This window comes from Natator depressus, chromosome 7 (assembly GCF_965152275.1).
Source record: "Natator depressus isolate rNatDep1 chromosome 7, rNatDep2.hap1, whole genome shotgun sequence".
In the NCBI taxonomy this organism is placed as follows: domain Eukaryota; kingdom Metazoa; phylum Chordata; order Testudines; family Cheloniidae; genus Natator; species Natator depressus.
In genome coordinates, this window is record NC_134240.1 from 341471 (window position 1) to 628880 (window position 287410).

The 287410-nt window shown below is 47.3% G+C and overlaps 4 protein-coding genes across 8 annotated transcripts in view; 3 read left to right on the forward strand and 1 right to left on the reverse strand.

The window, feature by feature from the left end:
• The first annotated feature begins 7633 nt into the window (after positions 1–7633).
• Positions 7634–48543, forward strand: LOC141990304 (SRSF protein kinase 3-like). Its single transcript, XM_074957252.1, has 12 exons — positions 7634–8037; positions 8114–8254; positions 8422–8530; positions 9327–9414; positions 24910–24997; positions 25433–25539; positions 32980–33142; positions 37540–37622; positions 38124–38231; positions 38753–38822; positions 38920–39012; positions 47354–48543. The coding sequence occupies exons 2-12, from the start codon at positions 8209–8211 to the stop codon at positions 47608–47610; spliced, it is 1212 nt and encodes a 403-aa protein (XP_074813353.1). The 5' UTR covers positions 7634–8037; positions 8114–8208; the 3' UTR covers positions 47611–48543.
• A 2053-nt stretch (positions 48544–50596) lies between these two features.
• On the forward strand, positions 50597–58622 carry LOC141990301 (putative peptidyl-tRNA hydrolase 2). Of its 2 annotated transcripts, XM_074957240.1 has the most exons (6): positions 50597–50706; positions 50797–50868; positions 51172–51246; positions 51585–51682; positions 52289–52403; positions 54160–58622. In XM_074957240.1, exons 1-6 carry the CDS (start codon positions 50638–50640, stop codon positions 54247–54249), a joined length of 519 nt encoding a protein of 172 aa, XP_074813341.1. In that variant the 5' UTR covers positions 50597–50637; the 3' UTR covers positions 54250–58622. The 2 variants fall into 2 exon arrangements, with proteins under 2 accessions (XP_074813341.1, XP_074813342.1); XM_074957241.1 differs by lacking the exon at positions 51172–51246.
• Positions 58623–60352: 1730 nt separating this feature from the next.
• On the forward strand, positions 60353–216624 carry SETD5 (SET domain containing 5). 3 transcript variants are annotated; one of them, XM_074957249.1, is made up of 24 exons: positions 60353–60418; positions 119218–119392; positions 128290–128395; positions 135969–136180; positions 136498–136556; positions 136932–137119; positions 138391–138429; positions 143299–143541; positions 155517–155665; positions 157786–157903; positions 158359–158468; positions 158761–159010; positions 159226–159309; positions 166487–166750; positions 167395–167715; positions 168028–168270; positions 172087–172216; positions 174821–175059; positions 177726–177782; positions 179979–180449; positions 188844–189130; positions 194055–194188; positions 215366–215451; positions 215627–216624. In XM_074957249.1, the coding sequence occupies exons 2-24, from the start codon at positions 119322–119324 to the stop codon at positions 216227–216229; spliced, it is 4464 nt and encodes a 1487-aa protein (XP_074813350.1). In that variant the 5' UTR covers positions 60353–60418; positions 119218–119321; the 3' UTR covers positions 216230–216624. The 3 variants fall into 3 exon arrangements, with proteins under 3 accessions (XP_074813350.1, XP_074813352.1, XP_074813351.1); XM_074957250.1 differs by lacking the exon at positions 60353–60418 and adding an exon at positions 89444–89466; XM_074957251.1 differs by lacking the exon at positions 177726–177782.
• Positions 216625–254889: 38265 nt separating this feature from the next.
• LHFPL4 (LHFPL tetraspan subfamily member 4) overlaps positions 254890–287410 on the reverse strand; it is a 58205-nt gene continuing 25684 nt past the window's right edge. Inside the window, exons 2-4 of one of the 2 annotated variants that reach the window (XM_074957257.1) lie at positions 263146–263382; positions 259721–259737; positions 254890–255515 (exon numbers count right to left, since the gene is read on the reverse strand). In XM_074957257.1, the coding sequence (XP_074813358.1) occupies positions 255507–255515; positions 259721–259737; positions 263146–263382 (263 nt within the window). In that variant the 3' untranslated portion in view covers positions 254890–255506. The remainder of the gene's footprint in view (positions 255516–259720; positions 259738–263145; positions 263383–287410) is intronic. The other variant, XM_074957258.1, reaches the window with a different exon arrangement.

The window sequence follows — 287410 nt, forward strand, 5'->3', positions numbered from 1 at the left end:
TTGTCAAGCCTGACCTTAAAAAAAAGTTTCTCGTTGGAGTCTGTTTTTGAAGCTTTTCTGTTGCAAAATTGCCACCTTTAAATCTTTTACTGAGTCGCCAGGGGGTTGAAGTGTTCTCCTACCGGTTTTTGAATGTGATGATTCCTGATGTCAGATTTGTGTCCATTTATTCTTTTGCGTAGGGACTGTCCGGTTTGGCCAATGTACATGGCTGAGGGGCATGGCTGACTTAGAACAACGCTTCCTTAGCTCTCATCCCCTAATGCCCCTACTCTACTTGCGCTACATTGATGACATCTTCATCATCTGGACCCATGGAAAAGAAGCCCTTGAGGAATTCCACCATGATTTCAACAATTTCCATCCCACCATCAACCTCAGCCTGGACTCCAACGAGAAACGGCTGAGCTTGAATTAATATGCAAACTAGACACCATTAACTTGGGTTTGAATAGAGACTGGGAGTGGCTGGGTCATTACACATATTGAATCTATTTCCCTAAGTTAGGTTTCAGAGTAACAGCCGTGTTAGTCTGTATTCGCAAAAAGAAAAGGAGTACTTGTGGCACCTTAGAGACTAACCAATTTATTTGAGCATGAGCTTTCGTGAGCTACAGCTTATGCTCAAATAAATTGGTTAGTCTCTAAAGTGCCACAAGTACTCCTTTTCTTTTTCCCTAAGTTAAGTATCCTCACACCTTCTTGTCAACTGTCTAAATGGGCCATCTTGATTATCACTACAAAAGTTTTTTTCTCCTGCCGATAATAGCTCATCTTAATTAATTAGCCTCTTACAGTTGGTATGGCAACTTCCTCGTTCTCTGTATGTATATATATTTATCTTCTTACTATATGTTCCATTCTGTGCATCCGATGAAGTGAGCTGTAGCCCACAAAAGCTTATGCTCTAATAAATTTGTTTGTCTCTAAGGTGCCACAAGTCCTCCTGTTCTTTTTGTTCTGTCAGGGAGTCCGCTGGTTTTGAGAACAATGGTTATCTGCTGCTCTGGTACAGATGGCTGCTTTGGGGGGAGCTGCTTGCTGCAGTGGCAACTGCCATTGAGGAAAAGGCAGCTGCAGAGGCAAATGCTGCCGTCTGGTGGCAGATTCGGAAGGCCTGCTGGCTGCTGAGGCTGTTTGGTAGCTGCTGCTGGAGAAGCCTGCTGGCTGAGTTGCTTACGGTCGTTGTTGCCAGGGCAACCTCAGGGTTCTCTTGCTGCTGCTTCTTTTGCTGCTTGAAGCTGCGTGCAGGTGGCTGCTGCTGCTTTGCAGGTATCTTGCAGCTTCTGCCCTTTAAGCTCCGCATCCACGACTATTATTACAAGCTCAGCCTATTGGCTGCTGCCCTTATCTAGTGCGTGCGCGCGCTCATGGTTCGAGCCTTCAGGCAATCAGCTTTCTAGCTCCTCCCCTAGTCCCTCCCTTGTGATGTTAGCTTTAAGTCCCTCCTCGTCACATGTACCTGTATATCATCCTCTGATGATATCGTCTTTAAGCTCCTCCCCTGAGGCCATCTTGGATTCTAGGGCTTTTTGCTGAGTCGTTCCCTACCGGAGGTGGAATTCCCTAGTATGTCAGAGGAAATGTAATTTCCTGCTACCTCACACTGTATCTCTCAGAGATGGAATCTTCCATTACCCTCCCCCTATATCTGCCATTTTGGTCAGCCATGTTGGATTTTCTAAATTTAAATTATCATTCATTTCTACGTAATTAAAGCCTTTATCTTAAAACTAATTACTCTTTTATGCAGCCCAAAGCGTCCTGATACGGTTACCAATCTAATTATTTCAATTGGGGGAAGTGAATTTTATGGCAATTTTAAACCCCTTCTAAGGTTTTTCTGCAAGGTGCTGCAAGGTATTTCAGAACATCTAAAAGTGCAATCTCTTGGTACACTAGGGGGAAAAGCACTGCAAAACTTGAAAGGGGGGTGTGGTAGAGAAAAGATGCAGAGCCACTGCTGGAATTCTGCATAACCAGCTTTTTGTGCATGCACATAAGTGCTCATGGGAGTGTGATTCTAGGATATGTATGGTAGTGATTGCACAGGCAATTCCATTCACATTTCCTGGGCTGCATATGCTGGAGAGTGCTGACCCTGCACAGAAAAAGGAGAGGCAAGACAAAACTCAGGGAGGGGCCTACTAGAAAGGCCATCAACCTAATAGGCCCTGTCTGCTGCTCATTGTGCGCACTAGGACTGCTGTTGAGCTGTGTGTGTTATGACCCCTGGGGTTGAGCTGATCAGTGTGCAGGAAAGATTTTGTATTTCCATCTCAGCTAAGCTGTAAACTTTGTTCTATAAATAGGGTGACCAGACGTCCCATTTTTAAAGGGACAGCCCTTATTTAAGTCCTCCTGCAGGTGTCCTGACTTTTTCTTTAAAATGGGCAAATTGTCCCATATTTTCTGTTTTTCCCCCCAGCCACCCACCCATTGGTACTGGTGGGTCCTGCTGCCAGCCAGATCCCTGCTTGCCAGCCGCCCGCCCACAGCCAGGGGGAAGGGGAGTCAAGTGGCTGCTGATTGGGGTGTGCAAAGCTGGTGGCTGGGCAAAGGTGCAGCGCGCGGGGCTGGCTACTCCCCCTGCTGGTCTGTCAGTGCAGCCCCCGCTGTGTGCCGGTTCTCAGCCAGCAGGGCCCTGCCCCCGTCCCATCCCATTTCCAGCCGGTGCTGGCCGCACGCTGCAAGCTGCGGTGGCTGGTGAGTGTGGGTAGGCGTCAAGCGGTGGCCAGTTACATGTCACCTCTGCTGCCCACCCATTGGCCCTTTACGTGTTCCCCCTCTTCCTGTCCTCTCCCTGTTTTGCTCCACTGCCGCAGCCCCACTGCTCCTCCATATCCCCCCTGGTGGGGCTCGTCCAGCTCCCAGCACTGTGCAGAAAACCAGCCCCTGGTTGGAGTGCTCAGCTCACCAGGAGCGTGGCCGGCAGCCTCCTTCCTTCCCCCACTGCCTCTGGCTGGGCTAGCGCCCCAGGAAAGCCCAAGACCCTGTGGCCCAGGGCGCTGGCCAGGAGGCGCAGAGCCCTGCATGTGCCAAAGGGGAAGCCTCCCCCCCCTCAGCTAAGCTCTGGAGTGGTGGTGGGGGAGGGGAGGGGCGCGATTTCCAGCCTGTTCACACCCTGAATCTTCAGGCTCCGCAGCAGGCCCCAGGGCAGGGGCTTAGCACCCTCTTCACCTGCCCCTCCCCGTCCTGGGTCCAGGCCCAGGGAGCGCAGGGCTGCTCTGTCCCCTAGACACCCTCCCGGGCTGAGCCGCCTCTCTGGCTAGGTTCGCTGAAACCCCTGCAGTCAGTTTCCCTGGGCCCTGGTGCATGATGCATCCTTAGGGCTTAACCCGTTCCTGCCCGTGTTGTAGCCAGGGGACAGGAGGTGGCTGGGCTATGTCGGTGGCCAGCAGCAGCCTGGAGGTGTTAGCTGCCTTTCGACACTGTGCAGGCAGGAAGGGACAAGCTGCTTCCAGCCATACGGGCGGGGGTCGGGGAGAAGAGATCAGCTCTGCAAAGACATGGGGCAGGTCATTCCTTCCTTCCCTCCCCCTACCCCCCTGCCTCCCCTGAAGCTGGAAGTAGCTCTCATCCTTTCCCTCTTGCACAGTGCCAAAAGGCTGCTGCAGGCCACATTCTGGTGTGCACCCTAGCAGAAATCTGGAGAGCGGGGGCATGAGATCCTGCGTGCCCCCTCCCCACTTGTGTTTCCTCGGGAAGACATGGCACGAGGTAGCAGGAGAGGCGTGTCCGTCCCGAGAGCCCAGACAGGCATAGGGGGTGGAGTGTTCCCAGCAGGGAGGAGAGGGTCAGTCGGTCACCCCCCCTCACCCCCCCATGAGAGAGAGGGGTGTGTGTGTGTGTGACATCTCCCTATGTGTATAAGTGGGGGAGGGTAGCGGTGTGTGTGTCACCCCTCCCCATGTGAACCCTAAAGCCTTAAAGATAAGAAGATAAATAAAAAGAATCCAACTACACAGTATTTCTTTTTAACAGGGGCTCAGTCAACTTGATGTTAATTTGAACGTTTGTACTGCATAGTTCTGATTGATTGCCGTTGAACTCGCTTGAATACGAGTAATTTTACCAGGTGTCCCGTATTCAGCGTTGGAAAATATGGTCACCCTATCTATAAATAGCCTCCAGGGAACTTTCAAAGGATTTACTTTGTGGCTGGATAGATCTGATGCTAGGAGAGAGTTAGAAGCAGGAAACTTAAAACAGGTGCAAAGTTATGAGTACAGTAAAATGACCCTATCCCAAAATGTCCAAGGTCTATTCTGAAGCCAGTGCTGTTTCCAGGGGCCTTGCTGTGATCTGATCCCATGTCCCTTTCCTCACCACATACCTCCAGTGGTGCAGAGGAACTTGCTCCGCTCAAGGACACCCCTCCCATCCAAACCAGACTAAAAAGGAAAGCAGAAGCTCTCAGTATCACTCTTCCAGGAGCTCCTGTACACCCCAGGTCTCAAGTAGAGCCGTCAGCTCTGCCTCCATGAGCTACTACATGGTGAGTCTGTCAAGAACCAATGGTATTTAGATCTGCAAGGGCTGCTTTTACTGCATGTGCCAAGGCTTGCAGGGATGCTTACTTGGAAAGCCCTGCCCAAATTGTGTCCTGGCATATGTCTCTTTCACACATGAGAGAAGAATCTACTGCTCTCTATGGGTTCAACTGCTTTACTCTCTACAACCATCTTCCAAAACTGAGTATGCCAGGTATCCTCATGTACCTCACACGGGTGCCTGGAGATGATGCAAACCCAAGAGGACGGATGCTTGCTCCTAGAGCCACTCTGGGACACTGGAAGATGGAGCTTGTTGGATTGTACAGGACAGCATCTCCAGCAATGTAGCACTGCTGCTCCTTTTGTAGATTATTTTTTTAAACTAGAAAGGACCAATGTAATCATCTAATCCAGGGGTGGGCAAACTTTTTGTCCCAAGGGCCACATCTGGGTTTGGAAATTGTTCGGTGGGCCATGAATGCTCACAAAATTGGGGTTGGGGTGCAGGAGGGTGTGAAGACACTGGCTGGCAGTGCAGGCTCCAGGGTGGGGCCAGAAATGAGGAGTTCAGGGTGCAGGAGGGGGCTCTGGGCTGGGGCAGGGGGTTGGGGTACGGGGGGGTGAGGGCTGCGGCTGGAAGTGCAGGCTCTGGGGTGGGCTTGGGGATAAGTTTGGGGTGTAAGAGGATGCTCTAGTCTGGGATGGAGGGGTTTGGAGGGCGGGAGGGGGATCAGGGCTGGGGCAGGGGATTCGGGCCCTAGAGGGAAGCAGGATTGCAGGCTCTGGGCGGCGCTTACTTTAAGCAGCTCCCGGAAGCAGCGGCATGCCCCCCTCCAGCTCCTACGCAGAGGTGCGGCCAGGGGGCTCTTCGCACTGCCCCGTCCGCAGGTGCCACCCCTGCAGCTCCCATTGGCCGCAGTTCCCGGCCAATGGGAGCTGTGGGGGTGGCGCTTGAGGCAGAGGCAGCGTGCGAAGACCCCTGGCTGCCCCTATGTGTAGGAGCCAGAGGGCGGACATGCCGCTGCTTCTGAAAGTTGTGCAGAGCTGCAGCACGCGCAGCGTGCCCCCTGACCCCCCTCCCCAACTGGAGTGCGGGAGCAGGGCAAGCCCCAGACCTTGCTCCCCAGTGGGAGCTCGAGGGCCGGATAAAATTGGCTGGTGGGTCGGATGTGGCCCACGGGCTGTAGTTTTCCCACCCCTGATCCAGTCTGACCTTTTGCATAATACAATATAGAAAACTTCATGCAGTGATTTCTGCATTGATCCCATAACATCTGTTGAGTTAGAACATCTCTTTGTAAAAAGATATGTAGTCTAGATTTAAACACTTTGAGTTCTGGAAAAGCCACCACATCCCTAGATGATGTGTTCCAATGGATAGTTACTCTCACTATTAAAAATGTGCATCTTTATTTCTGGTCTGAATTTGACTAGTTTCAAAGCTTCCAACCACTGGATCTTGTTATCCCTTTTTCTGCTAGATTAGAGATTACTATCAGCAACATCAACCCCAGGGGAGCCAACCTGAGCCTGAGAAGGAGCCAGAATTTACCAATGTACATTGCCAAGAGCCACAGTAATACATCAGCAGCCCCCGCTCCCAGCGCCTCCTGCCCACAGGCAGCCGCCTCCCCCTCCTTCCCCACACCTCCCAATCAGCTGTTTCCTGGCATGCAGGAGGCTGGGGGGGCAGGGGTGTGGAAGGAAGGGGGAGGAGCAAGGGCATGGCAGGCTCAGGGGAGAGTGGGAAGGGGTGGAGTGGGTCCAGGCCTGTGGCAGAGCCACGGGTTGAGCAGTGAGCACCCCCTGGCACATTGGAAAGTTGGTGCCTGTAGCTCCAGCCCCAGAGTCGGTGCCTGTACAAGGAGCCGCATATTAACTTCTGAAGAGCCTCATGTGGCTCCAGAGCCACAGGCTGGCCACCCCTGTGTAGGGCTTGTTACTAGAGCATTGCGTACCTCTTAACCTTTTTTTTCAGTGATGTAAATAGTGAGATGTGAGAAGCTTCATCTATAAGGCACGGTTTCCAGATGTCAACTCATTCTTGTAGTTGTTCTTTAATGCCCTGTCAGAGTGTTAGGAGATAGATGGCAGGGCACTGTGCTGCTCTACTGGCATGACAGTAGATTGAACAGGCCCAGTTCTCTACTCACCCCAGTGCAAACTGGGGATTAGTCCAGTGATTTCAGTGTTACATTGGCATCTGGTAATCTGGTCATGGAAAGTTGTTACTTACAAGAGAGTGACAAGTGGAGGATTGGGGCTTCTGGAACTTTGCATCTAAAAAGAGACAGAGGCTTGAGGTAATGCATTATGCTTCAGTAACAGAACTAAGAAGGGAAGTGGGTTAGAGGCAGTCCCAGTCCCTTTTCATGGTGCATTCTAACCTGTTCTTCCTTGCTTCAGCCTCAAGCAGGGGAAAATAGAGCAATGGAGACTTTTGCAGTCCCAGACTCCCTTTACATAAGTGTAGCCACAGGCCAGGGAATCTGCTCATACCCCGCACTCATGCAGCATCAACCAGAAATGCAGCTACAGCTTGTAAGGTTTGGTCCTTAAGGGCAGCTTTGTTGCTAACAAAGGAAGAGCAGGATGTGGTAAATGCAATTAGCTGAAGAACCAAAAATGACAGAAGAAGCCACAATTCCATTCCAGAGTTGCTGGGGAAATGCTCTTATTGCTTTGTCTACACTTGGAAATACCAGAATAGCTATTCTTGAATAACTATTCTAAAATAGTTATTCCAGATAAATTCTCATATGGACAGTCTTACTAGTCTAGTACATTTCAAGTGTAGACTAGCCCTTAGGTTTCACCAAGTAACTCCTCAGACTTCAAGGGCAGTATTTCTAACATACTAATAATCTAATCAGACTAACTAATATCACATTTGTTAGGATTCAAGTTAGTGAAAATTGCCAGATGGCCACTACACAGACAAATCCTTAGCATGAATCGCTATGTTGGGTGTTATTTTTAAAATGGTTGACTCCTAGTGTGCCAAAAACAGTGGTCTCGCAGAGTTTTGAAGCATTATTTCAAGATAATCTGTGTTATAGCCAATTAGATTTTGTCCTGGGCTGGGCTGCAGAGTACTGGAGTTTCCAGTGCATATTTAATACTAAAATAGAATGTGAGAATCTGCAGCTCAGTTAGACTGTGCGCACATTAGAGACCAGCCCTCTCCCTCTGCTGAGCTGGATCTGTGTGCTCTCTGCAGGAGGCCAGGCCAGCACTGTAGCCTGTCAGAGGGAATGCCTGGCCCTTTCCTTCAATCCCCACTAATCCTCTGGAAATCAGAGCAAGGCAGCAAGAAACCTGAGACTCCTGCCTCTCTCTGTTCTAGCTGCACCCAGCAAGGAGCTCTGCTCAGCCTGAGTCATCTCAATGTCCCTATTTTGAAATCTTAAAATAATATCTAATCCCTCAGGAAATGCCAGAAATTTTCATAACCCAGGTCCAATTCTGAGGAAACATAGGGGAAGGAAGAAGGGATGTAGAGGGGAGAGGGATCAAAGATGAGATCCGAAAGGAAGAATAGGTAAGCTGCAAAGGGGAAGGCACGGGTGCTTGGCTGAAATACCAACAGGTATGCACATACATAACTCTATTTACAGGAGTAAAATGCTGAAGATCGTGCTGTGTCTGCTCCAAGTGTCAGATCCCTGTTCCCCACACCAGCTCATCCTGAGGACTGCAGCAAGCCTCTGGCATGGAGGAGTGGGGATGCCAGGAGGACCCTGCAGAGTACTGTGCAGGTGAGTCCCAGCAAGTGTTACCAGTTTGGTACCCAAACCTCCTTGCAATTCAGCCTGGGAGATTTGTAGACTCTGGGCTGAATTGTTGAGGTCAGTCCCTCTTTCTGTTTGGTAGTGTTTTGAAGACCTGTCCCACTAATGGAGCTATTGGTGATCCATGTCTGTAGGAGGCTACTACCCTGTGCAGAAGGGAGACACATTCTGTGGAAGATACCAGGTGGTGCACAAGCTGGGCTTTGGCTACTTCTCTACAGTCTGGTTGTGCCAGGACATGGTGTGAGTAGCACAATAGAGACTATTCCAAAAGGAGGGGAACTCTGTAGAATGGGGCTGTAAAGGGAAGTTTAGAGTCCATCTAGGGGGGAAAGGGGAGGAATTGACCCTCTCTATCTAAGCAGAGGAAAGAACAGCCCAGAGAAATAGCCTGCCCTGAAGGCAGGGATGTGGGTGGTGGTGGGAGGGGATCAGCAGAGCTAGCTCAGCTGTGAGGCATTATTTCCCAAGCAGCCAGTTACAAGAGGGCTCCGTTGAAGTGAGTGGGGGGTGAGTCTGACAGCAAGAATCAGAGGGGAAGGATCTCTAGCAAGGGAGCTGGTGCTTGGACACTAGGCAAAGAGCCTAGGTTAGACAGAAGTGAGATGACATTGGTGGGTGGAATGCTTTGTAGTCTGCGGTGCTGAGCTGTGCCTGCAGGAAACCCTACTGGATTTGTGTTTGGCCTGAAGGGGACAGGTCTTTCTTTATATTTACTTTTCTGATTTATAATGTGCTCTATCTCAGCCTGGCCAGACCTCTTCTGCTCCCAGAGGGCGATGAAGCTCTAACATTAAAGTAATAGTTGCCAGAGGGAGATGAATACAGGTCTCCACCCTGCTGTATGTAGAAGGTATGAGGGTGGGGATGTTAAGGGCAGAGGAGAGGTGTAGGGCAGCCTCTCTCAGTACAGAGCACAGGCATTGGGGGGGTCACTACAGGGAAAGGAAAGACATGGAGACTCCTCCAGGCTGTATGGTGGGAAGCTGGGCGGACAGAACTTTTGTGCACTGGTCTGCAGGTGTGATTCCTTTCACAGAGAGAAGCGGCGTGTAGCTGTGAAGGTGGCCAAGGGTGGGGAGAGCTTTGCTGAGGCTGCCCAGGATGAAATCTCTCTCCTCCAGTGTGTATGTACCTTTCCAGGGAGCATGTCGGCTCATTCGGTTTCTGCACTGTAGGGAGTGCAGCTGTTTTCAGAGCTCTGCAGTACTAGTCCATTCCTCCAACAGGTCTCAGCCTGATGGGAGCCTGGCTGGCACCAGGGAGAACACATCAAACTCTATGTAGAAAAGGGCCTCAGGTCCAGCATTTGCTTCGGAAGCAGCCTCCCACCCCAGGGTATGTTTATTTCTGGTATGTTTAGTGATCATTCTGTTCTTCTCTGAGTGTATGCAGACATGTATTCCACTCAGGTGGGCATGTGCCCAGTGCACTGAAGCTGGAGAACTTTGCCTAACAGTACCTATGGGCAGTGCTCATGCCTTGTGGCTCTTGCCCTTCCCCTAGCTATTTAAGGTTAGCAGCACCCTGACCGGTCTCACTTCCTTCTCGCTCCCTGTGGCTAGAGTTTGAGCATTCTGTGGTGCTTTACTTTACATGTGTTTTCCTCAGTTTCTCTAGGAATTTATTGTATATAGTTCATTGTTAATGTAACTTAGTAGTGCTGGCACCATTCCAGTCTGACCCAGCGTGGTCGCCTGGCAGGGAGGTGTAGTGTTGCAGGTGAGCCCTTATTTGATCTTCCCCTCACCCAGGGTTTCAACAAGTTCAAACAGCCCTTTTAAGTGCTAACAAGCAGCTCCTTGTGGACTCCTGATGCCAGTCCATCTAACTGCCTCTGGTTTTGGCCATGGGCCATCTATTGAGTCTGGTATTGATAATGGCAGCGTCAGCAATGTAGAACCATAGGGCTAGAAGGGACGGCAACGGTCATCTAATCTAACCCCCTGCCAAAGTGCAGGATTTGTTGTGTTAAACCATCCAAGACAGATGGCAATCCAGCCTCCTTTGGAAACCTCCACTGAAGGAGGTTCCACGACCTCCCGAGGCAGTCAGTTCCACTGTCCTTATAGTTAGGAAGTTTTTTCTGTGCTTTAATCTAAATCTGCTATGGTTTGAACCCATTGCTTCTTGTCCTGCCCTTGGTGGCAAAAGAGAACAACTTTTGTCCATCTTTTTTGTGGCAGCCTTTCAAGTATCTGAAGACCACTATCAGATCCCCTCCCTTAATTTCCTCTTTTCCAAACTAAACCAGTTCCTTTGCTCATATGGCTTGCATTCCATCCCTTTGATCATCTTTGTTGCTCTCATCTGGATCCTTTCCAGTTTCTCTGTCCTTTTTATACATTGGTGACCAAAGTTGGACACCACTACTCCAGCTGAGATCTAACCAGCGCTGAATAGAACGATACTATCACCTCCCATGACTTGCATGCTATGCCTCTGTTAATGCAATCTAAAATTGCATTTGCGTGTTTTTTTTTTTTTGACAACAGCATTGCACTGTTGACTCATGTTGAGGGTTTGATCTACCACAATTCCCAGATCCTTCTCAGAAGTGCTACTGCCAAGCTAGTTTCCCCCCATTCTGTATTTGTACATTTGATTTTTCTTCCCTAAGTGTAGCACCTTACATTTGTCTGTGTTGAATTTCATTTTGTTGTCTATAGTCCAGTTCTCCAATTTATCAAGATCCTTTTGAATTTTAGATCTATTCTCCAAAGTATTGGCAACCTCCCCCCGCCCCTGCCAGCTCTGTGTCATCTGCAAACCTGATCAGTCTGCTCTCTGTATCTACATCCAGGTCATTAATAAAGATGTTAGACAACACTAGACGCAGAACAGATTCCTCTAGAACTCCACTTGAGACCTCCCTCCAGTCCAACAACTTTCCAATAATAGTTACATAATTAAACAACTGCAAACAAAAAGTATGTATTAATGGTAGTTCTGTTGAGCCTGCTTTTCTCCAGCTTACTTATCAGAATGTTATGTGGGACTGTCAAAAGCCTTGCTGATGTCCAGGTATATTATGTCCACCACATTCCCCCTATTCAACAAACTAGTTACCCTGTCAAAGAAGGAAATCAAGCTTGTTTGGCATGATTTGTTCTTGGTAAATCCATGCTGGCTGCTGGTGATCACCCCTCTGTCCTTCAGGTATTCACAAATGTAATGTTTTATATATTGTTCTCATAGCTTCCCAGGTATCAAAGTCAGACTGACTGGTCTATAGTTCCCCAGCTCCTCCTCCCCCCCCCCCTTTTTTAAAAGATGGGCACAATGTTAGCCCTTCTCCAGTCTTCCAGGACCTTTCCTGTCATCTATGAGTGGCTCCGTGATTTCTTCAGCTAATTCCTTCTGTACGCTTGGGTTAATAGCATCCAGCTCCACTGATTTTAATTCATTCAAATTGGTCAGAAGATCTGACATGTCCTTTACTCATCCCAATCTGCATCTCTTCCTCTTCATTGTCTGTGGTAACTTTTGCTAATCATCTGGTCACACTTTATTTTTTGTGAGACAACTGATGCAAAGTAGTCATTGAGCAACTTTGCCTTTGTATCCTCTTCCATGCCCCTCCTTCCATTTCCTGTATTTATCCCTTCGGGATTTTAGATATCTAAAAAGCTCCTTGTGCAGCCACATTGGCCTCCTGTGGCTTTTCTTGTGTTTCCTCTGCAAGATGTTGAGCCTCTAGTATTACATCTTTTAAGAACTGCCAGCCTCCTTTGACTTCTTTTCTTCCTAATTGGTCTTTCCATGTGACCTTGCCTACTATTTCTCTGAGTCAAAGGCAGATTTCAACTCTGAGGTCCAGTGTCCTTGTTTTGCTGTTTTCATGTCCTCCTTTCCATAGGATCTTGAATTTTATCAGATCACAATCACTTCCTCCCAAGTTCCCAACCACCTTCTTGTTCTCAACTAATTCATCCCTGTTGGTCAAAACCAGATCCAAAATGGATGACCCCCTAGTTGTTTCCTCCACTTTCTGAATCAGAAAGCTGTCCCCTACACACACTAAGAATTTGCAGGACGTATTATGTTTTGCTGCAATAGTCTTCCAACAGATATCAGGGAAGTTAAAATCCCCCATTAATAGTAGCTCGTGCGTTAGCTAATCTTACCTACTTGTGGAATGACTCATCCACTTCCTCTTCCTGATTTGGTAGTCTATAATGGACCCTCACCATAACATTGCTACTGTTCTTTTCCCTTGTTATCCTCACCCAGAAACTCTCAGTGGGTCTGTTGCTCACGTCCCCTTGGATCTTGGAGAAAATGTATACATGTTCGACGTACAGCACAACACCACCTCCTTTTTCCCCATACCTATCCTTTTGGAACAAGCTATATCCCTCAATGCCGTACGCCAATCATGGGAGTTGTCCCACCAAGTCTCTGTGATGCCAATTAAGTCATAATAGTCTTCATATACTGTGACTTCCAGTTCATCCTGATTGTTCCCCATACTCCTTACATTTGTAAACAGGCAAAGATATTTTGCAGATTGCCCTGTTGCTTTTCTTTTTTCCTTTTTAATGCAGTTGTGATTTCTAGATCCTTCTCCTGAAATTAGCCACTTCCCCTTTTCTTCATTACTTGAGCCTAGATGTGCATTGGCTGTACTTTGGTCACCATCCCCCATAAGACCTAGTTTAAAGCTCTCCTCATCAAGTTAGCCAGACAATGTCCAAAGATGCTCTTCCCAATATTTGGTAGATGGAGCTCATCCCAGCACAGTAATCCTCATTCCTGGAATATCAGCTTGTTGTCAAAGAAGCCAAAGCCTTCTTGCTCACACCACTTGCATAGCCATGCATTTACTTCCACGATTCGATGGTCGCTGCCTGGCCTTTTCCTTCAGCCATCTCCACACCGTTGGCATATCGGGCAGCATCAGACCTGCTCTGCCTTTCCATTCCTAATTTCCCCTATAATTCAGGGGCTGTCAGTAGCTGTGCCTTCTACATTGTTGTCTTCTGCTGCACTGTTGGCACTGTCTGGTGGGGTTGTTGGCTGTATCACTTGTTGGCACTGCGTTCCGCACCCTCCGGGGGCTAGGACAGCAGAGTTGCAGCCATCATCCTTTGTGGTAGTGAGGGGCACATTGACATGGATACTGTCTTCAGCACCGATGCTGTCCTTGCTACAGACCCCTTCACTGGATTCAGTACTGACTTGCTTTCAGCACCCTCATGTGCTCCTGTGCCAGCTACAAGGGCGATGCCTCTCCTGGTACCAACCACTCATGCATCCTTGGCACCAATGATTTCTTTGTTTGGTTCTGGACAAGGATGATAGTTTTTTGGATTTCTCAGGGGTGCGCTCCTCCATTTCCACTAGATGACTCCCAGGGCTCCTCAAGTTCTGTTGTGGGGATGACTACTTCTACTTCCCCCTCACCTTTGAAGCACTGTTATTGATCCTTGGATCACCAGTAGTACCAGGATCAGCACAGTTCTTGCAGTAGGGATCCTGGCCTACAACCTATTGGCCACAATGCTTTACCCCTGTTCCATTGGCCTCCATGGAATCCTTAGGTTGTGCCTTGATGTGGGAGATCCTGCTGTTTGATGCAGTCCAGGTCAAGCAGGAGTTTCTATCCATGAGCCACTTCTATTGCAAGTGCAGTCAGAGGTTATTCTTCCTGAGCTGGTCCAGACTGAGCCTCTTGTGTAGGAGCTGCCCCCGTCCCCAACAGCCTCCATTGGCCCTGCACTCTTCTTCTTCCCCTCTGGGTGACTCTGCAATACTGGATTCTTCCTCACTGGTGCCTGAGGACTTTGTCATACCAGGACCTTCTCAGGCATATAGCTTCCACCTCGGAGATCCAAGCTGAATATGGGCAAAAGAACATGTATAAGTTGCTGGATATCCTCCAGTCCTCAGCTCTGGGGAGAACGGCTCTCTCAACAAATGAAGCTGTTTTGGAGCCTGCTAAGTCCCTTGGGAATACCCCAGCATTGTTACCGCCTGCAGCTAAGTGGTGTGAAAAGTGGTATTATGTCCCTGTAACAGGGCGGAACAAGTTTCCTTCCCCTTGTCCCTGTGCTTGGGCTGGCAAAAGAAAGGGTCTCAGACACCTCTTGCAGGTGCTTCACCCGTGTTCTTTTATTTACAGTGGCTGTACAGTCCCAATTTCCCATAACACTAGTCCCTGCTCCGACCCCTCACTGGGTCCCCTGGCCTTTGAGGCTTGTGTCAGTCATCAGAGACAGAGCCTCTATCCTCCTGCCTGGCTAGCCTCCCCACCCAAGCTCCTCCCTGGGTTTATATTTCTTCCCAGTCAGCAACCCAGCTGATTCCACTTGACTCAGCAGATTACACTGAGCCTGCCCTCGTTAGGGCCTGCAGCTGGGCTCCCAGCTAAGGGTCTTGGCCCATGTACCCGGCCACCCTACAGGGAAACAGGGGGAAGCCAGGTCTTTAGCAGAGCATCCAAAGGTTTTACACCTCTGCCCTGTGACACCTCCCCACTTTAATGAGCTGCCAGGCTCAACCAGCCCCAGCCTCTTCTCGGATGGACATATTGGCCCTTTGGAGGGGGTTCGTTTATCCCTGCTGTGAGTTCCTGCGGGCCCTCCCTGGGGTTTTTAGGACCCCCCATCCCAGGTAGGGGCAAGTCTCCCACACATGTCCCTTGGCCCGACAGAGTCCACACTCCTGTTCAGGCTGTGCCTGAGTGTTCCCTTGCCTCCCCCGGCCTTCTCTCTGGCATGGCTGGGTGCCTAGATACCCCGACTCCAGGGTCGGTTCCCAGGCCCCAAGTCCCTTGCCTTCCTCGGGCTCATGAGGGCTGCACTCCTGCCTGGAGGGGTCTTCGTTACCACAAAACCAGCATTTGTTGGTTTCTTCCCACTACTGTCTAGGAGTTTCTTTTTCACACACCCCCTGCCACATTCCGAAGGCACAGCAGATAGGGGGGATTCAGGGTTCCTGGCCTGGCCCTCCTCCTCCCGGCAAAGTCCCCTCTCTTCTACCCTGGGCTCCCCGCTATCCCTTACTCTTTTCTTCTCCTTCTGTGGTCTAGGGGTTCTTGCTACTTTTGGGGGTTCCACACCCCCCCACCTCCATGCACCTCCCTGATTGGGTTCTACCAGCCCCCTTCCTTAGGATCCGACTTCCTGTCTCTCAAGAAGGGGGTCCCCAATCGCTTTCCAGTAGGACTGGGTAGGGTAACCTCTCCACTACCCCGACCTGCTGCCACCGGAAGCACCTCTGGACCTCCAGGGGAACTTGGGCCATCTGGTAGCTCTGGGTGTCCCCATGGACACACTGAAGGGCTACCTTTGTCCCTGGAACCATCCAGCGTGCCTTCAACAGACCCTTACAGACCAGTGAGCGAGTGGAGGCGGAGTCCACCAAACCCTTTCGGGGATTCTTCCCCACCAACACGGTTATGGTGGTTAAGGGCTGTTTTACCGGTCCCTTCTGCCCCCTGGTCCACCCACAAAAGTCCACTAGCCCACAGTCCATTTGAGAGCAGTCCTGTTTTTTATGGCCAGTGCGCCCGCACTTCCAACAAATCTGTTCATGGCTGCGGGTGGGCCCTGGGTCCACCCCCCTCTTGGGTGCAGGCTCTGGTGGACTCCTTGCGGGTCCTACTCCCCTAACAGGCTTCACCGCTCTCCTGGGTGCCTCCGCCTCAATGTACTCTTCTGTCAGCCGGACTCCATCTGCTACGTGGGCCGGCTGATGTCATCGGACCCAAACACACACTGGGTCCGGGAGCCCCTGGAGAAATTGTTCCAGGATCACTTGGTCCATTATCTCCTCCACTGTCTGGCCGTGGGCCTCAGCCACCTAGTGGCCAAGTCAGTTAACTTCCGGGCAAATGCCCTGGGTCTCAGGCTCTCTGTCCAGCAGGCCGCCCGAAAGCGCTGATGGAACCTCTCGGTTGAGAGTCCGACCCTGTCCAAAATAGCAGCCTTCACAGTCCCAAAGTCTCTTGCTTCAGTCTCTCCCAAAGCCATGAACGCTGCTTAGGCTTCACCTCCCAGTACGGGGCTAGCCGCAAGTTGAACTCTTCCAGCCTGCTGCTGTAGCCACCCGTTCAGATGTCCCCAGAAAGGCATCAGGGTCGTCCGTGGGGCCCATCGTAAAGAGCCCCCACCCTGCTGTCCTGGTTCCGTCCCCACTCACCACCCGCTGGAGGATCTGCTATTGGGCCGCCGACTGCTCCTTGATGAACTCTTGGAGAGCCCATTGTTAGTCCCCCTGCCACGCCGTCAGGGCCTGACTTTCCATCTGGTGGGACTACTGCAGCTCCTGCACTGCAGTAACCAGCCATTTCAGGGTCTCCTCCATACAGGCAGCCACTGGTATCGGTGGCTAGGAGGGATCCCGGACAAGCCCCCACATGTCACAGGCACAAGTTTCCTTCCCCTTGTCCCTGCGCCCTGTGCTTGGGCTGGCAAAAGAAAGGGTCTCAGATGCCTCTTGCAGGTGCTTCACCCGTGTTCTTTTATTTACAGTAGCTGTACAGTCCCAATTTCCCCCAACACCGGTCCCCGCTCCGACCCCTTGCTGGGTCCCCTGGCCTTTGAGGCTTATGTCAGCCATCAGAGACAGAGTCTCAACCCTCCTAGCCTCCCCATCTGAGCTCTTCCCTGGGTTTATATTTCTTCCCAGTCAGCAACCCAGCTGGTTCCACTTGACTCAGCAGATTACACTGAGCCTGCCCTCGTTAGGGCCTGCAGCTAGGCTCCCAGCTAAGGGTCTTGGCCCATGTACCCGGCCACCCTACAGGGAAACAGGGGGAAGCCAGGTCTTTAGCAGGGCATCCAAAGGTTTTGCACCTCTGCCCTGTGACAGTCCCCATACAGGACTTCAAGTGTTTTTACTCTCTTCCAACTCCTAACTCTCTTGTGGTGATAGCAGTAAACGAGAGATCAGAACAGGGGAGGTACAAGTCCATTCCAAAGGATTTGGAGTCTGAGAGGTTAGATTTGATTGGGAGGAAAATTTATGAGTTCATCAATTTAGATGCACATTGGAAATCAGCAGCTCTGTTATCCATCTGTGGCTTTCTTAATTGGGATGCTCTGTCCAGATTCACAGAGAAGTTGATGAAAGCCTCCCGGGAGGAATTTGAGGCTTTTGATACAGAGGCCCCTCTGGAGGCCAAGACTTCATTGCAGTCAACTCTGGACGTAGGAGATGTTTCAGTTGGAATTGTGGCATCAGCTGTGACCATGAGGAGGGCCTTGTCATTGCAGAACTCCAGCATAGCTTGTGATGCTCAGTGGATCATAGAAGACTTATCTTGATGGTCATTTTTGTTTTCAGAAATTGACAACACTTGACATTTGTTTAAGTAGCCCGGGGCTACTTCGCATTCCTTGGATATTTATACCCCAGCCACAAAGAGGCACCGCTAGGTGAGGCAGTAGCAATGCTACTCGCAGCATTTTTGCTGCCGTTCATCCTTTTCTGAGAAACCGCAGATTTTTCCAAGAAGGGTCATAAGATCACAGAGGAGGAGGTCTTCTGGGTGGAATTTCAACCAACTAGATAGTCCTCCTCCAGTGTCCAGCAAGCCTCTATTTTGACTTGCCTGTCCAGGGCAGCATTCTAGTTGTGACCTCCGCATCTACATCTCCTCAGTTCAGAGACCGGCTGTCTCACTTTTACAGTGCTTGGGATGTGGTTACCATAGATAAAGGGGTCCTAAGTACCATGTGATCGGGTCATGCCATAATTCCTGGCCATTGCCCTCTACCCCATCCCTCTGCAGGGACCCCTCTCATGAGTCACTGCTCCTGCTGCAGGTCCAGAGTCTGATTGCACATGGAGCTATAGAGGAGGTTCTCCTACAGCATCAGAAAAAGGGGTTCTGTTCCTGGTATTTCCTGGTCCTCAAATTCAAAGGAGTGATGAGACCCTATTATTGACCTCTGCAGCTTCAGCAAATACACTGGATACTTCGGAATCCATATGGTCACCCTAGCAACTATCCTTCCTGCATTGAATCACAATGATTGATTTGCTGCCCTGAGCCTTCAGGATGCTTATTTCCATATGGCAATTTTCCTGAGCCACAGGAAATTTCTGAGATTTGGTATGGTGGGGTAACACTATCAGTACACTGTGCTTCCTTTCAGCACCTCACATTTTTAAAAAATATTTGACTGACTGTAGTGTCAGCATACCTCAGAAAAAGAGGAATTAATATTTTCCTGAACCTGGACTATTGGTTAGTGAGAGACAAGTTCAAAGAACATGTTTTCCCAATTCACACTACATCTAAGAGAATGTTAGGAACCATTCAGAAAGAGATAGATAATGAGACAGAAAATATAATAATGCTGCTATATAAATTCATGGTGCGTCCATACCCTGAATACTGAATGCAGTTCGCAACATCTCAAGAAAGATACATTAGAATTGGAAAAAGTACAGAGAAGAGCAATAAAAATTATCAGGGGTATGAAACAACTTCCATATGAGGAGAGATTAAAAAGACCTGGACTGTTCAGCTTGTAAAAGAAATGACTGAGGGGGATATGAAAGAGGTCTATTAAAATCGGGACTGGTGTGGAGAAAGTGAACAAGGAAGTGTTGTACCCAATGAAATTAATAGGTAGCAGGTTTAAAACAAATATGGAAGTACTTCTTCACACAATACAAAAATCAACCTGTGGAATACATTGCGAGCAGTTGATGATCTGAATGCCAAAAGTATAACTGGGTTATAAAAAGAATTAGATAAGTTCATGGAGGATAGATCCATCAGTGGCTATTAGCCAAGATAATCAGGGATGCACCCCATACTATGCATGTCCCTAAACCTCTGACTGCCAGATGCTTGGACTGGATGACAAGGGATGGATCACTAGATAATTGCCCTGTTTTGTTCATTCCCTCTGAAGCATCTGGCATTGGCCACTATCTGAAGACCGGATACAGGGCTAGATGGACCATTAGTGTGACCCATTATGGCCATTCTTTTGTCTCTTCAGTCATCTGGAAATGATATTGAACAAAAAAAAAGTGCATGGTAGCACCAACTCAAAAGATTATGTTCATTGGGGCCCTATTAGAATCTACAAATTTGAGAATGTTTCTGCTAAATGAATGATTTCAAACAATTCAGCATCTATGTCTGGCACTACAATGTCCGCCTTCAACTATGGTCCATGTATGCTTGAAATTACTAGGTCATATGGCTGCATGTACTTACATCATCCAGCATACAAGACTGCGCCTTCGTCCTCTTCAGGTGTGATTGAATTTGCTCTATTGCCTAACATGTCATACGTTGGACAGGCTTGTCTGAGTTCCTCAGAAGATCCACGGTACTGGACAGTTCAGAGCAACGTATGCCAAGGTGGTCCCTTTGTGCGTCCTCCCCCAGCCAGGACTGTAGTCACTGGTTGGGGAGCACATCTAAGAGTGTTAAAAGTTCTTGGCTTGTGCTCAGAACAGAAAGTTTCCCTCCAAATCAACATTCTGGAGCTCTGGGCCATTTAAAATGCCTGCGAAGTTTTACGGGATTACATATGGGGCACACTGGCTCATATACTCAGTAACGCTACCACCGCAATACTATATGAACAAGCCGGGAGGAACCTCCTCCAATCAGCCGTGTCAGGAAGCAATAAAGTTACGACAGTTCTTCATCAGGGAGAGCATTGTTCCCACAACAGCTCACTTACCTGGGGTCCAGACTCACTTGGCCGATCACCTCAGCAGGAATTTCTCCCACAATCACATGTAGTCTCTGAAGTCCAGGGTGCTGAGTCCATCTTTGCAGAATGGGGCATTCCAACTATCAATCTGTTTGCGATTAGACACAACAAGAAGTGCCACCGTTTTTGCTCTCAAGTGGGTCTCGATACAGATTCCCTAAGTGACACCGTCCACCTCAAATGTGGGGGTCTCCTTTGAGGTACGTCTTCTCTCTAATCCCAGAGGTCATTCTCACGCTAAAGCTGAATCATACCAAACTTATTCTTATTGCTATAGCTTGGCTCAGGCAATGTTAGCCCTCCGACCTACTGGTCTATTGCTTTGACCTCCCATATCGCTGCCTCTTCATCCCAACTTACTAACTCAGCACTATGATCAAGTTTTGCTTCCAGCAGTCACCCCTCTTCCTCTCATGATGTGGATGCTTCATGGCTAGATGAGGAGGAAGGATATTTGGAAGGCATTGCTTTGCTGTGGGTTAACAGCAGGAAAACCTCTAGTAGGGTAATCAAGTGGAAGTGTTTTTCAGCTTGGTTGCTTGCTTGGGGAAGCCAGCTGATGCTTGCCTGTATTCAGGGCATTTTAGCATACCTATTGTACTTTGAGTCTTCTGGTCTCTCACTCAGTTCATCGTGGGTTCATTTCAAATCTTGCCATTTCATCTGCCTATCTGAGATCAGCCACTTTTCTTGAACCCCATGGTGGTTAGGTTTCTAAGGGATCATTTGTCTCTATCCACCTGTGAAAGAGCCAGTTCCCTTGTGGGACCTTAATATTGTCCTGGCTCCCCTCATGGGTACTCCTTTCGAGCCCCAGCAACCTGTTCTCTGTCCCTCCTGTGCCAGAAGACAGGCTTCCTTATAGCTGCAGCAGCATTATGCAAGCTGCAGGCCTTAATGGCACAGCCCCCATACACAGGTTTTCAAGGACAGTGTGGCCCTGGGGCAGCAGCCACTTTTTTGTCAAAAGTGGATTCTCAGTTTCACCTTAACCAAAGGATTTATTTTCTAGAGTTCATTCCTAAACTGGACTCCAGCACAAATGAACAGAGTCTTCAGATGTTGGATATGAGGCGACACTTGCCATCCTACCTAGACAGAACTAAACCTTTTCAAGCATTGCCTCATTTGTTTATTTCCTATGTGGATTGAAGGAGGGGGGTCAGGTGGTCTCTGTGAAAACCATTCCAAATTCATAAATTCTTGCATTACACCAACATCTGAAGTGGCTCAGACCATGCCTCCACAGAGATTGTGAGCTCATTTGACGAGGGCCTTAGCAACGGCAGTAGTATTCCTCAGTGATATTTCAATATGGACATTTGCAGGGCGGCTACCTGGTCATCTATACATACTTTTACTGCATCTAGATCTGATGCAAACTTTAGGAAGGCAATCGTGCAGTCACTGCTTAGGCAGATTGTGAGCCCCACCTCCTATGAGAACTGCTTGTGAGTCACTTGAATGGAAAATACGTCTGCACGCATGTCTCAAAGAACAGTAGTTACAATACCAGTAAGTAACCATCTTTTACGCTGGGTGCTGCCGGAAACACAGACCATCTCTCAGTGCACTATAACACTGAGTATCTTGGTCGTGGTTCTCCTCCTGATGCTTCCTCTTCCTCCATCCCGTAGTCCTTACTCTCACTATTCACAGGGTGAGCTGAGCTGTTCCACTCTGGCCTCATTCCTGCAAGCTGCTCTAGACATCCAATAAAACAAACCGAGGGAGAGCCTCAGGGTGGAGGATCTCCACCTTTGCAACAGGAAAAGGTGGAAACATTGCTCCAGCTCGTTAAAGGTATTTAGGTGCCTAAATGGAAGATCTGGGTCATTGTCTTTAAATGAAAAGCTCGTCTGGGAAGGGGGATATTCTGTGTTTGTACAGTACCTAGCACAATGGTCTCCTAGGCACTATGGCAATACAAATAATTTATAACTTTTGCAAAAAGTGTATAATGCAGCAAAAAGTATAACAAGACACTAAGCATGTAGCCTGAGTTTCTTTGTGTGCTCATGCATATCTCATCCATTAAAGTTGCACCTATTAGTGATGTCACTATTTGTTCCTGAAGATGACCTGAACTTTTAGGTCTGTGGTGGTGGTGACAAGTCTTAGGACTTGTCTACATACAGAAGTTGCACCAGTTAATTTAAATTGGCTTCGTTAAACCGGTGCAACTTTTTGTCTGGACATTATGGTAGTGGTTTAGTTTGGGCTGGTAAATTTACAGGCCTAGAGTTAAACTGATATAAGACAGGTTTATAGTGATATGAGTCCACCCACAAAGTTGCAACAACTTAATTATATTGGTATAAAATCGCCCCTTTAGGTATATTGATATAACTTTGTTTGTAGACCTGGTCTTAGTCTTAACTTAGAAATAGTTTTGTTTGAAATCCTTTCTATTTAGCAGCGTAGCAGACCATAATTCTCCAGTACTAGGCCTGAAAGATGTTACAAGTAGGGCTGTCAATTAATCGCAGTGAACTCACGCGATTAACTCAAAAAAATTAATCGCGATTAATTGCACTGTTAAAATATAGAATATCAATTGAAATGTATTAAATATTTTTGATGTTTTTTTACATTTTTAAATATCAATTTCAGTTACATCACAGAATACAAAGTTTACAGTGCTCATTTTATATTATTTTTATTACAAATATTTGCATTGTAAAAATGATAAAAGAAATAGTATTTTTCAATTCACCTCTTACAAGTACTGTCATGCAATCTCTTTATCATGAAAGTACAACGTACAAATGTGTAGGGGTTTTTGTTACATAACTGCACTCAAAAACAAAACAATGTAAAACTTTAGAGCCTACCAAGTCCACTCAGTCCTACTTCTTGTTCAGCCAATCGCTAAAAGAAACAAATTTGTTTACATTTTATGGGAGATAATGCTGCCTGCTTCTTGTTTACAATAGCACCTGAAAGTGAGAACAGGCGTTTGCATGGCACTGTGGTAGCCGGTGTCGCAAGATATTTACATGCCAGATACGCTAAAGATTCATATGTCACTTCATGGTTCAGCCATCGTTCCAGAGGACATGCTTCCATGCTGGTGACGCTCGTTAAAAGAATAATGCATTAATTAAATTTGTGACTGAACTCCTTGGGGGAGAATTGTATGTCTCCGGCTCTGTTTTACCCGCATTCTGCCATATATTTCATATTATAGCAGTCTCAGATGATGACCCAGCACATGTTGTTCGTTTTAAGAACACTTCCACGGCAAGTCTGACAAAATGCAAAGAAGACACCAATGTAAAATCTCTAAAGATAGCTACGGCACTCAACCCAAGATTTAAGAATTTGAAGTGCTTTCCAAATTCTGAGAGGGATGAGGTGTGGCGCATGCTTTCAGAAGTCTTAAAATAGCAACACTCTGATGCAGAAACTACAGAACCTAAATCACCAAAAACGAAAATCAACCTTGTGCTGGTGACATTTGACTCAGATGATGAAAATGAACATGCGTTGGTCCACACTGCTCTGGATTGTTATCAAACAAACCCCGTCATCAGCATGGACGCATGATCTCTGAATGGTGGTTGAAGCATGAAGGGACATATGACTCTTTAGCGCATCTGGCGTGTAAATATCTTGTGACACCAGCTACCAGAGTGCCAGGCAAACGCCTGTTCTCACTTTCAGGTGCTATTGTAAACAAGAAGCAGGCAGCATTTCTTCTGCAAATGTAAATGAGCTTGTTTGTATGAGTGATTGGCTGAACAAGAAGTAGGATTGATTGGACTTGTAGGCTCTAAAGTTTTACATTGTTTTATTTTTGAATGCAGGGTTTTTTGTACATAATTCTACATTTGTAAATTCAACTTTCATGATGAAGAGATTGCCCCATGGTGCTTGTATTAGGTGAAATTAAATACTTTTTTACAGTGCAAATATTTTGTAATCAAAAATAAATAGAAAGTGAGCTACTGTACACTTTGTATTCTGTGTTGTAATTGAAATCAATATATTTGAAAATGTGGAAAACAAAAAAAAAATTAAATAAATGGTATTCTAGTCATCTTTTTAATCACACGACAGCCCTAATTACAAGAAAATATTTAGGGGAGCTATAAGTTTCTAAAAGGAAACATGCCAACATGCTGACATATTTTTCACTGGACCAACAGAATTTGTTATACCCAGATGATGGGCCAAAAATTCTAATCTTCAGGTTCTTGAAGTGATACCATTTTTATTATTTGTTACCTGCACTGCAGTAGTTTCTAGATATCTCATCCTCATTGTGCTAGGTGCTGTACAAACAAACAGCAAAGAGATGGCCCCTGCCCCAACGAGCTTACAATATAAACATAAGCCAAGAGAGAACAACTGGATGGGGGTACACAAACAAGGAAATAATGAGACAATTCTGATGATAAGCTGTGGTCATGTGGAAAAACAACCTTTCCATATATGTGGGAAATACCCTTGGAAGGGAGTCAGTTGTGATGGCTTTAGTGGTGGTAAGTACCCCAGAGTGGGATTGTCAGGAAATATCTGAGCTGATCAGACAGCTAGGCTATTTATGGGGAATTGTGTCTACCCTTCATCTGGGATACAGCTGGATAATTATGAGGAAATTAAGCATCAGGGATCGGACTCCGCTAATGTAATTGGAGTTGGGTTTGTTCAATTCCCTCATTGTTGGGTTTCACCAAAAGAACATACATGAAAGCATCCAAATTAAGCAACCATCCACAAACAAAATACCCCAAGCAGAGCTATTAGCCCCAAAAAAGTGGAGAGACTTACTATAGAATCCACTAGGGACCTTGATATCGATTTTTACGTGGAAGAGGCTCAGATATTATGGTGGTGGATGGCAGGATAAATGCAGAGAGTGAGAGAGAGAGACCCGATACATGTATTCCACTAAATAAGAGGGTTTTTTTTGACCACTCTCAGGTGAGCAGCATGAAGAAGAAGGACCGGGCAGGGAAGAATATTATCCATTGTTTAGATGACTTTAAAATGATTGGAGCAAATGGCTTCCATATCCTTCAGCTAAGAATAGTGGCTTTCTCTGTTTGCAATACCATCAGCCAGACAGAATGCTATGCTGTTGAAAAGACTGGCTGTGTCCGTATGGGAGGGATGGGCCTGGAATTGGGAGCAAGGGGCCAGCCTGGGGTATGTAGAATGGCAGCTGGGAGTGGAAGAGAGGGGCTGGACTCGGGGGGGGGGGGGAGGGATGGGGACTGGGTGTGGGAGCGAAGGACTAGCTGAGGGGGCATAGGATGGCAGCTGAGAGCGGGGGCCAGTCTGGGGGGCATAGGATGGCACTGGGAGTGGGAGCCAGGGGCCAGCCTGGGGAGTGGGGCGTAGGATGGCAGCTGGGATCGAGGGGTTGGCTGTGGCTTGTCTAGTTAACCTCAAAGTGAGTGGGGGTAGCATTCTCTCTCTCTCAGTGAATCCCTGACTTTCCTACATGTGTGCTTGGTATTTGAGTTGCTGGGCCCTTCTCTGCGATGTCTGATGAGGAGCCATGGAGCCCAGGGTCTCCCCTTGCCCTTTGTGAAAAAAGCCCTACAGGAGGTGAGAGCTCGGAGCACTGGAAGGGTGAGGACACAGGGAGCGGGGTGGGGGAGGCCTGGGGGTAGAGAGGATAGCTGGGCAGATTGGGGGTGAAGTGAAGGAACCTTTTAGAACACTCAGGATTATTTTACTAAAGCATAAAATCCAAATGTGGTTTTGTCCCAAATTTAAATACAATTCCGGTGAGATGGAGATCATTTCCATACCCAATTACACACCTGCCCTCTCACATACACATCTTAGGCTAGTATGTTTTTATCTTCCAGTGAAGAGGACTGGAATAGCTAACGATATACTGGTTGGATTTGTCTGCAGTTTATTCCAGTGTGATTAAAATAAACCCACAGAGGAACAGACCAAAAGGGTCAAACCTGTTACAAGGAAGTACTGGCCTGTCGTCCCTTCAGGGAAGAAAACAAAAAGTAAAAATGTGACATAAATCCAAGGAAGAACAAACAGAGCAAAAGCTGTGCCCAGGTCTCATCTCTTGGGCTAGCAGGACCATTTGCAAGTCTTCCAAATCAGTAGAGCCATATCCGCCCACCAGAGCTCGAACGAAGCAGCCTCAGGTTGCAGAAACAGACCCGGAGGCACTACTGAGGCACTTCTTTATGTATTAAACTGATGTGTGCTGTTACTGTGCATGACAAAACAACTTCCTCGTCCTGCTCCAGAGGTGCCTGCACTTCAGTGGCAGAATTAAGCTCTGACTAGATTTATTTGTCAAACGCATCAGGACTTTTTGCTATGAAAAGTCAATAAAAATCCAAGATATTTTTAAGACATTACCAAATTAGTTAACAAAAATACCAAAATGATGAAATAACTAAAAAGCTGGTTTCAGAGTAACAGCCGTGTTAGTCTGTATTCGCAAAAAGAAAAGGAGTACTTGTGGCACCTTAGAGACTAACCAATTTATTTGAGCATAAGCTTTCGTGAGCTACAGCTCACTTCATCGGATGCATACTGTGGAAACTGCAGAAGACATTATATACACAGAGACCATGAAACAATACCTCCTCCCACCCCACTCTCCTGCTGGTAATAGCTTATCTAAAGTGATCACTCTCCTTACAATGTGTATGATAATCAAGTTGGGCCATTTCCAGCACAAATCCAGGTTTTCTCACCCTCCGCACTCCCCCCCCCAAAAAAAAACAACCTCACTCTCCTGCTGGTAATAGCCCAGCCAAAGTGACCACTCTCTTTACAATGTGTATGATAATCAAGGTGGGCCATTTCCAGCACAAATCCAGGTTTTCTCACCCCCCCACCCCCATACACACACAAACTCACTCTCCTGCTGGTAATAGCTCATCCAAAGTGACCACTCTCCCTACAATGTGCATGATAATCAAGGTGGGCCATTTCCAGAACAAATCCAGGTTTTCTCACCCCCCCCGCCCCCCCCCACACAAACTCACTCTCCTGCTGGCAATAGCTCATCCAAACTGACCACTCTCCTTACAATGTGTATGATAATCAAGGTGGGCCATTTCCAGCATAAATCCAAGTTTAACCAGAACGTCGGGGGGGGGGAGGAAAAAACAAGGTGAAATAGGCTACCTTGCATCATGACTTAGCCACTCCCAGTCTCTATTTAAGCCTAAATTAATAGTATCCAATTTGCAAATGAATTCCAATTCAGCAGTTTCTCGCTGGAGTCTGGATTTGAAGTTTTTTTGTTGTAAGATAGCGACCTTCATGTCTGTAATTGCGTGACCAGAGAGACTGAAGTGTTCTCCGACTGGTTTATGAATGTTATAATTCTTGACATCTGATTTGTGTCCATTTATTCTTTTACGTAGAGACTGTCCAGTTTGACCAATGTACATGGCAGAGGGGCATTGCTGGCACATGATGGCATATATCACATTGGTGGATGTGCAGGTGAACGAGCCTCTGATAGTGTGGCTGATGTTATTAGGCCCTGTGATGGTGTCCCCTGAATAGATATGTGGGCACAGTTGGCAGTGGGCTTTGTTGCAAGGATAGGTTCCTGGGTTAGTGGTTCTGTTGTGTGGTATGTGGTTGTTGGTGAGTATTTGCTTCAGGTTGGGGTGCTGTCTGTAGGCAAGGACTGGCCTGTCTCCCAAGATTTGTGAGAGTGTTGGGTCATCCTTCAGGATAGGTTGTAGATCCTTAATAATGCGTTGGAGGGGTTTTAGTTGGGGGTTGAAGGTGACGGCTAGTGGCGTTCTGTTATTTTCTTTGTTAGGCCTGTCCTGTAGTAGGTGACTTCTGGGAACTCTTCTGGCTCTATCAATCTGTTTCTTCACTTCCGCAGGTGGGTATTGTAGTTGTAAGAATGCTTGATAGAGATCTTGTAGGTGTTTGTCTCTGTCTGAGGGGTTGGAGCAAATGCGGTTGTATCGCAGAGCTTGGCTGTAGACGATGGATCGTGTGGTGTGGTCAGGGTGAAATCTGGAGGCATGTAGGTAGGAATAGCGGTCAGTAAGTTTCCGGTATAGGGTGGTGTTTATGTGACCATTGTTTATTAGCACTGTAGTGTCCAGGAAGTGGATCTCTTGTGTGGACTGGACCAGGCTGAGGTTGATGGTGGGATGGAAATTGTTGAAATCATGGTGGAATTCCTCAAGGGCTTCTTTTCCATAAGTCCAGATGATGAAGATATCATCAATATAGCACAAGTAGAGTAGGCGCGTTAGGGGACGAGAGCTGAGGAAGCGTTGTTCTAAATCAGCCATAAAAATGTTGGCATACTGTGGGGCCATGCGGGTACCCATAGCAGTGCCGCTGATCTGAAGGTATACATTGTCCCCAAATGCAAAATAGTTATCGGTAAGGACAAAGTCACAAAGTTCAGCCACCAGCCACACTATCAGAGGCTCGTTCACCTGCACATCCACCAATGTGATATATGCCATCATGTGCCAGCAATGCCCCTCTGCCATGTACATTGGTCAAACTGGACAGTCTCTACGTAAAAGAATAAATGGACACAAATCAGATGTCAAGAATTATAACATTCATAAACCAGTCGGAGAACACTTCAATCTCTCTGGTCACGCAATTACAGACATGAAGGTCGCTATCTTACAACAAAAAAACTTCAAATCCAGACTCCAGCGAGAAACTGCTGAATTGGAATTCATTTGCAAATTGGATACTATTAATTTAGGCTTAAATAGAGACTGGGAGTGGCTAAGTCATGATGCAAGGTAGCCTATTTCCCCTTGTTTTTTCCTAACCCCCCCCCCCCCCAGGACGTTCTGGTTAAACTTGGATTTATGCTGGAAATGGCCCACCTTGATTATCATGCACATTGTAGGGAGAGTGGTCACTTTGGATGAGCTATTACCAGCAGGAGAGTGAGTTTGTGTGTGTGTGTGTTTTTTTTTGGGGGGGGGGGTGAGAAAACCTGGATTTGTGCTGGAAATGGCCCACCTTGATTTTCATACACATTATAAAGAGAGTGGTCACTTTGGCTGGGCTATTACCAGCAGGAGAGTGAGTTTGTGTGTGCGGGGGCGGAGGGTGAGAAAACCTGGATTTGTGCTGGAAATGGCCCAACTTGATTATCATACACATTGTAAGGAGAGTGATCACTTTAGATAAGCTATTACCAGCAGGAGAGTGGGGTGGGAGGAGGTATTGTTTCATGGTCTCTGTGTATATAATGTCTTCTGCAATTTCCACAGTATGCATCCGATGAAGTGAGCTGTAGCTCACGAAAGCTTATGCTCAAATAAATTGGTTAGTCTCTAAGGTGCCACAAGTACTCCTTTTCTTTTAACTAAAAAGCTGTTAGCTAACAGGAAATACAAGTATATGTTTTAACCTGAATTGTGTGGCAGTACCTAACGTTAAAATGCATACGGTGAAAAGAATCAATGTCCTTACGTGACCTTTGGGTTGCCTAGCCTAGCCTAACCCCTAATTTTACTGGAATTTTAAAAGAGCTGCTTATTCAGATTTCAGTGGTCTTTTGTAGACCGGTGCCTGGGAAATTCGCTATTGATATTCGCAAAAAGAAAAGGAGTACTTGTGGCACCGTAGAGACTAACCAATTTATTTGAGCATAAGCTTTCGTGAGCTCCAGCTCACTTCATCGGATGCAACTGTAGCTCACGAAAGCTCATGCTCAAATAAATTGGTTAGTCTGTAAGGTGCCACAAGTCCTCCTTTTCTTTTTGCGAATACAGACTAACACGGCTGCTACTCTGAAACCTGTCACTACTGATATTGTTGAGGTTGCAGGTTGCAAAGTGACATATTTAGAAAGTTGGTTCAGCTCAGAATAGTCAGTATTATGGAGTGTTACTTCACTGAGCAACTCTTGAAAATTAATCTGCTGCCCACAGGGACACATGAAACAAACCTGCCTGTCATCCATACCGTTTGTTGACATAAGAACCTCCATCTGGCTGCTGTAGCTTTGACAACATCATGGAAAATTCTTTTTTTCCTCCCTCCACAATTAAAAATCTGCTGTTGACAAGCTGACTTCAGTGTGCAGTCATAGCCAGCACTGAAAGCAAGATACACAGGGAGACCATTTAGTTAAGTCTTGAGTTGGCTCCAGTTTGACTGTGAGGTTTGTCTATATAGCTTTCTTCATGGTATTACAAATTGCTAGCACTTTGCTTCATAGCTCTCTCTTTCCTTCCACGCAACACGACCAGAGGCCTGGGCTGCAACAAGTGCCATGGCTGAATGATATTTTCATTCAGGGAGTAATCCCCCATGCTCTGATCAGAACCACAATCTTTCTCCATCCTCCACATAGTCTTGGTATTTTACTTAAACAAACATGCCAGAAACGACGTTTCTTACACAGCGTCCATGAGCTGCTAGGGAATGGAAAAGGCTAACAGAGATCTCAAAGTTCAGTTACAACCACATGGTACATCTCAGAACTCTTGAGTTTTTCTGTGATCCACTTGTCAAGATGTCAGAGGAACATTTGCTACCTAAGTACCCCAGCCTCCTCCAGAGGCTTGGTGTAGATGAAGTGGACTCTTCCTCCTTTAGCCTGTTTCTCAAATAGCATCTGAAACCCTCTATGGGTGGGAATTAAGAGGCCATCTTACTCTGAATTAACTCCTGCTCCCATGGGAAAATTCATCTGAACATCTTGGAACTAACAAGCTGTGTGCTCAACTTCACTCAAACGTTGCTTCTCATTGTATCCCTTCCTCCATCCTTTGTCTACTTAAGATCTTGGGACAGGAACCTTTGTCTTCATACCTGTCTGTAAAGTGCTAAGCAAACTAATTCTTATTACTAGAGTTAGGGACTGCTGAGGTGGCATTTTCCTTCTGTTCCCTCCATTTGAAGTGGGTTAGGTACTCTTCCCCCCACAAATTATCTTTGAGGCTGAAATTTCTCCTTATTTGATGTGCAGCCCAGAAAGTGGTTTATTTCGAAAGTGTTAAGAAAATCTGTCAACACGTGACTTAACAGAGTGTAAAACAGGACTTTTCAGTAGCCATTCTGCTGCTACTGATATTATATTTGGCTAACTCAGAAACAATGTCTTGTGAGTATCAGTGAGTCTGTTAAAACCTTCATTTCCTAATCAATGTTCATTAGTGGGTTATTCTCCATGTGTAGAGTATGTTTTCTTCCCAAACAGTTAAGTCCCTAAATTCTTGACTCTTCAGACTCTCCGTGCTCCATAACAAGGTATCCTTTTCCTGCAGCGATGAACCGTTGTCCTTCTCTTTTCCCTACACACTTTAACTAACTCTATATATTCTTGTTTGGGTCTCTCCCCAATACCATTGCAGGTTTTATTTCTACTTATTTGTAATATGGTAGTGCCTAGAGACCAAGGCCCCTTTGTGCTAGGTACTGTAAAAACCTATATAACAAAGAGAAAGTCCCTGTCTCAAAAAGCTTACAATCTAAGTGTAAGATTACAGACAACAGATTGATGCAACAAACAGTTGTGGGTGAGGCTAGAGAGACCAAGAAACAATGAGATGATGTTGGTCAGCATGATAATTAGTGATCACAAATCTGAGCCAGTTCATGAAAAGCCATGTCTTGTTGCTTACATTTTTCCTGGTCAAATTATATCCTTTTGCACCTTAATTATAGTGTCCCCAGCCACTTTCTTATGAGTGGATTGTAATACTTCCTTCCATTGCACCTTGCTACTTGGTTCCCCAAAATCTACTTTCTTTGTACTAGTGCAATGTGGGAGTTCCCCATTTCTCACTATGCTAAATCCAAGTAGCTCAGACGTCACCTCTTTCTTTCTAGGTCCTATGGTGAAACCATTAGTTGTATCACACCACTTGCTCCCATAATGCCCCTCTAGCCAGTCAAGGTAGGTACGGTAAGACAAACTTCTGCCAGTATTTCTCTGCTGACAGCCCTATGCGGTCTAGGACGGCTGCCTTCACCACCTCCTAGTCCTTGGCCTGGTCGTTGCTCAGTACCATATAGGCGGCTTGAGCCTTGCCGGCCACATAGGGAGCCAGTTGTAGGGCCCAGGTTGCCCTATCCCATCCGGTTCCCATGGCTACCCACTCAAAGGTACAAAGAAAGGTGTCCGGGTCATCGGCCATCTTACATAGGCCTAACACCGTTGCGCGGGTGCCCTCACCTCCCAGGGGATTCACCAGTCTTTGTAGGAGCTGCTGCTGCACATTGACCTGCTCCTTTATAAAGTCCTGGAGAGTTTTCTGTTGCTCCGCCTGCCAGGTGAGTAAGGCCTGCCTCTCTAGCTGGTGGGATTGCTGGAAGGCTTGCAGTGCCTTCCGCATCTTCTCCTGTTGCTTTGCTAGCCACTGCAGGGTTCCCTCCATCTCTGAGCCGCCAAGTTTTTGTGCTGGCTTCAGATCCCGGACAAGCCCCCAGGTATAGCAAGGTGCATGTTGGGCCCCTCTGTTTTCGGCCCCTGTTGCCCTCTCCAGTCAGTCAGGAACACCTCAACTTGATGCAACACCAGTGTTCTTTATTTCCACTTGTTTTCCCGCCACCACTTTCCACCAATGTACAGGTTTCGCAGCCAACTGCAGGCCTGGCCAGCAACAAACCAGAAGACTCCCACCTCCCTCTGTGCCGTGCCTGGCCTGGCCTGGCCTCCAGCTTCCTCCCAGCCTTTATAGCCCTGGCTAATGAGGCTGGCAGGTACTGCCTATTACCAGGTAGACACCGGGCTATTCACCCAGCCCCAATCCATTCCCCTTGATTGAGGCTGGAGTGACAGGGGCTGAGTAAATCCTTCTCACTCAGCACCCTGTCACAGATGCTGACTCCAAGCAGATGCATGGGATTCCCTATACTGGGATGGCCTCCTTCAGAATTTTCCATGTCATCTGTGTCTCATTCTTCATAAATATCAGAATCTGTGTGAAACACCAAGTCTATTATGTTGGACTCTTTCTTTTGTGACATCACCTAAAGCTGCTCCTAGGAGTGGTCTCTGCATTCCTGATTGTTAATCACTGTCTGTGGTTCATACAGGTACTGGCAGGGCTGCAGTTCCTGCATACCAATTGTCGGATTATCCACACAGACATCAAGCCAGAGAACATCTTGCTGCAGGTGGATGAAGAGAGTCTCCAGAAGCTTCTGCATGACACAGCTGCCTGGATCCAAAGCATAGATGTGGGCCTAAAGAAACCAGGTAGGCTGGAAAGGGTAAAGATTTGCAGAGTTTAGTACAGAAAGTGGGACTCATACAGGTGCTAGGATTCCTGCGAGGAACAAGAACATTCCTGCTTACTGCACCCCAACTTCAGCCTATGGAGACTTCGTACCAAGCGTAAATATACAGTTGGAGAAATTCCTCCACTGGCTGGTAAGAGGCCATTGGCCTAGATGACCCTGTATTGGTAGGCCTTTTCCACCTCTAGTTTCCAGGAGTAAGCCCATCTGTCTCATATACCAATCACTCAAATCCCAGTCTAGGTCTGTTTGTGCATAGACATGCTGCTGCAGATGGGTTTGTGTGTAGGAACAACTGGAAAATTATGAGCATTTGTTGATACTGTACATTTCCATCACTTCTGAGCAATTACTCACAGCCTTACAGTACAATACAGGTCCACCTTTTATAGCACTTTTCGTGCTAATTGTAACCCAAAGTACTTTGTTTTAACCATGCAAAGGCCCATCTCTAGTATTTGATGTTTAAAGGAGACCTGTGTTTACTGCTCTTCTTCAGGCTTATATAGGCATGCAATGACTTCTCAGGGTCTCTTCATCTCAGTGCTTCCTCTGGTTGTGGATAGTACCTATGTAACTCAATGGGCTAATGTTTTTTTCCTGTGTCCTCTTTCACCTGGGGCAGTCTGTGAGCCCTGGAGTCAGTGCAGATAGACCAACAGCCTTCATAAACAGCAAATGCTGGAAAATAAAGCCCTCCCTTGTTTTTTTTTGTTTGGGTGGAGTTTTTTTTTGTTTTTTTTTTTTGCTTTATGCACTGGCTTCTGTGACTTTAAAATAAAACATTCTCATTTGTGACTTCTGTTTTCTCAAAGACAGTTTAACAGCAGCCACAGTCAAGATCAAACTCCTGTTTCACAAAGCTCAATGTCCTGGCATCAAGAGCTGCTGGGACAGGCTCTCGTGTCTCAGAGAGTACAGTTATCCCAATAAATGTCTTTGCCTGACCGGGGCACCAGCAAGGCCCAGTTGCTTTCCATTAGTCCCATCAAAATTGACGAAGTAGGAATTCCTATCCAGCTACTCTTTGCCCAGTTAAATTTATCACCATAGATCTGAGAACCATGTCTGACAACCAGAATATCAGAAACAGAGAGGGGGATTGTATTGGCACAGGAATGGAAACAAATCTGATCTGCTGAAAGGGAGCAGCAGCCTCAAAACTATGCAATTCATGGGGACATCACAATGAGATGGACACGCAGCTCCCCCTGCTGTCTGACTCAGTTGATGCCCCTCAATCCAGCCCTGCAGCATCTCCTTCCACTCCCTCCTACAGATCTGCTGATGCCTTTTACTCCTGCTCACACATATACACAGCTCTATCACTGCAAACTAGTCCTCACTTGTGGTCCAGACAGTCACATTTGACAAGAAATCTTCAGAGGAGAACATCTAGTTCATGTTCTCAGTGTGTTAAACTATTCCATTCTATTCTGTTCTATTTAGGTTCTTATTCTGAGAACGCTACTTCCTTTCTAAAAAATATTGATGAGGGGTCCTTGTGGCACCTTAGAGAGTAACAAATTTATTTGGGCATAAGCTTTCTTGGGCTAAAACCCACTTCATCAGATGAATGGAGTGGAAAATACAGTAGAGAGGTATAAATACACAGCATATGAAAAGATGGGAGTTGCCTTACCAAGTGGGGGTCATGGCTAATGAGCCAATTCAGTGAAGGTGAGAATAGCCCACTTCCACCTTAACTGAATTGGCTCGTTAGCACTGACCCCCCACTTGGAAAGGTAACTCCCATCTTTTCATATGCTGTGTATTTATATCTCTCTACTGCATTTTCCATTCCATGCATCTGATGAAGTGGGTTTTAGCCCACAAAAGCTTATGCCCAAATAAATGTGTTAATCTCTAAGGTGCCACAAGGACTCCTCGTTGTTTTTGCTGACACAGACTCTACCACTCTAAATCCTACTTCCTTTCTGTAATTTAAACACAACACCAGCACTTATAGTCTGAGTCTTTGCACCAGAGATATTCCTCACCTTCTAGGAATGATCTGGGAGATGTAACACATTTTATGTCAGAGCTTGTCTCATGGTGCTGCTGTTTCATGGACCTAATGTTCTGGGGTAAATGGTGACACTAAATTATTGACAGATTTTTGCTTGAATCAGGCTTGCATGATAGTGTATGACATATTAACCAGCACTTCATTGTAAAGTAACATAATCTGGAAGATATTTGAGGGAAAGGGATGTCTTTTCCAAGATAAAAGTCAAAAGAGAGGAAGGTGATCAGGAACAGTCAACATAGATTCACCAATGGCAAGTCATCCCTGACCTACCTGATTGCCTTCTGTGATGAGATAACTGGCTCTGTGGATATGGGGAAAGCGGTGGATGTGATATATCTTGACTTTAGCAAAGCTTTTGATATGATCTCCCACCGTATTTTTGCCAGCAAGATAAAAAAATATGGATTGGATGAATGGATTATAAGGTGGATAGAAAGCTGGCTAGATTGTTGGGCTCTACGGGTAGTGATCAATGGCTCGATGTCTAGTTGGCAGCCGGTATCAAGTGGAGTGCTCCAGGGGTTGATCCGGGAGCCAGTTTTGTTCAACAGCTTTGTTAATGATCTGGATGATGGGATGAATTGCACCCTCAGCAAGTTCGCAGATGACACTAAGCTGGGGGGAGAGGTAGATACGCTGGAGGGTAGGGATAGGGTCCAGAGTGACCTAGACAAATTAGAGGATTGGGCCAAAAGAAATCTGATGAGGTTCAACAAGGACAAGTGCAGAGTCCTGAACTTAGGGCGGGAGAATCCCATGCACCGCTACAGGCTGGGGACCGACTGGCTAAGCAGCAGTTCTGCAGAAAAGGACCTGGGGATTACAGTGGACAAGAAGTTGGGTATGAGTCAGCAGTGTGCCCTTGTTGCCAAGAAGGCCAACGGCATATTGGGCTGTATTAGTAGGAGCATTGCCAGCAGATCGAGGGAAGTGATCATTCCCCTCTATTCGGCACTGGTGAGGCCACACTTGGAGTATTGTGTCCAGTTTTGGTCTCCCCACTACAGAAGGGATGTGGACAAATTGGAGAGAGTCCAGCTGTGAGCAACGAAAATGATTAGGGGGCTGGGGCACATGACTTATGAGGAGAGATTGAGGGAACTGGGGTTATTTAGTCTGCAGATGAGAAGAGTGAGGGGGGATTTGATAGCAGCCTTCAATTACCTGAAGGGGGGGGGGGTTCCAAAGAAGATGGAGCTCGGCTGTTCTCAGTGGTGGCAGATGACAGAACGAGGAATAATGGTCTCAAGTTGCAGTGGGCGAGGTCTAGGTTGGATATTAGGAAACACTATTTCACTAGGACGGTGGTGAAGCACTGGAATGGTGGAATCTCCATCCTTAGATGTTTTTAAGACCTGGCTTGTCAAAGCCCTGGGTAGGATGATTTAGTTGGGGGTTTGTCCTGCTTTGAGCAGGAGGTTGGACTAGATGGCCTCCTGAGGTCTCTTCCAACCCTGATATTCTATGATTCTGTGAAAAGGTAGCTGGTCGCCTTTCAATTGTCTGGCAGACAGAATCTGCTCTGAAGTCAGTACCTGGAGGGGTCATATTTCCTCTTGCTGATGTTGTCAGAGGAGAAAAGCCAGTGCTATGGCTCTGGTCTGAGGGACTTAGTAGGGAGTGCTCTTTCCTGAGTCAGTGTTGGCCCCAGTGCCCCAGCTTGGTGGTAAGGGCACTGTGATGCAGAGTGGGTGAGTGACTGAGTAGGGGGCACTCTTCCCTCTCAGGTGGTGCTGACCCCAATGCTCCGCTTCAGACAACGACAGGCTGTTCTTCTAAAATCCTCTTGCCGATCTAATTGGGTACCAGATTCTTCTTCGTGTCCTCTCCTAAGCACATAGAAGTTTCAGTGGTAGGTAAAGAGGAATCACCTCTCTGTAAAGCATTGTAGGATCCTTTGGGCTGAAAGACATTAGATAAAGGCAAAAACATACATGAATGATCTGTGTTGAATGATATACCTGTTAGTTTGGAGACAGAGAGACAAGGGTGATGAGGTAATATCTTTTATTGGTCTGACTTCTGTTGGTGAGAGAGACAAGCTTTGGAGCTACACAGAGCTCTTCCTCAGGTCTGGGAAAGGTACTCAGGGAGTCACAGCTAAATACAAGATCAATCAGATAGTTTAGCTTACGTGCTTAGCACATATTCTAAGGGATCATTTAAGGTGAAGTGGCCTGATAAACCCCTGAGTCATAGGACAAAAGGGGGATTAGTGGGTTACAGATTGTTGTAATAAACCATAAATCCAGTGTCTGTCTTAAAACCATGATTTATTGTATCTAGCAAAGTTGTGAATTTAAGCTCTGTTTTTTCTCATTCAGGAATTCTTGCCAATCAATTGGATCATTGCAATATAATGAAAATGGGAGTGAAAATTGCAGACCTAGGCAGCGCATGCTGGACCGTGAGTCAGTTTCAGCTCTCACCCCCCCATGATAAAGGAGGCTGTTCTCTCTATTCTGATTCTGATCTTGGTGTCTGTCCATCACTGTACATCTCCTTGAAAAGTTTTATTGCAGTGTGTGCTGTGAAAGAGAGAGTGATTTCATCTTGTAATGTGTGTGTTTGTCCTCTGCACTCCCAGCTCAGAGCTGAGCTCTATACTCTGGGTCATGCTGCATGCTTTAGACAAGCTTGTATGTGCATACAGTTAGCTTCTACAGCTAGGAATGTCAAACAATGTCAATCCAGTAGAAATGTCTAATCATGAAGAGAATGAAGGGAAATCACACCAGGTGTTGTGGGTTTCAGAATGTAGATCTGCTGTATCCTGCATGAGATTGGGTATGTGCATTCAGCACGTTCCATCCATGGTCTGTCCCACTGTGTCCTGGACTTTGCTGTGATTTTCTTTGTTTTTAATCAGTTGTGAACCACTAGCCATAGTCTGTCCTTTCTGTTTCAGTACAAGCCCCTTTCCAAAGAGATCCAGACCCAGCCATACCGAGCCCTGGAAGTTCTTCTTGGGTTAGATTACAGCACTCCTGCAGATATCTGGAGCACAGCCTGCCTGGTAGGGACTCTCAGCCCAATGGACATGGTGACTGCAGTTTACCACAGATGTGAACATGAATGACGCACCAGCAACCCTGCGAAAATATCTGTCTGCAGCCATTAATTTATCTTACTGCATTTGGGAGTAAGAAAAATCTTGTCTGAAGAAGTCATGTTATTAAAAATAGGCACTCTGCAAATACCAACTTCTGTTCAAAGTTGTACTGCAGATAAACCTCCTCTTAATTGTCTTGTCCCTATATTATTACAAGGCAATTAATATCCTATATATGGAACCTAACATATGTCAGATTGAACCAGATACACACTGAGATTTACCCAGGCAACGGGGAATGTGATGTCTGTGGTGGCAGAGCACCTGCAGGTGTTTCCTTATCTTGGGAACATTCCTGTGTCCTGGAGGACTGGAGAAGTGAAGAACGGGGTGGTGCTGAGGGAGTGGAGGGACTGGTGAAGAATGACTCTCTTGACTGTCTGGCTTGGGCACTGAGTTGGATTAATAGGCTATTTCATTTCCAGGCATTTGAAATGGCGACCGGCAACCTCCTTTTTGAACCTCAGGCTGGGAAATATTTCTCCAGAGACGATGGTAGGATTCTGTCATCTTCAGTGACTTTATTGATGACATGGTCATAAAATCTAAATATCCAGCTTCTCATTTTCCCCCATTCTCTCTCTCTCTCTAGATCATGTTGCTCGTATTATTGAACTCCTGGGAAGAATTCCTCCTAAAATTGCTTTCTCCTGGAAACAGTCATCAAAATTCTTCAGCGGACAAGGTGAAAATAGGAGCTGGGGAGCTATCCAGAGAGGCAGAGGCGCTGACTCCGTGGGTGCTCCAGCCTGGAGCACCCATGGGGAAAAAATGATGGGTGCTGAGCACCCACCGACAGCCTCCCTATCCCCCACCTCCCCTTCCCCCCAGTGCCCTATCCGTATCAGTGCCTCCTGCCCACCAGTGGGCCCTGCCAATCAGCGCTTCCCCCTCCCACCTGCCTGCTGCAATCAGCTGTTTCGCAGCATGCAGGAGGCTGGGGGGAGGAAGGGGAGGAGCAAGGACATGGCACACTCGAGGGAGGGGTGGAACGGGGCGGGAAGAGTCACAGCAGGGGTGGGAAGATGTGGGGCAGGGCAGAGGTGTGGCCTTGGAGACAGGGGTGGAGTGGGGGTGGGGCCTAGGGCAGAACCAGGGGTCAAGAACCCCCGGCACAATGGAAAGTCGCCACCTGTGCAGAAGGGTGCAGATCTCTGACCCACCCCTAAATAACTTGCTCTTTGAAAAACAAACAAAAAGCTATCTTAAGCAAAGCTCTCTGTTATCAGGGAGGAGAGCTGAAGACTCCATGAAGTCCTCTAGGACCTTGCTATGCCAACCTATTGACTGGAGAGTTACTCAGGAGATGGATGCCAGTACAAAATTCTAAAGTTGGTAGCATTTTCTTAGTCCAGTGAGGACTAAGAAATATCCCAAAAGGACCGAGAGAGAGAGTAGAAACGGGATGAAAATAATTAAATGAGAGTCAAGCTGGAAGAAGCCTGAAATTCAGGAATTATGCTGAGAGAGGACAAGCACATTCTCTTCCCAGCTCCGCCCCCTTTTCCTCCAGCCCAGTCTGTCTAAAATGCGCCCTCTCCTCTGTTTGAATCTCTTTGCTGCCTCTCCTTTGGCTCATCAAGTTTAAACATTTTGTCCTTGACTCCAAGGCCCTACCTAACACTGTCCCTCCCCACTTTCCCACTTAGTCTCTTACTATGTTCCTTTCTCCACTCAGCCAGTGAAACAGCCTCAAAGGACCTTCCACTAATATTTTTCTCTCACTACCATTTCTGTGCCTTTTTAGTGCTCTATCATGCTCCCATACCTGGGAGAACCTCCAAATATTGGTCTGACAGTCCCCTCCCAGGTCATTCAGGTCCCTCTTGAAGGCTCATTCTCCTTCGAATGCTTGCTCATGTCGATTCCCTTCTAGGTGTGTGCGCGCCCACGTGTGTGGTCGTCAGAGATTTTTGCCGTAGCAGTATCCTTAGGGTCAGCAGTGGCGCTCCCTTGAGTGCCAAGCTCATGCGTTAGTATATCAGGCGCCACCAGCCCTACACCCTCTCGGTTGCTCCTGTGGTGGTTAGTTGGAGAACCTTTCATTGCATCACAAGTGTTAGCAGTTTCCTCTCTACTGACTTGAGTCTTAAGGCCTTGTAAATAGTTTGTTTATAGTAGAAAGAACGAGGAGTACTTGTGGCACCTTAGAGACTAACAAACTGATTTGAGCATAAGCTTTTGTGGGCTAAAGCCCACTTCATCAGATGCATGTAGTGGAAAATACAGTAGGAAGACACTCACACTCACACACCATGAAAAAATGGGGGTTGCCACACCAGCTCTAACGAGACCAGTCGTTTATAGTAGTTGTTAAGTGTAGTTAAGTAGTTAGCAGTTAGAGTCCCCCCCAGGCGGGGCATGCCCCGGTCTCTGGGTTTAACCCCTGTGCAGACTGAAACAGGCCTAGGCCAGTAAGTGATCCCCACAGCAGCTGCCTCAACTGCTTGGGGGAATCACAAGTGAAGGACAAGTGCTGTATTTGTAAAAACCTTCAGCCCAAGACTCAGAGGGAGCAGGATATTCGTTTGCAGGTTCTCCTCATGGAGACGTGCCCTTCATCCAGATTCCAAGCTGTCCCACCGAGACTCACCGAGTACCTCGGTCTCAGTCACAGCACACCCCCAGCCGTGAGCTCCACCTGGCACCGCTCCCTACCACCTGTTCCCAAAAAGAAAGCAAGGAAGCATGGTTCCCTGGCACCAGACAAGAAGGGCCATGGGACATAGGGCAAAGGACCCAGTTCAGGCTGCCCAGCCACTCCAGAGCCATGTGGACATGCCTCCCTGGTCGGGGCCTTTAGCCCCTTAAAGGATCAACCACCGACTCCCGAAAGTGGTATAGGACCCAAACTCCTGACGGGATTGACTCCTTCCTAAGAGCCGAGAGAGCACAGGTCTCTACCCGTGCCGCCAACACAGCATGTGCCAAAGGAAGGGCAAAGGTTCCCTATGAGGGCAAGCCAGCCGCTAAGACCCCTCAAGGGGCATTGGAGCGCCACTGATCCCTCGAGACAAGACAGTGCTCTCTACCTCCATGCCACAGATCACTGGAGTCACAGCCCGGATCCTCTCAGGCTCACCCTTGGTCACCGGCGCCGCGATCGCAGTCCCTGCTGTCTCGAGGCGGATCGCCTAGAGGGAGGCGCCTGTCTCCATACTACCAGCACCATTTGTCCTCCCGACGGTCATCCTCTCGGCACAGATCTCCGTCGCCTGCCCTGTGGGAGCACTCCCCATCACATCTCTGGTCCCCCTGGCACCGGTCCCCTCGATACCGGCACCGATCCTCTCGCTCCGGGCACTGGTCTCCAGCAGCGACAGTCAGCAGGCAGATTCAGGCGTCGACAGCCCCATCACGGTCACTGGAAGGGGATTCCACTGGCATGGAAGAGCAGTTCAGCCCCTCACCTAAACTCCACCGGTGCAATTGGGCACCTGAGGCCGCATCGACATCGATGGCACCACCTTGGCAGCACGGCCAGTGGCCAGCGCAGTGGCCTTATTGGAGCACGTGGGGAGTGCTGGTCATGTTGACGCCCTCTTTGCACCGCACATCTGCCGCCGCCTTGGAGCAACAGTTGGTGGCACTGACGGCACCGGGCTAGGTCAGTGCATGAGGCATGCCCTTTGGCAGCCCGTCTAGGGCCTGCAAGGAGAAGGGATGTGGACATAAGTTTCAACCGCTGCCGCTGCCCTTCCTCCTCCCACTTGCCTGCACAGTCCACCCCAGCAAAGCATCTCAGGGGTCGGAAGCACTCATTTCAAGAGGGCGCTCAAGAGCGATGTCCCAGTCAACTCCCAGGATCCGTCCCGTTCTTTCCTCAACCGACTTCGTCCCTAGCACTCGGCCTGGGCATGGGTCACCTCAGACCGCTGGGTGCTGGACGCAGTGTCAAAGGATACACCCTGCAGTTTTCGGCTACCCCTCCCTCTCACCTCCCCTCCTTCCCATCCCTCTTCAGGGACGCTTCTCATGAGCAACTCCTTGTTTATGAGTCGAGAACCCCCTGTGCCTGGGGGCAGTGAGGAGATCCCTCACGACATGACAGGAAAGGGGTTCCACTCCCACTACTTCCTCATCCCGAAAGCAAAAGGGGGCCTCAGACCCATTTTGGACCTGCAGCGCGTCAGCAAGTCTCTCAAGAAGTTGAAGTTTTGCATGGTTTCCCTGGCCTCCATCATCCCCTCCCTGGATCCAGGAGGCTGATATGCCTCCCTTGACCTGAAGGATGGTTATTTCCATATTCCAAGGTCTCAGGCATTTCGTCTGTTTTATAGGGGGCGGACGCCATTTCCAATTCACTGCGCTCCCCTTTGGCCTCTCATCGGTCCTAAGGGTCTTCACAAAATGTATGGCGCCAGCGGACGCTTACCTGAGATGTCGAGGGGTCCAGGTCTTCGCATATCTCAATAATGGGCTTATCAAGGGCAGGTCTCAGGAACAAGTGCAGAGAAGCCTTGAAACACTGGAATGCGTTACCTAGGGAGGTGGTAGAATCTCCTTCCTTGGAAGTTTTTAAGGTCAGGCTTGACAAAGCCCTGGCTGGGATGATTTGATTGGGGATTGGTCCTGCTTTGAGCAGGGGGTTGGACTAGATGACCTCCTGAGGTCCCTTCCAAGCCTGATATTCTATGATTCTATTCTATGATTCTATGATCTGCCGTGACCTGGGCCTGCTGGTAAATGAGAAAAAATCCACCTTAAGGCCAGTCCAACGCATAGAGTTCATGGGGCGGTTCTCAACTCCACGTGAGCCAGAGCCTTCCTTCCAGAGGCATGTTTTCAGGCCATGTAGGACCTGATTTCCCATGTGAAGAACCACCCGCTCACCACGGCTCATACCTGCCCACGGTTGTTGGGCCACATGGCCGCCTGTACATATGTTGTCAGTCGTGCCCAGCTCCACCTCCTGCCTCTGCAAGTGTGGCTGTGTCGGTTTACATCCCCAACAGGCATGACCTAGACTGGGTAGTCAGGGTGCCGGATCACATCCTATTGTCCCTGGAATGGTGGATGAGCCCTGGGTTGGTGTTGCAGGGAGTTCCCTTCACAGCTGTGTCCCCTTTACTGACCCTGGTCTCCGATGCTTCGGACCTGGGCTGGGGAGCACCCCTGGGCAAGCTCAGCACTCAAGGCCACCAGCTGCAAGACGATCTGGCCCTCCACATCAAGGTCAGGCAGCTCAGGGGCAAGGTGGTGCAGGTCCTGACAGACAATACTGCCACGATGTATTACATCAAGAGGCAGGGCAAAGCCAGGCCTTTGACAAGAAGCTCCCAGCCTTTGGGACTTCTGTGAGCGGCAGGCCATTCATCTGGTAGCTGCACATCTGCCCAGGAGCAGGAATGTGTTTGCTGATTGCCTCAACAGGACCTTCTCGTCTCACCACGAGTGATCGCTCCATCTGGAGGCTGCCAGTATGATCTTCCGGAAGTGGGGAACTCCCCCAGTGGACTTGTTCGCGTCCCGTCAGAACAGGAAATGCCACATGTTCTGTTCACTCTGGGGGATGGATGGGGTTCCCTGTCAGATGCTTTCCTGCTCCTGTGGTCAAGGGCCCTGATGTATGCCTTCCTGCCAATGCCATTGATCCACAGAGTCCTCCTGAAGATCAAACAGTACAGGGCGAAGGTTATCCTGATGGCCCCCAAATGGCTTTGCCAGCACTGATTCGGCACTCTGCTGGACCTTGCGGTAGCTGCCCCAGTGCGGCTACCTTTCTGGCTGGACCTGCTGTCCCAGAACCATGGCAGTCTTCTGCTCCCGAACCTGGTGGTGTTGTACTTGACAGCATGGCTACTGCATGGCTGAATGTGGAAGAGTGGGAATGCTCGGCCCAGGTTCAACAGGCTTTGTTGGGTAGCAGAAAACCCTCCACCAGAGCAACTTACTTGGCCAAGTGGAAAAGGTTCATGTGTTGGGCTTCAGAACACATGAAGGCTGAGCAGGCCTTGCTGCAGGTTATTCTGGAATATCTTCTGTACCTCAAACTACAGGGCTTGTCCCTGTCATCAGTCAGGGTCCACCTGGCCACTATTTTGGCTTTCCACCCTCCGTTCCAAGGCAGGTCGGTCTTCGCTCATGACATGACAGCCCGGTTTTTGAAAGGTCTGGAGTGTCTCTACCCTCTGTGACAGGGTCGGGCCAGATGGGTACAGGAGAGTGATAGAAGGTAGATATATTAGCCCCAGGTTAAGTAGGTCCCTTTTCCCTGGGTAAGGAACTTTCTGGAAACAATTAAGGCAGACAGGCTGATTAGAACACCTGCAGTCAATAAAGAAGCTGCTAGAATCAATTAAGGCAGGCTAATCAGGGCACCCTGGGTTTAAAAAGGAGTTCACTTCAGTTTGAGGCGCATGCGAGGAGCTGGGAGCAAGAGGTGCAAGAAGCTGAGAGTGAGAAGGCGTACTACTGGAAGACTGAGGTGTACAAGCATTATCAGACATCAGGAGGAAGGTCCTGTGGTGAGAATAAAGAAGGTGTCGGGAGGAGGCCATGGGGAAACAGCCCAGGGAGTTGTAGCTGTCACGCAGCTGTTACAGGAGCCACTGTAGACAGCTGCAATCCACAGGGCCCTGGGCTGGAACCCGCAGTAGAGGGTGGGCCCGGGTTCCCCCCATCCCCTCAACTCCCTACTTGATACCGGAGGAGTTGAACTGGACTGTGGATTCCACCAGAGGTGAAGGTCTCTGGCCTGTTCCCCGATCCACTAGGTGGATCAGCAGAGACTGCGGGGATTGTTCTTCTTCCTTTCCCCATGCTGGCCAGTGATGAGGCTAACTGAGTGAACGGCAGATTTGAGCCACGAAAGTGGCCAAACTGAGGGCTGCCATGAATCTCTGAGGCGAGCAAACCCACCAATAAGCACAGGACCCACCAAGGCAGAGGAGGAACTTTGTCACACCTCACATCCGGGAGCTTGTCCTTCTTGGGACTTGAATCTCATGCTGTCGAGGCTCATGGGGTCTCTCTTTGAACCTCTGGCTTCCTGCTCTCTTCTCCTTCTCTCCTGGAAGATGCAGTAATGTCTGCTCACAGGGTGTCTGAGATCAGGGCTCTTATTTTAGAACCGCCCAACATATTCTACCAGAATAAGGTCCAGCTGCGACTGCACTCAGCATTCCTGTGCAAGATAGTTTTCCAGTTCATACTGGCCCGGACATATATTTGCCTGTCTTCTTCCTGAAGCCTCATAAATCGGAAAAGGAATGCAGGTTGCACACCCTGGATGTCGGGAGGGTGCTGGCCTTCTATATCGACAGGACGAGGCTGTTTCGCAAGTCAACGCAGCTGTTCATTGCAGTGGCAGACAGGATGAAAGGTTGCCCAGTGTCTGCTCAAAGAATTTCATCCTGAATCACAGCCTGCATCCGCTAATGCTACGAGCTAGCGAATGTGCCTTCACTGGCAATAGTCATAGCGCACTCAACTAGAGTGCAAGTGTCATCAGTGACCTTCTTGGCTCAGGTGCCCATCTAAGAGATCTGTAGAGCTGCTACCTGGTTGTCTGTCCACACATTTACATTCCATTGTGCGCTTACCCAGCAGGCCCAGGACGATGCTGGCTTTGGCAGAGCAGTGCTGCAAGCTGCAAGACCATGAACCCTGAGCCCGCCTTCATTGGCACTGCTTGTGAGTCACCTCGAATGGAATCGACATGAGCAAGCACTTGAAGAAGAAAAAAAGGTTACCTACCTTTTGGTAACTGTTGTTCTTCAAGATGTGTTGCTCATGTCCATTCCATTACCCGCCCTCCTGCCCCTCTGTTGGAGTTGCAAGAAGGAAATGAGGGGGTATAGGGCCGGCGCATGATATACAGTAGTCGCGGGGGCACCACTGCCAACTAGTGTTCCCTCTAATTTTTCCCCACCCATGTGTGAAATGAATTTTATGTGCTATGGAGGTGATGTGTGACAGAGGGTTGGGGTGCAGAGGGTTGGGGTGCAGGTGTGTGAGGGCTCCGGCTGGGGGTGTGGGCTCTGGGGTGGGGCTGGGCATGAGGGGCTCAGGGCTGGGGCAGAGGATTGGGTGCAGGGGCCTCCCCGGCTGCACCTGGATCCCAGGCCGGGCTGGGCTGCCTTGGCCGCGGCAGGTCTGGGCCTCAGCAGAGTTGGTGCCGGGGGAGGGGTCCACCGGCTACGGCAGGTTGGCAGCCGGGCTAGGTGGAGGCTGGGGAAGGGGCGTCCCTCCCCTGGCTGCGGCAGGTCCCCGTGGAGGTTCCCTGAGCGTCTACACGGCGCTAAGTAGGTTGCGGCTGCGCAGCTTACAGTGAACTTAGCTGCTGACCCTACGGATACCGCTAAGGCAAAAATCTCCAACAACTGCGCACGTGGGCACATGCACACCTAGAATGGAATAGACATGAGCAAAACATCTTGAAGAACAACAGTTACGAAAAGGTAGGTAACCATTTTTTTCCTTCCATGGTGCCAACAAGAACTAAGTCAAAAGATAGTCATTATTTATATTTTTCTCATTAATTGTGTATATTTGTAAATTTAACTGACCCATTGGGTACTGCCCGTGCCTAACCTGACTTACTGCATGCTCTTTAGGCAAGGACTGTGTCTTCTGTTAAGTGTCTACCAGACTTCTGGGCCTGTAAAAGCAATAATCATAATAAAGAAATTATACATGAATTTGCAGTGAGATATGGCAACAAAAAAGGGCCAGTGCATTTTTGGGCTGCATTCACAGAGGCGTCACGGAGCAGGGAGGTGATGGTCTCTGACTTTATGGCCCCTGGTGTGACTGCATTTAAAATATTTAATTCACTTTTGGGCATATTATCACCAGAGCAATCTTGACATACTGGGGGGAGTTCAAAGATCAGCACAACTGGCTGACAGGTGGCACCTTACAGGTATCGAATAAGTATAAAGAGTGAAGAGCAGGAGAATTATTTAAGGTGGTACAGGGAGAATCCAGGAGGAGGTGGTGTGTAAGAAAGCAGCAAGAGGAGAGGGATTTAGGAGGTTTTTATACTCAATGGTGAAGTATTGTGCTTATGTTGTCTTTGGTAGGTGCTCTCCTACGGATTTCCAGGCTTTTCCCCTGCAGTCTGTACAACACCCTAATGGACAGATACAACTGGACAAAGCATGAGGCTGCTCCATTTACTAGCTTCCTTCTGCCAATGCTGGAATACATACCAGCCAAACGGACAACAGCACTGAAATGCCTTCAACACCCATGGCTGAGTAACCAGTGTCCAGATCAGCCTTGTGACTCTTTCTCTGGAGATGGAACACAGAAAATAAGCTTATTCCACAGGACATAGAACTATACCAGATGGCAAATCTGTTGAAGATGCAGGCCATAGAATTCATAGTGGAATTCAAGCATTGGCAGCCTTTCTCTCTCCCACTGTGTTCCTGTCCTTCACCAGGCTCCATTTCCCTAACACCATAATCCAAGCAGCCTGACTGAGTCTCACGCTCTTTCCTCAGCAGCTTGTCATCTGTTCCTATGGATCCATCGCCTCTGTTCCTGAACCTAGGTGCTTTTACTCCGTTACTTTCCCATTTATTGCCAGATCTATGAACCTACCACCAATCTGTCTATGGAGATGGCACAACTCAACTTCCATATTGGTTTCTGCAGAAGCTAGACTTCCATTAAAAGAAAAGTTAGGTTTCTAGTCCTCTGTGCAGAGATCTCTAGCCTGCTGCCTGCTGAATGTAGAAAGACACAAATAGCTAATGCTGTAGCCTTCTCCCTCAGCAGGTATAGAAGAGTTAAGCACACTGGAACCACTGTAGCTTCTCTGAATCAGAGTACAAGCAGTGCGAGGAGGCTCCATAAAGGGGTTTCATGGTCCGACAGTGGTACTGCTGGAAGCAGATCTTTAGGCCTAGCCCCCTAACCAAGTAGGGAATGTTCATGGGCTCCATCAGTTACTCTAGATTTGGGGAAGCTGCCAGGCTTTGGGAAGGATTTATTTCCCCCCAAATCTTAAATTCTGTGAGAAAAGCCCCTTTGCTTAACTTTTGCCTGGGGCAGGAATGAGGAAGAGAGGGGACCCGCAAGTCTTTTAGTGTGAACTATCTAATACAGCAGTTCTCAAACTGGAGTCCGCGAGTCATGTCCAGGACGGCCAGCCCCGCCAATCAACTCCTCCCCATTTCTCCCAGTACCTCCTGCAGGCCGCAGAACAGCTGTTCAGTGGTGTGCAGGAGGTGCTGGGAGGGAAGGGGAGGAGCGGGGATGGGGTGGAAAGAGGCAGGGAAGAGGAGGGGTGGGGGTGTGAAGATGGGGGGGACTTGGGGGAAGGGTAGGGGTGGGGCTTGGGGCTGGGCTGGGGTTGAGCACCCTGGGGAAAATTAGAAGCCAGCTTGGGGGTCTGTGAAAAATTTTAAATTAAAATGGGGGTCCTTGGGTTGCTAAAGTTTGAGAACCGGTGATCTAGTACATTTTGATGATGGGTGTTAACTTGACTCTAATGATGGTGAGTTGCATGTCAACACTGTTAACTATTTCCGTGCTGATCATTTTATCAATATTACTCAGCTCCTCTGGGATTACAGGTAGGATGGGGAGGAGAAGAGAACTACCTTCTCTCCCCTTATCTGATCCCAGTACTGCCCTCCCTGATGCCATTTCCATAGCCCAGTTACCACATCTGTGGATGCTTCTGTCTCACTGGCCAGCCAGGTACCATTGCATTTGCTGAAGCTTTCTCAGTTGGATCCTGCATCAAAGGATATTCCAGCTGTTTTAGCTGCAGTATCTCATCTTTATATTTGTATGTTCTTTACCTTAAGCAGGCCTAATTCTGAAAAGGCTTCAGTTTAATTAATCCCTTTATTCCTGAATGGTTTGTAAGCATATGCAAATACCACACTTTGATGGGTCTTGGGAATTGAGGGGTAAACACACTAAATACAGAGGGACCCTGGATTAAGTTTGGCAATTCCTCTGAGTGGTCTGTGTAAAGTAGTATCCTTTCTCAGACATTGGCCAGTACTTCATGTTGCAGAGAGAGGTGAATGAAACCTCATAATGGACAATTATGCAGCAACCTCCCCCTAGGGGCAATTTCTTCTTAAACCTGTTCAGTTGGCAGCTGGTTCATGGCCTGAGGCTTCAGGGTTTACAGACTATTCCTTTTTAATCCTATTTAATGTAACTGCGAATGTTCATGTTATCCATATAATTATTCAATATCTTTCTGAATTCTGTCTTCAATTATATCCTGTGACTGAATTCCACATGCTAATTATGTGTCTGAGCATTATAATGCAGAGGACAAATTAGAGGTTTGGGCCAAAAGAAATCTGATGAGGTTCAACAAGGACAAGTGCAGAGTCCTGCACTTAGGAGGGAAGAATCCAATGCACCGCTACAGACTAGGGACCGAGTGGCTCGGCAGCAGTTTGGCAGAAAAGGACCTAGGGGTTACAGTGGACGAGAAGCTGGATGTGAGTCAACAGTGTGCCCTTGTTGCCAAGAAGGCCAATGGCATTTTGGGATGTATAAGTAGGGGCATAGCGAGCAGATCGAGGGATGTGATCGTTCCCCTCTATTCGACACTGGTGAGGCCTCATCTGGAGTACTGTGTCCAGTTTTGGGCCCCACACTACAAGAAGGATGTGGAAAAATTGGAAAATGTCCAGCGAAGGGCAACAAAAATGATTAGGGGACTGAAACACATGACTTAAGAGGAGAGGCTGAGGGAACTGGGGATGTTTAGTCTGCGGAAGAGAAGAATGAGGGGGGATTTGATAGCTGCTTTCAACTACCTGAAGGGGGTTCCAGAGAGGATGGCTCTAGACTGTTCTCAGTGGTAGAAGATGACAGAATGAGGAGTAATGGTCTCAAGTTGCAGTGGGGGAGGTCTAGGTTGGATATTAGGAAAAACTTTTTCACGAGGAGGGTGGTGAAGCACTGGAATGCGTTTCCTCTCCCCGGCTCAGGCTTGGGCGTCTGCGCCACAGGCCTGCAGGTGGCCTCCGCCCCGCCGGTGGCTGGGGGCGGGGCAGTGCTGTCTGGCCCGGCGGGGTGGGGGCAGTGGGGGAACGGTGCGGCACGTGGCCCTGGCTGGGGCGGCCTGGGCGGGGTTGAGCGGCCCTGGCCCCGCAGAGCGGCTGGAGGCGGGGCGCAGAGACGAGGGGCGGGGCGCGGGGGACGTTGGGTCGCGGAGGGGAGGGGCAAAGGGCTGGTAGGACAGCGGAAGACGAGGGGGGATTCCTTGCCGGGGTGTGGGCGTGGCCGGGAATCACATGGAAGCGAGGAACAAATCGGATTGGGCGGGCTACGGCGGGCGCAGCCAATAGCGGAGCGGAGCGGCCGCAGGTCACGCGGTGGGATGGAGGCCGATGAGGCGCTGCTGGGGCCGTTGCGGGAGCTGGGGGTGCCTGAGGCGGCGGCGCGTCAGGTGAGCCGGGCCGGCCCCTGCCGGGTGAGCCGGGCCGGGCCGGGCCTGGCTTCACGCCTGGCTTCACGCCGCTCTCTCTCCACCCTGTAGGCGCTGGCCCTGACCGGGAATGTGTCCGCGGAGGCGGCGGCGCAGCTCTACTTCGGCGGCCTGGAGAGGCAGGTAGGAGCCCGGGGCCCCTCTCCTGGCGGCGCCCCATCCCGCCCCCGCTCGCGCGCGGAGCCCGGGGCCCCTCTCCTGGCGGCGCCCCATCCCGCCCCCGCTCGCGCGCGGAGCCCGGGGCCCCTCTCCTGGCGGCGCCCCATCCCGCCCCCGCTCGCGCGCGGAGCCCGGGGCCCCTCTCCTGGCGGCGCCCCATCCCGCCCCCGCTCGCGCGCGGAGCCCGGGGCCCCTCTCCTGGCGGCGCCCCATCCCGCCCCCGCTCGCGCGCGGAGCCCTGGCCCTCCACCCAGGTTTCTTTTCCAGGAGCAGGCGGATGGTGGCGGCTGCTACAAGATGGTGTTTGTGGTGAATATGGAGCTCGCCATGGGCGTCGGGAAGGTAAAGTTCACGCGTGGCCCGGAGAAAGCTTCGAGCAGCCCAAATTCTGGCCGGCCAAGCTGCGGGGAGGGGGGTGGTCGCCCGCCCTGCCCAGACTGCGGAGCCACCTGTGAAAAGAGCTAGGTGCCAGCCAATGTGGGCTCTGGGCTTGGGCTCTGGAGGGGGGGGCTGGGGATGAGAGGTTTGGGGTCTTTTCCCCTTCAAATCTGGGAAGGTGATGGACTGCCTCCTGCTGAAGGCCTTACTTGAATGCAGAGGACTTGTGCCGCTATTATCACACCAGTGGGAGGAGTGGCTTCAGTGGCTCACCTATTCAGATGTAATGTTTCACCTTACAGATAGCAGCCCAGGTTGGACATGCAGCTGTTGGCCTGTACCAGTTAATACAGGAAAAATCCACTGGGAGGGAGATGATCTGCCAGTGGGATGAATGTGGGTAAGATGGTAATGTGTGCCTGACAGACAAGTGTCCAGGCATCCCTTTGAATATATGTTGTAAAATTCAGAGACAAAGTGGAGCACTCTGACTCATGTTGGTCAGGCTTCCTTGTTGGGAGGGAGGGTGAAGGATTGAAATAACAGGCAATATCAGAGACTAAGCTTGAGGGGCAGTAGCAGCAGAGCTTTCACACTGCATTCTCCTTGGCTGTTCCTCTTAATCTCCCCTGTCACTAATGTAGCATTCTCACTAAATGGTTCTTCAAGCAGTTGTCTGAAATGGTTAAACAGATAAAGGTGAGTCGACATCAGAATGTTCTCATTCTACTTGGTAGTTAAAAGGGCCAAAGGGGAGAGGAGCCTTTCTGATCTGGGTTTTTTGTGTCTCTTGTAGATAATTTAACTTAATAAATTCAGAATAACTAACTATTCTCGTATCTGAAGCAAATGGGTTTGCAGTTGCTAGATGAATTGGAGATGGATCTCTAACTGTTAGGCTAATGACTTCCTTAGCTTGTACACTGCTCCCCTAGTCAAGCAGCCTGTGATAAGAGGTCGCGGGACACTATGTGCTCTTTCTGATCACTTGCTTTTTCCTTGTTAGTGCAAAGAAGGTTGTAGTTCAAGGATCAAACACTGCCCACCTGATGGATCTGCAAGCATTGGCTTTGAGCCTGGAGCTGCCAACATACCTGGTGCAGGATGCAGGGAGGACACAGGTAACCAAGTTAGGAATTGAGTGCATGTGTGTAACTAATACAATACATTTGGCACTTTAAAAGGGCCAATGTCCCAAAGCTTGAAAACAATTGTGAGCAAAACTGGAAGGAAGAATTTAAAACAATATGAATAATAATTGGAAGTCACTCTAAGAAAACTTTACTAGGTATCTTAAAAACCCCATCATTCAATAATTATCAAATGATTCTTCAGTTGAACTGTTCTAGTTAAGGGATTTGAAAGAAGTGATAAAATTTAAAAAAAAATTGGAAGGGGAAAGTAGACACTGATAGCAATGACAATAAATTAGCAGTTTAGCAGTTTCTGGAGTAATACTGCTCCAGAACAGTGCAATGTGGTAACCTGTAATCACTGAGGGGGAGAGTGTATGTGCCTGTGAGTGAGCATGACAAACACAAGGTCATACATCTAGGATCCAGGAATGTAGGTCCTAGGGATGTAAAAGGTTAACCGGTAAGCATTAGGCTTACCATTAACCAACCTTAACCGTTAGCCCCGGCTATGTCGGACCGGTTGGCCAGACCCACTTGTAGGCTGGGGGACTGCATCCTGGAAAGCACTGACCCTGATAGTGACTTAGGGATCAGGGTGGAAATCAGCTGAATGTGAGGTCCAGTGCAATGTTGTGGTTGAGAGCTAATGTGACCCTTGGATCATGTAGATTTAGGGAGGTGGTATTAACTTTATATATAGCATTAAGGAGACTACTGAAATACTATGTCCAGTTCTGGTGCAAACACTCTAAAAACATGTTGGAAAGGGTTCTAAGAAGATCCACAAGAACGATTTGAGTTTTTACTGTGTGTACTTTCCAGACTAAAAAAGCTAGATCTATTTAGTTTATCCAGGAAGTTGAGGTGACTTGATCAATCTGTAACAGGGGTGGGCAAACTTTTTGGCCCGAGGGCCACATCTGGGAATAGAAATTGTATGGTAGGCCATGAATGCTCACAAAATTGGGGTTGGGGTGCAGGCTCCGGGGTGGGGCCAGAAATGAGGAGTTCAAGGTGTGGAAGGGGGCTCTGGAGGGGGGGCTGGGGATGAGAGGTTTGGGGTGCAGCAGGGTGCTCCAGGCTGGGATCAAGGGATTTGGAGGGCAGGAAGGGGTTCAGGAATGCAGGCTCTGAGTGGCGCTTACTTCAAGAGGCTCCCGGAAGCAGCGGCATGTCCCTTCTCTGGCTCCTACGCGGAAGCACGGCTGGGAGGCTCTGCGTGCTGCCATATCTGCAGGCCCTGCCCCTGCAGCTCCCATTGGCTGGGGTTCCTGGCAAATGGGAGCTGCAGGGTCGGCACTTGGGGCAGAGTGGAGCCCCCTGGCTGCCCCTATGTGTAGGAGCTGGAGAGGGGCCATGCCGCCGCTTCCGCATGGAGCGGCCCCCAACCCTGCTCCCCAGTTGGAGTGGGGCAAGCCCCAGACCTTGCTCCCCAGAGGGAGCTCAAGGCCTGGATTAAAACGGCTGGCAGGCCGGATCCAGCCTGCAGGCCATAATTTGCCCACCCCAATCTATAAGTACGTACACAGGGAGAAGATTTGATGGTGGAGGACTCCTGTCAGACCAAGGCATGACAAGATCATACAAAAGGTGCAAATTCTTAACAGTGAAGATAATTAATCATTGGAACAACTTATGGATATGGTGGATTCTTTCACTTGAAGTCTTTAAATCAAAATTGAATGTTTACCATCATCTGAATTGCTGTTGACACAATTGCATGTTCATCTCTCTACTGCAGGTTCCAGCTGGATCCTACACTGTCCTTGCCATTATTGGAGAAGAAGGAATAATCAATCAGGTGACTGGGAAGCTGAGGCTGTTGAACTGAGAGCAGCACCAAAGCCTATTTTGGGCTGTACCTGACTACACGCCGTAGAATTTGCAAGTGACCTCTCTGCAATGTGGAGAAAGAGGCACCTGTTAACAGCATCTCGGGCCCTTCAGAGAGTCATGGGAACCAGACGACTTCTCTCCTTTCTGCCTGCTGGAGCTCAGGGGAGGCGTGCTGTTCGAGTGAGGAGGCAGCACTCTTCCTTCTGTCTGAGGGAGTCTGTCTTGCTAGCCCAGGACGGTGAGAGGCAGGGTTGCTGCTCTGCTGCAAGTGGATCAGAGAGACTGCTGCACAGTTCTACCTCTAGCTTCCCTAGAATTGTCTTGGAAAACCAAGGCTTGTATTTTCTGAATCGTGCTTATGAACAAGATGAAATTCTGACATACCTTGCCTTTCGTTGAAGTCTGTGTGGTGAGCTTATGACTCTGTTCATTCCCACTGTCAATACAGCCTGAAATTCTAGAGTCTTATTGGAATCCAGGGAATGTACACTGCCATGCTGAGGATGGGAGGGCTTTTTATTTTTGTGGAGGGAGGTGTATGTCCTTTCATCTCCTGCATAAAAATGGGTTTCAAATATTGGATGATTAAATGACTAAGAACATAGGTTTATGGGGGTCAGCTAGATAAGAAGGGATAATAAACCTTCCTGTTTCAGAGCTGGGAAGACATTTCCCTTATGGGCAGGTTATTCCATAATTGCGTTCTACAGGAATTTCTTGCACTTATGTATCTGGGACTGGCCACTGTCAAAGACAGGATATAGGACTGAGTAGACCGGGGTGGCCACCCTATGGCTCTGGAGCCACATGAGGCTCTTCAGAAGTTAATATGCGACTCCTTGTATAGGCACCGACTCTGGGGCTGGAGCTACAGGCACCAACTCTCCAGTGTGCCGAGGGTGCTCACTGCTCAATCCCTGGCTCTGCCACAGGTCTTGCCCCCACTCTACCCCTTCCCACTCTCCCCTGAGCCTGCCATCCCCTCACTCCTCCCCTTCTCCCCCAGAGGCTCCTGCCTGCCACGAAACAGCTGATTGGGAGGTGCTGATTGGCAGGGCTGCCGGTGGGCAGGAAGCACTGGGAGGGGAGCTGATGCAGGGCTGCTGATGTATTACTGTGGCTCTTTGACAATGTACATTGGTAAATTTTGGCTCCTTCTCACGCTCAGGTTGGCCACCCCTGAAATAGACACTTGGTTTGGCAATTCCTATTCGTCTAAGGCCTATTCTGGTAGTATAAATTGAATAGTGGCAGGGGTGCAGGCTTGATCTTGTTATGAAATATACTGTTGAAATAACTACTGTAGGTGAGGAAAATGGGTATTAAATTAGGATTAATATTTCACATTCAAGAGGGGAGGGAGGTAATTTTTTTCCCACCCCTAACATCCTGCTTTTAGGTCTTGGTTGTGGTTTTGTAGCACATGTGCTTAGGTGGAATTTCTAGTGAACTTTATTCAATCCAGTTGGTAGAAAATAGCCCTGGGTGTTTTGGGTGACAGTAATGGCTTTTAGTTATGTGTAGGCTTGGCTGATTGTATCTGTCTTTAGGTACTGGCCGATGGCAGCAGCATCCAGGTTTGCATGGTTCTGTAGTGTTCATTTTTTGCCCATAACACCTCCATGCCAAGTACCCCATACAGAACAGTTCTGGAATTGGAAGAGGTGAAACTGTGGCTGTCCCATGAACTGGATCTTATTACCTGTGGTCTGAACTGCCAAGACAGGTTTTTAAAAGTTACATATACTGAGGGGGGAAAGAAGCAGAGGCATTGCTTTGTCATAAGGCTTGTGATGAGAACCTGCTTAGACCTCCTGTATGCCCTATGGAGAGATTTCTGGCTTACACGATATGGTCTCCACACTAAACTTGGATGCTTGTTAATAAGCAAGGTGTTGATGTGCCTGAATAGTTTCTTGGGGCGGGGGAACCCTCATGCTTGTCTGTAGTGTCAGTGTTAGAAGATAAGAACAGCCAGACTGGGTCAGACCAAATGTCCATCCAGCCCAGTATCCTGTCTTTTGTCAGTGGGCAATGCCAGGTGTCCCAGAAAGAATTAAGAGAACAGGTAATCATAAAGTGATCCATACCCTGTAACCCATTCCCAGCTTCTGGCAGTGTAGGTGCTTAAAGTTCACTAACAGCACTTATTATCTGTTTGTACTTCACCTGCATAGCAAATTTAAGACTTTTTGTCAAATTATAGGAATGTGCCTATGTTGCAGATTGCAGTAGAACACGCAAGATGTTATGGAAATAAGATCCTTTGCTGGAGTAGAGGTGACCATTTTTTATGGCAGTCACAAATTTCCTGAAGTCAGGGATGACTTTTAATGGAAACAGTGCTGTTAAGCACACAATTATCCAGTACATAAGTAATGTTGGATATTTATAGCTAACTGTAGTTGCCCAACAACTGGTAGATGTTTTCTGCATCATATGTTAATTTCAGGAGGGAAAATAGGTTTGTGAATGAGAACTGATGGGTGCCATCTGAATAAGATACTCCACCTGTAAGAGTTGGAGGTGCCCTATAGAGTGGTAGAATAGCATTAAAATTGAAGCACGAGACCTGGACTCAAGACATCTGGATTCAGTTCCTGGTTCTGCCACTTTCTCCCTGTTTGTTTGCTCACTATCTATAGAAATTGAGGCTGTATAAGTACCTAGATTTACAAAGTGATGCTGCAGAATAACCATGCAACTTAAATTGCACTAGTAGCCAGAGGCTCCCAGTAGCTCCTCATTACGCCCGGTGCGGTACAACCTGACATGGACCCTGTCCCAAAAAGAAGTATTTCCTGATGGTTGTACTGTTCTGATTTGGTTTTGTTACAACTTTTATTTGCCTTCAGGAAGAGTAGAATATCCCACTTTCCTTTTTCCACTTCCCTTTTCATGGGGGAAGGGGGAGTGGTTTCTGTAGTTGCCTGGCTTATTCAGCATTCCCTTTGTGTATGACTCAGGGGCAGTACAGGAAATGCTCTTGTTGTAGATTCTCCATTTGCTGTGGCTAAGACTCTGGGAAAAGGAGAGAACCCATGAGTTCAGTGGGGTCCTGAAGGAGCTGCATGTTGAATGATGATTTGAATGACTGTCTGTTTTGAACATATCTGATAAGAAAAGGTGCTACTGAGTGCACTTGAATTCTTGCCTGCTGATAGCAGCAGATTTGTTTAGGCTGTTCCTCGGTAAAATATGAGCACAGCTGTCGGGTATGATGTGGTTACAACATCTGCTTTGGAAGAATCATTGGATGAGATGCTGAAAGCTCTGCATAGTCACCTGTGTGCTCTTACAATCTCAGGGATAGGTAAAACCAGGAAGACACGTGGCCCATGGTAGTTCAAGATATTCAGTGCCAAACTCTATATTTTTTTCAAAGTTTGAGACTGTTCCACATGACATCACATGATGATGCAGCTAGAGAATTTAATGCTTTGGAAACATTCCAACTTCCAGAGTTTCCCTAGAGTTTTGTGTGTTTGGTTTTTTTTTTGTTTTGTTTTGTTTTGTTTTTTTGGGGCAGGTCACTGAACCAGAGATTGGGGTGAGATTGTCTGCAGAGTTTCATCTGCCTCTTGCTGCTCTAGGTGGCACTCCTGTTGTGTCCTGTCTTCTCTGTTGCTGTATCCACCGAGAGTAGCAATCTTCAAAGCAGCAGTAGTGATGAGGTGGAAAACCCTTTGCCACAGCAGCTTTGCTAAAGAGGCAGTAGGTAGGTGAAGATATTGAGATTGTGGGGGAGATGGTATTTGAAAGGGTCATGGGGAGAGCAGGCCAGGGCAGTATCCTCTTATAGTGAAGGTAGCTAGACTGGAAAATGGGGCAGGGTGCCTGCTGTAGTGGAGATGAGGATTTCACTGGAGAGTGCTGAGAATCCTCAGGGTCCAGGCAAAGCTTGAGTGAACTCTGAATTAAAGAACATAATAGACCTGTTGCAGTATAGAGAGGAGTAAGATGCCACTTCCTGCTGTCCAGTCACATGCTGTGCCCTAAGTGCTTAAAATGACTTCACAATATGTATCTTGTCATACAGCGTGTGTAGAGACTGCATTTCCTCCACAAGATGGCCCTCGATTGTGTTTCAGATAAGACTCTGGGAAGCTGCATCAGTTTGTTCTCTAGATCCTGCAAGAGGATAGGAGGAGTTAGGCTGTTGGATTATATGCCTGACTCTAAGTGAATCAGGCTTGGGGTTTTCAGCTTTTTTTTTTTCCTAGCCCTGTGCTGAGATCTGAGACTAGTGCAATGACTAAAGTGACAGGAAGCATGTTGGCTGCACCACTATTAAATGTGTCCTCCATTTGGCACAGGAACAAAGCCATGAGGAAAAAATGCATTACCCACAATGTTCAGTAAAGTATCAGGAGATAGCTGTGTTGTCTGTATCCACAAAAACAACAAGGAGTCCGGTGACACCTTAAAGACTAACTGATTTATTTGGGAATAGGCTTTTGTGGGTAAAAATCCCATTTCAGATGCATCTGAAGAAATGGGTTTTTTACCCACAAAACCTTATGCCCAAATCTGTTTCTGTTCAGTAAAAGTAACATGAAAAGGCAGCTTGTCCTCTTCAGACGTTTTGCAGTAGCCCCATCCCCTTGCACTAGCGACAGCGTGACAAAGACCTTGAGGAAGATGAAGCCACTCTTTCCGTTGGGAAGTCAATGAGGAACATGCTTCAACGGGACTCATCCTTCAGCTGCAGCTAGGAATGCTTCCAGGGAGACTGGCTCCATGTGCAGGGAGGTGACCCTGGCACAGTTTACGTTGTCATTAGGTCCCCTCAGAGCATCCAGAAATTAGTGTTCGCTTTCCTACAGCGAGCGAAGACGGAGTTTAGAGGACAGGGCCTGGTCCACAGCTGCCCTTCCCTCAGTTAGCTGACCTCCTCCTGCAGAGGCCTGTGAGCAGAACGCTGCTGGTCTGGGAAAATGGCTTGCCTGGGACAGGTCACTTCCTTGCCTTAGCGTGGCCAACACAGGGGCCTGTCTCTCTCTCTGTTTTACAGCAGGCGGGTGATGGGTGTGTGGCGAGAGGCGGGCCCCTCAGCCAGCTCTCCGCAGGGCTCCCCGCGCGCCCCCCTGGGGAGGCCGCACCTTTCAGCAAGCGTTACACAGGGGCGGACGCTGTCCCCGGTTCTCTAGCAGCTTTACAAGGCCCAAAGCCGCCCGCTCCAGCTGCGGCTGGAAGCGGCCCCCGGGGGGCGCTGGGCCGAGGGGAAACCCGACAGGCCGCGTCTCTGCGCGAGCCGGGGACCAGGCGCCGCAGGCCGGCGCGTGACCCGCTCTACGTGCGGGGGCGCGCCGCAGCCGGGAGCCCCCAGGGGGCGCTCCTTCGGCGCGCGGCCCCCCTCGCCGGCTGGGCGGGAGGGAGGCTGCGTGCGCGTGCCCTGCGAGCGCTAGGAGTCCGGTTCGCAAACCGCCCCACCCCTTCTGTCTGCCACGTGTCCTGAGGCGGGAGTTACACCCCGGGAGAGGGGCGCACCCACGTGGTGCAAGCGGCGCCGAGCCAATCATAGGCTGGCTCCTCCCCGCTCACGTAGCGCAAGGCGGGTACTTGTCCCTAACTGACGGGAAGCTCGGCCAACCAGAGCATAATTTCAAGACGGCCTGATACACCCTGTAGCCAATAGGAACCGCCCTCGAAGCTGCGGCGGGGCTCCTGTACTAGCAGTAAGGCAGCCGCTCGCGCCTTTTCTGTGTCGTCTCTACCCCCGTCGCAGTGGCAGCTTGGGACACCAATAGGAAGCCGCCTCTGTGGCGAGAGCCACTGGGCGGGCCAACTGTAGCCAATGAGATGTGGGAATGGGCGTGGCCTGCTCAACCAGGGGCCAATCGAAAGTGTGAGGAGGTGAGGCTCGAAGAGGGGCTGCTGCCAATATATGGTTGAAATGGGTGGAGCTAGGCGGCGGTGCAGCCAATGGGGAGTGGCAGTGGGCGTGTCCGGATGGCCCCTGGCGCCAGCGCTGGGGAGCCCCGTGCTCTCAGTGCCGTTTCCGCCAGGCCCGTGGAAGAGGTGCAGCCACTGGTGCTGAGGGGGAGGGGCCGAGGCTGCTGCCGCCGCCGCAGAGGGTCTCGGTCCCGTCTGCTGCCCAGGAAACGCCGTGGCGCCGAGCCGGGCCTAGTGGTGCGCGGGGGCCCGGGCATCGGGCCGGCCAGGTAGGGGGCGGGCTCTGGGGGGAAGGGAACCCCGGGGCGTCCGCAGGGTGACGGGCCCGCGGCCTGCGTCCCCGGCAGCACCTCATGGGTGCCGGCCGGCTGCAGCCGCCCCTGACCTGCCTCTCTTCTCGCTGTGGCCGCCGCCGCCGCCGCTCGCTCGCTCGCTGCCCTGTCTCCGTCCCCGCGGGACTGCGCGAGAGAAACTCCGCGCTGGGGGGGATGGCGGGGGGGCACCCGCAGCCCAACCGCGCGCGGGGAGGAGGAAACGAGCCCGGGGGGGGCGAGCCGAGCCCGGGGGGGGCGGGCCGAGTGCGGGGGGAGCCTTGGGTAAGCCCTCAGGCGGCGGCGGGGGGGCAAGTGGGAGGGAATCTCGGCTGGGTGTGCGGAGGTGTTTGTACAGATGGGAGCCCCAGCCAGGGTATGGGGGACTACCTAGCTCGGGGGCTGTGGGGACCGGGACTCCTCGCTCACTGCCAGGGGGAATCATGGCGTTTCTCCTCTGTGTGTGCATCTGCCTGTCTTGGGAGGGCAGAGTTGTCGCTATCGTGGTCGAGGGTGATTTAGATTCTGATTAATTCAGTTTGTTTTGGTTCCCAGGCAAGTCTGTGTGTGGGTGGTGGTCGGTACAGTGGAGGGCTTTGTCAGTTGCCTTTGAGCTGCTTGTAGAGAGAAGGAGAGGGGAAAGCTACTATTGTGGGAAAGCCCCCTTTTGTGCTAATATCACGTCCAGTCCAAAATTATTGCTTCACAGGAATGAGAGGATCACCCTCTGTCTTGAAGCAGCCTGCTCTGGGCTGCTGTTTCTTTTCCTGTCCCTGCTGTCAGCTCTGAGCTGCTGGTCCCTTCGGGGTATGGGGGAGGAGGTGTTTGACCTGCATTTTCTGCTTTCTCATGGTGCCTGTACAGTGTGCTCACTAATAATCCTCTCCTCTCCTCTTGCCTTGTGCTGGAGGCTGCAGCACGGATTTTCCTGCATTGGGTTGTCTGTCGTGTGTTTCCTGCTGGGTGGCTTCCCAGCCTCCCTACCTGGCTGTTTAGGCTCAGGACCTAACTAAAACACAGTTCATGTTTTTAACAGCATACAGCTGTGACAAGGTCACCTGTGTCTCCAGCAGCTCGTCCTTGGATGCCAATGGCCTACTGTTCAAACAGAGCTCCTTTGTTGTATGTCATATGTCTTGTAAAATGTTGGGCTTGGCTGTCTAAGCTGGAAAGTGGCTCTGGGAAGAACTTCACATTCCTGTTCCCTGACAGAAGGAAGGAACCGAGATGTGGTTCCTTGTGCTACTAAGCAGGGAAAATTGATGTAATAAAGGGGATTCTCAACAGGCAGCAGATAGTCTGTTGTGCAGAGGGGTACTGGGATTTTATTGTACAGTGATTAAAATATACCATTGGGATTCTTCCAGCTCTCTGCAGAGGCCAATGCTGCTTTAAGGAGATAATAGCTCTTTGCAGGCCTTGCAGTGGCCTCCTGCAGTCTCTCTCTGTCCCATTATGTAATTGGAGTGTTTAAGGTTCACTCAGGCAGAGGTTGTGGGCAGGAGAGTGAATTAATATCTTGTGGGGGATGGGACTATTGTTGCAAAACCCATGATTTTGGTAGCATTATTTTTTTTTTAATTTCCAAATTGACACTCTGGAAGTGTTGCTGTTAAAAGCAAAAATCTAAGGCTAGACAAAGAGTTCAGTATGTCCTTAATAGGGAGTAGGAGTTTCCCTTTTCACCTATGAAGGAGGTACTAGGAATTTTTCTGTAACTGGCCCAGGAAGTCATTTTGTTTCCAGCCTTCTGGCTTGAAGCACAAAGGTGAAGGAAGGAAGGAGGGTGTTGCTTTGGATCCTGTGGGTAAGTGTTCAAGGCAGTGACAGCAGCTGCAGTTGGCTCTGGAGCTCTGGTTGCTACGTGAGAAGCTTCAGTAGTGCTGGCTGCTGTCTCCAGGGAAGGACAGCAGAACAGCCTCCATTAGTACTGTGCTTAGGAGATGGCTGGTTCCTGTTCAGAGAAAGGGCTATGCTTTTGCATTTCCATAGCTCTGAAGCAGAAGTGTGTAAATCTTGCTCCAGCTGGATAAAACTACAGGCTGGATTTCATTGTTTGGTTCACAGAATTGCACTAGTATGTGGGCTGGAAACCCTGAGCTGGCTTTTTTTTTAGTTGTTTCCAGTCTGTTCAAAACTAGTTTCCACTGTTGCTGTAGCCGTGTTGGTCCCAGGATATGAGAGACACAAGGTGGGTGAAGTAATATCTTTTATTTCACCAACAGAAGTTGGTCCAATAAGAGACAAGTTTTTGTGCTCCACAGAACTGAAGAGTTCGGTGGAGCTTGAAAGTTGTCTAGTAAAAGGTATTACCTCACCCATCTTGTCTCTCTCTATGCAAAATTAGGACAGTGAGAATTGATATGGTTTTCCTATAGCAAGAGAGACAGTTGTAGCCTTGGATCTGGGACTGCAATCTACATCTGACTTCAGTCTCCTTTCCAGTTAGTCATACAGCCAGATGCTTTCCTTATTGTTCGTATGTCTCCTTCCTCCCCTTCCATCGGCTGGGCCCCATTTGCCTTATTGACTGGAATTTCTGCTGTGTGCGGTGGGTGTGTGCTGCAGACACCAGCCTGCTACTGCTGAGAGGGGATTTTCCATTCACAGCAGAGAACAGTCAAAATAGTGGCTGAGCTCAACTTTGGAACTAGCAACAAAACATAGTCTAAAGAACTTTCCCCCTTTTGCTGTACCCGCAGAGCAAAATGTATAGTATATAGCCTCTTCTGCAGTTGGATGCCTACAAAAAGATGTCGGAAATACTTTCCCTTGGCTGCTGAGCCATTTTCCCTGCTGTAGATAGTGAAATATATGTCAAATGCCACCTCTGCAGACATGTCACTCTGCCTGCAACATTTAATGTAGCAACAATTTGCAGGATCTGTGGCAAAGGGCCATTTTTGCCACGACTGTGTATTGTGTGAAGAGCAGCTGGCAGGCAACACTGCAGTGGACTGTCTAATTGGTTTTAGTAGAGATTTCCTTTTTAGGAGAAATAATTGACTTAAACTATTTTAAATCTAACCACTCTACTTTTTGAGATACATCTTGTGTTGGACTTTGTCTGTACCACGTTGAATTATTGAGATAAAAACATACCCCCAATTAAAAATATATATTTAAAAATTAATATATCTGAAAACTTGAAATTTGTATACATAATTCATGTAACAAAGTGATAAAGCTATATGTAAAACAGGTGTACCCCAGTGTTTGAAAACAGTCATGATCTTAGCACAAACCAGATGGGTGTTTGCAAAGAAAATCTAACTACTAGGCTTTCTTCATAAAATATCATGTTAGTTTGTAGTTTTCTGATTAACTGTACATTTTATCTAAACTAATGTTTGTAATAAATTTGCTTGACTGTCAGAAATAATTTTCTCATTCCAAAACAATATAATTGATGCATAACATCTTATATTTGAGATGGCGATCCCATAGTATTTTAGAAAGTAAACTTAGAGTAATCTCTTCATGCACAACTGAAATGTAGCCACCTTGTGGGTGGAACGTGGCAGTTATTTAATAGTACACTACAACAGGACAGCAGTAATTACCCCGTTTAGAATTTGGACAGGGCACCAGGTCTTACTTCCTCGCTTGTGTAAAAAGCATGAAGGGATCTTCAGTAGTTGCAAGTTAGACTTTATTTTGGGCAGTGCCCCCAACACAATAAATGGGGCATTAATTCACTGCTGACTCAGTGAGAAGGCAATACTGACAACACTTTCTAGACCACCCTGGGATTTGTTGGAGTTGTCCTGACCTGAATGCAATGCTGATTAGCTAATGATATCTGAGATTACAATCCAAGGTGGCATGACCATTTTTTACATATATTTTAATTCCCTTTTACAGTAGCTGTCAGTTGCAGCCAACTCTCATTTTGAGAGGCACTGTTTTCATTCAAGCTAAGTTAGAAAAAAGTTAATATTGCAATATTAAAGAAATACTGTTGGAGCAGATTTCACCCCAAGTTTATGCTCTTTAAGAACAAACCTTTAGAAAATTTAAGATCAGTAGAAATGTTACATGAAATATACAAGTATTTCCAGTGGAAACAGTTTTTTTAAAATACTGCACTTTCTGTAGCTGAAATACTGGGGTTTAGTGCATGATAACTTGAAAATGAAATTGACAGACTGACTTGTCTGTCTTTAGTGTCCCAGCTGAGAGAAATGCAGCAAGTCAGCTTTTGAAAAATATTTAATTTTTTAATGCGATAACAGACAAAAATGTGGATTTTAAATATCTTGAACAGTGTTCCTTTAAGGCACTGTGGTAATACAAACATAGCAAATGTACAAAGTTCAAGAAATTCAAAAGTCAAGGTTCACATAAAGTTACTCTGCTCCTGTGCATGCACATTGGACTTATTCTTTGAGCTGTTAAATGCATAAGTTAATGTATGTAAAATATGCTAATGAAATATTAAGGTTATAAGTTTTTAGTACACATCAAGATATAGGTATGTGAAGGTTTTTACAGTAATATTAGCATAATCAGTATTGTGAGCAACTAATGAATATATATTTAAATGAAGATTAATATGAACACCTTACCAGGTCTGTGTCTTCACCTATTCGCTCTTAAATAAACCTATTACATTAACAACTTTGTATTTAATTATTTTGGTCTTTTACACATGGTTATTAGGCTGATATACACTCTAAAGTCCCATGCTTCATGTAAAGGAATAGGCTGTGGCAGCAGTTAGTTTGTAGCACCTTTGCTGCTCGTGTTATTTCATTTGTGGACAGTAAAAGTCTGGGGTAATATGACAATGACACTGATGTTTACATCAAAGTATCTTGACAATAGGAAAAGGGGACTAACCTTTAATCATAAGCAAAAATTAGACATCTAGAAATTGTGGAATCTACAATTTTTCATGTCTTCAATTTTCTCCTTTCCTTGCTGAAGTTGCTGTTTGGCAGGAATTTGCTCTTCCAGTGGCACTTTTCCAGTATTCCTGCAGCAAGTCTTCCTAGCAGCAGCTCCTGTCCCTACTGAGCAGGGAGAATATGCAGTTTGCCTGGTCTCCTCACTGAGCTACAAAGAGGTGGGGCTTATTAAGCTGCTGAAATCTTAGCTAATTCCCACTGAGCATACTGAAGAAACAATTTTTCAGCTGCTCCCAGTTTCTAACTTTTTCTGTAATTAGCAAAGATGCATTCTTCCTCTTGGAGGATGAACTATGTGACAAGTCTGGAGACTTTTTGTTCAGCCAATTTTCAGTTACTGGAGTCTTGTGATAATTTTCCTTTACTTTAGAAAGTGCCTAAAGAGATGTTTAAAAACTTCGTCTAAGGGCTGAGATCAAGATTGAAAAGTTATAGGCCCCAAAGAAGAAATTTGCAGAAAGTGAAAACAAGTTACATTGGAAATTTGTACATAACTTTATCACTAACATTTGCAACTGTGAACCTTATAGAATGGTATGTGCAATGTGTTCTAGTGAACGTTGTTCTGGAAATCATAAATGTACAAAAATCCTGAAATTCTAAGCTTAAGTACTTAGATTTAGTGGCTCATAACTTGGAGCGCATAGGATGGTCCGGTGGTTAGGGCACTGGGAGACTTGGATTCATTTCCCTGCTCGCTAATAAAAGGAGGACTTGTGGCACCTTAGAGACTAACAAATTTATTTGAGCATAAGCTTTCGTGAGCTACAGCTCACTTCATCAGATGCATCCGATGAAGTGAGCTGTAGCTCACGAAAGCTTATGCTCAAATAAATTTGTTAGTCTCTAAGGTGCCACAAGTCCTCCTTTTCTTTTTATGGATACAGACTAACACAGCTGCTACTCTGAAACCTGCTCTCTAATGATCTTCCTGTTGATCTTGAACAAGTCACTTAGCCTCTGTGCTGTCGTTTCCCATCTATAAAATGAAGATGATGCTTCCCTATCTCACAGGGTGTTGTGAGAATAAGTATATTAAGGACTGTGAAGTGCTTTGAGATCTATGGATGAAAACCAATGTAACACATAGGCATTATTATTACTTGGAAGGGTTATGTTTGAACAAAGCTGGTATTTCAATCTCTCACTCTCACAAAAAAGCAGTTTAAAAAGGAAAACTTTGTTTACCCACTTAACTCCAAAGTAGCTGAACTGATCTTTTTCTCACTTAAAAACAAAATCTTTTGGGTTGAGACAATCTGAGAAATTTTATCCCTTAAAGAATTTTAAGAAAACTATGAATCGAAAAGGAGTTTAGAATGGAACCCCATATCACCCTTAGTGTGTTTATAGTCAGAAGAGAGACTGAAAATGTCACCACTTTACCCGTTGTTAACAGATGTTGTGTTTGTCATGGTTGCTAACTTACTGATTCAAACAAGCCTATTCCCGTTGGCCCTGCAGAGCTCATTCCACTCAAGGAGAGTGATCTAGGTTCTCTACCTGTTGAGTCAGTGGCAGAGGAAACAGTTTGGAGTGCTGGTGCTAAGATAATCCTTTTTTATCTTTTGAAGTGAACCAATTTGGTATGCAAGTCGCTGATAAAGAATGAATATGAAATCACATATGTAACCATGCTTCTTAACTGAAGCGTATCTATTGATACCACAGGACAAGATCAAGTTTAAGGAGGAACTTGGAGTTTTTTCTTGACAATACTAAATGATGTAGTGGGGGTTTTTTGTGCACAGACTTCCAGTGTTGCAAAAATAATTTGACATTTGAGCTCCCTATTTATGGAGGATTGTATTGTATGAAAATGTCTTATTCTTTTGTTGAATGAGCAAAACATATTCTATTAAATTTTGAATGCCTCTGGAATTAAACTTGCAGTTCATATATTAAACAGTAAGCTCATCTCAACCTTAAATATGGTGGTGTTACCTCCCCATTGTGGTATTGTTTTAAATACTTTTAGTCATTTAAATTCATGAAACGGTATGGGAATTCTCCAGTGACCAAAGTATGCCTTTAAATCGTTATGGCTATTAACCAAAGTTTTGACTTCAGATCCTGTAAAAGTTGCACTTCATAATAAATGTTTCCAATAGTGTGATTTTAGATTAATTTTTAGTACGGCAATAAGTGTGATCCACTATGTTCTGCTATACTAGAAAAAGAAAGTTTACCATAGCTATTATCTTTAGGAAAAGGTTACATGTTTAAATGGGCAAGTTAAGTAGGATGTGGTTGGGATTCACTTGGCTTCCCATGTGCAATTCAAAGCATCTTTGTAGATTTATGAATTCTTAGGGTGCAGGGGATGTGCTTGGGGTGTTTCACTGGGACTCAGGTGGTGTGGTTATTTGACTCTGCCACAGTCTCCCTTGTAACTTTGGGCTAACACTTAGTCTGCATTTGAGTTCCTCATGGAAAATGGAGGTAATGCTTCCTTTCTTCCTCCTTGCTTGTCCTATGTTTAGTTTGTAAGTTCTTCAGGGCAGGGACCTTTACTATGTGTATTTACAGTGCCTCCCACAATGGAGGCTCAATGTCAGTTGGGGCCTCAAGGTGGTAGTGTAATAAAAAGTCTTGTTTAACTTGAGTTTTAAAATGGAAAAACCTTTCTTTTAAATATTTTTAGAAAGAGTAAATATAAAATTTAACTGATTTGCACATATAAGGCAGTCTCTCCCCGTTTCTCACAAGTTTTAATAGCAGGGAACTGCAGTGATGTCTCATTACTTCCGTAAAATATATTACAAAAGATTCTTTAGTACGCTATACAGTATTATAAACAAAACTAAATACTTGTCAAATAAATGAACAAAGTACATTTTGTAATGGATTATCCCTTTTTAACTCAGAAATTAGCTAATTCTTTATTTCACTTTTGCAGTCATAATCTCTGTTTTGCTTGTAAAATATCAAAGCACTATAGAAAATTGTGAATTACTGAGGTTTTACTGTCATATAGTCACATTTATGCATAGAAATGAATTAGTAAAAAGTCAGGGTTATAGATATCTTCTGGATACCTGTGCTGGAAAGGACTTTTCTGTAAAATAAGAGTATGGCTGAACCCAAGGGGTTGCGTTGGAAATTTGTTAGGGGCCCACCTCTAACTTTTGTATATGATAGTGTATTGAAGCTTCTTGTGTTTAATATGGAGAGGTGGTCTATCCAGACTACAGATCCTGGTATGCAATGCTCCAGTCAGGCATCTTATTGCATGCTGGGACTTGTAGTCTCTATAGATGAATACAGCCATTTGGCCATATTGTGTTACTCAGGCATTACCCTGGGCTAGAATTAGGTTATTTACAGCTTTAAACATGGCCTGCAAGATCAGCAAGTGCACTTGCTTTATAACAGGTAGTGTGGACCATAGGTGTCACCTATTATGAAAGGCAAAGGCCCCTAATCAATTTTGGTGGTGAACTATTAACTGCTGCAGTCCTACGGAAAACTTTCAAGGGTAGCTGCAAATAAGCCATGTTACACTAACCTAGCCAGGTCATCATCATCTGGATTGCAATTTGCCATCTGTTCATAAGGTTGCAGCTTCTCAGTTTGGTGCTGGACCTGCTGTTGGTATGTATGTGGGATGTCCGGTCTGTTAGATGTCCTCAAGAGGTGCTGTCCCTGTTCACAGGGTCTTGTCTGTTAGACTCTATGGTCATGGGTGCTATAGGAAAACCTGAGTGCTGCAATCTAGCACCATATGGCAAAATGAAAAGGAGGACTTGTGGCACCTTAGAGACTAACAAATTTATTTGAGCATAAGCTTTCGTGAGCTACAGCTCACTTCATCGGATGCATTCAGTGGAAAATCGAATGCATCCGATGAAGTGAGCTGTAGCTCACGAAAGCTTATGCTCAAATAAATTTGTTAGTCTCTAAGGTGCCACAAGTCCTCCTTTTTCTTTTTGCAGATACAGACTAAAACGGCTGCTACTCTGAAACCTGTCATATGGCAAAATGCAGTTTGTGATGGATCTGATAAGCAGGGGAGCACAACTCCCATCAGCCCCCTCCCACTACACTGCTCTTTCCCCTGGCCGGGTAGGAGGAAGTGCTTGAACCAAGATTTGAGTGAGCTGTCTGGGAAGCAGCAGCCAGCAGCGTTAGTCAGGAGCTGCTGAGAAGCACCTCCAGGAATTGTGCATAGAGACACATGTGGAGCATGCTGTGACTGCTGGGCATTACAGCTGGGTACAGGTCTGCATGGGACTTGGGCAGGGAGCCAATGCTGCGGGACCCCGTTGAGAGAAATACCACTGGGTCTGGCCTGGAGACCTGCAAGCTCCTATTGGTTTGACTAGAAACTGAACTGGAGAGGGACCCTCAGGCACTGGGGCTGAAGAGCCCTAACCCTTGATTGGACTGCCCTCGGAGCCCACACAAGAACTACTGTTACTCATTTTGAAGTGTGCCTGTTTAAGCCTCTACACCCATGATATTGGCAACCTATCCCTTTTCTGCCCCCCCGCCCCCCCCCGAACGTACCTGCTCCTTTAGCCATGTGTCTGAATGGTTGTTTGAACCTACCGGGGCTAGCGCCAGCAAGGCCTAACTGCTGAAGTACTTACAGTGCTTGCCTCAGAATTGTGGTATATCTGGCACGCTCTTGCTACCTTGGGGGTTTTGCGTACTCCGGCTCTGAGTGGCTATAATTACAAGATCTTGACATCTAATGATTCAACTGAGGCTCGGGTCTTTCTTCAGTTGGCAGTATGCCACCAGAAAGGTGGCAGATTCCATTGAGTACTAAGAGCGTTCTTTTTCTGTTCCTCTTGATATTTGAGGGTCTTTACAGCAAGAGAAACTTTGACTGAGTTTTAAGGGGAACAGTGAAACCACCTCTAACACACAATGGTGTTAAATACTGTGACGAGTTCCTGCTCTGCCTTGGTGGGTCTTGCTCTTAGTGGCAGATTTGCTCGCCTTGGAACTTCACGGCAGCCCTCAGCTTGGCCGTTTTTCTGAATTCACAGTCCAGGTCGACTCCTCCTGTGTCTGACCAGGAGTTGGGAGGTTTGGGGGCAACCTGGGCCCGCCCTCTACTCCGGGTTCCAGCCCAAGGCCCTGTGGAATGCAGCTGTCTGGAGTGCCTCCTGGAACAGCTGTGCGACAGCTACAACTCCCTGGCTACTTCCCCATGGCCTCCTCCCAACACCTTCTTTATCCTCACCATAGGACCTTCCTCCTGGTGTCTGATAATGCTTGTACCCCTCAGTCCTCCAACAGTCCGCGTTCTCACTCTCAGCTCCTAGTGCCACTTGCTCCCAGCTCCTCACACGCGCACCACAAACTGAAGTTCAGCTCCTTTTTAAAACCCAGGTGCCCTCATCAGTCTGCCTTAATTGATTCTGATTGGCTGCAGGTGTTCTAATCAGCCTGTCTTAATTGTCTCCAGAAGGTTCCTGATTGTTCTGGAACCTTCCCTGTTACCTTACCCAGGGAAAAGGGACCTACTTAACCTGGGGCTAATATAGATACCTGCCTTCTGTTACTCTCCTGTAGCCATCTGGCCCGACCCTGTCACAATACACAAAAAGAAGACCCTGGAAAAACATATTTTTTTCCTTTAAATTTCAATTTTAGTAACCATAGACGTTTTAAGTATAGAAGGTACAAGATTTGCGGACATGGAATTTAAGTTGATGGGATCCCTTTACTTATGAAGTTTATCATTTGTTGGCTCTGCTAGAAAAGTGTTGGTTGTCACTTTTTCTAGATTAGTTTCCAATGTACTTTGAGCATCGGCTGGATTAGTAAAGGAGCTGTAAACATTTTGAACAGAGAGGTTCCAGAAGCTAGAATGGCACTGCCTTTTGGTGGATTCTAATTGGCTACTGGAGGTCTGGTATGGTCCTTGATTACAGTTCAGTTTAAAACACCTACACCTGGCAATTAAAGTCTGCAGAAAGATAAATTACCAAATAACTGCTCACATAAACCACCATAATACTTAACAGTAAGACCAACATGCAGTATAATCCCTATCTCATGGCCCTATACCCTAAATATGTATGGGTAAAAAGACTGGCATTACAGCATCCCCGGAAAGTTAACCAGTCTGGTCTTTGGCATGCCAAGAAGTGGTAGTGCATTCCAGCATCGTTGGTCCCCTCACAGAATATATCCTGCTACTACCCTCCCTTCGTCTTTAAATCCGGGCTGCCAGTTCGGGTGCCTCTGGTTGCAGCTACAGTGGTACTGCATGTAGAGGTTGGGTCTCTTGAACGACTCACAAGACATGGAAGTGGCGGCATATTAGATGACCTTTGGAACTGCTGCTGATTCAGGGCTTTTGGCACTGGGAATGTTATCTGCGGATAAAACCACTAGGTACTCTGGGTAGAGTACTTGGAGTTTTCAGCTAGAATCCACCTGCCACTGGCCATTTCACTTGAGGGGATTTTGGAGCTAATCAGTCTCAGGAAAGGAATCAAATCTGAAACTTAATGGTGCCACTGTAACGCAAGAGTTTGAGGATTGACTCCCTTCTTCCATGCACTTATGGGTTCACTTCTCTTTACTGTAAGGGTGTGAGAGCCAGTGCAACATGCTGAAGGAATTATGCCATCAGAGTTTTTGGGCAACCTGACAGACAAACCAAAAAATGGCCTATTTAATGTATATTCCAAAAGTGATGACAAGTTAGCAATCTCTTTTAGAACAAGCATAAATGTTTTTTGTGTGGCTCTTTGAAATTTAGGGAAGAGGCTTTTAGACAAGGGTAGTGTGTGAGGTTAAGAAATAAAAATGTACCTTGAGTAACCTGAGCTGCTGCAGGCTGTCATTAGAAATGGAAAATCTTTGATTTAGGCCTTGTCTGTATGAGAAAAGTCACACTGTTTAAGTAGAATTTAAATCTATGTAGCTAAACCAGTCAAAACACTCTTTATTAATGAGTGTTAAGCTAAACTAGTTTAGCTTCTGTCAGTGAATTATCAAATTGCCAGACTGATTTAACTAGTTTAAATATCTCTCTGTTGGACTTTGCATCAGTTGATAGAGATTCCTTTAAAATCCATTTAGTTAAAGCAGTGCAACATTTCTCTTAATATACTTAGCTGTTATATAGTGCTTTTCACTAGGAGCTCACAAAACAGTGTCACTATTCCCCGTTTTACACATGGAGAAATGTTGGCAAAGAGAGGGGGAGTGACTTGCCCAAGGTCATCCAGCGGGTCAGTAGCAGAGCCAGGAATATAATTCAGGTCTCTAGAATCCAAGTCTAGGGCTCTATTTACTAGGCCACAGGACCTCCCATTTAAACTCCTATGATTTATTTAGACTGCCTTAGACTTCTCTGCTGTCACTATGCTGAAAAATTAGAATGTTAGTATTGGCCTGTGTGTAGCTGGTATATTACAGAGCTTCCGCACTTGCATTCATCCCTAAGGCTGCATACAGCAGTATAGTAAAATGATGCAAGGACAGTGCCCTCTGTGACCCTCTACCAGAGTTCCTGGAATAATTGCTGTGAGCAGTGGTTTGTGGGGTGGCTGGTGTACTGTGGGACAGTAGTAGGAATAATTGTATTGGGTAAGCTAATTTGCCAATTCCTGGGTACACTAGTACTGTAATATTACTAGATGGGCTCAAAACAATTATTTAGACTTGCAGGCATAAGGGCTAACAAATGGTATTAAGCTCTCCTTAGAATATGTGTAGGAAACTTCTGTGTAGATGCTTAGTGTTCTAGAGTCTAGTAACATTTAGTATGCCAGAAATCACCAGTAACTTCCCACTGTGTTAAAATCCCAGGTTCTGCGATTTATCCTTTTTTCATCTGTGGAGAAATGAACTCAGCCCTGAGTTCACTAGTGTGTGTGGAATTTCAAAGAGTTCACTAGTGTGTGTGGAATTTCCTTTGACTAAAAGCTGCTGTTCTGGGTATTCTCTATAGTATTTGTGCTGGGGAAAATTCAGTATCTCTGTAGCTGGGTGCAAGAGGGGGGTAAAGGAAACAATACACCTCAGGAAATGCTGGCTCTAGAGATTTGGCCTTTCTCCAGAATGCAGCTTCCAGTCTTGTAGCATCTGAAGTCTCTGTCTAACTGTGACATGGTCATTTTCCTTTACCTTGTGTGTACACAGTAAATCGCCTCCCTCCTGACTAAAGCAATGTCTGGTGAAAACTGCTTACCTGAGCCTGTAGCTGACAGCCCATCTCCATCATAATGCCAGAGTTAATTATTCATTTGATGCCTCTGCCTTTGGACCCTGGTCTGCATGCCCCCCAGGTTGAGAGGCTTCCAGCTATTGTCAAAAGGAGTGCAGTCTGTGATCTGCAGCAGGAGTGAAAGCTAATGTGGAGGGGACTACAAAGGCTTGTCTACACATAAAAGTTACTGTACCAGTATAGTTAAAGCGGAACAGCCCCCCTAGTTTGGACTCAGTTGTATTGATCTCAAGCTGCTTCTTACCATTATACCTATTCCTGTATGGGAGGGGCACTAACTGTTCCAGTGTGCCATCTTCACACCAGTATAACTCTGTTCACATTAGGGCTTTTGCCTGCGTAATTGCTAGGGGGGAAAATCACACCCCAGCTGAAATAGTTATCAGTAAAACTTCTAAGCATAGACCAGGCCTAAGAAGTAGAAAAATATGCTTGCTTCAATCACAAGTTACTGGGCTAGTTGTAGGAATGATTAGGTAAAATTCTCTGGCCTCTATTATGCAGGAGGTCAGGTGATGATCATAATAGTCACTTCTGGCCCTCAAATATGTAACATTTGTGCAGTTTGAGGCCTCAGGCAAGGACATGGAGGTGAGGATGCACTTAGGGCCCCAGGAAAGGGGATCAGAGTTAAAAACCAGTAGAGACAGAGTTGTGTTTGCTCTGGGGCCCTGGATGGGGAAGGCAGAAGTTAGAGGGGAGAACAGAACACATATTGAGTCCCAGCGGGGATGTGGGTGGGGAGTGATAGTAGAGAAAGCTGTGTGTGCAATGAGACCCTAGGTACGCAGTTTCTCTGTTAAGATTCTATGAATAGCTAATTCCCGTACTCAAAACCAAGTTAAGATTAAGAGTCTGATGGGTGAAGGGCCTCCCCATGTTCAGAACTAAAATGCAAAACTCCATCTCTTCCCTTTAGCTTTCCCTCAGTAATTGGTTCTGTCGGTCTCATCTATGAACAAGCTATTCCTACTATGGGCTGAGAATGAAAAGAGAGAGTCCTATTTTTAAATACTTGAGTGATGTTCAGATGTATAGAGCTTGAAAAATCAACAAATATCTGTGGTGTTTTGTGTTGTTTTGTTTTAAACCAACCTAGGATGTGAATGCAGAGTTAAGGTTAAATCTTATGTCCCATAGCTTCTGAAAACATGAAAATCCACAGTTAAGTTTGCTCAAACAACCTCAACTCAGAGTCCGTAATGATTCATTGAAGACCATCAGAAACTTTGGGACAAATTTAATCATCCATAATAAATGTAAATTTCATCAGGAAACAAGAGTTGTGCAGCTCTCTGGCTGTCACGTTTTACAAAAAGGCGCTCTTTCCCCACATATCCGTTATTGGTCCAATGCTTTAGATTACCGGTTTGGTTGATAAAGGGAATAGTGTTGACGTAATGTACGTAGACTTCTGTAAGGTGTTTGACTTGTGTACCCTACAACATTTTGATTAAAAAAAACTTCAACAATATAAAATTAACATGGCACATAAGTTGGCTAATTGGTAGTTCTCAAACTATAATTGTAAACGGGGAATCATCATTGAATTGGTGTGTTTCCAGTGGGATCCCAGAGGGATCAGTTCTTGGCCCTACTCTAATTAATATTGTACCAGTGGCCTGTAAGAAAACATAAAATTATCACTGATAAAGTTTGCAGATGACACAAAAAGTGAAGAGGACAACTCACTGATACAGAATGATCTGGATTGGTTGATAAACTGGGTGCAAGCAAATAATGTGTGTTTAAATGGCTAAATGTAAATGTGTACATCTAGGAACAAAAAATGTAGTCCATACTTAAACAGAATGGTAGACTCTATTCTGGAAAGCAGTGACTGAAACATGAGCTTCCAGTGTGACCCTGTGGCCAAAAGAGCTAATGCAATCCTGGGATGCGTAAGCAGAGGGGATTCTCACGCAGAAGTAGAAAGATTATTTTACCTCTATTTAGCACTGGTGTGACTGCTGCTGGAATACTGTATCCAGTTCCGGTGCCTGCAATTCAAGAAGGATGTTGATAAATTGGAGAAAGTTCTGAGAAGAGCCACGGAATGATTAAAGGATTAGAAAACGTGCCTTATAGCGATTGAGCTCTTAAAGTCTTATCTGTTTAGCTTAACAAAGAGAAGGTTAGGAGTTAACTTGATTAGTCTATAAGTACCTACACGGGGAACAAATATTTAATAATGGGTAAGGCTGAGATTTAATCATGGGCATTTTTAGTAAAAGTCATGGGCAGGTCACGGGCAGTAAACAAAAATTCATGGCTCCTGACTTGTCCGTGACTTTTAGTATAAATACCTATGATGACTAAATCCCTGCTCTTGGGGCCCTGCTTTTTGGGGAGCCCATGCTCCAGCAGTGGGGGCTGACTGCCCCTAGTGGCTCGCTGCTCCAAGGCCCCCAGGGACTGCTCTACTGACCACCTCTGGGGCCGTTGCTGCTCGGGCTTTCCCTGGGGCTTCCCCCGGGGCTGATGCTTGGGTGCTCCCCTGGGCTGCTCCTCTGGCCACTCCCAGGACTGTTGTTGCTCAGGCATCCCCAGGGACAGACGGTGCAGCTGGCCCCAGGAATTGCCCAAACAGCTGGCCCTGGGGCCGCTCCAGCAGCGGCTGGTGTGGTTGGCCGCAGCACACCTGAGCAACTGGATCCGGGGTCAGCTACGGAAGTTGAAGCTAGACAACTTCAGACTGCAAATGAGGTGTAAGATTTTAATTGAGAGAGTAATTAACCATTGGAACAATTTCCCAAGGGTTGTGGCACATTCTCCATCAACGATAATTTTTAAAACAAGATTGGATGTTTTTCTAAAAGAGCTGCTCTAGGAACTATTTTGGGGAAGTTCTCTGGCCTGTGCTATTCAGGAGGTTAGGCTATGATCACAATGGCCCCTTCTGGCCTTGGAATCCATGAACCAGGATGGATTTGATTTAAATCACTAGTCAGGAAGACTCGATTTAATCATGGTTTTCTACATAAAAGTGCATTCTTGTTGGTTGTTATAACCTTAATACATATTCTTCACAACTCAGAGATAGATGTAGGTTTCATTTTTAGAAGGTACACACTATACATTTTTAAACAGTGATTTATTTTGAAAAGTTTTCAGATTAGTTTTACAGCTATATCAGAAGATGAATGATTGGTTATTTCATTTACCAAAGGTAATTGAAGCAGATATTTATGAAGTCATAGGGAGGTGAGCTATCTCCAGTTCAACAGGTTAATCATTAAAATTTGGAGGGTTTTCTCGCCATGCTATATTAGGAGGAGAACATCACCATACAGACATTTAAATTGTTTTATTTAACTAAAACAACAACATTAAGTATTCTGGATATTTTTTCTTCAACAGCAAACATATAATATTTTAACAAAACGAGTATATGTCCCTCGCTTCTCACATTTATCTCCAGACTTCTTCTCCTTGTCCAGATCTATTCCACCCCCCAACAATCTTCTATTCATTGAACTTTTTGAAACTTTTCTCTTCTAGAGAGAGGTAAGGGATTGACTCGGTGTACACAAATTTGTAGAGGGACAATAGAGTTGAGGTCTGTTTTCTCACCTCTATGTATTATTTATTTTAAAACATTTTTGCTGTTAACAAGCATGTTACCTCTGGGGAGACAAATCCACAGTTTGAAAAGTGCAAAACTAAGCATCTCTGATGGAATCTTCTACACTAAGCACTGAATTTTGTTTGGTAGATAGAAAGATTAACCTAAATCTATACAGAAGCCTGTGCAACCCCATAAAATTGGGTCCCTAATCCATGAACTATTGGAACTCATTTGTAAAACTTTTCTTAATCATTACATGAATATATTGTCTCAAACTATAGAATTAGAATTTATAATCCATATTCCATGATGAGATATCTTTGAGCTATAACGTATCTTAATTAAAACTATCTTTAGATAGGTTTATTCCTCAAAAAGCGTTTATCAAAAAAATCTGATTTTTTTTAAAATCATTGATTTTTATCCATGCTGCCATGAACAGATAAATAATTTTATTAGGGCTGTCACATGATTAAAATTCGCAATTAATCATGAGATTAAAAAATATAGTCACAATTAATCACAGTTTTAATCACACTGTTAAACAATAGTAGAAGACCAATTTAAATTTATTATATGTGGATGTTTTTCTACAGTTTCAAATATACTGATTTCAATTACAACACAGAAAACAAAGTGTACAGTGCTCACTTTATATTATTATTTTTGATCATAGATATTTGCACTGTAAAAAAGATAAACAAAAGAAATAGTATTTTTCAATTCACCTCATACAAGTCTACTCAGTCCTACTTCTTGTTCAGCCAATCGCTAAGACAAACAAATTTGTTTACATTTACGGGAGATAATGCTTCTTATTTACAATGTCACCTGAAAGTGAGAACAGGCATCCACGTGGCACTGTTATAGTCAGCATTGCAAGGTATTTATGTGGCAGATATGCTAAACGTTCATATGCCCCCTTCATGCTTCGGACTTGTAGGCTCTAAAGTTTTGTTTCTGAGTGCAGTTACATAAAAAAATCTACATTTGTAAGTTGGACCTTTTTTATGATAGAGATTGCACTACAGTATTTGTATGAGGTGAACTGAAAAATTCTATTTCTTTTGTTTGTTTTACAGTGCAAATATTTGTAATAAAAATAATATGAAGTGAGTGCTGTACACTTTGTATTCTTTGTAATTGAAATCAGTATTTTTGAAATTGCAGAAAAAATCCACCAATATTTATAATAAAATTTAAATTGGTCTTCTGTTGTTTAACAGTGCGAGTAAAACTGCAATGAATCATGACTATTTTTATCTAGTCAATTTGTTTTGCGTTAATCGCATGCATTCAGTGATAGCTCAATTTTTTATCAATAATGTAAAATCTTTGCTGGTAAAATGCAGATGAAACAGATTGGAGGGGGATAATAGTGAGGAGGGCGGGTTACTGTTAGGGAATGATCTGAATTACCTAGTTAAATGATCACAAGCAACAAAATGTCTGTGAATAAAGCCAAATGCAACATAATATATCTGGGAACGAAGAGTGCAGGCTATGCCTACAGGGTATGAGACTGTCTTGGAAAGCAGGGACTCAGCTATGTCTACAGTAGGGACCTCTAATGGCACAGTTCTATCAGTCAGGGGTATGAAAAGATGTGGTCCCTGACCAACAGAACTGTATTGGCAGAAGCTCCTCGAGCAGACTGTTATATTGGCAAAACTGTGCTTGTACCAGTGTGTCTTATTTCTCTCATAGGGGTGGTTTTATTATACTTGTATGTGTTGCAGCTTTGCCAGTAGAGGTGTATCCGCACTAGGAGTGTCTTTCTGATCTAGTATACTGGTAAAGTGCTCCTAGGATAGGCACAGCGTCAAAAACAGACTTAGCAGACGTAGATAACCGTGTTGGCATAAGCTCTCATGCAGTCCTGTGGCCAAACAGACTAAAGCGATCATTAGACGTACAAAAATGGGAATAGCAAGTCAAAATAGGGAAGTCATTTAGCTTCTGCATGCAGTTTAAGTAAGACCTCTACTTTCACCTTAATTGTATTGCCTCGTTAGCACTGACCCCCTCCCCCCACTTGGTAAGGCAACTCCCATCTTTTCATTTGCTGTGTATTTATACCTCCCTACTGTATGTTTCATTCCATGCATCTGATGAAGTGGGTTTTAGCCCACTAAAGCTAATGCCCAAATATTTGTTAGTCTCTAAGGTGCCACAAGGACTCCTCATTGTTTTTGCTGACACAGACTAACACGGCTACCATTCTGAACACCTGTCACTGTGTTCTGGTGTCCGCACTTCAGAAAGTGTATGGAAATACTGGAGAGAGTTCAGAGGAGGGCCACAGAATGATCCAAGAGCTAGAAAACAAAACTTACAATGTGAGGCTTAAAGAGTTCAGTTTTTTCAGTTTATTGAAGAGAAGGTTGAGAGGTGATTTGATCACCGTATGTAGGTATCAGAGTAGCAGCCGTGTTAGTCTGTGTCCGCAAAAAGAAAATGAGTACTTGTGGCACCTTAGAGACTAACAAATTTATTTGCGCATAAGCTTTCGTGAGTCTCTAAATTTGTTAGTCTCTAAGGTGCCACAGGTACTCCTTTTCTTTGTATGTAGGTACTTATGTATGGCAAAGATATGTACATTTGTCTGTGTGTGTAATCTTCCAGACAAAGGCACAATAAAATCCAGTTGTAATATGGGGACATAAACATAACGACCCAGGCCCTAAGCAGCAACTAGAGCAGGGGTGGCCAGCCTGAGAAGGAGCCAGAATTTACCAATGTACGTTGCCAAAGAGCCACAGTAATACATCAGCAACCCCCTATTAGCTTCCCCCTGCCCTGCTCCCAGCGCCTCCTGCCCACCAGCAGCCCCACCAATCAGCACCTCCTCCTCTCCCCGCACCTCCCAATCAGCTGTTTTGTGGGGTGCAGGAGGCTCTGGTGGGTAGGAGTGAGGGCATGGCAGGAAGGGCTGGAGTGGGGGCAGGGCCTGTGGCAGAGCCAGGGATTGAGCAGTGAGCACCCCCCCAGCACATTGGAAAGTTGGCACTGACTCTGGGGCTGGAGCTACAGGTGCCTATAGAAGGAGCCACATATTAACTTCTGAAGAGCGGCACGTGGCTCCAGAGCCACAGGTTGACCACCCCTGAACTAGAGAATGGGAAGTCCCCCTGTTTGTTATGCTCCCACTGCATCACATACAGGTTCTCTCTGGTAACTCTCTCCCTTTCTTTATAAACCTGTGTGTGTACACACACACAATGATTTAAAATAAACTTCAAAATCTGTAAAACTATTTATGCTACCATGTGCCCTTATCAACTGCAATTAAGTAGTTCTGAGCAGTTTTCTAAAGATTAGGTGTTTGAGGGGCTCTGATCAGTCTTACCCACCATGTTCTCACTTCTATTGAATTTGCATGTGGAGCTCCTTGTGGAGGGATCTCACTTCCCGACTGAATATCGACAGGTCCCAGACTCTTTTTATGTCGGGAAATATTGAAGATGAACTCCATTCCTGGAGAAATCCTTTTAGAGTTTGTAGTAGGTAGGATCTGGGAGCTTCTGCCAAATTCTGAACAGTTCCATAAGTCCGAGAGCCTTGGATCCACAGTTTGTTCTCTGGTTTCAGTTCAGGTAGTGCTTGTGTTCTATGACAGACCTTGACTTTTTATTGCTGCCAAAGTTTTATTTCAGCATCCTGTTTTCAAAATTCCTTCAGGTTGGGCCACTTAGGTGTAAGCTGTGTCAGTGCCGCAGGCAGAAGCATTCTTATTCATCTTCCCATCAGGAGTTCTGCTGGAGACAGTCCACACGCAAACGGTGTTGATGGAGTGGGAGGAATGCTTTATGTGGGTCCACTGATCTTTGCAGAAGTCTCTTAAAAATCTGCACTGCTCTAGCCACTGCTCTGGGGTGAAGTGCACTATTAGTCTTATATTCAAAATCAAAGTTCTGTGCAGAGGCTAGCTAGGAGTGTTTCAGAATTAAATTGAGGCCCATTATCAGATGTGAGGGCTTCAGGAATTCCATGTCTTGCAAATATTAACTTTAGTTTCTGGGTGACCTGTGCCGGTGAGGTCTATGTAAATGTATCCAAGTCTATATGTGTGGAAAAATAGCTACAGTCATGTGGCTGCCCTTTCCAGAAAAAGATATGTTACTACATGCTGCCAAGGTCTGCTAGGTAGCTTTGTAGAGTAACCGTTCAGGCAATTGGTTTTTGCTTTGGTCTTTTCCCCCTAGTTATGTACCTCTCAGCCTTCTACTAAGGTTTGAATTTGCCTACCCGGACCAGTCCACCAGACAAATAATTGTGCTCATGTTCTGCACTTATACATTGGTGTTCATGGATTTTGGAGACCATCTGTTTTTAGAGTACCATAGGGATCAAAATGCACCATCCTGTCTGAAGCAGGCCAGTGGTTGTGCACAGATCATTTTGGTCCTGGCAGTATGGTGACAGGCTTGTTGGAAGTTGACTCCTTCAACCCCACGTTCTTTGGCAGAGTTGAGTAAGTTTCTGGCATTGTGTCATCCTTGCATTGTTCATTGCTAATTTGCTTAAGTTGGTAGGCAGACACAAGAATTGCTGCCAGGATAAGTAGACTTAGACATCTTTCATAGAATCATAGGACTGGAAGGGACCTCGAGGTCTTCTAGGCCAGTCCCCTGCACTCAAGGCAGGACTAAGTATTATCTAGACCATCCCTGACAGGTGTTTGTCTAACCTGCTCTTAAAAATCTTCAATGATACAGATTCCACAACCTCCCTAGGCAATTTATTCCAGTGCTTAACCACACTGACAGGAAGTTTTTCCTAATGTTCAACTTAAACCTCCCTTGCTGCAATTTAAGCCCATTGCTTCTTGTCCTGTCCTCAGAGGTTAAAGAGAACAATTTTTCCCCCACCTTCTTGTAATAACCATTTGTATACTTGAAAATTGTTATCATGTCCCTTCTTCAGACTAAATAAACCCAATTTTTTCAATCTTCCCTCGTAGGTCATGTTTTCTAGACCTTTAATCATTTTTGTTGCTCTTTTCTAGACTTTCTCCAATTTGGCCACATCTTTCCTGAAATGTGGCACCCAGAACTAGATATAATACTCAGTTGAGGTCTAATAGCGCAGAATAGAGCAGAAAAATTACTTCTCATGTCCTGCTTACAACACTCCTGCTAATACAGCCCAGAATGCTGTTAGCTTTTTTTGCAACAGTCTTACACTGTTGACTCCTGTTTAGCTTGTGATCCACTATGACCCCCAGATCCCTTTCCGCAGTACTCCTTTCTAGGCAGTCATTTCCCATTTTGTATTTGTGCATTTGATTGTTCCTTCCTAAGTGGTGTACTTGCATTTATCCATATTGAATTTCATCCTATTTACTTCAGACCATTTCTCCAGTTTGTCCATCATTTTGAATTATAATCCTATTCTCCAAAGCACTTGCAACCCCTCCCAGCTTGTTATCGTCTGCAAACTTCATAAGTGTACACTCTCTATGGCATTATCTAAATCATTGATGAAGGTATTGAACAGAACCGGCCCCAGACCTGATCCCTGCAGGACCCCACTCGACATTCCATTCCAGTTTGACTGTGAACCACGGATAACTACTCTCCTGGGAACAGTTTTCCAATCAGTTATGCATCCACCTTATAGTACTAGGTTGTATTTCCCTTGTTTGTTTATGAGAAGGTCATGCAAGATGGTATCAAAAGCCTTACTAAAGTCAAGATATACCATATCTACTGCTTTCCCCCATCCACAAAGCTTGTTACCCTTCAAAGAAAGCTATTAGGATGATTGGATATGATTTGTTCTTGATAAATCCATGCTGACTTTTACTTATCACCTTATCTTCTAGGTGTCTGCTAATTGGTTGCTTAATTATTTGCTCCATTATCTTTCCGAGTACTGAAGCTGGCTGGTCTGTAATTCCCTGGGTTGTCCTTCCCCCTCATTTTATAGATTGGCACTATTTTGCCCTTTTCCAGTCCTCTGGTATCTCACTTGTTTTCCATGACTTTTCAAAGATCATCGCTAATGGTCATATATCTCCTCAGTCAGTTCCTTGAGTATTCTAGGATGTATTTCATCAGGCCCTGGTGACTTGAAAACATCTAATTTGTCTAATTTTTAATTTTCCCTATTTTAGCCTCTGATCCTACCTCATTTTCTCTGGCATTCATTAAGTTAGATGTCCAATTGCTAATAACCTTTTTGGTGAAATCTGAAACAAAAAAGTCATGTAGCACTTTTGCCACTTCCACATTTTCTGTTGTTGTTTTTCTCCCATCATTGAGTAACAGGCCTACCCTGTCCTTGGTCTTCCTCTTGCTTCTAATGTATTTATAGAATGTTTTCTTGTTACCCTTTGTTTCTAGGTAATTTCATCTCATTTTGTGCCTTGACCTTTCTAATTTTGTCCCTACATACTTGTGCTATTTGTTTATATTCATCCTTTGTAATTTGACTTAGTTTCCACTTTTTGTAAGATTCTTTTTTGAAAAAAAAGGAGTACTTGTGGCACCTTAGAGACTAACCAATTTATTTGAGCATAAGCTTTCGTGAGCTACAGCTCACTTCATCGGATGCATACTGTGGAAACTGCAGAAGACATTATATACACAGAGACCATGAAACAATACCTCCTCCCGCCCCACTCTCCTGCTGGTAATAGCTCAGACACAGAGAATTCTCTCCGCCCGCGTCCTCCGGCTCGTCTTGCCGGGCCCCCTGGCTGCTGCCGGTCGCGGCTGATCTGCATAACCCTGCCCCCTGACAGGGGACCCTCCCCGCGCTGCCCCCTCGTCTCCCCGCCCCAGGCGCTGGGTGCTGCGCTCCGCCGGAGCCCCGCTGCCCCTCTCGGCCCCGGCCCCGGCCCGCTCTAGTTTCAGATCATTGAAGATCTCTTGGTTAAACCATGATGGTCTCTTGCCATACTTCCGGTCTTTCTCTAAAGCCTTTTTTTCTTGGCTGCTTAATCAGGGTTCTAGATAGTGTGCCATCTGCTATGAATGCATTCCCTGGTATGTGTTCAACATTTAAAGAAACATGCAGCAGCTGCAGTAGCAATCTTTGAATCCTAGGTTGAGGGTCATCCAGTGGTTTTGAACCCAGTAATGCCAGTAAGGGCTTGTGATTTGCTCTTTGTTAAAATTCAAGCTGAGATATTCACTTAGCTGTTTGCAGGGCCAAGTGACTCCTAAAGCTTCTTTTTCCACTTGAGCACACTGCTGCTTGGCTTCTGTGAGGCTTCTTGATATAAATGCAAAAGATCTCTGGTCTCCTTCTGTCTGCTTTCATTTGATCACTGTTCCTAAACTGTATGAAGATGCATCTGCTGCTACTGTAGTTGAATAGTTTACTGAGTATTGTGCCAAAACGGATGGAGATGTCCGTAGTTCATTTATTTTATTAAATGCATCTTGTGATATGCTCTCCCATATCCACATATTTTGTGACTAGTATGGAGATCTCTTAATGGATATTTTTAAAATAAGCTGCATTTGATAATAATTTTCCAAATAATCTGTCATGCCCGGGAATCTTCTTACAGCAGAAACATTTTGGAGTTCGCAAAAGGCAAATAATGCGTTTAGTTTGTCTGAATCTATTTGAATTCCCTATTTGTTAATTATGCATTGTACACATTTTATATGCTCATTTTCAAATTCACAGTTTTTATTCAAAGGGAGGCTGGTCTGTTGGAAGCATCTCAAAACTGCGTGTAGTTGCTCATCATGTTCATTTTTATCTCTACCATTTACCAATACATCATCTGCATGGAAAGGAATGCCAGGCAAACCTGACGTAATCTGAGAGATTCTTTTGGAAATGTTCTGGTGCTGAATATAGGCCAAATGGAAGCTGATCAAAACAGTACTTCTAAGTGGGGTGATGAACGTAGTCATTGTTGAGACAGGACCACACAAGTACGGATGTTGATATTGGGCTTTGGTACTAGAACCATTCCCATACAATTTTCCATTCACCTTAATTTTTCCCTAGCAAGGGCATAGGGAGGTGGGACTGTGAGAGTAAATGGAATCACTGATGGCACCAGTTGTTTTGTACTCCCCTGACAGCTTTCCTAGATGTGTGAAGACATAGATATGTTTCCTGTATAGTTCTCTTTCTGCCATTAATGCATTCCAGTTTCTGTACTAGGTGTAGTCCTTGTATTACTGGCAACTCTAACAAGGAAGTGTTAGTCCTTGTATTACACATTATTTGTTGAAGAGCTTGTTCCGTCCTTTTTCTGGTTTCTGAGGGAATTGGCCATTAACATCCAATGTATTGTTACTTAACCCCATGTTAATTTTATTTGGTCTTTGCAGGATAGTTTATAATTTTTTTTTGGAATTACAGAGATTGCTGCCCCAGTATCAATTTTTAATTTAAGGCTTTGACAATGTAGGTTCATGCTAGCGTACCAAGGTGGTGTCTGTTCTGTTGAGGACGTAGTCTCGTGGACTTATTGTCGTCTGAGGACAACCCTGCCTGTTGAATTGTTTCCTACTGCTCTTGGTGTCCTGCATGCTGTTGTAAAATGCCCCATTTTTGAGGCATCTCCTACATTCTGCTTCTTTTGCTTTACGTTTTGCCAGCTGTGATTTGGTGTCTGGCCATGTCTTCCACAGCTTCTCTATTCTTCCCTCCTGTTAAGGTTCTTTGGTCTCCAGCTTTCTAGTTGTGCACAGTTCTTATGTCTTGAATTTGGTCTGACTGTTCCTTTCAATATTGCCTGATGCAGTCCTCCGTATGCTGCTAACATGCAAGTCACATTGCTATTTCTGTATGGATTCTTGCTTTTGCTAGTGTGAGATCAGGGTTTAACTGAAGCTGTGATGGTAAATTGGAGTCTTATACCAACAAGTTTGAGTAGCAGCCGTGTTAGTCTGTATTCGCAAAAAGAAAAGGAGTACTAGTGGCACCTTAGAGACTAACCAATTTATTTGAGCATAAGCTTTCGTGAGCTACAGCTCACTTCATCAGATGCATTCAGTGGAAAAGGAAAGTGATCACTTAAGATGAGCTATTACCAGCAGGAGAGTGGGGGGCGGAGGGGAGAAAACCCTTTGTAGTGATGATCAAGATAATCAATGGCCCACCTTGATTAGATGGGGTGGGATCTGAAGTTACCCAGGAAAGAATTTTCTGTAGATCTGGCTGGCGAATCTTGCCCATATGCTTAGGGTTTAGCTGATCGCCATATTTGGAGTCAGGAAGGAATTTTCCTCCAGGGCAGATTGGAAGAGGCCCTGGAGGTTTTTCGCCTTCCTCTGTAGCATGGGGCACGGGTCACTTGCTGGAGGATTCTCTGCTCCTTGAAGTCTTTAAACCACGATTTGAGGACTTCAATAGCTGAGACATAGGTGAGAGATTTTTCGCAGGAGTGGTGGGTGAAATTCTGTGGCCTGCGTTGTGCAGGAGGTCAGACTAGATGATCATAATGGTCCCTTCTGACCTAAATATCTATGAAACTATCCTGTCTCTTATTAGTTTTTTTAATGTTCCATATTTGAAATGTTCAGCAAGACTATGAACTGCAGTAATAAAAATATCAGCTATTTCCCCCTGTTCCTTACACCTTCTATTAAATTTGGCCGTTTACTGTATTCTATCTGTCTATGACATGAGCATCGAAAGCTTCTTTGACTTTGATCTTTTCCTCTCCAGTGAGGGATGCAGCACATAGAATAGCAGCGGCATCAATGCCAAACAGCAGGGCATTTACTTGGTACTCTTTGGCTTTCTCTGGTAAATCAGAAGCCATCTGAAATCACTCATCTCCGAATCCAGCATGGCCAGCAGCCAGAGATGCCAAAATTCAATTTCTCTAACAGCCATTTGTACTATGGGATCCATTGCTGTGCTGAGACAGGGCTGCCTCTCTGCTGCAGTTTTCATAGATCTCCTCCCTGATTTTCCACTTTTGTGACACACTCCCCACTCTGGAAGACTGGAGATCTCTCTCCTTTCCCTTATTCCTTCTTTAGAGAGAGGGATTCGCTCACTTCTGACACCATGTGGTGTAATCACAAAGAGCCATGCCCCTGAGCAGCAGCTGGAGAACCCCCATAACTGGGAAGTTCCCTTGTTTGTTCTGCTCCCCCTGCAACACATCCTGGACCTTTCTGATAACTGTGGAGGACTGGGAGCTCTATAACCGTTCTACACCAATGGCTGGAAGTTCAAGTTTGACAAACTCAGCCTTGAAATGTGATACAACGTTATAGCAGTAAGGGCAGATTAAACACTGAGTGTGTTGGAGTCACCGTCATGTGGAGCTCTTAAAATGAGGCTAGATATCTTTCTAAAAACATTTTAATCCACCTTCTGGGGAAAATTCTATGGCTTGCATATACAGGAGGTCAGACTAGATGATCAGAGTGGTTCCTTCTGGCATTAGGATTATTCCTATTCAGGAATTGCTAGAGCTAGTGCATGTGTGCTTACACATCAGTTAACATAAAAAGAGCAAAGGTTAGCCTGGTGACAAAGTTGCACCATGTGTGTGTGAAACCAACTATAAAATTTATGCTCTGTGGTTCACATTTTCAAAACTCCACCAAAAAGCTGTGAAAGTATGCTATCTCCACACCTTAAATGTGGAGAGGACTTCTAAAAGCTCATAGGAGGAGGAGGAAGAGATGACTGTGACTATTCATGCAGTAGCTTTTCCAAATTCTAGATGCCCACAGCAGAAGCCTACAGACTTCTCAGCCCTTAATAAGAGTCATTCATTAAAAAATAACATATTAAAGTCAATATAACTAGTGGTGCCACTAGAGGGCAGGGGGTAGGCTATTTGACCATAAATGTGCATTTACATACTTTCAGAAGTTTGAATTTTTTAATTTTAACCTGAAATCTGAATGTTCTGTTTTCCAGTGCTTTTTTTGTATAAATGCAATGCTCTTGTAAGAGCTTTTATCCTTGAGTTATTGTAATGCATGCTCTCAACCTTAACTGCAGTTTAATGGTTTTTTTTTTTCTTGTCTGGGAATTTTCTTATATTTGAAAAAATGCTTAAGGATTGTCCAAAGACAGGATTTCTGATGGAGTCTGGGTACTTGCTTCACTGTGTCTTCCTGCTGTTTGAATTGCAGTCCCCTTCAGAGCTTTGGAGCACTGAAAGTTCATGCTTTTCCCCTTGCCTTATTTCCTTCTGAAACTTAGTGGCTCCATTGGCAATTTTTCTAGGCCATGTGTGTTCCTTACATGCTCACTCACCCATTCAGTGCTGTTTGGATCAGTGCCTGGGAGTTTCTGCACTCCACAGGCTTCCTTGGCCCTAAATGCTGCTGCAGACCTGGGGTGTTCTTAAGTTCTCTCCAGAAGCTCTAAAGAACAGCTGCTTCTTGCAGCCAGCCTTCACCTCCTCACCTGCTTCATTATTTTTGGTGCATTGGTCATTTGTAGGTCTACTTGCTTTGCTATGGTTTATCTTCATGCTGGCTGCAGTTTTGACTCCTCTGAGTCCCACAAAAGGGAAGCAAAAAGAAAAGGAGTGTACTTGTGGCACCTTAAAGACTAACCAATTTATTTGAGCATTTGTTTGAAAAGGGAAGCAGTTTCTCTGTGGATATGAGAAGTTCAGCAGAAACTGTGGGATATGCTATAGCTCCAACCTTATTTGAATTATACAGATTTTCCTTCCCCAGTGCTGCTCCTGGGCGACTTGGATGTTTTGTGCGCTGTTACTTTGTGTTGCTTAATCACTGCCAGCTCACCAACTATAAAGCAAAGAGGAAGTACTTTAGTATAGGATGCATCAAAAGGCAGCTGCAATTTGTACCCAGAATCTGCTCATGGAAACTCTGAGCTGTTCTTCTGCAGGAAATAGATTGTTTAGCAACTGTGAATTTCCTTTCTTAATGCCAAAGGAATTGCTGGAGGAAAAGCACTGGGCCTATGCGCGGCAAAGGCTTTCAGCTTCAAGGTTTAATGCAGTCTACATTGCTTACCGTCTCTAATCAGCCTTGTCTGTTCAAATCTGCAGGAACTACTAATAGGAAGTAGGACCCAAAAGACAGCCTGGGGGTGGATTAGAGAAGAAACCTCCTCCCTTATAGCAGCCAGGAGGTTGGGGCAAGGATAAAATAGTGGAAGGAAAACCCCACCTCCAAAAGTAGTAGCCAGGAGACTCTCTGAAGTTAGGGAAAAGACACAGCTTCTCCATTCCATCAACTATAGAAAAAGGGTGAGTGAGAATAAAATGTGACTCATATAGGCCAGAAGCTTATGCTTCCGATGGAGCCCCTGAGCTGTGTTCAGGGTCAACTCCAGACAGGAATCCTAGCATATGGGGGTGACAGAGGATCTGGACTTCTCACCGTGACATTGTCTCTGGACCTTGCTGGTAGGTATCCACACCACATCTTTTGTATCTAAGTTTGGCTAATAGGTGTTGAGTAAATTTTTCAAGCCTTGTATTACTCTCAGTGCTTAAAATGATCAGAAGCACTTTGGCACCTCCAGTGTCTGGGACAGTGCAGTAGCCTGTGGAGTTCTATAGCAGGCCTGATGGTCTGGTCTGCACCTAAAACTTAGGCCAACTTAGGTACATCACTCGGGGTATGAAAAATTCACATTCCGAAGAAGTTAACGCCAGCACCCCGGCATAGACACCACTAGGTTAATGGAAGAATTACTCCATTGACCTATCTACCACCTCTCTAGGGGGTGGATTTACTATGATGACGTAGAAATCCCTTCCGTTGCGTTGTAGCCTCCGCTGTGGTGCTGTAGCACTTGTTGTGTAGACAGAGCCTGAAGATGTTGATATTAGGGTACTGTAGCAGTCTGAACTTAAAAACCCTATGAGCCCATTATTACCTGTGGGAAGTTCATGGATTTTGATGTCTTTGCCATTGCATAACTTTTAAACGTGCTTTTGAACATCTGCAGTCTTAGTTTGCATTTCTTCAACATACAAAGAAAGATCTTTCAGCTTACCCCCATTTGAAGTGTCTTGGACAAGCTGTTTTTTAGCATTAGAATAACTTTCAAACTAACATTAATATCTATTTTTTCTTTTCCTCCTTTTAAAAAGTTTATTTGAATAACCTCAATTCTGGTTGAAAAAATTGTCTGCTGTCCACAGGCCACGCATGCTCGAATTGAAGGTTATAAGGATATTTATTGGTGATTTTAGCAGGGAGGGTTAAAATGAATCTTACAATGGAAAGTGAGACTGAAACTTAACTTTGGAGTGGCTGCCACTGCTCCATAATTGTGTCCCTGTATTGTGTTGCCATGGTTCCTGTGCATGGTTTCTTGATTTTGAGAGTGGTACTGAAGCTAGCAGTCAGAGTGGAGCTGCTGTATGCGTGCAGGGAGTTTAGTCTTGCACTGGCAAGAAAGTGATTACAGAGAGATCCAGAGCGTAGGTTTTTGAGACTTTGAACAGTAGTTCGGTTTCTTGCCAGTCTGCACTCTCGAGTGGGTTGTAAAGTGAACTCTGGTACTACAGGAGGAATTAAATTTTACTTGGTCTTTCATCATCCTCTCCCTCCCTGTCATAGGATCCCCTTTTCTTTCCCTGAAATGGAGGATTCTTGCTATATTGCATCCAGTGTGGCGGGGGGAGGGGGTTTGCCATGTCTGGATTGGCTCAGCAGTGTTTTGATCAGAGATCCTTGGCTGCCTTGCCATCTGCATAGGCTGTGAATACTTTTCTCTGGCACAGACCTTGTTTCTCAGGGTTGCGTCATCTCTGGGAGAATGGCCAGGTCCGGAGCCTTAGTACAAAGACTTTCTGAAGCAGATGAGGCTTGTTCTGTCTCTGAAGTATCTGTTCTTCCTGTCTGTCCTTTCCACAGGATTCCTGAAACAAACTTGTTCTGAGAGCCTCTCAGTAAGTCAGCTTCCTTCTCCCAGCTGCTTCCTGTACACCTGGCTGATGCAATGTGTTTCTTGAAATCCCTGTTGGAATCTGCTCTAGAGCTGTTTTGTTTGCTCTTTCTGGGAGTGGCGAGGCAGTCAGTGTTCTGTGGATTATCACATGGGGTCCTTAAATAGATGTATAAAGGAAATACAGCCAGACTTGAGATGTGGAGTCCTCACCAGGATCAAGAAATTCTTTCCAATACTAGGAATATGGTTATAGTCATTTCCCGGAAAATTATGTTCATGGTCAGCCTTCACTAGTCACAACTTCTGGAGTAAAAAGAAAAGGAGGACCTGTGGCACCTTAGAGACTAACAAATTTATTTGAGCATAAGCTTTCCTGAGCTACAGCTCACTTGTGTTCAGTACCAGTGAATTCTGCTAATTCTAGTTCTATATTCAGTGACTTCCCGCAACTTCATGTGGACTGTTTGAATTCACCTGGGAGTTGTGATGCTGAACATAAGAATGGCCATACTGGGTCAGACCAATGGTCCATCCAGACCAGTATCCTGTCTCTGACAGTAGCAAGTGCCAGATGCTTCAGAGGGAATGCATAGAAGAGGACAATTTCAAGTGATCCCCTGTCGTCCAGTCCCAGCTTCTCGCAGTTGGAGGTTTAGGGACCACCAGGGTATGGGGTTCCGTCACTCACCATCTTGACTAACAGACATTGATGGAGCTGTTCTCCTTGAACTTATCTGATTCTTTTTTGAACCCAGTATGCTTTTGGCCTTTCCATCATCCCTTGGCAATGAGTTTCACAGGTTGGCTGGGTATTGTCCAAAGAAGTACTACTTTTTGTTTGTTAAATCTGCTGCCTACTAATTTCATCAGGTGACCCCTAGTTATGTTATGTGAAGGGGTCAATAACATTTCTTTATTGACTTTCTCCGCACTGTTCATGGTTTTATAGACTTCTATCATATCCCCCCTTTTAGTTGTCTCTTTTTTAAACTGACCAGTCCCAGTCTTTTAATCTTTCCTCGTGTGGAAGCTGTTCCATACCCCGATCATTTTTGTTGCCTTTCTCTGTATTTTTCCAGTTTTTTTTTTTTGAGATGATGGGGACCAGAACTGCACTCAGTATTCAAGATGTGGGCATACCATGGATTTATATAGATATTTTCTGTCTTCTTATCTATTCCTTTCCTAATGGTTCCTAACATTCTGTTAGCTTATAAAAGCCATATTGACTCTTCCCCAACATACCGTGTTTATCTGTGTATCTGATAATTCTGTTCTTTGCTATAGTTTCAACCAATTGGTCTGGTACTGATGTTAGGCTTACTGGCCTATAATTATCAAGATTGCCTTTGAGGACTTTTTTTAAAATAGGCATTGCATTGTCTACCCTCTACACATCTGGTACAGAGGCTGATGTAAGCTATCACTTACATATCAGTTAGTAGTTCTGCAATTTCATATTTGAGTTCTTTCAGAACTCTTGAGTCAATACCATCTGGTTAGAGACTTATTGTTTCAGTTTGTTCCAGAACCTCTGCTACTGAAACTTCAGTCTGGGACATTTCCTCAGATTTGTCACTTAAAAAGAATTTCTCAGGTGTGGGGATCTCCCCCACATCCTCTGCAGTGAAGACGAATGCAAATAATTCATTTAGCTTCTGTGTAATGGCCTTGTCTTCCCTGAGCGCTCCGTTAGCACCTTGATTGTCCAGTGGCTCCACTGTTTGGCAGGCTTCCTGCTTTTCATAAAATCATAGAATATCAGGGTTGGAAGGGACCTCAGGAGGTCATCTAGTCCAACCCCCTGCTCAAAGCAGGACCAATCCCCAACTAAATCATCCCAGCCAGGGCTTTGTCAAGCCTGACCTTAAAAACCTCTAAGGAAGGAGATTCCACCACCTCCCTAGGTAACACATTCCAGTGTTTCACCACCCTCCTAGTGAAAAAATTTTTCCTAATATCCAACCTAAACCTCCCCCACTGCAACTTGAGACCATTACTCCTTGTTCTGTTACCTGCTACCACTGAGAACAGTCTAGATCAGGGGTGGGCAAACTTTTTGGCCTGAGGGCCACATCGGGTTTCCAGAATTGTATGAAGGGCCGGTATGGGGAGGCTGTGTCTCCCCAAACAGCCAGGTGTGGCCCGGCCCCCACCTCCTATCCGATCCCCCCGCTTCTCGCCCCCTGACGGCTCCCTCGGGACTTCTGCCCCATCCAACCCGCCTTGCAGCCTGTTCCCTGACCACCCACCCCTGACTACCCCTGCCGCCTCATCCGAACCCCTGCCCCGTCCACACCCCCGATCCAACCCCCCTTACCGCGATGCCTGGAGCGCTGGTGGCTGGCGGGACTACAGCCGCGCTGCCCGGAGCACTGGGTTAGGCCGCGGCTCTGCAACTGCGCTGTCCAGCCGCCCAGAGCGTGGTGCAGCACACTGAGGCTGCGTGAGAGGGGGAACAGCAGGGGAGGGGCTGGGAGCTAGCCTCCCGGGCCAGGAGCTCAGGTGCCGGGCAGGAGGATTCCACGGGCCTTAGTTTTCCCACCTCTGGTCTAGATCCATCCTCTTTGGAACCCCCTTTCAGGTAGTTGAAAGCAGCTATCAAATCCCCCCTCATTCTTCTCTTCCGCAGACTAAACAATCCCAGTTCCCTCAGCCTCTCCTCATAAGTCATGTGTTCCAGTCCCCTAATCATTTTTGCTGCCCTCCGCTGGATGCTTTCCAATTTTTCCACATCTTCCTCGTAGTGTGGGGCCCAAAATTGGCCACAGTACTCCAGATGAGTCCTCACCAATGCCGAATAGAGGGGAATGATCATGTCCCTTGATCTGCTGGCAATGCTCCTACTTATAGAGCCCAAAATGCCGTTAGCCTTCTTGGTGTACTTCACCTTTTTTTTTGCGGTTAGTTTTTCTATTTTTAGCTAGTTGCTCTTCAAATTGTTTCTTGGCCTGTCTTATTATTATACTTTACACTTCACTGGCCAGAGTTTATGCTCCTTTCTCTTTTTCACACTAGGGTTTGATTTCCAGTTTTTAAAGGATGCCTTTTTGCCTGTGATTCTTTTAGTCTGCTATTTAGCCATGGTGACATATTTTTTATCCTCTTACTGTTTTTAAATTTGGGGTATACGTTTAGTTTGAGCCTCTATTATGGTGTTTTTAAATAGTCTCCATGCAATTTGCAGGCATTTCACCCTTGTTACAGTTTCTTTTTAATTAACTTTCTCATTTTTGTGTATTCCCCTTTTCAAAGTTAAATGCTACTCTCATGGGTTTGTTGGGCATTATTCCCCTTATCAGGATATTAAATTTAATTACATTATGGTCTCTATTACTGAGCAGTTCAATACCTCTTGGACCAGATCCTGTGCTCCACTTAAGACTAAATCAAGAATTGTCTCTCCCCTGGTGGGTTCCAAGACAAGCTGCTCCAAGAAGCAGTCATTTATGGTGTCCTGAAATTTTCTCTCTGCATCCTTTCCTGAGATGATGTAAGCACAGTCAATATGTGGTTAGTTGAAATCTCATGTTGTTGTTGCGTTTTCTGTCTTTGTGGCCTCTCTCCTCTCCCTGAGCATTTCACAGTCACCATCACCATCCTGGTCAGGATTCCTGCTGCTATATTCCTCTTGTTCAAGCATGGAATTTCTATCCATAGAGATTCTCTGGTGTACTTAGATTCTTATGCCAAGGTAGGGTTGAATTCCATACTAGCCACTGCCCTTTATTGCACCATTTCACTACGACCCAGCAGGCTTCATGGGATTTTCACTGCAAGTCCTTCAAGTTGGTGGCCCCACCAGACATTCATTTCAAAGAAGCACGCCGCCTTCTGTCTGACAGCCCCTTTAATTTGGGGCTTGTCTTTGCAAGAAACTTTTACCAGTTATGCCAGTATAAATCTCTGTGTGAACATTCTTATTTCAGTGTAATAGTGTCTTATTTTTTTTGGTTTAGCTTAGGCCCCCTTCCCGCATGTCATAAACTAAACCGAAAAAGGCACTCTCTTATACTGGAATGAGTGTGTTCACACAGGGAATTTTATTGGCATAGCTATGTCAGTTTGAATTCACGTCTTGGCTTATGCATTGTAAATTTCCCGTGAGGACAAACCTCTTTAAATTTTAACTTTTAATTTAGTCTTAATCTCAATAAGTACTCTAAAATATTTTAATTTTTTATTTTTCACTCACTCTTGTGACACACTGACATCTGACAGTTTTCTTCCGCCTGTTGAGAGGAAGAGAATGATAGAATCAGAAATTACAGAAGAAAGAGACCCCTTAGGACAGCTAATTTATCCAGCTGCTTGCAAAATGTGTTTTCCCTATTATTGTCCCTTATCTAAGATTTCTAAAACTCAGAGTAGAGAGAAGTATTATTCTTTTTTCATTGTTTATTTTGTGTATTTGATAATTCTTTTTGCTTAGTCAGTTCTTGGAGCAGATGCAGCCATGTATTCCACTTCGGTATGTTCGTGCCCAGTGCACCAGAGCCAGAGAATTTTCCCTAGAACAGTGGTCCCCAAATTTTTTCCATCATGCCTCATCATCTGTGTAATGGAACCTGTCTGTGTCCCTGCCCTGGGACCATCTGAGGTTGGGAGCCAGGGCTGCGGCTGGAGACCATGGCTGGGAGCAGAGCTGTGGCCAAGGCTTGGGGCCAGGGCTGAGAGTGGGGCCATAGTGGAGCTGGGGGCAGAGTGGGACTGAGTGGTGCCCCTGCACCACATGGGGGCTGACTGGGCCCCCTCGCATCCCCCTGAATGTTCCTCCGTGCCCCACTAATGGTGTGTGACCCACATTTTGGGGACCACTGCTTTAGCAGTACTGGTAGAGGGGGGCACTCGTGGCTGTAGCCCGTCCCTGGCTACATGAGATGCCCCTCCCCCCCGAGTTCTTTCTTACCACCTGTGGCTGGAGTCAGAGCTTCATGTGGTTCCTAACCTTACAATTTTCTAGGTTTATACAGTTAATTAATACCATCAGTATACTGTTGGCTAGCTTAGTTTAAGTATTTTCCTGGTGATGGACCTCATCAGGGTTTAAACCAGGGGTGGCCAACCTGGGGCTCCGGAGCCACATGCGGCTCTTCAGAAGTTAATGTGCAGCTCCTTGTATAGGCACCAACTCTGGGGCTGGAGCTACAGGCACCAACTTTCCAATGTGCCGGGGGGTGCTCACTGCTCAACCCCTGGCTCTGCCACAGGCCCTGCCCCCACTCCACCCCTTCCCTCCCCCTCTCCCCCAGAGCCTCCTGCACGCCACAAAACAGCTGATTGGGAAGTACAGGGAGGGAGGAGGAAGCGCTGATCGGCAGGGCAGCTGGTGGGTGGAAGGCGCTGGGACCAGGTGTGGGGGGAGCTATTGTGGGGGCTTCTGACGTATTACTGTGGCTCTTTGGCAATGCACATTGGTAAATTCTGGCTCCTTCTCAGGCTCAGGTTGGCCACCCCTGGTTTAAACTGTCTGTCGTGTGGGAAAGAACTGTGCTTAGGGGATACCCACATCAAGAAGCAGGGTTCAATTTGCAAATCATTCACAAAATGGACTCAGGTGGTGAGGGATCTGCATCTAAAGCAGCACTGCTTGAACAGGCCATGCAGCCTGCTTTGGATCAGAGGCTGCCCTCGGGTTCTGAGACTACTGCCACTTCTCATCCTGAAGCTAGTGCTTCTCCAAAGAGATGGAGGCATTGCTCCACATCAAGTGTGCTGAGGGAAAGGTCATATAAGACTGATAGAGGTCACTCCATCTCGTGGGGAATCTTCAGGAGGAGTGTGGACCAGTGTTCCCTCTTAATTTTTTATGTCCATGTGTGGAATGAATTTTGTTATGCGCACCAATAAGGTGGTGAGGTGTGACACATCACCTTCATATTGGGGGACACAACAAAATTCATGTGGTCGGGGTAGGGCCGAGGGGTTCAGAGTGTGGGAGGGGGCTCAGGGCTGGGGCAGAAGGTTGGGGTGCAGTCTCTGGGGTGCGGCCAGGGATGCGGGGTTTGGGGTGGGTCAGAGGATTGGGGCGTGGGGGGGAGGTAGGCTCTGGGGTGGGGCCAGGGATTAGGGGTTTGGAGTGCAGGCTACCCCAGGGCTGCATTAGGGAGAGAGGACCCCCCCCCAGCCCTCTCTCACCGCAGCAGCTTGGGGCTGGGGGAGAAGCGCCTCTCATTGGGCGCGGCAGCTCGGGCTGGGCTGGGCCGGGGCAGGAGAGGGGCTTCTCTCCCCTAGCCACGGCATATCTGGGGCAGGTCTGCGCTGTCCCTAGCACAGAGGGACGCCTCTCCACACCGCAGCAACTCCATGGTGGGGGAGAGGCATCTTTCCCCACCTCAGCCCTGAGCCTCTGCATGGGGCTTAATAGGTGGCCGCACAGCTTAGAGGGAATTTAGATGTGGACTGGCACAGTGTAAATGCTGGTGCACGGGATGGAGCAGGTCCCATTACCCTGGTATTGCACAAGTAAGTCTGAGACCCTGTACCATCGACTCTGGTTCTGGCCCCAGGACATCTGTTGAGTCCAGCACTGGCTGTTTCTGAGCCAGCAGCATATAAAGTGGCAATGGACCACCTCTGCCTTTCTGTCCTGACCTCTCCCTTGGTTCGGGACTTTGCCATGGCTGTGTTGTATAACCCTGTTAGCTGGGCAGGCTGCTGAATCTGTTGGTCTGTTGCATTGAACACTGATGTTTCCCTTCCGCTGTCTGTGGAAGTGGGTACAGTGCTGGGCTCAGCACAAGGGATGTCCTCGACGCTGGGAACTTCTTTGGCACCCGTGCTGTCAGCATTGCCAGCGTTATCGTGGCGGCACTGTCTGTCCGTCCATCTACCACCATCAGTCATATCGGAGGAATTTTGGGAATTCATCTTCGAAGGCTGCTTGGTGGCTAAGACAGTGTTGCAGTCTGCACTGGATGTTGTGGATACTTCAGTCAGTCATGGCCTCAGCGGTGACCATGAGAAGGTTGTGGAACTTGTTGTCAGAGGATGTTGTGAAGGCCAAAACTATAACAAGTTTCAAAAAAGAACTAGATAAGTTCATGGAGGATAGATCCATCGAGGGATGTTAGCCAAGATGGTCAGGGATGCAACTGCATGCTCTGAATGTCGCTAGCTTCTGTTTGCGGATGATGGGATGGATCAGATAGTTGCCTGTTCTGTTCATTCCCTTTGAAGCATCTGGCATTGGCCACTATCAGAAGACAGGTTACTGGTCTTAGATGGACCATTGGTTTGACCCAGTATGGCCGTTCTTATGGTTATGTTGAGATCCTTACTGGTTCTGAAAGAAATGCACAGACAGTTTTTTTCCTCTGTCCCTATATTGGACGGATTTTTATGTATCTTCATAATTTACTATAGGAGACACTGAAGCAGGGGTTCTCAAACTGGGGGTCGGGACCCCTGAGGGGGTCGCGAGGTTATTACATGGGGGATTGCAAGCTGTCAGCCTCCACCCCAAACCGCGCTTTGCCTCCAGCATTTATAATGGTGTTAAATATATTAAAAAGAATTTTTTATTTATTGGGGGGGTCGCACTCAGAGGCTTGGTATGTGAAAGGGGTCACCAGTACAAAAGTTTGAGAACCACTGCGCTAAAGTTTAGTACTTTTCCTTCAAATGATTTGTGCACGTGTACATTCCACTGCCAGTATGTGTGCACCCGGATCAGAGACTTTTGCCAGCAGGACCACTAGGCGACACATCCGCCTGGCTCACCTCATTCTTTCAGGTGAGGGCATAAAAGAGTCGTGTCCACCACCTCTTTCTCAGTTCCTTCTCATTGCCCATGGCGAGAATTGGAGCTCCACATAATATTTTCTTCTGTTGTCCAGTGCTTCAAAACTCTTCAGTGTATATAGTTATAGTTAGTAATATTTAGTGTAATATTATTAGTTTAGTTGCAGTTTTAGTAGTTACCTGGAGGATTTATTATGAAGAAAATAGCTGGGTTTTAAGCAATGTGCCACTTGTTATCCTTGGGCACAAGAGCTGTTAGATTTGTCTTGATGAGGAACAGATGCCCTATTTGTACCTCCTTCCCCACCAGGACTAAAAAACCAATTTCTACCTCAAAGATAACCTCACAAAAGAGGCGATGCATCCTGCATTGGAACCAAGGCCTGACCACAAGGCATCGTATTCCGAATAGACAAAGAGCACCACTCTAGCTGAGGCACAATTTGAGGCACAAGCCTGGTGAGAAACATCACTCTTCACCTTCGCCATCAGCCTCTTCAAAGCACTCCAAGCATTCTGATGCTTATCATCCCATCCTACAGCGGTACATGTGTGATGGACAATCTATTGCATGCGAAATCATCAGGCCTTTCTATTAGTTGCATCACAGTCCACCTGGCTTCCATTTCTGCAGTACATCTGCCAGTAGAGAGGTTTTCCATTTTCTCTCTCCTTCATTTACTGTTTTTTGAAAGATCTGCTCAACACTTTTCCTCCTTTGTCTGATCCTGTACCTGTATAAGTTCTCAACCTACTCCTTTCTGAACTGAAAGGACCTTCCTTTGAACCTATGGCTACAACCTCACTACCTTTGTCTGTAAAGACTGTGTTTCTGGTGGCAATCACTTCCACAAGAAGATTTTAACAATTTCAGGCTTTCCTGGCTTGACCCTTCTTTCATGGTCTTTCATAAAGACTAGGTTTCCCTTAGATCACACCTTAAATTTTATCCCTAAAGTAATGTCAGTTTCCATCTGAGCTAAGGACTTCTCTACACATATAGCACTGCAGTGACACAGCTGCAGCACTTAGTGAAGACACTGCCTATGCTGATGCTAGAGGGTCTCCCATCGGCGTAGGTACACCACTTCCCTGAAAGGCACTAGCTATGGCCCTGGGATTTCCACACCCCTGAGGGATGTAGTGATACCAACATACGTGTGTAGTGGAGAGCAAGCCTAAGCTATTCGTCTTTAAGTAGTTTTCCTGAAACCCCTTTCATAGCGCTTTGGCATTCTACCTAGACCACACTAGGTCCTTCAGGACACCTCTGAGCCTTTTTGTACCCTACAGTGAGAGAGTTAAGGGTCAATCATTATCAGCTCAGCAAATCTCACATTGGATTTCTGACTTCATTAAGTTCTGCTACAGCAGGGGTTCTTAGACTTCTGTACTGGTGATCCCTTTCACATAGCAAGCCTCTGAGTGCGCCCCCCCCCATACATTAAAAACACTTTTATATATATTAAACACCATTATAAATGCTGAACATAAGAATGGCCATACTGGGTCAGACCAAAGGTCCATCCAGCCCAGTATCCTGTCTACCGACAGTGGCCAATACCAGGTGCCCCAGAGGGAGTGAACCTAACAGGTAATGATCAAGTGATCTCTCTCCTGCCATCCATCTCCACCCTCTGACAAACCGAGGCTAGGAGCGCACCATTCCTTGCCCATCCTGGCTAATAGCCATTAATGGACTTAACCTCCATGAATTTATCCAGTTCTCTTTTAAACCCTGTTATGGTCCTAGCCTTCAGAACCTCCTCAGGCAAGGAGTTCCACAGTTTGACTGTGTGCTGAGTGAAGAAGAACTTCCTTTTATTTGTTTTAAACCTGCTACCCATTAATTTCATTTGTTGGCTCCTAGTTCTTATACGATGGGAACAAGTAAATAATTTTTCCTTGTTCACTTTCTCCACACCACTCATGATTTTATAGACCTCTTATCATATCCCCCCTTAGTCTCCTCTTTTCCAAGCTGAAAAGTCCAAGCCTCTTTAATATCTCCTCAATGGGACCTGTTCCAAAGCCCTAATCATTTTAGTTGCCCTTTTCTGAACCTTTTCTAATGTGAGTATATCTATTTTGAGATGAGGGGACCACATCTGTACGCAGTATTCAAGATGTGGGCATACCATGGATTTATATAAGGGCAATAAGATATTCTCCGTCTTATTCTCTATCCCTTTTTTAATGGTTCCTAACATCCCGTTTGCTTTTTTGACTGCCGCTGCACACTGCATGGACGTCTTCAGAGAACTATCCATGATGACTGCAAGATCTTTCTCCTGATTAGTTGTAGCTAAATTAGCCCCCATCATATTGTATGTACAGTTGGGGTTATTTTTTTCCAATGTGCATTACTTTACATTTATCCACATTAAATTTTATTTGCCATTTTGTTGCCCAATCACTTAGTTTTGTGAGATCTTTTTTAAGTTCTTCACAGTCTGCTTTGGTCTTGACTATCTTGAGCAGTTTAGGATCATCTGCTAATTTTGCCACCTCACTGTTTCCCCCTTTCTCCAGATTATTTATGAATAAGTTGAATAAGATTGGTCCTAGGACTGACCCTTGGGGACCACCACTAGTTACCCCTCTCCATTCTGAAAATTGACCATTTATTTCCTACCCTTTGTTCCCTGTCTTTTAACCAGTTCTCAATCCATGAAAGGATCTTCCCTCTTCTCCCATGACAACTTAATTTACGTAAGAGCCTTTGGTGAGGGACCTTGTCAAAGGTTTTCTGGAAATCTAAGTACACTATGACCAGTGGATCCCCGTTGTTCACATGTTTGTTGACCCCCTCAGAGAACTCTAATAGATTAGTAAGACATGATCTCCCTTTACAGAAACCATGTTGGCTTTTGCACAACAATTTATGTTCTTCTGTGTGTCTGACCATTTTATTCTTTACTATTGTTTCAACTAATCTGCCTGGTACTGACGTTAGACTTACCGGTCTGCAGTTGCCAGGATCACCTCGAGAGCCCTTCTTAAATATTGGCGTTACATTAACTATCTTCCAATCATCGGGTACAGTAGCTGATTTAAAGGACAGGTTACAAACCATAGTTAATAGTTCCACAGTTTCACCTTTGAGTTCTTTCAGAGCTCTTGGATGAATGCCATCTGGTCCCGGTGACTTGTTACTGTTAAGATTCTCAATTCCAAAACCACCTCTAGTGACACTTCAATCTGTGACAATTCCTCAGATTTCTCACCTACAAAAGACAGCTCAGGTTTGGGAATCTCCCTAACTTCCTCAGCTGTGAAGACTGAAGCAAAGAATTCATTTAGTTTCTCTGTGATGACTTTATCGTCTTTAAGTGCTCCTTTTGTATCTCGATCGTCCAGGGGCCCCACTGCTTTGTTTAGCAGGCTTCCTGCTTCTGATGTACTTTAAAAAACATTTTATTACCTTTTGAGTTTTTGGCTAGCTGTTCTTCAAACTCCTTTTTGGCTTCTCTTATTACATTTTTACACTTAATTTGGCAGTGTTTATGCTCCTTTCTATTTACCTCCCTAGGATTTGACTTCCACTTTTTAAAGAACGCCTTTTTGCCTCTCACTGCTTTTTACTTTGTTTAGCCATGGTGGCACTTTTTTGGTTCTCCTGCTATGTTTTTTAATTTAGGGTATACATTTAAGTTGAGTCTCTATTATGGTGTCTTTGAAAAGTGTCCATGCAGCTTACAGGGATTTCACTCTAGTCACTGTACCTTTTGATTTCTGTTTAACTAACCTCCTCATTTTTGCATAGTTCCCCTTTCTGAAATTAAATGTCACAGTGTTGGGCTGTTGAGGTGTTCTTCCCACTACAGGAATGTTAAATGTTGTTATATTATGGTCACTATTTCCAAGCGGTCCTGTTATAGTTACCTCTTGGACCAGATCCTGCGCTCCACTCAGGACTAGATCGAGAGTTGCCTCTCCCCTGATGGGTTCCTGTACCAGCTGCTCGAAGAAGCAGTCATTTAAAGGATCGAGAAATGTTGTCTCTGCATTTCGTCTTGAGGTGACATGTCCCCAGTCAGTATGGGGATAATTGAAATCCCCCACTATTACTGAGTTCTTTATTTTGATAGCCTCTCTAATCTCCCTTAGCATTTCATAGTCACTTACGCTGTCCTGGTCAGGTGGTCGATAATAGATCCCTACTGTTATATTCTTATTAAAGCATGGAATTACTGTCCATAGAGATTCTATGGAGCATGTGGATTCGTTTAAGATTTTTGTTTCATTTGATTCTACATTTTCTTTTGTACCCCGGAATGATTGTGTTCCATTGATTGTCCTCACTCCACCAGGTTTCTGTGATGCCTATTATTTCAATGTCCTCCTTTAACACGAGGCACTCTAGTTCACCCATTTTATTATTTAGACTTCTAGCATTTGTGTACAAGCACTTTAAAAACTTGTCACTGTTTATTTGTTTATTTTATTTTATATGCTGGTCGCAAAGTGCGGTTTGGGGTGGAGGCTGACAGCTTGTGACCCCCCCCCATGTAATAACCTTGTGACCCCCTCAGGGGTCCCGACCCCCAGTTTTGAGAACCCCTGTGCTACAGTCTTGCTAACATCTCTCCTCCATTGAGGAAAAGCAGCTCTACCAGGGCTCAGTCCATTTAATCAACCTTTGTGAGCAATATCATAGTACAGGGGTGGGCAAACTTTTTGGCCTGAGGGCCACATTGGGGTTTCAAAACTGTATGGAGGGCCGGGTAGGGAAGGCTGTGCCTCCCCAAACCCTAACCCTATCAGTCCCTTCCCACTTCCTGCCCCCTGACTGCCCCCCTCAGAACCCCTGACCCATCCAACCCCCCCTGCTCCTTGTCCCCTGACCACCCCCTCTTGGGACCTCCTGCCCTTAACCCACCCCCCCCGGACATTCCCCCCCTCCAAACCCTCCCCCCACTCCCCAACTCCTATCCACACCCCTGCCCCCTGACAGGCCCCCCCGGGACACCACCCCCATCCAACCCCCCGCCCCAAAGCCCTTTTCAGAATGTGGATCTGCGAACATAAGCGGAGGCCTCACAGCTGGAGAGAAGCAGCGGTTTCCCCTTCAAAGCACCGTTTCTCTCTGGCCAGCTACACAGCTGCCCGGTGCTCCTCCTGAGTCCTCCACCTGCGTTTCCCACGCTCCCGCCACCTGCACCGCCCGCCTGCGCCCCTGAGGCTGCAGATGAGCCTCCCTTCCTGCTCTTCCCTGCCCCCGCAGTGCAGCCCCCTCCCGTGCTGACGGCACTGCACGCTGAGGCTGTGGGAGAGGGGGGACAGCGGGAGAGGGGCCGGGGACTAGCCTCCCTGGCCGGGAGCTCAATAGCCGGGCAGGATGGTCCTGTGGGCCGGATGTGGCCCGCAGGCCGTAGTTTACCCACCTCTGTCCTAGTAGCTGATACCTGCACAGCAGCAACATGTTCATTTATACATACCTTCTCCAGTCACTGTGCCATCACTCAAGCCTCTTGTGATGATGCCAGCTTTGGCAAGTATTACAATCTCTGTTGTAATCTCTGATCCAAAGTCCCTCCACTTTAAGGGAACTGTTGATGAGTCACCTGCAGGGAAATGTATATGTGGACAATCGCTGGAAGGAGAAAAAAGCATTTACTTAGCTGTACAGTAGCTGTTCTTTGAGGTGCTTTGTGCGCAGATACAATACATGACCCTCGTACCTTCCTCACTACTTTGGATGTTACCTCTGTGACATAACAGAGGAGTCAGCAGCCACACCCCTGAGAGCACAAAGAGAGCAGGGGTGCATGCGCTGTCTAGTGGTGCTACTGGCAAAAAGTCTCCAGCTGAAGTGGACTGAATGCACATACATCTTTAGTGGACTGTACATGTGCACAACACCTCTCGAAGAACAACCTTTACTGTACAGGTAAGTAAACTTTCTTTCTCGTTACTCATTCACAGTTTTAGGCCAGCTCCTGGGAGGGCTCATTTGTGCACCTCCTAGTTTCTTGTGGTTGATAGTTCCATTTTTCATTGGTTCTTTGTTGTGATGGGCAGTTGTGATCACAGAGGCTAGGCAGTCCCTTGGGACTTAGGCATTGTCTACATAGGCAACTTACAGTGGTTTAGCTAAAATCAGTGTCTCGTTAATTTAGTGGAAACCCATGTGTAGACACACTTAAGATTTGTTTACAGTTGGCTCAAAAGCATAAGGGAGGTAACTGTGTAGGTTTCAGTAATTTACCAAATTAAGCTAAATTGATTTAAACTAGTTTTTAAGTGTGTCCATACAGGGCTTTGTATGTGTTTAACCAAATCAGTGACAAAACTGATTGTAGCTAAACAGTGCAAGTTGTATGTGTAGACCGGGGTGGCCAACCTAAGCCTGAAAAGGAGCTAGAATTTACCAATGTATATTGCCAAAGAGTCACAGTAATATGTCAGCAGCCCCCCATTAGCTCCCTCCCGCCCGCTCTCAGCGCCTCCCGCCCACCAGCAGCCCCGCCGATCAGCACCTCCCTCCCCCCACCTCCCAATCAGCTGTTTCGTGGCGTGCAGGAGAAGCAAGGGCACGTCAGGCTCAGGGGAGGGGGCAGGAAGGGGTGGAGTTGGGGCAGGAAGGGGTGGAGTTGGGGCAGGGCCTGTGGCAGAGCCAGGGATTGAGCAGTGAGCGCGCCCCCCCTACCCACCCACCCCCAGCACATTGGAAAGTTGGTGCCTGTAGCTCTAGCCCCAGAGTCGGTGCCTGTACAAGGAGCCGCATAGTAACCTCTGAAGAGCCGCATGTGGCTCCGGAGCCACAGGTTGGCCACTCCTTGTGTAGACCAAACTTTAGGTAGCTTCAGGTGCTTCTATGGACAGCTTTAAAGATGAGAACAGAACCCTTAAACTTGACTCTGTATCCCATAGGGAGCTAGTGCATCACTGAGGGTTTGTCTAGACGTAGAGTTAGGGCATGGAAATCTGGGGTGTAAATCTACAGTGCACTGGTGTGCCACACATTTGCTGGTCATGTGGACCCTGCTACTGCACACCATGGAACTTCGTGCAGCAGCAAGGTCCACATGGCCAGTGAATGCATGGCACACCAGTGTGCTATAGATTTACATCCCAGCTTGCCCACTCTCCATCTAGACAAGCCATGAGGTGTTGTGTTCTAAATGGGCCGTTCATTTTGAACCAGTTAGTGTTTCATGGTTGGCGTCTGCATTTCCGTGTATAATGCAATAATCAAACCCACAGGTTGCTAATGTGTGTATCACAGTGCCCAGGTCCAAGAGAAGAAGGCAGTGCACTAGCTCCCTACTGGATACAGAGTCATGTTAGAAGAGTGGGACTGTTTTATATCTTGCTCTTGACTCATTAGTCAGCCAGCAGATTGTAGGTGTTACTGATAATTAATAATGGTGCATACAAATAATATTTTTACCTGCCATTCTGAGCAACCACCACCTGACACAGCTGCTGCAGATAAGGCACTCCCTTGCCAGCTATAGTGAAGCCAACCTGCTTTCACAGCATAGTTGTGGATTCAGATTGGGAGAATAAGGCATAACCCAAATAATTTTTAGAAGTCCAAGTCCTATGCAGTGTTGGAGCTAAGTTATTTGAGGCTGTATCTGCGGTGAGCCAATGTGTCTGTCTAGGTACATATAAGAGAGCCTGTCATTCTAAGTGTCTGAGTGCCTTTCAAGGTAAAGTATAGTACATGGCAAGCATGGGCTGTATTTTAATGCTTTCTGGTTAGTTGTGAGATTGTCCGGGGAGCATAAGGTTCCTCGAAGACACTAATAATTGAAACAGTAGGTCTCTAAACCGCTGAGGGTTTGAATTGTCTTAGAGCTAGTTGCTTATGCTTCCAAAGACTTGGGGGGGGGCTGTTTTTAGTTTTAATAAATTAGTTCCCTCTTTCCTGTGACTATCTGAACCCTGCCTGAGGAGGGTTGGCACGTGGCTTGTGTTGGAGAATTGGCAGTGCTTGCTTTTCGAAGGGCATGTCTTCACTGCAATTGGGAGAGACAGCTGCAGCACACACAGTCATGCACAAGTTAGCTTTGATCAGGGTCATTCACTGACGACAGCAGGGCAGCATGGGCTAGTGGCGCAAGTACTGTCCTGCCTGGGGTCCTAGGTACGTATTCAGGTGGCTAGCCCGTGCCGTCGTATGGCTGGCTACCTTGTTATTTTTATCGCGCTAACTCGATCAAAGCCTGCCGGTGCTGTGCCTACACAGGCTGTACCAGCTGCAGTGCAGACATATCCAAAGGGTGGAGTCCCCCATCTCTGAGCAAGGTTAAATGGCATGGTGTGAGACTGTAAGCTCCTTGGGGTAGGGAGTTCCTCTTTTTGTTGTGCAAAGTGCCTAGCACAGTGAGACCCTGGTCCATGATTGGGGTCTCTAGTCACTACCCCAATACAAATAAGTAATAACATGGTGGTGGTAAACTGCTGGCTTGTCTGCATTAGGGCTTCCAGTGGCGGATCTGTAGTGTTGGGAAACTTTAGGGGGTGGGGAAGCCAATGTAGACTCTGCCTAGTAGACCCTGGGAACAACAATTGTTTCTGTACTGGTTACTTGTGACCAAAGCCAGGGGTTCTCAACCTTTTACTTTCACTATGTCTGGTTAAAGAGGCTGGGAGCTTTGAGATTGAAACACAAATACTACTTTGGGGTGCTGTGTTCTCAAAAACAATAAATGATTTGAGTCAGCCCTGTATTAACAAACACAATCCCTGCCTTCACCTGGCAGGAAACCACCTTGTTTAAAAAAAAATGTTATGATGAAGCAAAGAAGCTTTGTGCCATACCCTGAAGCTCACCAAACTTTTTTTATGGCATGGAGTGTCAGGAGAACTGGCTCCTTAGGTTCTAGTGGATCTGGAGGACACCCAGCCGCTCTTTGCTGCTGTGCTGTTCTGTAGGGGATGGCGTGAGGCAGAGGGAAGTCTTACATAAGTTGGTCCCAGATCATTTAAAGTTCAACGATCATAACTCCCCTCTTGGACTGCACATGGAAGTGAATTATTAGATGTTCTGAGCTCACAGCACCCCATCTCACTGCACTGGCTACAGCACTGGCGCTTGCTTTCTGCACGGGCTACGGCTTTTGGATGCTTTTCAGATGTCGCCTTAAAATGAGCAGATTGCCGTAATCCAGCCTGAAGGTGACATAGTCATAGATGACTGAGATCTTCATTCAAGAGGAACAGTTCAGGGCAGCCTGGTCAGATTTAGATGAGAATGGAATTACTAGCTGTTGCTACTTTAAGATCTAGGAGCACCCAGGAGCCAGCATGATACTGAAGCTGAATCATGTTGATAGACTGAGCATATACCCATAGTAATGCTCCTCAGCCTCTGCCCTTTCTGTTCTGTTCTATATAGGTTTCTTATACTGCTCTCTCAGGACTGTAATATCTAAGTGTCTTCCAGTCGTGCGATAAGCAACGTGACTAACGTCTGGTCACCTGATGCTTTCTTTTTTTTTATCAGTTCACCTTGTTTGAGCCAGCAAACCAGCAGAAGACAGAGAAACAGCAACTGGGTTTTAACACACCCAAAAAAGCTGAGTGTTGTCATCTTCCTGGTAGTACTGCAGCTCATAAAATCTGTTTCCCCTAGTGACGCATGCTCATTGAACAGGAAGGGAGAGAAAATGGAATGTGCAGGGGCCCTTGGACATAGTTGTGAGCATTTACTCTGCTCTGTCTCTGCTGGAGGGACTATAACTATTTTAAAGGTCTGGTATGGAAGTCTTAGGGTCACAGTGACATGGAAGGCTGCGGATAGATCTAATAATTACGATGGATCGATTATCTGCATTCTGTGCTAGGAGGAAAAGATGAGGCACAACTAACAGTTCAGTCTCTGTGCCATCCCTGTATTTCATAGAATCATAGAATCTCAGGGTTGGAAGGGACCTCAGGAGGTCATCTAGTCCAACCCCCTGCTCAAAGCAGGACCAATCCCCAATTAAATCATCCCAGCCAGGGCTTTGTCAAGCCTGACCTTAAAAACTTCTAAGGAAGGAGATTCTACCACCTCCTAGGTAACACATTCCAGTGTTTCACCACCCTCTTGGTGAAAAAGTTTTTCCTAATATCCAACCTAAACCTCCCCCACTGCAACTTGAGACCATTACTCCTTGTCCTGTCCTCTTCTACCACTGAGAATAGTCTAGAACCATCCTCTCTGGAACCACCTCTCAGGTAGTTGAAAGTAGCTATCAAATCCCCCCTCATTCTTCTCTTCCACAGACTAAACAATCCCAGTTCCCTCAGCCTCTCCTCATAAGTCATGTGTTCCAGACCCCTAATCATTTTTGTTGCCCTTCGCTGGACTCTCTCCAATTTATCCACAATCCTTCTTGTAGTGTGGGGCCCAAAACTGGACACAGTACTCCAGATGAGGCCTCACCAATGTCAAATAGAGGGGAACGATCACGTCCCTTGATCTGCTCGTTCTGACCCTACTTATAGATCCCAAAATGCCATTGGCCTTCTTGGCAACAAGGGCACACTGCTGACTCATATCCAGCTTCTCGTCCACTGTCACCCCAGGTCCTTTTCCGCAGAACTGCTGCCTAGCCATTCGGTCCCTAGTCTGTAACGGTGCATTGGGTTCTTCCGTCCTAAGTGCAGGACCCTGCACTTATCCTTATTGAACCTCATCAGGTTTATTTTGGCCCAATCCTCCACTTTGTCTAGGTCCCTCTGTATCCTATCCCTGCCCTCCAGCGTATCTACCACTCCTCCTAGTTTAGTATCATCCGCAAATTTGCTGAGGGTGCAATCCACACCATCCTCCAGATCATTTATGAAGATATTGAACAAAACCGGCCCCAGGACCGACCCTTGGGGCACTCCACTTGATTCCGGCTGCCAACTAGACATGGAGCCATTGATCACTACCCATTGAGCCCGACAATCTAGCCAACTTTCTACCCACCTTATAGTGCATTCATCCAGCCCATACTTCTTTAACTTGCTGACAAGAATACTGTGGGAGACCTTGTCAAAAGCTTTGCTAAAGTCAAGAAACAAAACATCCACTGCTTTTCCCTTCATCCACAGAACCAGTAATCTCATCATAGAAGGCGATTAGATTAGTCAGGCATGACCTTCCCTTGGTGAATCCATGCTGACTGTTCCTGATCACTTTCCTCTCATGTAAGTGCTTCAGGATTGATTCTTTGAGGACCTGCTCCATGATTTTTCCAAGGACTGAGGTGAGGCTGACTGGCCTGTAGTTCCCAGGATCCTCCTTCTTCCCTTTTTTAAAGATTGGCACTACATTAGCCTTTTTCCAGTCATCTGGGACTTCCCCCGTTCGCCACGAGTTTTCAAAGATAATGGCCAATGGCTCTGCAATCACAGCCGCCAATTCCTTTAGCACTCTTGGATGCAACTCGTCCGGCCCCATGGACTTGTGCACGTCCAGCTTTTCTAAATAGTCCCTAACCACCTCTTTCTCCACTGAGGGCTGGCCATCTACTCCCCATGCAGTGATGCCCAGTGCAGCAGTCTGGGAGCTGACCTTGTTCGTGAAGACAGAGGCAAAAAAAGCATTGAGTACATTAGCTTTTTCCACATCCTCTGTCACTAGGTTGCCTCCCTCATTCAGTAAGGGGCCCACACTTTCCTTGGCTTTCTTCTTGTTGCCAACATACCTGAAGAAACCCTTCTTGTTACTCTTGACATCTCTTGCTAGCTGCAGCTCTAGGTGCGATTTGGCCCTCCTGATTTCATTCCTGCATACCCGAGCAATATTTTTATACTCTTCCCTGCTCATTTGTCCAATCTTCCACTCCTTGTAAGCTTCTTTTTTGTGTTTAAGATCAGAAAGGATTTCACTGTTAAGCCAAGCTGGTCGCCTGCCATATTTACTATTCTTTCTACACATCGGGATGGTTTGTCCCTGTAACCTCAACAGGGATTCCTTGAAATACAACCAGCTCTCCTGGACTCCTTTCCCCTTCATGTTAGTCCCCCAGGGGATCCTACCCATCCGTTCCCTGAGGAATTTAAATTCATATTGATAGGGATCCAGGGAATCTGTGTAGTGGCCACAATCCCTTTTTCTCAACAGTATTCCTCAAAAGAAGGGAGTTCCAGCCTTTGTAATAAGCAGTGCAGCTGTTGCTGTTCAGGTAATTTTGAGCTAGAGTATAACAGCTGGCATTAGCCATTCTTGTCCATGTGTCCCACATCTTATCCCTAGTTTTCATTAATCTGGAGGGGAAAGATTTAGATCAGAAGTGGTGGAATACAACTTGTTCAGCATCTCTAGTGCATCCAGTAGCAGTTCTGGTCTCAGAACTCAGCCAGAGAAGATGCTGATAGTTACCACCTTTCTCACTCATACAGTATCCAACATGCTTAGTCAGTCCGTCTCCCCTAAGGCACATACATATTGAACAGGAAGGGTGAGATTGTTCGGGGCTGGTGGGGGGTTGTCAGAGAAGTACTTTGAAAACTCTTCTGAGAGAAACTCCAGTCTGTTAGTGTTAAGGCTTCCTAGATTTACCTAGATTCACGTCTCAGCACTGGTTTGGGCGTCACTGACTCAGTGGTGGAATAAAATTGCAATGTAGACTCTGTTATGTCATAGGAGACTAAATATTCTGTTTTCTGTAGTCAATGGGATGTGGAGTAAGCTTTCTGCAGAGGGCCTTGTGAGCAGGAAAGAGTGCATGTCCCTGTCTGAGGGAAATACCAGTGTGTGGCAGGTGCTCTTATGGATAGAGAAAGAGACAGGTTGTGTACAAGGGAGGGTGGATTGGATAGGAGCTAACAGTAGAGGAGAATGATCATACAACCCACTTCCTTTGTTCAGATGTGTGTAGTTTTCCAAATTTGTGTAGTCTTGCCTACTGTGTTTTGGTTTGCCAGTCATCTTTCCCTTAGATCTATACAGGACACTGGCACAGAGGTTTTTGGGACTTCACATTCACAGGTCAGTATCAAGGTGATTGAACCAGAATAACTCTGCCAAACTGTTTTTGTTTTTGTTTGTTCATGGTTGTCTCAGCTGATGTTTTTCCAGTAATAGGAGTTTACTGCTGTGGCAATAAAATGGTTTGAGCATTTGAACAGTTCTGGTGAAGGTCCACTTGAACATACCCATTACGGCTACCAAGACATCTGATAAATTACAAAAGGTCCTAGAAATATTGAGCCCAGCAGCCACTCGGGAAATCTCCATCCCTGTTGATTTATAAGCAGCTAAGAGGTTAAATGATGATGATCACACTATGCAACAGAAGCCAGAAAGATTGACAGTGTGGGCAGAAAGATGGACTCAGGTACACTAGGAATCATGGTGCCAATGATCAGATCTTTCTGGCTGATATAATCAGCTACATCTTTTTGGAGTGCATGCTCCCTTTACTTGATTCCTTCCTGGAGGTTCAAAGGAAGGGAGCAAGAGCCATCATTGCTCAGGGCCACAGAGTTTTTAGGTGAGCACTGCTACAGAGCCCCGTGTGCCCCTGCCTCCTCTAAAGCTTGTTATGATGCATCAGGTAGATCAGCAGGAATTCTGATGGCTGACATTACTCTCTGCCAGTAATATTAGCTTAAGTCGATCAGCCTATTTGTGGCTCAGACCTGGACAGAAGATCTCCCCTTGGAGAATGACCATTTGTTTAACAGCAAAACTGGTAAGAATTTGTAGGATGGATAGATATCTGCAGTCTTTGGGGTTGAGTCCTCCTAGCCAGAGAAGGAGACACCCCGTTTTGTTTTTTGTTATTTTATTTTATTTTATTTTATTTTATTTTATTTTATTTATTTGTTTATTTTCAATTTCGGAGGCGTTATCTTTCATCTGGTTCCTTTTGCCCCCTCTTCTCCAGAAGTCTAGGAGAAGAAACTGTGTAAAAGGAGATACTGTAAACAAAGATCCAGGTCTTTTGTTGCTTGTTCTTCCTGAACAACCAGCTAGATTTGAATTTGATGGGTTGCTTGTGTGCTTCCCCCCCTTCCCTTCTCCGTTCTGAGGGCGTTTGGACCATGCTTTTTTTGCCTCTGTCTTCATGAACAAGGTCAGCTCCCAGACTACTGCACTGGGCAGCACAGCATGGAGAGGAGGTGACCAGCCCTCTGTGGAGAAAGAAGTGGTTCGGGACTATTTAGAAAAGCTGGACGTGCACAAGTCCATGGGGCCGGATGCGCTGCATCCAAGAGTGCTAAAGGAGTTGGCAGATGTGATTGCAGAGCCATTGGCCATTATCTTTGAAAACTCGTGGCGATCGGGGGAAGTCCCGGACGACTGGAAAAAGGCTAATGTAGTGCCAATCTTTAAAAAAGGGAAGGAGGAGGATCCTGGGAACTACAGGCCAGTCAGCCTCACCTCAGTCCTTGGAAAAATCATGAAGCAGGTCCTCAAGGAATCAATTCTGAAGCACTTAAAGGAGAGGAAAGTGATCAGGAACAGTCAGCATGGATTCACCAAGGGCAAGTCGTGCCTGACTAATCTAATTGCCTTCTATGACGAGATAACTGGCTCCGTGGATGAGGGGAAAGCGGTGGACGTGTTGTTCCTTGACTTTAGCAAAGCTTTTGACAAGGTCTCCCACAGTATTCTTGCCAGCAAGTTAAAGAAGTATGGGTTGGATAAATGGACTATAAGGTGTAGAGAAAGCTGGCTAGATTGTCGGGCTCAACGGTTAGTGATCAACGACTCCATGTCTAGTTGGCAGCCGGTATCAAGTGGAGTGCCCCAAGGGTCGGTCCTGGGGCCGGTTTTGTTCAATATCTTCATAAATGATCTGGAGGATGGTGTGGATTGCACCCTCAGCAAGTTTGCAGATGACACTAAACTGGGAGGAGAGGTAGATACGCGGGAGGGTGGGGATAGGATACAGAGGGCCCTAGACAAATTGGAGGATTGGGCCAAAAGAAATCTGATGAGGTTCAACAAGGACAAGTGCAGAGTCCTGCACTCAGGACGGAAGAATCCCATGCACCGCTACAGACTAGGGACCGAATGGCTCGGCAGCAGTACTGCAGAAAAGGACCTGGGGTTACAGTGGACAAGAAGCTGGATATGAGTCAACAATGTGCCCTTGTTACCAAGAAGGCCAATGGCATTTTGGGATCTATAAGTAGGGTCATAACGAGCAGATCGAGGGATGTGATCGTTCCCCTCTATTTGACACTGGTGAGGCCTCATCTGGAGTACTGTGTCCAGTTTTGGGCCCCACACTACAAGAAGGATGTGGAAAAATTGGAGAGAGTCCAGTGAAGGGCAACAAAAATGATTAGGGGACTGGAACACATGACTTATGAGGAGAGGCTGAGGGAACTGGGGATGTTTAGTCTACGGAAGAGAAGAATGAGGGGGGATTTGATAGCTGCTTTCAACTACCTGAAAGGGGGTTCCAAAGAGGATGGATCTAGACTGTTCTCAGTGGTAGCAGATGACAGAACAAGGAGTAATGGTCTCAAGTTGCAGTGGGGGAGATTTAGGTTGGATATTAGGAAAAACTTTTTCACTAGGAGGGTGGTGAAACACTGGAATGCGTTACCTAGGGAGGTTGTTGAATCTCCTTCCTTAGAAGTTTTTAAGGTCAGGCTTGACAAAGCCCTGGCTGGGATGATTTAGTTGGGGATTGGTCCTGCTTTGAGCAGGGGGTTGGACTAGATGACCTCCTGAGGTCCCTTCCAACCCTGATATTCTATGATTCTGTGATTTCCTTGTGGTATGGCATGAAATTACCAGAAATCTCTGTGTGTTGGCGATAAGCCAGTTCTCTTCCATGTAGTACTCCTACCATCTGTTCCACTAGAGACAGCCCTCTCACAAGATATTGCTCAGAGCTAAAGTGGATTCTTTATTATGGGTGAGAGCAATGGAAGTGCCAATGCAGTGCAAAGGAAATGTCTTTGTACTGCAAGAGAGGTGGCCTTCATATCAGACCAGCTCATGGAAAGTAACTGCACTTTTGAATGTGAGAGAATCTCTACTAATGCAAAGAATCGGCCTTTCTGTAGCCCAAGAGCGTTCACTGAATGCCTCGTAGCATACCTAAAACACCCAGGGAGTAAGTGGGTCTCTACCAAGAAAACTGTCTGATTTGGATTGGCAATCTCCAAGCCATAAAGGAATCCCTTGGATTCCAGTCCCGAGGTATAAACTGGGAAAAAATTATTCAGGGCGAGCCTGAATTCAATACAAGTAAAGGCTTTCCTTCCAGAAAAGAGGATTCCTCAGGTCTGGTCTACGCTGCGGGGTTAGGTCGAATTTAGCCACGTTAGGTTGATTTAAAAATGACTGCGTCCACACAACCAACCCCATTCTGTCAACCTAAAGGGCTCTTAAAATTGACTTCTGTATTCCTCCCCAACATGGGGACTAGCACTAAAATCAACCTTGCTGGGTCAAATTTGGGGTAGTGCGGAAGCAAATTGACAGTATTGGCCTCCAGGAGCTATCCCAGAGTGCTCCATTGTGACCGCTCTGGACAGCACTTTGAACTCCAATGCACTAGCCAGGTACACAGGAAAAGCCCCGGGAACTTTTGAATTTAATTTCCTGTTTGGTCAGCCTGGCGAACTCAGTAGCACAGGTGACCATGCAGTCCCCCCAGAATCGTAGAGCGTAGAATGTTTCTACGCTCCCCCTATCATCTCTGTCCCTGAGGTTATCACAGATTAGAAGGCGAAAAAACGCACTCATGATTACGTTTTCCGAGCTCATGTAGTCCTCCCACACTGATAGGACAAAGCTTAATGCATGGAGGCATTCAGTGGCAGAGGCCAGGAAAGAATTAAGTGAGCGTGAAGAGCAGAGGCAGGATGCGATGCTGAGGCTAATGGGGGAGCAAACGGACATAATGAAGCGTCTGTTGGGGGAGCAAATGGACATGATGAAGCGTCCGTTAGAACTGCAGGAAAGCCAACAAGAGCACAGACCCCTGCTGCATCCACTGTATAACTGCCTACCCTCCTCCCCATGTTCCATAGCCTCCTCACCCAGACGCCCAAGAACGCAGAGGGGAAGGCTCTGGGCACCCAGCCACTCCACTCCAGAGGATGGCCCAAGCAACAGAAGGCTGTCATTCAAACAGTTTGGTTTTTAGTGTGGCTACAATAAGCAATGTGGCCTTATCCTTCCCTCCTCCCCCACCCCACCTGGGCTACCTTGTCCGTTATCTCATTTTTTTTTTTTAGTTAATAAAGAAAGAATTATGGTTTCAAAACAATAGTTACTTTATTTCGAAGGGGGGAGGGTGGTTGGCTTACAGGGAATTAAAATCAACAAAGGGGGCAGGTTTGCATCAAGAAGAAACACACACAGCTGTCACACCAAAGCCTGGCCAGTCATGAAACTGGTTTTCAAAGCCTCTTTGCTGCTGCTCTTCTAATCACCCTGGTGTCTGGCTGCTCAAAATCGGACACTAGGCAATTTGCCTCAACCTTCCACCCCACCATAAACGTCTCCCCCTTACTCTCACAGATATTATGGAGCACACAGCAAGCAGCAATAACAATGGGAATGTTGATTGCGCTGAGGTCTGACCTAGTCAGCAAACAGCGCCAGCGAGCTTTTGAACGTTCAAAGGCGCATTCTGCCACCATTCTGCACTTGCTGAGCCTATAGTTGAACTGCTCCTACTACTGTCCAGGCTTCATGAGCCATGGGAGCAAGGGGTAGGGTGGGGTAGGTGCGACTGTGCAGTGCTGCTGGCTGGGAGAGCAGCCTGAGGCAGAAGCTTCCAACTCTCATGATATTCCAGGCGGGACTGAATCTCCATGAGACAAAAGTTAAAGAAGAGAATGACCTGGAGTCTCTGGCTCCCATTCGGTGCTCTAAGGGGAGGATAGCCATGTCTGTCCAGGTGCCCCGATCGACCTCACCGAGGTCTGCTAGGAGCATCCAGGAGATATACGACGGCTATCAGTCGTACTGCACCATCTGTCGCGAAGGCAAGGAGCTGCTGCTGTGTAGCAATGCAGTACTGCGTCTGCCAGCAGCACCCAGAAGACATACGGTGACAGCGAGCTGAGCGGGCTCTATGCTTGCCGTGGTATGGCGTCTGCACGGGTAACCCAGGAAAAAAGGCATGAAATGATTTCCGCTGCTTTCACGGAGAGAGGGAGGGGGGCCTAAGGACATGTACCCAAAACCACCCTCAACGACGTTTTTGCCCCATAAGGCATTGGGAGCTTAACCCAGAATTCCAGTGGGTAGCGGAGACTGCAGGAACTGTGGGATAGCTACCCACAGTGTACTGCTCTGTAAGTCGATGCTAGCCACGGTAGTGAGGACACACTCCGCCAACTTAATGCACTTAATATGGACATATACAATCAACTGTATAAAATCGGTTTCTAAAAATCAACTTATATAAAATTGACCTAATTTCATAGTGTAGACATACCCTCAATGACCACATGTCCACCCAGTCTTCCCTGTCCTCCCCTTTGGCTTCAGCTCTGTCTGTGTGTGCATCTGTGAAATGCAGCAGCGTTGTGTAAAACTTTCTGGGGTTTGCGTAAAATAAAAGTTAAACAGGAGATGGTTTTCCCATCTGGTTCTCTGTAACAGTTTAGATGCATTTCATTTAGATCCTTCTGCCAGCTTCGTATATGGTTATATTACCATTTTAGGGTATCTCACACACCTTTCTCCTACAAAAAGAAAAGGAGTACTTGTGGCACCTTTAGAGACTAACACATTTATTTGAGCATAAGCTTTCGTGAGCTACAGCTCACTTCATCGGATGCATTCAGTGGAAAATACAGTGAGGAGATTTATATACATAGAGAACATGAAACAATGGGTGTCACCATACACACTGTCATGAGAGTGATCACTTAAGGTGAGCTATTACCAGTAGGAGAGCGGGGGGGAGAACCTTTTGTAGTGATAATCAAGGTGGGCCATTTCCAGCAGTTGACAAGAACATCTGAGGAACAGTGGAGGGTGGGGGGGGGGGTAAACAAGGGGAAATAGTTTTACTTTGTGTAATGACCCATCCACTCCAAGTCTTTATTCAAGCCTAAGTTAATTGTATCCAGTTTGCAGATTAATTCAGATTCAGCAGTGTCTCGTTGGAGTCTGTTTTGAAGTTTTTTTTTGTTGAAGAATTGCAACTTTTAGGTCTGTAATCGAGTGACCAAAGAGATTGAAGTGTTCTCCAACTGGTTTTTGAATGTTATAATTCTTGACGTCTGATTTGTGTCCATTTATTCTTTTACGTAGAGACTGTCCAGTTTGACCAATGTACATGGCAGAGGGGCATTGCTGGCACATGAAAGCATATATCACATTGGTAGATGTGCAGGTGAACAAGCCTCTGATAGTGTGGCTGATGTGATTAGGCCCTATGATGGTGTCCCCTGAATAGATATGTAGACACAGTTGGCAACGGGCTTTGTTGCAAGGATAGGTTCCTGGGTTAGTGGTTCTGTTGTGTGGTGTGTGGTTGCTGGTGAGTATTTGCTTCAGGTTGGGTGGCTGTCTGTCAGCAAGGACTGGCCTGTCTCCCAAGATCTGTGAGAGTGATGGGTCGTCCTTCAGGATAGGTGGTAGTTCCTTGATGATGTGTTGGAGAGGTTTTACACGGGGGCTGAAAGTGATGGCTTCCTCCTACAGTAACTTTTATATTCTCGAGTTTGTTTTCTAAGCAGGGATTTACCCTGGGTTTCTACATAGTTCAGTATTCTCCCCCTCAAAAGTCTGTGACATTTTCATCAATTCCATAGGCTTTCTTTGCAGAAATTTTGGGCAGCAGTGAATATAGAGCTTAAGCCTGGGTTTTCTCGTCACAGTACTGGGAGTTCTTTTCACGCCACACTCTGCAGAGTTGTGGGCCACAACTGCTCTCTCAGGGTGAAGTGATCATGATTCCACCTTCTTTTTCTGAAATGAACTAGTAAGGTTATAGTGTTCCTTATTGGATTAACCTATCAGAAAAAAATGTAACATCTGACTTGGCTTGGCTGTTAGGAGAGGTGCAAGATGGGATTCTGGAAGCTTGGGGTCTTCTGTATCAATGAGCTGTACCCCAAGTAATCATTACAGAATTCAGGGGATGGGCTCTCATGTAAAGAGCAGCCTTGATGTGACCTAGAAATAATCTGCCCACAGGTCGGACACAATGGCAGTGTATGTGACATGAATGTAAATAAAGACGTCTGGCTCCTTATTGCCCTACCACTCAGAATGGGGTTTGTTTGTATTTTGCGGAGGGGATGGGGCTAGGTTCATGAAGGGTTGTGGGGAAAGGTAAGAGCTGTTAGTAATTGGATGCAAAAGGAGTGAACAGCTTGTCTGTTAATCAGCACTGAGTTTAGTTTGGAGAAAGTAGCAAATTGGCTCCTTTTAGGTTGAGGCCGGGTTGTAAAGAAGGACTTTGGGGCTGCGGGTGATAGTTTAGCAACAAGCACAGGCGGTTGTGCATGCCACCTGCTGGAAAGCTGCTTACTCTCTCTCGCCCCCTCTTCTGAAAGTCCCCATGGGGGAGTGGTATAGGGAAAAATATGTTCATATAACAAAGGTTAACAAAAATGCAACATACTGTTTTTTCTCTGCTAGGTTTCCCCATGTCCGTGACATGCTGGCCGAGGCTCTGCGGCTCCTCCCCACCCTTGGAGCAGCCAGTCGCTACCTTTTGGACTCCGTGATCCCTGACGGACGTCATGAGCATTGCAATCCCTCTGGGAGTCACCACACCAGATACATCCTACTCAGATATGGCTGCAGGATCCGAGTAAGTAGTGTTTCCTCTGAATGCATGTGAGTGAATGCAGAGGCAGAGGTGAGCTCCTTTTCAGACTCCAGCATGTCTGGCAAACTCAGAATGGAGGGAACAGATGAACTTGAGACAGCAATTAGAGGAAGGGGGAGCTCCAAAGGTATCGAATTCCTCCTTCCCAAGGCCAATACAAAAGATATATGCTGCCCCCTTTGAACAGGCTCCAGGGAGAACATCCTTGTGGGAAATCCTCAAGTGCCCCCTTTGCATGAGCCTTGGTTGTGGGTGCTGAAGTTCTCCACATGGTTCTGTTTTTTGGCCCTGTGGCAGGACTGTTGTTTCAGACTCTGGTGAGTAGCAGCAGTCTGGTAAAATTTCAAACCTTTGCAGTATTTTTCTCTTCCTCTCTTAAAATCTCTTTTGTATGGTGTTGCTAGTGCAGATAGCTGTAATGTTCTACCCCAAAGGAGGCTTCATTTAGGGTGGGTTAAAAGAGTCTGGTTGTGGCATTACCTGGGGTACAAACTGGACCATTGAACAGCTGTGGCCCCTTAATTCTCTAGCCTAGGGTGCCTTTTACACCTCTATGCTGTCAGAACATCCATATCTGGCCTGCTCACGCAGCCGTCCGCATGCAAATTCATTCCCAGCTAAATACATGAGCACTGTAACCAGTCACTCATGAATTACATACAGGGCAATACCTGCAAATTCTTAGTCCCAGCCTTGTTCCCCCAGAAATGTGCATGCTACCGAACAGCACAAGCTCCGTCATTTCATCAAAGGAAAATGATGTATGCACCAGCCTGGCTTATCTCAAATGGAGCTTCCACACACTTTAATCCAAACACACTGGTTAAGATAAAAAAAAAAAAGATAAGTTTATTAACTACAGAAAGATAGATTTTAAGTGGTTACAAGTGATAATGCATAAAAGTCAAGATTGGCTACAAAAGAAATAACAGTAATATGCAAGCTGATACCTAACTGACACTCTGCACCTCAAAATAGCACCCTTGAACCTCCATCTTCAATTCTATGCCTTGTGAAGTATCATTTCAGAAGTCTTGATTTGTTGAACATAACTATCCCATTGAATTGTGTGTTCCTATTGCATCTGAAGTTACGAAGTATTGCTGTGTGTTACTGAAATATGTTGTGAGCTTGGGAGATGTCCACAGCCAGCTTTTCAGGGGCAACAAAGGAGCACCTAATGAGACAGATTTACATCAGGATCAGCCAGACATGTGTTGATGGCCCATTCAGGGAATCCACTCTTCCAGTGGCCATCTCAGAGACTCCTCAGCGGGCAGGTACACTGTGGAGGTGGCCTAATTCATGTGACACAGCAAGAATCTTTCTAGCAGCTGGAGGAAAGTATAAAAGAGGGACAGTGACATCACCACTTGACCTCTCTCCTCCCCCATCTTAACACCTGGAATATTGCCTGGAAGACAAAGACTTTGAACTGGGGAGATTGTTCCCAGGCTCAAAGGAAGTACAGCCTGTGTATGAAGGACTGTGAGCTGCCTGTAACATCTATTAGGATGAGAAAAGCTGTTCAATTAAAATCTTGGTTAGTCTGAGTGTAGACTGCGTTTCTATCTTTATTTCTTATGTAACCAACTTTGATCTCTATGCCTGCTACTTATTATCACTTAAAATCTATCTTTCTGTAGTTAATAAATCTGTTATATTTTACCTAAAACAGTGTGTTTTCGGTGGAAGTGCTTGGGAAATCTCAGCTCAGTTTAACAAGGGCTGTCGCACGTCCACTACCCTTTGTAAGAGTGGCGAACTAATTAATGAGCTTGCAGTCTCCAAGAGAGTCTTGACCAGAATACGCAAAAAGAAAAGGAGGACTTGTGGGACCTTAAAGACTAACCAATTTATTTGAGCATAAGCTTTCGTGAGCTACAGCTCACTTCATCGGATGCATTCGCGCAGCTTATGCTCAAATAAATTGGTTAGTCTCTAAGGTGTCACTAGTCCTCCTTTTTCTTTTTGCGAATACAGACTAACATGGCTGCTACTCTGAAACTTGACCAGTATAAGACAGTATATTTCTGGGGTGAGAGGCTGGGAACTGCGGTGATTGGCTGGTTCCTCTCTGTATAATTCATGACTGGCTGAGAGCCCATTCATGCAATTTAGCGGGGTGTGGAGCTCTACATGCTGATAACTGAGTGATCACAGTGCCTAGAGGGGTTTGTTGTTTGTCACTGGCATAACATTGTGTGAGACAGCCCAGGCTGGAGAGTCAAGGGGGCACAGCAGTCACACTGTTCCAGGTTGTGCCCCGGGGATCCTGTCACGCTGTCTTAACAAGCTAAGTGTCCTTAAAAGCTAGGGTTTTGTCTCATCATATGCTGATGTAAATTTCACAGGCTGGGTCTCTCTTCAGCCTGGGACCACTCCCCCTTAGTTCAGTTCTTTGGGAGATGTTGCTATCATGAGCAAAGAGATGGGAGGAGAGGTGAAATGGAGGCCACAAGGTTTGTCTCTCTCTTTTATGTCAGCCTCCCCTCTTTGAGGATTACTCCTATCTGGGGTGCAGGCAATAAAAGTAGTCTATTGTGGATGTGAGGGTTGAGCCATCCATGTGATGAAACCTTGTTTACACCTTCCTGTTGCTGAAGAATGGCTGTTTAAGCTGGTGATTGCTCTTTAACACCTAACTGGGGGGCTAGTATGTCTTTGTCTCAGAAAGTCAGGTCCAAAACAGCTTTTCAAACTCCGGAACATGTGACGACAATGTTATGCAGTAGAAACGTATTACTTTACGTACAATGTTGTTATACGTATTTTACCAGGACAATAAAGTTCAACAGATTGAGTTTTCAAATGATGCCTCACAAGGCATACTTTGTACAAAATTTATCATAGTCATGTATAAGTGACCATAATAGTATAGATCGTCAAACCAGTATACTTCCAGCTTCTATTCCCCTGCATCTCTCAGTGAAGTCCTGACTGCATCTACTGTCTCCGAGAGATGGGCCACTTGTTTGTTTGTTTGTTTTTTCTTTGCATTTTTCTGTTCTCTAAGGATATCGTCAGCACAGGATTCTCATACCTGAGTTTTGTGCTTCCCAACATCAGATAGACCATCCCAAGCTCTGTTAATGTTGATCCTGAAGGACTTTGGGTTAGGATATGAACTGTCTTCTTTCTCCCTTGGAATATTGATTGTGCTCAACCAAGAAGCTCCCCACAGTAGATGCTGCCCCTGCTCTTTAGGCCTAGTCTGCACTACAAAGTTAGGTCAATGTAACTTGCCTTGCATGGGCCTGTTTGTGCATTTTTGCCCAAATTTGTCTCTGACTGACATAAGTGACCCATTACAGTGACACAGTAAAATCACCTTCCTGAACTGTGTAAAACTATGATCGACCTACTGTGGTCAATGCAGTGAGAGTGTAGACACCGCATGAGCCATGTCAACACTAACAGTCCTCCAGCCAATGTCCCACAGAACCCCAGGCCACACAGCAGTGACCTCTCTATTCACAATTTTAAACTCTATTACTTAGGGGTGGTAGAAACTGGAAGCCCCTCACTTTTAGATACCTTATGTGTTTTTTGAAATGTCCTTTCCTGGTTGTCCATCTTAGCAAGCATACCTAGCAGCTCACCTTTTTTTGTGTCCAGCACATACAGAGAGGTACTAGATGCATTTTTGCCTGGAACAGGCAAGAAGTGTTGCATCTCCAGGGCCTGTGGAGAGAAGACGCTGTGCAAGCCGTGAGGAAGTGGGTTTTTTTCCCCTTAGTTGTACGTGAACCTTAATGTTTTGCATGAATACTGTATGTACCTCAGTTTCCCCTGCACATGACACTAATGCCTACGCGGTGGAGATAAGGGTGTGTGTCTTTTGCTGAGACCCCTGGGGCAGATGAGACTGCTCCAGCTGCCTGCATGTAAACAATGGCCAAACCCCTTCGTAACCTGAGAACCAAGAGGGAGATGCGACCAAGTGACACTTTGCCAGGAAACAAGACACAGATTGGAGGAGGGGCAATGGGCATGATGGAAGCTAGGCAGCTGGAAGGGGTCAGACTCAGGGGGAGGGTCAGGATTCCAAGACTCTGGGGTTTCCCTCTCCCCAAGGTGGACTTTACTGAATGGTCCTACTCTCTGTGCTAACAAGATCCGTTCTACGCTATGTTCCTGTTGACTAATAAACCCTTCTGTTTTACAACACTGGCTGAGAGTCATTTCTGACTGCGGAGTTGGGGTGCAGGGCCCTTTGGGGGCATGCAAGGCTTCCCCAGGCATCCCATTCAGGTGAACTCACTGCAGGGAACTCACGATGTGAACAGGGGTGCTGAATGCTCCGAGACTGGACCCAGGAAGTGCCAAAGCCAAGGAGACTTCTTGCCCTGGACATCATGCCGTGAGGGGAGTCACACTGCACCAGAGTCTTGGCTAAGCTTCTCCCAGACTGTGACACCTGTGAGGGTCCCAAGCAAGTAGACTCCCAGAGGGGGCCCATGGTGAGAGACTGGCATCCTGGAGGTTCAGAGAGGTGTGGTTCCAGGAGGCACTGGAGCCCAGGGCTTATCCCCCAAGAGAGCATGGTCCCCTCGAGAAGAGCTGTCACAATGAAGGGGGGTTCCTCCCGGAGACCGTAAGGAGCCGAGGGAGCCTAGGGCCTATGAGTCCATGATACAAACACAGCTGTGGAACAGGCAGCTTGCACTGGGGATGGAAGCAAAGGGGTGTAACAGGGATCAGTAGCAGTGCCAGGTGAAAGCGAAGGAACTTTGCCAGGGATACCACAAGGCAGGGGAGGGCAACTCCTGCTACAGGTATCCTTTTCTCTTTGTGGCCCTCCCTTCCCAGTCCAGTGGTTCTTAGTATGGTTATTTTTCATTGATTCTTTCATTAACACCCCAATATATGAGTAAACAATGTAACACTGTTGCAAAAAAAAAGAGAACATAATTTTGGGTTGTATTAGCAGAAGTATTGTAAGTAAGACATGAGAAAAATTCTTCTACACTACTCAGCACTGATAAGACTTCAACTGGAGTATTGTGTCCAGTTCTGGGCACCACACTTCAGGAAAGATGTGGACGAATTGGAGAAAGTCTTGAGGAGAGCAACCAAGATGATTAAAGGTCTCGAAAACATGACTTAGGTTAGATTGAAAAAATTGGGTTGGTTTAGTCTGGGGAAGAGAAAGCGGGAGAGGGGGCAGACATGATTACAGTCTTCAAGTGTTGTTCTCCTTAGCCACTGAGGACAGGACAAGAAATAATGAGCTTAAATTGCAGCTTGAGAAACACTGGTCTAGGGTTCTCAAACTGGGACGGGCACGGAATGTATACTTGGGAGGCGTGAGAAGGCAGAGTGGAGAACAGCGGCTGCTGGCTGGGTACCCACCTCTGAAGGCAGCACTGCCGCCACCAGCCGTGCAGGAGTAAGGGTGGCATGGTACGGCATTGCCACCCTTAGTTCTGTGCTGCTGGCGGTGGCGCTGCCTCCCAACTGGTCAGCCAGAGAGTTATATACTCCATAGTTAAATGGCACTGTTTGAATCAGTGCCGTATTGGTTTTAATATTTTGTGGGAGTTGCACGTTGATTTTTTTTTGTTATCAGTATATGTACTTGTGCGGGAGGGGGGGAACTACTACAGACACGAAGAAGAGGGGTGCCATCAAATATGTTTGAGAACCACTGGTCTAGATAATACTTAGTCCTACCTTAGTGCAAGGGACTGGACTAGATGACCTATTGAGTTCCTTCCAGTCCTACACTTTTATGATTCTATGATCTGATGGATCACTGACCTCCAGAGACCTCAGAAGGTGTTTGGGACTGAGTCCAGGACCACTTCTTTATTTCTAGCTTTGTAACCATCCGCACCTCTTACCTCAGTGCCTTATTTCACTTTGAAGTCTTGGCTCTCAGTAACTTTAAACTGCAGCAGGAGAATGTTGGTAACAGGCTAAGACATTCAGCATGTTTTCTGCCTGGAGATCAAGTAGGACATGTAGGGGAGTCAGATCTACCTGCAGATGTCACTCAAAGCATTCAGAATCCCTCTAACCCTTCTACAGGGCACAGTCTTCCTTCCCCAGCTGTGAGACTTCTGTATGTCCAGCATAGAGCTAACCTGATGTGCTTTGAAAGAAAAATCCTCAAAATGTAAGCCTGAGTTGGTTTCAACTGCTGTGTGCCAGGACTCTGGTGGTGCCACCCACCTCTGTACAGTCCTAGCAGAATAGGTTTGCATCTGAAGCATCCTGCACCAATCCCTCAAAGCTAAGGACTTCCCCATATGCAGAGTCCCTGAAACCCTGCAAATCTTGGCATGTGAAGTTGGTGGTAGCTAGGCATTGGCTCTGAATAATAAGTATCAGCTGGCTGCACTGTCACTGATGAAGTTTCCATTGCCAGGCAGTGTTTTGTAAGGGTCTTCAGCATCAACTTATCCTTCATGTTCAGGGCAGAGGTGGAGACGTGAGTGGCAGTGTATGTTGAAGGGCCTGGCCATCTTAGCCTTATTTATTTCTGAAGCTGCCTTGGAGGCTGCAGGTGCTCCACCCTTAATTCAGTTCAGCTTAATTCATAAACCAAACTGAATTAAACGCTTAATGCAGTTTAACTAATCCAGTTTAAAATCACATCTTTAGTTAATGCAGATTAATTTTCCTAAATGTCCCTGTATAGACGAAGCCTTAGGCCTGGTCTACACTACAGAGTTAGATCAACGCAAGGCAGCTCATGTCAACCTAACTATGTAAGTGTCTACACTAAAATTTTGCTCCCATCAACGTAACTGCCTTGCTATACTGACTGAATATCTCCACCTTCACAAGCAGTGTAGAGTTAATGTAGCTAGGTCAATACAGTGGCAGTGAAGACACTGCATTGGTTACATCAACTGTTGTTGGCTTTCAGAAGCCATCCCACAATGCCCCACACTGACAGTACAGTCAGTACAGGCGCTCCGGGTGAGGACACGAATCATTGACACGAGTGTAGTGTGGACACACAAAAGAGATTTAATTACTGTGGTGGCTCTATGCCGATGTAACTGAAGTAGACATAATTTTGTAGTGTAGACATGCCCTTAGTGTTTCGAGTTCTGCTGGATTCACACTGGCAACACAAGACCCAGGAGAGAGAATCCTGCTTTTCTGTCTGCTTTGTCCTTTCTCCCATGCTATAATCTTTGAAGGGGAGACTGGGGCCAGGTCTACATTATAAACTTACATTAGTATAACTACTTTGCTTGGGGTGAGAAAAAGCCACACCCCTGAGCAACGCAGATATACCGACCTAACCCCCGATGTAGACAGCACTATATTGATGGCAGGGCTTTTCCCATCGACACAGCTGCTGCCTCCTGGGGAAGTGGAGTACCTTCACTGATGGGAAAAGGCCTCCTGTTGGCGAAGTAGCATCTTCACAGAAGCGCCACAGCAGCGCAGCTGTACTGCTGCAGCATTTTAAGAGTCGACCTGCCCTGGAACTACAGATGTGATTCAGTTATTTCCTGTCTCATTTCCAATGCACCCATAATTGTACACGTGCAGTAGTAGTGTGTCCTCTTCCGTCTCCTGTTTTGGAATGCTTCTCAGTTGAGAGGATGTTTCCTTTCTGGTATTCTGTTGCTGCCCTCATTACCTACCGCTTCCCTCTGCTGAATTGCAACTCTGCCCAGGACTCCTGCATTCCTTCATCAGTAGCACACTTTACAATTGATTTTGACCTGATATTTTTCACCACCATGTGGTGAAAATGTGCACTGTCACATGCATCCGATGAAGTGAGCTGTAGCTCACGAAAGCTCATGCTCAAATAAATTGGTTAGTCTCTAAGGTGCCACAAGTCCTCCTTTTCTTTTTGTCACTTTAAGTTAGCAGCAAAATTCCCACTCAACAGTTGTAGGAAGCACAAAGCCAACCTGCTTTGCCTGTGGCCCTTTTCTGTCCAAGCCATGAGTTTTATTGACCCTTGTTTGCAACATGGAATTATCTTAACCATCCCAAACTGTGCAAGATGTTTTTAGGACAACTGTATCTTCCATACAAATTATATTCCCCAAACACTGTGAAGTTAAGTGACACTAAGGCTTTGTCTACACTATTGTCGGCAAAACTTTTGTCAGTCAGGGGTGTGAAAAAAAACACACACCCCAACCGACATAGTTTCACTGACAAAAGCACCGGTGTGGACAGTGTTATGTCAGATGCTCTCCTGCCGACACAGCTACCACCACTCATTGTGGGGGTGGGGTGGGGGGGTTAATTATGCCACCAGGATAGAGCTCTCCTATCAGCATACAGCGGCGCTGAGAGGAAGAAGAACAGGCATAAAGGCAGGAGGGGTGTGTTCAGCTGCAATTTGGAGATGCTCTTTTTGGACTGAGAGGAGGAGAACGTGGTGGTGTGTCAGTGTGGTGAGACTGAGACTAAATCAGCACTGGCTAGGCAGAGGGTGTGGAGTGGGGGACAAGAAGGGTGTGATAGGCCCAGATAGAACAAGTCCATAGAGGGTTTTAAAATCAAGGCAGGAAATCTTGAACTGTATCCACAGGTGAATGGGAAGCTCGTGAAGGAATATGAGAGTGTGCACATAATGTGGCTGGCTGTGTCAGCATGTTTCTTACTCCTTTCCTGCTTCAGCGTGGGGAGATGAGTTAGTTACTCCTTATCCAGCATGACCTCTGCTTAGCTGCCTGTTCTGTCAATCACAGGTTTATCCTACACCCCCATCCCCCATGTATGGGCCACATTGTGAAGTGGATAATGTACCTCAGTTTCCCTGAGATCTCTTAACAGTGCATTTACAGTTGTGCCAAGTGGGAAAGAAGAGGATGCTGAGATATTGGCAAGTGCCTGATAAGGGGGGATTTGGTGCTACACTGATGTGTCTTACTTCTGGCAATTTTTTGCAGCCCAGAGTCCGTGGAAGCTAGTCCAGCTGTCGATGAGAAGAATGTATACTCCAGTCATGGCTATGAGGCCACCCAGAGGCACAGCTATCGAGGGCTGCCTTATGCAGTGAGTACTCACTCCTTAATCTGCTGAGGATTACGCTGTACTAGCCCCTTACTTTATACTCTGCTCCTCCCCTACATAACACTGAACTGCTGTTTTATTTAGCTCCAACTTTATTGGCTGCATACTATGTAGTCTACTGTGTACCTCTATCTGAGAGAGACAGAGGCGATGAGTGGGGGCATGCGGAGTGGGGGCATGCGGAGTCACGTGCCTCCCCAGATTTCTGCCTTCTATTTAGCAACAGCTTCTAGAGGTTTTCAAACTGTGGGGCAAACCTCATCTCAGCAGGCCACCCAGTCTGTCTTGGTTGGCCGGGGCGCAACCAAAAATTGTACCTCCAAGGGGAGGCTCAGTTCAAAAAGTTCAAAATTGGCCTGGTAAGGTGAGTCAGGGAGTGGAGGTGGCGGTCCCTCTCCAAGCTACACTGTGCAGGGGCTGGTGTTGCTGCTTGCCCCCCAGAACATTCCTCCTTGCCCCCCAAATACTAAACCTCTGTACTAAATAAAATATGTTGGTTTCCATTACAGGATTTTTCTCGCATACCTCCTGATGAGAGCTCATGTACCCCTAGGGGTATGCGTGCCCCAGTTTGAAAACTGCTGGTTTAGCTTATTTTGGGGCAACTGCGTGACTGAGTCCTGCCATACCTGCTGCATTTTGTGTGTTTGTTACTCTCAAGGCCCCACGTTCTCTTCAGCAAGCTTGACGTAGATTCAGTGGCAAGATCCCCTGGTTCTTATTCGAGTGATTGCTCATGTGTATTCCAGAATAGGTGTGCGTGCTCGCCACATGCACCGGTGCCAGAAATTTTCCCCCTAGCAGTACCCATGGGGGGGGCACCCCCCTGCAACCCCTGGAGTGGCGTCTGCCTGGCGTGGTATAAGGGGGGCTGCGCTCCCCTCACCCTCGGTTCCTTCTTGCCATCAGTGAAGGTTGTCGGAACTGCTCAGCTCCAGCCTTGCTGCGGCTCGTCCCCAGAACTCTTCGTGTGTTCAGTAGTGCCTGTAGTCAGTTAGCTAGTTCAGTTAGTTTAGTCAGTCAGTGAGCCCAGGCCGGGGCATGCCCCGCGCCCCAGGCTTTAAGTCATGCGGCTCTTGTAAGCGCTCTATGCCAAGGAGCGACCGGCACGCGGATTGTCTGCGCTGCTTGGGAGAAACCCATATCAGCGAAAGGTGCAAGATCTGTAAGTCTTTCAAGCCCCGGACCAAAAAAGAAAGGGACATTAGGGTCCGGGCCATCCTGATGGAGTCGGCGCTGGCCCCGACCCCAGCACGCCACTCCAGACTGGTACCCGGCACTGCGGCATCAGTACGTGGAGACCCTCTCGTACCATCGTCCAGTCGGCACCACTCCCCGTCCATGGGGCACGCCAAGAGGACCGGAAAGACTCCCCTCGGTGCCGTTGCGAAGAGGAAATCTGGGACAGAGGCTAGGCCCGTGTCAGCTAGTCCTCGATCCCCATCAGGCTCTAGGCCTCCAACTCACTTTGAGCAGAGTAGTCCAGCCCCTTCGGAGCAGGCCTCTCCGGATGTCCGGATGCCATCTACACCCGAAGCCCTCCAGGCAGCCAGGGACGTCGTGTCCATGCTGGTGCTTGGAGCTCTGCCGATGTTGGCCCCACGCCACCACTGGGATCACCGTAGTCACCACTGGCCCAGTACCAGTCTCAGTCGAGGGAACGTTCCCGACACCACTCAGGGCTCAGTCCATGTGGATCGCCCTCGACACCGGCCAGACTGTCCGGATGGGTGCCGTCCGACCGGGACTCCCGGCACCGCTTGTCTTCGCGAAGCGAATGCCGCCGGGACCGTGGCAGACGTCGCCAACGGTCCTTGTCTCACAGGACATACCACAGTTGGTTGCAACATGATCGTCGATGCCGTTCCCTCTCGGACTCCTGTTCCAAGTCCCCGCCAAGGCACCAAAGCCCCGGCCATCGAATGCTTGCGTCTCACTGACGCGAGTCCTCCCGTCGAAGCAGCTACTACCGTCGGTGCCGCTCCTCCGCATCGAGATCGTGGTCCCGTGGCCGGCGTAGATCCCGGCACCGCCGATACTCCTGGTCCAGAGGCAGCAGCGGATCATTCCCAGCCTGGCCTCCCCTCACAGACGCTCGTCTACAGGCCTAGCTAGCCAGCCTGAACAGCTGGCCCCACCAGTGCCTCAGCAAGTGTAATGGCACCAAGTGTTGTGGCCGGCCCAGTGGTACCAGCGGGCACCGTGGCCTCCGGTGCAGCCCTCTGTGGCCGGGGCTTCAGAAGCACCGTCGGCATCCATCTTTCGACCACCAGAAAAAAGGTCAGGGGTACCTGTGTCCTTGGTACCATGCCTGGAGTCCGTCCAGGTGGTGGATCCTCCGGTGCTGGACGACACCCAAAGCACCACACTGGCCTCGCCCCATCTGGAGGAGCTGATTGCAGCCCCGACCCCCTCCGTCCCGCAGGAGGACTACCAGGCCCACCAAGACCTCCTAAAAAGGGTGGCAGCGAGCCTCCACCTCCAGGCTGAGGAGATGGAAGAGCCCTCAGACTCCCTGTTTAATGTGCTGTCCGCTTCAGCACCGGGCAGGGTGGCCTTGCCACTCCATGAAGGGGTGGCAAGAATTTCAAATGCCCTGTGGCAAACACCAGCCTCGTTGGCTCCCATCTCTAAAAAGGTGGAGCGCAAGTACTTTGTACCCACGAAGGGACACAAGTATCTGTATACCCACCCGGCGTCCAACTCCTTGGTGGTCAAGTTGGTCAACCACAGGGAGCGGCAGGGGCAACCAGCCTCGACCCCCAAGAACAAAGACTCTCGGAGGCTGGATACTTTTGGGAGAAAAGTTTATTCTTCGTCAAGCTTTCAGCTACGAGTAGCAAACCATCAGGCTCTCCTGGGCCACTACGAGTTTAAACTCTGGGAATCCCTCCCCACGTTTGAGGACTCTTTCCGGGAGCGCGATAAGGAGTTTAAGGCACTTGTGGAGGAAAGGGCGGCGGCCGCAAGGGCATCCCTGCAGGCCGCTTCAGATGCAGCGGACACGGCTGCATGGTCCATGGCCTCAGTGGTGTCCATGAGACGGGCGTCATGTCTTCTGCTCCCTGGCCTCTCCAGCGAAGCGCAGTCATCAATGCAAGATTTCCCTTTCAAGGGGAAGGCCCTGTTTGCTGAGGAAACAGACACAAGGCTGCATGGCATGAAAGACTCCCGCACGACCCTCCAGACCTTGGGCCTCTATGTCCCTTCTCCGGCAAAACCCAAGTTCAAGCCGCAGCAGGCTCCTGCCCAGGCCGCCCTCCCGAAGTACGAGGCTGCCCACAAAAAGCGGCGGGACTACAGAAAGTGCCCACAACGGCAATCTCAGCCTGCTCCCCAACCTGGGTCTTCTAAGGGCAGGCGGGCGGGCAGGCAAAAGGCATTTTTGACAGGATGCTCGGGGGGACCCCGCCGGTTCTCAGACAGGACCTACCCCCAGTAAAGCTCCCTTTCTCCAATCAATTGTGTGCTTTCCTCCCTGAATGGTCGTGGCTCACCTCGGACCAATTGGTCCTCAACACCATGTCCCAAGGTTACACCCTTCAATTTACCTGCTCCCCGCCCAACCCCCCTCTGCCCCTGTCCTTCCTGGGGGACCCCTCTCACGAGGCTCTGCTCGAGCAGGAGGTGGGGCGGCTCCTGGACCTAGGAGCTATAGAGGCTGTGCCCAAGGGGTATTACTCCCGGTATTTCCTTATCCCGAAGGCCAAAGGGGGGCTCAGGCCCATCATGAACCTGCGAGGCCTGAACCACTACATGGCGAAACTCAAGTTCGGCATGGTTTCCCTGGCCTCCATCATCCCCTCCCTGGATCCTGGGGACAAGTATGCTGCCCTCGATCTATAGCACGCGTACTTCCACATCCACATATTCGAGGGGCACAAACACTTCCTCTGTTTCGTGGTGGGACAGAGTCACTACCAATTCACGGTCCTACCGTTTGGTCTGTCCACTGCCCTCAGCGTCTTTACAAAGTGTATGGCGGTGGTAGCGGCCTACCTCAGATGCCAGGGGGTCCAAATATTCCCATATCTGGATGACTGGCTAGTCAAAGGCACCTCCCGGTCGCAGGTGAGGGATCATGTGGCGCTCCTCCTGTCCACATGTACTGCCCTGGGCCTGTTGATAAACAACGCCAAGTCCATGTTAGTCCCAGTCCAATGCATAGAGTTTATCAGGGCGCTACTGGACACAACGTCGGCCAGGCCGTCTCTCCCACCAGACAGGTTTGAGACCCTGAAAGGGCTCATCGACTCGGTCACAAGGTTCCCAGTGATGACAACCAGGGCTTGCCTGCAACTGCTGGGTCACATGTCTGCATGCACAGATGCGTTCCATTATGCCAGACTAAGAATGAGGCCCCTCCAGCTCTGGCTGGCCTCGCAGTTCTCCCAGACCACAGACAGAATGGACAAAGTCCTCACCATGCCAAACTCGGTGATCACCTCCCTGCGGTGGTGGTCCGCCCCAAACAACATGCTCCAAGGGGTTCCGTTCAGGGACAGGGCCCCGTCGTTGGAGCTGCTATCCGACGCTTCGGACCTGGGTTGGGGGGCCCATGTGGGGAACTTTCAGACCCAAGGCCTGTGGTCTCTACAAGACCTACCCTTTCATATAAAAGTCAAGGAACTCAGGGCAGTGTGATGGGCATGTATGGCCTTCTACTCGCACCTGCAGGAAAAGGTAGTCAGGGTCCCCATGGACAACACGGCCTCAATGTTCTGTATCAACAGACAAGACGAAGCTCGATCCTCTGCCATGAAGCCCTCAGTCTGTGGGACTTCTGTATAGCCCACAACATCTACCTAAAAGCCTTCCACCTGCCAGGTGCCTGGAACGTCAAGGTGGATCGCTTGAGCAGGAATTTTGCTTCTCAGCACGAGTGGTCTCTACACCCGGCAGTGGCTCACCAGCTCTTCCAAAGGTGGGGTACTCCCCAGATGGACCTATTTGCGACCACGCAGAACCGATGATGCCCCCGTTTCTGCTCCAGGGGGTGCCTAGGGAGGGGCACTATCTCCAATGCCTTTACCCTGTCCTGGACAGGCCAGCTCCTCTACGCCTTTCCTCTGTTCCCTCTGATCAGCAAGGTCCTGGAGAAAATAAAGACTGACAAAGCCAGGGTCCTCCTCTTTGCCCCGGCGTGGCCCAGGCAACACTGGTACGGGACTCTCTCAGGGCTGGCGGTAGCTCCGCCATGGCAGTTGCCGCTCCGCCAGACCTCCTCTCTCAGGACCAGGGCCGCCGCCTCCATCCCAACCTAGCAACACTTCACCTCACGGCCTGGCTGCTCAGGGACTAGGTGGAGAGAAAAGGACATGTTTGGAACAGGTTCAGCATGTCCTCCTCGAAAGTAGACGGCCCTCCACTCGCCGCTCCTATGTGGCAAAGTGGTCTCAGTTTTTGAGGTGGGCTGCAGGGCAGGGTGTTTCCCCGACGGCCACCCCAATCCAGCTTATCCTTGATTACCTCCTCCACCTGAGGGCCCAGGGACTGGCACCCTCGTCAGTCAGGGTACACTCGGCGGCCATGCTGGCCTTTCATCCCCCGGTGCAAGGGCACACAGTGTTTTCCCATGCTATAACCGGCTGGTTCCTTAAGCGTTTGAACCGTCTCTACCCATATTCCAAGCCCCTGGTTCCACAGTGGGACCTAAACCTCGTGCTGGCTCGTCTCACGAGGGCCCCGTTTGAACCACTGGCCACGTGTTCTTGGTCTCATCTCTCGTGGAAGGTGGCCTTCCTGGTAGCCATCACATCGGCAAGGCGAGTCTCGGAGCTCAGGGCCCTAACCTCCTTATACGGTTTTTCTTAAGGACAAGGTCATGGTCCAGCTCCGCCCACACCCCGCATTCTTTCCGAAGGTGGTCTCTGCCTACCACATGGGTCAGGACATTTTTCTGCCAGTCCTCTGCCCCAAGCTTCACACTACTAGTGAGGAACACCGTCTCCACACGCTCGACGTGAGGCGGGCTCTGGCTTTCTACCTTGAGCGGACCAAGCTGTTCAGAAAGTCTTCACAATTGTTCGTCACCTTGGCTGAGCGCATGAAGGGTCAGACGATTTCCATTCAGCGCCTTTCTAAATGGATCAGTTCATGCATCCGTTCCTGTTATGAGCTGGTGGGGGTCCCCCCGCCGCCCATTGTGAGGGCACACTCGACTCGGGTGCAGGCCTCGTCAGCTGCCTTCGTGGCCCACGTCCCCATCCAGGACATTTGTAGGGCCGCCGCGTGGTCTTCGGTTCACACGTTCTCCTCGCACTATGTGATCATTTCCCAGCCCAGGGATAATGCCAGGTTCGGCAGTGTGGTACTCCATCCTGGGAACTTGTGAACTCCTACCCACCTCCAACAGATATAGCTTGGAATCACCTATTGTGGAATACACATGAATAATCACTCGAAGAAGAAAAGACAGTTACCTTTTCCGTAACTGGTGTTCTTCGAGATGTGGTGTTCATGTCTATTCCACATCCCACCCTTGCTCCCCTCTGTCGGAGTTGTCTGGCAAGAAGGAACTGAGGGTAGGGGGGAGCGTGCAGCTCCCCTTATACCTCGCCAGGCAGGTGCCATTCCAGGTGTCGTGGGGGGGCGCTCCCCCCTACGGCTACTGCTAGGAGAAAAACTTCCGGCACTGGTGCATGTGGTGAGCACGCACACCTATTGTGGACTAGACATGAGCAACACATTTCAAAGAACACCAGTTACAGAAAAGGTAACTGTCTTTTCCTGCAATGCTCTGTGAGGCAAATAGGAAAATCTGCAACAGCTTCCTTTAAATTTTAAAATGGAGGATTTTGTTGAACGAAGTATATGAATGTGTAACACCTTCCACAGTATCCTCGCTGGTAGTGTTTGATACCAACTGCAATTTATTTTACACTGTCTTCACACTTCGTTTTTAGTGTGCTGCAGATTTTCATATTGAGAACACAACTGTCAGAACTTGGGAAGGTTGGGGAGAAGTTGAAGACTTGAGATCTGCAGAGGGAAAGCATGGAAAGTGGTTGAGATTTTGGATTAAGCACATTAGCTGGAAGTTTTTTCAAAACGATTAGCAGAGAAACAGTCAATATTGACATTTGAATTGTTCTCAGAGGTTTCAATGTCAACAGCCCATTGAGACAAATTGTGCAGTTCACATCTCTCAGAGCTATTGCTTCAAGCTATTTGCAGGCTGTTTTCCATTCAGATTGTGTGTTGGTTTCCTGGATGGCTGTTGAGTTAGAACTGAGTTTATGCCTACACTGTAAATTACTTTGGTATAATTTATGTCGCTTAGGGGTGTGAATAAGCCACACCCCGGAGTGACGTAAATTACCCCACCTTAGCACCAGTGTGGACAGCACTATGTCAGCAGGAGAGCTTCTACCGTCAACATAGCTACTGCCTCTTGCGGAGGCAGGAGTTAGTAAGCCAATGGGAGAGCTCTGTCCTGTCGGCCTAAAGCACTTTCACCAGAAGTGCTTCAGCAGCACAGCTGCAGTGTAGACGTACTCTAAGACTTTGAACTCCCTATGTTCAAAATAATACTGATGGAAATGTTTATTTTCAGGATCATAATTATGGAGCTCCTCCTCCTCCGACCCCTCCAGCATCTCCCCCAGTTCAGACTATCATCCCTCGGGCCGAGCTGAATGGCTTGCACTCACCTGACGAGGAGAACTCCGGGGACAGTGAGAGCTCCTCAGAGGGAGAGTCCATTCCCAGCTGGTGTCACTGCACTCTCTCTCAAGATGGCTTCCTCATCAAGTGTGACAAATGCAGGTAACTTCTATTACATCGCAGAACGGAACGGTTCCTGCTTTCACTTCTATTGCCAGACCATCACATTTGAGTTGGGGATCAACTTTCTGTTGCTGGTTGAAGTGTTCTCTCGAGTGCTTTGCCAAGTATCAGTCCTCCCCCTTTGTTCTGTCAACCTGACAAGTGTTGGTGGCACTAGGAGTGGAGATGAGAATGACAAATTGATGCTCTTATCACCCTGGGCCCCTTGCAGGGCATGCAGCTTGTGACATCTGGTTGACTTTCAAGTTGACTGACCCTTACAAAACTGGCTTCAATTGTTCATTCTCTTTTTGCAGGGGAATGAGCAGGGGAAAAGTGATCAGACTCCGCCGCCGGAAGCAGGACAATGTGTCAGGTAAGGCTGTGATTATGCTGTGAGTAAAGGTGACACTGTTGTCTCCTCCAACAGGGCCAGAAGGTTCTTTGTTACTGTCTCTCAGTGCTATCACCTGTAGCTGTGATAAACACAATAGTGTGTCTTTTCCTCTCCACCCTTGGGAGTCGAGGGATGTAGCAAGTTCTCTGCGGGGCAGAGAGACCAAATATGCAGTAATATCATCTTGTGCAGTGTCAGAAGGTTGGGAGAGCGGCGGAGGGGAGGTTGAACTTGCGGGGCTCTCAGGTTGGGGAGCAACGTCTAACTAGCAAATCATTGTGAAGGAGGACCAGGGGGCATGCAGATCTCTCCAAGATAGACATAAAGTTGCTAACATGATACTCCTCCCTGCAGGTGGAGACAGTAGTGCAACCGAGAGTTGGGATGAGGAACTCTCTCCCTCCACAGTGTTGTACACAGCTACACAGCACACACCAACAAGCATCACTCTCACTGTTAATCGGGTCCGTAGAAACAAACCTAAGAAGCGGAAGAGGAGTATGGAGAAAGCTCGCACTGCACCAAAGGCCAAGAAGATCAAGGTATGTGAGCATGGCAAAAACAGCCCAGACCAAATGCTGGGCAGAGTATTGGTGAGTGCAGGCTGACCCCTGCTGCGGTCAGCATGCCCAAAAGTGGGTCATCCTTTGGTTACTCCAAGTAAGCCTGTATGGAAAGGAAGTTCTCATGTCCCACCACTGCCTCATCTTTATGAGCTGCTTAGCCACCCCAGCCTGGAGCTTGCAGATTGATCTGTCTTCCCCTCTGTTTCCCTGTACTGCCCTTTGGCATTCAGAGGCTTTAGGTTTGGTTTTGAATTGCATCTCTGGTTTTCTTGCTGGTTCATCAGAATTCAGAAAAACCTGTTCAGGGGTCCACATCTGCCTGTGGCAGAGGGTTCATTGATATGATGGGACTGAAACGTTAGGAGGACTGTGTTCTTCTTTCTCAGAGGTGTGTGCTGTGTGTCTGGGATGCAGTTACTGGTGGGGGTGGGCTGATTCTTGGGAAGGAGATCTCCATGGGTGCTTTTCATTGTCTAACAGCCCCCTTTCTGGAGTTCCCACAACTTGTGGCACTTCTGGGTGGCTTTCTTTGAGGTGGTATGAGGCTGATGAAAGGATTTGGGGATTTTGAATTGCTTTGGATTGTTCTTCGTCATACCTGTATGTGTTGTGAAGCAGACAATACATGTTGTTTGTGTCTTCTTCACCAGCAGCTTGATTAGTGTAATTTGCTACTTACTTGGGCTTTCCGTGAAATTGATCTGCCGCCACAGAGATAGCAGAATATGGCTTACTTGTTAGGGTTAAGGAATTGATAGCACCATCCCTCTGTGATCTGCAGTGGTTGCTGATAAACCAGCTGGTTCAATTCTTAGTATTACTGAATAATAAAGCTCAATGAGAGATGGTCCCCGACCCTCCTCCTTACCAAGGCAGTTGAGATTGGTCAGCTCACTCTTTCTCGTGGTCCCAAGGTTTTGCCTTAGTCAGGTCAGGGGGATGAACTTTCTCAGTTCAGGAATACTGTCTGTGAAACTCCCTCTCTGAGAATGTCTGCTAGAGTCCTTCTGTGGGGCTTTTCTGTTCAGGTCCAGCACCTCCTGTTTAAATCTTCCTGCGGCTTCTGCCATCTTTTGTGAAATGCTGTGATCTCTGGGCCATTGGGCTGGGAGTAATTTACATGTTTAATGTTATCTAATTTAAATGTGATCCTTGGATTCCATCGAGTGGTGGGGGAGAGAGCTTTATAGAAATCTAAAGAAAGGGTATAAATACTGATGGGCATCGTTCTCTTGTTTTGGGCACAGGCCTTTCGAGAAGGTTCACGGAAATCTCTGCGGATGAAGGTGAGTGGAACTGAGCTGCCTGCATGATTGTGTCACTTCTCTCAGCAGTTTTTTTCCTGATTTGTCTGTCTGGGGTTCTCTGATTCTAACACTAGCTTCTGGATAAGCCCTGACCTTTCACACACCAGAAAGGAACCTTTTCTGAGTTGGTGTTAGAGGAATTTCCCATTGGTTGGTGAACTCTGCTTTCATCTGAGAGGGCTTATCAATTTCTCTGTGCTGGGTAAACCCCATCCTGCCACCTAGGATGAGGTTGATCAGTGACACCTATGAGGAGAGATTTTGGGTGTGAGAATGCAGGATTGAGTCATGGCCCAGTATCTAGTGAGGTAAGCTGTCATTCGACTCATCTAATCTAATGTACTTGTAAGTTGTCTATCACTTTGGTATGTAACACCATATAAGTTTAAATAATATTGGGGTCCATAACAGAAATGGTGGTGTTCCTCTCCATGCCCCATGAACTGGGATGGATGAATGTAAGTATTCAAGCTTTCTGGGCTGGTAATGGTTGTCTCACAAGTACCATTTCTGGGGAAAGGATTACATTTGGACCAAAGCACTGTCCTAGAAACGTAGCATTTATCCTACCAGATCAGACCAAGGTCCATCTGTGATGTACCAGGGTACAATCTTGACTAATGAGCAGCTATGTCACCCCTGCCCTGCAGCTTTGGGTGCCGTACAATGTCTTGCTGAAGGAGTTCCCACGTGGATTGTTCACAAACAGCCTTTGAGTGTGCAAGCCACACCTTGAGTGTCTGTGCAGCTGCAGCCTGCCAGCCACGCTGGGGTTACTCTGGCTCTCACCAGCCTTGGTTAGACTGCAGGGTGATCCCAACACACTCCGAGTTTTACATTTCGGGGGGAAAAGGGAAAGGAATCTGTGTCCTGTACTGTCCAGCCCTCTCCTGGACAATACAAGTTATTCTAAGTCCATTATCTCCTTATAGAAATAATATGAGTACAGCATGCCACTGCAAATGGAGTTTCCAGAACACTTCAGTATAAACACACTGGACTAGATAAAATAATAAAACAAGTTTATTAACTACAAAGAAAGAGATTTTAAATGAGTACAAGTAATGAGGCATAAAAGTCGGAAAGGGTTATAAGAAAATAAAGTTAAAATGCTACTAGTGTCTAACTTAATAAACTATAACAGAGTCAAGAAAAGTTTCTCCTCATATGCTTTCAGCAGTCTTACTGACCAAACTTCTTAGGTCACAACCCCTTCTCCCATTGTCATTTCAGGTGCAGTGAATGCAATGGGCATTGAGGGAGAAAGGGGGGTGCCTTGGCGTGTTTGTCCTTCCCTTTTACAGTTTCAGTCCCTTCCTGAAAAACATTTCCAACTGGGTACCAGGAGACAAAAAGTCTATGGGGAAGGATGTTCCCTGAATTAACCCAAATGATAATATTGTGGACTCCTAGAGACCCATATCAGTGGTGAAAGCAGATTTTTTCTGTGCATCCTTTTTGAAAGGAATCTGTCAATAACCTCTAGTTAAATCAAAAGAGCTGAGATATTTAGCTTTGCTTAAAATGTCCAGCATATCATCAGTTCTAGGCATGGGATACACATCTGGCTCTGTGACAGCATTGAGTTTTCTATAATCAGCATAAAACCTTACAGTGTTGTCTTTCTGAGAGACCCAGATCCCAGGTGAAGCCCAAGAGCTGTCAGAATCTTTAATTACTCCTAGGTCCACCATGCTTTGTATTTCTGTTCCTGCACCTTGACAGTGGGCCCTGTAGGGTCTGCTGGAAAAGGTGGCTGTGGCCCTTCTGTAATGATTTTTTTATGAGTTAGCAAGTGTCTTCCCTGGCTTGTTAGAAAACCCCTCTTTGTGTTCTTGCAGCACAGACAACACCTCTCTTTGACTGTTTCCAGCCACCACACTTGAGACTCACTTAAAATTTGGTGTACCAGTGCTTAAAGTGTAAGCCTCATTTAAAATAACAAGCTGTGCATAAACTTTGCTTGCTGCACCACTTTGACATACCAGGGTACAGTCTAGGCTGGAGGCTACAGCAGCAAAGCATTGTAAAGGGCACCCCAGGATAGAGGGCAGGGGTGACACAGCAGCTCATTAGTCTGGATTGTACCCTGGTATGTCTCACCATCCTAGTTCAGTATCTTGGCTCTGATAGTCGCCAGTACCAGATGGTTCAGAGGAAGTTGCACAAAATCCTATAGTGGACAGTTATATATGTAACTCAAGCTTCTGAATATTGTTATCCTTTGTTTATCTGATCTAACATAATTGTGAATGTTCTTATTATGCTCTGAGGTTATTCTGTGGTGCCTGTCACTGAAGTATCCGTCCCAAAAACATTTCAGTCCTTTATGAATCCTGCTAAGTTCTTGGCCTCAGTATCTTGTGTCAGAGAGTTCCATGGGTTAATTATGTCATGTAAAAAGAATTTCCCTTTTAAATATATTGCCTTCCAATGTTATTGTTTGGCTCCCTTGCTGTAGTCTTATAAGAGAGGGTAAACAGGAGCACCTAATTACGTTCTCTCTCATTCACTTTTAATAATGCCTTTATCATGGCCTCATTCATTTCCTGTCAAAACTACAATCCCAGTCTTCTTAGTATCGTCTTATGCAGAGGTCTTTCCATGCTTCTAGCCACTTTTCATTGCCCGTTCTGCACCCACGCTATTTGTGCTCAGGATTAGAGCCCTCCACTGTGTTGGGTGCTGCACTAACATGTAAAACACAGTCTGGTTTGAGAGAACGCAGCAAATGAGTGTGAAAACAATGGAAGGGAAGGTAGGACAAGGTAACAGTGCTAATATTGTATATTTACATATTTATTTTACAGTTATTTATTAATTACATCATTGTCGCACCTAGAGCCCTTGTCATGGACCAGAACTCCATTGTGCTAAGTGCTGTACAAACAAAGAGCAAAAAGACAGTTTCTGCCCCCGAGGAGCTTACAATCTAAGTGTGAAACAAGAAACAGATGTATACAGAGGTGTGGGATCACAGGGAATCCATGAGAGAGTACTAGTGGTAGGCAGGGGTCTCAGCACACCAGCAGCCTGACTGTTGTCGGGTTCTTCCTAGGCATCCCAGCAAAGGAGCATTTGAAGGAGGATAATGAGGCAGCTTTGTAGGTGTTTATGGTGCGTGCCTTGCAAATGCAGGGTTAGCCTGGGAGAAAACACGAAGGTGCTTGTTTGTGAAAACTTTACAATTAGGTGATGGAGGCTGGAATCATGGGTCAATTGGAGGCAGGAGTTGGCAGCAAATGAGAAATTATATGTAAAGTGGGGATTGATCCTGAGTGGCCTTGAAAGTGAATACAAGCAACTTACATTTGATTCAGTAGAGAACATGGAGCTGGTGGAGAGATACCGAGAGACACGATCAAAGTGACAGGCTAGGACAGGGGTGGCCAACCTGAGCCGGAGAAGGAGTCAGAATTTATCAGTGTACATTGCCAAAGAGCCACAGTAATACATCAGCAGCCCCCCCATCAGCATTCCCTGAGCGCCTCCCGCTCACCGGCCTGCTGATCAGCGCCTCCCCCTCCCTCCCCGCACTTCCTGATCAGCTGTTTTCGTGGCATGCAGGAGGCTCTGGGGGGGAAGGAGAGGAGCGAGGGCATGGCAGGCTCAGGGGAGGGGAAGGGGGTGGAGTGGGGGCAGGGCCTGTGGCAGAGCCAAGGGTTGAGCAGTGAGCACTCTCCGGCACATTCAAAAGTTGGCACCTGTAGCTCCAGCCCCGGAGTCGGTGCCTATACAAGGAGCCGCATATTAACTTCTGAAGAGCTGCATGTGGCTCCGGAGCCACAGGTTGGCCACCGCGGGCTAGGAAGATGATCTTAGCAGCAGCATTCTTAATGGATATAAGTGGAGCAAGATTGCATTTGTCAAGATCAGAGGGCAGGATGTTGCAGTAATCAAGACACAGGATGATGAACCCTTGGACAATGGGCACAGCTGTAATGTTCCAAGCCGGAGTGAAGTGTTAGTTAAAAATAACAAAATATAAACAATTTTATTATGTGTCTATTTCTCCTATTTAATCCTCCACCTGTTCTGTTATTTCTAAAAAGAAAAGGAGTACTTGTGGCACCTTAGAGACTAACCAATTTATTTGAGCATGAGCTTTCGTGAGCTACAGCTCACTTCATTGGATGCATACATGCTGTAGCTCACGAAAGCTCATTGTCAAATAAATTGGTTAGTCTCTAAGGTGCCACAAGTACTCCTTTTCTTTTTGCGAATACAGACTAACACGGCTGTTACTCTGAAACCTGTTATTTCTAAGTTTCCCTTTTTGCAACCTCTACACAAGTGTGCATTTTTACTAGCTTATTGCTACTTTTTATTCTTAAACATTTACCTTTTAGTGTTTTGTCCTTTCTGTTGTTGGGGTTGGGAACTATAGAAGGAATGTTGGGGTGAGAGCAAAATGAGGAGTGGGGAATAAAGGGCTGGAAAGGGAAGAGTAGGCAAGAGGAGCAGGGAAAAAGGAGGAGGTCAGGAGGTAAGTGAGAAAAACAGGTCTTGTTTCTCTGTTCCCCATGCCTCTGAGTCTGTCTCCTTTCCATATAGGACAACTCAAGCAGTGTGTCCCTTATGGGTTTCACCCAACGCTAAATTTTCCATGGCTCACTAGTAAGAAGCAGCTCTATGATAGAGGGTGGAAAATGTAATGGTACCACCTCTTGGATACCCATGTGGTCATCTGAGTGTTTGAGTGGGGCCCTGGGCTGGTGAGCGACTCACTTTTCTAGTTCTGGCAACAGAGGAAGAAGACTGGTGAGCTCCAGCACTTCCACCAGAGCTTCTAGGATTGAGTTTTCTCCCAGCAAGTACTATTCATTCACCCTATGTTCTTTGATGCAGAATTCTCCTTCTGAAGCACATGCCCTGGATGAGAACACAGCTGAGGGTTGGGAGAATCGGATACGGCTCTGGACAGATCAGTATGAAGAAGCCTTTACTAACCAGTACAGTGCTGATGTACAGAACCTCCTGGAACAGCATCTAAGTGCCAATAAAGAATTTGTGGGCAAAACTGCTGTGCTGGACACAATCAACAAGACAGAGTTGTCCTGCAATAATACAGTTATTGGGTCCCAGATGCAGGTAAGAACCAGTGTGAATGCAGGAGCAGGTGGAGGCCAATCCACGGGGTCCTAGGTGCAAAGTCTCAGCTGGTGAGCAAGAAGACCATTTCAAGTCCCTGATGCAGATAAAGGCATATCTGTGTATAAGTATTTGCAGTAGAAATAGGGAGATATGCTGTTTTTCAAGGCGTTGGTTAAAACCTCATCTGGAAAACTGTGTGCAGTTCGGGTCATCCATGTTCAAGAAAGATGAATTCATACTGGAACAGGTGCAGAGAAGGGCTCCAAGGCTGATCATGGGAATTGAGCTTGTCTTACAAGAGGAGACTAAAAGAGCTTGGCTTGTGTAACTAGCAAAATGAAGGCTGAGAGGAGATATGACTGGTGTCTATAGATACACCTGAGAGGAGATGAGCTATTTAAGCAAAATGAACAATGTTGGCACAAAAACAAATGGGTATAAACTGCCTGTGCATACATTCAGGCTAAAAATTCGAAGAAGGTTTCTAACCATGAGCAGTGAGTTTCTGGAATAGCCTCCCAATAGGATTGGTGCGGGTAAATAACCCAACTAGTTTTAGTTTATGGATATGATTATATGACGAAGTTGCCTGCAGTATCAAGGGGTTGAATTCAATGACCCTGAAGATCCCTTCCAGTCCTGTGTTTCTATATATAGAAGGAAGAGGTTAGCATAGTTCATGAGTAAGGCTAAGATTTTGTCACGGATATTTTTAGTAAAAGTCAGGGACAGGTCATGGGCTTCCATTAATTTTTCCTTATTGTCAGTGACCTGTCCCTGACTTTTACTAATAATATCCCTGACAAAGTAGAGAGCCTAGCTGCAGGATCCCCACACCGCCTTCAGAGGTTTGGCAACTGCTGGGCCACTCTGGGGGCCCCCACCAGCTGTGGGGGCTCGGAGCTCCAAGGTACCACCCACGGCTGCCAGAAGCTTTGAAGGACCCACATTGCCTGCGGTTGCTCGGAACTCCAGGGGCCCCGCCGCCTGCAGCAGCTAGGAGCTGCAGTGGGGGAGGGGAGCCCTGCCACCCAAGGCGGCCGGGAGCTGTGGGGGGATCAGTTAAGAGCTGCCTGGGGCCCACAGTGGCTGGGAACTCCAGGGGAGCTGGGGTCCCCCCGCTGCAGTTCCTAGTCGACAGGGCTGAATTCACAGAGTTCGCTAGAAGTCATGGATTCCGTGACCTCCGTGAAAAAATCGTAGCCTTATTTATGAGACATCAGGCCAAGAGTCTTTACCACTTCTTGCGCACCCTTCCCAACTCTGTTTACAGAAGAATGAGGCCCTTCTCAGGGATAGGTCCAGAAATCTTCCTGGCCTAACCAAACCATTGCTGCTACATAAGGGATGTTTTATATCTTCCTGGAATATATTTTCTTTTTTGTGCTAAGGTCCACACATTCATTGCAATGGGTACTTCAGTCTTACAGATTAGGGGCAGAATCCTTCCTGTCAGTCTCTGGAGCAGGGGTTATTTCCTGCCTCCTGATGTTCCCTCCAGTTTTTTCTGCCTTTACAGCAGCCAGTGGCTCAACCAGCCCTCCCTGCTGCAAAGCTTTTCTGAGGGAAATTCCAAACTTTGCTTCGAATTTGTAGACTAACAGTTGGACTCAATAATGTCTTGTCTAATTCCCAGATGTGTCCCAGGGCTGTACTGGATTTTTGAGGAGATTGTCTCTGAGCTCAGGTTTGCTCCTCTCTCTGAAGCAGGATCATAGGGACAAACTCCCCAAAGGAGGATAAAATGAATAATACGTTCAGCACCATTTCCCTCCTCACTTTCAGAGTGCAGCATTGCATATCAGTGCAGAAAGGACCAGGCCATAGATGTGCTGATTCTTGAAGCATGCAGATCTCTCCCACCACCAGGGGAATTCTTCCACTTTAGGAAAGGAAGGTCAGCATTTCACATCCAAGTTAGAGAACCAAATCGTAAACTTTAATTTTTTTATTGAAACCAAATAGAGAAGAGACTGTCAGGCAAGAGTGCAATGAGTACTGTAAAATTACCCTTAGGAGGTCTGCATTGCCCTAGACGATCTATAACTATCTGTCCTCATACACACTGGGAAGGTATATAAAAGGGGCAGAGGTGTCCTGACAGACCTACAAGACTGAGAAAGTATCAAGTTGTCATCAGCTGCTGCTGCTGCTGTGGGTTGCCATGCCCTGGCTGTTGGGCTGGCGTTCCCAGCTGTGGGTCGCCATGCTCAAATATCCAGGTTATTGCTCAAAGTTTCTGCTGCAGGCTGCCATGCCTCTCCTCCACCCACCCACCCCCCCACCCCCCCCGGCAGATAGCTGTGGAGTAATGAGCGTGACAGCTGCTCAAATGTGGAAGAACTGACAGGCTGTAAGGAGCCTCCACCATTTACTACTTTCGAACCCATGACCACCCACACAGTCTGAAGTTTATAAGGCCAGAAGGTTCCTCAGTATGCACCAGACAAAATTTGTCCTGTTGTCTCTAACAAAGATACGTGTGGCTATTATCCCTGGTGGTCAAGGACTCAGCATTTCTAACTGGGGGAGATTTTTACCAGACAATGGCCTTCTCACTGTGCAGGCCCTTCACAAGCAACTGAGTCCAGGCAGTCCTGGCCTCAGCCCCCTCCTTTGAGCATGAAAACTCTCAGGGGGCAGGTCAGCAGAAACAAACAAACATGAACTGTCATCTGCCACCTTAAGCACCCTTGTCTCTCTCATCAGGGTGGACAATATTACAAGTGTAGTCTTCTCAACCTAAAAAATTCACACGGCTGAAGGGCTTCTCCCTGAAGAGAAAGAGAGAGAACTAGAGACTCAAATCTTTTACATGCAGGTAAATGTGGTCTTGAGGCTGATTTGTTTGAGCATCTCATCCCCAACTATCTTAGTGATACAATGGGAACTTTATGGAAACCTGAGGCTATTCGGAGTCATCAGAAAAGTTGGCTTTTAATTCTAACTCCTACCAAACACTATAGAAAGGAATAGACGTAATATGGCAAGTTGAAGCAATCTGTGAAGTGCAATAGGAGAAAATATCTCTTTGCAAGTGGTAGCTAGAACAAGTACAGGGTCAATAACTGCCCTCAGTTGCCTCAGAGCTATCTGCAGGTCTCCTGACCCTTGTTATTTGGAGTTAGACCCCAGATTGGTGCCTGGCTCTTTGAATTTGAGAGCAAAAGGGCTACTAATAACTTTGACTAAATGAAGTCATTGGACATTGTCCAGAGGGGACTGTGCAAGAATGCCAAGATGAACTTTGTCCCGTTCAGAATGTCAGCAACCTAGGGAAAAGCTGTGACATGAATGAAGGATTCAGAATCATTGGGGTTACAAGGGACCACAGGGGTCATTTAGTCTAATCCCATGCCAACGTGCAGGATTTGTTGTGTCTAAACCATCCAAGAGAGACGGCTATCCAGCCTCCTTTGGAAAACCTCCAGGGAAGGAGCTTCCACAGCCTCCCGAAGCAGTCTGTTCCCCTGTCCTGAACTGTTCTTACAGTTAGAGGAAGTTTTTCCTGAGATTTAATCTAAATCTGCTATGCTGTGGTTTGAACCCGTTGCCTCTTGTCTTGCCATTGTGAATTTCAGATCAGAGCACTACAACCTGATCCCCATCCAATTTTTAGCCTCAGAAAATCATGAACAAGCAGAGATAGGCCCTGTCAGAAACATCTGCTTGTTCATGTTCCTTCCATATTAGGTGTGTGCGTGCACCACGTGCACTGTTGCCGTAGATTTTTCCCTTAGTAGTATCCATTGGGCTGGCTCTATGGCCCTCTGGTGCCGCAGGTTATGCAGTGGTATAAGGGACGCTGCTGGCCCCTCACCCTCTCGGTTCCTTCTTACAGCCCGTGACAGTTGCTGGAACAACCCTTCTTGCTTTGGCAAGGCTTCTTCCTACTGGTATTCTGAGGTTTTTCTGTGTTCATTGTTATCATAGTGTAGTGTATATGGATTCAGGTAGTTTTAGTGTATATAATTAGTGTAAATAGTTAGTTCCTGTCATAGAGGGATTTTCGCCCCAGGTGCCAGGCATGCCCCTTTCCCTGGTCTTCAAGCCTTTTACCTCCTGTGGCAAGCCTATGCTCCTGAGTGACCTGCATTCCAGCTGCTTAAAGTGCCTGGGTGAAACTCATGTGAAGGACAAATGCCAGATCTGTCAGGACTTCAGACCCCTCACCAAAAAAGACAGGGACATCAGACTGACAGCTGTCCTCATGGAAGCTACCCTCAGACCTGTCTCAGAGCTGAGCCTCTCTGATTTGGCGCCAAGTACTTTGGTGTCAGGGTAAAGCGCTCCTCCAGCATTGAGCTCTTCATGGCATTGTCTCTGGTGCCAAGGAAGTAGTACAAGAAGCAGCATACTGAGAGAGGGCACTCACTCGTGCAGAAGAGAGACAAGTGGAGAGAAGGCTGTTCAGTGAGACCTATGCCAGGCCACTCTTTTACCCCTGGACCTGTGTCGGCACTGTCGACTCTGCCGAGGGCATTCAGCCTGGTATGGGACCCTCTGCCGACACAAGGAAACCACTGCAGTGCCAGCGGACTGCTATTGACCCCAGAAGCTTTTCAGGTGGCTAGGGACCTTCTCTTTTTTCCGGTCCCGCAAGCTCCAATGGGGCACCCACCAGCTCTGGCGTCCAGAAGCAGAAGGGAACAGGGTGCGTCAGGCGCCTTCCCAGCACCACCTAGGGGCAAGCCCCACTTGATTCCAGCATCCCAATCTCTGGCACACCACTGGTTCCCGGAGCGCAAGCACCACATGGAGGCAGAAGTGGGTACTGCTCCACTGTGGTTGGTGAGAGAAGAATCCTCTTCAGAATCTGAAGGGGAACCTTATGTACTGCCAAAAGCCCACCATCAGTACCCAGCCTACGCTCCATTGAGCTTCAGTGCCAGTCCTCCAGCAGGCACCTAGCCAGCAGGTCACAGGCCTATGCAGTGGCCCTATTGGAACCTCTGGGGGTTTCCCCCGATGCTGGGTCCTTCCTCCCACCAATCCTACTCTGTGGTCTCTGAAAGATGGGCTAACGCTCCTTCCCACTTGGCACCGGACCCCGACTCTGCTACTGACTCCAGTACTGACTTCCAGGAGATGCCTCTAGTGGACATAGTCAAGGCAGAAGAAGGAGGAGGAGCCCCTCCCCTGCTGCAAGCCTTCTCCTTGTCCTACCCAGCTAAGGCTGTTGCGGGTTCCAGTAGCCTGCTTCCATAGGACAATTTTTGGGTCCATCAGGACCTTCTGAAGTGGGTCGCTTCAAACTTGGACTTGGAGATCAAGGAGCTCAAAGAGACATAAGAGTCTTACTGATATCCTGGCTGCAGCAGCTCCATCCAAGGTGGCCCTGCCCATCAATGAGATGGTGATGGGACCAGTCAAGGCCCTGTGGCAAACTCCTTCTTCTTTGGCCCCTACTTCAAAGAGGGCAGAAAAGAATTCTGTGCTGGCAGGCAAGTTTTAATACCTGCACTCGCTTTGCTGGGGAAATATGATATTAATCTGTGGGACTCCCTGAATAAATTCAAAGACTCCCTGCCCCAAAAGTCAAGACAGGAGTTTGCAGCCCTCCTAGAAGACGGTTAGAACATGGCCAGGACCTTTCTCGAGGCGGCTCTGCATGCTGCCAACTCGGCAGCCTAGATAGTGGCCTCTGTGGTCACCATGAGGCGCTGTTCTTGGCTCTAGTCCTCTGGCCTTCCCAGTGAGGTCCAACTGTCCATCCAGGACCTTCCCTTCGAAGGCTCCTCTCTTTTCTCGGAGCAGATGGACACAAGACTTCATGGGCTGAAGGGCTATGGGGCCACTCTACGATCCTTAGGCCTGTACACTCTGTCTGCTTCCAGAAAGCACTTCAGGCCTCAGCAGCGTCCTTGGTTCTTGGCACCTCCAAGACAGGAGCCCTACAAAAGAAAAGGAAGGAGTTATAAACAGCGCCAACCATTTCTGCCCACTTCAGCCTCCCAGTCGGGTCTCAGAGATACTCTGGTCGGCCCAAGCAGGCCTTTTGAAGGTGTGTCCAATGGCGCTATATCAGTCACCATATCGGATCTGCCTCCCCTTTTATTTTTGGATCGTCTGTCACTCTTCAGCCTGGCATGGTCATTCACAACATTGGACCATTGGTCCTGGACACAGTGACAGCTGGTTATGCCCTGCAGTTTCTGCCTCCCCTCACCCCATACCTCTTCAGGGACCCTTTTCATGATCAACTCCTCCTCTCGGAGTGTAATCCCCCCCCTACTTATGGGGGCCATGGAGGAAGTTCCTCAAGACTAGAGGGGGAAGAGTTCTACTCCTGGTATTTCCTAATGCCAAAGGGGGCCTCCAGCATATCGTGGACCTATGTCGCCTCAACAGATCTCCGGAAATTAAGGTTCCACATGGTCTTCCTGGCCTCCATCATTCCTTCCCTGGATCCGGGGGACTGGTACACCGCCCTCGACTTAAAGGACGCATACTTTCACATTTCTATCTCCCGTGACCACAGAAGATTTTTCAGGTTTCCAGTGTGTCAACACCACTACCACTACTTATCGGCAGCCCTGCACGTTTTCACAAAGTGTATGGTGGTTGTTGCAGCCTTCCTCAGGTAGCGAGGCATACAAGTCTACCTGTACCTCTGTGACTGGCTGATCAAAAGTCAGTTGCAGGCTCAAGTACAGAATAGCATCAGCACAGTCCAAGCCACCTTCTGAGCACTGGGCCTGCTGATAAACGAGCAGAAGTCAACTCTTGTCCCAGAGTTCAGAGAATGGAATTTATTTGGGCTGTGGTCAACTTGACCCAAGCAAGGACATTCCTGCTGGAGGCCTTTTTCGAGACCATGAGGGACCTGATATCCAATAACATGGCCCACCCAATCACAACAGCTCGGGTGTGCCTCAAGCTTCTAGGTCACATGGCGGCTTGTACTTACATGGTTCAATATGCAAGGCTGCGCCTCGGGCCCCTCCAAATGTGGCTAGCGTCAGTTTACTCCCTGAGAAGACACAACTTGGACTCAGTGTTTACGATCCCTCCCCTGGTTCTCACCACCCTGAACTGGTGGAAAGACCCAAGATAGGTAATAATGGGGGTGCCCTTTGTTACCCCACAACCATCAGTATCCTTAATTTTGGATGTGTCAAACATAGCATGGGGAGCCCACCTCAACAACTTCAGGACTTGGATCCTCTGGTCCCAGGAAGGAACTGTCCCTCCACATAAACATCAGGAGTTCAGAGCGTTGTACTTAGCATGCCAGATGTTCCTTCCCCAGGTCTCAGGCAAGGTGGTACAAGTCCTGACAGACAATACAGCAGCCAGGTTCTATGTCAATAAGCAAGGATGGACTCGATCCTCAGCCCAGTATCAGAAGACTGGCCATCTATGGGAATTCTGTGCGAGACGCTCCATTCATCTCCAGGCGTCACATCTCCTGGGAGCCTGGAACGTATTGGCAGATAACCAAATTCATTTTCCAAAGGTGGGGGCCTCCCCAGGTGGATCTGTTCGCCATTAGGCAGAACAGAAAATGCCATTGTTTTTGTTCGCTGCAGGGCACAACCCAGGCTCCCTCTCCAGTGCCTTTCTGCTCTTGTGGGCAGACCACCTACTGTACGCCCCGGCCCGCCCGCCTGCCCCAATCCCCTTAATGCACACAGTTCTTCTAAAAATCAAGCGGGACAAGGCATGAGTTATCCTCATAGCACCAGTGTGGCCATGCCAGCATTGGTTCAGCATGCTCCTGGACCTCTCAGTGGCAGCTCCACTCTCACTCCCAGTCCGACCGCACCCAATTTCTCAAGACCACAGCTGGTTACTTCACCTGAATCTCACCTACTTGCACCTAACTGCATGGATGCTGCATGGCTGAACCCTGAAGAGCAGGTTTGCTTAGAACAGGATCGGCAGGTACCTCTCCCCACCCCTACTTGCTAGGTAGTAGAAAGCCTTCCCCCAGGACTACCTACTTGACCAACTGGAAACGTTTCACTTGTTGAGCTTTCAAACGTGATCTCTATCCATCTCGATCTTTCCTTCAGTCTGTCTTGGACTATTTGCTTCACCTAAAACAGCAGGGCCTGGCCTTCTTGTCTATTAAGGTACATTTGGCAGCCATCTCAGCCTCTCCCCTCTTCCCACCCCACCCCCACCCCGTGAACGGCAGATCAGTGTTCTCCCATGAAATAACAGTTCTCAAGGGCTTGGAAAAACTGTATCCTCAGGTTCACAAACCAACCCTCCCCCACAGGGGATTTCAACTTGTTCCTGTCGAAACTCATCCTCTCCCCACCCCTCTTTGAGTCATTAGCATAGCGATCCCTGCTACTTCGCTCTTGGAAGGTCGCCTTCCTGGTGGTGATAATCTCAGCCAGAAGGGTCTCTGAGGTCAAGGCCCTTTTGTCAGAACCACCTTACATGGTGTTCAAGGACAAGGTTCAACTGAGCCCCCATCTGGCCTTCCTGCCAAAGGTGGTGTCACAATTCATTAATAACTAGGTCATATGCCTACCTGTCTTCTTCCCAAAACCTCTCAAGAACTCTGAGGAATGATGGCTTCATTCATTGGACATTAGGCAGGCCTTCACTTTTTATATTGAGAGAACTAAACCCTTCTGCAAATCCATGCAACTCTTTGTGGCAATAGCAGAAAGGATGAGAGGGCTAACCGCGTCAATCCAAAGGATCTCGTCCTGGATAACCGCCTGTATTTGGTCTTGTTTCAAGCAGGCGAACGTTTTATTTTTAGCCATAGTAACCGCTCATTCCACAAGAGCCTGAGCTTCGTCAGCGGTGTTCCTTGCACAGGTCCCAAACCAGGGCATCTGCAGAGCCGCAACCTGGTCTTCAGTGCATATCTTTGCATCCCACTGTGCCATCACCGAACAGGCCCAAGACGATGCCAGTTTGGAAGAGCAGTGTTGCAGTCAACGTGTCCATTAACTCTGAGCCCACCTCCTGGGGTTCTGCTTGTGAGTCACCTAGCATGGAATGGACTTGAAGAAAAAATGGTTACTAACTTTCTGTAACTGTTATTCTTTGAGATGTTGCTCATGTCCATTCCATGACCTCTCTGTCAGAGTTACCGGTAAGAAGGAACTGACAGGGCGTGGAGCCAACAGCACCTCTTATACTGGCACATATGCGTGCAGCTCCAGAGGGCGCTACAGTCAGCCCAGCAAATACCACTAAGGGAAAATTCTCTGGCAATAGTTCACATGGCGCGCGCGCACCTATCGTGGAACGGACATGAGCAACACATCTCGAAGAACAGTTATGGAAGATTATTAACAGTTTTTTCCTAAAGAAAGCTTGTCTTCAAAGCATTGCACTCCCACTTAACCATGTTCTGATCATTCCTGTGTTTTTTAGATGGGTGGCAGCGTCTTTCCTTTCCCTTCCCAACTTTGATCTTTACTATTTGATCTTCTATGTGCTCCCAGAGTCTCTCTCTCAGGATCATGATAGCAATAATGTTGGCTTTACGGAAGAAGAGAGTCACTTATCTGTTCTTAGACAATATTTCTAATAAGAGTCTGTACAGAAAAAGTGGAGGAAACACAGAGATATGGTTTCTAGAGTATCTTGAATCAAGGACAGATTCATGGTGCCAGGAAAGTCTATCATAGGCCTGGACTGAGGATGAATACTATCCGGAACAAAGTCTCAGATCAGAAAAAACATTGACATAAGATGAAGATGACCATAATGGAAAACAAGAAGTATCACAAACAAAAATCCAGTTCTTACAGGACCCTGTTTGGAATTTTGATCTCATACACAGGCATGCTTCAATGATCAGGGGTTTGTGAGAGATCTCTCCAGTAATTCCTGATATCCCCTCTGCTTCTCACCCTCTTCTGTGCATTGGCAGAGATCTAGTTCCAGTTGCACACTCTTCACTTCCACAACTGGTGAGTGCAGAATATCAATTTTTTTTTAAAGTGATCTTCCAAATTCAGCTCAGGGAATAAATACCAGAAAGAGAATACAGCATCCACCAGCCGGAACACAATGATTCTTTCTTTGTGTTTTTTCCATGGAAAATGGAGCTGTTTTGGTTCAATAATCAATGTGTCTGGTAGGATTTTCGTAATAACAAAACACAATCAGCCCTACCACAGAGAGAAATTCTCCTGTCCTCGGCAGAGCACAGTTTCCTATCTGTATGTGCACTGTCAATTAAAGGATTAGCAGAGTGGCTCCTACACCTGGAAATGTCTTATTCATCTTTTTTTGTATCTGGAAACAATAAAGTACCCTGCGGGGTCTCAATGTAATAGGACCTGGAATGTGAGGAAGTGAATGACACTTCAAAAGTATCTCTTCCCACCTTTTCCATTGTTCCCAGGATAGGAAGGAGAGAGCAGCAGTGACACTGTTTATCTTTCCGGTTGTAGAAGCTATGGCTCTCAGGCCTGATTAACCTAGTATTGGCACTTTGGATGCCTCTCTCATAGAGGAGGTCTGCTATTGAAAGCAGTTTTCTACCCGGAACCAGACTGGTTTAAAATAAATACTTGGATGAAGTGATTATTGCTTTCATGGACCGCAAGAGAGAACTTGTTCTACTGGTCCATAGTTTTAACTCCATGTTAAACTAATGAAGCATAGACTTGAAATCCTCCAGAGGGTTTTATTATGGGTGTATAAGAGTGTCCAAACAAAAAGTACAAATCTCTATAGTGTAGTGTTCTCAACATGTTAAAAAAAAAAAAAGAAAGAAAGGAAGGAAGAAAGTTTTGTACAAATTTCAACATTAAACCTTTGGGCATCAGTCTTATTCCAACCCTGCAAAGTCATAGAGCCACAACCTTCAAATCTCATTCTGCTCCTTACAGTCCAGATTGAACCACTGCAGGAAGTGTTGTTACACATCATATCTATCAGAATAGGCCTTCTGATAGTTGCTGTCTCCAATCAGAAGTGTGAGGTTTTTCTTTTGTTTTTTAAGTTTGGAGCTTTCTCCATTGGGACCCAGTGTCGTACTTTGAATTCAAACAGGCAGTCCTCACAATTGTCATAGCATTCATTTCCTAAGTGAATTCAAGAAATGTTCTTCCTTCAGTTAAGCATTTCAGCCCTTAGGAGCACTGACAGTCTCAGGGCAGTGTAGTCACGTATTGAGATTTGCTACACAGATATCGGGTAAGTTCACCAAGTTTGTATATTGGTCATCCAGTCTTAGCCGATGCAATTTTGGGGGGGGCGGGGGCAGAAGTCTTCTCCGTGAATTGGTGTCCAGGGGGAGATGGAGGAGTTATGTGTAATCTACCTCATTTTGCGTGTCCACATTTAAAGGATGATCCTGCTTCCCACCCTGGAGACACACTGCTTTGACAATCCCACTAACAGCTCTGTGGACCTTAGCATGAAGAAAGAATAGGAAAGTTTATCCATGCTTACCTGAAAATTTGCTTTCTTCAAATATTAAGGTCCTCAGATCCTGGAGACAAATGGGTCATCCAGAATAGAGAAGGAAATTGACATCCAAGGGTTTGGGATTGTTGTCATTAGGAAGAATTTACCATGCTCAGCAGTGAGAGAAATTGTGTTTTTTCCTCAATTTGTAATTTAGGAAAGTAGTTTTGAATTATCCTGGCTGTGGAAATTATCTTAACTAGAGGGAAGGAATTTAAGGAGGTGGGGCATTCTCCTACTGCCAGTGATTGACAGGTCTGGTTCTGCCCCCAAGCTGCAATCAGGCTGAAGTACCAATTCTAATGGATCTGTTGACCTTATTACTCAAAGAAAGGACAATTGTGGTTAAGCACAGATGAATTTTCCTATTCCCATGAATAAACATTATTTCCAAGTTATTGCCTGTTGCCCAAATGTCTGTCTTGGAGTGAGTGGTATCATGAGCTGGTCAGAATTCCCAGGTCCTGTTACTAGAAGCCAGTTTGTTCATATGTAAATCATAGGATAAAATCTACAAGGTTGTTGCCTGAGGTTCTGTTTTGAGTTCTCATATTTTGTTCTGGTTTCCATTGCAGTTGCAACTGGGAAGAGTGACTCGGGTTCAGAAGCACCGGAAGATCTTGAGGGCAGCAAGAGACTTGGCATTAGATACCCTTATAATTGAATATCGAGGAAAGGTTATGTTACGGCAGCAATTTGAGGTCAATGGGCATTTCTTCAAAAAGTAAGAGTGCTATTCAATGACCAGTGTGAGAGCACGGGGGCATGGAGTGATTGAGGACCGCTGTGGGGGAACCCCACACTGCCAGACACCCTGCCACAAGGGGTCATGCAATTGTGCCAGGCATAGAAAAGTAAAAAAGATATAAAACAGCCCAGATTAAGTTGAAGGAGATTCCCACAACTGAGCCATTCTATTTAGGTGACACATCTGAGGAGCTGTCCCAGATTGAGGTGTCAGTAGAGGTGGTTTTGGAACAAACTGATACATTTAAACAGTAATAAGTCGGGACCAGATTGTATTCACCCAAGAGTTCTGATGGAACTCAAATGTGAAATTGCAGAACTGCTAACTATGGTATGTAACTTATTGCTTAAATCAGCCTCTGTACCAGACAACTGGTGAACAGCTAATGTGACACCGATTTTTAATAAAGGCTCCAGATGCCATCCTGGCAGTTACAGGCCAGTCAGCCTAACTTCAATACCGGACAGACTGGTTGAAAATACAGTAAAGAACAGAATTATAAGAGACACAGGTGAACACGATATGTTGGAGAAGAGTCAACCCAGATTTTGTAAAGGGAAATCGTGCCTCACCAATCTTATTAGAATTCTTTGAGGTGTGAACAAATGTGGACATGAGTGATCCAGTGGATATAGTGCACTTGAATTTTCAGAAAGCCTTTGACAAAGTCCCTCACCAAAAGCTCTTAAGCAAAGTAAGGAGTCATGGGATGAGGGTCCTCTCATAAATCAGTAACTAGTTACAAGATAGGAAACAAAGGGTAGGAATTAATGATCAGTTTTCACAGTGGAGAGAGGTAAGTAGCGGGGTCCCCCAGCGATCTGTACTGGTACCAGTGTTGTTCAACCAATTCATAAATGATCTGGAAAAAGGGGTAAGCAGTGGGGTGGCAAAGTTTGCAGATGATACAAAATTACTCAAGATAGTTAGATCTAAGGCAGACTGTGAAGTGTTACAAAGTGATCTCAAAACTGGATGACTGGGCAACAAAATGGCAGATGAAATTCAATGTTGATAAATTCAGAGTAATGCACATTGGAAAACATAATCCCAACTATACATACAAAATGATGGGGTCTGAATTAGCTGTTACCACTCGAGAGAGACCTTGGCATCGTGATGGATAGTTCTCTGAAAACATCTAGTCAATGTGCAGCGGCAGTCAAAAAAGCTAACAACGTTAGAAACCTTTAGGAAAGGAATAGGTAATAGCACAGAAAATATAATTCCACTATATAAATTCGTGGTACGCCCACACCTTGAATACTTGTGCAGTTATGGTTGCCCCATATAAAAAAAAAATATTCGAATTAGGAAAGTACAGATGGGGAGGCAAGAAATGATTGGGGGATGGAGCAGCTTCCATATGAGGAGATTAAAGAGGCTTGGACTGTTCAGCTTGGGAAAGAGGAGACTAAGGGGGGATACGACAGAGGTCTATAAAATCATGAGTGGTGTGGAGAACGTGAATAAGGAAATGTCATTGACCCCCTCACATAGTGCACAAGCCAGTGATCACCCGAGTCCATTAATATGCAGCAAGTTTAAAACCAATATAAGGAAGTACTTCTGCACACAGTGCACAGTCATCTTGTGGCACTCGTTGCCAGGGGATGTTGTGAATGCCAAAAGTATAAAAAAAATTTTTGATAAGTTCATGGAGGATAGATTCATCAATGCCAATTAGTCAAGATGATCAGGAACCAAAGCCCATGATCTGGGTGTCCCATAACTACTGACTGCCAGAAGCTGGAACTGGACAACAGTGGATAGATAAATTGCCCTGTTCTGCTCACTCCCTCTGAAGCATCTGGCACTGGCCTCTGCCAGAAGACAGGATACTGGGCTAGATGAACCATTGGTCTTACTCAATATGGCCATTCTTATATTCTTATGTGTTTTTCCATTTATGGAATAAAAATCTCCCCTTTTTTGGGTAGATCTGTTGTATTATGAGTTAGGAGCTGCATGAACTCCCTGAGTGAAAGAAGCAAAGGAAGAGCTGCTTCCCATATTCCTGTTCAGTAAGGAGTGGCTGTTATACTGGTGGTGGGAATTGAGTCTGGGGGGATTACAAGAGTTTGTTACTTCCCTAGGCCATACCCCTTTGTGCTGTTCTACTCTAACTTCAACGGTGTTGAGATGTGTGTGGATGCCCGCACCTTTGGCAACGATGCCAGGTTCATCAGGCGTTCCTGTACACCGAATGCAGAGGTAAACTTCCTGCTCCCCCGTCAGTGGAAACACAGGCCAGCAGTGCACAGGTGTTAGTGTAGCCCCTTTCACGAGCTTTCAAGCCCTGAATAAAATGAAGTGGCCACAAGTAATGTCAGTGAAGAGAAGAGAGAGAGTTTGATAATCCATCAGAGGGTTGTACAGATTTTTCCCATTTGGCTGCCTGTAGGCTGAAGATGGAGGGACAGGGAGGGAAGAGGTAGGGGAGCACAAGGCCTTTCTCTCGAAGGCCTAAGAGAGCTAGAGAAGGGAAGACTTGTAGGTTTCCTCTGGTCAGGGCACAGGAGTGGTCCAGGATAGGACAAAGTAATGGATGGGGAAGGGCAGCAAAGCAGGCTTTTTTCTAGGGATAATTGAGAGGGTAATTTTAGCGTGCCATGCAGGAACTCCCATCTCTCTTGGGGTGTCAGTTTCTGTCTGTTTTGTTTGTGAAGGTCCGTCATGTGATTGCTGATGGGATGATCCACCTGTGTATCTATGCACTCACCACCATTGCCAAGGACACAGAGGTCACCATTGCCTTTGACTATGAGTACAGCATCTGGTGAGTCCCTCATCTCACCAGCCTGCGCTGGTCTCCTGGCACAGTCATCCTCCTCCTCCTCCTCCAGCCCCTTCCTCTTTTCTTACATTTTGCTCCATCATCTGCTGAATTGTATTTTCATGTATTCTATTCTGCCCAGTTCTACTGGCCTCTTCTCTGATAGAGGCTGGAAGGTAGCAGGCTCTCCTTGCTTTGGCACCTGGTGAGACCTATAGTAGCAGATGCATTTAATGTCTCTGTAGGAGGGCTGAGAAATGAGGAGTGACACAGATATGTTTGTGTTTTGGACCAGCAACTATAAAGTGGACTGTGCATGTCACAAGGGGAACAGGAATTGCCCTGTACAGAAACGGAACCCAAATGCTGCAGAACACCTACCTCCACCTGTTCTAGGCACACTGATGATTGGGGCAGAAACAAGGCGTCGGAAAGCCCGTAGGAAGGAACTAGAATTGGAACAGCAGGGCATTGCATCAGATGAGAACAGCAACCAGCAGGCAGAGGAGGTTCCAGAGGGACCTGCTGCAGCCAGTGACAATGAGGTAAAATTTGACACTTTATAATGTCAGGTGTCTAATCATTCACTGTGGAGGAGTTTGGTCCTACAGGGTGCTGGTATCTCCAGAACTGCCACAGCTCTTTCTTAAGCCTCACCCTAGTGAGATAGCAAAACTAATCCTAGCAATTTTTCAATTGCTCCATATTTTCATTTTGCAATGGTGACTGCTCTGAGTCCTGGCTTCTCTCTGCTCTTCAGGCTGCAGATAAAGAAGAGAAGCAAGAGGAGGGGGAAAGAGAAGAGGCTGTGGATGAGCAGGGAGCCCTGGCTCACAGCAGACGGGTGAGTACCTCTTCTACTCTGATCTGTAGTTTCGTTGTTCGTGACAGGTGTATAGGATGGAGCAGGTCACGCAGGGCCGATTGGTTGTTTCTCTTGTTTAGTGACATGATTCCAAATGTTCAGAAACCACTGACTTGTCAGGAAGGGTGAACCAGGCAGATTTCACATCCCACGATGTCTGTACACTGCTGGTTAGGCTCCAATAAGTTAGAGATGGAGAAAATCTAGTAACCACCATTTGCTTTGTGGGACTGTCTCACAGCCTATAACATCCAATTGGTAAGAATGTTTTTCCTTTCTTGGTTTCATTCAGTTAGTCCTAGCTCCTTTCTTGGTCACTAAATAATTTCTCCTTACTCCCTGGTGTCCAAACACTTCAAAGTAAATATTGTTAGGTTACTATCATGTCCCTATGCCTCCTCCTTCCCTCCCTCCTTTGTAGCCTAGCCAAGCTTATATATACTTAGCTGTTTTAATCTTTCATCACACCTATACATCAATCCCTCCAGGTCCCTGATCATTTTGCTTTTTTCTGAATTCCCTCCAACTTTTCTGCAGGGTTGCTAGCTAATGCCCTAGGAGGCATGTCTTCCACGTATCTTTTATTAGTGATCCTTGTTTTGCACACACACGGTTGTAAAAGTCCTTCTTAGTCCGCTTAGATTTTTGGCAACACACAGTCCTTTTGCTCTTTTTCTTCCCTTTTCCTTGCAACCCTAAGTACTGTGGTTTTCTGGTGTGGTTACTTGCTGTTTATCCTCAGATCTTTGAGGAGACCCTTGAACTAACACTACAATCCTTGATTTTTTCCCAAGCATTTGTAGTCTATTGTGCCTTCTTTATAGCATCTGGGTTGGTTTTCTGGGTGGTAGTTTTCTGTATAACTAAGAACTAGGTTTTTTTAATGTATGTACTTCAAGAGGATGTTTATCCTGAGATGTGTCCTTGACATTAATTGAAAGTGCAGTGAAAATAACAGCAGTACATACTCCATCCACCAACCAGCACATATATCACAGTTCAAAATCACCCACTTTTCGTGTTCCCCCGAAATGCTTCAGCCCCTCTGAAATGCCTGCTTCCACAGATTGGGTTTGTTTCCAGTGGTATCCTGCATGGATCAGTTCTGATCCCTACTCTTAGTAACATTTTTATCAGTGACTTGGAAGAAAACATAAAATCATCATTGGTCAAGTTTTCAAATGACACGAGTTGGGAGAGTGGTAAATAACAAAGAGGATAGATCACTGACTCAGGGTGATCTGGGTCACTTTGTAAACAGAGTGCACGCAAACACTGTGTGTTGTAATCCAGCTAAATGTAAATGCATACATCTAGAAATAAAGAATATAGGTCATATTCACAGGATAGAAACTAAGGTTGAGTTTCCTAGGGGATTCAAGCAGATGATGGAGAAAAGGCAAGACGAGGCTGAAGGAAAATGTCAAGACTCGCAGATGCAAGCTGGACTGGAGAACTGTTAGGGTAGACTGCTAGGTGAGGAAAATGGCCAGCAGAAACATGTGACTACAAGAACCGGCAGAGGAAAAGACCAGCTAGTGAGGGAGAAATAGAGCTCAGGAATATGTTTGCTGAGTTGGAAAATGAAAAAGAGACGCATCAGGCGTAACAGAAGGTGGGAGGGCAAGGAAAAAGAGAAGAGCGGCTATTCCTATAAGAAGAGGGAAAGAGTCAATGGAGATAGCCAGAGTTTGGAGCCCCAGGAGGATACAGGATGACCCACAGAAGATTACAAAAGAGAACAATAGGCAAGAGAACTTGCAGTCAGAAAAAACAGGAGGAAGGCTGGAGAATCACACCACCACCAGGAAGAGGCAGGTCTATGTGATTGGTGACTCCCGACTAAGAAGAACAGACAGGCCTGTCACCAGAGCTGATCCGGGAAACAGAGGGGTGTGCGGTCTGCCGGGAGCTCAGATACAGGATATGGAACTGAGGCTGAAGAGGATCCTAATGGGATCAAGAAAGAATCCACTGATTGTCCTTCACATGGGAACAAACAATACTGCTAGAACATATCAAAGGAGATTTTGCCAGGCTGGGGAAGACACTTACTTAAAGAAATGGAGGCTCAGGTGACCTTCAGTGGGATTCTGCCCCTCTCTAGAGGAGGAGAACCAAGGCAAGACAAGATTATGATGATCAACAGATGGCTCAGGCAGTGGTACTATAATAAGGGCTTTGGGATGTTCGTCCAGTGGGAGGCATTCATGGACAGAAGACTTCAGTGGATGGACTCTCCCTGAGTAGGGAGGGAAATGGACTTTTGAGGTGGAGGTTGGCCCAACTAATTAAGAGTTTTAAACAAGGAGCTCCAGGGAGACAATTGGGAGATGCTCAAGTAATCTCCACGCCTGATTCTAATATTGACCAGGAGGAAGAGAGAGAGAGAATATACAACAATGGAGAAAGGAAACAACGGTGAGTAAGAGAATGGACATTAAGAGGAAAGATAGTGCCAATGAAGCTAACAGTCAGGTAGGCGATAATGGCAGTAGAGTGACTACCCAGTCAGATGAGGAATGTGGGCAAAGCCAAGCAGAAACTACTAAATTGTCTGTATATGAATGCAAGGAGCCTGGGTAACAAAATGGAGGAACTAGAACTACTGGTGCAGGAAGCAAAAACAGATACTATAGGAATAACAAGAAGAGTGGTGAAATAGTAGTCATGACTGGAGTACAGGGATTGAAGAGTATGAGCTGTTCAGAAAAGACAGAAATAAAGATAAAGGTGATGGAGTAACTCTGTGTATTAACGATGAGGTAGATTGTAAAGAAATTAGAAGTAATGTAAAGGATAACATTTAGTCTGTTTGGGTCAAAATCACTTCGGGGAAGAAAGGTTCCCCTTGGATAGTGCTTGGGGTCAGCTACAGACCCCTAGGATCCAATCTGAGACCTCTTTACTACTGGGAATTGTGTGGTTATGGGAGACTTTAACTTCCCAGATGGAGGTTGAAGAATAAGCCCTACTAATAATAGTAGGGACGACTGGTAGATTTCTTCACTAAATAGCTGCTGAACCTAAAAGAGATGATGCCATTTTAGATTCGGTGTGGTGGGTAGTGAGGACCTCATAGAAGGTTGTAGGGGACAAACTTGTTCAAGTGATCATGAGCTAATTCAGTTTAAACTAAATGGAAGGATAAACAAAAATAGATCTGCAAGTGGGGTCCCTGATTTCAAAAGGGCAAACTTTAAAAAAAAAAAAAAAAAATTAAGGGAATTAGTTAGGAAAATGGACTGGACTGAAGAACTCCAGGATCTGAATGTGGGAGACACTTGGGATTACTTTGTCAAAGTTGCAGAAACCATCTGAAGCCTGCATCCCAAGCAAGGGGAAAAAATTCATAGGGAAGGGTTGCAGACCAATCTGGATGAACAAGCATCTCAACAGGTAATTAAAAAAGCAGAAAGCCTATAAGGAAGGAAAGATAGGATGGATCAGCAAGGAAAGCTACCTCTTGGAAGTCAGAAAAGGTAGACAAAAAGTGAGAGTTGCCAAAAGCCAGGCAGAACTGGACCTTGCAAAGGAGATTAAAACCAATAGTGAAAAGTTATATAGCCATATAAATAAAAAGAAAACAAGGAAAGAAGAAGTGGAACCGCTAAGCACTGAGGATGGGGTGGAGGTTAAAGATAATCTAGGCATGGCCCAACACTTAAATACGTTGCCTCCATTTTTAATAAGGCTAATGAGGATTTTGGGAATAGTGGCAGCATGGCTAATGAAAATGAGGATATGGAAGTAGAAATTACCACATCTGAGGTGGAAGTCAAACTCAAACAGCTTAATGGGACTAAATCGGAGGGCCCAGATAATCTCCATTGAAGAACATTAAAGGAACTGGCATATGAAATTGCAAGCCCAATAGCAAGGATTTTTAATGAATCTGTAAACTTGGGGTCATGCCCTGTGACTGGAGAATTGTTAATATGGTACCTGTTCAGAGAGGAAAAAACGTGATCCAGGAAACTACAGGCCTGTTGTTTTGACCTCAATTGTATTCAGGGTCTGGGAATAAATTTTGAAGGAAACAGTAGTTAAGGACATAGAGGTGAATGATGACTGGGATAAAATACAACATGGTTTTACAAAAGATAGATCATGCCAGACCAACCTGATCTCCTTCTTTGAGAAAATAACTGATATTCTTAGACAAAGAAAATGCAGTAGATTTCATCTACCTCGATTTCAGTAAGGCATTTGGTACAGTTTCACGTGGGGAATTATTAAATCGGAGAAGATGGGGATTAATATGAGAATTGAAAGATGAATAAGGAACTGGTTAAAGGGGAGACTACAACAGGTCATACTGAAAGGTGAACTGTCAGGCTGGAGGGAGGTTACTAGTGGAGTTCCTCAGAGATCCGTCTTGGGACCTATCGTACTTAATGTTTTTATTAATAATCTTGGCACAAAAAGTGGGAGTGTGCTAATAAAATTTGAGGATGACACAAAGTTGGGAGATATTGCCAATACAGAGGAGGACCATAGAAGATCTGGATGACCTTGAAAAGTGGAGTAATAGAAAAGGGATGAAATTTAATAGTGCAAGGTCATGCATCTAGGGACTAATAACAAGAATTTGTTGCTATAAGCTGGGGACTTATCAGTTGGAAGCAACAGAAGAGGAGAAAGACATGGGTATATTGGTTGATCACAGAATGACTATGAGCTATCAGTGTGATGTGGCCGCAAAAAAGACTATTGCTGTCCTAGGATGCATCAGACGAGGTATTTCCAGTAGAGAAAGAAAAGTGTTAGTTCTGTTATTAAAGGCACTGGTGAGACCTCGCCTGGAATACTATGTGCAGTTCTGGTTTCTCATGTTTAAGAAAGATGAATTCAAACAGGAACAGGTGCAGAGAAGGGCTAATGCCAGGGTGGAGAGGAGTTACTTAAATTAAGCACCAATGTGAACACCGGAACAAATGGATAGAAACCGGCCATCAACAAGTTTAGGCTTGAAATTAGATAAAGGTTTCTAACCATCAGAGGAGTGACATTCTGGAACAGCCTTCCAAGGGGAGCAGTGGGGGCAAAAAACCTAACTGGGTTCAAGACAGCTTGATAAGTTTATGGAGGGGATGGTTTGATGAGACTGCCTACAATGGCATGTAGCCGATCTGCGACTGCTAGCAACAAATATCTCCAATGGCCAGTGATGGGACACTAGATGTGGAGCGCCCTGAGTTACTACAGATAATTCTTTCCTTGGTATCTGGCTGCTGGGTCTTGCCCACATGCTCAGGGTGGTACTGATTGCTATATTTGGGGTCAGGAAGGAATTTTCTCCCAGTTCAGACTGGCAGAGACCCTGGGTTGTTCTCCCTTCCTCTGCAGCACGGGTAACTTGCAGGTTTAAACTAGTGTCTCTGTAACTTGAAGTCTTTAAATCATGATTTGAGGACTTCAGTAACTCAGCCAGAGGTTAGGGGTCTGTCACAGGAGTGGTTGGGTGAGTTTACGTGGCCTGTAATGTGCAGGAGATCAAACTAGATGATCATGATGGTCCCTTCTGACCTTAAAGTCTATGAGTCTACGATTTGGGATTCTCTCCTGAGAAGCAGTGATTCTGAAAAAGATTTGGGTGTGATGGTGGATAGTCAGCTGAACATGAGCTCCCAGTGAGAAGCTGTGGCCAAAAGAGCTAATGTGATCCTGGGATGCATAACCAGGGGAATCTCAAGTAGGAGTCGAGAGGTTATTTTACCTCTGTATTAGGCACTGGTGCGACTGCTGCTGGAATCCTGGATGTTGATAAATTGGAGAGAGTTCAGAGGAGAGCCATGAGAATGATTGATAAGCTCGAAAGCTTGTCTCTGTCACCTACAGAAGTTGGTCCAATAAAAGGTATTACCTCACCCAGCTCGTCTCTGTGAAGGATTAGAAAACATTCTTTATAGTGATAGACTAAGGGAACTTAATCTATTTAGCTAAACAAAGAGAAGGTTAAAGAGTGACTTAATTAGTCTGTAAGGACCCACATGGGGAACAAATATATGTTGGTGGTTTTTTCAGTCTAGCAGAGACTGACGTAACACAATCCAATGGCTGGACATTGAAGTTAGACAAAGTCAAATTTCCAAAAAGGTGTAAATTTTTAATTGTGCGAGTACTTAACCATTGAAATAATTTTACCAAGGGCTCTGATGGATTCCCCATCACTGATTTTTTAAAATCAAAATTGGATGTTTTTCTAAAAGATCTGCTGTAGGAATTATTTTGGGGAAGTTCTCTGGCCTGGTGTTATACATGAGGTCAGACTAGATCAATGGTGGGCAACCTGTGGGCCGCATGTGGCCCATCAGGGTAATCTGATTGCGGGCCACAAGACATTTTGCTAACACTGCCCTTCCACAGGCACAGCCCCCCATAGCTTCCAGTAGCGGCGGTTCGCCATTCCTAGCCAATGGGAGTTGCGGGAAGTGGCAGTCCGCAGGGACGTGCTGGCTGCCGCTTCCTGCACCTCCTATTGGCCAAGAATGGCAAACCACGGCCACTGGGAGCTGCGGACAGTCAATGTCAGCAAAATGTCTTGCGGCCCACAATCAAATTACCCTGATGGGCCGCAGGTTGCCCACCACTGGACTAGATGATCACCGTCCTTCTGGCCTTGGTCTATGCATCAATGAACTGATGGGCATTACAGCATGCCCAGAAAATGAAAAGATTCAGGGTATGTCGAACCAAGCAGGGTGGGAAGCAGTGAATTCAAAAGTTGAAGGCCCTTCATGAAGGATGCCCCATCAGCAACTCTCATATGCTAAGGTTGCTGCACTCGAATGCCCCACTGATACCAACTGAGGCAATAGTAAAACATCTGACTTCTGTTGTTCATGTTGGAGATACATGCTAGGTTGTTTGGGTTACATAAAAGGTCTCCTCCTCTCCAAACAAGTCTGCCAGTTCTAATGCCAGGAGGCTGGTCCCTTACTTGTTTAAGTTGAGACAGTCTCCTTTCATTATGAGGCATTCCAGTTCTCTGTGAATCATTAATCCCCTCCCAGCCCTCTTCTGCACCATCACCTTTGTGGACCATATGCTGTCCGGCCCCCCTGCCCACTGTACTTCTGATCTTTTACCTACCCCTTATTGTCCTCTTGCTTGCCTGGTATTGTTGACCTGGACATATTCTTGTGTATGCTAGTCCCGGGAGGAGAGGAAGGTAGAAGCCATCATGCACATGTTTGAAAACTTGGAGAAGAGAAAGAGAAGACGAGAGCAGCCATCAGATCGGAGCAGCACAGATGCTGAATTCATCATTAACCCTGAGGCTTCTGAGTTGGAGGAGGTGAAAATGGAGACTCCTGAAACTGAAGACAGCAGTTCAGCTTTAAGTGGGGCTGCTCCAGGCACTCCTAACAGCATCAGCAATGTTGGGGTGAACACACGGAGGTCCACACAGACAGCAGTAAGTTGGAGGTAGGGCTGTTGCATAGCTTACACCAAGGCAAGTTCAACACAGCCCCTGTGGTGCCTTGCAAGGGTTAATATCTAATGGCCAAGGGTCTGGATCTTTTTGTGCACTGATATGCTCTCCAGCTGGCTGCTTACACTGGAGCCATGGAGAAAGGTATTTGCACCGTTTCAGATAACAAGTCCATGCTGGATCTGAATTCCCATTGCCAAATGTCTCATGGTGGTGGGGCAGGTCATTGTCTGGGACTGAATCAGTGTTATCAGTGCTCAGGAATGGCAACAGTTACTTTCAAACAGGGGGTGAGTCTCATGCTGCTGCTTTCTGATATGTGTCTTGTTGAAGCTGAGACCACTCCTGAGTGTGCCAGTCGGTCCCTTTTCCAAACTCCAGAGTGGAGATGCAAAGGGGAGAAAAAACAATAAACTGAGGCACAAACATGTCCAGCCCTTCAAGAGGATTCACAAAGCAATTCCCAGCCCTACCCTCTCAGAGCCTGGCATTAATGGGGTGTAGTCTAACAAAGCTAGCTAGATAGCGCCAGAAAATAACTCATTCCTAATTCCCACGTGCAGAATAAAGGAGAAGAGGGGAGAAGCTTAGAAATTCTCAGACTGATGATGTGGTTTGCATTGTAGGATGCAATTCCAGAAAAGACCATCACTAAACCAGCTCAAGCCAAACCCTCCAGGCCCCGACCCAAAAGCCGTTTTTCTCGATATCGGACCAGTTCAGCACAAAGATTGAGACGGCAGAAGCAGGCCATTTCCCAGCAGACCGAGCTCTCCCAGGCTGTCCCAGAGGAGGGAAGCAGTATCAGCTCAGTAACTGCCGCAGATGTCAGCAGCGTAGAGGGTCCAGGAGAAAGTAGGCAATTGATGGGGTCTGACCCAGCTGTGGTGCTGGCTGCAGGATCCCAGTCTAACCGAGCCACAGTAAAGTACCCCAAAACTAAAAAGGTAAGTGGTGTGAGAGTCTTCATCAAACATGGGAGGGGGTGGGCTCTGCCCGGCCCGTATGGAGTCTCTGGACGACTTGCAGTGAATCTGATGCACAGTGTTAATATAGTTCTCCTCCAGTGTGTTTCCTTCAGGACACTGTTGCTGTCTGTGATGAGATATATCAGGTGCCTCCCCCCTGTGCATTTCCTGCAGAACATAACTGAGCTCTTGGTGTGGTGGTGTCTTGGGCAGTACACCCTTACATGCTCTGTTTTATTACTTTTATTCTTCGCCGGTTCCTGCTGTATTCGTAATTGCTCTCTTCTTCAGTATCTAGTTACAGAATGGCTGAATGACAAGGCAGAAAAGCAGGAATGCCCCATCGAGTGTCCTTTACGTATTACTACAGACCCCACTGTTTTGGCAACAACCCTCAACATGTTGCCAGGTCTTATCCACTCCCCACTGATTTGTACCACACCCAAACACTACATCCGCTTTGGCTCGCCTTTCATCCCTGAGAGACGTCGAAGGCCTCTTCAGCTGGATGGGATATACAGCTCCTGTAAAAAGGTATGTCTGCTCATTTCCTCTTCTGTTAAGGCTTCAATACCCACGTTATATTAACATCAGCGCACTCTTGTAAAGGCTTTTCATGTCAAGCTTGTCGCTGTGCAGTCACAATGAGTTAGCTCTGTCCAGCATATTTCTGCATACTCTAGAGTAGTGTTTCTCAACAACTGGTCTGTGGCAGCTTTTTTTCCAGTCCCTGAGATTTCCCTGACACAATTTAGAAAGGCAGCAATCCAGTCCCTGGAATCAAAAAGGTTGAGAAACACCGCTGTAGAGTAAGAGGTCAGTGGAGCTGAGGGTGAGGACATGGTGTGTTAGTGCATGTTCTCAGACTCCTTGTGGACCGTTCTCAGAGCTCACGGAAAAATGAAATAGTAACAAGAAGGAGATTGGAGTCTGGGTCTGAATGTGCCAAAGTGCCCCTTGGAGTGGGTGTGCCAGGGCTGTACAGGAAGCACAGAAAGAAACCACTCTTCTCGTGTCTACATGCGTTGAGGAATTGCTCAGGGAGAAGTTCAAGGGTTAGAGAGCCTTGTGTGTTCAGCCCCTGAGCAGAACTCTCCTGTCCCCTCTGAGATCCAGTGCTCTAGAGCCTGGGCTCTCCTGTGCCTAGCAGGCAGCACCAGAGCAAAGGGAGAGGAATGGGCTCATACTCTTGCTGAGTTGGACTCAGAAGCAGCCAGCATTGGGTGAGATCCAGGCAGGGAGCCTGGTTCGGCTCCCTACCTCCTTTCTTGAGTGAGGGGCCAGCCTAGCTGAAAGGCTGAGATCATCCTCTGAAACTCAGTCCTGCCTCTCCCAATGTGGTGATGGGGATGGTGATGACTGAGCAGCTCCAGGGGCAGCCACATGATGTGGGATTTTTCATCTTCCAATGTTGCTGCAGTTCCTAACCTGATAGAGAGGTCAATATTCTGTATGATGGATTCCACTGTTTTAATGAGACTGTAAGAACTGGATTTGCTCACAAGGTGTTCCTGACTCCACTACATGGATTAGCTGGTTGGACAGGATTGCAAGAGTGAATCCCTGCATTTCTTATGAGCTGGTCCTAGTCAGTGTAAGGAGTAATGCAATTAACCTTGAGGCCTCTCCTGTTTACGGTTCTACGGAGAGTGGTTCTGTCACTTTTGATTATGTATGTCAGGGTAGCCAAACCATGGCTCGCGAGCTGCATGTGGCTTTTACAGTTAAAGTGCAGCTCGCAGAGCCCCCTTGTGTGTCCCGTTTTTCCCCCCCTTTCCCCATTCTCCACCCACCAGACTGGAGGGGGGAGCTCGGAACCTCTACCTTGCAGTGGAGATCGGGCTTCAGCCCGAGCTTGGGGCTTCAGCAGAAGCAGGGCTGAAGCCCCGGCAGGCACTTCCCGTGGGGCTGAAGCTCAGAGCCCCAGCAGGTGTGCCCCGGCTCTCGAACTTCTGAAGATTGTTGTGTGCGGCTCGAAAGGTCAGTAAGTTTGGCCACCCCTGATATATGTGAACCTATAACACTGTCATCCAACCATATCTGCCCTGTCCTGCTGCTTGGCTGAAATTTAGAATGAATCCAGGCAGATAAAATGAAGATACTGTGTTGTAAGCAGTGGTCTGGAGGAGTTTGTTATGATATTTGTTTGTAGTAGTGTTGTAGCCATGTTGGGGTTCCAGGATATGAGAGAGACATGGTACGTGAAGTAGTACCTTGTATTGGACCAACTTATGTTGGTGGAAGGGACAAGCTTTTGAGCTTCACAGAGCTCTTACTCAGGTCTGTAGAAGGTAACGAGAGTGTCCAAGCTAAATACAAGGTGGGGCAGATTACTAAGCATAAAGGGTTCACACATGCTGTAGGAGACCACTTAAAATGAAGTGGGCAGTTAAGGTTAGCAGGCAGTGAGGTGTGTTACAAATTGTTCTAATGAGCCGTAAAACCAGGTTTCTAAGTTTTTATGATTTTTGTGTCATTTTTGTTCCCAGATTGAATGTAGAATGGTAAATTCTTTTAGGGATCAGATGGGGCATTGTTACCTCTGAAATGTTTTGTAGCTGAGTTCTTCTCTGTCTAGATTCTGGCCTCACCATGCTGAGTCAAGCCTTTGTGGGCTCTGTGTCTTGTTACTGTGCTGCAGTTTATTTAGTTTATTTATTGAAAACTCTGTATAGGCTTTAGCTTTTACAGAAGGTGGTAGCATAACTGCTCAAGGGCCTTCTTGCATCAGAGATGCACTTCATGTGAGCTGCTATATCTGCTGATTGTCCAGCAAGCATGATTCAAGGCTTTTTAAATTGTTTAAAGTGAGCATGGAATGTGTAAGTTTCACCATTTGGATTGTTGAAGGAAAGATGCCCCTGTAGCTTGCTGATCTGGGAGTCTGCTAAATCTGGGTTCTTTTTCTAGTTTTTCCAGACTTGGTGAGTGACCTTGGTCAGGTCCTGCTCTGTGCCTCAGTTTACCCATCTGTAAAATAGGATTACCTCCATCAAGGGGGTGATATGAGGCATAGGTTGGTAAAGTGCTGTGAGATCTTCAAAGGGGCTGTATAAACAAACATCAAATTCAATGCTAATGTGATAAAAACAAGGCCACTGCACTTCATTGTCTGTTTCTGAAATCATTGGTGTTATCTTTAATTACGAAAAAGAAAAGGAGGACTTGTGGCACCTTAGAGACTAACCAATTTATTTGAGCATAAGCTTTCGTGAGCTACAGCATGCATCCGATGAAGTGAGCTGTAGCTCACGAAAGCTTATGCTCAAATAAATTGGTTAGTCTCTAAGGTGCCACAAGTCGTCCTTTTCTTTTTGCGAATACAGTCGAACACGGCTGCTACTCTGAAACCTATCTTTAATTAGGGTGTTCCTCTCCCTTTCTTCTTGGGTTTAGTTTCACTGTCACTTTACTGTCACACCAATGTGGTCCTTAGCACTTTTTGGCTTCTCTCCCCAGCTTCTTACATTACTTCAAATAACTGGAATCAGTTGGAAGAGATCTTGTGCTGTCAAAGGTCACTTGCTGCAGAATTTAGTGTTCCCACACAGCTGCATTGCAGCAGGTGGGGAAGCCAGTAAATTTGGCAAGTGAGGTGATGTAGATTGGCTCTTCTCCACGTATCCATGGGGAATCATCTCTTATTCTATGCTCTCCCCTGCTATGATTTTTCTTATCTTTTCCCCCCACCACTGTTCTGTCTCCTGAGGAGGGTCCACTTTGATTTTTCTCCTCCTGGCTAGCCCCTCTTAAATTGTAGCGCCCACACTATCAGGTTTGCATGTTCATTGCTGCTCTTTGACAGCAAACACACTCCTGGGAGAATTACACTTGAGTCAACTTGTCACTTCCTTGCCCTATGTGGTAGGGTAGAAACTCTCCTTGGTTCTGATGTGTCTTCCAGAGCAAGTGGAGTGGGGATCAGAGTGCTTCCCTGCCTGTGCATGAAGCTGGGCTTTGTGCAGAAGGCATATTCTCTGGGCAAGTTCTGAATAGCCATACTTTCCTAGATTGCTTTAAAAACCTCTGCTTAGAGTTCCCTAGCTTCCTAATCTCTGAGTTTGGGAAGTCTGTGTTCTAATGAGGTTGTACCCTTAGATTATTGATACAGATTTATTACCCTTAGCACCTGTCTCATCTAGAGCACCAATTCAGAACCATTCATAGTAGTCTTTGGGCCCAGCTTTAACAATTCTATCATACCAATTTTTTTGGCTGGGCCATGTGACGCAGAGCTCTACAGGCGTTTGCCCTGCTGTACAAATGTTTAGGAGTTCTTGAGTATACCCTGCACATGCACATGTACAGCACAGGGGGACTGCACGTTGACGTAGTCTAGTTCTGTTGCAGCGTTGGATGAAACAAGCCCTGGAAGAAGGGATGACTCAGACCTCATCTACTCCACAAGAGAACAGAACCCAATGTCTATACCAAAGTAACCAGAGCAGCAGTTCTTCTAGCATCTGCAAGGACAATGCAGGTATGTATCCAGAACCCTCAAATGCAGTGCTGGGGTGCCTGGTGTATGCATTTATAGAAGGCTATGGGCCATTAAGGGGTACTGACACACAGGATGAGACACAGGCTTTGCAAACATGCATTGTTGCATGTTGGTACAAGTTTGTGGCAGGTGGGGATGTAGTTTTACCACCCATCCCAATTTCCATAGGCTCATCCTAGCTTGAGGCATCCCGACTCCTTTGCTGTGACAGTGTGGTGATACTGCATCTCACAGCACTCTCACCAGAGTTGTATGATACAGAGTTTGTTCTGCAGGACAAAGGTAAACAGCGTCATGCCTTAGAGTGTGACAGCTGGCTATTAAAATGTATGCTGAGAGAATTAACAAGGGTCACCAGGTAAATAGGTAATAGGCACAGGCTTAAAAAACAGCTACTCAAAAACATTGGCTTTTAATCTGTGAGAAAAGCAGTAGCCGAGTTGTGAAATAGTTAATTTGCATCTGTCTTTACAGAGGAAGAGGGTGGAGATCTGCCCAAGTCAGGGATCAGTTTTCCAAGGACGACAGACGAGGAGCTAGACAGTGTACAGATAACAACAGAATTGGTTATTAAAAGGTTAGATGCACTTAAAGTGAACAAAACACTAGGTCTGGATACTATGCGTCCCTGAGCAAAACCTGAAGAAAGTGAGCAAAGAAACTAGAGAATTTCTAAAAGACACTTTTAAAAATAGAGAGAATTTAGGATAGGTTCCTGAGGTCTGGAAAGGGGCAAACAGCATCACTTTACAAAGGTCATGACACAAGGAAACCAAGAGCTTCTTGTTTCTAGAATTTCCCTGATTGATGTTAAACTCTTCATAAAGGACCTGGCAGTTAGTTCCTAGGAAGCCCAGTTGGCAGATGGCTTTGCCAAGGTGGATTCAGGCAGCAAATCGTGTGTGTGTAACAGCAGGGGACCAGGGAGGGTCTCACTGCCGAGAAAGGGGGAAATCAGGGATCAGCAGAGAGTTGGTCTAAACAACAGACAGGATTCTACATCCTACACAAATGGCTCATGGCAAAGCGCAGGAGCAGGAGGAGAAACAGGGGAACTGGCTAGAAAAGTGTGGGAGCATGAGACAAAGGGGGCTCTTAGGAGACTCACCCAGCTCCAGAATGGCTGAGTGGAGATTTCACGGTGGTTCTAGGATCTCTACTCATAATGGAACTGCATTGGATGTGAGGGGATTGAAAACAGGGAGATTCCAAAGGGATGCCAGGGTTTCGAGGACTGGACAGCAGTGGGGAAATGCAGGTCAATGGAGACCAGTGTAAAATCATGACCCGGGGAACAAGGACTCAGTCTAGGGAATATGAGCTAACTGGACCAACCACAGAGCACCCAGGTCTTGAGAAGCTCCCAAGATGATTGTGAGGAAGCGGCAAACCTGGCAGCTCGGTAAAAAGGCAAATGAAATACTAGTCATAAAGGCAGAATCCCAGACTGGGTGCTACTGTTAGTCCCTGTCTGTGAGCGCTGGGTACCACCTGACAAGAAGGAGATTACTGCCCTATGGAGATCCTGGGTCTGAAGAAAGGATGAGTCAAATTTCTTCTGCTTGGAACAGAGGAGACTTGCCTCATTGGGGGCCTTTAGAGCTGGGAAAGAGGTCAAAATTCATTCAGAAACACTAGGGGCCAAGACCAAGTAGTGAGGAAGCTAGGGGTAAACAGGTCAGGAAAAGCATCTGGGAAAAAATAATGGGGAAGGCAGCTGCAGCATGGAGGGGTTCCGGAGGGGTCCAGGTAAACTAAAGCTCCGTAGTAGGAGGGAGCACGGCTGAGGGTGAGGAGGCAGTTTGGGCTAGGCACACTGATGTGGAAGGGGGATAATGGTATTGAGGCAACTGGAACCCTACCCTTGCACCCTTCACAGAGGAGCTGGGGCACTGTGTGATAACACTACGTGGTAGTGATCTGGAAATATCACATTGTTTTTTTCTCTCTAGGGTGCAGCTCAGATTTCCTGCCTTGGTAAATTATTTTCTGTATCTCAAAATAGGTTGTGCTCTTCACAGAAAACCAGGCAGAGGCTAGCCATTGCCCCAGAGAGCTTACAAGTAATTGAAAAGTGCGGTACCGTGCACTTAAGAGGGTAGGGCTGAGGCAAGGGTTCCTCTTTGTGGGAATGATCATTTCCGGGGGTTATGTTTATGCAAACTCTAGAGACATTGTGGAGCTCAGCTGGTGAGAATTGTGCTGTGCTGTGGTTTATCCACAGCAGTCATAGAGTGAATTTGTCTTGTTTTTGTCACCTCTTTGTGCCATGAAATGTAATCTCTCTCTCCTTCTGTTTCAGTCCTGTCCTGACACCGCTCCCCACACTTGACCATGTTGTTCCCCACGTGTCATTTATTATAACTGAGTTGTTTTGTTACCTTTGTTACGTGTCTCCACATTCCTGTGGGATGAGAAGGATTTTCATTGGTATTGGGAGCTCCTCGTTTTTTAGGGGCCTTTAATGGGATGCAGTTACGGCTGAGCATTCATGGGGCTCTGGCTGGGAGGGGAACTGTTCATGGTTTGGCATTAATAATTGTGCGTTATGATTCTCAGTTCAGTTGTGTTCATGTTTCACAGACTTGCTGAGCCCCCTGAAGAAGTGGAAATCTCGCTACCTGATGGAACAGAATGTTACCAAGTTACTGAGGCCACTATCTCCCATCACGCCTCCACCTCCTGGCTCAATGAGCCCGCAACTCACCACACCCTGCTCATCTCTGCCAGGAGAGGAGGAAAGTCGCAATGGTTACGGCATGATGTTCTCACCAATTCCTTCTCTGGCTGCTAGTCGCTGCAATACTCCACTACAGTTTGAGGTAAATTAGGATAGAGGTCTGGGGGCTCCAAAAGGGGAGAGACTAGAAGAGGTGCATTGGGGGCAGTCTGCTTTCAAACACATGGCTGGGTTCCTGAGCAAGACCCCAAGTGTCCCACACAGGAGCAGCTATTACCTCTCTCCTCTGTGGCACCTGGCTGTAGCAACTCTCTCGCTCCCCAAAGCCATCAGTGATGTGGTAGCTCCTGCTCCCTCTGTTACATGTCATACTTCACTGCAGTGCAGCAACCCTCTTGCTCTCCAGGGGTACCAGTCAGCATAGCCTCCATTCCCTTTCCTGCTGCACACAACACACAAACTCACTTTTGCTTGCACCCCTCCCCCTGCTGCAGCACAGCAATCCCCTCGCCTACTGGGACAGCACATTCCCCCATGCCCTTTCTCTCACAGTGCAGCAAACCCCAAGAGTGTCAGACATACCACAACCCCTGCTCCCTTTCTCTTACGCGGCAGTCCCCAAAGGCTTGGGGGACAGACATTTCAGATCCCAGAACTGCGAGGGCTCACAGCTCCCACCACCCAGTGTTTAATGTCCCAGGTGTACTGATTCTTATTGTGCTCCCATTATATGCGTTTGTCGTTGATTTTGTGTTTCGGAAGCATTTAAAGAGCTTGGTGGGTGTTTTTCTCTGCTCAGCGCTATCTGAGGGGGAGTTGCCAGTGCCTCTCCAGTCTGGAGCTTCCTCCTCCCTCTTGCCATGTTCCATCTCGGTGGCGACGATTGGCAGGAGGTGCCAGGTGGTTTGCAGTTCTCTTTTTATTTTCCATTATTGCTCATTCTCATTGGAAAGTGGAAGTCTCGAAACCTGCTGCTTCCATTACACTACCATTCAGACCCAGGTGGGAACAGTCTAGTGAACAACAGCATGGCCACTGGCTTGAGAGAATCCTGCAGAGATTCCTCCTCTGCTCTGCAGCAGTGCAGAGTCCTTTGCCGATGGGGTCTGTTAGCTTGGTGCTTTCACTTTTACTTTGAGAGTTCTTTGCTGAAAGCTGTTGTAGAGGGATACTTGTCAAGGCTAGTGGAGAAGATTGTTTAGTATTGAGGAGTAGGAGGGAAGGACTGATTCAGGTATAGAGCTTGAGCTGGCCATTATCCTCGGGCTCTGCACTGGTACAAGTTGAATGTTAGAGGGTCAGTAGCATAGTGGACCTCAATAGCCTAGCTACAAACCTCAGTCCCATGTAAAATAGCATTAGTTGCTCCTGCTGCTGAGTATGACAGAGAAACTTAGAGCCTAGTGGGCATCTACCTCCTACTTGCCCTTGCTGCCTCTGTTTTCCTCTAGGGAACAACCCTAACAACTTGGTAGACCACAGGCTTCTGTGTTCAAGCTTTATATTTCACTAAATGCAGCTCATTGATAACATTTCCATTTTAGTGTCTTGTCGGTTTCATTAGTTACCATCAGTTCTAACTCAAGAGAATGCATATCATCATGTATACAGATTGTATACTTCAGTCCTATGACCATGGCCCTGGGAGAAGAGAATGGGGGGGCAGGGTCTTTTATCTGGTTACCAATAGGACAGGCTCCTCGATTAGAGAGCTGAAAGTGACCAGACACTGGGTTGGTGGGGAATTCGGTGTCTCTTTAAGACTTGATGTTAACCAAGTGGTTCTGAATGCCACTTTTGAGATGCTCCATCCTGAATTAATCTGCTGCATCTGCTCTTCTGGGGAGCTTGTCCCACACACTCCTGAAACCTCTAGCAGGTCAGGCCTTACGGACCAGGGCTTTAGAGCTAATTCGAAACCAAATGAGGTTGGGACCTCAATTTGGGTTTGCTTGGGCCCATCAACATTTGCAGCAGAGACCTGGAGCTTAGTATCCTTCATCTGCTTTATCCCTATGGAGTCTGCCCATCAAAAGTCTCCACAGTTGAGAAGGTTCTGAAAGTCCTTATCGCTTTGGGTTTTTGTAAGTACTCCTGTCCAGCAGGATCCACCCAACCACAGCCCCATCACTGGTAGTACCCTACCTCTGGAAGAGCTTCCCTCTTTCTGACTCTCTGATGGGGATGCTCTGTAACACCAAGTGAGGGTGGAGAGGCTTGCACATACCACTGCATGTGGATGGATTGCTCTCCCTTGCACTGTATCCAGCTGTGACCTCTGTAGCTCCCTCAATCAGTTTATACCTATTCCTTTGATGGTACCTAAGAGGAAACTCATGGTGAATTGAAGGAGCCATTTTATTTTCCCCTCGTTTAATGTCTAATACTAACTACAGCATCTGGGGAATTTTCCTTAGGCAAAGCCAGGCTTTCCATTCCAGCCTTTCCCATGTCATTGGACTAAATGCCATACATGGATTTCTCTATATTTCCTGGTGTAAACTCTTTGGCTAGCAGCATCAGAAATATAAGGAAATAAATACTTCTGGCTAACATCTCTTCTGTTCTCTGGTTTGGATACTAAGTTGTGGCATGGAACACAATAACCCAGTCCTGTCTTTGTGCTTCCAGGAGGCTTTAGAAACTGCTTAACCCATTGAATCCCCCTCTAATCACTGAGGCGAGTTCCTGGGGGGAGTGTCTGTTTAGAATAGCTGTGGCTAACCTCTGTGCTTGTTTTTACTTTATTTTATTTTGCTTCTTGACTTTTTAAGTAGATGAATAACAAGATGCTTTTCCCTCCTCTAGAACGTATCCTCCCCTGAGAGTTCCCCTGCGCATAGGCCCGAGTCCCTGTCACCCGAGGTAGTTATCACACCATCTCAATTGCACTCTGAGGCTGTGTGTGTGTGTGTGTGTGTGTGTGTACCAGAGGTTCTGGAGGGTGGGGTCGAGCGAGAGTGAGGAGACTGCAGAGGAGAGTGAGAGAACGGGAACGGAGAGGGAGGTGGGGCACTAGTCACAGTAAGAATGTGGAGAGACTGCAGGATTGTCAAGGGAGACTAAAGAAAATAAAGTGGATTTTATTTGGAAAACTGGGATGTATTAATACTGCAGATGCTGGTGGGAAATGGAGGCAAAGTGTTAAGAACCAGTGTCTTGGTTATTGGGGTGAAAGGAAAAAGGTCTGGGGGCCCTGGAATTATAATAATTGGCATCAATTTCAGCTCAATAGAAGTGGTTTATATGGTGTTTACTTCTTGTAGCAGTAAAGGGGCAATTTCAATTGAGGGAGGAATGGGAGAGCCTTGTCCCTGTTTAAACTGAAGGATGTTGGAGCAATGAGAACTCTGTCCAGAACCTTCAGCATCTTCATCACTCATTGGTTTTGATCAGCTTCTTGGGACAAGGTCGTGTACTTGACCTGCTGTGTTCAGGCAGAATCATCACCTCACTGCAGCCTAAGTCCATCAAACAAGTACCAGGGAAGAAGAGTCCAGATAACAGCAAGCTGGTCTAAAAATGTGAGGCAGTGATACAGTCATGATTCCATTCCTGGGAACAGAGCTGTAATATAGCAGAGGGTATGCCCTTATTGATGGAGGTGCCCAAGTGCTGTAATACAGTGAAAGGGATGCAGTTGGTGCTCGTTACCCAATGTTCCAGGGGACTGTAACATGGAGGGGGTGCAGCCGTGACTCAGTGCAGGAGGTTCTTGGGAGCTGCAATATAGCAGAGGAGATGCATTCAGTGGCTGTGATATAGCAGAAAGGACACAGCCATGTTTTGGCTCCTTAGCACTGTAAGAAGAAAAGGGGGTGTACTCCTGTTTCAGTCCTGGAGGTTCCTGGAGACTGTGATTTAAAGAGAGGATGCATTTGTGTCTTGGTTCTGGAGGTTCCAAGGTGCTGTGAATATAGCAAAGGAGTTGTGGATGTGTCTCAGTGCCAGAGGCTCCTATGGGATGTGATGTGTCAAAGGGGACACAGTTGTGTTCACTGTCTGAGATTCCCAGAGCTGTAATATAGTGGAAGGCGGGATATTGTCTTGGTGCTGGAGGTTTTCAGGTGCCATCTTGTAAAAGAAGAAATGTAAGTGTGTCAGTGCCCAGAGTTCCCAGGTACTGTGATAGAACAGAGGTTGGCAGTTATGTCTCACTGCTGTAAGATGCTGAATTATAGTGCAGATGAAATGAATGTGTTTGTACCAGCGGTTCCCAGGTCTTGTAATCAAAGTGATTGCACATGGCTTGGGGTTCCTGGGCAATGTACTGTCATAGTAGAGAGAAATTGTAGGTGGATGCTTGCAGTTTTCATTACTGGGTATTTGGATAGTCAAGAAGTTGTCTGATAAGACAGCTAGTGAGCAGTGAATGTCCTTGAACTATTCTTCATCTTTAGTGGACGGGTAGTTTAATACCATGTGTTAATGTTGCGTGGGTCCAGCTGAAGACATCAGTTCTTTTTCAGCGAGTACCTAGACTTGAGCACTAGGGTCAAGGATACCTTTTACAGCAAACCCAGTTGGAAGGGAAAGGGCCTAGCAGACTGGACAGCCATATTTGGATTATTCTGTAATGCTCATTTCCCAGCCATTTGCTACTTAGGCTATGTGTACATGGGATTATTAAAAAAAAAAAAAAAAAAAAAAAAACTCAGATGACTTGGGCTTGTGGGGCTCATGGTCCGGGGCTGAAAAATTCCTGTGTAGACACTTGGGCTGGAGCCCAAGCTCTGGGACCCTCCACCCTTGCAGGAACCCAGGGCTTGGACTCAAGCCCAAGCTCGAATGCCTACACCGCAATTTTTAGCCCTGCAAGCCCGAGTCAGCCGACCTGGGCCAGCCGCAGCTGTGCTGCAGGGATCTGATCCCCATGTTAGATGTACCCTTCAGAGCAGTGCAAGAAAGGACCCGGGGGGATCAAGAGAGGAGCTGGAAAGGAGTGAGTTGTCTTCGGAGCAAGTGTTTCCTGACTTTAAAAGTTTCTCTCCCCACCTGTGTCTATCCCTTCTCCTGATTTCCCCTCCCTCTCCCACCCCATATCTTTGTTGGATTTTCTAGCTCTGCCTTCGAACGGACTTGGATTTGGCAAAGGTGGGCTACCTGGATTCCAATGCTAACACTTGTCCAGAGAGGCCATCGCTACTGAGCTCGGGCCACTCTGATCTGGCTCCACAGTCCTCCATTCACTTCACTTCTGAGACCAACTTCCCAGGAAAGAGTGGGGAGGCACAGCTGCTGCTAAGAAGCTCCGATCAGGCTTTTCGGACAGAGTTTAATTTAATGTATGCCTTCTCCCCTTTGAACGCTATGCCCCGTGTAGATGGATTGTTGCGGGCTTCCCCTCAGGTGGGAGACAGGAAGCCCCTGAGTTCAGAAGGGGGATGTTGCAGCTCTCCTGCAGATGGATACTTCAGCAGACATGAGCCGGGACTTCTTAAAGAGACATTGCATGGATCCATGTCTCCTGGTGGTGAGCGGGTTTGTGAAGGAGTCAAATCTGCTCCCCAAAACCCACCACAAAGGAAAAAGGCAAGTATTTCCTGCTAAAGAAATCACAGATGACACTAAATTGAGAGGAGTGGTAAATACCAGTGAGGGGAGGAATAACCCAAAGGATCTAGAGAGAGTAGAACCATGGGCAGAAATAGCTAAAATGAGATACAACATGGAAAAATGAAGCTATACGTCTGGGGGGGAAATAATCCAAACTCCCGTGCTGAGTGGAAGTGAAAAAAGGCTGAGGCAGACCTGGGGAAAGGAGGCAGCAAGTTGGGCAAGATTTTGAAATGAGGTATGGCAGCAGAAGGGCCCACTGAGAAGTATCATGTCCAGGAGCAGGGAGAGAAGAGTGGTACAGTTTCACCTTGGTGAAATAGGAATAGCTTGCCTAGGTGACGATTAATCTGGGCTGTAACACTATAAATTCCTACAGCAGATTTTACAGAAAAACATTCGATCTTGATTTTAAAATTATCAATGATAGAGAATCCACTGCAACCCTTGGTAGATTGTTCCAATGGTTAACTACTCTCACCGTTAAAAATATATGCCTTATTTGCAGTCTGAATTTATTTAGCTTCAACGTCCAGCCATTGGATCATGTTACGTGTGTCTCTGTTAGATTGAAGAGCCCATTATTAAATATTTGTTCTTTTTTGAGTGCTTGCTCATGTCGATTCCATTCTAGGTATGCATGTGCCCACGTGTGCGGTCGTCGGAGTTTTTTGCTTTAGTGGTATCCATAGGGCCGGCAGTGGTGCCCCTTGAGTGCCGTGCTCATGTGCCAGTATATCCGGCGCCGCCAACCCTACACACTCTCAGTTCCTTCTTACTGCCCGTGGTGGTTAGTCAGAGCGCCTTTCCTTGCATCGCAAGGGCTAACCGGCTGTCTTCTACTGACTTCAAGCTTTAGGGCCTTGTAAATAGTTTGTTTCTAGTAGTTAGTGTTAAGTAGTTAAGTGTAGTTAGTAGTTACCAGTTAGAGTCCCAGCAGGGACTTCGCCGCAGGCAGGGCATGCCCTGGTCTCCGGGTTTAAGCCCTGTGCGGACTGCAACAGGCCTATGCTAGTAAGTGACCCCCATAGCAGCTGCCTCAAGTGCTTAGGGGAGTCACACATTAGAGACAAGTGCTAAGTTTGTAAAAACTTCCAGCTTCGCACACAAAAGGAATGGGATATTCGGCTACGGGCTCTTCTGGAGACCACCCTTCGTCTGGCTTCTGTGCTGTCCCGCCAGAACTCGCTGAGTGCCTCGTGCACAGTGCCCCCTGGCACCGGGCTCCGCCCAGCACCGTTCCCTGTTGCCAGTGCCCAAAAAATAAGACCCAAAAGCACGTTTCCATGGCACCGGGAAAAAAGGGCCATGAGTCATCAGGCAAGGGACGCGCTTCGGGCCACCAGGCCACTCTGGAGCTGTGTGCTTATACCTCCCTGGTTGGAGCCCTTAGCCCTATGAAAGGTCCACCACCAACTCCCAGGAGCGATAGGGGACCAAAATCCCTGGCGGCACCGACACCTTCACAGGCTCCCCCAGCACTGAGAGCACAAAGGCCTCCTCCCATATCGCTGATGCATCATGTGCCCCAGGAAAGGCTCATGGAAAGGCTCAAGGCTCATCATGTGCCCCAGGAAAGGCGCAAAGGCTCCCCAAGAGGACAAACCAGCCGCTAAGACCCCTCAGGGCCAGTGGAGCACCGCCGATCCCCTGAGATAAAGCAGCACTCTCCACCTTCACGCTGGAGTCACAGCCCAGACTCTCTGGGGCTCACCTTTTATCACCGGCGCCACGGTCGCCGCCATGTCGACACAGATTGCCTACAGCAAGATGCGGGTCTCCATGCTACCGACACCACTCGCTCGCCCATCGGTCTCCTCGGTGCAGGTCCCGGTCATCTGCCTCATGGGAGCACCCCCCGTTGTGTCTGCAGTCCCCCCAGCACTGCAGCCCTCACTCCAGACACCAGTCGGCGAAGGTCAGCAAGCAAACTCAGGGATCGATGGCACCACCAAGGTCACTGGAAGGGGAGTCCTCTGGCACGGAAGCCCAATTCAGCCCCTCGCCTAGACTGCACCAGCACAAATGGGCACCTGAGGCCACGTCGACAGCGCTGACTTGGCAGCACGGCCAAGTGGCCAGTGCAGTAGCCTTATTAGGGCACATGGGGAATGCCGGTTGTGGCAATGCCCCCTTCACACCGCTCATCAACCACCGCCTTGGAGCAACAGTTGGCGGCACTGATGGCACCGGGCTCTGTGCACGAGGCACGCTAGGTGGTCGAGGCAGAGGAACTGCGCCCACTGCTAAGCCTCCCTCCCCCGTGGGAGATGATGCCCTGGAGCCTCCGCCGACCATGCAATCACCATCCTCATCCCTAGATGAGGCGGTTTCAGGACCTTGAGGGCAAGCCCACTGGATGGTTTCAAAGAACACCATGTCCTGCTGCGTCGGGTGGCCGAGACTTTGGGCCTGGAGGTGGAGGAAATGGCTGAGCAGGTGGACAGCTTGGTTAATATCCTGTCAGCACTACTGGTGCATGACGGTGTCTTTAATATTGCCAAGGGCCTCTGGCAAACTCATTCCTCCCACCTCAAAAAGGGCCGAAAAGAAATACTCTGTCCCGGCCAAGAGGTTTGAATACCTCTATACCCACCCTCCCCCGGGCTCGCTGGTGGTCTCTGTGGCCAATAAAAAAGACAAGAAGGGGCATACCAGTTCAACCCCCAAGAATAAAGAGGCCTAACAGTTGGATCTGTTTGGAAGAAAAATTTATTCGACAGCCAGTTTGTAGTTCCGGGTGGCAAACCATCAGGCCCTCTTGGGCCATTACAACATATGGGACCCCTCAATAAGTTCGAGGAGTCCCTTCCTCAGGGTTTGGCCCAGGAATTTGGCATCCTGCTGTAGAAAGGCACTGTGGCTGCCAGGTGTTCCCTCCAGATGGCATGGGACACGGCAGACTTGGCAGGCAGCGTGGTCACGTCAGCAGTGGTAATGAGGCGCAGCTCCTGACTTCAGACTTGCAGGTCTCTCCCAAGAAATGCAGACCTCCATCAAGGACCTCCAATTCGATGGGAATGGTCCCTTTTCCGACCAGATGGATGCAAGGCTGCAAGATCATTAATGATCTGGAGGATGGTGTGGATTGCACCCTCAGCAAGTTTGCAGATGACACTAAACTGGGAGGAGAGGTAGATACGCTAAAGGGTAAAGATAGGATACAGCGGGACCTAGACAAATTAGAGGATTGGGCCAAAAGAAATCTGATGAGGTTCAACAAGGACAAGTGCAGAGTCCTGCACTTAGGGCGGAAGAATCCCATGCACCGCTACAGACTAGGGACCGAGTGGCTAGGCAGCAGTTCTGCAGAAAAGGACCTAGGGGTTACAGTGGATGAGAAGCTGGATATGAGTCAACAGTGTGCCCTTGTTGCCAAGTAGGCCAGTGGCATTTTGGGCTGTATAAGTAGGGACATTGCCAGCAGATCGAGGGACGTGATCATTCCCCTCTATTCGACATTGGTGAGGCCTCATCTGGAGTACTGTGTCCAGTTTTGGGCCCCACACTACAAGAAGGATGTGGAAAAATTGGAAAGAGTCCAGTGGAGGGCAACAAAAATGATTAGGGGACTGGAGCACATGACTTATGAGGAGAGGCTGAGGGAACTGGGATTGTTTAGTCTGCAGAAGAGAAGAATGAGGGGGGATTTGATAGCTGCTTTCAACTACCTGAAAGGGGGTTCCAAAGAGGATGGATCTAGACTGTTCTCAGTGGTAGCAGATGACCGAGCAAGGAGTAATGGTCTCAAGTTGCAGTGGGGGAGGTTTAGGTTGGATATTAGGAAAAACTTTTTCACTAGGAGGGTGGTGAAACACTGGAATGGGTTACTTACGGAGGTGGTGGAATCTCCTTCCTTAGAGGTTTTTAAGGTCAGGCTTGACAAAGCCCTGGCCGGGATGCTTTAGTTGGGGATTGGTCCTGCTTTGAGCAGGGGGTTGGACTAGATGACCTCCTGCGGTCCCTTCCAACCCTGAGATTCTATGATTGACTAAGGGACACCAGGGACACCCTTCGTTCACTGGGCATGCATACACCGCAGCCTGCAAGAAAGCAGTTCCGGATGCCCCTGCTGCCTGGGCTTTGACAGTCTCGTCAGGGATCTGCAAAAAGAAGGGACAAAGAGGCCAGTTTCAGCCGCCGTCGCCCTTCCTCCTCCAGCTCTCCCACGCAGCCTGGCTCGGCAAAACACCCCGGGGGCCAGAAGTGCTCGTTTTGAGGGTGCGGTCGAGAGCAACGCCCCAGTCACCTTCCAGGATCCACCCTGCTCTTTCCTCAACCATCTTCATCCCTTCTGTTTGGCCTGGTCCCAAGTCACCTCAGACCGTTGGGTGCTGGACATAGTGTCTCATTGTTACACCTTTGCAATTTTTGGCTGCCCCTCCCTCCTCGGGACCCTTTTCATGACCAACTCCTTGTTCAAGAGAACTTCCTGCACCTGGGGGCAGTGGAGGAGGTCCCTTGGGACATGAAGGGAAAGGGGTTGTATTCCCACTACTTGCTAATCCCGAAAGCAAAAGGTGGGGCCTCAGATCCATTCTAGACCTGCAGTGCCTTAACAAGTCTCTCACAGAGCTGAAGTTTCACATGGTCTCCCTGGCCTCCATCATCCCCTCCCTGGATCTCGGGGGAAGCAGTGAGAGATAAAATGTCATCTTTTAAAAAGTGGAAGTCAAATCCTAGTGAGGTAAATAGAAAGGAGCATAAACACTGCCAAATTAAATGTAAAAATGTAATAAGAAAAGCCAGAAAGTTTGAGGAACAGCTAGCCAAAAACTCAAAAGATAATAACAAAATGTTTTTTAAGTACATCAAAAGCAGGAAGCCTGGTAAACAACCAGCGGGGCCTCTGGACTATCGAGATACAAAAGGAGCACTTAAAGACGGGTAAAGTCATCACAGAGAAACTAAATGAATTCTTTGCTTCTGTCTTCACGGCTGAGGATGTTAGGGAGGTTCCCAAACCTGAGCCGTCTCTTGTAGGTGACAAATCTGAGGAATTGTCACAGATTGAAGTGTCACTAGAGGTGGTTTTGGAATTAATTGAGAATCTTAACAGTAACAAGTCACCGGGACCAGATGGCATTCACCCAAGAGTTCTGAAAGAACTCAAAGGTGAACTTGCAGAACTATTAACCTGGTTTGTAACCTGTCCTTTAAATCAGCTACTGTACACAATGACTGGAAGATAGCAAATGTAACACCAATATTTAAGAAGGGCTCTAGAGGTGATCCTGGCAACTGCAGACCGGTAAGTCTAACGTCAGTGCAGCGCAAATTAGATGAAACAGTAGTAAAGAATAAAATTGTCAGACACACAGAAGAACATAAATTGTTGCGCAAAAGTCACCATGGTTTCTGTAAAGGGAGATCATGTCTTACTAATCTGAGTTCTTTAAGGGAGTCCAACAAACGTGGACAAGGGCGATCCAGTGGATATAGTGTACTTAGATTTCCAGAAAGACTTTGACAGGGCAAGAAGAAACTGAAATGGCGTAGGGTTGGTGGCACCTGATATACCGGCGCATGAGCACAGCACTCAAGGAGGCGCCACTGTTGACCCTATGGATATCACTAAAAATCTCCAACTGCCACGTACATAGGCACATGCATACCTAGAATGGAATAGACCATGAGCAACACATCTCGAAGAACAGTTACAAAAGGTTGGTAACCATTTTTTCCCCATGTAGGGCTCTGTAGACTAATCAAGATCCCCCCCCCCCCCCCCAACTTCTTTGTTTAGCTCAAGGAGCTCCATCTACTTATGAGAATCCTTTAATCATTCTCATGGCTCTTCTTTTAACCCTCTTCAATTTATCAACATCTGTCTTGAATTGTGGGCACCAGAACTGGACACAGTATTCCAGCAGCAGTCACACCAATGCCAAATAACAGAGGTAAAATAACCTCTCTACTCCTTCTCAAAATTCCCCTGTTTATGCATCCCAAGATTGCGTTAGTTCTTTTGGCCACAGTGTTATACTGGAATTTCACGTTTGGCTGATTATCCACCACAATCCCCAAATCTTTTCAGAGTCACTGCTTCCCTGGATAGACTTCCCCCCAATCCTGTAAGTATGGCCTACTTTCTTTGTTCCTGGATATATTAATTTACATTTAGATGTATTAAAAGACACACCTGGTGCCCAGTTTACTAAATGATCCAGATCACCCTAAGTCAGTGACCTGTGCTCTTCATTATTTACCACTCCCCCAAATTTTGTGTAATCTGTCATCAGTGATTTTGTTTTCTTCCAGGTCATTGATAGAAATGTTAAATAGCATAAGGCCAAGAACCAAACCCTGCAGAACCCCACTGGAAACACTCACTCAATGATGATCCCCTCTATACTGTTAGCCAGTCTTTAATTCATTTAATGTGTGTCATGTTAATTTGATGTCGTCGTTTTTCATCAAAAGATCATGTGGTTCCAGGTCTACGTATATTTTGTCAACACTACTATATCAACCAAATCTGTAAACCCATCAAAAAAAGACATCGTTAGTTTGACAGAAACTATTTTCCCTAAACCCATGTTGATTTGTATTAATTACATTACCCTCTTTTAGTTATTATCGATCAGCTCCCGTATCAGCTACTCTGTTATCTTGCCCAGGATCAATATCAGGCTTACAGGTCTATAATTATCCATTTGCCCTTTTTAAAAATTGGCACGTTAGCTTTCTTCCAGTCTTCTGAACCTGTCCCATTGCTCCAAGACTTACTGAAAATAGACCTTAACGATCCAGTGAGCTCCTCAGTCAGCTCTTTTAAAACTCGTGGATGCGAGTTATCTGGATCTGCTGTTTTTAAAAAGGTCTAACTTTTTAATAACTTCTGTTTAACATTCTCCAGATATTCTAAAGGAATGGAAAGAGAGTTATCATATGAGACTATGTAATGTGTTTTCCCCCCAAATACAGTTGACTTATAGAATTCTTTGTTTCGTGCCTTTGACCAAGAATCATGAGTGTGGCAATTTTGCAAAAGTTTCCCACTTTTGCAAACAGTAGTTCAGTTCTTCTGGTGTTAACAAGATTGCAAGCCTTGAATTGGCCATTGGCTGATACTGCCTTTTTAATCACTTTGTCAAATAGATCTGCTCTGAACAGGATGAGATGACACAGCTTAAAATGCTACAGGCCATGTCTACACTAGGCTTCGCAAAAGTGCTAACACTAGTGGAGCAGAGCCAATGTGAGCAATTGTGAGAATATTTTTGCAAAATGTTAGTGGTGTAGATATGCATATGTATTAAAATAAAATGCCCAAACAAGACACCCCACTGCATATGTTTCACCCCTGGGGGCAGGATGAGAGAACAAACATATGACAGATGTTCGTCACATTGTTTAATGCAGTGCTGGAAGGTGCTCAGATCCTGTAGGGGTGAGCATGGTGTTTGAACCTATATAGAATAGAAGTAGAGAATGCTTTGTTTTCAGCTTTCAGAGTGCTGCAGATTTTTGTACGGTGTGGACCTGTATTGCACAAGTTGTCAGGAGGATGCTGGAGATTTGGCAACTGGACAGAAGCCATTGAGGCTTTTGACAATTGAGGAGGTGCGGGAGGAAGTTTGGGATTGTGGGATAAGCACACTACTAACAGCATATTTCTTCTGAAATGATCATCCATTAAATAGTTAAGTGTGGAAAAATACGACAGTCACACCTCTGAGCTATTGTTTCAGCCTATCTGCAAATTCCAGAAGACATGTGACTCCAATATAAAAGGATGCAAACTTTGTTTTCTTTGTACACAGAACTAGAAATGTACATTGTTCTAAATTAACGTTTAAATTCTGCAGCCCAATTCTGAGGCTGGGGTGGATTCTATGGTAAATTTGCAATCAGTTCATGGGGTTCTGATTATAGGCTTAAAATTCATAACCATATTTTTCATAATTCCATATTTCTCAGTAATATCATGCTAACTATGATTTATTGATGGTATCTAATCTGTCACGTGGGATTTTTCCCCTGTATTGAAACTGATTTGGTGTATGATTCTTACAGACAAGTCATTTAATCTCTGCCTCTATCCCACCTGTAAAATTCCTACCTTCTTCCCAGGGGAGGCTTCATTCATGTTTGTAACATGCTTTGAGATCCTTGCATGAAAGGAACTATAGAGATGCAAATCATCTCTTGTTTTTCATAAAGTCTAGTCCTAATTATAGCTCAGGGATGCCCTATCCTGCAGTTTTATGCATGTTAAAATGTGTACTTGTATATGTAGTCAGTGCTCCTAGGGCAGCATATGAAGGGATAGCATCCTTCCCCCCCCAGGGACCTGTCAACTTAGTGATCTGTCTGTTCAACTAACAGCCTCAGTCTCCCAGGCTCATGGTGATGTTTCTCTCTCAGGTTTCTCTGCTGGAGTACCGCAAGCGAAAACAGGAAGCCAAGGAGGGAAGTGATTCAGTGCGATGCACAGTGACTCCTACCCGACAAGGCAGCAACAGCTCTGTGACTGACACAGATGCCAGCAATGTGCTGGGCTCAGTAGTCCGAGCCCCATCCTCCCCACAAAGTGGCTTCTCTCCCTCACATCCCCCCCTGCCTCACATAGAGGAGATCAGCCCACCAGACCTGAGGGTGGCTAGTTCCTTGACCTCACACTGCAAATCCCAGGAGAACATCAGCAGTAGGTGGTGAGTGTTCACTCTTCTGACAAGGTGGTTGTTGCTTCATAGGAAGTCGGTCAGACTCTCTGCTTGGGGCTTTCCCAAGAAGATGTGTGTAAAGGCCTACAAATAGAATCCATCAGAAAGTCAGACAGCACTAGCAAGTGTCTGCTCACCCTGGATGGATCCTGAGTTAAGCTTCATATGGAATGGCTCTAGATATGTCTCCTGGCTTTAGAATGGGGCCACAGCACTGATTCTGGTCGGCTATATGAGTTGAATTCTACAGTATAAACACAAGTGATCCCAGCAGCCTCTTGAGCCAGCCTGATTGTAGATTAGATGCCAAATATCCATGGTGGAAATTAAAAAACAATGTGAAGTGTCTTCACCAATTTTTCTTTTGTTGGGCTTATTCTCCAGACTCTAGGACCATGTGTTTGCCATGGGATTTGCACCTTAGCATTCTACTGCAAGACCTTGACTCTCACAGTATGGGCTGCTGTGACATCTTAATGCTCGCTTTTATTGAAAAAGAAACGAAATAATACACCTCCCCATGACGTCCAAACAGAGACTTACACCTTTGGCACGATGGCACATGCGGGAGATGAGGGGCAGCACTTGGCACATCTCCAGTCTATGTCATGTGCAAATACCCTAGAGCATAGGTTCACAAACTGTGCTCCAGGAACCTATGGTGGTCCACATGGTGCTTGCCAGGGTTCTGTAGAGAGCTGGTGTCACATGATGCTGGCCTCACTTTATTTCCATCTGCTAAATTGCATTAAAAGTAGGGCTGTCAATCGGTTAAAAAAATTAATCACAATTAATCGCACTGTTAAACAATAATAGAATACCATTTATTTAAATGTTTTGGGTGTTTTCTAAATTTTCAAATATATTGATTTCAATTACAACACAGAATACAAAGTGTACAGTAGCTCACTTTATATTTATTTTTGATTACAAATATTTGCACTGTAAAAAAACAAAAGAAATAGTATTTTCAATTCACCTAATACAAGTATTGTAGTGCAATCGCTTCATCATGAAATTTGAATTTACAAATGTAGAATTATGTACAAAAAAACCTGATGCAAAAGTTAAAAAATGTAAAACTTTACAGCCTACAAGTCCTCTTAGTCCTATTTCTTGTTCAGCCAATCGCTCAGACAAACAGGGTTGTTTACATTTGCAGGAGATAATGCTGCCCACTTCTTGTTCACAATGTCACCTGAAAGTGAGAACAGGCATTTGCATGGCACTGTTGTAGCTGGCATCACAAGATATTTACATGCCAGATGCACTAAAGAGTCATATGTCCCTTCATACTTCAACCACCATCCCAGAGGACATGCATCCATGCTGATGACTGGTTCTGCTTGATAACGATCCAAAGCAGTGCAGACCGACGCATGTTCATTTTCATTATCTGAGTCAGATGCCACCAGCAGAAGGTTGGTTTTCTTTTTAGGTAGTTTCCACATGGGAGTGTTGCTCCTTTAAAACTTCTGAAAGCATGCGCCACACCTCATCCCTCTCAGATTTTGGAAGGCACTTCAGATTCTTAAACCTAGGGTCAAGTCTCTAAAGTGCCACAAGTACTCCTTTTCTTTTAGCTATCTTTAGAAATCTCACATTGGTACCTTCTTTGCGTTTTGTTAAATCATCAGTGAATTCGTTCTTAAAACGAACTGAGTCATCGTCCGAGACTGCTATAACATGAAATATATGGCAGAATGCAGGTAAAACAGAGCGGGAGACATATAATTCTCCCCCAAGTAGTTCAGTCACAAATTTAATTAACACATTTTTATTAACGAGCATCATCAGTATGGAAGCATGTCCTCTGGAATGGTGGCCAAAGCTTGAAGGGCCATACGAATGTTTAGCATATCTGGCATGTAAATACCTTGCAATGCCGGCTACAACAGTGCCATTCAAATCCCTGTTCTCACTTTCAGGTGACGTTGTAAATAAGAAGTGGGCAATATTATCTCCTGTAAATGTAAACAAACTGGTTTGTCTTAGCAATTGGCTGAACAAGAAGGAGGACTGAGTAGACTTGTAGACACTAAAGTTTTGCATTGTTTTATTTCTGAGTGCAGTTCTGTAACAAAAATCTGTAAGAAGTTGCACTTTCACGATAAAGAGATTGCACTACAGTACTTGTATGAGGTGAACTGAAAAATATTTTTTCATTTTTACAGTGCAAATATTTGTAATAAAAATAATATAAAGTGAAGAGTGTACTATTTGATTCTGTGTTGTAATTGAAATAACTATATTTTAAAATGTAGAAAAACGTCCAAAAATATTTCATAAATTTCAATTGGTATTCTGTTTAACAGTGTGATTAATCCTGCTTAATTTTTTTAATCGTGATTAATTATTTTGCGTTAATCGCACGAGTTAACTGCAATTAATCATCAGCCCTAGTTAAAAGGCAAAAAGACGTTCTTTTCATGATACTAATTCTGCGTGTGGGCAATTGCTGTAGTTGACATAGAAGGGAAAGGGAGGTGGGTCTGGGCAATACTGTGTAGGAAGTGGGGTCCACAAGAATTTCTATTAAGATTTGGCTCACAATGGAAATGCCTGAGAAGCCATATGCTGGAGTGAGTTTACTGCTCGTTCTTTCAAAAACCAGCGTGTGTTGCCCTGCTGTCTCAGTGATCCACACACAATGGAGATGTTGGGAGAAGCTGGGACTGGCTGAGCTGGGGCCCTGCACTTAAATGATTGCTCACTTTATAGCCTGTCTTGTAAAGGTTTAAAAGCAATCCCCCCAGCACACACACACACACATCTGTGCCATCCCCCGCTGTCTGGGATTGGGGCATGGCTGAATGCAACTACCAGGCATAGGGATGAGAGACCACCTCTCCACATGGCAGTCAGGCTCCAGTGTCCATCTTTACATTACCTGCTTCATTCAGCTGCTCTGGGTTTGGTTTCCACTATGGCCTTATGAGCAAGTATCATGGCGTAAGGCTGGGGGCCACAGTGTCATGTGGTTACCAAGTGTGAAGTGTTATCGGTATCTGTTTAAAATTGGATTAACCAGTTTTGCTACCTTTCTTATCCTGTTTCCTTCTTCTCTGGTTCTACTGGATGTGGCTTGAGAGCGAACAGTCCCATTTCACTTTCAAATGGTGTTACAGAAGGCTCATGCTAGAGTAAAGGTTATAAAACAATTTCATCCCGCCCCGTTTACACCTGTTCACAGTTCCCTTGTACATTTTCAGACATACTTGTTGGCATAACAGGGACAGGAGGAAGTGGGAACTAAAATTACTTGCTGTGATTTTTAGAGGTCTCCATAGTTTTGCTGCATTCTACAATATCTGCAAATAGCTTTCATTTAAAAAAAAATAAGTTTCTATCTCTTTCAGTTGCCAAGATACAGCCATCACAATGTAAACAGATGTGCTGCTGCCCTGTTAACCCAGCCTTGCAGAAAACTGTCTCCAGCCAAACAATAGCAGCAAAGAAGGTGTGAATTCACCCCCCTCACCCCATTCACCTCAGTGAGGCGTGAACTCTGCCCCTACCCCATTCACCTCACTGAGGTGTGAATTTCAGTGTCCATTTTGGGCCCTCAAAATGCTAATGTTGAGAACAAATTATATTTTCCTTTATAAAAAAAAAAAAAAGAAGAGAGAGAGAAAATAAATGCAAAAACCACTTAATACAACGTTGCGGTTGCACAGTTTAATTTTTGTTTCCTGTCTAAGCTCCTGCACAATGTTAATCCTGCTACACTGCACATATGTGTTTTATGCTACATATTTACTGTAGAAAAAGCATTGGCTTTCTGTCATCTATGTACAGTGCCTAGAGTAATGTGGCCCCTCACCGATCCATGACTGGGGCACCCAGGCACTGCTATACTACATATTAAATAACAAGAATACACCTTTAGAAACTGCATGATCCACTGGACAGACTGTTACTCAGGAGACCTGGGTTCTGTTCCTGGCTCTGCCATTGTCCTGCAGTGTGACTTGAGGCAAGTCACTTATCTCTTAAAAAGAAAAGGAGTACGAAAGCTTATGCTCAAATAAATTGGTTAGTCTCTAAGGTGCCACAAGTCCTCCTTTTCTTTTTGCGAATACAGACGATCACGGCTGCTCCTCTGACACTTATCTCTTGTTTTCCTCTTTGGGACTGAGATTTTCACTGTGTGTTTGGACTGTGGGTAACACTATGTTGTACCAATTTTGTGTGGGCCTCTAAGTGCTACAATATTAAAAACAAAAAACAAATTGGACAAGGAAAACAGGAATGGAAAGTAGCATTTATAGGCAAAATGGCTAAGTTATCACTGCTCCAGGAACCTTGCTTTTGCTGATTATATTTTAACAAAGCTACCTTAATGTTGTATTATTATAGTGTGTTGCATTAAACTGCTTTTTCAGTGCAAAAAAACCCTCATTTCCATATGGTGACTATATCTAGACTTATGTATCCTAGGATTTCCAAAATGCTGTTAAATTTTGATACCCTTTTCTGAGAGAGGAGGACCCACACTCGCTTAGACCACAATGAAACATTAAATATCTCACAATCATTTGACAACAAAGAGCAGAGATCTCATTGCCCCAGTGCAGTACTTTAGAAAACACTTCACAGTAGTCCTATTTGGTAGCCAGCAACTGACAGAGTAAAATCCACCAGGGTTGTTGACATCACAAAAGCAGTGCAGTACCTTAATTCTCATAATTGTCTGGTGAACCCATTCTTCTACCACCCCTGCACCTCTGTATGGCAGGGACTTGCACTCCAGCCCTGACTTCATGCTAATCGTTCTAAGCAGAATATTTTAAGAGCTTAAAAACAAAGCCCTCTTGTAAGTGTATCAAGGGGCCCACAACCCGGACACCTTGGTCATTGTGCTCAAAGATGTGTAGTAACAGCCCTCAACTCTTATTGCTTCCTCCTTCAGGATGGTCCCCACATCTGTGGAGCGGCTTCGAGAGGGCCGTGGTATTCTCGAGAAGGTTCTGCGCAGTGGTGCAAAGATATCCCAGAGAGGAGAGCCCTCACCAACAGGCGACAGCACTGCTGAGAGAGATCCAGGTAAACAGATGAGCCTTTTGAAGGAGAGCTGCATGTCATACTTAGGTGGAACTGACTCTGTTCAGAATAGAATTAGCTGCAGCCTTAGCTCTCAGGTAAGAGTGGCACCTCCATGTTTGACATCACCAGTATCCTATGGGAGTCTTTCCTTGAGCACATTTTCCTCCTGAATCAAACAAGACCCTTAAGTCTTCTTCCCTCACCCTTCAGGCCTAGAAAGCCTTGAAGTTGACTACAGCATTCAATATAAGTAGGGGCATTGCCAGCAGATCAAGGGACGTGATCGTTCCCCTCTGTTTGACATTGGTGAAACCTCATCTGGAGTACTGTGTCCAGTTGTGGGCCCCACACTACAAGAAGGATGTGGAAAAATTGGAAAGAGTCCAGCGGAGGGCAACAAAAATGATTAGGGGACTGGAACACATGACTTATGAGGAGAGGCTGAGGGAACTGGGATTGTTTAGTCTGCGGAAGAGAAGAATGAGGGGGGATTTGATAGCTGCTTTCAACTACCTGAAAGGGGGTTCCAAAGAGGATGGATCTAGACTGTTCTCAGTGGTAGCAGATGACCGAGCAAGGAGTAATGGTCTCAAGTTGCAGTGGGGGAGGTTTAGGTTGGATATTAGGAAAAACTTTCACTAGGAGGGTGGTGAAACACTGGAATGGGTTCCTTATGGAGGTGGTGGAATCTCCTTCCTTAGAGGTTTTTAAGGAAAGGCTTGACAAAGCCCTGGCTGGGGTGATTTAGTTGGGGGTTGGTCCTGCTTTGAGCAGGGGGTTGGACTAGATGACTTCCTGAGGTCCCTTCCAACCCTGAGATTCTATGATCCCACAACTATATCACAGATTTGCTCTTTGAATTTGGACAAACCACCCTTGGCCTCAGTTTTCCTGTTCCTGTACAATGGGGATAATACTGGCATCAGGAAGCTGGTGGAGTTAATTAGCTGTACAGTTCTCTGAAGATACCAAGCACCAAATTTCCTCACAAAAAGTAAGCTGAGAATTATAGACACTTTAAACTCAGGAAACAGGTAGTTAAGGTTCCAATCATAGTCTTAATTCTGCCCCTTTATTCCCTGCCACCTACCAAGTGAAGATCCTGGTCAGTCGTGAAATTCACCTAACCTCTTGCTTATATCATTTTGAAGAATTTGACCTTCAGTTACATGTAGCTATCCTTCCCATCTCTGGGTATAGGGGAGCCCTCACTGTGTGTCAGGGTTCTGGGGTTTGAGGGAATGCAGGAAAGGGGTCCCTGAATGCTCTCACCCTCTGCTTACTAAGACTCTGGGTGGATCTACAAATATAACAAATGACCCTAAGATGTCAGGGTCAACTGAACTGAACAGAGCTCCTTCAAAACCACCTTAGTGGTGTACCTACCATCATCAGACAAAGGCCTGAGATCAACAAACTCAGGCTATATCAGAGCAGCAGGGAAAGCAAGTACCAGGAGCACTGCAATGTTATGGTTGAAATCCTGGCCCAATTGAAGTCAAAGGGAGTTTTGTCATTGACTGACTTCAAAGGGGCTGGGATTTTACCACAAAAGAGACAGTGGTCTTGTGGTTAAGGAACTGGACTTGAACTCAAAAGGTCTGGATTTAATTCCTGGTTCTTGGAACTGGCTCCTAGTGTGACCATGAGCAAGTCACTTAATCTCTATGTCTCAGTTCCCCATCTGTAAAATGGAACCTTTACCCTTTCTATTTAGATTTCAGACTTTTGGGGGGCAGAGATTAATTTTACAATGACCAGCACAATAGGATTCTGATCTCACTTGAGACCTAGAACAAATCGTTGTGGACATTATTAAGCAACTTAAAAATACTGGAGAGAGAGCAAGCTTTGCCCCCAGTTGCTTATATGTAGAAGCTCACAGGAGAGGCACTCCAACAGATCTCTCTGTCCATTGGTAACTTGTAAAAGGGGCTGAGTATCTCAGGTAGCCAGGACCCAAGTCATGTGGGGATTTATAGATCAAATCAACACCTAGATTGCACCTAGAGGTAAGCTGGGAATCAGTGCAGACTCTAGAGAACAAGCATTACGTTCCCTCCAGCTAATGCTAGTTAGCAGGCTTCTGCATTCTGCACTAGCTGAAATTTTGAAGTGGTTGTCTTCTGCCCCCACACAGCTGGAGGAAGTGTCTCCACCTCCCCTTACTGAAGAGCCATGTTCAGTCAGCATCATTGTGCTAGTTCTTGTTTTACAGCAAGTTTTTTGAGTTACAAATGGACAAGGGTTTTCAAACAGCTAAATACTCACTATACAAGAAGTGTCCCTAGGGGTGCTCAACTTCAGGATGTGTATGTGCCTGGGCATTTTTGAACAGAAACTTTCTTCAACACTGTCCTTAGGTCCACAGCGGCGCCCTACATACCCTCATGCTCTGGTGTGAGGGTATATGGGGGTTGGGCCCAGTGCCACTCCAGTTCCTTCTCAACCTCCTGCAGCTTGAGAGGGAGTGTTGCAGTGTCCATGATAGATAACCATGTGGTTTTCTGCTTTATTTTCTTTATTTTTATGCTTCTTTCTTAGTAATTTTTTAATATTTAATTTTTCTGTTTAACACAGTTTTGTGGTTTGGGGGGTTTACTCCCTTCTTTCCTTTGCCCAAGCTGGGCTTCTGGGTTTGGCCTCAGTCCACTACTTCAACTAATAGGTTATGCCCAAAACCCCTGCCGGACCTGCCCCAGGTCTTTCCCACAATGACAGACATTGAATCTGCCTCTGCTGATTTGAAGAGACTCACGTTCCCTCCAAATACGTGGTCTGCTCAAGTTTTAAAAGCAGATTTCAAAAACTTGAGGAACAGCTGAAACTGTTGATGGAGCATTCAAGTCCCCCCTTGGACATCAGCTTTGGCTGCTCAAAGAGCTCCAGTGACTGTCTCTGCTGCAGTAAGTACAAACCCTGGGGCCCTTCAGAACCATCCAGGCCTTTTTAAAAAAATTTTCTCCAGATTGAGAATCTAAAAGAACCATATAATCATAGGACTGGAAGGGAGCTTAAGAGGTCATCTAGTCCAGTCCCTGCACTCATGGCAGGACTAAGTATTATCTAGACCAGAGGTGGGCAAAATACGGCCCGTGGGCCACATCCAGCCCCTGGGACAGTCCTTCCCGGCCCTTGAGCTCCCAGCCGGGGAGGCTAGCCCCCGGCCCCTCCCCTGCTGTCCTCCCCGCTCCCCTGCAGCCTCAGCTCGCCGTGCCGCCAGCGCTCTAGGTGGCACAGCTGCAAGCTCCCGCCGGGTAGCACAGCAGTGCGGCTGGCTCTGGCCAGGCGGCACGGCTGCCAGACATGCTGCTCTGAGCGGCATGGTAAGGGGAGCAGGGGGGGTTGGATAAGGGGCACGGGGTCCCGGAGGGCAGTCAGCAGGGGTGGTTGGATGGGCGGGATAGGTGGGAGTCCCAGGGGGCCTGTCAGGGGGCTGGGGTGTGGATAGGGGGCGGGGAAGTCAGGGGACAGGGAGCGGGGGGAGGGGGTTGAATGGGGGCGGTTAGGGGCGGGAGCTTCCGGGAGGGGGGGGTCAGGAGACAAGGAGCAAGGGAGTTTGGATGGGGGGAGGTTCTAAAGGGGGTAGTCAGGAGGTGGGAAGTGGGAGGGGGTAGGAGCCAGGCTGTTTGGGGAGGCACAGCCTTCCCTACCAGGCCCTCCATACGGTTTTGGAACCCCAATGTGGCCCTCAGGCCAAAAAGTTTGCCCACCCCTGATCTAGACCATCCCTGACAGGTGTTTGTCTAACCTCTTAAAAATCTCCAGCAATGGAGAGTCTCTAGACAATTTGCTCCAGTGTTTAATCACCTTGACAGGTAGGAAGTTTTCCCTAATGTTCAGCCTAAACTGCCCTTACTGCAGTTTAAGCCTCTTGCTTCTTGTCCTAGCCTCAGAGGTTAAAGGAAAACAGTGTTTCTCCCTCCTCCTTGTAACAACCTTTTATGTACTTGAAAAATGTTATCACCCCCCTCACTCTTCTCTTCTCCAGACTAAACAAACCCAATTTTTTTAATCTTCCCTCACAGGTCATGTTTTTGAGACCTTTAATCATTTTTGTTGCTCTTCTCTGGACTTTCTCCAGTTTGTCCTCGTCTTTCCTGAAATGTGCTGCCCAGAGCTGGACACAATACTCCAGTTGAGGCCTAATCTTGCGTCTTGCTTCAATACTTCTGCTAATACATCCCAGAATGATGATTGCTTTTTTTTTGCAACAGTGTTACACTGTTGACTCATATTTATCTTGTGATCCACTATGACCCCCAGATCCCTTTCCACAGTACTCCTTCCTTGAAAGTCATTTCCCATTTTGGATGTGTGCAACAAATTGTTCCTTCCCAAGTGGGAGTACTTTGCTGAATTCCATCCTATTTACTTCAGACCATTTCTCCAGTTTGTCCAGATCATTTTCAATTTTAATCTTATCCTCCAAAGCACTTGCAACCCCTCCCAGCTTGGTATCATCTGCAAACTTTATAAGTGTACTCTCTATGCCATTATCTAAAACATTGATGAAGATATTGAACAGAACATGGGGAAGTCAACCTCTTGGTCTGTGTCTTGTATCCCAGCACTGGTACTGCTGTGGCTTCCACCTTCTCCAATATTCAGAACCTGACACCAGTTTAAAATGCCATGCCATGGACCAAGAAGTCATCTGTTAAACAACATAGAGTGGCACTGCTGTTAGCACCAGACTCAGTACATTTGAAGCATAAAAACTCTTCTAAAACAAAACCAAAATCATCATTGGTACAGTCTTCTGCAGCCAGTCAAGGAAAACGCCCAGACCACGCTTCGGTACTGTCTCCAATACCCCTACATATACTGACTCCTGAGGTTTCCTATCCAGAGTCCCTCGTACTGTCCAGGTGCCTTTCGCAGAAGGACCTTCAGATTCTGAGTCTCCATTGCTGAGAGGTACTGAGACACATTCCCCATTGATACCGACTTACCTCCCAGAGTCAACTAAGAGGCATTTTCAGCCAGTACCAACATATCCTCCTGTGGAACTATCTCATCAGCCAGCGAAGTCTCTGCTTCCATACCAGTGCGGTTACCAGACCCACTCCAGCCCCCAGTACCAGCGTAGTCTCTGATAGCAGCACCATTTGTCCCTCAAGTGGACACAGGAGATGACACTGCGTCTGATTCCGAGAAGTCTGTACAGGGCTCCTCCACCTTCCCATTCCGGCTTCCCTCCCTTGAGGTGCACCCCAAGGAAGAAATTCCCAGCAGGAGATACGCCCAGCAATCTTGGGGTCCTGCCTTTTCTCTTATGCCCCACCACAATGGGCTTATTAGAACCCATGGGCCTCTTATAGCAAGGAGTTCTACACAGTTCCATCTCATAAGAGGGCATGTCAAGAGCAGCAATCACCGACCCTGGTTCCTGCTCGACCGGAGGACTTATAGAGGATCAAGAGCCAGGTGGGGAAGAAGAAAAAACATCTTCCCATAAATCCTCCTTGCCATACAAGGCTGTTATGCCTCCCCCACTAATGATTTCAAGGCCTTCTGAAACGGATCGCAGAGGCCTTGCAAATCCCATTGGAGGAGATACAGGAACCCAACATTCCCTGCTCCATATGCTTCCTCAGGGCAAAATTGCCTTGCCCATCAATGATGCTCTGCTGTCTCCAGCCCCTAAGGTGTGAGGTAAATTCCAGCTACTCTACCACCTACATGTAAATGTGCTGATTAAAAAATGCAGTATTCCACCCAAAGGCTCAGGGTATTTTTTTTTCTCCCACCCTAAACCTAACTCCCTGGTTGTGAAGGTCACTGACAAATGAAACCAATGTCAGTCCTGCTCAGCGCCATCCGAGAGGGAGCTAAAATGGCTAGATCTTGGCCACGAAAGCTGCTCCTCAGCCTCTTTGTGGTTCAAAGTAGCCATTTACCAGGCCCTGATGGCAAAACATGATTTTACAAATTGAGTTTTTGTCTTTTGCGCACCTGCCACAGGACCAGAGGGAACAATTTCACCCACCGATAATAGAACCCCAGACAATCTCCAAAGCTTCTCTCCTGATCTTGCTCAATGCTGCCAATACAGTTGCATGTTCTGTATCTATGGCAGTGGTCATGCATCAAACATCTTAGTTCCAGTTTTCCCCAGGAGGTACAAAACACTGCTGAGGACCGTACCTTGAAAGGACCCAAGCTGTTGAGGGAGGCCACAGACAGGTCCCTTCATTCACTAAAAGGCTCCTGTACGACACTGTGATCTCTGGCATCTGTACGACTGTGACAAAGAGAAAATATAAGATCAGAGGCAGCTCAACAATCTTGTCCAGTCCACTATTAACCCATGAAGCCAGCTGAACCCCCATCTCCCCCCAGGAAGAAGCCTATATTCACCAAGAAGGGGCCATCCTTCATAGTCAATGACATCTTAGAAGCAACCATTTTGACCTGTTGGTTGAAGGTCAAGCACTATCTCCTATTCCGGATCCTACAATACATCTTTCTCCACCCACCCTTATGGAGATTCTCTCAGCCGCGTTCTGTCCTTATGGGAACTCATCACCTCAGACAGATGGATCCTGGAGGTGAGTCCTACTGGCTGTTCCGTCCAGTTCAGCTCATCCTGCGTGCCCTCCCCCTCCGTCCGTCTTCAGGAACCCTTCACATGAGTCTCTGAGGCAGGAGTTGCAGTCCTCCTAGTCACACCTGTTCCACTGGCTTTCATCAGGAAATTATCCTATTCCCAGTACTTCCTCATCCCCAAGGAAAATGTGGGGTGAAGACCAGTTCTGGATCTCAGGACTTTAAACGTCTTTATCTGCTCTCAACAGTTCAGAATGGTCACTCTAGCAGCACTACTTCCCTCCATGGATCCAGAAGATGGGTTGGTTTGTCTCCCTTGCCTTTAGGATGCTTATTTTCATATAGCCGGACACACCTTGTACAAACGTTTCCTACATTTTGTTGTTGGCAGGGACCGCTGACAATACCATGTCCTGCCCTTTGGCCTCTCCACTGTCCCAAGGTCTTTATCAAAGTCCTCTTGGCCATTGCAGCCTATCTCTGCCAGATGGGAATAATCATCTTTGCTTACCTGGACGATTGGCTCCTGAAGGGTCACTCGTTTCTTGAGGTACAAACAGCAACCAACAAGGGCCCTATCCCTGTTCCATTTCCTGGACCTCTGCCTTGGCATGGAAAAGTCTACACTCGCGCGCAAAAAACATAGACATTGTTGGGGCCACGCCAGATTCCTCTACCACCACCAGAGCATGCTTGCTAACAGACAGGTTTTCCACAAAGTCCAGCCCCATTTCAACAGTACAGCAGAGCCTGCAAACCACAGAAATGGCTTGCCTGCAACTCCTGGGTTGTATGGCAGCCTGTATGTTTGTGACACCCTTAGCAAGGGTACGCTTTCTGTGTCTTCAAGCCTGGCTGAGAACCATCTACACTTCCAACAGTACAGTCTATCCAAGTGGGTGTCCATACCTCAGAGAGTTATCAATTTTCTCAGTTGGTGGAAAGGTCCCCAAAAGGTATGGGTGGGAGTTCCATTTTAGCAGCCCCTTCCCACAAGGATCATCTCTACATATGTCTCCCTGCTAGACTGGGGCATGCACTTCCAAGGCTTCACAGTGTAGGTCAAATGGGCCCCACAGGAGGCAATCCTCCATATCAGCATCCTGGAACTCAGGATAGTGTTATGCTTGCCCGCAGTTCCTTTCCCATGTCGGGCCACGCAACCAGAATAATGATGGACAACAGAGCAGCAATATATTATCTCAACTGACAAGGAGTAGCAAGATCACATTCGTTATGTGCCATAAGATTATGGAACTGGTGCATATCACATCACATACAGATCTCAGTGGTTTACCTACCAGGACTGCAGAATACAGTGGCAGACTCCCTCTGCCTCAACCACAAGTGGGAGCTGAATGATATGGTATGTCGAAGGACACATCTTACCTGGGGCCATCCGGAGATAGGTCTCTCCATGACGCCATCCAGTGCAAAGTGCAGATGATTCTGTTCAGGAGGCGAGGGAGCACAGCAGGCACTTGACGGGAGGTGCCCTAGTCATCTTTTGACCCCATGTATCTCTGTATGATCATCTCCCGACACCATCACTACTCAAGGTCCAGATCAGAAACAGGAGAAATTAGTAGCCCTCCACATTGCAGCATCATGACCAAGGCAGGTACGGTTTCCAGAGCTTGTTTGCATGTCTCGGCAACTGCCTCCACCTTCCCCTGACAGCAGAGTTCTTCCCAAGGAGTTGGGATCACTCCCAACCTTCCCCTCAAGGCCTGACTACTAGATGGCTCTCTGGTATAGAACAAGACTGCTCTCCAGAGGGGCAAACAGTGCTGCTCCATAATGGAGAACCTACCTTCATCAGTGGAAACATTTTCATTTTTGGTGCAGCCGCCAATCTATACCTCCTGTTGAGTCTTGTCTGACACACATTTTTGGTTATCTGCTAAATTTAAAAACCACAGGATTATCGCTGAGCTCAGTTAAGGTTAGTTTGGCAGCTGTCACAACTTTTCACCTCCAGTGAGGGGTTTTCAGTCTTCACTCATCCACTGACTGACATTTATTAAAGGCCTATTCAACCATTTTCCTCCTCTCAAAGAACCTACTCTACAGTCGGACCTCATCTTAGTCCCTACTGCACTGAGGAAACATCCATTAGAACCTGTGGGGAGCTATCCCCCTCCAAGGGTGATAGCTCATTCCACCAGGGTCTCGTCTACCATGTGGCCCTACTAAAACATATGTATCTCAGACATCTTCAAGCCAGTCACCTGGTCTTCGGCACACCCTTTCCAGCGCTATACTCTCAAACCTGCTTTCAGAGCCAACACGGCCTTTGGTGATTCTCTTCTATACTCTACTGAATCGGCCTCCTTAGCACCCTTCTCCGTAATTGAAGTACTGCTCAGGAATCACCTCACGTGGAACACTTTTATAGGGACTCTAGAAGGTAAGTAACCTCTCCTTCTTCAAGTAAAGTAACTGGAGTTCTTCGAGATGTGACTCCATATGGGTCTTCCACTGCCCGCCCTCCTTTCCCTCTGCCTTGGAGTTTTCTGATTGTTCTTTTCCAGTAGAGAAAAAACTAGAGTGGCAGCAGGTCCACACCCTCACCCCGGAGTATGACAGTGTGTTGGTCACAGGCTCTGACATGCAGATGCTGCTGCTGAAAGTCTCTCATCAAGAGGGCATGGGCATGTTCTGGTGTGGAGCACCCATAGAGACTTACTTCTCAGAGAACTCCAGTTACTGTACAAGGTAAGTAACCTTTCCTTTTTTTTGGCCTTTCATAATTCAGAAAAAGTCTCCTCTCATTAGCCTTAAATTTGCAAAAAAATTCTCCTCTGGGAAGAGTTTTATTAATGCATACAGCACTCTCAGCCTGTGTGGCACTTTACAGACATAAAGCGACAGCTCCTAGCACTGAGGGCCTTGCATCTAAATTTGACATGTCAGAGCAGAGGATGACTATAAATGGCAAGAGCATCAGAACACGGGTGTTAGCTCTTGGTCTTATAAAGCGTTTTTTTAAAAGTTTGCCCTTTAATAATAAAAATAGGAACAATCTCTGGCATGACTCTTTACAGGGGCACAAAGGCCAGGGCAGCCAGGACGCTCTGTTCTCTCTTACACAGCACTGAGACAGAACCTGGCAAGTGTCCAACCTGCTAGTTCTTAGCTTTGGCTAAATTTCTTCAAACTCTTCCCCAAAAAACCCTTTGTAACACTTCTGATCTTCTGATGTACAGCCTTCCTGAATTAAATCGACTCACCTGTACCGAATATTTTACAGTCAGCATCTGTGTACAGGGATTCTCAACATGAGGGATTCAAACCTTCAGGCTTCAAGTTGCACCCATCCTGCAGTGGACTAATTCCTCTGAAATATGGACCCAGCAGGTGCCTCATCTGCTTAGGAGAGTCCCAGAAAACAAGCAGATCCTCAGTATTGCCATTCTTTCTCTGTAAGAACACACAAGCTTCAGGAAGCATGGTTGAAGCTTCGTTTCTTGGAACAGTCTATGAAGGTCTCTTCAGATCCTGAGAAGATGAGATTCAGGGTCCAAGTAGTGGACAAGGTAGCTTCACCAGCATCCGATCTAGCAAAGCATCAACTCCAAAGACCAGCATGGAGAAGAGACCACTGAGGAAAGACCCGGCACCAAAGCAGGAGCACATGAGCGCAGCAGGTGCTATCAGCACCAAAGCAGATGACAACAGTCTCAGGATCAGTCTGACGCTGAGCGGGGCTGCTCTGAACATACAGGCAGAGCTCAGTGTCCTTCCATGAGGACAGGGACCACCTGATGCCTCAAAAGATAAAGCCACCAAACCCCACACAGCATTTAGGACTAATAAGGAATACCCCGCAGCACAAAATAAGCCTTCTCTGACACCGATCCCAGCTCCAGCAACTCATCCCTGAGCATCAACACTGCAGCTGAAAATGAGCTACTACGAAAACCAGGGCCATCAGTACTGAGGCATCTACGGGTGCCAGTGCAAGTCCCTGAGTACACTGTATACCTTGGCACCACCCATGGAGGAGCTCTGTTCCTTTCCATCACCAGGGCATACATTCTCAGCACCTTCAAGCACGGAAAACTCCTCCTCTGAGATCTGTGGTAAACATCACTGAGAGGTCTGCCAGCTCTCCTCATAGCACGTAGCTGCTGTCTCATTAGCAATGACATTGGACTGACCACTACCAGTCAAGCTAGCTATACCTCTGTTGCATACTGCCATGGCCCTCTTGGGTTTCCTGGGCCTATTCTCACAGGCCTCTCTGAGCGGTCTCCAACACATTCTAGGAAGAGATCACTTTCCCTGCCTGCTCCTCTGGCCAGACCACCAGGGCAGAGCAACAGCAACATCCTGTTTCACTACCAAAGGTCCTGACTACTTCTTCACCCAACAAGGCGGTGATCTCAGCATGAGATGACTTCATAAATTCCAAGGCCAGAAGAGCCCATTGTGATCATCTAGTTTGACCTCCAGTATAACACAGGCCAGAGAACTTCACCAATGTGTTTCCTAGAGCTCCTTAAAAGAGTTGCTGAGACTCTGGAGAAAGAGACTTCAATCACATCAGAGAAATCTCATAAGTTGTTTGATGATCTGACAGCTCCCAGTCCACCCAGAACCATCCTCCACATAAATGAGGAGTTGCTCGACCTGGCGAAGACCCTGTAGTGGTCGTTGGCCGCAGTAACAATGACTGCAAAATGACTGGAGAAACGGTGCCAGGTCCCTCAGCCTGGGTTTGAGTACTTATATGCCCATCCCAGCCCAGGCTTCTTAGTCATTACAGTGCTCCAGGAAAAATCTAAATCAAACAATAACCCCTAAGGACAAAGACGCAAACAGCTTAACCTGCTTGGGAGAAAATCTTACTCCTTTGCCTCTTTTATAAGTCCAAGTGGCAAACTACCCAACATTCCTGGCCAAAAATGACTTTTTGGGCTGGGGTAGCGTTGACATCTTCTCTCTCAAAATAAGGGCAATACTCAAGAAAGGCCAGTTGGTGGCAGACAACTTCACAGGCAGAAATGGACTTCTCCGATGCTGCAGCCAGGTCTATGGACATGGCGGTGACTGTGCACACAGCATTCAGGTTCCAAGCATCAGGCATCTCTAGGGAGATACGGGCCATGATCAAGGATGCCCTTTGAGGACACAGACTCAAAGCCCACCTGGGGACTTGCATACCAGCCCCATATCACAAGCCTTACCGTCCTTAACCCAAGTTGAGACAATAGGTACCATCCTTTCACTCCGAGCAACCCAAGTACCGTTCCATGAAGAAACCAAAATACAATAGGAGTTGTCAGCCTTCTGCCTCCATGACATCCCCTGACCCTACAGCACTTCAACAGATATGACAGGACTCAGGAGCCACACTAGTTTCAGTCCAAAGAGCACCCCTTTGGAAGCTACCTCGCCCCATGCCACCGAGCATGGTGAGCAATGACATCAGACAGATGGGTGCTAGAGATCATCTCCTCCTCCAATTGCACCGCCGAATTCAGAGGAATGGGCTTCTGCGCTGAGTATTTCCTTATTCAGAAGAGGGCCTCCATCTTATCCTAGAACAGAGGAGACTCAACTAATGCACATGCCATCTCAGGTTTAGGATGGTCATGCTCATATCCACCATTCTATCTCTCTAGGATCTAGACTAGTTCTTGGCTCTCGACTTGCAGGATGCATACATCCACATTGCCATCCACCTCGCACACAGGAAGTATCTGAGATTCATACTGTGCAGCCAATCATTGCCTATGCAGGTGTCACATTCTGGAGTGCAATCCAGACCAGTGAGAAGTTGTCGCTGCCTGCCCCTTACCCCAGGGTGCCTCACAGTGCTTTGCTGTGTGGCTTCCAACCAGGGCTACTCACCACTAGCCTACCAGCATGCAGGTCACACCCTGATGTCTGTGTGCTAGACAGTCCCTGTTCAGCAGCCTGTCAGCCACGCTTTGGCTTCCACCAGTCTGGGTAACCACTAGCAGGGTGACCCCAACATACTCCCAGTCCTGAATTTTCCCAAAAACCTGTGTTGTGCGCCCTCCATCTCTCTCCTTAAAGTGTAAACCTCAGTTAAACTAGCAAGTTGTGTATAAATCCTATTTCGACTACACCACTGTCACATTCTGGGGTGCAATCCAGACCAGGGAGTGTTTGTCACCACCTGCCCCATAACTTTGGGAGCTAGAAATTCAAAGCATTGTGAGGCACTGAAGGCTATGGGACAGGTGGTGACCCAATCTCTCCCTGATCTGGATTGCACCCCAGAATGTGACAACAGGGTACTGCTCTTTGGCCTCTCCACAGCACAGGTTGTAGTCACAATGTGCGTGGCAATGGTGGCAGCCCGCGTAGGGAACTGATGTCGACTTGTGTATGAACAGCTGGCTGGTGATGGTCTCCCAGCAGAAGACTGCAGCAACCCTGGAGTAAATTCTCATGAAAGCTCCTTCACTGGAGGTTTCCAAAGGAGGCTGGAGACGTCTGTCTGGGATGGTTTAACACAACAAATCCTGCCTCTTGGCAGGGGTCAGACTGCATGACTCTTGCAGTGCCTGCTAACCCTGTGGTTCTATGAAATGCTCTCTCTGCTCTCCTGGTGAGGAGTCTTTGTGAACTACTAAGCTGGGAATGGGCGACGGGATGGATCACTTGATAATTACCCGTTCTGTTCATTCCCTCTGGGGCACCTGGCATTGGCCACTGTCAGCAGACAAGACACTGGACTGGATGGACCTTTGATCTGACCCAGTATGGCCGTTCTTATGGTAAATCATTTGTCACCATCACAGACAATAAAGTTTGTAGGGGCTGTGATTGACTCTTGATCACAGAGAGCTCACCTGCAAGAGGTCAGGTTTCAGACACCAGCAAGGGACCTAAGATCAAACTCAACAACAACAGTGCGTTCGTGTCTGGGGCTGCTCAGCTGCATGTCAGCATGCATGTATGTGACACTCCCATGATAGATCTATTTACCACAGAGGACAGTGCTAAGTGCCTATAATTCGGCTCCAGAGGAAGCATGAGTCCAGGCTTCTTACAAACTGCTTGCCTGCTACAGTGGGCTCCAAACTTCCTGTATGCCTTTACCCCAATCTCCCTGATCTCCATAGACAGCACAAGGCCGCACTTCTCCTGATAGCTTCCTACTGGCCTAGGCATATTTCCATCCATCTCCCAATCTGCTCAGACATGATATCCCAGCACAGTGGCCCAATATTGCACCTCGACCCACATTAATTGAATCTGACCTGAAAGTTGGCTGGCTGCATACCACTGGCAGACTTTTCTCAATAAGAAATCCTCGTGCAGTGCAGAAAGCAGTCTGTTGGGAAGACCTACTCCTTCAAGTGAAAATGGTTCTCCATATGGAAAATCCAGCATCATCTGGAACCTGTTGATGCTCCAATACCCCAGATTCTTGACTGTATGCTTCACCTGAAACAGGCTGGCTTGGCATTTAATTCAGTCAGAGTCCACTTTCCAACAGTATTAGTGTGTCACACTCCGATACAGTCATACTCAGTCTTGTCACATCTGACAGTATTGAGATTCCGCAAGGGCCTGCCACATACTTACTTGTCTGGCAGAGACCTGACTCCTACATGGGGTCTCAGCTTACTCCTCCTAAAGTTCATGGAGCTTCCATTCACACCACTGTCAGAATGTTCAGTACATCTTCTTATGCCTAAGGTAGTCCTCCTGGTAGCTATCACAGCACAGTGTGTCCACTAGCTCCACGTCCTCCTGGCCAGACCTCTTTACACTTCTTTCTCAGGGACAAGCTAGTTCTGAGAAGCGATGTCTCTTGCCTGTTTCCAGAGTCTTGCTTTCTTACCTGGACAGGACCAAATGCTTCCTCATCTCTTTGTGGCTATATCTGGCTTGTTGAAAGGCAGCCATCTCATCACAGAGAATTTAAGTGGATCATAGAAATGCAGGGCTGGAAGGGATTTTGAGAAGTCATCCAGTCCAGTCCCCTTCACTGAGGCAGGACTACACCATCTCTGACAGGTGTTTGTCCAACCTGTTCTTTAAAACCTGCAGTTACAGGGATTCCACAACCTCCCTTGGGAGCCTATTCCAGAGGTTCACTACCCTGTATAGTTAGAAAACTTTTCCTAGTGTCTAGCCTACATCTCCCTTGCAGCAGATTATAAACCCAATACCACTTGTAATGCCTTTTGTTGTTATGGAGAACTGTTGATCGCTCATCCTTTCTAACGGCCCTTCACAGATTTGAAGGTTTATCAGGTCGGTCCCTCAGTCTTCTTTTCTTAAGACTAAATATGCCCAGTTTTTTTTAACCTTTCCTCATAGGACGGGTTTTCTAAACCTTGTATAGTTTTTGTCGCTCTCCTCTGGACTCTCACCAATTTGTCCACATCTTTCCTAAAGTGTGGTGCCCAGAATTGGGCACAGCCCTCTAGCTGAGGCCTCGCTAGTGCTGAATAGGGCAGGACAATTCCTTCTTGTCTTACATACAACACTGCTCCAGTTAATGCACACCAGAATGTTAGCCTTTTCACAACTGTAGGATATTGTTGACTCATTCAGTTTGTGATCCACTGTAACTCCCAGGTACTTTTCAGCTGTATTACTGCCTAGCCAGGTAGTCCTCATTTTGTAATTGTGCATGTGATTTTTTTTTTTCCTCTTCCTAAGTGAAGTACTTTGCACTTGTCTTTATTGAATTTCATCTTCTTGAATTCAGATCAATTCTCTAATTTGTCAAGGTTGTTTTAGATTCTAATCCTGCCCTCCAAAGTGCCAGCCTCTCCTCCCACCTTAGTGTCATTTGCAAATTTTGTAAGCTTCTCTTCACTCCATTATCTAAGTCAGGGGTTGGCAACCTTTCAGAAGTGGTGTGCCGAGTCTTCATTTATTCACTTTAATTTAAGGTTTCACGTGCCAGTAATACATTTTAATGTTTTTTAGAAGATCTCTCTCCCTATAAAAGTCTCTATATTATATAACTAAACTATTGTTATGTAAAATAAACAAGGTTTTCAAAATGTTTAAGAAGCTTCATTTAAAATTAAATTAAAATGTTGATCTTATGCCGCCGGCCCACTCAACCCGCTGTTGGTCTGGGGTTCCGTTCACCTAGGCCAGCAGCGGGCTGAGCGGGGCCGGCGGCCGGGACCCCAGGCCGGCAGCGGGCTGAGTGGCTCGGGGGTTCCATCCCCCGGCTCCTGCCAGTCGGGATCCCGGCTGCTGGACCCGCTCAGCCCACTGCCGGTCTGGGGTCCCGGCCCTGCCCACATACAGTGGGTACCTACCTTGTCCCTGGTTCTGGCCTATTCTCTGCCTCTCTCTCTGCACTGAGCTGAGGGTGGGAGTGCACTGAGCATAGGGCTGGAGGTGAAGGAGCAGGCTGGGGGTTGGGGTGTAGGGTCTGGCCAGGAGCTAGAATGAGGGAGGGAGCTCAGGGTTGGGGCAGGAGGTTTAGGTGTGGAGTGCTTACCTGGGCAGCTCCCATTTGGTGGGAGGGGTGCGGGTGGGGGGTGCAGGAGCTCCCGTTTGGTGCTCAGGGTGGGGATGTATGGGGGGGGGGGCTGGGGTTGTGGGGCGGTGCAAGGGTCAGGGCAGAGGGCTGGGGGCCTGTGAGAGGGGTGCAGGTGTCAGGGCATGGGGTGTGGGGGGGTGCCAGTCAGGGCTGGGGTCGTGGGGGGGGCTGAAGGAGTCAAGCAGAGGGCTGGGTGTGTGAGAGGGGGGTACAAGGCTCAGGGCAGTGGCTTGGGGGGGTGTGCAGGGCTCAGGGCAGAGGGCTGGGTGTGTGAGGGGGGGCAGGGCAGAGGGCTGGGGGTGTGGGCTGGGGTTGTGGGGTGCTCACAGCAGGGGACTGGAGGGGGTATACCCCGCTTCCACCCCCCCTTCTCCAAGGCCCTGCCCCCGCTTCTTCTCTGCATCCGCTGGGAGCAGCAAGCACACTGACCCCGCTCCTCCCCCACCCCCTCGGGAGGGCCATCAGCTGATCGGCCAGCAGGGAGGGATGGGGAGGAGGAGGAGGGGCAGGAACCCAGCACACTGTGGGAAGAGGCAAAGGAGGCGGCAGGACCAAGCTTCTGCCCCTTGCCCCCTGTCCCTGCGGGAGGGGGCAGGGGGCGGAGAAGAGCAGGCCGGGCCGGGCTGGGCAGGGCAGGATTTTTAATGGCACACTGCTGGTGCCCCGGAAGGCAGGAGCGTGCCGTCTTTGGCATGCGTGCCATAGGTTGCCGACCCCTGATCTAAGTCATTAACGAAAATATGAACTATTATAGGACCCAAGACTGATCGCTGCAGGACTCCACAAGATATACATCCTCCCAGTTTGACAGTGAACCGTTGATAACTACTCTTTACTACCATCTTTCAATATGTTGTGCAACCACCTTATAGTAATGTCATCTAGGCTATATTTCTCTACTTTGCTTATGAGACTAGCATGTGGGACTGTGTCAAAATCCTTATTAAAATCAAGATATAGCTCATCTACTGCTTCCCTTCTATCCACTGGACCAGTAACTGTGTCAAAGAAGAAACTTAAATTGGTTTTGCATGATCTGTTCTCTACAAATCCATGCTAGCTATTCCTTATATCCCTATTATCCTCTGGGTGCTTTCCTTGAGCAGGTCCTCAAGGAATCACTTTTGAAGCACTTAAAGGAGAGGAACATGACCAGGAACAGTCAGCGTGGATTCACCAAGGGCAAGCCATGACTGACCAACCTAATTGCCTTCTATGAGGAGGAACTGCCCCTGTGGAAGAGGGGAAAGCAGTGGACATGTTATTCCTTGACTTTTTAGCAAAGCTTTTGATACGGTCTCCCACAGTATTCTTGCCAGCAAGTTAAAGAAGTATGGGCGGGATGAATGGACTATAAGGTGGATAGAAAGCTGGCTAGATCATTGGGCTCAACGCGTAGTGATCAATGGCTCCATGTCTAGTTGGCAGTCGGTATCAAGCAGAGTGCCCCAAGAGTCAGTCCTGGGGCCCGTTTTGTTCAATATCTTCATTAATGATCTGGAGGATGGTGTGGATTGCACCCTCAGCAAGTTCGCAGATGACACTAAACTGGGAGGAGAGGTAGATATGCTGGAGGGTAGGGATAGGATACAGAGGGACCTAGACAAATTAGAGGATTGGGCCAAAAGAAATCTGATGAGGTTCAACAAGGACAAGTGCAGAGTCCTGCACTTAGGATGGAAGAATCCCATGCACTGCTACAGACTAGGGACCGAATGGCTAGGCAGCAGTTCTGCAGAAAAGGACCTAGGGGTTACAGTGGACAAGAAGCTGGATATGAGTCAACAGTGTTCCCTTGTTGCCAAGAAGGCTAATGGCATTTTGGGCTGTATAAGTAGGAGAGTTGCCAGCAGATCGAGGGACGTGATCGTTCCCCTCTATTCGACATTGGTGAGGCCTCATCTGGAGCACTGTGTCCAGTTTTGGGCCCCACACTACAAGAAGGATGTGGAAAAATTGGAAAGAGTCCAGCGGAGGGCAACAAAAATGATTAGGGGACTGGAGCACATGACTTATGAGGAGAGGCTGAGGGAACTGGGATTGTTTAGTCTGCGGAAGAGAAGAATGAGGGGGGATTTGATAGCTGCTTTCAACTACCTGAAAGCGGGTTCCAAAGAGGAACTGTTCTCAGTGGTAGCAGATGACAGAACAAGGAGTAATGGTTTCAAGTTGCAGTGGGGGAGGTTTAGGTTGGCTATTAGGAAAAACTTCTTCACCAAGAGGGTGGTGAAACACTGGAATGGATTACCTACGGAGGTGGTGGAATCTCCTTCCTTAGAGGTTTTTAAGGTCAGGCTTGACAAAGCCCTGGCTGGGATGATTTAGTTGGGGGATTGGTCCTGCTTTGAGCAGGGGGTGGGACTAGGTGACCTCCTGAGGTCCCTTCCAACCCTAATATGCTGCTATTCTATTAAATAAATTGGTTAATAATTTGTCCCACTATTTTTCCAGGTATCATATTTAGGCTGACCAGTCTATAATTTCCTGGGTTGTCTTTGTTCTCTGTTGTAAAAATAGGTACTGTTTGCCCATCTCCAGTCCTCGGGGATCTCTCCCATCCTCCATTCTCAAAGATAATTGCTAACAGTTCCAAAGATTGCTTCAGCTAGTTCCTTAAGTACCCTTGGATGAATTTCTTCAGGCCTGTCAACTTAATACATCTAACTTATCTAAATATTCCTTAACGTAGTACCACCCTATTTTGGCTTGCATTCCTTTTCCCTTGTTATATTAATTGTGTTGAGTATCTGGTCACCATTAACCTTTTTAGTGAAGACTGAAGCAAAATAGGCATTAAATACCTCATCCTTCTTTGATGTCATCAATTATTAGCTCTCCTTCCTCACTAAGTAGAGGACCTACTCTTTCCTTCATCTTTCTCTTGCTCCTGATGTACTTTTTCCTTTACATCAGGATAGCTTGTAATTGTATGTTTAATATTGTCTCTTTGAGGAACTGCCAGCTCCCCTGAACTCCTTTATTCCCATGAGCCCTGACCTACCAGTTCTCTGAGTTTGTTAAAGTCTGTTTTTCAAAGTCCATTGTCCTTTTTCTGCTGCTTTTAGTCCTTTCTGTCCTTAAAGTAACTAAATCTGTCATTTCATGATCACATTCACCCAGATTGCCTTCCACCTTCAAATTGGCAATCAGTTTCTCTATTGGTCAGGATCAAGTCTAAAATGGCTGTCCCCCTGGTTAGTTCTTCCACCTTCTGCAATGAGAAGTTGTCCCCAATACAGTCCAATAAATTATTGGAAATTTTGTGTTTTGCCATGTTACTTTTCCAACAGATGTCTGGGTGGTTTTTCCCTAATTACTACCAACTCTTGTGTTTTGGATATTTCTCATGTTTGTTTTAGAAATGCCTCATCCCCCTCCACTTTGTGATTTGCCTATAGTAGAACCCTTGCCCTGACATCATCCTTATTTTCCCTTTTTTATCTTTACCCAGAGTCTTTCAACCAGTCTGCGTCTCATCTCCTCCTAGACCTCAGAACAAGTCTATATATTGTTGATACATAATACACCACCTCCCTTTTTATCTTGCCTCTCTTTCATGAACAAGTTGTAGTCCTCCATGCCAGTATTCAAGTATGAGACTTGTCCCACCAAGTGTCTGTGGTGCTAATTATCATAATTTCTTATCTGCTAATACTTCCGGTTCTTCCTGTTTATTCTCCACACTCCTTGCATTTGTGTAAAGACATCTAAGATGTTGAGCAGATTCCCCCGCTGTTTGTTGCTCCTATGAACCTATTTTAATTTTCCATGTCTTCACCGACACAGCAACATCTAGTCTTCTGTTAAGATTGCCTTTTTTATGCTTACCTGTGGGCTTTTGTCACCTGCCCTCTTTGAACCTAGTTTAAAGCCCTCCTTGCTAGGTTGGCAAGTCGGTGCGTGAAAATGTTCTTCCCCTTCTTGGTCAGGTAAACCCCATCTCTTCGCAGCAGACCTCCTTCCCAGAACAGCACCCAGTGGTCAAGGAAGTCAAGGCCTGCCTGCTGACACCATCTGTGCAGCCATCCATTCATCTCCAGGATGTGCATTTCCCTGCCTGGGACTGTACCCTCAACCAGGAGGACAGACACCACCACCACCTGCACTCCCACCGCCCTGTAGTCACTGCTGATCTGCCCAGGGTCATACCTGGCAGTATTCATGCCCACACGGATGAGCAGCATGGACTAGTGGTCAGAGGGATGGAGGCACCTCAGCAACCTTTCCGAGATTGCAGTATGTCCACTTGGCATCAGCTGGCTAGTGGGCCTTTCCCTCCAAATGTTAGGGCATGCTCTGCCCAAGGAAGAGACAGAGTCTTCCACCTGCTTCAGAAACTTGCCAGTGTGTGAGATCTGTAAAGCTGCGCTGTGGAGCGCCCCACTCAGTTTTGTCAAGCACGATGCCTTGGACATGGTGGCTGGTCTGATGCCGGGTTCAGAAGAGCAGTATTCCAACTGGTATTTGACTGATGTGGCTGGCACACCTCCGTCTCACTGCCTAGAAGGGATACTGTTTGCCAGTCACCTCCAGGGGGATCCACTTCAACACACACTCGAAGACCGTTTATTTCCCCTGCAGTAACTGTGGGTCTACAGGATGTTGTAGTCCCTGTGGATCCCACAGCCTGCTCTCCAGCCCAGTCTTTCGGAGGCCTCCGCTTCAAAGGTTTGAACTGTGAGGGACCTGAGGGAGGGTTGGGGCTGCACCACCCTTCGTGCCCTCATGCAGAAGCACCGGGAGGCTCAGAGCCCAGGCGCAGCCCCAGCAGATACGACTGTGAAAAAGTGAAAAGATCTTGTGCACTTGTGGCTCATGCTCCCCTACGGTGTGCTCCAGGCCAACTACAGCGTCTTGAGCAACCAGTTACTGGCGGGTAAATAACGGTTCTTTACTCACGCTGGCGGCTCTTGTGTGGTGTTGGGATTCTCCAGATTGCTGTTAGTTAACTTCTTTTGGCTTCAAAGGCCCCAATGACTTGAGGTGCTGGGCGGTGCTCCTGCCTTACCTGCCGCAGGACTGTGGAACAAGATAACGGGAGTGCACACAGATGAGCTTAGGAGAGAACAGTTGTGGCCCTGGTCCAGGAAGTGAAGTTTAAGGCTTGACTGTGCTGTGTCTTCTAGGTACTGCTGAGGGAGACACCCCAGAAGTTCTCAGTTCTGCACTCAAAGGACCAGCAGTTTACAGCCCTTCTAGATACAGCTACCAGGTAAGATCCATCATTGATTTCTAGTCACAAGCAAGCATTAGAACCTGCAGTTCATTGTCAGCAGCTGATCAGGTTGTTTGAACAGCAAACAGTGTTGCTAAGTGGGGGTTAGTAGAGAGAGGAGGAAATCTTTGTGCTGTGACACTTTTTTTCTCTCCCTCCCTCCCTTCTCCAGCTCCTGCAGTCTGACAGCCCCCGAGCAGAGTCCCAGGCCCTCCTTCAGCAGAGTTCCTCCCCCTACAGAGGACACTCTACTCCATCTCCTGGATACAGCTACCGAGCAGCTCCACCAAGAACAGGACACAACCCCGCTCAGGGCTCGTCGGAAGCTTCCCTTTCCTCCACCTCCTATTCCAGCCCTGCCCATTCAGTTCCCACGGACTCCCCAGCTCTCTTTGCAGGGAATTCTGGGTATTATGGCAGCCAGCAGCACTCTGGAAGTAGCATTAATAGCAACCTTCTGAAGAAGAGTCAGTCTGCTGCTGCCAGTCCAGCACAGCAGGTTGCTACAGACTCAGTGTCCTTGGGGTCGGTTTCTCAGCCTTGCACAGGAGCATCAGGCTCCAGCTCTGCTCCCCAGAGTTCCAGATCATTGCAGTCAGACTTGCGGACTATCAGCCTGCCTAATTCTGGGCAGCCTGCTCTCCACCAGAGCTCCAGAGGGCCAGGGGTTTCCAGTTCACAGCACTATCCACACCATGGGGGAGGCAGTGTCCATCAGTATAGACTGCAGCAGCTTCAAGGTCCAGGAGTAAAGACTCAGACAGGACTTTCCTAGGGATGCCTGGATCCAAGGAGGACCGAATTGCCCATGACTCCTTCCAGCTGCCTCTGGAAGTGGATTCTGGGCCAATGCTGGGAGCTTGCACCTGATGCTGGGGGCCCAGGGGGTCAGATGCTGGAGTCTGGAGTAAATGAGTGAGATTTATGAGCAGAGGCAGCCTCTGCTCTTGGAGGAGGATGCAAATTTCTCTGAGGCAGAGACTAGCAAAGCTGGATACATTGTAGAAAAGCAAATGGTTCTAAGTGCAATGACTGCAATGCAGCCTCTGTCTCCTGTCCATGCCCATAGCTGTAGTCACTTGTGCAGTGAGGACATCTTTTTAAGTATGAAAACAATTTAAAGAAAATTCTGGGGGAAGTTAAACTCCAATCCCAAAGCTCCCTTGCAGGTCAGGTTCTCAGTGCATCTGGGGGGGGGGGGGGTTTCATCCGTTATGATCATTCCAGTCACAACAGACCAGCGCATGCACCACCTTTAGGCCTGGGCTGTGACCCCCACAACCAGACCCATTTCCATTGTGACAGACTCCAAGAACTGGTCAGTTAGCGCTGGGACTAGGAGACAGTGAGGGTGTGGGGGGCTCTGTAGGATGTAACTAAATGGGGGGCGGTTCCTGTGACTGTCACTAATGGGGATCTGTGAATGTTTGTCACTAGCTGGGAAACTGAATTGGGGTCGTATGCTGCAGTGTATCATCAACGGGAAGGTTTCCATGAACATTGTCACTGTGTGACACTGGGTGGGGGGTGGGGGTTGAGTAGGGGTGACCTTGTGGCGTCACTGCTATGGGGGCTGTCCAAATGAGTCATGTTCGTACTGGGGTCTGTGGTGGGCAGTGGAGTGTGTGTCCCAGAGTGCATGGTTGGTGGGGACTCCAGGCCTCGGTAAGTTGAGTGCCGTAGGTGTAAAGTATCACACACAGTGAATGTGAGCCTTGGGGTTCCTCCCACCTGGGGGTCACATGCATAGAGTGGCGCCAAAGCCAGCCCAAAGGGGGTGCGCTGTCAGTTCAGCTCCATACAATTGCCAGCTTCTTTCTCACTTGTTTACTGTAATATCAGGCGTGTTTTTATTTATCTAATTTTATATTCAGTTATAACCATATTAGGTTAGCTAATATACAACAGGTAGAGTCCCTGGTGCTGCAGTGGGCCTTCTCCTTTTTCTCTTGGACGAGATAATGCTGTGAGTCTGTCTCCCTGTCTTTCAAATGCACAGTCTTCTTCCTTTTTTAGGGCTGTTACAAGTTCTCTACTTCACAATTGAAATCAGGTGTTTGTTCAAGGTAGGGGAGACTTTTAAAATATTAAAACAAAGTAACTTTCTCCAACAGTCTGGCTGAGTGTGTGTTGGGGATGGAACTTGTCACCTGGAACACGGGTGTCTCTGTATACTGTATAAAATAGGTGTAAACTTCACTCAGTTTAGACCTGGGTGTGTAGTCTCCCATTTCATGCTGTGTGCAGCATGGGGCAGGCAGGCTCTGCCCTGCCTAGTGGCAGCAGTGGATTTGGGGGTTGGGAGCAGCATGCAGAGGTTCCAGCACCTCAGCATGTGCAGGGTGCAGAAGGGAGGCACCCTAGAAAGCTCTTGGAAAGGTGGGGGCTGCAGCTTCTGACTCTAGTGGGGTTTTTACACCATGCTGTAACATTTGAACTTTCACAAGAGATGTAATAATTTTGATAATAAAAATACTTAACTTGAAAATCAACATTTTGGAATTTCCCTTCCCATTTTTTAGCGGCTTTAATGTCCTCGCCCTGAGAACAGACATACGGCCAGGTATTTTATGCATCTCTGCCCTGCTTTGCCCCCCTACCCGTAACCCAGGTATGTAAAGCATTGCAGAGGTCTTGAGGCAAGGAGAAAACTGCGTGTATCAGTAAAGGAGATCTGGTAGTTGCAGAACAAATCTTGAATTCTGATTTGGGTTATTATCGTGGGCAAGTCACACAACCTGCTCATTTGTCAGCTCAGCTGGAATATTGAGTAAAATTCAAAATCCCCAGTGAGATTACATGCTGCCTTGGAATTGAATTTTCCTAGGGATTCCTGAGTTGCTTCCCTGGAATCATGAGATTCCCTGTAGTTAACCACCCACTATTTCATCAGCCCATAGCAGCTAATGATGTATACTGATCCGAAGAGGGGTTGCCTTGAGTTGGCATCGTATTGTGATACGCAGTAGAATTTTTTTAAAAAATGAAATGAAATGCTCACAAGATAAGCAAAAAGTCAATTTAACATTTTCTGGAAGACACAATAACTTTCAATTAAGAGAATTAATCACTTTCCACTTTACAACTTTTATTATGTAAATCTGCTGTTGGAAATTATCAAGCTCTAAGTGCTGAGATTCTGGTTCTTTACATAGATCCAGTTCTTCCTGGATATTGAAAAAAAATCTTTTGAACATCTGTGCATACACCCTATGCACTCTTGAAGTGGCCAGTGAGATTATCACATTACGGGGTGTCAAAACAAGAGAACAGTCTCTCTGGCCGAGCTGCACAGCATCGTTCCATTACACAGTTCAGAAGTCTGAGTCTTCAGCTGCCTTCTCCCAGTTGGCCTTTTCATTTAAAAAGCCTTTGACCAGACTTCATATCTCACAAAACAAAAGTTTACCTTGTATGGGTCACTCATAGTTTAGCTATGAACAGAAAGGTCATAGGTGATCAAGGTTCTAAATAGTTGTTTTATTGAAAGGGATATGAGGAAAACCTTTCTCTAGGATAGTGGTGTGTGGCCCCAGGATAGGGGAGTTAGATTTTTTTTTTCTCCCTTACTGCTTTCTTGATTCTGACTTTACAGTAACTTCATCCTTTAAAGATACCATCTGTTTGGGATTCTCACTCCTGGCTCTTGAGCACAAGACTGGCAAAAATCCCCTAGTTTTTGTTTTTCTGTTGTTGTTGTTTTTTCACCCTTGAGGCAGAGTGTGATAGCAGGGTAGAGCACAAGCCAGGCGCCTACTAGCTGTTCTGTGTCACACCCCTGAACGTTGCAGCCAGTTCCTCCAACTGAGCAGGAGGTAAAGGAACTTCCTGCAGGGGAATGCACTTCATGAGCCATCTAGTTCCCTGCTTGTTCCTAATGGATACGTTTCAGAGGAGCAGCCATGTTAGTCTGTATCCTCAAAAAGAAAAGGAGGACTTGTGGCACCTTAGAGACTAACAAATTTATTTGAGCCTAAGCTTTTGTGAGCTACAGCTCACTTCATCGGATACATTCAGTGGAAAATACAGTGAGGAGATTTATATACACAGAAAACATGAAAAAATGGGTGTTATCATACACACTGTAACCAGAGTGATCACTTAAGGTGAGCTATTACCAGCAGGAGAGCAGGGCGGGGGCTGGGGAACCTTTTGTAGTGATAATGAAGGTGGGCCATTTCCAGCAGTTGACAAGAACGTCTGAGGAAAGGTGGGGGGGGGGGGCGGGAGGGGGAGGAATAAACAAGGGGAAATAGTTTTACTTTGTGTAATGACTCGACCACTCCCAGTCTCTATTCAAGCCTAAATTAATTGTATCCAGTTTGCAAATTACTTCCAATTCAGCAGTCTCTCGTTGGAGTCTGGTTTTGAAGTTTTTTTGTTGAAGAATTGCCACTTTTAGGTCTGTAATCGAGTGACCAGAGGGACTGAAGTGTTCTCCAACTGGTTTTTGAATGTTATAGTTCTGGATACCTTTTCCATAGCTATACCTGCCTTCCAGTCAGATCTGGTTAGTTGTCTGAAAGACTTGAGGCCTTTGGGACATTTTGGTATGGTGGGTTGGTTTTTTTGGATGGTGTTGCTGCTAACTTAGGGAGGGATTGTTTCTAGTTAAGTCCTATGGGGATCTGTTCCTGGCCCCGTGCAATTCAATATCTTTATTAACAATCTGGAAGAAAATATAAAATTATTGCTGGTAAAATTATTGCTGGTAAAAACAAATTAATAGTATGGTAAATGATGGGAACAGGTCAGTTATACAGACCAGCCAGGATTGCTTGGTAAGATGGACTAATTTAAACAAAAGATACAATGTAATACAGCTAAATGCAAGGTTATATATCTAGGAACAGAGAGTAGGTCACACATAGGGTGCGTCTATACTAGTGACTGTTCACTTGTCCATGCATGTGGTTGTGCCCTAACCCCCCTGTGGTCCACCCCTAAGTCCCAGAAGCACGTGTGTGAAGGCAGGTAAGCTAGCGTGCATGAGGGGTGTGAGGGAGTACAGACCTTGGGCCGTGGCATAGCCCCATGGCAGTGTGGATGGGGGTTAGGGTACCTAGTCTTGAGCATCTGCAGTCCTCCACCCCCATTCCCATAATGCACTGAACCCTTTTCTTCCTGACCCTTACCCAGTCTACAAAGGTACCTGTCTCCCTGTTGTCACAAGCCGTAGCAAGCTGTGCTGACAGCACTCTTTACACATTGTGCAGGTGACAATGGATCCTGCTCCAACAGCAGCTGCCTGGCCTGCTGACCACACCCAGGTGCTGATCAGTGTGGGGTGGGATTACACCATCCTCCACAACTTGTCCTGAAGCAGCAGGAACTCCTGTACTGCCAAGTTTCATGGAGGCTGGAGGAGGCAGGTGTTCGGTTGGCTCTGGCCCATCAAGCACTTGAGGCTTCTGTATAGGAGGGCCAAAGACTCCAGCAGTGACTTCGTGAGGGCTCATTGTGCATGCCCCTTCTGCTCTCCAGGGCTCCCTGTACAAAGCCTGAAGTGGCTCACAAGCCCCTCATCAACCGTACTGGCCTCATTGTCCAATGGGATGCTGATGAGGGCCAGGGAGAGAGGGCAGCAGGTACCACGGGGGATGTCCTGCAGGACAAGGAGTATGTGTTTCCGCACCTCTAACTGGAGGAGCTGGTGGAAGAAGCCCCCCTACCTCCCCCTCTCCTGAACCTGAGGAGAATCCCAAGCCACAGCAGTGACCAGAACTTGAGGCTGGTACGTTAAAATGGATCCCCACCCCCCCTGACAACTCACACCTCTTGCTCTGGTGCTAAATTCCTGATTTTAAGAGCCCGGTCATTTGAAGTTCTGTGCTTCCCTGGATAAGATGCCGTGCATTGCTCTGCCTCTGAGAGATTGAACTGCACTGCTGAAGCCAAGGCATTGTCATGCCCCATCTCCTTACCAAACTTCTCCAACTTCCCCCCTCCATCCAGCGCCAGCTCTGCTCCACCCTGAAATGGGCCCCGAGCAAGAGATGGTTATAAATCAATTGTTTTATTGATTTCCGATGAACCACTGTTACACATTTGGCTAAAGCTATTTCTTAAAAGCAGATTAGCAAAACATCACTGTGCCCTTGTGTCTGCGTTTCTTGGCCAGCATTCAGGCAGCGATGGGCCCATGGCTACATGGACTGGGAGAAGGGAGAGGCATGTTAGAAAGGTCCCATTTGGGGATGGGACAGTTGTAGAAAACGTATAGTTGGTTGTCTAAAGTTAGTAAGAGCTTTCTTCTGTCCCTTAGAAGATTACACAGTTTCAGTGTTTCTCCCAATCCCCTCATCTTACTGTCCCCTTTCAAATGGGAGCTGCATGGATAAGGGTGGGAGGTGGAGGGGGAGGGAGGGAAGGGAAAAGAACACCAGTTGTAGAACACTTTGGTTGTCTGAGGATAAGTTAGGCACAGCAGTCCTTTCTCTCTTGGAAGAGTACAGGGGTTTTTTTTTTTTACCACCCTTGTCCCTGGTGTCTGGCCTCTCCTTCCACCAAGCTGTGCTGCACAAGCTAGGGGAAATAGGGTGGGGGAAGGATCCAGTCTGACTGCTGGATAAACAGTGTGGTGTCCTTTGCAATGGAGAGGCAAGGGGCTTGTGGTGCTGATATGAAACTTCAGGGACTCAAAGTTCAGTTGTCTTTTTCCCTGTCCATTTCACTGTTAGGCAGGCATAGGGGCAGGATTTTCCAGAGATGCAAAGGACAGTGGGGAGCGGTGTTCATGGTTCACATCTCCCTTTGCACAAACACTCTACGCTAGCTGAGAATATAGTCAATTTTCCGCCAAATTGCCTCCCAGCCCTTTAAACATATTTTAGCAAATTTCTGGTGTAGCAGAAACTCCAGCTGCATCTTAAGGTTAAATGGCAGTTCAAATCTGCTTGGTCCACCTTCATAGCTGGCCAAACCCCTCCATTCAATAATATGTAGAGGGGTGACCATTAGCAGAACCATCCCCTCCACAGGACTGGAAAGCCACAGCCACTTCCCTTTTCAGTCCTGGTACCTTGAAAACCACCGTGTTCTCCAAAGGGTGGGCAGCCTTTAAAGAAGAAATTGCAAACTGGTAACTTAGCCCCTGGAAAGAGCTTGCCACCAACCCCTTGAGGCTCTGTGAATGTTTAAAACCATTAGTAGCCATTAATAGCCTCTGATCCTTCCTCATGGGCTTCAAAAGTTGGCTGAGAACCAAGGATAGTCTAACCATGATATTCCTGGAATGCTGAAAAATATCAAAATTGTGGCCTTTTACATCAGTTTTATTGTATGGGAGGATTTCTCAGCTTCTTCCAAAGAGGGGAGAAAAAATATAATTGTACCTTTTCTTTGCATTGGCAGGATCTTCGTTTCCTGAGAGAGAAACCATTTCACGAGCAGGGCTGGAGCAGCACCGCAGATGCAGAGGGAGAAGGACCCTGGTATAGCTGCTCAGAGGGACAGACAGGAGCCGGTTGAATTTCTCAGGGCACAGGAGGATCAGGCTCCTCGGCTGGAAGAGACGCTGATGAACTTGCTCAAGCCACAGGAGACATGCAATTGGGAGCTCTCCCTAATAGAGAGGCTCATAGAACCAGTGGCCAAATGAATTCAACCTCCTCCTGGTGTCTCCTGTCCGTCCCTTTGAGCAGCAACCTGCTGCTGCGGCCACTGAACCAATTAGTGTATCCCTGCTGCTGCTCAGGGTGCTGCTGAGCTGCAGAATCCTATTTCAAGGACTGTCCCTTCCAAGTGACCGAGAGGAGAACAGGGAGCCTGCAAGACTCCTGGAACTTCACCCTCCAGTGGCACCAAAACCCCTCACCGGGGCTCCTCCCTTAGTGACCATCTGTGGGAGTCCTACACCCCTGTAGCAGAAAAAGAGAGCTTGAGACATGAGGCCTGGTGAGACTAAGGCCCAAGCAGAGTCAAGACCTGCCAATCAAGAGCAGGGTTAGCAAGAGTCAGGCTCTGCCCTGTTAAAGCAGAGGCCTGCTTGCACATTTGCTGTCCAATACATGAACTTGGCAAGAACAAGGCTGCCACTGGAAAAACACAAGCATTCATAGGCAGTAGGTATTCACGTAAACACATTCCCGGGGCATAGTGCTGGAAGAGTGGGGTTATGATGTAAACACACTCCCTGAAGATGGCACAGGAACACACTGACCAGCTTTCAGGATATGGTCAGCCTGATGGACAGAGATGTTTTCATGGAAGCAACTTGTACAAGGTGCAGGGTGGTAACTAGCCACGTCAGAGGGGTGATACGTAACTTGTGCTAGTGTATAAAGAGGATCACGGGAGGTGTTTGTCCAGCTGAGAGGGGAACGAAAAGTCCCATTGTTCACGGGGCTGAGTCCATTGTCACGAACCTACATGCATTAGTGGCCCCGTAGAGTCGGCCGCATGTTACTACCGAGCTTCGTCAGCAATAAACCTGGTGTGCGTCTTCCCTACGGACCTGAGACTGCGGTCGTCTTGGGCAGCTCAATCGGAGCCGGCTGCATGGGCTAGCTGGCGAGAGCCCGTGCAGCAGGCAGCGAGAACACAAACAGCCAACAACTGGTGACACACACCCCCCCCTTCCCTTAATTTTCTTAAGATTGGTGGTTGATACATTTCAATTATGTGTTCCATGTAATATGTTTAATAAGTATTATACTTTTCTTTTACTTGTGTGGGGCCTCTCCATCCCACATATGATGCACTGAAGATGTTTTCAGGCCTGGTCCCCAGGATTCTCAACACAAGAAACTTCATAGTGTATAACTGGTGCCATGATACTGCAAACACTTTTCTGTCTGTCCCCACTTCCCTTCCCAGGTTCAACAATAGCCAAAGGCCACGGTTACAGTAGGGGTGGGGGTGGGAAGTGCAGCTGATGTTACATGCTGAGCCTAGAAAGCACAACTCGTTTCCAATGAGTCAGAAATCTAAAACACAGAAAAGGGGTAGGTGAACATCTTTATGGCTTAGTTCACATGCCAAAAAGTCCAAACCCAATTCCAGTAACAATGCAGGCACTGACAGCATCGGGCACTACCCTGTGCATCACCAGCCCCTCCTTCTCCCTGCCCCCAAACCTGTCAACAGGTTCAACCTTGGAGGTTATTTCTGTGTAACAGCCACAAGGTGCAGTAAGCACCGTGAACCTGCAACAACAAAAATGGCTGCCTTGCTTTCCCGCCCTGTCCCCTCCCCCCCCAATAAATGGTCATGAGAGCAATCGCATACTCCCATGAAGGGGTGTGTGAACAGTCAAGACACAAGCATTGCACCATGATTGTCACAGCTCAGCCACTACCCGTCAGTGCACAGATCCCACCCTAAGGTGATAGACCAGGGGCCGTGCCTAGTTAAAAAATTATTTTGTGTGCGCAACTTGTCTTTTGTTCAACCAAGCCCTCATGAAGGACCAGTATGCACATGGGTGGGATCCTGCCAGCTGTACAAAGCTTTTGTAAACGGGACTTGTCCTGAGCCGCCTCAGGGTGGAAGCAGGATAGATTGGTCAGCTGCTGTCTCCCCGCCCCAGACACACCACTCTCCTCCCCCCTTCCCCCCACATTTGAGTTGAAAAAGCAGCTGACAATCTATCAGGATGCCCCTGGAATGATGGGATTGAGAAACCTGCACCATGTGATGCTGTCCCTGCCCCATGTGGCATTGCAAACGCTTCCCAAAGCACCCTGCAGCCAGCTGCACAGTGGGATAGCTACCATCATGTACTGCTCTCTGTGTCGATGCAAGAGCTGTTAGCATGGCTGTGCTCTGCCGACACACGGAGCTCGTATGGACATGCAACAGTGGTTTTAATTAAAGAGGCAAAACTTTGGGCATGGCTACACTTGCAGATGTAGGGTGCCAGGAGTTAAACCAGCCGTCGGAGACCGCAGCAGGGAAAGTGCTGCTGTGTGTTTGCACTGGCATGGCCAAGTTAGCAGCTCTTGCAATGCCCCAGAGAGCAGTGCAGTATGGTAGCTATCCCAGTGTGCAAGTGGCTGCATCATGCTTTTCAAACAGGGGGCGGTGGAGTGTGACAGGGAGTGTGTTGTGTGTATGTAGTGGGAGAGACTGTTTTGGGGGGCAGAGTGTATCAGCATGCTGTCTTGTAAATTCAGACAGCAGCAGGGGAAAGGGGGAAAACCCTGACATCAGCCCCCCCCACCCCACCCCCGCCTCTCTCTCTCACACACATGCACAAACGCCTGGTGCTGCAGCAGGAGCATTCCACAGTAATGGTTTGCTTTGTCCCGGAGCAGATAAGCATGTGGGCTGTCAGAAGTGGAGCTTTGAAAGGGGATCTCCGCATGAATCATAGAATATCAGGGCTGGAAGGGACCTCAGGAGGTCACCTAGTCCAACCCCCGCATGAAATCATCCCGGCCAGGGCTTTGTCAAGCCTGACCTTAAAAACTTCTAAGGAAGGAGATTCCACCACCTCCCTAGGTAACGCATTCCAGTGTTTTACCACCCGCCTAGTGAAATCGTGTTTCCTAATATCCATCCTAAACCTCCCCCACTGCAACTTGAGACCATTACTCCTTGTTCTGTCATCTGCTACCACTGAGAACAGTCTAGATCCATCCTCTTTGAAACCCCCTTTCAGGTAGTTGAAAGCAGCTATCAAATCCCCCCTCATTCTTTTCTTCCGCAGACTAAACAATCCCAGTTCCCTCAGCCTCTCCTTAAAAGTCGTGTGTTCCAGTCCCCTAATCATTTTTGTTGCCCTCCGCTGGACGCTTTCCAATTTTTCCACGTCCTTCTTGTAGTGTGGGGCCCAAAACTGGACACACTATGCCCAATGAGGCCTCACCAATGCCACGTAGATGGGGACGATCACGTTCCTCAATCTGCTGGCAATGTCCCTACTTATACAGCCCAAAATGTCATTGGCCTTTGTGACGGGTTGGGTCACAGAAAACCCCTTGGGAACTGCCACCTGATGTGCTGAGACTACCTCTGAGCCCGTTTTCTCTGACAGCTTGGGACTTCAGCGCCCTGCCTGGTTGTGTCAGACACGCCAGCCTGCTGCAAACAGACCCACGTCTGAACAACTGTCCCCACACGCTGCAGGCTTAACTGAAAACAGCTTAAGAAGTGTTTCTGTCTCCAGCACTCAGATGCCCAGCTCCCAGTGGGATCCAAACCCCAAATAAATCAGTTTTACCCTGTATAAAGCTTATTCAGGGTAAACTCATAAACTGTTCACCCTTTATAACGTTGATAGAGAGATATGCACAGCTCTTTGTCCTCACCACCCCCAGGTAGTAATACATACTATGGGTTAATTAATAAGTAAAAAAGTGATTTTATTAAATACAGAAAGTAGCATTCAAGTGGTTCCAAGTAATAACAGACAGAACAAAGTGAATTACCAAGCAAAATAAACTAAAACATGCAAGTCTAAACCTAATAGAGTAAAAAAGTATTACAGATGGAAATCTCACCCTCAGAGATGTTCCAGTAAGCTGCTTTTACAGACTAGCCTCCTTCTAGTCTGGGTCCAGAAATCACTCACACCCCTGTGGTTACTGTCCTTTGTTTCAGTTTCCTTCAAGTAGCCATTAGGGGTGGCAAGGCTACCTCTTGAAGACCAATTGGGGGGGGGGTCTCCCAGGGGTTTAAATAGACTTTCTCTTGTGGGGGGGAGACCTCCTCCTCGCTCCTATGCAGAATCCAGCTGCACCCTGGAGTTTTGGAGTCACCTGGGCAAGTCACATGTCCATGCATGACTCAGAACTTTACTAGTGGCAGCCATTGTTCACATGCTACCTTGAATGTTCCCAGGTAGACTTCTTATCTGGCTTGGAGTCTTTCAAGGTTCCATTGTCAGTTAAGTGTTTCTTGATTGGGCACTTTACTTTCAAATTCCTTTCTCAAGAAACTGACCAAATGCCTTACTAAGACTACTTAAAATCAAACAAGTACACAGCCAGTATTCATAACTTTGACTACAAAAATGATACATGCATACGAATAGGATGAATATATTCAGTAGATCATAACCTTTACAGAGATAAGTTACATGGCATATGTAGCATAAAACATTCCAGTTATGTCATATATACATTCATATATACACCTGACTAATCTAATTGCCTTCTATGACGAGATAACTGGCTCTGTGGATGAGGGGAAAGCAGTGGATGAGCTATTCCTTGACTTTAGCAAAGCTTTCAATCTGGGCTCCCACAGTATTCTTGCCAGCACGTTAAAGAAGTATGGGCTGGATGAATGGACGATAAGGTGGATAGAAAGCTGGCTAGATCATCGGGCTCAACGGGTAGTGATCAATGGCTCCATGTCTAGTTGGCAGCCAGTATCAAGCAGAGTGCCCCAAGGCTCGGTCTTGGGGCCCGTTTTGTTCAATATCTTCATTAATGCTCTGGAGGATGGTGTGGATTGCACCCTCAGCAAGTTTTCAGATGACACTAAACTGGGAGGAGAGGTAGATATGCTGGAGGGTAGGGATAGGATACAGAGGGACCTAGACAAATTGGAGGATTGGGCCAAAAGAAATCTGATGAGGTTCAACAAGGACAAGTGCAGAGTCCTGCACTTAGGACGGAAGAATCCCATGCACCACTACGGACTAGGGACTGAGTGGCTCGGCAGCAGTTCTGCAGAAAAGGACCTAAGGGTTACAGTGGATGAGAAGCTGAATATGAGTCAACAGTGTGCCCTTGTTGCCAAGAAGGCTAATGGCTAATTTGCATTGCCAGCAGATCGAGGGACGTGATCATTCCCTCTATTCAGCATTGGTGAGGCCTCATCTGGAGTACTGTGTCCAGTTTTGGGCCCCACACTACAAGAAGGATGTGGAAAAATTGGAAAGTGTCCAGCGGAGGGCAACGAAAATGATTAGGGGACTGGAACACATGACTTATGAGGAGAGGCTGAGGGAACTGGGATTGTTTAGTCTGCGGAAGAGAAGAATGAGGGGGGATTTGATAAGCTGCTTTCAACTACCTGAAAGGGGGTTCCAAAGAGGATGGCTCCAGACTGTTCTCAATGGTAGCAGATGACAGAGACAGGAGTAATGGTTTCAAGTTGCAGTGGGGGAGGTTTAGGTTGGATTTTAGGAAAAACTTTTTCACTAGGAGGGTCGTGAAGCACTGGAATGGGTTACCTAGGGAGGTGGAATCTCCGTCCTTAGAGGTTTTTAAGTTCAGGATGCCTTGACAAAGCCCTGACCGGGATGATTTCATGCGGGTGTTGGACTAGATGACCTCCTGAGGTCCCTCCCAGCCCTGATATTCTATGATACGCATATCTCCAAAAAGCATTATCGGGTGCAACGGCACAGCCTTCTTGGCAACAATGGCATACTGTTGATTCATATCCATGCCTGCAGCTGAGTTCAAAACAATGAGAAGAGTGGCCACATGACTTCAAGGGATTATGGGACATTTCCAGAGGCCAATCACAGAGTCGTAATGCAACACTCGTTCACACTGACACCTGGGCATTTCAGCCGGGGCACAGCAAGCTCTGTGCTTCTCATGGAGCTGGATTATCAGGAGCGCGCCAGCTGCAGAGTCCAGGCGCTCTAAGTGCCTTGCCAATGTGGACACCTCAGGAGTTAGGGCGCCTGGGGCTGATTTAATACGCTCTAACTTGCAAATGTAGCCAAGGCCTAAGCCTTGCAAAACAAGGGACTAGTAACTTTTTCATTTTACATCCTCACCCCTGTGGGCAAAATAGTGGAATATGGATGCCAGCTACATGCCCTGCAGAGTTTGAAAGTCAAGGCCTCTGAACACCAGCTTTTATTTTTGGAGCTTTTCTTATGGCAACGCCCTGTGGGTAGAACAGTGTTACCTACACCACTAAACAGTAGCATTTCCAACCCCCCAAAGTGGCATGTGACAGACCTATTGCTGTGTGTTGTAGCCAGTGTCCAGATGGTAATAATACAAACCCACCTGGGCACGGCTGTGGCTTCCCTGACTCAAGTGTTCTGCTGCTGGAGATTTAGTGCAAACGTCTTGCACAGCTCCAGGAAGGTCTGTTCTGAAGCCACGACTGGTCATCCCTAGTTTCCCAAACAATATGAGTCCACCACACTGGCCTGGGTCTCCTGCACCAGATTGAATCCCGCCCCAACAAGAGAATACCACGGCAATACTGGCAGGCACCAAATCTATACTAAGTAAACTGTCATTGACCCTCAAGGACAGCTCTTTTTGATGGGTCAGACAGTTTTGTCCAAATTCCATCCAGGAGCTCATTGATGTCGTTCTCCACTGCATAACCATTTGTCCTGCAGTAAAGTGCAGCACCAGATAGTTTTCCCAGTGATCCACATCTTCCATCAAGTTTGGCAGGAAACAGCAATGAGCAGGAACTGCCATTGGCAACTGTCTGAATGGGCCAATACCAACAGCATGCAACAAAGTGGTTCATAGAGGGTCTCCTTGTTCACACAGAACCCTGGGGTACTGCCCAAACATAGTAGCACTGAACACTGTGTCACGGGGCAGTGAGGCCCCTTGGCCTGGGGTGTATGTGTAAGCATCTACATGGTCCAGTATGCTCAGACATGCACAGGCGTGGGCATACCCTTACAGACAGCAGGGACTCTGAAAACGATTTGGGGGGAGGGACCCACGCTAGAGAACCACTTGGCCATGAATGTCCAATGCGAACGCTGTTGCAAAGTGGACAAACTCATTCCTTAAGTGGAGGACTATCAGGTAGGAGTAGAGCAGTGTTATTACCTCTGTATACAGTACTTGTGAGCCCATTACTGGATACTGTGTCCCAGCTGTCTGGCCACACTTCAGAAAGGATGTTGAAAACTTTAAAATGGTTCGGAAAAGAATGCTTAGCAGATTGGGGTGGGGGATGGGGGCTGCCTTTATAAAGAGTGATTTAGGCAGCTCAATTTAGTTTATCCAGCTGAAGGTTAAGAGGTGACTTGAGCTTGGTTGAAAACTAGCTACCTGGGAAGGAGATTCTGGTAGGAGAGGGCTCATCAGTCTAGCAGAGAAAGGCAGAACACAACCCAGTGTTTTGGAGGCTAAAGCTAGATAAACACTGCAGACTAGAATTCAGGTGCAGGTTTCGTGCTGAAGGTGATTAACCATTGGAACAACTTACTGGGAACGAGGTTGAGGCCCCATAATTGGAAGTCTTCAGCTCAAGCCCAGGTGTCTCTCGCACGTTAACTGCTATAATGCAAACAGCAGCCTGAGCTTGTTTCACAAATTACTGGCTGAAGCGCTGGCCTGTGCTGTGCAGGCCGTCAGACTTACATGGTCACACTGCTCCCTTCTGACTTAAAAAAAAATCTATCGGAAACCTGCGAGCTCTGGACCTTACAGACCCCCAAACAGGGGACTAAGCACTGTAAAGTTCTGTCTTGGCTTTTGGTTGGCATCTACTCCCTGTGTTGTCACTAAATGCTTGTGGCCTAACTGCCCAGGCCGCGACACTGACAGTGTTCCCTACTTGGGCTAGTGGCAGATCAGTGATACAGCTCTTGAAAGTGCAAATCTGTGTCATCACCAGGGCCTTGAGGTGCCTGATAAACTATCCAAAGTGCCAGCTTTTTCCCAGCAGATGATTTACGTATGTAGAAACGATTGTAATACTTGAGGCTACAAATGTACCCCACTTGGCCCAGAAAAGGGGATAAAAGTTTATGACATGGCACAATAACCTATAACAACGTTCATGAGGAAACAGTACAAAAGGGAGACAGACTGAAACCCCACAAAAATGTCTATGGATATAAATCAAGGCCTGTGTTAAGATCATGTCTGGTAAACAGAAAGTTGTGGCAATTAAGTAACCAAAATTGGTGTATTGGAAATTAAGCTTAACGGGCGAACAAAATAAATGAGGGCGCTGGGTGGCTGTGAGTACGGGCTGATCGAAAGACGCGAAGGGACAGGAGCAAGCTTCACCAGCATGGCTGCCAGTCCCACCACCTCTGCCTTCTTCATTCTCTGCTATGATTGTACTTTGACAGTGCAGCCATTGCTATGAGCATTGGGGCTGATGGGCACAGCTGTGTCTGCAGTATCCATGGCACCGCTCCAGAGCAGCTGCAAGCTGTACACTTTCCTAGTTCACGTGGACAATGGCTGACACTGGCCTACTCTGCATCGGGTGCAGCACAGGTCCTCTCCAATCAGGTTGGACCTTTTAGACTTCCAATCAAACTTGTAGTAAAGAAGCACCATGTTCAGGAGGGAGAGTTCACTCAGCGCAACCACCCACAGGACTGGTCTCTCTAAGCACAGGTGCACATGGATAGTCTGATGGTTCAGGGCTACCCTTATTGACTTTGGCCTTGGTATCCCAAATGTGGCCTTTGAGCAGAGCTGTCTGTCTGGAGCTATGTACTTAAACTGGGCAGCTAGAAGTCTCCTCTCCTCTGCTAGGATTGCAACTGGAGAGCCCCACATGAGCAATGCCTAGTGTCTGTGTGCCTGGCTGGGAAAGAAAAACTTGCTCATAAAGCTTAAGTTGACTAGCAGTGGGGTTTGAAGCAGGAGCCAGGAGAGCATGCCATGTGTTTGCCCTTACAACTGCGTAGCTACCAGTGTTCTGTATTGGGGACAAAGGCCTTCCTCCCGCCATACGGCTTCCTCCAGTCCCGCAGCTGTGAGTCTGGGTGTGAGTCTTGGCACGCGGTAGGAACAGGGTGGCTCAGCTCATGGTACAGAGAACCTGATTGACCGTCTTTGTAACTGAGTCAGGGTTCCCTCCCCATCATAGAATATCAGGGTTGGAAGGGACCTCAGGAGGTCATCTAGTCCAACCCCCTGCTCAAAGCAGGACCAATCCCCAACTAAATCATCCCAGCCAGGGCTTTGTCAAGCCTGACCTTAAAAACCTGAAAAGGAAGGAGATTCCACCACCTTCCTAGGTAACCCATTGCAGTGTTTCACCACCCTCCTAGTGAAAAAGTTTTTCCTAATATCCAACCTAAACCTCCCCCACTGCAACTTGAGACCATTACTCCTTGTTCTGTCATCTGCTACCACTGAGAACAGTCTAGATCCATCCTCTTTGGAACCCCCTTTCAGGTAGTTGAAAGCAGCTATCAAATCCCCCCTCATTCTTCTCTTCCGTAGACTAAACATCCCCAGTTCCCTCAGCCTCTCCTCATAAGTCATGTGTTCCAGTCCCCTAATCATTTTTGTTGCCCTCCGCTAAACTCCTTCCAATTTTTCCACATCCTTCTTGTAGTGTGGGGCCCAAAACTGGACACAGTACTCCAGATGAGGCCTCACCAGTGTCAAATAGAGGGGAACGATCACATCCCTCGATCTGCTGGCAATGCCCCTACTTATACATCCCAAAATGCCATTGGCCTTCTTGGTAACAAGGGCACACTGTTGACTCATATCCAGCTTCTTGTCCACTGTAACCCCTAGGTCCTTTTCTGCAGTACTGCTGCCGAGCCACTCGGCCCCTAGTCTGTAGCGGTGCATGGGATTCTTCCGTCCTAAGTGCAGGACTCTGCACTTGTCCTTGTTGAACCTCATCAGATTTCTTTTGGCCCAATCCTCTAATTTGTCTAGGGCCCTCTGTATCCTATCCCCACCCTCCAGCATATTTACCTCTCCTCCCAGTTTAGTGTCATCTGCAAACTTGCTGAGGGTGCAATCCACACCATCCTCCAGATCATTTATGAAGATATTGAACAAAACCAGCCCCAGGACCGACCCTTGGGGCACTCTGCTTGATACCAGCTGCCAACTAGACATGGAGCCATTGATCACTACCCGTTGAGCCCGACAATCTAGCCAGCTTTCTATCCACCTTATAGTCCATTCATCCAGCCCATACTTCTTTAACTTGCTGGCACGAATACTGTGGGAGACCGTGTCAAAAGCTTTGTTAAAGTCAAGGAACAACACGTCCACTGCTTTCCCTTCATCCACAGAGCCAGTTATCTCGTCACAGAAGGCAATTAGATTAGTCAGGCATGACTTGCCCTTGATGAATCCATGCTGACTGTTCCTGATCACTTTCCTCTCCTCTAAGTGCTTCAGAATTGATTCCTTGGGGACCTGCTCCATGATTTTTCCAGGGACTGTGGTGAGGCTGACTGGCCTGTAGTTCCCAGGATCCTCCTTCTTCCCTTTTTTAAAGATGGGCACTACATTAGCCTTTTTCCAGTCGTCTGGGACCTCCCCTGATCGCCATGAGTTTTCAAAGATAATGGCCAATGGCTCTGCAATCCCACCCGCCAACTCCTTTAGCACTCTCGGATGCAGTGCATCCAGCCCCATGGACTTGTGCACGTCCAGCTTTTCTAAATAGTCCCGAACCACTTCTTTCTCCGCAGAGGGCTGGTCCCCTCCTCCCCATGCTATACTGCCCAGTGCAGTAGTCTGGGAGCTGACCTTGTTTGTGAAGACAGAGGCAAAAAAAGCATTGAGTACATTAGCTTTTTCCACATCCTCTGTCACTAGGTTGCCTCCCTCATTCAATAAGGGGCCCACACTTTCCTTGACTTTCTTCTTGTTGCTAACATACCTGAAGAAACCCTTCTTGTTACTCTTAACATCTCTTGCTAGCTGCAACTCCAGGTGTGATTTGGCCTTCCTGATTTCACTCCACCATGGCTCCTGTGGTGAGGAGCGGAATCTAGAGGAAGTGGGTTTATGGGACAATCGGAGGTGCTCAGCTGTCTATCATGACACACAAAGTGGACATGCTAAAGGCTTGTGGCCTGCTCCAGAGGCACATTTGAAACCTTTCTTTTGCCCTCCCACAAAATATGTTTGACCCTATCTCAGATGTGAGTCTGCATTTAAGAACCTTCCCTCAAAACTCATTACCTGGCACCTGTCTGTTAAATTAGCCACTAGAGGGGGCCCAAACAGCAGAGAAACTTCCAGCATTCCACTGGGAAACAACAAATATTTTGTTGACTAATATATGCTGGGCTAGCATATATGTATTGGTAATGTGATATATCTATATTATCCACACCATACATATATCAGTATATATTAAGCAGACAACAGTAATATAATAGCAGTTATATAGCCTAAATTGGCCTATGCTTTTTATATTATCCTGATCACTTATGCTAAGTATCCCATAACCCCTTACAGTTATTTAAGTACTTTTTGGTTTATGTAAGTAGGGCAATTATCAAGACCAGACTCATGAGAGATTTACCATAGCAACAGGACTGTGGTTCCATCCACAGGAATGTCCCAGAAGAAGAGCACAAGACATATGCTTGGGCTACCCTAGTACAGACCTAGGAGTTGCCTTCACAGCCTCTGGTTCTTGCAATGCAAGTGTTCAGAACAAAGAGGTATGGGATACACCATAGCCCAGAAAGATATGGTAGAAAACTGATTGGTTAACTCTAGTTTCAGATGATGTAGACAGTTCCTTTTACTTGTAACCAGGTAAAAAAGATGGCTTTTGGTTTGTAACTTCTGGGAGCATAACTTCTGTGTAAAGTGAATTTTACAACATGGCTTGAGACGGCTTGCTGGAGATTGCACATTGCACATTGCAACTTATTCTTATTAGCTGTTAGCAATAAACCTGACTGACATTGTTAATTTGGTCTCAAATTTCATAACGAACCAAAGTGTGGGTAATTGATTGGACTATAGAGACTATCAACAAATTGGTGAGGCAGCCAGGAGCCATCTAGCCAATACCATCAGTCAAATCAAGCAGTGCAAGGTCATGACCACACTGCTTGGCAGGGATAGCATTCAGTATGAGATGGGACTCCAGTGTTTGTTACTCTCATGTACACTCGTACAGACAGGCCAGTGAGTGCTGTAAGTGCTCCTAAAACTCCAGTCCATGCAGGAGGTGCAACTGCGACTTCTTTATAAAGGTGCCACTGTGGCAAAACAGCTTTTTAGAAAATAACCAGTTTTACAGAAAGTGCCAATAAAGCACTCTAGGTGAAAGACAAATATTTTAGGAATTTCTGGCTAAAAGTCCTACTTTGACAACATATAAAGGTTGATTACAAGTGAAACTTTTCTGGGCAAAGCACCCAGATACAGCAAAAGCTGAAACAGCAAAGCCCAAGAATTAGCTGTTATGGCAGCCGAAAATAATAAAGGAGCTCTTGAATCTTTGTGAGCAAATAAATGTAAGGGCAGTTCATCTGTGCAGGACAGGAGCCAAAATCCCAACACACCCACCCACCCAGGATTCAGTATGTGAAGTAAAAGTTAAACAATAAAACTATAAATGACCTAAGAGATGGTTTAAAACTAGAACAAAATCAAAACAGGCAATTAAAGCAGCGGGTGGAAAGCATAAGTAACTGTAATACCCCTCTTATCTACTCTTTCCTTAATTACCAGCAAGAGGGAGAAAACTTGGTGTGGCAAAGACAGGGTAGAAATCTTATAAACATGTATGAATTGCCCCAAAACAGTTAATTGCAGCAAGGAAGAGCACTCCTGTGATCAATGGGAAGTGCAGACGAAAGCAATAGGTACTTAGGGAAGAAATTCAGGTTTTGTGGGAACAGGTAGCAACCCCCTCTTCCAGATCTGGGTTAAAAGCCAGAGGTCCCAGTTCCCAACCCCCGTTCCAACCACGGAACCCCCACAGAGCTAATAATATAACCTTTCTCAAATATTTTTATGTATAGGTCAAGTTTTTCTTTTATCGCCTCTCTCAGTTTGCTAAACTCACTGCCCCTACAGCGTTAATTACACTCTCTTGGTTCATGTCTCCTTCCCTTCCTACACTACTGTCTCCTCACTTCTGCCCTCCCTTTGTGTTAAAGTTATTACAGAGGTCTACACCGCAGAGAGAGACAGTAACAAAAATAAAACAAATAATCAAAATGCTTAAGGTAAAAACTTTATGTCCCATAAAAGCAATTATTTTAACCCTTCAGGAATGCAACAGCTGAAGATACTCTTAAACTTTCTTACAGAAATGCTAACTTTGCTTCTAATCTTAGCCACTAACTAATATACGAAATGTGGCTTTTGCTTAGTTCCTGTACAGTAGTATATGTAAGATAAAACTAATATACAATAATGTAAACTGCCTTAAATTCATTAAAGTATTACAACAAAGTGGGCAATAACCTAATAGGGCTTTTTTAAAATTAATTCTTTACAAAATTTAAATAAAAAGATAACTTGCCTAATGTTTAATTCTTTTGCTTACTCTTTTGTTTGCTAATGTGGATTGCCTTAACTTTAAACTATTAATTCCTTATAATGTATCATTACAAATACAATTTTGGTACCATTTGTCTCTAAGTGTAAATTTGTCCTACATGTCAGGTATGTTGTTCTGTGTTGGTGTATGTTGTCATAGGACTAATTTTTGTTTTTATTTTATTGAAACAAAAGTAAATCTTTTACAATTATGTGTGTGTGTGTGTGTGTGTGTGTATTTAACATTAGTGGTACCACACTATTTTAATATTTTGGTTGGGTTATAACCATCTCATAATACAAATTCAATTTTTTTGCAAAGCTCAAAAAAGGCCCCAGTTATAACTCTATGTACATGTATTTCTGCCTCATTGCAAACAAAAAAGATGATTCTTTTATTAATCAAAGGCTTTTTGTTCAAAGAAAAAAATATATAGAAAGAAAAACCACTCAAAATAAATGCAAAGACAATATTGATAAATTCATAACTTTAGGGTTTTATAAACTTGTTTGTTTCTTTATTAAATATTTAAATATAGTTATAAGTTTAGTCAACATGTTTAAAAATATAACAATATTATTTTTTTTGTTATGTTGCAAAAATGTTAAAACCAACCAAACAAATTTCAACAGGTTTCTACCTTCCTCTTCTGAGCACAAGCAAATGTCATAAAAGTTTATTACCCTCAAAGTGTTTGCATAACCCAGCATTTAAACTTCATTTTGCTTTAGTTTTATACTATTTTCTTTTGTGCTGTGTTAAAAGCTGTATGGGTTAATTAAAGTTTGTTTCTAAATATTTAACAAAATTGCTAACACAAACAGATTAACACTAAAAAGCTTGGGTAAAAAATTCTCTGCTAACACCCTTGGTAAAACAGAGTGCTCAGCAGTAGTGAGCAATGCATCTGCTCATAGAATTGATTGTGAGCATCTATTTTAGCAGTCAAGCACTGTATTCATTATGGAAGACTAGTAATGTATATGTTTAGGAAGTAAAAAGGAATATCTTTATCCAAAAACTGAAAAAGCATCTAAAACATTCATATTTGAACATAACATAACATAAAACATAAGAACAGCCATACTGGATCATACCAAAGGTCCTGGATGGACAATGCTGTGTGGTAACTAATTACAAGGACTTTATACAGGAAGACCTCAGACACAATGTCACTACTCCAAATTTCTATTTTACTCCTCATGGATGTAGCACTGTGGGACACACTCTAATAATGACTATCCTCATTTTCAGAATTAATCTATTCTCCAAAGGAAGCCCCAAGATCAGGATGTAGTTGAAACTTACCTACTAGTTTTAAACACTTACTTTAAATTTAAAAATGTTACTGGATTGGAAACATACCACGCAAAATTCCAGTTAGTCTATTAATGGCTATTAGCCAGGATGGGTAAGGAATGGTGTCCCTAGTCTCTGTTTGTCAGAGGGTGGAGATGGATGGCAGGAGAGAGATCACTCGATCATCACCTGTTAGGTTCACTCTCTCTGGGGCACCTGGCATTGGCCACTGTCAGCAGACAGGATACTGGGCTGGATGGACCTTTGGTCTGACCCAGTATGGCCATTCTTGTGTTCTTATGACATGTATAAAGCAGGACAAGCCTTGAATCCCCTTACCCATGATGGGGACTTCAAATACTGATTTCCCACACTTGGAGAAATGTTGGATTTAAAGCTGTGTGTGTGCTACAAGGGGTATAAGTTATGCTTTAAATTACATATAAAGGCCCTATCACTGCTGCATATATTAATTTGGTAAAGATGTTGCCTTAACTATAATCAATTATCAAGTTGACAAGTGGGAGGGGAGCTGTTGACTAATATATGCTGTTGACTAATATATAACTAATATATGTTGACTAATATATGTTGACTAATATATGCTAGCATGTATATATCACATTACCAATATGTATTATCTGCAGTCTGTATTAAGCTCATAATAGTAAGATAATAGCAGTTATGTAGCCTAAATTGGCCAATGCTTTTTTTATATAACCTTGCTCACTTATGCTAAGCATCCCATAACCCCTTGCAGTCACTTAAGTAAATAAGGCAACTGTCAAGACCAGACCCATGTGTGCTTTCTAGGAAGGGAGTTACTCTCACAGGCCTGTACTGGAATGTTCCAAAAGAAGAGGACAAGACATATGATTGGGCTCCCCTAGGACCTGCCTTCATGTCCTCTGCTCCTTGCAATGCATGTGTTCAGAACAAAGAGGTAAGGGATACACCATGGTAGCAGAAAAACGTGTTAGAAAACTGATTGGTTAACTCTAGTTTCAGATGACGTAGAGAGGACCTTTCACTTGTAACCAGATAGGGTATAACAAAATGGCTTTTGGGGTGTAACACTGGGAGCGTACCTTCTGTGTGAGGTGAACATAACACTTCACACGATGGCTTCCCGGAGACTGGTATCATATTGCACCTTTTCCCTGTAATATATTCTTATTGGCTTTTAGCAATAAACCTGACTGATCTTGTTTATGTGAGTTCTTGAATATATTTAATAATGAACCAAAGTGTTGTGGTCAAGCAACTGACTCTACAATCTAGCAAGAGTTCCCCTCTGCAGGTAGCCACAAGGTTCTGAATTCATCTGCAAATCGTGTAAAACTGAAGCAAAATCTTCTTTTTTGGTGCAAGTTCCTCCCCAGCCCCCTGCCTTTTCTAGTGAGTCTTGCAGCTGTTCCTAGAGGAAAGCAGTCTAGGAATATGTGGTCTGTGGTAATGGCTCTCCCAGTCCCAGTAGGAGGAGCCAGGCTGCATGCCCAAGAGCTGCAGTATAAATACCCCCAGGTCAGTGAGTAAATACCCCCAGGTCACCTGGGGGCTCTGTATGCTGCAAAGTAGAGATAAAAATTTCTACAGCAGGAAGAGAAGGGACCGAACAGGGTGTGGGGCCTTTGTGGGGAGACTGTGGGGTAAAGTGGGGGCACAATAGAGAGAGCGGCCGCACTTTGAGCTCGAGGTGCCTAACGCTAATGAAGAGACAGGTTTCTGAGCTGTGGAGGGCAGGATTCCCCTCAAGTTCAGTCCGGGACAGGGACAGATGCTACTAATGGTGCTGTCTCTGATGTGGCTCCTCTAGAACGCCACAAGGTGCCTTCTCCAAAGATCTGCCTGGCTAAAGAGTCCTGAGAAAAGTCCATGCCCCAAATTCTACCCCGCAGGTCCCGCTTCCTGGGCCTGAGTCATGGCCCCATTTTCCTCACACTCCAGGGCATGAGTGCTCGGCTGTGCCCACTCCTCTCCACTCAGCCATGCCTTGGCATGGGCAGGCACCTCAAGGACCAAGCAGACACAAGCCTGGCTCTGAAGCAATCACTGTATCCCTGGCTCGTCCCCTGCTAGGTCCAGGGCACATGGTACTGTTCCAGGCCGCCCAGAGGATTCAAGGGGCCTGGGGTCTTCAGCCACGGGGGTCCTTCTGCTCCGGGTCTTCGGGGCACTTCGCTGAAAACATGGAGCGGAAGAACCCCCGCCGCCGAATTGCTGTCGAAGACCTGGAGCGAAAGAAGCGGCGGCGGGTCCTTCACTCCGCTTGTGTTCGGCGGCACTGAAGGATCCCCTGCTGCCGAAGTGCCACCGAAAACTCTTGTGGGGGCCCCTGAAAACTCTCGTGGGGGCCCCTGCGGGGCCCGGGGCCTTGGGCAAATTGCCCCACTTGCTCCCCCCCCCCCGGGGGCAGCCTGTACTGTTCCAGGCCCGAGAGCTGGCACACCTCCCCCACAGAACCCCAGCTGCGTCTCGGGGAAGAAGAGCCTCGTAGCTGTTCCTCTTGCCAGGACAGGGTGGTGGCTCAGACAGATCTCTGCTGGCTGAATGAGGCCAGCTAGTGAGGTAGGGGAGGGGCAGGGGAATCCTGTCCAACAGCCAGGGCCATTTTCATTGTCAGTGGTGGCCATGTTTCCTCCATTCCAGCCACCCACTCACCTGGTGCGTTATCGCAGGGGAGATGGGGGTTAGGGGCACAGCTGGGCCTTGGCTGGGCTCTGTGAGAGGTGATCAGTGATTAGGCAAAGGCTGAGTGCTGAGAGCTCCTCCCATGCTGGCGATTATCAGACACTCTATAAGCCACAGGAGTGTGGGTGTTGCTGAGCCTGAGGAAGGAGGAGGGCACTGGAGCAGTTGCAAAAGGATTGGGACAGGGGCCAAGCCTCTTACCGTTCTTGACATCTAGCCCCTGCAGATCCCTGCCCTGCCTGCTTCTGGCCCCACCTCTAACCCTCAGGCTCTTGTTGGAGATGGAGCCACGCGGGGTGGCAGGCACAGCCAGGGACGTGGGTTTGCCGTAGGACTATCTAGGCCAGAGCCCGTTTCCAGGGAGCTTCTCTCTCCTGCTCAGTCCACCCGTCTATGTCCACGGAAATCGCACAGTAAAGGCCTGAGACTTCAGCCTGCGGACGCCATGCACCAAACCCCATGGCGCTGGTGCCAGAAGAGCTGTGGAGGTCGGGTACCGGACTAGGCTGGAGAAACCCTCTGAAAGCTTGATCCAGATCCAAACTCCTGGAGACTCCTGGAGGCAGCGTCTGTCTTCCCAGAGGCAGCAGCAGCCACCCCACTGCGCAGCCCAAGGAGAGAACTAAAGACAGCGGGTTTTTCCTCCGGTTACAGCTTCCCCAGGAAGAAACCCAGGTGGGGGCTGGGCCCAGCATGACTCTCCAGCTTGCTTCTCCTCATCTCTCTGCGGAAGCAGCTAGAAATTCAGGTCCCTTTCATCTTTCTGCACGTGGACTTGATTCTGTCTGAGTAGCTGTGTTGCCAGGGGCCACAGCTCTCGCTGGGTGTCAGGCAGGGATGTATTCAGGGGGCAGTAATGGGAATCCCTGGCCTTTCCCAGAGTGAGGCTGACACAGCTGTCCTCAAACACATCACTCAAAAGCCAAGCCCTGCTCTTAGACATTCAGTCTCCCTCACCCCCGCCAGACCCCACAGCCAGTCACCGAAGGGATGGCCTCAGGCGCCCAGGGCCTGCTGGGGCAGCAACACTGCTGGACTCTTGGGCCCAGAGAATGTTCTTCTCACTGGAAGTAGCCAGCTGGGTCCCACCCTTGCACCCAAGCCCAAATGAGAGATGGCTCCAGCTCGGCGCCCTGAGCCCACCTTGTGGCTCCTGTCAGTGTGTCTTGCTGCACAGCGGGGAACAGAACAGAGTCTCTCTTGGTCTGGGTGGAGCCCTCAGAACCTGGATCCCCAGCACTGCCCAGAGCAGCAGCATGAGCTTCCCAGAGGCAAGTCCTGCCCTTGTCCCCTCTCAGGGGCCCTTATCCAGCCATGCAAGGTCTTCTCTACATGCAGCATCCGGGGCCCAGTCAGGCCTTGGTCTCGCTGGCGAGATTGCCAACAGGCAGAGACCTGATAGGCCTGCTGTGACTATGGTCTGTGACATGGCCACTTGCCCACTAAGAACTAGGCTGAGACCTGCTGGCACTCTTCACTCTTCCACAAACAGTATCAGACCTTGCCCATTGTTGACTTCATGTGCACGGGAGCTGCTGCTTTAGAGGCCAAAGCTCCTCTGTCCGTCATTCCCAGGTTCCTGAATTCTCCGGCCATCTGAGTGGGGCTGAATCTTAAATAAAGCTATAAACCAAATCTTAAGCTGCCTGGAAGCATCCCCTTACCCAATCTACCCTCCCTTCAGCCCCCAGTGCTGCCATAGTGCCAGCAACATCATCATCTCCATAGTTACACTCGCTGGCTTTCCATGGCAACAGCAGGAGAATGCTATTGACAGACCCCAGCTCCAGGTGTAACAGTGAGTCACCGTGGAGACGCGGCAGCGGCTTGGGGAGCATCTCATTTCCTCACTTGTGCTGAGAAATGAGAAATTGTGAAGTGTGATTTCCCATCTCTGGTTTCTGACTTTACAGATGTCCTCGTTCCTGTCCCAGACCCTGGCTGCCTTTCACCAGTTGCTCCCCTTCAGACTCATCCTTTGTCCCTCATCTGCCATCCAGCCAAAGGCAGTGAAGGGCCCTGAGCTGTCTCTGCCCCTCACCCAGGCTAGAAGAATGCAACCACCACACCCTTACTGAGGATGGAGACTGCTGCATAGCAACCCCTCTCCTGATTTAGCCTGGGCTTCCTGCACCAGCCTGGGGGCTGACATTTCATCAGCCTGGGGCAGGGCCCTATTTGCAGAGTTGTGCAAAAAGCAGCAGGCCCACCTGTGGCACTATGTTCATGATAAATTGTGAGCATGCATCAGCACCAGCAAGACTGGGGCCTGCTGGGAGCGCCAGGTTCCTGGGCATCCTACCTGCTGCAGAACTTCCCCCACAGCACAGACTCATCAGCATTGCCCTGTCTTTGGGGTCTGTAGCAGCCTCAGTCGGGGCAGCACATTGGCTCACCCTGCAGCTTCTCTACAGAGGATGGGTACAAGATAAACCAGCAGGGTATTGTGGGACAGCAGGGGCCAGTAGAGATGGGGACAAGATGACTAAGGAGTCCCCCCAGTCTGAGTAGAGTCACTGGGGCTGTTAAACCAGCTGCAGCTGTCTGCCCTGCCTGCCTTCAAGTAGTTCTGTGCATCACAGAATTTTAGAAATGTCAGGCTGGAAGGGACCTTGAGAGGTCATCAAGTCCAACCCCCCACGCTGAGGCAGGACCTAACATGAAGACCATACCCGCTAAGTGTCTGTCCAACCTGTTCTTTAAAAATCTCCAATGATGCGGATCCCACAGCCTCCCTTGGAAGCCTATTACAGAGCCTAGCTGCCCTGAGAGTTGGAAAGTTCTTCCTCATATTTAACCTAGATCTCCCTTGCTGAAGATATGAAGCCAATTACTCCTTGTTCTACCTTCAGTGGACATAGAATCAGAGAACTTCTAGTCCAGTCCCCTGCACTCATGGCAGACCATCCCTGAGAGGTGTTTGTCTCACCTGCTCTTAAAACCTCCAGCGATGGAGATTCCACAACCTCCCTAGAGAATTTATTCCAGCGCTTAACCACCCTGAGAGGAAGTTTTTCCTAATGTCCGACCTAAACCACCCTTGCTCCAATTAAGCCCATTGCTTCTTGTCCTGTCCTCAGAGGTTAAGGAGAACATGGAGAACAATTGATCCCCACCCTCTTTAGAACGGCCCTTAACATATTTGACGACTGTGATCAGGGTCTTCCCAACCCAGTCGTCTTTTCTCAATACTAAACACACCCAGGTTTTTTAACCTTTCCTCACAGGGCAGGTTTTTCTAAACCTTTGATAATTTCTGCTACTTTCCACTGGACTCTCTGATTTGTCCACATCTTTCCTAAAGTGTGGTGCGCAGGATTGGACATGCTACTCCAGCTCAGACCTCCCCAGTCCCAAGTAGAGCAGGACAATTACCTTCTGTGTCTTACATATGACACTCCTGTTAATACACCCCAGAATTGTATCAGTCTTTTCACAACTGCATTACATTGCTGACTCTTATTCAATTTCTGATCTACTATAACCCCAGATCCTTTATAGCAGTGCTATCATCTAGTCAGTTATTCCCCATTATTTAGTTGGGCATTTGATTTTTCCTTCCTAAGTATAGTACTTTGCACTTGACTTTATTGAATTTCATCTTGTTGAATTCAGACCAATGCTCTAATTTGTCAAGGTAATTTTGGATTCTAATCCAGTCCTCCAGTGTGCTTACAACCCCTCCCAGCTTGGTGTCACATGCAAATTTTGAAAGCGCATCTCCATTCCTTTATCTAAAGCCATGTCTACACTACAAACTTAACGTAAATTATGTTGGCATACAGCTGCCGCAGTAATTAAATCGCTTATGCATGTAACCACTATGCTCATTGTGCCAGCAGTGCATGTCCTCACTAGGAGCGCTTCTAGTGACTGTACTGTCAGTGTGGGGCACTGTGGGGTGGCTTCTGAAAGGCAGCAACAGTCGATGTAGGCAATGTAGTGTCTACACTGACACTCTGTCGACCTAACTTCAGCAACATTGACTCTATGCCTCTCATGGAGATGGAGTTATTTGGTTGGCATAGCAGGGCAGTTACATTGGTGGGAGTGAAATTTTAGTGTAGACGCTTACAGAATTAGGTCGACATATGTTGCCTTGAATCGACCAAATGCTGTAGTGTAGACCAGGCCTTAATCATTATGGCCTATGCTATCCAGGGGTCAGACTAGATGAGTCAAGGAAAGTGTGGGCCCCTTACTGAATGGGGGGAGGCAACCTAGTGACAGAAGATGTGGAAAAAGCTAATGTTCTCAACGCTTTTTTTGCCTCTGTCTTCACGAACAAGGTCAGCTCCCAGACTGCTGCACTGGGCAGCACAGTATGGGGAGGAGGTGACCAGCCCTCTGTGGAGAAAGAAGTGGTTCAGGACTATTTAGAAAAGCTGGACGAGCACAAGTCCATAGGGCCGGATGCGCTGCATCCGAGGGTGCTAAAGGAGTTGGCGGATGTAATTGCAGAGCCATTGGTCATTATCTTTGAAAACTCATGGCGATCGGAGGAGGTCCCGGACAACTGGAAAAAGGTTAATGTAGTGCCCATCTTTAAAAAGGGAAGAAGGAGTATCCTGGGAACTACAGGCCAGTCAGCCTCACCTCAGTCCCTGGAAAAATCATGGAGCAGGTCCTCAAGGAATCCATTTTGAAGCATTTTGAGGAAAGTGATCAGGAACAGTCAGCATGGATTCACCAAGGGCAAGTCATGCACTGATTGCCTTCTATGATGAGATAACTGGCTCTGTGGATGAGGGGAAAGCAGTGGACGTGTTGTTCCTTGACTTTAGCAAAGCTTTTGACACAGTCTCCCACAGTATTCTTGCCAGCAAGTTAAAGAAGTATGGGCTGGATGAATGGACGATAAGGTGGATAGAAAGCTGGCTAGATTGTCGGGCTCAACGGGTAGTGATCAATGGCTCCATGTCTAGTTGGCAGCCGGTGTCAAGCGGAGTGCCCCAAGGGTCGGTCCTCGGGCCGGTTTTGTTCAATATCTTCATTAATGATCTGGAGGATGGTGTGGATTGCACCCTCAGCAAGTTTGCAGATGACACTAAACTGGGAGGAGAGGTAGATATGCTGGAGGGTAGGGATAGGATACAGAGGGCCCTAGACAAATTAGAGGATTGGGCCAAAAGAAATCTGATGAGGTTCAACAAGGACAAGTGCAGAGTCCTGAACTTAGGACGGAGGAATCCCATGCACCGCTACAGACTAGGGACCGAATGGCTCGGCAGCAGTTCTGCGGAAAAGGACCCAGGGGTTACAGTGGACGAGAAGCTGGATATGAGTCAACAGTGTGCCGTTGTTACCAAGAAGGCCAATGGCATTTTGGGATGTATAAGTAGGGGCATTGCCAGCAGATCGAGGGACATGATCATTCCCCTCTATTCGACATTGGTGAGGCCTCATCTGGAGTACTGTGTCCAATTTTGGGCCCCACACTACAAGAAGGATGTGGAAAAATTGGAAAGAGTCCAGTGGAGGGCAACAAAAATGATTAGGGGACTGGAGCACATGACTTATGAGGAAAGGCTGAGGGATCTGGAATTCTTTAGTCTGCGGAAGAGAAGAATGAGGGGGGATTTGATAGCTGCTTTCAACTACCTGAAGGGGGGTTCCAAAGAGGATGGCTCTAGACTGTTCTCAGTGGTAGCGGATGACAGGACAAGGAGTAATGATTTCAAGTTGCAGTGGGGGAGGTTTAGGTTGGATATTAGGAAAAACCTTTTCACTAGGCGGGTGGTGAAACACTGGAATGCGTTACCTAGGGAGGTGGTGGAATCTCTTTCCTTAGAGGTTTTTAAGGTCAGGCTTGACAAAGCCCTGGCTGGGATGATTTAGTTGGGGATTGGTCCTGCTTTGAGCAGGGGGTTGGACTAGGTGACCTCCTGAGGTCCCTTCCAACCCTGATATTCTATGATTCTATGATCACAATGGTCCCTTCTGGCCTTAGAATCTATGAATCTAGAACTATGAATTAATGAAAAGATTGACTACTGCAGGACCTGTCCCACTAGCTACATCCTCCCAGTTTGACAGAAAACCACTAATAACTACTCTTAGAGTACGGTCTTTCAACCAGCTGTGCACCCACCTTATAATAATTTCAGCTAGAGACTATTTCCCTAGTTTGCTTATGAGACTGTCTTGTGGGACTGTGTCAATAGCCTTACTAAAATCAAGATACATCATGTTTACTGCTTTCTCCATCCACTAGGCCAGTCCTGGTTTGCGCTCCTGGGGGCAGGAGGATGGCAGTTCAGTCTGCTTCCCCCTCCTCTTCTGTGGGGTCCCACAGATTGTGTTAAACCAGCTCTTTTGTGGGGGAAGTGCACTGAGCATGTACAAAGAGATTGCCGCTGTAGCCAGGAGAGGAGTAACCCCCTTAATCACAGGTTTCAGAGTAGCAGCTGTGTTAGTCTGTATCCGCAAAAAGAAAAGGAGGACTTGTGGCACCTTAGAGACTAACCAATTTATTTCGTGAGCTAGTCCCCAGAGCCCAGAGCTCCCTGCTGCAATGGCCTAAAGAGTGGAACGCCCCAGGCCTTGGTGTGTGCTGAAGAGTGGGGCTATCAATCACTCATGCTGTATCCCTGCCCTTGACAAAACGGGCCTGGGCTCCAAAAGCAACAGGATCCTTTCCCCTGGGCCTATGCATGTGCCATTTCACCTGAGTGGTAGGTTCTGTCTGCTGCATGCTACCTGCATGTGCTTGCCAGCCCTCTGACTAAACTGCGACTGCTCCCTACCATTGCTGGTCTCTCTGCTCCAGACCCAGGGCTGGCCCTTCCCTGATCTGCTTGGATTATTTTCCAGTAGCACTGAGTAGTTTAGTGTCCTGAGGCTCCTCCCAGAGCTCACCCATGTTCGTTCCCTCAGGCTTTGCCTGCACTGCAGGCTTTGCCCCCGTCTCTAACATCAGCTCAGCTCTGATCCTGGGCTTTAGGAGCCCTGGGCATCGGCTGTAGAGCAGCTGTGGTGTTTTAAGAGCTGCTGATGTTGCACAGTGACAAAGACCAGAACAAGTGTTTGCAAAGCATGGAGTGGGAGCCTCCTAGAGTCTGAATATGGTTAGGCAAGCAGAATGTGTAAGAGGAGACAACCCACCACCTTCTCTCCCCCAACCCAACCCAACCCAACCCAACCCAATCCCCTCCCTTTCCCCTCCTCCAGGAGCAGCTAGCAGGCCTGCTTCCTCTTCCCAAACCTACAGGTACCCTCTGGGGGCCAGCATCCCCCACATCCCTCTTTTGTGTGCCAGAAAAACCATTTTGGGGGCCCAAGCTAGGATGCGGGGCATGTGCAGGGGCATCTGTGGCAACTGGTTCTGCTGCTGTGGGACATCTCTCCACCCCCTTGCCATGGCTGGGGGAAGTGGAGGCCCATCCCCACACAGATGAAGCACTTCCCCAGGTAATGGGTGGGGAGGCCTGGGCTGGAGAATCCAGCAGAGAGAGCATCTCACTGACCTGAGCAACACTGCCTCAGCCCGTTCCTCAGGCCACTCTGGGCTCAAACTACCCGATAATAAACGGCACTCAACCTATGCATCCCTGCAGCATCCCCGCGCCTGCTCCCTGGCCCTTCTGCCAGAACCTGCCTGGGAGATAGGAAAGGAGCAGGACCTGGGCTCTGGCGAGACAACAGGGAAGGTGAATTCCTCATCCAAGGACCCCACTTCTACCCCCTTGCCATTAAGCCAGGGTCTGCTCACTAGAACACCCTCCTCCACTCTGGGCTGTCCCACAAAAGAGGCAGCCTCTGCCTGTCTCTGAGCCATGGGGGTACTCTGTGTTCTGGCTTTATGTTCCAGGCCTTGGTCACTGTGGCCGTGCAGTACATTGCTGCAGGTGGTGAATGGCGCCCACCAGGCAGCAAGAGCAGCAGCTGAGAGTCTCCTGAAAGCTGGGAATTGTGTCTGAGTGTCCAGGGAGCACCTCCGGCCCGAGGGGCATGAGAAACAGCCAGGTGAGAGGTCCTAGAAGTAATACACATGTTCCTGCTTGACCTCTCCTTGCCCTTGCCAGGGCAAGGTTGTTTGCGACAGGCTGCTCCCTACTGTTTCATCGATTCTCACCCCCTCAGAGTTTCTTCTCCAGCCTCATGAACTTGCTGGCAGAAGGTGGCTCCTGGTTCTTAGCTTCCATTTGTCTTTCCTTGTTTCCCCCCCCGAGACAATTCCCCTCTCTCCTTGGGGTTTGCACTATTAGCAGGTCCTCTGTAGCTGTGCTAGACAGAGCATCCCCATGAATCCTTCTCACCAGCCCCCCAACAACTTCTAAGTAGGGTCTGAATGAACTCTCCCCTGACAGCTAGTTCGGGAGGGGGAGAGACTTCAGGAGCAAACTGTATTTACATGAACGCACCTACTCTGCGTAGGTATCTAGCAGACAGGAGCTGTGTCACTCCAAGGGATCAGCTTTGGCTGGTGTTGGGTTAAAAATCACTTTAGTATTGAATGCAGGGGAAGTGAAATGTTATCAGTGTTGTTATCTTCATTGTCTGACTTAAGGGGAGCAGAACCATGCTGAGCTTGTCCCGATTGAGGGTCACCCTCAGCTGAAAGGAACTTGCAAAGCCAGGGGCTCGAATGCCAGAGCCCTGTGAAAGTAAGAGGGGTGTGGACAAGTGTCCCAGCTAGTCAGTGTGGACTCTCCCTAAGGGTCCCCAGTCTGGTTTAACCTGTTCCTCCCCACTGTTAAAAGACGAGCTAAATAGGCTTCATTAGGAGCCTTTTTGTTATGTTAAAGTGCTCAAATGAGAGCTGAAATCAGTTGTGATGGGGCAGTGTTTCTTCCCAGTCTTGCTGAAAATCACTAAGAGACCGATGTGCAGAGGTCACACCAGAGCGGCAGGTAGTAGCAGACGGTGACTGACAGTCTGCTGTCGAATGAGCAGCTGGTGAGGCAGCAAGTAGAACAAGCGGCCGGCGAGGCAATGAGCGGCTGTGGGGCAGCCAGAGGACAGGAACTGCAGCTGCCTGGATAGCTAATGGAGAGGCGCAGTGGCTGATGGGGCGGCCAGCCAAAGCAAGTGCTCAGATGGTGGAGCAAACAAGGTGCCTTCTTCCCCGGATGGGAGGTGAACCCTGAACCCTGGGTGCTCACTGACCAAGGACAACCACTCTGAGTGGGGTATGGTGAGGGAGCAGAGGGGGACACAGAAAAGGAACTGTTGGTTGTAGGACTCAAGAACAGGGGGCGGAAAGCTCTGCCCCACGCACTCTGCGGTGGGTGTCCTGCTCACAGCTTTACGATTATGAATCCTGCTTGTGGCATTTTCCCAAATTAATGTCAGGTGACGTCCCTCCTGTCATTAAAAGTTTCTTTTCTACACTCAGACTCTGTGCTTGCAAGGGGGAAGTATTGCCTCTCAGAGGTGCCCACGGGATGGTGTGTAATTTTCCCAAGTTACTGGCTGGGGGCTTGAACCGGTTCTGTGTTGTATTGTTAAAAAGGAACGCCTAGATATTGAATCCGGCTCTGGTTGCTGCCGGCTCCACCTGACAGAAGGGTTACATTTTTCTCACCAGCTCCCAGCAACTGTTGTTGCTTTTTGGTGAACTCCCTTTGGCTTGTCAATATTTTTCTGCCAATGAAGCATCCCAAACAGAATGCACTATTCCATGGGCCATCCCAGGGCCCTACAAAGAAGGGGCTGGCCCCTCCCGGCTCCGTGACATATGTCTTGGGTGTGCCCCAATGCTGTTTGCTCAGGAGCCGGGGCCGGGGTGGGGCTGGGCAGCATGCTGGGAGGTGGGAGCTGACACGGGGCTCTCGGGCGGCAGGGGCAGGAGGAGCCTTGCAGAGGCTGCCCAGCAGCAGGACCTGGGACTGCAGCTGAGAGCCTCCCATGGTGGGGAGGGTGTGTGGGAACAAGGCAGTTGAGACCTGCCTACCCACGCCAATATCTAATGTGGTGGCTGCTCTACCCAGCCATTGTGCATAGTGCCTATAGGGGGCACAGCCTGGGACCAGCCTGGGGAGGGAGGAGCCTGTCGAGGAGACGTGGGCTCTAAGAGACAATCTATCAGGACTCTGGGCTCCAGTGCCTGCCTCTCCCTGCTGGGTCTTCCCCCTGTGGCACAGTGCCCTCCTCCCTGGTCACTGTGTCTCCACTGAGAGGTCAAAGGGGGCAGAAGCCTAGAGGGTGGAGGTGATCCTAAAGCTGAGGGCCTCCAGGTAGGTGAGTGCCTCACTTCTCCCCACAGCTCTGGCCTCTCTGTGAGAGCCTGGCACGCTCATAGCCTCCTCCCTGGAGCTTCAGTGCTATCTTCTGCCGCCCTCTGGCGGAAGATGACGTCCCCTCCCTGGCCTGTCTCACCCATGCAGAGGTTGCCTCCCTTGCCCTGTTCACTGGTTGGCGGCAGCAGTTGGGAAGTGGCCTGTCTGTGCATGGGAGGAGGGCAGCACTGGTGCCAGCTGTGTCAGCTCCCCTCCCCTCACGCTGTTCCAGAGGGTAGCGGGTGCTCCCAGGATGCTGAGGGGCTGAGGATGAGCTGCTCTGTAGCTTGTTAGGAACTGGCATGGGATCCATCCAGCCTGCGTCATGCAGTTGACCAAACACTTCATCAGGTGGGAGCGCCTGTCGGTCCCTGCTGCCCTAGGCTGGCAGGACCCAGCCTCCGCAGCTGTGTGCTGGTGTGTATTCTGGCCCTAGCTTTGGAAAGGTTCAGCTCTGTTTATTGTGTGCCTGGAGGCGACTTAGGAGATGAGACTGCATCCAGCCCATCTCCCACCCCTGCCTCAGTGGGCCAGTGCAGAATTGCTCCTTGTCCCAAGCAATGGGACTCCCACTGCTCCCCAGGGACGGCAAGCCCACACTCTGGTACGTCTGATGGCCGCAATAATGCAGCTGATAACAAGCCTGAACCTCCCCCTTTCTGAAGCTCCACCCGTTGTTCCCACTGCTAGTCCTGCTGGAAGCTCAGCCTACCCAGAGTTTGCTCTTCTCCGTCCTCCTGAGTGTGCACTCAAGCAAGCACTCTCTGGTGCATCCTGGCCTGTGCCATGCTTCTCTATCCTGGGGGAGGGGCAGGGCAGAACGTGCTCCTTTGGCGCCGCAGTAAAATGAGCCTCAGAGTGCGTCCCTTCCTTCACCCTCTGGCCCTCACTGTGCCAGCAGGGAAGCACCAGGACATCACCCAGCCATGGCCCCCCCTTCACCAGCCCCCTTGCACAGCCACACTGAGGAAGGAGAGCCTTTGGCCCTTGGGATCTGCATACCAGTTACCTGTCATCAGCATATTCCCCTCCTCCCCAATTAGATCAGCAGATTTAGGTCCTTTAATCTTTCTTATGAATCAGACCCTCCATGCACAGCTTGATCGCTGGCTGCCTCTCTGAATGCCCTTCATGTCTGTGTGTCTGTGGTGGGGCGGGCCCTAGAATGGAGCACAGAATTCTAGGGGATAGCTGCTACGGAGCCTTGTACCGAGGGGCTGTCACGCTCTGCTCCACGACACCGCTGCACATGCAGCCCAAATCATGGCTTTTGGGTTTTTTTTCCTACATATTACATTGCAAGCTCCTCTTCAAATTTCCCTGTGCGATGGCCCCAGTCTCTTTCAGCATTACTGCTTTCCATCTCTCTGACTGAATAACTGCTTCCAATTATTTTTCCCCAGATGTATTAGCTGCATTCTTACAGACTGCTTCTTGCTCTGTTGCAACCTGCCCATATTTCTATCCTTTCCATATCCCCTTGTATTTGTTCTTTGCCCTTCTTGGTCTTTGCAACTCCTCCCAAGTTAGTATGCTGTACTCTCTGAATTTAATTAAGGAGCTCTTTGTAAATAATCCCAGATTCAAACCAGTCCCTCTGGGCACGGCCCCTCATTAAACATATTGACATTCTCAAGCCGCACCACGGGGTTCCAATCCAATCCAGTTTGAATTATATTTTCCAGTAAGGTTTTGTGAAACACTGTATCAAACGTTGTACTAAAATACAGATATATTACAGCTACTGTATTCCCTTCTCCACTTCAATCAACAAAACCAATCACATTTGTCTGACATAAGCTGTAATTTCTATCCCCCATATGCAGTATCTGCTAGGTCAGTGGTTCTCAAATTGCTCTGTGGAGAACTGGCTGGTTGCTGGGTGTTGGCACCTTCTCCTTGTTTCTAGCGGCTAAATTGCTTTAAAAGAAATTTATAAATTCACCCAGTATTTTCCTGATGACTTCTCTGCATAAGCAATAGCAGTCATTGCTACAACCAAGTTTCGCTGATTGTGAACGGAAGGAGAGAAGGTGCTGGGGGTGGTGCTTACAAGAAGCGTGTCAATAAGAGACCTGTGAGCTGTAACCCAAGCTTTGGGCGTTTGAGAACCCTGACTCTAGATATTGGAGGGTTTGTGTTTGTGTATTTTTCTTGATATTTGCTATTATTTTAGTGGAACAGAGGTTAGACTTGTCGGATAGGAACTGCCAGGATTGCACTCATCCTGTCAGAAAATTCACTGCTACATTTGCTTTTCTTCTATTCTCCACACCTTCCAATTTCTCTGGGATTTTTCAGAAAAATTCTCAGTGGTTCAGTAAGTGAATCAACTAATTCCCTTAGTGCCCGGGGCTGCAGCCCAGCCAGAATGGCTGGCTTTGTATGTGTTTGCCTCTCCCCACTATCCCCTTAACTGCCTCTTATTCAAGATATATTTACAAAGTCTTTGTTGCTTCCTACTTGCCCAAATCTCTTCCCTTCTCATTATAGAGCGAGCTTTCAGAGATCAGTAAAATACGCCTGACCCCTGGAGTCAGCAGGACTCCACCGCCAACCTGCTTTCCACCTTGAGCTGCTTCCCCTGGGGGGTTTGTGAAAGCCCCTTTGGCAGCTTCAACTTACTTTGTTTTCTTCCCTTTTCCCTGCAGAATCTGTATATCCTTGTTTAGTTCCTTTCTTCTCTTCCAAACAACAGCTGCCCCAACTATGACCCTGATTTCAGTGCCAGCAGCTTTCTTGTGCCTCTACCATGCCCAGTGAAATACCAGCCTCTCACTCTGCTCCCTATCTCTCAGGCAAGCTGCCTCTCTGTTAATAAGTGGCCCTTTCCCCTTGACATTTCTCTCTCTTTCACACACACCTGCCCCCTCATGTGCCCTGTCCAGCTTCTTCTAGCTCCAGGGGTACTTGGATGTTTTCCCTTCCTACTCCACCTTCAGGCTGTGGCTGAAGAGACAATTTCATGGTTGCCTCCACCTTTGTGCTCAACACTTTCAGTGCTAGTGCTTAGAACTTTATTGCATTGCCAAGGACTGCATGCTTTCCAATGCTGTTGGCTTATAAAGCCTGTGCCCATGGGCCTGTGAGGAAAACAGGAAACCTGACACACTGACCTGGCCAGCAAATCCAGATCCCTAGCCAGTGGGATTTGGTGTGGTGAGTGGGAAAGAGGGGAGGGTGTGTGTTTGAGAGGGCCTCTTGCTCTGCTCCATCTAGAGGGTGTGATGTGGGCACATTGGTCTTGCAGGGTGTGGCTAAGGTTTAGCTCTGTTCCAGGGAGCTGTTGAGGGTGCTGCTGTCACTATGGTTACTCTGGGTGACTTTCCTTCCATTTCTCAGCCCTCAGCTCAGGCCTTGGGATGGTGGATTTTATGATGGAACAGGAAATGGCATCGTTCCCTGCAAGGGGCACTGCCTTTCAGGACTCCTAGCTCTGAGACTTCAAGAAAGCCAGCCTGGGAGGGATTCGTGTCTCTTTGGTCATGGGGAGTCCCTGCTGTTTTCTGCCTCTCCTGACACTTGGCCAAAGGCTACAGACTGTTCAGGCAGCTCAGCCCTCCACAGCCTGGAGCTGGAGCCTGTGAGGGACAAGGCTCCTGCAGTGGAGGGGGCTCCAGGACAGAACGCCTCCCTCTGTTCCATTGGCCCCTCCTCCAAGGCTGGCCCTAAGGAGAGATGCCAAGTTGCAGCTTTGCTTATGCCAGTGGAGATAAAAGCACCATATATGTTGCGTATGGTATTTGGCACCGGCCTGAGACAGAATCAGAGAGGGGAGGGCCCCGGAGAGGGAACAGACCCAGCAGCAGGGGAGGAAAGACTCCCATCCCCACCCCAGGTGTGGTTTGCATTTCCAGTTGCTCCACCTTATGAGGGGGCCTGGCTGAGGTTTACATTCAGTGCTTGTAGAGAGCCAGATGCCACTGCAGCCACATAGGCTGGGCCAAGCAGTAAGGCCCACAATCAGTAGAGGGAGCAGGCAGGGCAGGCCTTCTAGCCCTACACTCTGGGATAGGGAGTGTCAGTCTGCAACCCCTCCTGCCATCCCAGGCAGGGTGGAGGTAAAGTACAAAGTCACGGAGGCTGGAATCCCCAGGGGACTCAGAGTAACTTTACCCTGTTCAGAGAAGATTAATTTACACATAAAAGTATCAAATGTTCCAGTCTCGGGTGCTGGGTTTCCCTAACAGCAGAGTGCAGAAAAGCTGAGCTGTACAAAACAGGGTGGGGGAGGGTTCCTGGCTGAGTCTGCTGTGCTGCAGTCCTGCGGGCGTCCCAGACAGACTGTTGCTTGCGCCAGCTGCATAAGGAAATGATATGGAGGAAACTCAGCTGGAAGCATTCTCCAGAGGGAGCATGGAAATTCCAGAGGTTCTTGGGAATGTAGAAATCTGTTAAAAACTCTGTCTTTTTCAGTGAAACAAAACTGCCGTTTGTTGCTCCTCTTGAAGCAGGTTCAGGGGGATTTGGCATCAAACTCCCTCCATATACAACCCCCGAGCAGGGGGAGGGAGCCAAAGCTGGTGAGTCACATGAAATGGGCGGGCCGTCATGGACACAGGGCAAGGTTGGCAAATCCCCAGAGAGGTCGGCAGATTCTGAGGCTTCAGGCTGACGTTATGGAACCATCGGCAGCAGAAAGAAGGCAGGATAGAGAGAAAGCGTCTGAGCCAGGTACCAGTGAGATAAGGGCCCGGCTGCATGTTCTCTACATTATATCCTCTGTGGAGAGAACACAGAGAATCAGCATGTGCCAGCCAGGCCACAACACCTACAGCACCAGAACCCTGAAAGGCAGTGTCAGCACCCCAAGGGGGTTGACGTAACCAATAACAACAATCAGGGCAGGGTGATTTAGTTGGGGTTGGTCCTGCTTTGAGCAGGGGGTTGGACTAGAACCTCCTGAGGTCCCTTCCAACCCTGAGATTCTAGGATACTGGGACCAGCTTCCTTGTGTGCCTGCAGACCCAGCAACTTCCCAGGGAAGGAAGGGCCCTTGCAGCTTGTGGCACTACGTACAACATCCCTGTGCCAGTTTCTGTATTCCTGGCACCTCTTTAGGGCCCCATGCAGCCACTTGTGTGGAACTGTTTTGCCCACCTGCCTTTCTAATTTACTTAGCACAGAGAGCTCCATGCCAGTGACGAGACCCTACAATCATTTCCCAGCTCTTCAGCTGGCCAACTGGAAATTAACCCTTGGAGAGGAAGCGTGGAGATCTCAAAGTCATGGAGGGGCCCAGGAGCTTCCTAGGATCCTTATCCAAGTGATACCCAGAAACTCCCTGCACAGGGAGGGCATGGCAAGGTGACAGGGGCAAATTGGGAGAGAATCTCTGCCAGCACATCAGTGAACGTCACTGCCTGAACCGCTGTTGAGAAGGGCACGCAGACCCCACCCCTGTCCAGCAGCATGGAGTTGAGGAGGACACTGCTGGGGCCGGGATTCTGTTCTCACCTGCTATGGAGGAAAGCAGCTCCTGGCAGGTGTGGTGAGTTACACAGTGACTGCTGCTGCTATGCAGCCCTCCCTGACCTGGGGCCAGCAGAAGCTTGTTACTTTTATGGTATGGGTATAAACTGTGTAGCCCTAAGCTACAGTCCTCCTGTACAGGGCCAAGGGGATACGTTCTGCGCCACTCCTGCTCTGCAAAGAGGCCCTGCCCCAGGCCTGCTGCATTCTCAGCCTGGCTCCTTCCTCACACCCTGGGGGCCCCAGTACAGCAGCATGTGACACCATCACAACTCAGCCCCACTGCTTGCCAGTGCGACACCCTGATGCAGTGCTCTCACACAGTGTCAGGCCCTTGCTGCCTCTGACTCCATCCCACACAAAGTCCCCTCCCTTCCAGCTTCTCTCACTTTCTGCCACGACAGCTGAGAGGGAAGGGTGGGGCATTCACCTCCATTTGTTGAGTGCTAGAAGGCTCTCCACACTCCCCCATGCGCTGTCAGGCTGCATGGGGAGCACTCCTGGGCCTAGCCCAGGATGGACTAACCCAGGGGTTCTCAAACTGGGGGTTGGGACCCCTCAGGGGATCTCAAGGATATTACATGGGGGGTCGTGAGCTGTCAGCCTCCACCCCAAACCCCGCTTTGCCTCCAGCATTTATAATGGTGTTAAATATATTAAAAAGTGTTTTTAATTTATAAGGGGGGGTCATACTCAGAGGCTTGCTATGTGAAAGGGGTCACCCGTACAAAAGTTTGAGAAGCACTGGACTAACCCTTTCTGTTGTCCTACAGCCCACCCTACTTAAAGGCAGGAAACAAAATCTCTGCAAAAGGCCTGATTTAGCTTGCCAATAAAACTGTAAGTAAATGCAAGAATGCATTGGATCTAGCATCCCGGGGAGGTAAGGGAGCCCACTGGTATGTACACAGACATATGTAAGAATAGCACACAGTTAACTGTCTCTCTCTGACTCATCCTTCCCATGCTGCTTGCTGTTTTTAGACTGAGAGCTCATCAGGACAGTGACTGTCTCTACATCCCGGGTCTGCACCAGCCAGAGTGACACTGCCCCGCCACCTCAAGAGTGAGGCCCCAGGTAATCCCTCCCAGTACACACACCCCTCCAACACACCCCCATGTACCCCCTCCCAGTATGCACCTCCCCTCCAGCACCCCCCATGTACCCCCTCCAGCACCCCCAAATACTCCTCCCAATATACACACCCCTCCAGCACCCTTCAGGTACCCCCTCCCAGTACACAGCCCCTCCACTATATACAAACCCCTCCAGCACCCCCCAACTGTACCCCCTCTCCAGCTCTCCCTCTGACAGTGTCCTCATTTGGGAACCTGAAATATGGTAACCCTATGTACAGCACCCAGAACCATGAAGCCTTGATCTTGGCTGGGCCTCTCGGTTCTCCTGGGATATAAATAGTGAATGGAGTCCTGGGTGGTCCTGTCCTCTCATGTAGTGGCAAGATATTGCCTTTTTGGGACTTGACCCATTCATTGGACCAGTCTGAAGGTGAGGAGCACTGCTGGAGCAAGGCACGAGCTTCAAACAGGCTGTGGCTGATCCTGGGAGTGGTTCAGAACAGCAACCCCTTCAGTCCTCTTACTGACAGAGAAGGGACAGGCATGAAGGGGATCACACTGGATCACACTGGGCCTGGTGAGCCTGCACCTCCACCCCGCCACTAGTGGGGACATGTCAGAGCTTGCCACAACATCTCCCCTTCCCCCATCATCCCTCAGACTAACACGGTTGGACAGAACTGAACCAGCCCAACCCTTCCCCGTGCCATACACACACTAGCTCAGGGGTGACAGCTCTTGTGAATTAATTGTGAGTTGCTCAATTTTGATCTGAGTTACCCAGGAAAGAATTTTCTGTAGATCTGGCTGGTGAATCTTGCCATATGCTCAGGGTTTAGCTGATCGCCATATTTGGGGTCAGGAAGGAATTTTCCTCCAGGGCAGATTGGAAGGGGCCCTGAAGGTTTTTCGCCTTCCTCTGTAGCATGGGGCACAGGTCACTTGCTGGAGGATTCTCTGCGCCTTGAAGTCTTTAAACCATGATTTGAGGACTTCAATAGCTCAGACATAGGTGAGAGGTTTTTCGCAGGAGTGGATGGGTGAGATTCTGTGGCCTGCGTTATGCAGGAGGTCGGACTAGATGATCATAATGGTCCCTTCTGACCTTAGTATCTATGAACTTGTAGGAGGAGCTCTTGTTATGACGTGAATATCTCCATTCCCCCAATTTTCAGGATTGGTTACATATGTAGAACTCTGGTTGACAGAGACCTGTCTTTGCCACAGCCCTGCCTTTGTCAGGCCCTATGTGAGTACAAAGGAGCAGAGGATCCTGGGGAAGTGGGAGGCAGAGTGTCAAGGGGGTCAGAGAAGAGCTGCTGCTGCATACACGGGAGGTCCCAAGGCAGGGTAGGGAAGACGGGGGTGGAGCTGGGGAATTACTGCTTCCCTCCCACTGCTCCAAGATCTCCCCCAGCAGTGGGTGGTCTTGGGGCAGTGGGAGCGAAGGATAAAGAAAATAAAAATTAGTATTCTCAGCAATTTGCACAATTATAATTAGTCATTTTTAAAAATTTAGATAATGTTTTGGAGAGATTATTGGATGATTACATACTGGATCAAATTACATACAAAGGATGGAACAATTTTAAAAAATTGAAACGCATTGAAGGTGGGAACTGATTATTTCTTAAAAAGTCCAGGATTACAAATCTAATTACTGCACTCAGAATGGGTTTTGCAATTAGGCCAAACTGTGGCCTAAACCAGCAAATCCATTTGGTCTTAAAGCCTCAGTCTTGAACTCAGTGCACACTGTCCATCTGGCTTAGGGTCCGTGTGGCAGCCCATTGGTTCTGAGATGTGTTCAGAAAATAGCTCAGGTTTCCAAGAGAATCTCATGGTTCTTTGTGCCAGATTTCTGAAGGCACTGGTGATCGGGCAGGAGAGTGCAGTGGGACAGGTCAGGGAAGAAAGCTGAGGCAGAGATCTGGGGGAAGGGCAAGGAGCAAGACAGTAAATGGATGGTAGTTCCCCATCTCAGGAGTGAGGAGAGAGTGAGTGGAGTCCCATCTGAGCAGCCAAGGAGTGGTCGCCATGTCTGTGGGTATTACAGGTTGGACATTTTCTCACACACACAAGTGAGGAGCAGAAGGGAGTTGAGACGTCAAGACAGGCTAAATATGATTGGATTTAAAAAAAAACGCCAACACTTATGATTTGGGTGCTAATCTCAACATCTCTGGAGTTGACTCAGGATTTTTGATCCTGACTACAGGGACAGAACAGAACCAGGCCCAATGCCCCCCACACAGATGCAGACAGAACAGAACTAGGTCCCAACACCCTTCTCTTCCCTGCCCCCCGGCGCACACACTAACTGGGACAGGATGGACCCAGGCCTGGTGAGCCACGCTGCAACACACAGAACTTACCGCAGTGCCAACAAAATCTGTGAAAAATATTAAAAGAGAGAGAGAGAGAGAGTTAGGAATCTGCTCTGGGTCTGACTCAGCCTCTGCTTCCTCCTGGCTGCACTGCCACTCAGAGTAAGGGGTTCCTGGGGTACATCTCCAAGCTCTCTGGGGCTGCTCTGAGTTCAAATTCATGACTCATTAGTCTACATCCTATTGATCTGGTCTTGGTTTAGATGCAGTGGGTCAAATACTGTGTGGTTATACGGTCTCCTCCACCTCCCCTCCCGATGATTTGGCTGGATTTGCACCAGCGTAACTGGGAGGGGAATGTAGCTTCCTGGATGGAATGGTCAATACACCACACAAGGACATATAGCCTGATCCCTATTAAGGAGAGTGCACCTGCTTAACCATGCATGTAGAAAGCCTGTAGCCAAAGCTTTCCATGCTATACGCAGATATTTTTATGCACACACCTACGGCCATAGACAGATTGCTATACCCTCATGCACAGTAACACACTCAACTCTCCAACCCAGGTCTGAAGAGCCCTATCCCCAACTGAGGCATAAGGGGAATCTGGTCTCATTTGTTCCTATGTTTCCCTCAGACTGTTTGCCATTGAGCCTGAGCCCTACCCTGGATGGACCCTCATCTCTGGGCTGGGTGTTTTTCAGTCTCTGTGACAATAGAAAAGTACAGGGCAAATTTCAGGATCTGTGTTTCTCTGTCAGAGGGAAAACTATTTCTGACATCGAAGAGCTTCCCTGCTCCCAAGGGGAGGCCTGTGTTACAGCTGAAAGGGCTGACACAGGCCTCTTGCGCCAGGAGGAAGGGAACAAGTCTGTGGTCAGAGTATTGACCTACTGGGTAGTTCCCAGTTTTTCAGGCAGTGAGGGCATGAGTACAGTTAGTCTAAGATCAAATGAACTCAGCCATGATCTAGTTAAAAAATCCCTACTGGCACTGGTATTTATGTATCTGGCTTTGTCCATAATGAACAGCATCTGTAGCTAGTATCTCAGTACATCATAAAAACGCACCATCTCAAACAGCAGCCGTCCTAGGGAGGGTGGATATTCACAAGAACTCACTCTAGTTCTGCTAGCACTCCCAGGAGGAGGATGAGGCAGGAATCAGAGATGAATGTGAGATCTCTGAAGCTACTCCAGTGTGGCAGCTCGCTTCTAGGAGTTTGCCTAGCATTGTGGATAGAGGCATGTTGCACACACACACACAGCTGCATGAACTCACACACACAAGCACTGAGTGAGAAACCCTGCATATATTTTGAAACCCCATTAAGCAGGTTCCCTGCCTTTTACAGTTACGAGGAACATGGCTTCTCTGAACTGTTCCTTGTTTGATGTGGATCTGTCCTACCACCAAACATTTTTGTGAAATCTGTAACTTATTATTCTAGAGACTCTTTGATTTGATCCCAAGATGGCTGTGGACCATCTGCAAAGGGCAGCCTGGTGCCAGCACAGCTCACTGGGCAGTTTGAGGCTTGAAGAGTTCCCATTCCCATATAGAAGCATGGGCTGAGCATTCAGAGGCTGCATGCAGAGTCAATCTGGAACAGATGGGGGTCAGTGAACCTCTCCCAGTCAGAGGTGAGGGGCCAGGGATTCAGTCAGACCTAGGCTCCCACCCACCCACTGACAGACCCTAATGCACCTGTGCTCAGAGCCTCTTCCCTTGGCTTCCAGCTAGCCATACCCACTGTAACTCTAGGTTTAATTCAAACAGATGGTGCAAACTCTAAGGCCAGTAGATTTATTGTGATTAATTACATTTCCACTTAGGCCCTTTAGGCCCTTCTGGCCTTTGTTCAAATTTTAGTGATGCCCAGGACAGGAGACAAAGTAACCAGTTGAGCAAAGCACAGACAGAATCAAGAAGGCACAGAGAGGAGGACGGGTGCCACAAATGAGAGAATTAGAGATATTGTTAATGCACCAGTTATGGGAGGAATACAAACCCTCCTGCTTCAGAAAAGGAACCAGCCTCTGACTGAGGAGTTAGGAAGAAACTTCCCCTATGAGCAGGGTATGCTCTAACTGCCCATTCAGGGGCTATCACACCTTCCTTGGAAGCAGCTGGGCCTGGCTGCTCTCAGCAATAGGAGATGGGCTACATGAACCTGTGTGGACTGCTCCCACCTGGCCATTCCAGTGTTCCAAATTGAAACTGCACTGGCTAATCTGATTGGCTGGGGGACTGAGCCACGCACCAATCTGATCGCTGGTTGGATGGCCATTCTTCAAAAATAAACAAATATTCAGCCAATCACAAATCAGGTTTTATTTTTAGAAATGCTATTATTATGGATAAACTGGTATCTGACTGGCTGACTCACCATATAAAAATGTACCTTAACTCAATCCAGCTGCAGCAGGGACATTAGCCTGTGGGTGTCATAGGACTCTGATCTTGTCATGGGCCAGCAGAGAACTTTGCAGTCTTATAGCACGAGGGACACCTTCCCTTGGGAATAGATTATGCTCTGCTGACACAGTGACTCAGAGGAAAGCTGGTTTGGGAGTAATACTAACTGTGCCCTGTCTGTGATAATAAGTCATTAAACCCCCTTCCTGTCTCTGGGTGTCTGAGGGATGCAGCAAAGGACGGGGCAGAGGCACTGGGACAGAAGTCTGTCATGCAGTGACTGACATCCTTGTCACAGAACCTGCCTATTCACAAACCCAGCAGAATGCCTAGAGCTGGAACCTGCCTGGCAGCTGCTCCCCAGCAGATAGGACTAGCTGGGGCAGATTCTGTTAGGGTTAATTGGGAATGTGACACTGTCCCCCTTGCCCTGACCTTAGTAGAACCATTTGGAAGCCTGTCCCCTGGAGCAGGTTCTTGTGCTGTCTGGAAAACCTAGGGCCTGTAAAATATTTATTAAGTTTTACTGTGCCCCACAGGGTGGCTCAGGATCCTTCACTGCAGCTAAATGTGGAGCGCTCCTCTCCTCCCCAGCTGACCCTATTTATAGTGTTAATTGTGGGCAGGTCTGGACCAGGCTCCAGGAAAACCAGACAGAGAGAGAGAACAGGATCGTGTGTAATGTGGGAAGGTTCTGCTTACACATATCTCTGCACAGATCTTGATGGCTACTTGCACCCCCAACAGGATGGGGACTGGCATCCACGTATCTGGCCAGAGACTTGGACTTATCAGGTATCTTTCAGGCTTCAGCGCTTTTGGTGGCACCATGGCTGTGAAAGAGATGCTGACTAGATGAGAGGAGGAATAGAGATACAGTGCAGTGTGGAGAGGGTGGCATTGGAGTTCTTAAGTCCTACCACTATCTGGATTCATTTAAGCAGGGAGAGGGGCTGGAAGGGACTCAGCCAGGAGAAAAACCCTTTGCTACATCCTATTGTGGAGGCATAGGCAGGATGGGGGCTGCAGCTAGGGGCAGGAGTAGTTCTTACCTTTGTTCTCTGTCTTGAGCTCCTCATGAAGCAAGTCATTCTGCCGGTTGCCAAGGACAAAGGCCAGGAAGGAGAGGATGAGGGCGTTGAGGATGCCGATGATGGCAAGGATGTAGGCCCAGCGTACAGAACAATCGCCCAACGAGTACTTCCCTGTCTTCTCCCCGCACATGTCCCTGACAGTCTCTGCATCCCAGCCATCTGGAAATATCATGCAGCCCAGCACCAGGCAGAGTGCTGGACAGGAAAAGAGGGATACAGGGACCGGAGTGGGAGAGGAGGGTGGGGGGGAGAGAGAGAGAGAGAACAGAAATTTGACAATAGCAGGCTCTTCAATCTAGCAGACAAGAATATAATGAGATCCAACAGCTGGAAGTTGAAGCTAGATACCCTCAGACTTGAAAATCACAGTTGTTTTTTCTTTCTTTCTTTTTTTAAACAATGAGAATAATTAACCACTGGACAACTCACCAAGGGAAGTGGTGATTCTCCAGCACTGGCAATTTTCAAATCAAGATGGGATTTTTTTTCCTAAAAGATACACTGTAGTTCAAGCCCAGCTATTGGACTTGAAGCAGGAATTCGTTCAGGGCAGTCCTCTGGCCAGTATTATGCAGAAGGTCAGATTAGATGTTCACCAGGATCCCTCTAGCCTTAAAATCGATGCATCTCAACGCTCTTCGACCATTAGCAAACAGCTGTGAAACTGGCTAGTAAAGTGTGTCTCATCCCCTTCTAGTGGGTGATCCACATAGATGGTATCAATCAGCCTGCAGCTGCTACTCCTTATTCCATTAGCCCAAGTGGTAGGGGTTGTGCTCCCGAGCTAAAGGTTCAGCCCTGCTGATGGCCCCTGTGGGAGTCAATAGGGTTCTACATGATGGGATTTCTGGGTGTATATTTTTAGTTTGCTTTCCTAAAAACCTAGGAAATTACACTTTAAAATTATATTAAAAGAATGCTATTGAGGTTGCAAAGTCAAGCACTCAAAAGTTAGGAAATGCCAGAGGTAAGGTTTTCTGTCCAACCTTAATTTGGCCCCTTGTGCATATGCTTTATGATACAATCTTTAATTACATGATCACAGGACCTCTGCTTCATTCAGTGCAGAGGATGAACCGTGGTCACTGACGTGCTAGCCAATATCTCTTTATCATTCTTATTCAATTCATTCCGAAAATCAGCAGGTCTAGATAACTTGCATTCAGGAGTTTTAAAAGAGCTAGCTGGACTGTTAATGCTGATTTTCAATGAGCCTTGGAACGCGGGGTACATCCCAGAAGATAGCTAACGTAGCACCAATATTTAAAAAGGGCCAAAAGGATGAGCAAGGTAATTGATTATTTCTGTCAGCCTGAAATCAATCTCTGGCAAGATAATGGAGAGGCTGATAGGGGACTCAATTAATAAAGAATTAAAGGAAGGTAATATAACTAATGCCAGTCAACATGGCTTTATGAAAAACGTCCTGTCAAACTTACTTGATATCTCGTTTTAGTAAGATGACAAGTTTGGTTGATAAACTGCCAATGTAACAAACTGCGACTGCTGTAAGGCATTTGGCTTGGGGCCTCGCAACGTTTTGATTAACAAACTAGAACAACATAGAAGTAGCACGGCACGTGTTACATGGATTAAGAGCTGGCTAGCTGATGGGTTTTAATTGCAAGCAAGGAATCATCATTATGGCTACGTTTTAGTCACTGGTGTTTTTAGTAAAAGTCATGGACAGGTCATAGGCAGTAAACAACAATTCACGGCCCATGACCCATCCATGACTTGTTCTATAGACCCCTGACTAAAACCTGGGTGCTCTGGGGCAGGGGGTGACCCAGGACCCCTGCTGGTGCTGGGCGGGGGAGAAGGGGGCTGGCAGGCTCCCTACCCAGCTCCATGCAGCTCCTGGAAGCGGCCGGCATGTCCCTGAGGCCCCTAGGTGGAGGTGCGGCCGGGGGGGCTCCACATGCTGCTGCTGCCTCGAGTGCCCACTCTGCAGATCTAATTGACCAGGAACCATGGCCAGTGGGAACTGCGGGGGCAGTGCCTGCAGGCAGAGGCAGCACACAGAACCGCCTGGCTCTGCTTCTGCCTAGGAGCCAAGGGAGGGACATGTCGCTGCTTCTGGGGGGCTCCTTGAGGTAACTGAGCTCTCACCCCAACCTGTGTCCCAGCCCTGAGCCCATTCCCACACCCAAACTGCTGTTGCTGGGAGTGGGGGCGCAGTGGCCTGAGACTGCCCCAGCAGCAGTCAGTGTGGCTGGCCTGGGGCCACCTGAGCTGCTCAGGCGGCCCCAAGGCCAGAAGTACCGGCTGCTGCAGAAGTCATGGAGGTCCTGGAAAGTCACGGAAACCGTGACTTCTGTGACAGGCTCGCAGCCTTAATCATCATCAAGTGAGTGAGCTTCCAGGGGGTCCTGCAGGGATCAGTTCTTGGCCCTATACCATGGGCAGTGGGTAAATAGGCCAGGGAAGGCTCAGCCTCCCCTGGCGCTGCCGCAGCTGCCAGACCCCTGGTTGCAGAGTTTTGGGGGAAAGTTTTTGATTTATTATGCTCCATGCAGGTTCCAGGGTGGCTGAGGAGGCAGTATGTGCTATTCAGCTTCCCTGGTTCATCAGTAATCTCCCTGGACTCCAAAGAGAATACTGATGAACCCCGGAAGCCAAGTAGCACATACCACCTTCTCAGCTGCCCCGGAACCTGCATGGGGCATATCAAAAGTGTCTTCTGCATGAGAGGCTTTTCCCCAGGTTGGCTTGGGCTCTGGGAAGGGGAGGCATGGCTGTGGCTGACCCAGGGGCTCCTCCAGGTTGGGGGGGCTCAGGGATTTGGCCATGGGGAAGGGGCAGGGAGTCTCAGGGCTGTGGGCATGTGCAGAGTCAGGGGCTAGCCTCCATGTAGAGCCCCCCTTCCTACTGCCCATGCCCTACACTATTTCACATTTTTTTATCTATGACCTGGAAGAAAACATAAACCCATAACTGATAAAGTTTGCAGATGACACACACATCTGTAGTAAGTAATGCAGAGGATAGGTCATTCATACAGAGTGATCTGCATCACTTGATAAGCTGGGCTCAAGCAAATAATATGCATTTTAATACAGCTAAACATAAGTGTATACATATAAGAACAAAGAATGTCAGCCATACATATAATATGGGGACACTATCCAGGGAAGCAATAACTCTAAAACAGATTTGGGGTTTGTGGGGGATAATCAGCTAAATGTGAGCTCCTAGTGTGATGCTGTGGTCAAGAGAGTTAATGTGATCCTTGGAAGCATAAACAGGGGAGTCTTGCATAGGAGTAGAGAGGTTATTTTACCTTCATATTTGACACTCCTGTGACTGCTGCTGGAATACTGTGTCCAATTCTGGTGTCCACAGTTCAAGAAGGATATTGATAAATTGGAGTGGGTTCAAAGAAGAGCTATCAGAGTGATTTAAAGGATTAGAAAAGCCTGCCTTATAGTAAGAGTTGGAAGGACCTCAATCTATCTTCAAAGAGAAGGTTAAAGGGTGACTTGATTAGTCTATAAGTACCAACATGGGGAACAAATATTTGATAATGGGCTCTTCAATCTTGCAGAGAAAGATCTAACATGATCCAATGTCTGGAAGTTGAAACTAGACAAATTTAGACTGGACATAAGGCATACATTCTTAACGGTAAGGATAACTAACCACTGGAACAATTTACACGATGGGACATTTTTCTATAAAATCTGTCCTAAGAATTATTTTGTGGAAGTTCTATGGTCTGTGTTATACAGGACATCAGGCTAGGTCATCACAATGGTCCCTTCTGGTCTTGGAATCTAAGAATGTGTGGCCTCAGGCCTTATTTACTCACCACTATTTAAACACTGCACTGAATGTGGAATTACTGATTTCCTCATGGACATTTCTATGGTGCTTCTCATCATAGGATCTGAGAACTTCACATATGCGAATGAATGTATAATTCCAACTTGCCCAGGAGGTAGGGAGGTATTGTTCATTGTACAATGGGCAGAGAAAGATTAAGGACACAATTATCAGGTGTCCACTGAGTTTGGTTGCCCAATGTGAGATGGCTAGGACTTGATTTTTCAGAATACTTAGCATTATGTATAACACTTCATAGATTTAGAGTGGCACTCCCAGTGACTTTAGGTGCAGCTGAGCACTCAGCACTTCTGCAAATCAGATTTCAGGGGCCTCAAGTTTGGTCCCCCAGAAAATGAACAGTATGTAATCAGTGGCCACCTGTGGAGAGTTTGTTAGCAATAGGTAGAGGCTGGCTCATGAGCTGAAGCAGGAAGATTTCCTAGCACTTTCCTAGCTCCTGTTTGCTGGTCAGTAATTGGAACAGGTGGCTCCCTGGTGGTGGTGATGGTTTGGGTGAAACTGAGGGACTTTACCCTGGATTACTGGCTTTGGGTGTTCTCTCTGAATCTGCTTCCAGAGCTTAGGCCTGATCTGGCTATCTAGTAACTTATCTGGCCCTGTCACCAACATATCTGAGTATCACTTGAGATGAAGAGACTGGACAGAGTGGCCTGTGCCTTCATCTGTTACCTGTCAGCGCATTTTGTTAGGTTGCTTTTCATCCCTCGTTTGCACACTGTGTAAGAGCTGGCAGTTTGTTGGGGTGTCAAGGACCCTGCCACACCTCCCTACCCTGGGAGAAGAGAGAGGAGCAGGGCTGACCAGGTGGATTTTAAAATTGCATTTGAAATGCTTGTGAGTCAGGCACAGACAGATTTGTGAGTCACTAGTTCTTTCCTCAGAGGAGAAGTGTGTTGGGGGACATGCACACAGCTGTGAGAGATTCTAGGAGGAGGATGCAAATGTCCCAGCTAGGGCAGAGGAGGGAAGCAATTTCTGATTCTGGACTGACCGGGAATGAAAGTGAAGGGAGGTAGGGGAGCCCTAAAGTTCAGTGTTTGAGAAGCACCTTGCACTAGGCTTCAGCCATCCCAGATACAAAAAGGAGGTGCAGGAAGGATGAGCTATCACAGGCAGACCTCCATAGGGTATCACTCCAGGTGCCTGGCAAAAGGGAATTTTCCTCTCATAAGTAATGTATAAAAAGAGAGCTCCCTATGACTTCAGCTGTGAGTGCTCAGTACTTCTGCAAATCAGAGCCCAGGGTCTCAGGTTGGGTCCCCAGAAAATGAGGAACACTTTTCACGAAGTGACTTGCCAAGCAACACACAGGCACCCTGTGTCAGAGGCCGGGATAGATTGCAGTTCTTCAGGGTGGCATTCATCTGCTTAAGCTACAAGTCCATTCTTTTACATCCTGCAATCCCCTGCCTCATTCACGACACACCTTCTGACAATTGGAACAAATGAGGCAGGGACCCTACAAACATCTAAGCCTGGCTCAGTGAGAAGGAGTTGAATATTCACAGACTTGGTGAGGCTGAGCTGCTCAATAATGACAATACTTCAGTCTACAGCTAGCGGACGTGACAGAGAAGTGCTCAGAGTGAAATGGAGTGTGAGGGACCTGTGAGGGCTGTGAAAGGAGCTGGCAGGACTGGGGGAGAAGCAGTCATCCTAATACAGGGCAGTGCTAGAGTCTGGTTGATGAGGTGCCCATGCTGCACCTTGCACCAAGCCACTGCAGTAATGGCCACAGTCACTTTAGGCTCTTGTGTTTAATGTATGTTTTTAATTCGCCTCAATTTGTGACTGTGATCTAGCAATGCTCTTCTTGTCCCTTCAGGCTTTTACATGGCTGCCATGGGACCCAAGCTTCCTGCAGGGTTGAGAGTGGCATCAATCTTTGTAAAAACAATGAGGAGTCCTTGTGGCACATTAGAGACTAATAAATTTATTTGGGCATAAGCTTTCGTGGGCTAAAACCCACTTCATCAGATGCATGGAGTGGAACATACAGTAGGGAGGTATAAATACACAGCATATGAAAAGATGGGAGTTTCCTTACCAAGTGGGGGGTCAGTGCTAACGAGCCAATTCAATTAAGGTGGAAGTGGGCTATTCTCAACAGTTGACAAGAAGGGGTGGAAATCACTTTTGTAGTGCTAATGAGGCCAATGTAATCAAGGTGGCCCATTTCAAACAGTTGACAAGAAGGTGTGAGTATCAGCAGGGGGAAATTAGTTTTTGTAGTGACCCACCCACTCCCAGTCTTTATTCAGGCCTAATTTGATGGTGTCCAGTTTGCAAATTAATTCCAGTTCTGCAGTTTCTCATTGGTGTCTGTTTTTGAAGTTTTTTTTGTTGAAGAATTGCCTCTTTTAAGTCTGTTGTTGAGTGTCCAGGGAGATTGAAATGTTCCCCTACTGGTTTTTGAATGTTATAATTCCTGATGTCAGATTTGTGTCTATTTATTCTTTGCGTAGAGACTGTCCGGTTTGGCCAATGGGAGGTGAAGGGAGGTGTCAGGGTGATGGCTAGGGTCGGGAAGGGCAGGGGGAGAGGACAGATGGTTGTTACAAACTGTGTGCATGCATGTGTGTACGCATGTGCATGTACTTGTATGACACTGTCTGCACAGGTTTTCTAAGGGCCCAGGGTACTGCTGGCCTGTGTATCGCTCTCGCCCATCCTGTGTTCTCTGGGTGAGTAAGGGTATGTCTACGTTGCAATGTGGGCTCAGACTCTGGCTCGAGCCCAAAGCCCCCTTCCATCTACACACAATTTTGTCGAGTCAGGCAGTAAATCCTCCAGGCCTAGGCCCAGGCCCTAGGACCCAGCAAGAAAGCAGGTGGGTTGGAGCCCAACCCTGGGACTTGGGTCCAAACTCCATTGTTTTGCTGTGTGGGCTCAGCTCAGGTCTGGGTCCCGCAGACTCATGTCCTGAGAGTCTGCCAATGCTATGCCACAATTCCATGGGGAATTGTCCTTTCAATCCCAAGATTAGCCAATCAAACCACCAGGGTTGCTTCTGTTTCTTGGGAGTCAAGTACAGCTGTTTGGACCTTAAACCTTCCATTTATTTATTCTGACCACTGAGCTGTAAACAGAGTAACTTTCTTGTGGGTTTGAAGTGGTCACTGATAAGAAGTCCTCCGTTGCCAAGCACACTGCTACCTGGTCACATGATCACAGCCAGCTTTTTGGTAAAACTGGTGCGAGACGGGAGCAAAACATTCGACTTCAGTAAGAGTTCCAAGAATGACCATGCACACCCAGAAATAGCAAAGAAGCTGGCAATGTTGGGGATTCACCAGACTGGAGACCTGGTCAGCCAGGATGGCAACTTTCTCAGCCCCTGATCCAGTCTAGGACTGGAGAAGAGCCAGCAGATGCCTGATCAGGCTAACAAAATGATTCTGGTGCTCACACCAATTTGCAAGGAGGCTTTAATGCTAGAGCAGCTGCAGTGCATCCTGGATCCACGCTTAGAGGAGCTATTTGATGAGCCCCTGGAGGAGCAACGTGCCATGGTGCCGACAGCAGACGAGGCAGAAATAGTTCTGGACCCTGGTAAGATTCTGGATTCATTTTGTGGTTGTTAATATAGGGGGATGGGAGGTATTTCTGTTTTATGACCCAATGCAAAATTTATTGCAAGCTGCGGGTAGCAGCATGTATACACTGAGGGCAGATTGCATGCTTCCTCCTTGGCATTACATGACCACCACATGGAACTCAGAAGGGAAGCACAAACAGTGAAACAAACATTTCACATCAAATTTTTCCTTGATACTCTCACATTTTTACAGAGATGTCTGTGCCAAGGTGTTAAGAGTAAGAACCTTATAAATCCTTCCCTTTTAGTATGCCGCTCTGTACAAATCAGCCACAACACAGCATAACAAACTGTCTGTATTCACAAAAAGAAAAGGAGGACTTGTGGCACCTTAGAGACTAACCAATTTATTTGAGCAGAGCTTTTGTGAGCTACAGCTCACTTCATCGGATGCATGCATGTTTCCACGATATGCTATGCATCCGATGAAGTGAGCTGTAGCTCACGAAAGCTCATGCTCAAATAAACTGGTTAGTCTCTAAGGGGCCACAAGTCCTCCTTTTCTTTTTTTCTTTATACTGGGATATGTGGCTGGGGAATGGCTGTGTAGTTCTTTGAGTGTCTTTGTTATCATGTGTGCTTGCATGTAGTCCATAGGTAGATGTAGTCAGAGCAGGCTGTATAGGAAGCTGTAGGGAGGCAGTAATCCATGTGGACACTAATGCAGCATCCTGTTGATTTCCCTCATGAATTTTGACCCAGTCCCAGGTGCTGATAGCTGCAAACTTTTCCTGTAGTAGAAACTCCAGATAGATAGTCACAGTTTGTGTAAGGGTATATTTTTCTGGGCCCATCTCTGTAGAACACCTGCCCACTCCACTTGTAGATGTACTTCTCAGTCACCATCAACTTGAAAACCCCTATGCCATACATGGCTGGCTTTCCACCAGCAGCTTGGAATAGAATGTCCCTTTGCCATTCAAGAAACTCCAAGATTGTTATGTCCTCCAGAATATGGAATGCCTGAAAGGATAGAGAAAGCTTAGGTAGTAAACCACAGGCCCCCTCCCCCAAGCTACAGAGGTCTGCAATTTTTAAACATGTAGCATTTGTAAATTTTATCTTGTGTTCACTCTTTTCACTTTGATTAACTCGGTTGTGTTCATGGAGCTTCTGGGCACCAAAGCATTCTTCTGACAGTATACTGAATCAGAGTTTTACAAAGTATCATTTTTTGGCCTTGAAATTCCACAGGCCCTTTTCTTAGTGAAGGCACTGAACGTTTTTTGAAGTACTGAGACGATGTACGATTGGAAAACTGTTCCCAGAAAATAGTTATCAGTGGTTTACTGTCAAGCTGGAAGGACATATCGAGTGGTGGCCCGCAGCGATTGATCCTGGTCTGGTTCTGTTCAATTTCTTCATAAATGATTTAGATAATTGCATAGAGAGTACACTTATAAAGTTTGTGGATGTTACCAATCTAGAAGGGGTTGCAAGTGCTTTGGAGGACAGGATTAAAATTCAAAATGATCTGGACAAACTGGAGAAATGGTCTGAAGTAAATAGGATGAAATTCAATAAGGACAAATGCAAAGTACTCCACTTAGGAAAGAACAATCAGTTGCACGCATACAAAGTGGGAAATGACTGCCTAGGAAGGAGAACTGTGGAAAGGGATCTTGGGTTATTATGGATCACAAGCTAAATAGGAGTCAACAGTGTAGCACTGTTGCAAAAAAAGCAAACATCATTCTGGGCTGTATCAGCAGGAGTGTTGTAAGCAAGACACAAGAAGTAATTCTTCCACTCTACTCAGCACTGATTAGGCCTCAACTGGAGTACCGTGTCCAGTTCTGGGCACCACATTTCAGAAAAGATGTGGACAAATTGGAGAAAGTCCAAAAGTGAGCAGTAAAAATGATTTAAGGTCTAGAAAACCTGATCTATGAGCAAAGATTGAAAAAAAAATGGGTTTGTTTAGTCTGGAAAAGAGAAGACTGAGAGGGGACATCAGTTTTCAAGTGCATAAAAGGTTGTGGCAAGGAGAAGGGTGAAAAAATTGTTCTCCTTCATCTCTGAGGCTAGGACAAGAAGCAATGGAGGTTTAGGTTGGACATTAGGAAAAACTTCCTAACTGTCAGAGTGGTTAAGCACTGAAACAAATTGCCTAGGGAGGTTGTAGAATCTCGTCATCGGAGGTTTTTAAGAACCAGTTAGACAAACACCTGTCAGGAATGGTTTAGTTATTACTTAGCTCTGCCTTGAGTGCAAGGGACTGGACTAGATGAGGTCCCTTCCAGTTCTACACTTCTACGATTTGATGTCTATTTTCAGGGCTTTCGGCCTGTGCAGGCCCTTGTGTTTCAGCAGCTTAGCCTACTTCAGCAGGACCCTGGGATTTTGAACTGTCCGAGAGCAGTCCAAGAGGAACTGTTTCCATGATGAAAGTATGGTGGACATTCTAGACAGGGCGAACAAGCAGGTGCAGTACCCAAGCAAAAAGGATTCATGGCAAGGGGAAAGACACAGACAGGTTGCAGGGCATGAGGACAGAATTTCAGTGCATGAGAAGAGGCTGGCAGTGAAGTTTCTGGAACAGGAATGTTGCTTGAGGGAGGAAGATAGAGTGCTCCAGAAAGACCTGTTTAAGAGGCTCCTGTTGCACCCCCACCACATCCTGAGTCCCCTACACAGTACCATATGCTGCAGACCAGGAATGCATTGGACAGTTCCATGGCTGGGTGGCCTAACTGGGACAACACTAACTGGACAGGACAGAGGTAGCTCCTACTGGCATCCACCCCCATGCAGTGGCTCTAGGATGTGCTAAACACACAAGAAAGGGAAAGGAGATTAGGGGGCCAGAGAACTTTCAAAAGTAGGGCATTTATTAGTTGGCACTGGTTTCACTGTTTGTACTATTCACAGGGTTTTCTTTATGCACTTTGTTTTATTATTGGCTTTGGCGTTGGTTTATTACTGGTGTTTTGGTGTTGCAATGACAGCTGGCCTGCCTAACAATGCTTTAATATTGCTTTTTTTTAATACAGTCATAAGAAAAGGCTTTTATTGAATTAAGTTTTTACCATTATTGCATCACATCATATAATGTGCATTTTTCATAAGAATGATAAAAACATGTAAAGTGCAACTGAGAAGTTGCATCCAAACACACTTTCTCAATACATCTATTCTGATCAATCCACAATGAAAATCCACAGTTCATGTCACACAAACCATTGTCCCACGCCATTATATTAACAGTCATCTCATCCACAATTAACAATTCATTATAATTAACACCCCCCATTCTTAGTATACAGTGACAGTACTGTGAAAGCTGCTGCACAAATACATCCATAAACATACTATTCTTCCTCTTCCATTGGCCCAGGGAAGTCCATAGTGTGGGTGTACAAAGCATCCCTGATTTCTGTTGCCTGGGTGCATCCTGCTCCACCTATGACAGGTACGCTCACCCAGAAAATGCACCAGTTCAGCAATCCATTACTATCATAGGGCCACCCAGGGACAAGTGGCTCACCTTTGGATTCACAAAGATTGTGAAGAGCACAGCAAGACACAGTGATGCGGACACTGGAATCCAAACAGTTCTATAAACAGCGCCAGAGGGATTTCAATCTGCCAAACGCACAATCAGCCACCTTTCTACACCTACTGAGAACATAATTAAACTCTTTTGCCAGTGCCTCTGAGATTAAGGTATGGTTTTATAAGCCAAGGCAAAAGGGGGTACGTGGGGTCCCGCAGAATAAGAGTGGGGATGGTTACTTCATGTATGACAGTGTCATTTCCTGGGAATAGCGTCCCAGCCTGACTATAAAGGTAGACTCCTAATCAGTGGGAAACCCTGGTGACATGAACGTTTCCATAAATTGACCTTTGTGGTCCACAAGGGCCTGCATAACAATGGAGTAGTACCCCTTGTGGTTTATGTACTCATGCTCCTTGAGGGGAGCAAACTATAGGCATATGAGTCCCATCAATGGCTCCAGTGCAGTTTGGAAACCCCATTCGCTGAAAACCAGCAATTACTTCAGGGATATTATTTATGTCCACTACCACCTTTGGGTAAATCACACTCCTGATTGCCTTAAAAACCTCCACCAACATCTTACCCACAGTTGACTTTCCATGCCAAACTGATTAGCAATGGACATGCAGCAGTCCAGGGTAGCCAGCTTCCAGATGGTTATAACAACCCATTTCTGGACTGCATGTCCATCCTCATGCATGTGTCATTATGCTTAGGGTTGAGGCAAGCTGCTCACAAAGCACCAGAAATGTAGCTTTCTTCATGTTAAAGTTCTGGACCCTCACTTGATCATCCCAGATCTGCTTGACTATGTGACTTACCAGTCTCTGCTTGTGGCCCTGCTCCAGAAGAGCCAGTCAGTGTAAGAGAATCAGCAGCTATACCAAGAGCTGTGAGCGGTGTCTGCCATGTCTGTATCATCCTCATCCTCCTCTGACAGGTGCCTTTGGTAGGTCATAAAATGTCACAAATGTCCACCAGTGTCTCATGGATGCTCTGCTCATTTCCTGAAACAGGAGTGAAACTCCAAGAAAGACAGTGGTGACACTTCCGTGTTGCTGGCTCGGGATGACGGGAGCATGCAAACCCAAAAGGTGACATGGCAGTTTGTGTTGGCAGGTTGTGACCGCTTCCTCTAACGTGGGAGGTGGACAGTCAAGTTTTCCCACACTTGCATCAAAAACCAAGGCCTACAGTTGCTACAAGTGGGTAGGGTGCTAGAAAGCCTGCCTAAGCTGGTTTGACTTGGGTCTGTCTAATCCAGTGTAGACTCCTGAGCACAAGCGTGAGACCTGGGTTCAGAAATTCTGAACCTAGGGTCAGTATTCATCTGGACACTCAAGCCCAGGGTTACGAATGTTGAGCCAGTGGGCTCAAATCCCACTGATCTTTGGGCTAACACTGGAGGTTAGGCATACTCTAAGCTTCAGTGTAAGCCCAGGAGAAACAACTTTCTCCTGGGCTTGGTTTCCTCTTGCCTCACTCAGTTGCAGGTACTGATCACATTTGGAGCTGTCTGAGTTTATCTCCTACTCTTATGTGCAGCCTGGCTGAGCCACAGAGTATAAATGCCAGAGTTTATCTAAGGGATCTTGGGTCCCTGCTTCCCCCATCAAATATCTCTCACCTGTTAGTCAAACTAGGCTTTAGCAGATGGAGCAGAGAGTATATGACGTCCCAGAGCGATCTTCGCACTGCCCCACAACTCTCCCAGGTTCTTCAAACTAGCATGGCTTTCCTGTGTGCTGTGCATTGTCAGCTCAGCCACCTGGGACTCAGAGGTGGTCTTCCCATGCATACTCGGGAGTGGAATGTTCGGTGCAGGAGCACTGAGAAAAGCAACTAAAGACATGAACATCTCCATTGGAGAGGACCAGTGTTGGAGCAAGGGGACCAGACTGTGCAACTGGTTAGCACTGAGTGATTCAGGTTGGTACTTACATTATTTGTATTACCTTTGTGCTTAGAGCCCCTGCCATGGGCCAGGACCCCATTGTGCTAGGTACCATACTAACACAGGGCAAAAAGATAATCTCTGCTTCAAAGAGATGACCGTCTCTGGGCCTGAAAGCTGTTACCAGCTGGTGGCTGCCGAGTGGCCATTTCGAAATGGTTTGGGGGTGTCAGTCCATTTCTGATCAAAGGGTATGCCTATGCTGCAATTAAAAACCCACAGCTTGCCTGTGCCAGCTGACTCAGGTTCACAGGGCTCGGGCTAAAGGGCTGTTTAATTGCAGTGTAGACATTCAGGCTCAGGCTGCAGCCTGAGCTCTGGGATCCTCCCACCTCACAGGGTCCTAGAGCCTGGACTCTAGCCCGAAACAGAATGTTTACACCACAGTTAAACAGCCCTTCAGTCTGAGCCCCACAAGCCTGAGTCAGCAGGCACAGGCCAGCCATAGGTTTTTAATTGCAGTGTAAACATACCCAAAGTGGCCCCATCAACTTCTGGGCCTCTCTGTGGAGGCTGCCAGAGATACATGTGACCAGGCAATGACCCTCTAAACAAGGATGGATTAAAACAAAATAGACCCAGGGCCCTGAAAGCTCCTCCACAACCAAGCAAATGGCTCATGTCACTCCTGGCTTCCTCTATCCATCCAGTCCCTGTGGCAGAGCCTGAGCACACAGCTGTAGACCCTTGGATCCTCTCCCCTTTTCACACCAACCCAGAGCCTGGATCCACAGACCTGGCCATAACCTCCCCTGCCTCCAGAGGAGGCCTGAAGCACTTGGTTGAGGACTTTGTGCTGTCGCTGTCAATGCTGCAGCTATCCTATGGGTAAGGGGAGGACTCCAGTCACCAGGGCTGTCAGTCTGGCATCTTTCACAGCATCATGTTCAGTTAATTAAAAAACAACCTGATATATCCAGACAGTCTCCCATGGGCACCCTGCAAGTGTTCTCTCTGTATGGGAGTGCTGTTATCAGAAACTTGATTTTGGTAGGACAAATACCCCACGCCCTATTAGAACCTATAATTTTCTAACGCAAAAGGTATTATATCCAATGCAAGGTAATTCTATTTTGGACCTCATTCTGACTGATAAAGATGGATTAATCAGTGTACTAGAAGTTGGTAGTTGCCTAGGGACCAGTGATCATGATCTGATTTCATTCAATGTAGGCAATCAGAGGGCAGTTCTAACTAGTAATATATTTTGTGCTTCAAAAGGGTGAACGTTCTAAAGTTGAGAAAATTTGAAAGAAAAATCTGAATGAAAACTGGGAGTTAAGAAGAGTTTTAGATGGCCAAAATGCCATGATTCTGCAATCAAGAAATTGAGACTTGGGTTGTTAGCTAATCCTGGTTCAGTGGTGAAGTGAAGGCAATGACTAGCAATAAAGTCACATATAGTAAAAGGGAAAAAGTGAAAATACATAGCAATCTATATAAATTAGAAGTTATGAAGTGTAGAAAATTGATAAGGGAAGCTAAATACACCAGCTAAAAAATCCATTACTGTATGGAGATGGTAACACTGTTGATGTAGAAAAGGTGGAAGTGTTTAATAAATATTTCTGTTCTATATTTGGAAAGAAGCAGAATGATGTACTTGTATCACATGAGCATCATGAAGTACATTCCAGTCCATTCTTAACTAAGGAAAATGTTAATATCTACTAGGGATACAAAAAAATTTTCAACAGGACCAGTTAACTTGATCCAAAACTGCTAAAAGAATTGAGTCACTGAGGAGATTTCTGGCCCACTGATCATTTTTAATAAATCTTGGAATAGCAGAAAAATTCCAGAACAGTGGAAGAGCCCTAATGATGTGCCAGTATTCAAAATGGGCAAATGGGATGATCCAATTAACTACAGATCAGTTAACCTGACATCAATCCTGAGCAAAATAATGGAAAAACTGACATGGGATTCAATTTATGAACAATTAAAGCATAGGAAAATAATTAATGCCAGCCAACATGGTTTTATGGAAAATAAATCTTTCAAACAAACCTGATTTAATTATTTGAAATTAAAAGTTTTGTTGATAAAGGTAATTATGTAGATGTAATACACTCAAACTTTTGTAAGGCACTTGACTTAGTACCACACAACATTCTGATTAAAAAATTAGCACTATGAAATCTCCCGGTTATCATGTAGTGAGGCTTTCTCTCAATGGAATTGCCATAGGCAAACTGATGCAATTAAGTACCTAGCTATAAAAGTACCAGAAATGTTAACAAACTAGTGAAGATAAATTTCGATCCTATATTTTCTTATATAGTTAGTGATAGAAATCCTTTCTCCATGAGCCTTTGGGGGAGAACATTAACATAATAAAAATGAATATTCTGCCTAGGCTCTGCTATATTCCAAGTAGCCTATCTATATAGATCCTCGGTCCTATTTTAGAAAATGTAATAGCATTATAAGAGCCTTCCTATGGGTCGCTGGTCAACAACTAAGGCTATAATTTAAAAACCTCTAACTCTCTCTAGGCAAGGGGCAAGGAAGCATTGGGATCCCAGACTTACAAAATTACTATCAAGCTTTTATCACGTCACAGATATCAAACTGCTTTCAGCACACTAACACCCTTATGGGTGGAAATTGAATGTGTATGGATGCATGCAATTCCCTCTGAAGGTCTCCTCAATTCTTTTTTGTCTCCATTGGACAAAAACAGGATGCCTACGGTGGTGGCTGTGTGAAGGGTCTGGCTAGCTAAGAGGCACCAATTTCATCCTTGCTGTCATGCAAAAGCACCTATTTGAGGCAACCCAGAATTGCAAATTGGGAAGAAACATACAATCTGGAAGAACTGTATGAGCAGAGGCATTTTATGGATTCCCCAATTAGTGCAGGATGAGGGCTTTGTCCCTTTTCTAACAGTAAAGCAATGATAAGACCTGCCACCCTCAGCAGAGTGGCAGTACTTACAGCTAAAACACTTGCTAATGTATCAATTTGGTGTGAATGCTCTGGGACTGCCAGAGGCCCCAGAACTATTTGGAATCTTGGAAATACTTCATAAGCTTCCCAGGCCCATGTGTCTACTATGTGCAGACTCATAGACTTTAAGATCAGAAGGGACCATCATGATCATCTAGTCTGATCTCCTGCACATTGCAAGCCACAGAACCTCGCCCACCCATTCCTGTAATAGAGCTATAACCATTGATTGAGTTACTGGAAGTCCTCAAATCATGATTTAAAGACTTCAAGTTACAGGGAATCCACCATTTAGACTATTTTAAACCTGCAAGTGACCTGTGCCCAGTGCTACAGAGGAAGGTGAAAAATCAGCAGGGTCTCTGCCACTTTGACCTGGGGAAAATTCCTTCCTGACCCCAAATATGGGGATCAGTTGGACTCTGAGTATGTGGGTGTAACAAAGTGGGAGGTTTTTTCTTAATGTTTTGTGAGAGTCTTAATGATTTGCATGAATACTGTTTGTGCCTCAATTTCCCTGTGTGTTACCCCAATGCCTAGGTGGTGGGACAAAGGTGTGTGATTTTTGCTGAGACCCTAGTGGGCAGGTGGGGATGCCTCTAGCTGTCTGCATGTAGACAATGGCCAAAACACTCTCTAACCTGGCAACTGGTGACTGGGGCCCTCCTACTGGGGCCAGCTGCAATGAGTTGGAACCAGGAGAGAGGTGGCAACCAGGGGACCCTTTTGCTCGGGAAATGAGACAAAGGATGGAGGAGGGGAAATGGGTGTGTCTTAGGCCAGGCACCTGGAGGCTAGTCAGTCTCCTGGTTTGGGACTCAAGGGAGATGGCCAGGGCCCTGGGCTCTGGATTATTCCCCTCCTCACAAGATGAACTTTACTGAATGTTCTTGATTTCTGTGCTAACAAGATTTGTTCTATGCTGTATTCCTGATGACTAATAAACCTTTCTGTTGTACAACACTGGCTGAGAGTCACTTCTGACTGCAAAGTTGGGGTGCAGGGCCCTTTGGGGGTGTGCAAGGCTTCCCCAGATGCCCCATCTAGGTGGACTCATGGCAGGGTGCTCATGGTGCAAACGGGTGCTGGATGCTCCGAGTTGGACCGAGGAAGCGCCAAAGCTGAGGAGGCTTCTTGCCTTGGTGAAAGTGTGCTGCCCCAGAGTCCTGGCTGAGCTTCAGAGTGACTCGTGACAGCAGGGAAGACCCAGCAGTCAAACACCTGGGGGGAATAATTCTCTGTAGTAGCTCAGAGCCCTCCCCATCTAGTGTCCCATCGTCGGCCATTGGAGGTATTTGCTGCTAGAAGTTGCAGATCGGCTACATGCCATTGTAGGCGGTCCTATCACACCATCCCCTCCATAAACTTATCAAGCTCAGTCTTGAAGCCAGTTAGGTTTTCTGACCCCACTGCTCCCCTTGGAAGGCTGTTCCAGAATGTCACACCTCTGATGGTTAGAAACCTTTGTCTAATTTCCAGCCTAAACTTGTTGATGGCCAGTTTCTATCCATTTGTTCCGGTGTCCAATTGGTGTTTAATTTAAATAACTCCTCTCCACCCTGGCATTTATCCCTCTGATGTATTTATAGAGAGAAATCGTATCTCCTCTCAGCCTTTTTTGGTTAGGCTAAAGAAATCGAGCTCTTTGAATCTCCTCTCACAAGGTAGGTCTATGGATTAAGAACTGACTGCCAGAGTTTTAGAAGTAGTTGTTAATGGGGACTCATCATGAAATGGGGGTGTTTACGAGGGTTTCCACAGGGTTCAGTGCAAGGCAAAACACCATTCAACATTTTCATCATTCGTTCGGAAGTAAATATAAAATCACTGCTGATAAAATTTGTGGATGAATCACAATTAAAATCACAATTTTAAGCCTTCCCTGGCTTAATATACCCACTGCCCATGCTTGATCCGTTTATCAAAAAGAAGATTGAGAGGTGAGTTGATTACAGTATATCATTACCTTCATAGGGAAAAAATATTGAGGCTCTTTAATCTAGCAGAGAAAGGCAGAATAAGAACCAGTGACTAGAAGCTAAAGCCAGACAGATTCCAATTGGAAGTAAGGCAAAATTTTAACAGTGAACTTTGGGACAAGCTACCAAAGGAAGCAGTGGATTCTCCATCCCTTGATGTCTTCCAGTCAGGACTGGATGCCTTTCTGGAAGATGCTTTAGTTAAATACATATTATTGGCCTTAATAGAGGGGTTACTGGGTGAAATTAAATGGCCTGTGATATACTGGAGATCAGACTAGATGATCAGATGGTCCTTTCCAGCCTGAAACTTTACAAATCTATGAAAATACCTGCTCTTTCCCCGAAGTGCCACCTGCCACCCAGGAAGCCCCAGGAGACTAATGAACTGCCTCCCTTGGTCTTACTCTTTATCCAAAATACTAATCAGAACATACCAATGTACTAGAGTGCAGGTGCAAGGGGATCTTGTACTTTCAGGCATGTGCCTCCAGTGGTACCCAGGGCCCTTCTTTAGCCCTAATTTCACCTTTCAGCAGTGTGACACGTCCACAGGCTGCTATGACCTCTCTGCATCATTGGCCGAGGCTGCCTCCAAGGGCCAGACAGTACTTTCCCCAATATTTATTTATGTATTTATTCTTTCTGCCTCTGACAATACACAATAATACAGCCCCCCAACATAGAACTGTACAGATAGCCAGGCACCAAAAAACAACCAACTTCTTCATTTGTCTTGAATGCACGTTCCTAAGGACAGAGCTGCCTACCAGCAGTCCCCTCTCTTTGATACCAAGGAAGGGCCAGCTTAGGTGCCTTGGCAGATCTCCGCTTCAGCAGAGAGGTGTCTCCTTGTAAGAAGGCCCTACGCCAAACAGCAAGAACCAGGTTAGCTGAAAGGCAGTATGAGGTAGAAAGTTGTTAAACATTAAACTCTGGAGCCGGAGACTGAATTGTCCCTTTGAGCAAGACCTGAGTATTGTTTCCACATCTCTTGGTTCTCTGACAGCCAAATGGTGGGTGTCAGCCCCAGCTCTGTGGTGTGGGATGGACCCTGTCTCCCTACTCAGGTATAACCTGCTTCCCCTTTGATCTAGCAATAACAAATTATATTCTCAAGCTGTTATTAAACTATGTTTTAACTGTCATAAAAGATACAGCCTCCCATTTGAGGTTAGGGAAATACCCACAACAATACACTCTCCCAGGTCACAACAAACTCACCTGAATCATTGGCTTCTCAAGCCATAGCAGTGTTTGTCTATTTCATACGGGGTCTGTTGGACATTTCCACACTGAACATGTCTCTTCTTCCAAGTGATATCTTTCGATTCCATGATGTTTCTGACCCCTCCGTGCATTTCCCAAATGCCCCCTCTTTCTTATTGGTGAAAAGCTCCTCCTGCCTGCTTAGGTAACACTCAGCAAAATGACACTGGCGAGCCCCACCTGGAGTGACTAAGTTGTCTGCTGGCTGCTGAGGATTCATTGCGGTGTTGCAGAGGAAAGCTCACGGAACCGGGCTAATGGGTCTGAAGGAAAAGGGAGCCAGGCTTGTTGCTGGGAGGATGAGAGATGGGGAAAAGTGCAGCGTGCGAACCTTGCCGAGGGCGTTGAGCCTTGTGATTGAGCAAACCCTCGGGGATGGAGAGATGACTAAGCCAATTGGAGGGGGAAATGACAGGAAGACAACTTTGCCTGAGGGAGCGCTCAGGCGGGGGGGGGGAGACAGTCGGGGGGTGGCCCGCGCTCCCCTCAGGCGGGGGGGGGATGAGAGAGAGTCGGGGGGTGGCCCGCGCTCCCCTCAGGTGGGGGGGGAGACAGTCGGGGGTGGCCCATTGAGAAGCCACTCTGAGAAAGGTTGGACAATAACGCAGCCCCCAGGGCTGCCTGGAAACCCAGCTGGGAGGAGATTGTAGGTGCCCCTCTACCCTAAATGGCTCACCCTTCCCTGTTCCTCGCCTGGCACTAGCTCCCTTCCCTCCCCTCCCCTCCCCTCCCCTCCCTGAGCTGGGGTGGGCTTGGCACCACCCTGCTCAGGAGGAGAATTACAGCAGGTCTTTGCCCTCAGGACCCGGCCCCTGAGGAACTCAGTTGTGGCGGGTGAACGGGCTGAGCACAGAGGAAGGGTGAGGGTTTGGGGAGTCTCCCTGGCTGAGCTCAGGCAGGAAAGAATAAATCTTCCCCTGTGGATTTTATGGCCTTTGTGGCATGAGACTTATTTGTGTTGACCCTCATGGAAGAATGTGAATGCCCAAGGCTGAGCAGATTGTGTCTCTGTGCATGGATGTGGAGCTGGCAGCCTGCAAGGAGCCACCGGGAATGTGTGCTTCCCTATGGCAGGGACAAGGAGATGCTCACCAGGGCCTCCTTTCTGTCACCACCCTTCATTGCAGGACCCCCCCCCACACACACACACTCACTCTAACTCTCCCGATTCTGGTTTCAGCAGTGAAATCTCATTTACATTCAAATTGCCCAATCCACCAAAGTCTCTGCATCCCTGCTGAAGGTGGAGACCTCTCTGTTCAGAGGTGTTTGGAATGGCTAATGAGCTGCAGAGAGCAGGACACAGAGAGCACCTGCCATGAGAATATGAATGAGACACCCTGTGCTGAGCCACTCACACTCCCTCTCCCCTGTTGCACCCATCCCTCCTCACTCCAAAGATATCCCCAAGAGCTTCTCCTCTCTTATTTCTCCCGCACACTCCTGAGGGGTCAGTAAGAATAGGGGACAATGCCCTAGCAAAGGCAGTCTGCCCCTCACAATTCCAGAAGGGTGCGAGGAGTGGGGTTTTGGTCACCGGAATGGCACGCTCTCTTTGAACAAGATGCCTCTGAAATCCTGTCTCCAGGGCAACTCCATCTGAGCTGCATAATCACTTCCGCATGTTCTTCTCCCTCCCCCGACTCCTGTATCCCCTTCTCCTTCCCCAGGGTGACCGTCTGTCTATATACTTCCCTCTGCTCCTTTCAGGGCAGCCTGCAGCCTCTCTGTCGGACCCAGACCCCTCTCAGGAATACTGTGCTGCTTTGTCCATCCAAAGAATCACAGAATATCAGGGCTGGAAGGGACCTCAGAAGGTCATCTAGTCCAACCCCCTGCTCAAAACAGGACCAATCCCCAATTTTTGCCCCAGATCCCTAAATGACCCCCTCAAGGATTGAGCTCACAACCCTGGGTTTAGCAGGCCAATGCTCAAACCACTGAGCTATCCCTCCCCCCATCTTGCCTCCCAAAATATCTTGGAGCCAACTCTCCAAAAACGCTGGGTTTTTCTTTCCCTGTGTTTCCTCCTGGAAATGGGGGAGAATTCTGCTGGGAATTCCCAGGCAAAACCCCAAAGGATTCTCTTTAACTTAGAGTACAAGCTTCGTGAAGCCCAAAGTGACCATGAGTGTCCAGCCCCAGGGACTGGAGCCACATAAGAAGGGGTTGTGTGATTCACCAATATAAACCAGGTACAATGGGCTATCCAGGGTGTGCAGACACCCCATTGCCTCCCTCACTTGTGGCACCTCTGGGTAGGTCTATACTTAAAATGCTGCAGTGGCAGAAGAAGCCCTCCTGTCGACATAGCCCTGTCTGCACTGGGGGCTAGGTCAGTGTAATGCTGTCACTCAGGGCAGGGGATGGATTTTTCCCACCCCTTTGAGTGACATAATTATACCAATGCAAATGTATAGTGTAGATCAGGCCTCAGAGTGGTTGTGGGAGGCACTTTGTAGGTGGCTTGACCTGGAGGACGCCTCCCTAGTCTCCAGCTACTTCTGCTCTCTGTAACTGCCCTTGATCGCCATGTGGCTGCCCTTTATTACCACCTTTCCCTTTCTCATCAGTGCCTACCTATGGGGATGGACAGCACTGGGGACAACTAGAAAGTGGCAGGCACAAGTGGGATTGTGGGCAGATGACTAGATAGATGGTCTGAGTGGAAGGCAGGTGGGCTGGGCTCCAAAAAATGAATGACTCAGTGGCTGGCAAAGGCTATATTGTAGGAGGTGTAGGAGGATGAATGAGTAGCCTGATGGAAAAATGATGGGTAAGGAATCGAGAGATGAATGGTAATCACATGTCTATGGATGTGTGGGGGTTGATGGTTAGGATCCTAGGCGTATGTTAGGCAGGACAATGCTGAGGAGACAAGGGTGAATGAGCTTGAGGCTGGATGGGTGACAGAAGCAGGGTTTCCCCTGCACTCCATGGGGAAAGGGATAGATGCAAAGCCAAAGCAGCACTGTGGGTAGGAGGAAGGGGCTGTACGGTAGGCAGACAAGGTGAGGACTCTACACACATGGCTGGATTTGTTCCCTCTACATCACCAACATGGAATGTTGGTCTGCAAAGTGGTGATGCACTCTGGCAGGACTGGAAGCCTGGAAGCACCAGATGAATTGGGGGATCTCCCTGGTGGTCATGAGGCTAATCTGAGACTCTGCAACATGAGGACTGTTCTAGGGAGCTAAACAAAAGTGATGGGCACAAAAGGGCTGGGCTGGGGCACATCTGTGGATGTGTGTAAGAGAGAGATGGGGGTTGGGGCTGGGATCTGACATCTGGGAGTGTGTGCATTGGCTAATTATAACTCAGTTTCCATTGAGCTTTGCTACAAACCCATTCCCATTATTTCAGTGGGATTTGAATTGGACCCTTAGCTCTCAGGAGGACTCTACATAGCTTAACCCTTTAATTTTGTAATTCAAATAACGAATGGCAACAATGAGATCTGGTGAATACTGTTTTAGTCTCGAAGCTCTGCCCTGTCCCGGCCCAACATGGCCTGCCAGTGTCCATTCACCAATCTGTTCGCTAAAGGCGCTGAATGTTTGACAACCCTAGAGCTCTCCTGATCCAGCCTCCCCTACACCAGTTTGTTGCATAAAGCTTCTTTACCAATAATTCAGTGCAAGCTCCAAGCGCTCCTAGGGTTGGACTCTGCTCCCAGATCCACTAGTGTAAATCTGGGGTATCTTCACTAACACCAGTGGGATTGCACCTCCCACTGGATTCACACCAGTCACTACAGGGGAGCTACCTTGATCTACAGCAGCATTGTGGTCAGCTGCCAGGCCCAGTGTCTGACACATGCTGAACCTTGTTCCTGTGAGACCCCTATGGAGAGGCAAGGAGCCCTCAGAGAGTTAACGCTGACATTCTCAGCCATGCTGCCACTGCAAACCTAACCTTTCTCAGATGCAGACACTGGCCCACTGAGACAACTCAGCTACATGCTTCAGAAAGGTCAGGCAGTGGCAGTGGTATCAGGGACCCTGAGCAGACAGAGCAGGCTCTAGAGCAGGGGTGGGCAAACTACGGCCCGTGGGCCACATCCGGCCCACCAGCCATTTTAATCCGGCCCTCGAGCTCCCACTGCAGAGTGGGGTCTGGGGCTTGACCCGCTCCGGCACTCCAGATGGGGATCAGGGTCCAGGGCCACTTTGCGTGGCTCCCGGAAGCAGCGGCATGTCCCCCTTTCGGTTCCTATGCATAGGGGCAGCCAGGGGCCTCCGCTCCACATGCTGTCCCTGCCCCAGGTGCTTCCCCTGCAACTGCCTGTGGGTGGGGCAGCACCCAGCAGAGCTGCCTGGCCGTACCGTCACATAGGAGCCAGAGCAGGGACATGCCGCTGCTTCTGGGAGCCATTTGAAGTAAGCACCGCCCAGAGCCTGCACCCTTGAGCCATCCCCCCGGCGCCCCAACCCCCTGCACCAGCCCTGATCACCCTTCAAACCCCTCAGTCCCAGCCCAGAGCCCCCTCCTGCACCCCAAACCCCTCATCTCCAGCCCCACCCCAGAGCCTGCACCCCCAGCCGGAGCCCTGACCCCCCTCCTGCACCCCAACCCCAATTCCATGAGCATTCATGGCCCACCGTACAATTTCCATACCCAGATGTAGCCCTCACGCCAAAAAGTTTGCCCACCCCTGCTCTGGAGAAGAGTAGAGCACCTCCCCTCTCCTAGTGCAAAGGAGCATGCACACACTGCACAACGACAGTACTGTTTCTATTAAGGTCTCATCTGCCTTCTTCAGAAGCCCAGTCAGGCTGGGTTTGACTACTTCCTGGCCTGGGATGTGCTTATATTTGCCTGCCAAGGCAAGGACACTTCTCTCTGTTGCCAACTCATGATTTTATCACCAGCCTCACAATGTTTGATGTTTTCTTAAAGTCCCAGCTCCTGGAGTCCTGTGGTTATGTGAGAATCGTGGCTTTCACTTATAAAGGAATGCATTTCTAGCCCTCATGACTGTGGAGCAAAGTTGGAAACCATGAACCCATGTGGCTCAGAAACCAAAATGCAAATAAAGCAACCCAAATTCTGTTACCTTTTAAAAATCTCAAGATTTTTAAGTATGTCCCATGATTTTTTAAGTGCTGGGGTTGCAATAC

Coding starts and splice junctions, on each gene's coding strand:
- LOC141990304 (XM_074957252.1), top strand. CDS start 8,209: ATGGAGGAGTGGGGATGCCAGGAGGACCCTGCAGAGTACTGTGCAG. Junction 8,255..8,421: donor CCCTGCAGAGTACTGTGCAG/GTGAGTCCCAGC, acceptor CCATGTCTGTAG/GAGGCTACTACCCTGTGCAG. Junction 8,531..9,326: donor TGGTTGTGCCAGGACATGGT/GTGAGTAGCACA, acceptor TTCCTTTCACAG/AGAGAAGCGGCGTGTAGCTG.
- LOC141990301 (XM_074957240.1), top strand. CDS start 50,638: ATGGAGGCCGATGAGGCGCTGCTGGGGCCGTTGCGGGAGCTGGGGGTG. Junction 50,707..50,796: donor CTGAGGCGGCGGCGCGTCAG/GTGAGCCGGGCC, acceptor TCCACCCTGTAG/GCGCTGGCCCTGACCGGGAA. Junction 52,404..54,159: donor AGGATGCAGGGAGGACACAG/GTAACCAAGTTA, acceptor TCTCTACTGCAG/GTTCCAGCTGGATCCTACAC.
- SETD5 (XM_074957249.1), top strand. CDS start 119,322: ATGAGCATTGCAATCCCTCTGGGAGTCACCACACCAGATACATCCTAC. Junction 157,904..158,358: donor CCTGTACACCGAATGCAGAG/GTAAACTTCCTG, acceptor TTGTTTGTGAAG/GTCCGTCATGTGATTGCTGA. Junction 168,271..172,086: donor TATACAGCTCCTGTAAAAAG/GTATGTCTGCTC, acceptor GTTCTGTTGCAG/CGTTGGATGAAACAAGCCCT.